At 39.6% G+C, this 288358-nt stretch overlaps 2 protein-coding genes across 6 annotated transcripts; both read right to left on the reverse strand.

The window, feature by feature from the left end:
- RRM2B (ribonucleotide reductase regulatory TP53 inducible subunit M2B) lies at positions 49322–82909 on the reverse strand. The gene is made up of 9 exons (XM_018058322.1): positions 82645–82909; positions 73566–73721; positions 68486–68602; positions 67610–67743; positions 66952–67046; positions 63319–63452; positions 59776–59880; positions 57904–58017; positions 49322–53014 (listed from the first exon to the last, which is right to left on the reverse strand). The coding sequence occupies exons 1-9, from the start codon at positions 82690–82692 to the stop codon at positions 52862–52864; spliced, it is 1056 nt and encodes a 351-aa protein (XP_017913811.1). The 5' UTR covers positions 82693–82909; the 3' UTR covers positions 49322–52861.
- Positions 90102–230700, reverse strand: UBR5 (ubiquitin protein ligase E3 component n-recognin 5). 5 transcript variants are annotated; one of them, XM_018058327.1, is made up of 59 exons: positions 230059–230700; positions 185292–185336; positions 184618–184699; positions 184066–184142; positions 183246–183365; positions 171710–171899; positions 171005–171164; positions 170251–170400; positions 168316–168509; positions 155842–155958; positions 155647–155757; positions 154899–155053; positions 153209–153326; positions 148625–148809; positions 146287–146396; positions 145036–145148; positions 143590–143733; positions 143384–143495; positions 143064–143218; positions 142613–142810; positions 138184–138394; positions 137067–137193; positions 132999–133150; positions 132476–132571; positions 131979–132102; positions 126549–126646; positions 125762–125910; positions 125353–125444; positions 124365–124511; positions 124153–124271; positions 123939–124065; positions 123727–123856; positions 122675–122835; positions 122317–122556; positions 120507–120630; positions 119778–119889; positions 118630–118761; positions 117997–118254; positions 117201–117469; positions 116816–117027; positions 115811–116041; positions 115259–115332; positions 113913–114085; positions 113709–113822; positions 112599–112819; positions 111024–111144; positions 110805–110903; positions 108288–108531; positions 106817–106928; positions 106065–106209; positions 104701–104831; positions 102809–102869; positions 100758–100933; positions 100476–100560; positions 98967–99122; positions 98521–98634; positions 96981–97125; positions 95313–95398; positions 90102–92054 (listed from the first exon to the last, which is right to left on the reverse strand). In XM_018058327.1, exons 1-59 carry the CDS (start codon positions 230118–230120, stop codon positions 91842–91844), a joined length of 8379 nt encoding a protein of 2792 aa, XP_017913816.1. In that variant the 5' UTR covers positions 230121–230700; the 3' UTR covers positions 90102–91841. The 5 variants fall into 5 exon arrangements, with proteins under 5 accessions (XP_017913816.1, XP_017913815.1, XP_017913817.1 ...); XM_018058326.1 differs by having other exon boundaries at positions 110799–110903; XM_018058328.1 differs by having other exon boundaries at positions 110799–110903; positions 132476–132520; positions 168316–168527.

The following is a 288358-nucleotide window of genomic DNA, read 5'->3' on the forward strand; positions in this document are numbered from 1 at the left end:
TGTTGGCTAGTCCTTTACAATAAGTCACAAAGAGATGAAGCTGGTCATTCAATAGCTTCATTTGCTGGCGTTGTGGGACCTTTCTAGAAGGAGTGCAAAAAGGAGCTGCATCTCAGAAAATTCTATAGAGGGAGGAAAGGAAGTGGGATTTATCTGTCCATCTCACTTCCATTTCCCACTTCCTCTTAGTTAACTTTTATCCTTCTGTGCCCACAGGTTGTGTCATCCAGCCCCCTAGTGGTCACTGGGAAAACCAGATTCCTGTAGAACAGCACTCTTTCCAGATGCAGACGGAGGAATGACTTAGTGTAAATGAGCTCTATATGAGGAGTGTGTGGTCCACGAAATCTGGGGCTTCAATCAGGGGCCCTGCAAAGATTCTCACTACTTACCATTGAGATGTGTCCCTAATCAAGACTGTACCAGGGGCAGTTCAATTTGGAAAGCATGCCATCAATAAATACTAAAAAGGAGCACTGATTAGAAATTTGGTATTCAGTGAGGCTCTGTGACGGCTTCCCTAGTGGCTCAGACAGTGAAGACTCTGCCCACAGTGCAGGAGACCCAGGTTCTATCCCTGGGTCAGGATGATCCCCTGGAGAAAGGACTGGCTACCCACTCCAGTATTCTTGCCTGGAGAATTCCATGGACAGAGGAGGCTTGAGGGCTCCAGTTCATGGGGTTGCAAAGAGCTGGACATGACTGAGCAACTAACACACTTTCACTAGGCTCTGTGGAGGATACAAAGAAGCTTATAACTCAATCCTTGCCCTTAAAATATCCAAACATACATACAGATTCAAGTTCTGGCTACTAAAGCCATTGGAATTTCCAGGGCAGGGTACCTGAAAAGGGGGAGCTGCACAGAGGAGGGGCCCAGAAGGATAAATAAATGTTCATCATACCTCCTTGGCCAAGGATTGACAAATTAGTTGTCTATTTCTACATAACCCAAAAACTTAGCAGCTTAAGACAACACATATCTATCATCTTGCAATTTCTATGGCTCAGGAAACCATTCATGGAGCCTCTCCTTCAGAACTTTCACAAATTAACTTACCTGTTTGTTGGTAGGATTCAGTCCCTTGAGAGCTGTTGGACTGGGGACCTCATTCTTGTTGGCTTTCAGTTCAGTTCAGTTGCTTAGTCGTGTCCAACTCTTTGTGATCCCATGGACTGCAGCATGCCAGGCCTCCTTGTCCATCACCAGCTCCCAGAGCTTGATCAAATTCATGTCCAATGAGTCGGTGATGCCATCCAACCATCTCATCCTCTGTTGTCCCATTCTTCTCGTACCTTCAATCTTTCCCAGCATCAGGGTCTTTTCAAATGTCAGCTCTTCACATCAGGTGACAAAAGTATTGGAGTTTCTACTTCAACATCAGTCCTTCCAATGAATATTCAGGACTGATTTCTTTTAGATGGACGGGTTGGATCTCCTTGCAGTCCAAGGGACTCTCAAGAGTCTTCTCCAACACCACAGTTCAAAAGCATCAGTGCTTCGGAGCTCAGCTTTCTTTATAGTCCAACTCTCACATTCATACATGACCACTGGAAAAACAATAGCTTTGACTAAATGGACCTTTGTTGGCAAAGTAATGTCTCTGCTTTTCAATATGCTATCTGGGTTTGTCATAGCTTTTCTTCCAAGGAGTAAGAGTCTTTTAATTGCATGACTACAGTCACCATCTGCAGTGATTTTGGAGCCCCCAAAAATAAAGTCTGTTACTGTTTCCACTGTTTCCCCATCTATTTCCCATGAAGTGATGGGACTGGATGCCATGATCTTAGTTTTCAGAATGTTGAGCTTTAAGCCAACTTTTTCACTCTCCTCTTTCACTTTCATCAAGAGGCTCGTTAGTTCTTCTTCACTTGCTTCCATAAGTGTGGTATCATCTGCATATCTGAGGTTATTGATACTTCTCCTGACAATCTCGATTCCAGTTTTTGCTTCATCCAGCCCAGTATTTTGCATGATGTACTTTGCATATAAGTTAAATAAGCAGGGTGACAATATACGCCTCGATGTACTCCTTTCCCAAGTTGGAAGCAGTCTGTTGTTCCATGTCCAGTTCTAACTGTTGCTTCTTGACCTGCATATAGATTTCCCAGGAGGCAAGTAAGGTGGTCTGGTATTCCCATCTCTTTCCGAATTTTCCACAGTTTGTTGTGATCCACACAGTCAAAGGCTTTGGCATAGTCAATAAAGCAGAAGTAGATGTTTTTCTGAAACTCTCTTGCTTTTTCTATGATCCAGCAGATGTTGGCAATTTGATCTCTGGTTCTTCTGCCTTTTCTAAATTCAGCTTGAATATCTGGAAATTCTTGGTTCACGTACTGTTGAAGCCTGGCTTAGAGAATTTTGAGCATTACTTTGCTAGCATGTGAGATGAGTGCAATTGTGTGGTAGTTTAAACATTCCTTGGCATTGCCTTTCTTTGGGATTGGAATGAAAACTGACCTTTGCCAGTCCCGTGACCACTGCTGTGTTTTCCAAATTTGCTGGCAACTTGAGTGCAGCACTTTCACAGCACCATCTTTTAGGATTTGTTCATAGTGATGCTTCCTAAGGCCCACTTGACTTCTCATTCCAGGGTATCTGACTCTAGGTGGGTGATCATACCATTGTGGTTATCTTGGTCATGAAGATCTTTTTTGTACAGTTCTTCTGCGTATTCTTGCTATCTCTTCTTAATATCTTTTGTTTCTGTTAGGTCCATACCATTTCTGTCCTTTATTGTGCCCATCTTTGCATGAAATATTCCCTTGGTATCTCTTAATTTTCTTGAAGAGATCTCTAGTCTTTCCCATTGTATTGTTTTCCTCTATTTCTTTGCACTGATCACTGAGGAAGCCTTTCTTATCTCTCCTTGCTGTTCGTTGGAACTCTGCATTCAAACGGGTATGTCTTTCCTTTTTTCCCTTGCCTTTAGCTTCTCTCCTTTTCTCAGCCATTTGTAAGGCCTCCTCAGACAACCACTTTGCCTTTTTGCATTCCTTTTTCTTGGGGATGGTCTTGATCACTGTCTCCTGTACAAAGTCTCAAACCTCCCAGAGGTTACCCTCAGTTTCTGTCCACATGGGCCTCTTCATATGGCAGCTTGCTCATCAAAGCCAGCAAATCCACTAGCATCTAGAAGTCATGACAAGCTACAATCTAATCACAGAAGTGAAATGCCTTCACTTTTGCTGTATTCTATTGGTTAGAAGCAAGCAACTAGTTCTAGCCCACACTCAAGGGGAGAGGATTATATAAGGGTATGAATACTAGAAGGTGGGAGACCACTGAGGGCCATCTTAGAAGTCAGCCTACCGTATTTGGACTGCACATATGTGAGACAAAAGTATAAGGCCTTGCAGAGACTGAATATTAAATGGCTGAAAACTGGGAAAGCTAGAATGGAGAGGCTTCAGTGGGAGCTAGAAATCCCCAAGTATTAGGAAATTAAACAATGCACTTAATATCCCAAGAGAAAAAAAAATCACAAGTAAAATTAGAAAATATTTTAAACAGAATGCTAATGAAAATACAACATATATTAGGTCCAAAAATTTGTTGGACCTAAAGATTGTCATACAGAGTGAAGTAAGTCAGAAAGAGAAAGCCAAATATTGTATTTAACGTATATATGTGGAATCTAGAAAAATGATGTGTGTGTGTGTGCGTGTGCGTGTGTGTGCACTCAGTCACTTCAGTCTTTGTGACCCCATGGCCTGTAGCCTTCGAAGCTCCTCTGTCCATGAGATTTTCCTGACATGAATACTGGAGTGGGTTGCCATGCCCTCCTTCAGAGGATCTTCCCAACTCAGGGATTGAACCTGTGTCTCCTGCCTTGGCAGGCAGATTCTTTACCACTGAGTCACCATGGAAGCCTGAAATGGTATAGATGATTTTATTTGCAAAATAGACATAGAGACACGGAGGTAGAGAACAAAGATATGGACATCAGGCGGGGAAAGGGAGGCTGGGGTGGGATGAATTGAGAGACTGGGATGATCGACATGTACATGGCAGATAACTAGCAAGGACCTACTGTATAGCTCAGGGCACTCTACCCAGTGCTCTACAGTCACCTAAATGGAAGGAAATGCAAAAAAGAGCAGCTATGTGTGTATGTATAACTGGTTCACTTTGCTGTATACACTAGAAATTAACACAGCCTTGTAAGACTACTATACTTCAATAAAAATGAATTTTAAAAAATAAATAAACTAAAACTCTGTTGGCTGAAACTAAAGCCTTAATTGAAAGAAATGTTATAACCTAAATGTTTATGTGAGAGAATAAGAAAGCTTTAAAATCAGTGATGCAACTTGACATCTAAAGAAAACAGAAAAAGATAAGCAAATTAAGCCTAAAATAAGTGGGAAGACAAATATGATAAAGCTATGACAGAAATCAATGAAATAGAAAGATAATAGAGAAAATTAATAAAATCGAAAATCGATTTTTTGAAGAGATCACAGCTGATGAATCTCTAGCAAACCTAATCAAAAGAAAAATAGAGAAAACACAAATTACCAATATCAGAACTGGAAGAGTGACTAGAACTACAAAAATCCACAATATTGAAAATATAATAAGGGAATAATATAAATTTTATCCCAATAAATTCAATAAGAAATGAAATGGAGAAATTTTTTGAAAAACCTGAACTTACCAAGTGATGGAATTGGTACATGTAAGAAGCTTTCTTGCCCCCTGTTTGCCACAAGATCTTAAACAGCAGAGGGAAAGTTATAAGAAATGCTAAAGGAAATGCTTCAGAATAAAAGGAAATGACACCATGTGGTAACTCAGATCTACAGGAAAGAATGAAGAACACCAAAAATGGTAGTATATGGATGAATAGTAAAACTATGTATTTTTCTTTCTCCTAATTTGTATAAAAGTCATATTTGACTATTTAAAGCAAAAATTATAAAAGTATTGTTAGGTTTAAAATATATATAGATATCACATCATTCCATTTAAAATAAATGTCCAGAATAGGAAAATCTATAGAGATAAGAAGTAGGTGAGTGATTGCCAGAGGCTGAAGAAGAGGGGAAAGGAGAGAGGCTCCTAAGGGGTTTCTTTTCGGAGTGATGGAATGTTCTGGAATCAAATAGTGGTGATGGTTATACAACTTTTTGAATATATTTTTTAAAACACTTAATTACATAGATTAAAGGGATAAATTTTGTGGTATGTAAACTGTATCTCAAAAAATGTATACAGATATAAAATATTTATGGTACAAAGAGCAAAAAGAAAGGGAGTAATGCAATTATATTATTGCAACATTTCTACATCATGAAGTAATTCAATAAAAAGTCTAAGAAGATCGTGATAATTAAAGATGCACAGTGTAATTACCTAGAGCAACCAAAAATAAATAAATCAATAAACAAAAAGAGCACAGGAGAAAAGAAAAACTAACAACTGGGCCCTATAGTTATCCTGGCTCTTTGCCTAGAGGCATAGGGAAGATCTCCTGGAGAAGAAAATGGCAACCTACTCCAGTATTCTTCCCTGGGAAACTGTGGACAGAGGAAGCTGGCAGACGACAGTCTACGGGGTCTCAAAAGAATGGGACAGAGCTTGGCAACGAAACGGCAGCAATTTCACAGTCACTGGTACAGCCAGGGGAGTCAAACAGAACCTGTGGCCTCAATGAAACAGATACGGAGTTGGAGTTTGGGGAGAGCAAGGCAGCTAGGAGCTGTGGGCCTGGGATCTGCCCTGGAGGGGGCGATGCAAGAAGACTCAGTGATTTGCTCATGGTCTGCTCGAGTCTTTGATGCATGCTGGGTTTGGCAGGCATAGAGTAGAATTTCACAGAGAGGCAAAGGATGGCCAGAGAGCTGCAAACATGAAGTTCCCCCAATATAGCCAATATTTTGTAATAACTACGAATGGAATATCATCTTTCAAAATTGTATGGTTAATTAATTTAATTTCCCAGAGTTCACATCTAGTTGACAGACAAGAGATTTGACCAGCCACGGTGTAAGGTCCTCAGTGATCACCCAGAGAATCCTTAAATATGATCTCAATTACTGTGTCTAGCTTGGTGGGTAAAACCTAAACATCTAGCAAAAGAATTAATCCCAGTGTAAACTGTTTCCACCTTAGAAAACTAGATCTTTCTTCTCTTCTAATATATAGAAACTCTCACACATTGCTGGTAGGAGTGAGTCCAGCCACTTCAGAAGACAGGCTGGTGGTTTCTTACAAGATCAAATATATTCTTACCATACAGTCTGGCAATCATAACCTTTGGTATTTACCCAAAGGAATGAAAACTTAGGTCTACACAAAAACCAACACATAGATATTTATAGCAGCTTTATTCATAATGCCAAAACTTGGAAGCAACCAAGATGTCCCTCAGTAAGTAAATGGATAAATTAACTGTGGTATATCCAGGACAATAGAATATTAATCAGTACTAAAAAGAAATGCACTAGCAAGCCACAAGAAGACATGGAAGTACCTTAATCATAGTACTAAGCAAGAGAAGCCAGTCTGAAAAGGTTACATACATACTAGTGACAGGACATTCTGGAAAAGGCAAACTACAGAAACAGTAACAAGATCAGTGGCTGCCAGGAGCTGGCAAGGATGGCAGAGAGCAGAGATGACCCCACCCTGATGGCAGAAAGAAAAGAACTAAAGAGCCTCTTGATGAAAGTGAAAGAGGAGAGTGAAAAAGTTGGCTTAAGCTCAACATTCTGAAAACTAAGATCATGGCATCCGGTCCCATCACTTCATGGCAAATAGATGGGGAAACAGTGGAAAGAGTGACAGACTTTATTTTGGGGGCTCCAAAATCACTGCAGATGGTGACTACAGCCAAGCAATGTAAAGACGCTTGCTCCTTGGAAGAAAAGCTATGACCAACCTAGACAGCATATTAAAAAGCAGACGTTGCTTTGCCAACAAAGGTCCGTCTAGTCAAGGCTATGGTTTTTCCAGTGGTCACGTATGGATGTGAGAGTTGAACTATAAAGAAAGCTGAACACAGAATTGGTGCTTTTGAACTGTGGTGCTGGAGAAGACTCTTGAGAGTCCCTTGGACTGCAAGGAGATCCAACCAGTCCATTCTAAAGATCAGTCCCGGGTGTTCTTTGGAAGGAATGATGCTCAAGCTGAAACTCCAGTACTTTGGCCACCTCATGCGAAGAGTTGACTCATTGGAAAAGACTCTGATGCTGGGAGGGATTGGGGGCAGGAGGAGAAGGGGACGACAGAGGATGAGATGGCTGGGTGGTGAGTTTGAGTGAACTCCAGGAGTTGGTGATGGACAGGGAAGCCTGGCATGCTGCAGTCCATGGGGTCACAAAGAGTCGTACATGACTGAGTGATTGAACTGAACTGAACTGTGCAGTGTCTTTGCAGGATGTACAGGATTTGATAAGTCAGAAAGGAAAGCGATCAACCCAACAAACAAAATAAACTATATGGAGAAAAAAGTAGAAATGGGAACTAGTAGCATGTCATTTCTGAAGCAAGGCAAATAAGTCATTCAGTCCCCCTGAGTGTGACTCTGGGCAGACACAATGGGATAACGATCCCACAGGTGGGATGACTGATCAGGACCGGAATGTAAAGGATAGGTGGATTGGACTTACTCTGGGAGGCAGAACAAAACCGTGAGAAAGATTCTGGCAGGGAAATGACAAGATGAAAGGCAAAAATATTTTTGGAGGATAAATCCAGCTGAAGTATGGGTTTAACCTCCAGGACATGAGTGCACAGCTGCCCAGGGTTTAGCAGGTTAAGAACAGCAGAAAACAACTAGAGTTATTATTATTTCCCACTTAAGGGAAACATGAAGGTAGCAGAACTTGGCAGGGAGGCCTGAGGCAGAGGCCCTGAGCTAGAGGAGGAGGAGCTAAGAACGGGGGCAGGAGGGGAAGTCCAAGGCGAAGACCCCAGAGGAAAGGAGGGCGGCTTTCTCATCCCATACCACTGGATTGGAAACCTGGCCACGCTTCCAATTCACCTGAGAACTCTAAAAGTACAGATCCTGGGACTTCTTAGTGGTCCAGCGGGTGACACTCTGGACCCAATACAGGGGGCCCACATTCGATCCCTGGTCAGGGAACTAGATCCCACAGGGTTCAACTAAGAGTTCACATGCCACAGCTAAGAAAAAAAAAAAAATCCCATGGCCACAACTAAGACCCAGTACAGTCAGATAAATAAATAAATAAAAATACAGAATTTCTCTCCCTATCTTAAATCTTCTCAGTTGGAAGTGGAGAGTAGGAGAGGCAGTAAGAATATAGATATTTATGCTATCTCCACCACTAGCCATCATCTCCCACCAATAATATGAAAGGCCTGGGCTGGTCTCCACATCTGCATCCCTGCTCACCTTCCCGCCTTGTCTACGGTCTTCCACTGGATAATCCGAGTGATCCTTTAAGAACCAAAGTCAGATCTTATCACTCATCTGCTCAAAGCTTTCCATGCCTTCCTATCTCACTCAATGTAAAATCCTAAATGCTTTCAGTGGCCTCCAATCCACAGCCAGCCTCCCACTCCCTCTTCGCATTTCCTAAGTCTCCTCTATCCTAACTTGCTCCTCTTTAGTTGCTGGCCTCACTGCTGTTTCTTAAAGAAGAAGAAGGGGGAAAGAAAGTGTTCTCCTGCCTCAGGACCTTTGCACATGCTATCCTTTCAGCATGTTCATGCATGCTCAGCTACTTCAGTCATGTCTGACTCTTTGCGACCCTATGGACTGTAGCCCACCAGGCTCTTCTGTCCATGGGATTTCCCAGGCAAGAATACTGGAGTCAGTTGCCGTTTCCTCCTCCAGGGGATCTTTCTGACCCAGAGGTTGAACCTGAGTCTCCGGCATCTCCTGCATTATAGGCAAATTCTTTACCACTGAGCCACCAGGGAAGCCCCATTCTTTCTGCATAATGGTTAGTTCAGATATCTCCCCTCCCAGATATCCACATGCCTTCTTCTCTCCCTTCCTCAAGTCTTCTGTTCATATGTCACCTTATCAGAGAAGTCTCCTGGAATCATTTGTCCAAAACAACATCCCATTCTGTCCATGACCCTCCCTCTGCTTTATTTCTCTTCATAGCACTTGTGATCATCTGACATATTATTTATTTATGTATTTGTTTATCACTTGCCTCCCCACACTCAATGTAATCTCCACATGAGCCAAACTTTGTTTTGTTAACTGCTGCATTCCCATGTCTGGGGTACATGTTAGAGACATAATAAATAGTTTTGAATGGATAAAATTGTTTACACGCTCCCCCAAGTGAGTCTTATGCAGCCAGCCTGACGTGCAAGTACTGGTGTAGCTAATGTAAGGTAAATTCTCCAATATTAAAATGAGGATTTGATGCAGCGTTTTTCTCAGCACTGCTTTCATTGACATCTAGGGGACAGACATTACCCAAGTCTTGTCTTTTAAAACTATGCCTCCCCTTCCTATGGAGTCAGGCAGCAGCTTTGGGTGCATCACAGAGCAGAACTTCTGCTCATTCTGTTCCCTGTCTTGTTCTCCATGGCAACCACATCTTCTGTTCTCATCTGGTTGGGATCAAGACAGCATCCCTGCAGACTTGGTGAAGGGAGATAGGCCAGCTTATCACAGGAGTCAAAGAGAGCTTGAAGAATTCAGAGCTTGCTGGGTGCTACTTACTTTGATTGTGAAATTTGTCTCTTTTGATTTTTAATTATCTAATTTGATAGCCTTAGAACTTAAATGACATATCAGGAGTAACGCAACAAGAATAAAATCATACTGAATATCAGTTAAAGGAACAACCAGATTAATAATATTTTCTATGTAACTGGGGCTTCCCAGGGGACACTAGTAGTAAAGAATCTGCCTGCCAATGCAGGAGATATAAGAGACGTGGGTTCGATCCCTGGGTTGGGAAGATCCCCTGGAGCAGCAAATGGCAACCCACTCCGGTTTTCTTGCCTGAAGAATCCCATGGACAGAGGAGCCTGGCGGGCTATGGTCCATGGGTCACAAAGAGTCAGACATGACCGAGCATCTGAGCATGCAGAACATGTAACCAGAGCCTTCTTGTTTACAAAAGGTTTCCACATATCTCATTCCACCTTGAATCTTGCAACAGTCCTGTGATGGAGAAAGTACCCGCATCAAGGCCCCCATTTTGTAGATAAGGAAACTGGGGGTCATAAAAGTTGCTTGCCCTCCTCATTAAAAATAAGCCAAAGACCCTGGGAATTCCCTGGTAGTCCAGTGGTTAGGACTCTGTGCTTTCACTGCTGAGGACCTGGGTTCTGTCTTTGGTCAGGGAACTAAGAAACCACCAGCCATGCAGCAAACATAAACGAATAAAAAGTAAGCCAGAGACCTTAACAAACACTTCATCAAAGATATCAAAGATATATAGGCAAATAGCTGGTGTCAGTGGTAAAGAACCCGCCTGCCAATGCAGGAGATGCAAGAGACTTGGGTTGGACCCCTGCTCAGGAAGATCCCATGGAGAAGGAAATGGCAACTCACTCCAATATTCTTGCCTGGAAAATTCCATGGGCAGAGGAGCCTGGTGGGCTATAGTCACTACCCTACAGGAATGAGTCCTAACCTGTTCTTTGAGGTTCGTCCTTGCAGCTTCGCGTCTCTCAGCTGCATCCCCACCGTGGTGTCACCAGACTTCTCTATGCCTTCTTACATCGTGCTCCTTCTGCATGAGGTGCTCTTAACTGTCTCCATCTGGCAGACGTGAACTCACGTGGACCAGGAGGTATAGTATAGGTTGTGCTGTAGAAACAAGCGATAAACTCTGGGTGACACAAAACTGCACTGACATCTCGGTGACATCACACTACATGCTGATGATGGGTCAGCTGGGGGCTCTGCTCTGATTTCTCCAACACCCAGGCTTACAGAGCAGCCCCCATTTGGAGCGTTGTCAGTCACTGCAAAAAATAAAAATAAAAAGCGATGAATTGTGCATTGATTTTTAAAGCTTCCATTCAGAACTAACACATATCAATTCCAATCACTTTCATTGACCAAAGCAAGTTCAGGCATAGAGTCAGCACATATTGAATTTGATTAGGTTTGGGATGCACCAGGAGAGTGCGATGGAGGAAGACAGCCAAGGGAGGAGTGTCTGAGATGATGGACTTTGGTGTCTCACCTGGATAAGGAAAAAAGCTCGTGATGAGATGTTTGACAGTGGTGGGGGTCAACGGACTGGGGACCTCCATAAGACTGAAGATGAATGGTCTTGGGAGGAACTTCATGTTTGTAAGGAAGGATACATGTAAACACACTTGGCAGGCAGGCACAATTCAAACCACGACTACTATTTTCTTAGTATTTACATATATGTATATACATATATATATTTAATTTTCCCCAATTAGAGGGTAAGCTGCACAAGACCAAGGACTTTGTCTTACTCGTCATCATCTCCATGATGTCTAGAACAGAGCCCAGCACAGAGTAGCTGCTCAGTAAAAAGCTGATAATGAAAAAGTGAATAAATGAATGAGCAGTAGGTGTCTTCTACATCCATAGCACTCCTGAGAAAAGCTGATAAATGACCTTACCGCCCTGGCATGATAGATAGACTCCAGAGATGATATTATTAGTTCTCCCCTCCTTGTGCCTTTCTCCCCTTGACTAGTAGAGTTTATTTTTCCTTCTTTCAACTCTAAGAACAGCCTAGGACTGCTCTGACAAGCAGAACACAGTAGAACTACATTCTGGGACCACTCAGCCCAGGCCTTAAGACTAGAAGCTTCTATCCCTTACTCTTAGAATTCAGTTGTCATATTGTATAAATAAGCCACGTGGAAAAACTATATGAAGGAGAAGCAGGTCCTCTAACAACTACAACTGACAGCCAGCACCAGCTACCAGCCATATGAATGAACCTTCTTAGACATACCAGCCCAGTCTAGCCCAGTAACACCCCAGGGAAGAAAGCAACCTCACAGCTAAGACCAATAAACCATCACCTTCACACACAAAAAGTATAATGGTGGTTGTCTTGAACCACTAAGTTTGGGGTGATGTGTTGATTTGTTACACAGTGATGGATAACTGAAACAGCAATTGGCACCCAGTAATGCCGACAAAGGTCCAGATAGTCAAAGCTATGGTTTTTCCAGTAGTCATGGATGGATGTGAGAATTGGATCATAAAGAAGGCTGAGCACTGAAGAATTGATGCTTTTGAACTGTGGTGTTGGAGAAGACTCTTGAGAGTCCTCTGGACTGCAAGAAGATCAAACCAGTCAATCCTGAAGGAAATCAATCCTGAATATTCATTGCGGGGACTGATGCTGAGGCTGAAGCTCCAATACTTTGGCCACCTGATGCAAAGAACTGACTCATTTGAAAAGACCCTGATGCTGGGAAAGATTGAAGGCAGGGGAAAAAGGGGACAACAGAGGACAAGAAGGGTTGGATGGCATCACCGACTCAATGGACATGAGTTTGAGCAAGCTCCAGAAGTTGGTGAAGGATGGGGAAACCTGGCATGCTGCAGTCCATAGGGTTGCAAAGAGTTGGACACGCCTGAGCAATGGAACATCAACAATGCAATAATGCTATAAGAAAAATCTAGAACATGTAGTATTGGTTTCAGTGGATAGAGGCCTGAAGACTTTTTTTAAAGGACTATTAGTGAAGGCTGACGGAGCAGTGAGATCATTACTGATTGCTAGAGCAGGGGGGATGCCATGTATATACCAAAATAAATTTTACTGAAACTGTTGCCTGTGGTAACATCACAAATAGAAAGGACACCTCATGAACTTGTGGAGCTGGCTCAGGAGATCTCCAGGCAAAATATAGGAAATATCAATTGGCCTCTTTTAGCTTCCTGTGCTAGGATAAAATACAAGAAGAAAGGGATGAGTGAAATAAAGAATAATTTGAGCAGAACTTAGAGGAAATACAGATGGTCCCGGGAAATCTCGGCAGCAAAATGAAATCAAAGTAAGCGACAGCCTTAAGGTAAAGATCAGATCTAGGATGCTGCCCATAAAATACAGCTTCAGTGCAAAATTCAGATCAAAGGTGCAGCTCCAAGATCTTTTGCAAAGACCTTAGAAAAGATTTAAATTGTGACCAAGAGACCCTTAGGCCAGACAAAAATACTTCTAAAAATCTTAAGGGCATGACTTGTAGACCCCCAACAACAGAGCTTCTAAAAACGTTAAGGTTGTTTTCCCTCAGCACCTCAAAGCAACTTTGATGCCACTATATATCAAGTAAACAGGCAAAAATAAATAATAACATTAACAATCCAAAGTGGATGTGGCTTCAGGGAAGCGTAGTGTTGATAATGGGTTGTAAAACAGTTTCAATCTTTTTAAAAAGCAGCCTGGCAACAGGTAACAAAATGTTCGTGTCATTTTTCCAAAAAATTTATCTTTAGAAATATTGACCTAAGGAAATGACCCCCAAGAGATAATTTTAAAAGCCATTGGTCTAAACAATCTTTCACAGTCACATTATTTATAATAGAAAGAAACTGGAAACAGCCCAAATGGCCAAAAATAGAGATATGGATGAGCAAACTGTGGCATATTTACACGATGGATGGCTCTATAATCATTAAAAAGACAAGTTTATGGATTGTGTTGATTCAAGGTTATGTGGGCTTGAAATATTATTAATAACAAGCAAAGTACAAAATGGTAAATGCAAAGAGATTTTAACTCCATAAAAATAAGTACTGTCTATTTTTAATAAAATATGGAAATGTACATGTAACAATTTAAGGTTTAGTTTGTTTTAAACTTAAAGTGCTTGATACCCTAGCTTGAAAGGGGAAAGAGATACTTTTGGTAATTACTAGGAAAAAAATTAAGGGAAGTTCAGTTCAGTTCAGTTCAGTTCACTCAGTCGTGTCCAATTCTTTGCAACCCCAGGAACCGCAGCATGCCAGGCCTCCCTGTCCATACCAACTCCCGGAGTCTACCCAAACCCATGTCCGTTGCGTCGGTGATGCCATCCAACCATCTCATCCTCTGTCGTCCTCTTCTCCTCCTGCCCTCAATCTTTCCCAGCATCAGGGTCTTTTCGTATGAGTCAGCTCTTCGCATCAGGTGGCCAAAATATTGGAGTTTCAGCTTCAGCATCAGTTCTTCCAATGAACACCCAGGACTGATCTCCTTTAGGATGGACTGGTTGGATCTCCTTGCAGTCCAAGGGACTCTCAAGAGTCTTCTCCAACACCACAGTTCAAAAGCATCAATTCTTCTGCACTCAGTTTTCTTCACAGTCCAACTCTCACATCCATACATGACCACTGGAAAAACCATAGCCTTGACTAGACAGACCTTTATTGACAAAGTAATGTCTCTGCTTTTTAATATGCTCTCTAGGTTGGTCATAACTTTCCTTCCAAGGAGTAAGCGTCCTTTAATTTCATGGTTGCAATCACCATCTGCAGCAATCTTGGACCCCAGAAAAACAAAGTCAGCCACTGTTTCCACTGTTTCCCCATCTATTTCCCATGAAGTGATGAGACCAGATGCCATGATCTTCGTTTTCTGAATGTTGAGCTTTAAGCCAGCTTTTTCACTCTCCTCTTTCACTTTCATCAAGAGGCTCTGTAGTTCTTCTTCACTTTCTGCCGTAAGGGTGGTGTCGTCTGCATATCTGAGGTTATTGATATTTCTTCTGGCAATCTTGATTCCAGCTTGTGTTTCCTCCAGCCCAGCGTTTCTCATGATGTACTCTGCATATACGTTAAATAAACAGGGTGACAATATACAGCCTTGATGTACTCCTTTTCCTATTTGGAACCAGTCTATTGTTCCATGTCCAGTTCTAACTGTTGCTTCCTGACCTGCATACAGGTTTCTCAAGAGTTAAGATGTGTGTATTTATGTATATGAGATGTATTTACTATTTAAGAAACATTGAGAGGGACCTACATTATATCAGTCCTTAGACATAGTAACAGAACTAGTGAAGAGTGAGATATGATCCCTGGCTCATGAGCATTCAATAAACAAATTTTTAAAAAGTAGATTATAGTATAGACGAGTTTTGTTTGTTTGTTTAATTCTGTGGAAAATACCAAAGGGATTTTTGGTGGGGGGGGGGGGGGCGTGCTGCAGAGCAACCAGAATCTTAGTTCTCCCACCAGGGACTGAACCCACGTCCTCAGCAGTGAAAGCCTGGAGTCCTAATGATTAGACTGCCAAAAGGATTTTTTAATTGCATTTTTAGAAACTCTAAGTTTTATAAATTTCGTTAGGTTCTGTGAGTATTTTGTACGTGGAGTTAGGCTTTAGGTAATTTTGTGAAATTACAGATTTTTAAACTTTTTTATTTGAAAAACAGTTGCTTTTTACATATTGTCTTTCTTTTATGATGTTCTTTAAAACATTTGAACATTATGGTGAAAAAAGTAAAGGAGAAAGTAAAAAACATCTCACCTAAAATCAATCCCAACCCTGAGAAGTAATTATTGTTGACATTTTGTAAACATCATTTTAATCAGGTTCATTGAGTTAGGGTTCAACCGGAGAAGCAGAACCAGTGGGAGATATATTTTCACAGATTTATTGAGAGGAAATTGTCTACACAATTGTGGGGGCTGATGAAACGAGTCTGAAATAGATAAGATAGGCCATCAGGAAGGGCAGAATGCAAGTCTGGGGCACAGACCAAAACAATCGCACACAGGCAGAATTTGTGCTTCTTCAGGAAACCTCAGCTCTACTCTCAAAGGCCTTTCAGCCAAACCAGGCCCACCCAGATTATCTAGGAAAACATCCTTAAACTTAAAGCCAACTGATCATACATTTTTATCATGTCTGAAACATATCTTCACGGCAACACCTAGATTAGGGTCTTACTGAATAACTGAAAAGTTTAGCTTAGTCAAGTTGACCCTTGTCAACCTGGCACCTGTACACACCTCCTTAAACCATACTTAACCTCCAGATAAACACAATAACAAGTCATCCTTCTGCTTAACATGCTGCATCTGTCATGTGTGCAACCAAAATCAAACTAATCCTTTCCTACTCTTCTCCGATGGTAGTCCATAACTTGAATACTGGGATATAAATTTAACTTTTACTAATATAGCTTATGTTTGATGATAAGGGGATAGAGAGGGAAGAAAAAATATATTTGCTTAACATATATACAAACATATTCATAGAAACTAAGGAAGAAATACTTAAAATAAGTAGTCTTCATTCTTGCAACTGGTCACCCAATCATAGTATTTATAACTATGTTCTTCAGCTTCCCATTCCACATTCTCTTTGCCCTCAGCAAGCACCTCAACTGGATGTGGTTCTTTACCTGGTGGGGTGACCCAGGCTTTCTTTCCTAAAGGGTTGGGCATTAGCAATCTAGCCTGAATGGGTTGTTTTAGTTTCCCATTTACCTTGATTACAGAAGTGGTAGTACAAAGAGATACCCTTAATTGATCTTTTGATTCCAGGAATAACCTTTCTCAACTCTCTCATGTAATGGATGCTCAATTTCTCCATGGTAATCAGAATCAATTATCCTTCTTTGCCTACTGATCTGGAGACATGGGAACCCCAAAACGACCAGGTGACAATCTCAACTTTCAGTTCAAGGAAATCATTGTGTCTCTTGGTAGAACTATACCTCCCTTTGGAATTTACATCTCTAGACCAGCAAAGCCTAAAGACACAGGGATGAGAAGAAAAAATCTGCTAGTGGATTACCAGCCACTCACATTTCTACCCTTTGATAGACTCATGAATCCTGGCTATAGGAGACATAGTCTCATATATTGGACATCGCTTTAGAGCATAATCAGAAACCTAGAGGTCTTTTCCTAGCCCTACAAGGTATTGTCACCTACTGGTACTTCAATTGAGTCTTCAAAAGTCCATTCAACTATTTTATCAAGACAGCTGCTTCAGGAGGATAGATACTGGCAGCAAAATGGTGGCATTTAATCTCCAAAGGCAAGGTGGACATGGTCACCATGATGGACAAGTCAAAGCAGTAATCAGGATAGTCTGACTCACCGAGACCCATGAGTTTGATTAGTTGATCATGGGGTCACAGGGAGCAGATGAGTAGTTGCCAGAGGCTTGCAGGGGAAAGGGGTTGTGGAGTGAGTGACAATGGGTGCAGGGTTTCTTTTGAGGGATGACAGAAATATTTCTGAAATTGGATAATGAAGGTTATTCAAAACTACCTACAAAATCCCTAAACTGCACTTTTAAAGGGTGAATTTTATGAAATGGAATGAATGATATGTGATCAAGTAAATAAATAATTTATAATATTCTTATTTATTTTACTTTTTAAAAAAGATGTATCAAATATAGGTTCGTTTTAGAAAGGAAGTACAAATAACACAAAAAAGAAAATATAATCACTTGAAGATTAAAATAAAAGGACAGAAGAACGAAGCATAATTTCAACTTTGAAGGGACTTGTATTTTGTTACTCTATATCTTAATACACAAGCTAAATGCAATATGATGCAAAAAGCACTATTAAAACTATGACCAGTATAGTTCAGGGATTAAGTGTATCTGGATATTCTTTTCCCAAATGTGCACAGATGGCATAAATTGCCTGCTAGCTTCCCCACCTCCTGCAACCATCCATTATAATTAATGGAAAAGAAGCTAACAGTTGGTCCTATCAGTGCAGATCCACCCTCTGGCAATGGCCCATGCCTTGAGTTGGCTCTTGGAGTGGCTGCTAAACCAGTAGGTGATCTAGCAGAGAAGACTGAGCCGAGAAATATCAATGAAACTAACTTTAGTCAAAGGACTTTGCTAAAGCACTTTTGCCTTGAGTCATTTTTGTTACTTCATCTATGGTGTTCAGTCATCCCCACTGCTAGAGTTTGCTGCTGCTACCCAAGCTCTGGGGGAAGCTCTAAGGACAAACTCTGCAGCTTGACAGGACCTCCGCCACCTTCCGAGGTATTCACAGCCATCATGGCCCACCTGGCAGCTGTCCTGATGGAAGGCGCTTTAGCGAGGGCTGCGGAGTATCTACCATCGTCCAGGATATCTAACGACACTGTCCACAGATGGAGTCAAGTCAAGCGTCCTACTAGGTCACCTTAGAGACTATTGTGGAGCCTTTTTCTAAAATGCCAAGGAGATGTTCTGGAGCTTCAGAGACTTTCTCTCCAGAGAAGCTGAGAAGAGATTCTCTGGGATCACTTTTCTCTCTTCTCTCAATGTCCTCCCCTCTCTTTCTTCAAAGGCACAAAGTTCTCCCAGCAGCTACCACCATGTACAATATGTGGGAGGCAGCCTGCAAGCAGTTCTCTATCAAGAACCTTGGGGCTGACTTATACACACTGTTGATACTGTGTGTAAAATAGAGAGCTAATAGATAGCTACTATACAGCACAGGGTCTCTGCTCAGTTATCTGTGGTGACCTAAATGGGAAGGAAATCCAAAAATGAGAGGAGATATATATGCAATGGATTCACCTTGCTGTACAGTAGAAACTAACAACTATACTCCAATAAATATTACATTGAAAAAAAAGAACTTGACGACTTAACTGTGCATTTTCAACAGAGGATGCTGTGCTCATGATTTTGTTTTCCGGTTCACCCTGCTTTCACTTTTGTGGTATGAGAACGTATCCCTTCCTCTGTTCCTTGAAACAGTTTTTTGGTTCTGATGGGTCAGCTAAGCACAAGGAGAATTAATTGGCTTTTCATCATGCAAAACTGCGTTACAAAAATTTTAATCAAGTATTATTTGTAGCGAGAAAGAAAAGAAGAGAGAAGTGGTATGGCATCTCTGGGAGGAGGCGGGAAGAGGCCAAACCTCCAGGCTTCAAAGCCCTATTTCCTAGTATTCACTTCCCACTCATTGCTTTAAATATCTATTCTTTTGTGTTTCTGCATCCTTGTAATCACTCCTTGTCAGTAGCTGTATTGTGAATTCACACCTTTAATTCCTAGTTCTGTGGCTAGATGAGTTCATAGAACCTAAAAGATAAACCTGAATAAGGTTCTAAGAGTAAAGATGGGGATAAAAAGCAAGTGAGAGACAACGGGGTGGCTGTCCCCGAGGGAAGGAACTGACTTAGTGCCACGCCAGGTCTAGGAGAGGGTGGGATGTTCAATGTGCGTGTGTTAGTCGCTCAGTCATGTCCAACTCTTTGTGGCCACATGGACTGTAGCCCACCAGGCTCCTCTGTCCATGGACTTCTCCAGGAAAGACCACTGAAGTGGGTTGCCATTTCCTCCTCCAGGGGATCTTCCCGATTCAGGGATCAAACTCGGGTCTCCCGCATTGCAGGCAGATTCTTTACTGTCTGAGCCACCAGGGAAGTCCAATATCCCTAATAAAGTTAGCAAGTTAGGGTTCTTGTTGGGATGTCAATTACACGCTGGCTGATCCCATAGAGCTGTCAAGACATTATGTTCAGGGTAGAGATACAAGCGGCCAAATCAGACCTACTCTTAGTCGAAAGGGTCCAGCCATTGGACTACTTTGCATCAGAATCCCTAGGGCAGGCTTTTAAATGTTATACACACACACAGATACTCCAAGTGATTCTAGAATAGATCCCAGTACAGAAAGAAAGCAAGAGTGGTTCGCAAATCTCCCTGAGTTATCCTGCTGTATGACCTCATCCACAGCCCAGCCATTTCTGGCTTAACCTACAAAGCCACAAGAAACTCTCCTTTCCTTCTCAACCACAAACACTGCTTCAGTCAACGTACCATTTACCACACTAAGCACACTAAGACGGCAGGCTCACTTGAGCGCGTGGTTCAGGCACAACCTGATCTAAGACTCAAACGATGCTCTCCATTTCGGTCTCCACCTCTTTGACCTGGGTGGTCACAGGTGGCCGCAGCACGTTCCAGCAACCACATCCTTCTTTTTTCACATCCAGTGAGAAGAGAGTAAGCCTTTTCCCCGGGATTCTTAGTGACTGTGTCATAGTACGTTGTTGGCTCATTTCTGAACTGATCACTGTAACCAAGAGCGTGTGATCTGCTAACTAGCCAATCAGCCCACCTCTCCACCTGGGCTTTGAAGTCAGTGCCATCCAAACTACACAGCTGGGAAGAGGAGAGGTAATTTCCTGTGAGAAATCCAGGATGATTTTGTCAGAAGGAGAGATGGATGCTAGGCATCAAGTCACTGGTGGCTACTGCATCCCACTCCACCCTCCATCACTCTAAGTGTGCAGTGAACCAAGGCAAGCATCTCAGGGATCACACAAAGCATGGTCAGACTGGCCTCATCTGGTCCTGTATGATGTACCATTCTTCTGACACACTGATGTAAGGCTGACAGAAGACAAACGTAAAGGAGACGTGCCCCTTGACCTCAAGCAGCTTACACTGTAGTCAACAAATATGTTTTTACTTTATAAACAAGAAGAGAAAAAAAAAAAAACTCGTCCATCTAACTGGATAGTTCCTTTCCTGGAGTTTAATTCTTAATGTCACAGCAAAGTTCTGAAAGTAAAAAAATATTTTAAGGGGCTATTTTCTTCAACCAGGCATTTAACCTCATTCATTTCAAATTGTCCCTCTGAGATTGCCCCCTGTTAAAATTATGTGAACGACCTCCACAGAGCCACCTGATGCCCTCACTTTCATTTGAGGACATCTAGTGATGGGATTCCATGGACAGAGGGGACTGGTGGGCTACCGCCCACAGGGCATACAGGGGGACACTGCTGAAGTGACTGAGTGTGAACAGAGAGACAAGAGCAAGAAGCAATGAACTCGAGGCAGAAGACCTGGGTTCTACCCGCTTCTTAGCCATCACTAGTGAAGGGACGCTGGGTGAGTGGCTTTGTTCCCTGACTAGGAAACAGTTTTTAAAACTTCATAACAATATGGAAATCAAGGGATTGTTCCTCTTAAGTAATGAACCTATTCCAGTTTACTCTTAAAAGAGCTGCAAGAAGAAAGGGCCTGCTACTTTCAGAAATATAAAGAAACTTGTCAATATATAACTGTTGAGCACCCCTTAGGTACAGACCCAGTGCTGGGCTCTAAGATTAGAAAGATACAAAAGGTCTAGCTGCTGTGCTGGATGAACGCCCAGGTTGATCAGGGAGACAGACGGGTAATAAACAATTACAATGCCATGTGCTTCATGCGAGATTGAAATCTACACAGGATACTACTTGAATTGAAAGGTAGGACGCGACTCTTGATGGTTGAGAACGAGTTATTATGTGAACAAGGTGCAGGAAAAGGGATAGGGTCAGGTAAGCCTTTCTTGTTTCCCTTTCTTTTTAAAAAAGATATTTATTTATTTATTTGGCTGCACCGGGTCTTAGTTGTGGCATGCACACTCTTAGTTGCTGCATCTGGGATCTAGTTTCCTGACCAGGGACCAAACCCGTACCCCCTGCGTTGGGAGCACAGAGTCTTAGCCACTGGACCGCCAGGGAAGTCCCCATGTAAGCCTTTCAAACAGAAGGAAAAGCAAGTAAGTGCAGGGGCTCACTGATGAAGGTGCGATGTATATGCTCATATTGTTTGCCTCTCCAGAGGCACTCTCTACCCCTTGCTCTGTGCCTGAGACCGGCCTCTGCAGAGTGCACCTTCACAGCTCCCTTGCCTGCTGGCTTCTAACGAGTTCAGCCAAACAGGATACACCAGGTGCAGGATGGAGGGGAGTGGGAGACAGTTCCCATCTTTAGCCCCCAGCTCCCTCCCTGCCCAACAGCAGTGAGGCCACAGCTCTAGCCCTGAGATGACCCAGCTCATCTAGGTCCTGGAAACAGCTCTCTCACACTGGCCCTCTAGCCCTAGAAGTGTAATGACCTTCCATTCTTGTTTCCCCTCGCCCTGTCTGCACCTTTGTAAATAGTCTAGTAAACTCCTCAATTACTGCTCTTGTGTGTCTCATCTATTTCCTGCCAGCACCCTGACTCGTAAGTGTGTGGATTTGGTGAAAACTGTAGGGCTAGAACACAGCCCTACATCTGCACGTGTGAGTGTAATGAGGACCCAGCATTGGTAGGAGCTGGGTCTTTGAGGATCTTGGATTCTCTGGGCGGAGGGAGTGAAGGTTTTATCTTGATGGTAATGGGAAGCCGTTTTCTGAATCATTAAATTACTTTTAGAAAAGTCATTTGTCATCATCATGGGTAATACATGCACTACGCACAATTCAAAAGCAGCTACTTACCTGCTATCAGGCCTCAAGTGGGTCAGAGTATCTTATCTTAGTAGAGCTGGAGCATGGAGCAGCAAGTGAGCACACAGCCAGAGCTGCCCATCATGAAACAGGCTCTGTCAAAGGTGAGCAATGCATCCTAAGGGGGAAAGATCAGATAAACCAGAGCCCGAGGCTACAAGGAAATGGCAGAAGCAGAAGGCCCTGAGTCCCTCTACTTCCGTTCATGTTTATGGCTACATGGAGGAAGAGGGGAGCCATGTTACCAGGTGAAAGGGGAGGGAAATGGGCTGGTCTTGGTTGTTGGATGGGTTGGCTGGTGCTATGGACTGAATTGTTCCCTCCCCCAAATTTATATATTCAAGCCCCAGTGTGATGGTATTTAGAGATGAGGCCTTGGAGGAGTAACTAGATTTGGTGAGTTATTTATCGTTTAATGTATTTGGCTGCCTTGGCTCCTAGTTGTGATGTGACGACTCTAGCAGTGACGCATGGGCTCAGCAGTTGCGGCGTATGGGCTTGGTTGTTCCATAGCACCTCTACCAGGGATTGAACTTGTATCCCCTGCACTGCAAGGCAGATTCTTAACTACTGGACCACCAAGGAATCCCCAAGAAGTTACTAGATTTAGATGGTATCATGAAGGGCTTCCCAGGTAGCTCTAGTGGTAAAGAACCCTCCTGCCAATGCAGGAGATGTAAGAGACAAAGGTTCAATCCCTGGGTTGGGTAGATCCCCTGGAGGAGGACATGGCAACCCACTCCAGTAATTCTTGCCTAGAGAATCCCATAGACAGAGGAGCCTAGTGAGCTACAGTCCACGGGGTCACAAAGAGTTGGACATGACAAAAGCGACTTAGTGTGTGTACATGTGTGAAGTTAGGGCCCCTGTGATGGAACTGGTGCTGTTAAGAGAAGAGACACCAGAGATCTTACTTCCTCTCTTTCTCTCCACCCTGTGACAAAGCAGGAAAGCATCTGTCTGCAAGCCAGAGAACCTTCACCTGAACCCGACCCGACTTTCAGCCTCCAAAACTGTGACAACGAACTTTCTGTTGTTTGAACGGCCCAGTTTCTGGTCATTCATTATGGCAAAACTGAGTGGACTAACACAGCTTGACATGTTGATGTGAGTCTGCTGCTAACTTACGACACCACTTAGTAATGGCTCTGAAAGACAGGGAAGCCCTCTCATGGCGCAGCATTCCTAACAATGTGCCCGGTTGCCTACTGTATGTGGATAGAGAAGAGATCTGGGGTAAGAACATGTACAAATTCATCGGGAGTGGCCACGGCTTGACTGGCTGGTCAGGAAACTTGAAAGAGAGCAATTAGAATAGCAGGGTCAGAAGAGCTCAGAAAGAGACATATGAGCTTGCGGGAATGGAAAAGTGTATCAGTGTAGCGTATGCTGATACATGACAGAGACCATCCACAGTGGAAAAGGAACTAAACAACCAGACAGAATGACGGGCCAAGGGTCATCAGCCAGCCTCCAGCATCACCCATCCCAGTGCTGACGCAATGGACTCATGAATGACAGTCCTGCTGGTCAGGAGAGGTTATGCCCAGAAGCATGGACTTCTGTTTACCAGAGCTGAATGTCCAACCAGCCAGCCACACAGCTAAAGCCCTTGAATTGAAACTATCTCTCACAGAGAGCAACTATTCCCCCCCTTGGAGAGAGGCAGCAAGTTGTATTGATGGACTATTTCAGACATAAGTTTGTCTTTGCTTCCTGCAGAGCCGTGGCCCAGAATCACCAGCCAAGGACTTGCCGAGGGATTTGATCCACCAGAGCGTTAAAATGCCACATAATATTGCCTCAGAATGACGGGCAGAACCTTCCGAAAAGAAGGTAGAACAATGGGAACATGACCGTGGATGGCACCCATTGGTCTTACCACTCTACACGCCACCAGAAGCCATCAGCCTGAGCGGCAGAAGGGTCTCTTAAAGACACAGCTGAGGCGCCAATTTAGAGATAATAAACCGAAAAGGGTTGGGTGCCATTCCCAATCAATGACCGCTGTATGAAGCCATGTCTCAGTTGGTAGGATTCATGGATTCAGGAGACCAAAGGATGAAATGGGGAGTAGCTCCACTTATCCCCACTCCCTGGAACACAAGACCAACCAGAATCCCATGAAAGCTGCTTTGAAGTGGGGCAAACTTACTGTAAGAAGCAAGTCGATAGGAACAGTGCAAGCACTAGCTGCCGTGGGTTCAACAGTGCCCCACCCAGATCTCCTCTTGGGGGCCGTTTCCCCAAGCACCTCTGCCCTTATTCCCCCATCTGCTAATACCAGCCACCAGCAACTCCCAGCTGTGGCCATCACTGAACACTGTCCCCAGCCACAGGGACAAGGCTTGCTGTGCCTTGCTCAAGGCTATGCCGCTGCCCAGAGGGCAGCCCTCAGCCATGACTAGTTGATGCAGGTATGAAGGCCAGAGCCTTTGCCTCCATGTGAGACAGTTACGAAGGGCCTTCCCACCTCCAGGAATCCACAAAGAAAGAGCTGAAGCCTCAGCCATAACTACATTGCTGGTTAGCTTCTAACTCTAATCAGTCCTGCCTTCCTCATGTGCTTACAAGTATGTGTCTCACAACAACCCCCCCAAATGCAAATCCTTTTGCATTCAACTCCTTGTCTCAGAATCTGTTTCCAAGGGAACCCAATATAAGATCTGAAACTTCCACTCAGCTTAACAAAGCAAACACAGTGGAAAAGAAAACAGGGAATTGCTTTAATTTTAGGTTAGTACTAGGTACAATTAGACTTTCATTTCAAAGTTAGGCAACTTCGTTGCTTTTTAAAGGGAAATGTTATGCATAGTAACTATGTGAGTTGGTCCTATGTCCATAGAATTTTCCAGGCAAGAGTACTGGAGCGGGTTGCCATTCCCTTCTCCAGGGGATCTTCCCGACCCAGGGGTCGAAACTGGCTCTCCCATAGTGACTAAAATTTTCACAGCCACCTGTACCTGCTCTTCCTTGACATGCTAGGCTCCATTAATGTTGTTCAAGCCATCTAATCAATGACATTTCATTATGGCAGTCTACACTAAGAAATACAGGCATCCCAGAGACTAGCCTGAAGGGTTATCAGAAATATCCCAGCATGGAAAGAACGCTTGGTTCTAGCCAGCAAGAGAGAAAAGAATGTTGAGAATTTGTATTCCATATGGGTTTTATTATATTAAATTCAAAGTCTACTGTTAATCATCACTAGAAATCTATTTTGTGGCTGCCTCTTCCCTAGAGAGTTTTGCAGCGGCAAATGACAGCAGGTATGTATCAGTGATGACAGGGGATATTACACCAGGGCAGCAAACAGCTCTAAACACCTCGGTGGCTTACAACAACAAGCCACCTTGTTTCTCCCTTATTCTACTTGTCGAGTGAGGGTCAGCCATTGTTTTGACCCAATTAATAGAACTTTGGGACTCAGTCTAATGGGGAGGTCTCACTGTGGAAGTGAACCACACGTGCTGTCTCTCACAGCCTCTGCTCAAAAGAGGCCCATGTTAGATAGGCCAAAGCAAATCTCACGGCCACTTCTGAGTTCAACAGGCCAGGGACATATAATCTTCCCATTGACAAAGATATCACACAGAGGAGCACCAGAATTATAGATAAACAGTAATACAGTCTACTTCAATAAGGTGGCTTCTTTTGCTCCTTAAAGACTGGTCCATATATTCAGAAATACAAAGTAGGGCTGTAACCATAGTGATCTATATTTCTGAGATTTAAAGATGAACAATACAGACATTTAATCTAAAGACACCACTTTTTTTTTGGATGTGTAGTAGATAGCCTATGATTTTTCTCCTAAAAGAGCATTCTTTTATTGTCTTAACATGTGATAAATATATTTTTATTTCTAATGATCAGAAAATTTGAATCTCAAAGTTTGAACTGTAAGGGGACAAGTTAGTTAGATATACATATTTTTCCTGTAACATCTCCCTAATTCTTAAAAACATAAAGGGAGAGAGAGAAAAAGAGAAAAGGAGGGAGGAAAAGAGGAGAAAGAAGGAGAGGCCTAGCTAGAAAGTCAGCTCCATGTCTAACACCAGAAAGTCCTCCTTTGGCTTGGGAGTTCTTCAACGAACCACCATGGACAGTTCCCATGGTGGGCTTCGGAGGCAGAGAAAGCAGCCATTCTTTAATTGTTGAGAGGTGCGCAGTCCTGGGATAAACTTTCCAAGTGAGTAATTTATCAGCTTTCCAAGTAAGAGGACCATTTGAGTCCTGGAAAGTCACCTCTAGTATCTAAGAATCCGAATATACTTGGGATAGAAGCAGGGTATCTCCAAGTCACAAGGATTTTGACAGAGTTGCAAACAATGCTCTATCTTCAGGTATCAGAGAAATGCCTGCAAAGTGATCCTGACAAGGCAGAGGATATAAAAAGGTCTTTGTCTGTGATCCTACCTTGGCTATGTCCCTAGAATCAAGATGTGAGATTCAGTCCTGTTGAGTAGCTCAAAAACTAATACAAGATTGTGAAGTTACTTGACTTGGTCTGGCAAAGTCTTTGAAGTCAAGCATACCTAAATCTGAATCCTTTGTGGGACACTTATTATCCATGTGACCTTGAATAACCTAATTTCTCTGAGTCTTGGATTCCTCATCTGTAACAGGAGGATAATAACAACTCTTATTCACAGAGCTGTGGTGGAGATGAAAGGAGATAGTACTCCTGGCACATGATAAACTCTTAATAAGGTATAGCTATCATTATCGAGCATCATCAACTTCATCTTCATCATCAATGCAAAGAGCCAATCCATTGAAAGAGTTAGAGAGGTATGGAGATAGCTCAGTCACGAGACACTCCGCACACTGGGGAGGCGATGTTTGTTTTCACAGATATGTTCATATTGTAATTACAAATGCTAGACTTCTGATTTCAAAACCATTGTGATACTACGTGTCCATGAACAGATAAAGAAGATGCGGTACACACAGACACACACACACACACCATGGAATGCTGTTCAGCCATGAAAAAGAATGAAACAATACCATTTGCAGAAACATGGATGGCCCTAGAGGTGGTCATACTGAGTGAAGTAAGTCAGAGAAAGACAAGTGTTATATGATACCACTTACATATAGAATCTAAAAAAAAAATGATACAAATGAACTTATTTACAAAACAGAAACAGATCAACAGACACAGAAAACAAATTTAAGATTACCAAAGGGGAAAAGGGAAGGGGAGGGATAAATTAGGAGTTTGGGATTAGCAGATACACACCACAGATGTAAACCAGCAAACAGCAAGCTCCTGCTGGATAGCACAGGAAATTATATTCAGCACCTTATAATAAACTACAATGGAAAAAGAATGTGAAAAAGAACATACCTGAATCACTATGCCGTACACCAGAAACTAACACGATATTAGAAATTGACTAAACTCAACTTTCAAAATTCGTGATAAATCTTTCCAGCAACCATTAATTAGCCATTAATTAACTGGCTAATGACTGAATACTCTGTTTAAAAGGGTTTAGGAAAATCTGTGTATTACAATCCTAATTGTTTCTCCCATTAAATTTAGCATCACTTGCTGCACAACAAAAATGAGTGTCTTCATAATCCAACTATTTCCATTCTCATTAAGAAGTGTCTGAAATTTGTAGTTTCATGAACTGAAATGATTTCTTTGTCCTTCTTCAGAAACAGAAAGCATCTGCTCACTAATAATCATACAATGAAAAAAATTACCACAGAAATCAGTCATTTAGTATTTCCTCCTTGGATACACTTGCAAAACTTTTAACTTTAACTTTGTAGGGTTCCCTCAAGGGAAAAGACAGATTGAAATTCATCAAAAAAAAAAAGTTACCTTCTTAATTTAATTGCTCTTGTTTTATTTGCATATGCCAACAGTACTGGGTGAAGCACAACATGTGGGATGATGTTTTTCAGAAAGTCACAGGGAAGAATAGTTAATTGCAGAGCTCCAGAGTTCATTCACCCAAGCACACAGAAAATATACACTAATAAGTGACTAATGGGACTTCCTTGGTGGTCCACTGGTTAAGAATCCACCTTGCAATGACGGGGATGGGGGTTCGATCCCTGGTTGGGGAACTAAGATCCCACGTGCCACACAGCCTGGCCAAAACAAGAAAAATGGTTACCTATATTAAAAATAAACAAATAAATTGGCTTTAAAAAAATAAGCGACTAAGATTCGTAGATGTATGAGTATTTCCCTTCTTGAGATAGGAATGAGTTCTTCTTAGGTGCTTTGATAGTCAGGGGTGTATAATCAGGATACAGTCCACAAATGGATAGGTCATTTAGGCTTCAAAATGCCATTCTATGTCAGTTCTCTGTGTGGCCATTTCACCAAGAGTTTAATATAATTTAAAACTTATTTCTTACTTGAAAAGACAAAAATTGGAGACACATCCCTCATTAGCTCCCTTCTCTTACCATAATACCCCAAGAGAGTATTACCTAAACATGGACTGCTCATTAAAGAGAAAATACAGCTAGAAAAAAAAAATCTGAAGGCATATTCAAAGAAGAACAAATTTTAGAAATTGTGATTTTACTTACTTATATATTTATCACTTTAAAAATATACAGGCAATACTGGCAAGAATGTTGAGAAATAGTTTCCCTTATCCACTGTTGGTAAAACTGTAAACTTATTTAAAATAAAGAAAATCACTTTTTGAAAGGTCAGAGCTATGTCTCCACAACCAAGAATCTAGAAATGTAATTAAAGGCAGGTTCAGACCATGGGCTCAAGAGTGAAGCTGCTGTATAGCGCAGGGAGCCCAGCTCAGTTCTGTGCTCTGTGATGACCTAGAGGGCTGGGATATGAGGGGAGAAGGCTCCAGGGGGAGGAGATATATATATATATATACATACATAGAGCTGACTCACGGGCATCCTTGATAGTTCAGCTGGGAAAGAAGTCACCTGCAATGCAGGAGGTCCCTGGTTTGACTCCCCAGTCAGGAAGATCCCCTGGAGGAGGGCATGGCAACCCACTTCTTATTCTTGCATGGAGACTCCTCATCGACAGAGGCATGGAGCCTGGTGGGCCACACAGTCCTGGGGTCACAAAGAGTCAGACACAACTGAGCAACTAAGCACAGCACAGCATAGCTGATCCACACTGTTGTACAGCAGAAAAATATGACATTGTAAAGCAATTGTACTCCAATTGTAAAAAAAAAAAAAAGAAGAAGAAGAAGAAGAAGTCATAAGATCTGGCTTTTTTTTCAGTTCCTACTCATCACCTACTGTGTGGCTCTGGGCATATTTCTCAACTTCTCTGAACCTCAGAATCCTCATGTATAAACACCGGAATAATATCATAAACTTCCTAAGGCTGTTGTGAAAATCAATTGAGATAATATCTGCAAAGTATTTATTACAGAGAATATTAGTTTTCTACTGCTGCATGACAAATTACCACAAACTGTGTAGCTTACAACAATACATATCTCTTATCTCAGTTTCTGTGAGTTGAGAGTCTAAGCAAGGTTTGCCCGGGTCCTCTGCAAGATTTTAATCAAGGTGTCAGTCAGACAGTTTTCTTCCAGAGGCTCAACTGGAGAAGAGTCTCGTGGCTTTTGAATGAAAGACTTCCGTAGCTCTATGCCGCATGGACCTCCAAATACAGCCACTTACTCTTTCAAACCCAGCCAGGGAGAAAGTCTCTAGAATGAGTCAGCTAGCAAGATGACACACACGACATAATAACATCCCATCACCATTATCATATCCTATTGGTTAGAAGTAAGTCACAGGCCCTGCTTATACTCAAGGTGAGGAAATTACGCAAAGCCATAAATAAGTACCAGATTTAATACCAGGACAAACACCAGGACTGCAGATTATGGGTGTTATCCTAGGGTCTAACCACCACAGAGAGCCCAGTAAAAAATGTCAGTTACACGTGAAGAAGTTCAGCACAGAATTGTTTGTGACTTTGAAAAATGGGAAACAGCTAACATTTAAGAAAAGCAAGCTCATTGTGGCTGGAGCGTACTGTGAACTGCCCGAGGACAGTGGAACTACCCAGCCAGAAGGGGCACATTAAAATTCTCCTAGCTCCCCCACTAATACTTCCGGACGGCAAAACACATACCATTTTCTGAGAGTTGGCCTGGGTGTAACGGTAGCACACTCATCCAGTAGTAACAGGAGAAGCGATAATAGTGATGTAAGTATAGCCTTCTTCACACACAGGCTATATCTGTCTCCTTTCCTTTTCACTGACATCAAACCTCTTTCTCCATCACTTCATTTCTTGAGGATGATGTCAGAGGCCAAAGTTCTGCTCTGCAATTCAGTGCTGTTATTATCCTCAGTTCCATCAAGATCGGAGCAAAATACCCATCCAATACCCTGGCTTCATAGATCCTTCGATTCTCACCACTTCAGCCATCTTATGGCTGGGCTCTCCACTCTGACAGCATCTTGTAAATCTTATGTTCCATCTCTTCCTCCCCAAGCATACTGGTTTATCCTTCCGGTTCCTCAACGTCTCACTCCCATTTCACCAACCTTCTCGTCACTAAGGCTTCCACAGACTGGGTCTCTTCTTTACCTCCTACTGCGTTAGATTCTTTCTGTCTCTGTAACTTTCCCAGTCCAACCAGGTCCAGTGGCCCATTCCATCAGACACGCTCTCAACTTTGACTTTCTTGTCTTATTTTATTTTTACTTTCATATTGCTATTATTAAAATATATGCATATATCCACTGGTTATTCTCCTTTCTTCCTCCTGCACTTCCAACCCCCAATCTTCTCCACTCTTAAAATATCCATGTGCCTGGATGGACCTGGAGGGTGTTGTGCTCAGTAAAACAAGCCAGACAAAGAAAGAAAATTACTGTGATATCACTTATATGTGGAATCTAAAAAATTAAACAAATGGATGTACCATAATCAGACTCACCCACAGAGAGAACAAACTAGTGATTACCCATGGAGAGAGACAAGGGACGAGGAGCAAAGAGAGGGATGGAAGATTAAGAGGTACAAGCTACCATGTATAAAATAGATAAGCTACAGGGATATATTGTACAGCACAATATATACACATATGGTTACTATTTTGTAATAACTGTAAATGAAATATAATCTATAAAAATATTGAATCCCTGAGGTGTTACACCTGAAAGTAAGTAATACTGTAAATCAACTGCATTTTAATGATATATAGATAGATATCCATGTGCCAAGACGCAAGAGGAGAGAGGCAGATGAAAGGGAGAAAAAGAAAAAATACTAACTGAGCTCTCGGTAATGCCTGGCAGAGTTCTCAGTCTTTACATGTATCACCTTATTTAATCCTCACAGCAGCCTTGCTCTTATTTCATTTAACACATGAGGCACAGAGGTTGAATAATAATCCCAGTATCACCCACCTAAGTGTCTGAGCTGCGATCTCAAGCCAGACGATTGGCCCAAAGTCCTTCTCTTTCCCACTATGCTATATTACTTACAAAGAAGGGAGGAAAAAAGAACCACTGTATCCGTAACCACTCATATCTCAGTAACAGTGGAAGCCTAAACCCTTAAGAAGCAATAGATGCCCCAACTTTCTTAAAAGAGACTGACAAAGGTTTCAGATGGAGGGCTCGCGACACTGACTTTCCATGCGATACAGGCCTGTCCAACCCAGGCTCAGCTCCACATCGAAATGGCCACGCTAGCCCTAAGGTCATGTGTCTTCATTCAACAGCATCCTGGTACTTATCTATAGAATCCCCCTTACAGAGTAATTTAAGTCACCTAGGAGGGCGAGGTTATTCATAGAATATTTTAAAATAAGATGGCATTTCTTTAGCCATAAACATCATTTCTATCACTCATAGCAGAATTTGGCTCTAAAACAGTGGTTCTGAACAGAGAAGAAAGTTTATAAAGGGAAACAGCAAGATATAATAAATTAAGCATCTGTTCGGTGGCAAGAGGGACAGTCTTCTTAACAATGCTCCATCTCAAAGGTATTTTTTTCCTGCCAGAGATGATGGGATCAGTGTGCTGAGCATGTAGAAGTAAAGAATAAACAGAGCTTTGCCTTGTGTTTTGATTTTATTTTAACCGTTACAGAAGGGAAGACAGAGGACTGGTATTTCACATACCAGAAATTAGAACATGGTTTTTAGAGTGTTAGAACAGGGAACTTAGCTTTTGGCAAGAACAGAATTTAAAACTCTCGGGAAGGTTTATTTTAAATTCAATTATATCTGATTTGACTACCAAGCATAGTTAGCCATTATTATCTCCTACACCAGTCGAGTTTTGTGACTTCTCATAATTATCTGAAACATACTTCACAGTTCCTGAGGGGCATAAACATATGGAAAGTTTACAGATCAGATGACTAAAAATCTGACATCAAGAGAGTCTTTACACTAGGGCAAAGAACTTTACCACCTAGAGTAGTAAAACCAAGTTCATTCAAGGCCTTGCCTCCATCTGTTCAATGAGTAAATATTTAGCTCTTGAAGGTAAAAAATATACCAGCTCCTTTGGTTCTTCTTATTAGCGAACAGAAAAGAAAGCAACTTTCAAGTGGTGCTAGAATAAATAATTTGAGTTTCTCCTTCAGAGTTTTCCTATTAAAACTGATCTCTTTCTTAAAGGAAGGCTCACATTCCTGTTTCCTATTGAATACTTTTCTTTCTCAAAGAGAGGACTAGCATTACTCTGTTTCTAGAGAAGATAAACATACCAACAGACAAATGGGGAAAGGCAATTAGAATAACCTGCAGGTATGTGAGGAGCTTCCCGGATGGGGCTAGTGGTAAAGAGCCCACCTGCCAATGCAGAAGACGTAAGAGGCACAAATTTGATCCCTCGGTCGGGAAGATCTCCTAGGGGAGGGTACAGCAACCCACTCCAGTATTCTTGCCTGGAAAATCCCATGGACAGAGGAGCCCATAGGGTGGCACAGAGTCAAACACAACCGAAGCAACTTAACATGCACGTAGGTATGGGACCTAAAGGGCAGGAACAAGAATACAGATTCCTGGTCTTTAGGTCTGAGTGTCACCTGAGATTCTGCATGACTAACAAGCTCTCGGGTGACATCTACGCTGGTGGTCCGAGGAGCACACTCAGAGCAGAAAAGGTGTAGGTGGTGTGAAGCCGGAGCTGGCTGAGAGGCTAAGCTGAACGAAGTGGGACAGCAGAGCCCAGTGTAGTCAAAGTGGTAAGCAGGACCAGAAAGGGCTGGGAAACCAGTACAGACATTGACCTCACGGCCATGTGACCAAGGCAGGCTCTACCGGAGCAGAAGACCCCACAGTCCCAAGACACTGGCCCCTTGAATTCCAAGTGACTGGAGTCCCAAGCCCCACCCTCTGCAGCCTCCACTGGGCCTCCATATCCATTCCAGCTTGTCGAAGTGGAAAACAAAAAATATCATTTTCTTGGCATTCCGTGATTGGTAAAAGGTTGGGAAACAATTCTTTAAAGGTCTGAAGGCTGAAGATGTGGCTTTTATGAAGATGTGCCTGATAACAAGTCTTCAGAGGCCATGCAGAGGGTATGTGAGCAAAATCAAGCCCAGCAGGAGAAAGGCCAGGGAAAGTCAAGACTAGAGGAGCTGCATAGGAATGCGTGGCAGCACCGTGGCCTTAGGAGGAAAACATCAATGTGAAATTCTAGCAGTGAACACAGGCCAGGACCAGAATGACAGGGTTTGGAAAAGGTGGGCTAGAATCAAATTTGAGATTAGCCCCTCATGGTTAGAAGAATTTGCCAAAACCTCTAGAAGGAATTGAAATTTAAGCAAAAAAATCTATAACATATATTATACTTATTATTGACATGTGTAGAATACTTTTTTTTTAAAGCAAACTGTATATCATTAATCCATAGCTGTGTTTTGTTCTCAGCTAATTCCTTTTATTGTTTCCAAAGACTGCATGTGAGCTCAGTCGTGTCCGACTCTTTGTGACCCCATGGACTTGTAGCCTGCCAGGTTCCTCCATCCAGACAATTTTCCAGGCAAGAATACTGGAGTGGGCTGCCATCTCCTACCCCAAGGGATCTTCTCTTCAGAGGGCTCAAACCCAGGTCTCTCGCGTCTCCTGCATTGGCAGGTGGATTCTTTACCACCGCGCCACCTGGGAAGCCCTTCCAAAGACTGGAGCATTAAACCATGTCTCCAGGACTTCCCTGGTGGTCCCATGGTTAAGAGTCTACCAGCCAATGCAGGGGACACGGGCTTGAGTCCTGGTCCAGGAAGATGCCATATGCCGCAGGGCAGCTAAGCCCAGACACCACAATTACTGAAGCCCACAGGCCCTAGAGCCTATGCTCCACCACAGGAGAAGCCACTGCAATGAGAAGCCACAACTAGAGAGTGGCCCCCACACACAGCGACACAAGGAAGCCCACTCCCAGCACTGAAGACCGAGAGCAACCAAAAACAAATAAATAAACATTTTAAAATGTCTTCAGACATCATAAACCAGTCCTAGGTAGTGAACTCTGGACAGATCCAGCCAAGCACCTGGTCTTAATCTTGATGTCTTGGGTAAGGACTCTAACTAGGGTAGCCATGTAACCGGTATTTATCAGGGATCTCAGCATCTGGTTGCCAGCAGCAAAGGATCTAAGGACCAGCACTTACATTCTCCTTCCGCTTTTCCCTAAAGTCCTCTACCAAATTGAATCTATCCAGCCACCAGTTCCCACAATGAAGACGGCAGCATTGAGCCACGGTATTTGCTAGGCTTAGTGTGACGATTCTACTCCCTAGAGAACCTCATCATCGCTCTCCCATCAGTTGGGCTCTTTGCAGGGGTTCAAGTTTATCTTTCTTCATTGCCATCCCCAAATCCTCCTTGATTGCTTGTAACGATTCAACTTAAAGTCCCACTACATGAATTAAACCTGTTTGCTATATTTTTCCAATATAGACAACTGTTCAAATGTGTAAGGTCAAATCATTCAGTTCAACCCACTTAATATTTCAATCTCTGCTTTCTGTCTCCTTTATATGTTGTTGCTGCTGTTTTAGTCACTAAGTCTCATCCGACCTTTTGCATATGTTAAACAGGCACAAACTGAATTGCAATCAAAACTTTTTGTCACCTCATGACCTTTTACAAATTAATTTCATGAGCATACTCTTTCCCTGCCCTTGGATGAAAATTTTCCTATTCCTTGGATTATACCCTCTCCCAGCGTCCATAAATTGCAAATCCAAATCAACCCAGTGATGTTCAGTCTAAGATATTAATTAAAACTTCTAACTTGATTTAGCATAAAATATACCAAATACACTTCTTCCCCTCCCACACCCCCCAGGTCAAACGGGTTTTCTTACAATTTTGTCTCAGGATCAACACTTAACAAGTGTGCAAATGGAGTGCTGAACAATGCCGAGGGGGAGGGCCACCATCCATATTCATGGTCTTTGATGGGTTAGTCGCTAAGTCGAATCCAACTCTTACAAACACAGGTTCCTCTGTCCATGGGATGCTCCAGGCAAGAATACTGGAGTGGGGTGCCATTTCCTTCTTTCCCCTAATTTTCACAAAGAAGCTGTTGGGCAGGGCACTTACAGCTCAGTCTCTCCCTCTCCCCCATCCAGGGAGGAAGTGTGGTAAAGAACTGGAAATTGCTTCCAGAAATTGGCTCCTCCCTCAGTTAGATTGGCAGCTGTTTAAGCTCGCTCTTTCTTTGCGGAGGTCTTCTGAAGACCTGGGGAAGAGTCCCTCCTAGGGGACAATGATTGTAATCCCACAGGCTAAGGGATGCGGCCTTCCTCTATTTGGCAGCTTTCATTTACGTCCCCATTCCACCACCGCCACCTACCCCTACCTTTGATGGCTTCTGCTTTCCTGGGGGTCCATCCCACACATACCCTCACTGTTGGTGTGCCTTTTCTTCTAGCAAAAACCATCTTGGGTAAAACTCAGGCAGATCCAAGACAGTTCTTTCTTCCTGGCCCATGGGAATTCCTGCAAGTTCACTCCAACATAACCACCTCAATTCTGCGTCACTGCACTTGCATTCTCTCGCTTATAAACATAGATCCCTCCCCTGTGTTTCTCAAGTGCAAAGAGAACAGGTCAAGCTTGCCAGGGAGTCCCCTGGAAGTGCCCTTGCTAGCCTTGAAATGGAAGTTCCTTCCCCTCTCCCTGCAGAGGAGTGGGGCTCACAACAGAATAGCATTTCTCTCCGAAGAAATCCATCCAAGGTGCCTCCTCATTCCACCCCAATCCCTATCTTTCATATGATCAAGCCGCCCAAGCATCAAACAGCTCTGCACAATTCCCTATCCAGATGCTGCCTATGGGGGATTGAGCTTGCATTCAGTTGGGCATCCGAAGGCCACTGTATTGTGACCTTTTGAAATTAAGCCCCCATTACATCCATTTTAGAGTCATTCCACTTCTTCCTTCCCTTCCTAACAAAATCATTGAGATAACTTTCAGAGAAAGCCATGATTCTCCTCTTAGATACAATAGGAAAGACAGCAGCAGAATTCGCTGGATAATGAAGCTTGTCCAGATCCCTACAGAGCCCGCTGGGCAGCCAAACTGAAGGATAGCTTAAGATTCTCTCGGACACCAGCTCCATGAAAGGCAGGCTGTCCTCTGGTCCAGTATATGATGATGTGATTCTATCAGATTGATTATTGTCCCAGGGCTAAAGAACCAAGTGTTTTTTGTTTGTTTGTAGATTTTTTAATGAAAGTATGATAACATACTTAGAGGAGACTTGGAAAACACAGAACAAAGTTACATATAATTCTACTATATATTACAATTATTTCAAGAAGATAAATATTTTAAGTAGATTTTTAGTTGTAGTTTTAATACCAAACTCTCAAAAATTAATAGAATGAATATACAGAAAAGTAGAAAGATACAGTAGACCTGAAAACACTGTGAACCAATTCAACGTAATTAAAATTTATACAATTTTCACACAGCAGTAGGATATAAATTATCCAAGTTTCCATATACTATAAACTAGGAGACACTGGAACATATCCAGGGACATAAAACAAGACACAAAAATTTCATGGTCTAAAGGTATTGAAATCAGAGAGTCTGTCCTCTTAACACTGTGGAATTATGTTAGAAATCAGTATTGTTCCTGGGAAAAAAAGAAATCAATAGCAAAAGATACTTGAAAATAACCCATGTATTTTCAAGTGCAATGTGATATTCACCAAGAGAGATCATTGACTTAGCTGAAAGGCTTTGATCTAACTCAATGAAGTTGGAAGACTGATTGCAGACAGTGATTGCAGAGGAGAAAGCATTTAAATGAGAAATTAATATCAAAATGAAAAATTAATACTATAGATACTTTAAAAACCCCATGTATTTGTAAATTCAGTGTCCACTTTTAAATGATGGGTGTGTCTAAGAAGCCATAAAGAGGAAAATTAGAAAATATTTGTAACAGAATAAAGATGAAAAGAGAATTTACCAGAGAAGAACCAAGTGTTAAAACACCAAGTTGAAAACAAAACAAACACCCTATGAGTGAAAGACACATACTCCAAAGCATTTAGCTATGAGATGAAAGCAAATTCTTATAATTACATTTTTATTTAACATTTTTTAAAGTCCCACTCAGACTCCCCTTTTTAACCACAGAAATATCTCCAAAAAGTATCTCTTCTCTGGTAGTGCAAACTTAAGCATCAAAGGGCTCCAAAGAGGACATCTGTGCTCAGAACCCTATGATCAACCTTCCTAGGTGGATCTGAATTTGCAGAGCAGACTTACCAGCTGTTCTCAGTTGTGAGGGGGCCTGTGTAGGAAGGAAAGAGAACTCTGTGGCTATACTAGTGGACAGTGGACAGGGAAAAACTAAGGTCAGAGTCTTTGTGTTCTGCGTGTCCCTAGATACCAGCTGTCCTGGTTTAGTCCCGACTGAAATCTGGAGTCTGGATCCTTGACAATTTCACGCACTCTTTAGGTGTTTATTTGCACCGGTTGGTAGACCTAAGGGGCGTGCGTGTGGTGTGTGGTGTGTGGTGTGTGTGTGTGTGTGTGTGCGTGGTGTGTGTGTGTGTGTGTGTGTGTGTGTGTGTGTGTACTTCAGTGGGGCTTTGCTTGTGCCCACAGACTGACTTGGCCTTGATTTCCCGACAGCCAAGAAAAAGCATTTACAAAATGGGGGCATTTGCAACAGTTGAGCCTGGTTGCAACATGACTCACACTACATGGATTATTCTGGGATAAAACCTGACTAGAAATAAATCAGTACTAGAAATAAATCAAATATTCAAACCTTGGGGGTGCATAACAAATTACTTCCAGAGTCTCTCTAAGCATGTGAATTCTGGGTCCACCCTCAGAAAGTCTAAATGAGCAGGTCTGAGCTGAGGCGCAAGAATCTTCTAGCCAGTCACCCAGGCACTTCCCAAGCCAGTGAATAAAGCCCCATGTTTTGACAAACATTGGCTTACAGCTGTACACCACGAGGCTTGCACACATAGCCAAAAGTTGGGGACATTTTCACTTCCATACTGCAAGTAAACGACATACCTCGATTGCCGGTAAGGCTCACCAGCCAGGCCCGCTCCTCACACAAGTTACCTCTGGTAGCAGGAATAACCTTTGAAGAAAATGATGCTGCTGTGAGTCTCAAGGGTAACAAAAGTTCCACCTGGCTGCCAGGTGTAGAGCTGTCCTTTTTAAACAGCAACTTCTCATCAGAGGGCCTTGGCAACTCCCCACACAGTTGCATTTTGATTAGAACGAGATCACGGGTGAAAGATCCTGGAACAAATGAAGTAAGCAGATAAGCAGGTGCCATTGCTTTGCTCTGAGGGTTGGATGAAGAAGATGTAACTTTGGATTTTCCTGGCAGTCCAGCGGTTAAGACTCTACACTTCCACTGCAGAAGGTGTGGGTTCAATCCCTGGTCAGAGAATTAAGATAAACCACACACTGCAAGGTGTGTACAAATAATAAGATTTTTAAATTTTAATTTAAAAAAGAAAATGTAAGTTGCCCCATGGCAGGGAAGACAGAAAGGGGAGACACAAGGGAATTTCTGGTGATGGGAATGTCTGTGTAATCATTTCCATGAGCTTGTAAGAGAACTAAATGTTCAAGGTGCTAGGCCTCCAGGATTTCAGAGGTGCAGAACCAAAATTCAGGGTGATAGGCAGGAGGAGGCTATCTAGAAAACAGTGTTACCAAACTGAGGGGCTGGTGTCTGCCTCAGCTTAGGAGGAGCCAGAGTGCAGGAAGGGCCAGGAAGAGGCCCAGAAGCCCTAGATGGCGGGGCAGGGGCCAGGCAACAGCCCAATGGGCAACCCTTGCCAAGATGCCAAGCTAAGTTAAGCTAATGTGCAGGGCGTGCTATGTGAAGCATGTCTGGCTACATCACAGCTAACTTACTTCCTGCCATTATTTAGCTAATATTCCAACATTCTCTGACAGGCATAAATCATTGATTTACCTCTATTCCATAGTCTGGTAATTCTCAAACTTGGATGTGCATCAGAGCACCTGGAGAGCTTGGTAAATCTCAGATCCATGAGCCCCGGCCCAGGTTTTCTGACTCAGTAAGCCAGGCCGGGCTAGAGAATTTGTGCCTCACAAGTTTCCAAGTGATGCTGATGCTGCTCATCCAGCTACCATACTTTAAGAACCACTGATGGGGGGACTTTCCTGGTGGTCCAGTGGTTAAGACTCTGTGCTCCCGAGGTTGGGGCTGCAGGTTTGACCCCTGGTTAGAGAACTAAGATCCCATGTGCTGCAGGGTCTGAGGCAAAAAAGAAAAGGTAAATTTATTTTGTAAAGCAACTATACTTCAATAAAAATTAATAATTATAAAAGAACCACTGATTCAGTCCATCCTTCCCTCAAACAGATGAAAAGAGCAGGACGGTAGGAGAAAGAAAGAGGAGAAAAGGGCCTGAGAAGAGGCAATATGTGACAATGTGGGCAGGGCAGTTTACTCTGTGGATACTGTGATTTCAGTGGCCATGGAAAAGTTAATTTAAAAAAAGTTTATACCAGCTGATTGATGCAATAAATTTCATATGCAGAATTTATTGCACTGATTTGACAGTAAATACTTCTGTGAGAAAATACTCAGACATCATCAGTCTTTTGCACTTTATTGTGAACAAGTTTAAACATTCATATCTATATGTAAAATTGTCAACTGTGAAAGAGACAGTTTTACCTCTTTATCTCCAATTTGGATACATTTTATTTCATTTTCTTGCCTAATTACTCTGGCTGGAACTTCCAGAATTATGATGAATAGCAGCGGTAAAAGCGGACACCCTTATATTGTTCCTGAGTTTGGGAAGATTTCTACTGAGTATGAGGTTAGTGGTAGGAAAATTCATAGCTGAGAAAGTTCAGAGGGTGGAAGGAATGGTGGGAGGGCATGAAGGGTGGGGATTGCCCGAAATTTGTTCATTTTACCCTTTGTGGGCTTGAGGCTGAGAGCTTTAAAAGTCAAGTTATCAAGCAAGATTTAAAGTTAAAACTAATTGCCTAGGTCTAGTTCCAGTTATTACTGCTCTAACTTGCAACAGCTGTGAAACCTTGAGCAAGGTTCTTAACTCTTCTGAACCTTAGTTTCCTTTTCCAGAAAGTAAACCCGTGGGTGGCATGAGGTTATCTTGAGAGTAACACAGCTTTAAAGAAGGCCTAGCCTAACCACACAGGAGTCAGCCACCACTTTAAACTATTTAACAGTTAAAACCCACCACCACCTGCTAAGGCCCAAACTGAGACCTGACTCCTCTCCCACCTCAGCCCTCTTCCCTTTCTACACCCAGATCAGATCCAGGTTCCTTATTTTACTTCAGTGAACTGTTCACCTCATAGTCTTATAAACCTCAAATCAAAAGGCACCCCCAGGATTTCCCTGGTGGTCCAGAGGTTAAGGCTCCATGTTTCCAATACAGTGGGCACTGGTTTAATCCCTGGTCGAGGAAACTAAGAGCCCACATGCTGTGTGATGCAACCAAAAGATTTTTTTAAGGCATCCCCACTTTACAGATAGGAAAACTGAGCTGTGGAGGAGTTTAAACCACTCATCCAAGGTTACATGGCTAATCAATGGTGGATCCAAGATCGTTCTCATCTGTCTGACTGAAGTGTTTCATCTTTCCACTTTTCTTTGTGATTCCCAACCCAGTAATTTTCACTGCACCACATGCTGGGAACCTTGATCTCTGCCAAGTGCACCCGCGATATCTCCACCCGAGCCTCTGCCTGGCCTTCCACTCTCTCCTTGGGTATCCAGCCCCAAACCAGGAAGGGGGCATTCCTTACCAGCCTGCCCCTTCCCACTCAACACAGCACATACTCCCACAGCCTCCTGCTAGGCCGTTTGGGAAAGGTCTAAGCCCTGTAATTTATTCCTGTCACAGGAAACTTGAATATTAGTTAAATCACAACAGGAAACCAGCCATTCAGGGGTAATACAGTCAAACATTTCACTCAGTCCAAACATACCTGCGGAAGGGAAAATGATTCCGGCTGTCTTTGAAAGAATCCTTGAATTCTTTGTATTCCAGGCACAAGCACCTTATGTACTATTTCCAGAACAAAGGTTCTGGTTTGCACATTAAGTGTTTCTAACAGGTCTCAGTTAGAGGCAGTGGCACAGAGATCCCATCCACCGTGACCTCCTCCTCAGGAAGGAAAGGCGCTGGGCTTCAGCCCCCAGAATGAGAAGCATGCAGGGTAGCCCAGCAGCAGGACCCAAGAGTGCCTTGCACACCCCTTCTGGCCTTGCTGCCATGGGGAAATGCGGAGTTGGCAGGGTGGCTGGGTGAAGCCACAAGGAAGATAGCTGACTGCTCAGAGCTGCCTTCTGTCCTCTGCCAAAAGGTGGAAAAGCTGGGTGGAACCAGAACTGGAATGAACATTAGTGAAGGATGCCAGAATTGCTGAGAAAGGGACCTGGGTGTCTTCACCTTTTTAAATGTTTTGTAAAGAATGTAATCGCAGTGGGAGTATTGAGACCACACTATGGGTAAGAAATGCAGGATGAGAGAAGAGGAATAATGATCTCATTCTGAAGTGTTTAAAAAAGCAAAGCTTTTTCAGTTAAGATACAGTTGTTATAAGTAATAGAAGCCATGGGCTTTTCTGGTGGCTCAGATGGTAAAGAATCCGCCTGCAATGCAGGACACCTGGATTCGATCCCTGGGTTGGGAAGATCCCCTGGTGGAGGGCATGGCAACCCACTCCAGTATTCCTGCCTGGAGAATCCCCATGGACAGAGGAACATGGCAGGCTACACTCCATGGGGTCGTAAAGAGTCAGACACGACCAAGTGAATAAGTGCATGATAGAAGCCGTGATTAAGAATAGCCCAGGTCATCTTGATACTCATAGAACAGAACATAGGAGGTAGGACATGGCCTAGACACGTAACAGCACCTTCAAAACTCAGGCGTCTTTTGCCTTTTACCTCTTCCATCACCAAAATCTCACCCTTGCTGTTTTTCCACGTGCTTGTTGCCTTGTGGTCACAAGATGGCTGCCGCTGATCCAAGGATGCGCTTCTTTGAAGGTAGGGCACAAAGAAGTATTTTTGGCAGAGCTTTTCTTTTCATAAGACTCACTCTCAGTGGAGAGGAAAACGTTCTCTATAAAACCCCAGAAGGTTTCCTTCATGTTTTATTAGCCAAACTCGGCCAGTTAGCCATGCCTAGCTACAAGGGAATCTGGGAAAGGAAGTACATGGCTTTTCAATTTCTGTCATTGAAAATAGGCAAGGGTTGGGGATGGCTTTGGAGTAGACAGCTAAGACTATCTGCCATAAGAATAAGTAGAAGTGTGGTTAAATAAAAATTCCCCTTGTAAGGCCAAAGAAAAGGTTTTAGAATATGTCTACAGTTTTAGTTTTTAACAAAAGGAAGTTTTGTATATCTCTATTATTTAAGGAAAAAAAAGACAGACCTATGTATATGTGTATATTTCACTTCTATACAGTTTTTTAAAAGCAGGACAGCTTCAGAGTCCTGCATTTCTTTGACCCAATTTGTCCCAGGGGAAAATCATAAATATGTAAAAAGTTGTATAAGGATGTACCTATGTATTAGAGTGTGGTATGTGTGTGTATCTACAAGAGCAAGAAGGAGGAACAACCTGGTACATCCACTTTTTACTGCTCTGCCAGGCACCAAAGTTGGCTACAAGTTGGCCTGGAAGGGGCCCTGGACCTCTCCTTTTTGTGTTCTCCTCGGTGTGGTTTGCATCTTAACATGGACAAGATGAAGCCACTCTTTCTAGCTCTACCTTAATCCTTGTCCTTCCTGGGAGGGTTTGATTCATGCCCTCCCTGATACATTCAGAATCTCTGCCTTGTCTCAGCACTTGAGTCAAACCCAGCAGACCTGTCTCCTCCTTGCCCCAGGGTTGATTCCCTCCCAGGAGAACCCATACAAGGAAACTTCAGTTGAGCCACCACACAGGTTCTTTCAAAATACCAGTCATTCCCCCCATTGACAGGGCCTAGGCTCAAACTGAGATCCCTACTACAAATGAAAGCCAGTCTGACTCCCAGCTGGTGCAATGAGCGGCTTCACAGGCCAAGGGACAGCAAATCTGGACCCTGAACCTCTCAATCCAGTTGAGGGAACAGCAGGGGAATAATCTCGTGGGACTGAAGTCTCTTCTTAGAGCCATGATATATCACTTGACTCTGCTGCTTGTAAAATGAAATGGGAATTATTCATTATGAAGGCTTGTGATTTGTTCATTAGCCTTAAAAAGGAATGTTAGTAAAAACAGCAGTTCAGTTCAGTTCAGTCGCTCAGTCATGTCCAACTCTTTGCGACCCCACGGATCGCAGCACGCCAGGCCTCCCTGTCCATCACCAACTCCCAGAGTTCACTCAGACTCACGTCCATCGAGTCAGTGATGCCATCCAGCCATCTCATCCTCTGTCGTCCCCTTCTCCTCCTGCCCCCAGTCCCTCCCAGCATCAGAGTATTTTCCAATGAGTCAACTCTTTGCATGAGGTGGCCAAAGTACTGGAGCTTCAGCTTTAGCATCATTTCTTCCAAAGAACACCCAGGGCTGATCTCCTTTAGAATGGACTGGTTGGATCTCCTTGCAGTCCAAGGGACTCTCAAGAGTCTCCTCCAACACCACAGCTCAAAAGCATCAGTAAGGGTTCCTAAACCCATATAGGTGATTAAAGTGAACTAAGTTTCACTTGCTCCTGATGTTGTAGGCAGAGTAAAGCTATCTTATTTGCTAAGGAAACACACAAATATATTTCCTAGCCAACTAAAATGCTAGATACTAAGATCATTTAGAAATTTATACTAAAAAAGAACAGTCTGTACAATGGAAATGAAACCTAGCCAGTGATGAAATTATTAAAGGTGACATAGCCTTGCAGGAACTATTGACTTTAAGGTCTCTCTAAGCTAATGAGAATGTTCCAAGCATAGGGCCAGAATTTTAGTGCTAGACAGAAGCTTTGAGATAATAGCATCGCTTGTCGAGTGATTACTACGTGCTGGGTGCTGTCTTGGGTGTTCTGCATACTTAGGCAGCAACACAAGAAGTCCACACCATTTTTCTTCCCACTTTTACAGATAGCGACTTGCCAAAGTCCAGCCAGTAAATGGTCAAGCATCAGGATTTGAGTCGAGTAGTTTAACTCTAAAGCCTGTGCTCTCTCACACCTCACAATAGCACAGTGTCCCACATTTTGAGGTGCTTTCTGCAGGCTGCAAACGAGTGAACTGGGTCAAGACAGATTTAGGCCAGAGAGAGGATTGCACAATGGTGTCCGTCAGTGTCTATGTCCTCAGGGAGAGCTGCAGTCTCCAGGAGCTCTCCAAGACCAGCAGATACTCCACCAAATTCCACCAGGAGTGGAATTTCCAAATGCAGATTCTTGAGCTCTTGCACACGAGAGAAGCAAGCACTGGCAGGCCCAGCACCCTGTGTGTTAATAAGCTTGTAGCTGTGCGGCAGGTGTAGAGGGTTGTCAGTGGGGCCCTGCTCTTTACGGGGAGTAATAACACAATACTGGACACAGATTCACTCCCCAGTAATAAACCTAGAGCCTCAAAACTAAAATTTGTTAAGGAAAAACAATTAGGCTTCATAGGATAAAGCATCATTCAATGGCCCCTAACTCTCAGGAAATCTGCTTCCCATAACCTGAATTGTGAAAATACCCCCATCCTGCCCCAAATGTAGGTATCACCCTCCTCAGACCAAAGTGGAGGAGAGTTTTGGGTATCCAGGGCCAAAGGAACACACGTGACCTTTTCAGGCACAACAGACAAGAGCTAGTATATTGCCTCCATCCCCAGATCCTCTCAGAAGGGGCTAGAGGGTCAGTACCCCCTTTCTGCCATTCCCAACCCTCCCCTCTCCACCACCCTCTTCTCCCAAACTGACGGAGAGGCAAACAGTCACAGGTGACTCTGTGACTAGTTCTGGGGCTCCTGATATCTCACAAGAGGTGTGTAGTTTGTCAGTTGTGTTATAACTGCATGGCATCCGTTTATAGAATGAGGTTTCTCGTCTTTCAGTGGCTACCAAAATTTGCACAGCCCCCTCGACATTCGTCTCTATATAGTCAGCCAGCACTGAAATCCCTTGTGCGCTCCTGCTGGGAGTTTGCCCTTCTAAAGGGCCAGGGCTGAGCGTGAGTTTCTTGTATGTTTCTGGGCGCCATGCTCCGGCCAAGCAGCCGAAGCTAAACTGGAAACAGAAGCGTCCTTTAAAATCTAACTCCTCAGCTCCTGGGTAAAGCAGCAGCACCTGAGCTGAGAAACCAGTGGCTCAAGGGCTCCACCATGAGGAAGTCAGGAGATGCGACCCCAGGCAAAAACGTTTCCTGAATCTTCCAGAGGGGGACCACCCACAGGAAGCCAAGGGCTTCCAGCAGTAATTTGGGTGCATTCAGTGAAAAAATGGGATTTAAAGCCACGACAGCTGGGTTGGAGTCCTGCCTCTAACTTTTACTAGTTGTGTGGCCTTGGGCAAGTAACTTAACTTGTCTGAGCCTCAGGTCACTTAAAAACTACCGGTTTGGCTGAAAATTTCCTTCAGGTTTTTCGAAAACCCCAAAGAACTTTTAGGCTAAACCAACATTACTATGATACAGTAATTCCGCATAAAATCAGGGAACCAATGAAATGATTGCAATAATATGATTGCAAAAATCACTTCAGTCGTGTCCGACTCTGTGCGACCCCATAGACTGCAGCCTACCAGGCTCCCCAGTCCCTGGGATTCTCCAGGCAAGAACACTGGAGTGGGTTGCCATTTCCTTCTCCAATGCATGAGAGTGAAAAGTGAAAGTGAAGTCGCTCAGTTGTGTCCGACCCTCAGTGACCCCATGGACTGCAGCCTTCCAGGCTCCTCCATCCATGGGATTTTCCAGGCAAGAGTACTGGAGTAGGGTGCCATTGCCTCTTCCTATAAATGCTAAGGTATGTATAAAGAATATTTTATTAAGAATTAAGTGTTCAAAATACAGTGAAGCACACATTTTTCCTCTTAGAACCTGGACACCGTTGTTACTGGTGAGGCACTGTCGAGAGCATACTCACACACACTGGAGATGCTTTTTTCCTGATGTGTGAACATACCAACCTGGAGAAATGAACAGAGAGCAGCTATGGTTGTGAGAGGTGGCATATGGGACAGAAAGCCCAGATGCACAAGTCACCTAAAAAGGTCATGTAAAGCAAGGACAGTTGTTTTTTCCTTTTTTTTTTGTTTTTTATTACCGACTGATCATACAGGCCACAGACACCACATTCTTTTGAAACAACCGTGCTCTTCTGAGACTCACAACTCAGCTCAGCTCCTTGCTCCTCGTCACCTTGTCCTCCAGACAGTACTTTCCTTTCACTGAAGACTGGAACACCTGGCTCTTGGGGACCACCCAAGGTGCAAATTCCAGACTGTCAGCTCCTGGATTGAAACACACATAAACACCCAGGTTCTTTCCTGTCACTTGGTTTTGTTTCCAGAACCATTTTCTGCTTTAACTATGGTCCTTTTGGTTGCAAATCAAGAAGCCTGGGCTTCCTAGGTGGCACTAGTGAGGAAGAATCTGCCTGTGATGCAGGAGACGGGTTCGATTCCTGGGTCCGGAAGATCCCGTGGAGGACGAAATGGTAACATACTCCAGTGTTCTTGCCTGGAGAATCCCATGGACTGTGGAGCCTGGGGGGCTACAGTCCAAAGGGTCACAAAGAGTAGCACAAAATGACTGAGAGACTAAGCACATGCAAGAAACTTACCTTGAACTATCTCAGGCAAAATACAGGCATTTATTACCTGCACAATGAAAAGTTGCGAAGAATTGGGATAGGGTTGGACTTTGGCATTAGAGGTAGGACCTTTTCTCTAGCTTTGTTATTAGAATAAAAGTGAACTTTTCCCTTTTAGTTTCAGTTGGAAAACACCTTAGGTAAGGACCTGGCCCCACGTGGATCACATTCATAATGCTGTGCCCAGACAGATGCAGTGTGCTTTGTGCAGACGAAGGAGCTTTGGCAGCGCTGTGAGAATCACGTGGTGGGAACAGAAGCAAGACCTCCGAGGATTAAGTGGCTGTTATTCCCGGAAGGGAGAGCAGAAGAGATATTCTCCTCAATCCCTCTCAGCTTGTAATCAAGCAGAAATCATGCATAGAAATTTGTATCCTGGACTCTACTGCCAACTTCTTAGGTTCTAGATTGTCAATTTTTTCTGCCGAGAATCTCTCTTAAGTGCCCATAGCCCCAAAAGAAAAAATACATGAGAGCGGTACCTCTTTGGGGAGCAAGGGTAGGAGCAGAGTGTGGAAACTGTGAAAAAGCAGCTGTGGAGAATGGAGAACAAGTTTACCGGGAAATTGTACTGATTGTCAGACAGTGCTGACGTAGGTGCTAAAACTGTATGTTTGGGTCCCACCAAAATTCATATTGAAACCTAGTCCCCAAACAACAAAAAAAATTTTTTAAATGAAACCTAATTGCCAGTATGGTGGTATTCGGGGGTGAGGTCTTTGGGAACTGAGTGGATCATAAAGGCAGAGCCCTTATGAATGAGATTGCTGTTTAGTTGCTAAGTCATGTCTGACTCTTTTGTGACCCCATGGACTGTAACACACCAGGCTCCTCTGTTCATGAGATTTCCCAGGCAAGAATACTGGAGTGGGTTGCCATTTCCTTCTCCAGGGGACCTTCCCGACCCAGGGATTGAACTCACGTCTCCTGCATTAGCAGGCAGATTCTTTAATGAACCGCACGAGGGAAGCCCATGAATGAGATTAGCGCCCTTGTAAAAGAGCCTTCAGAGAATCCCCCCTTCATGTGAGGGCACAGCCGGTAGGCAGCTTTCTATAAACCAAGAAACAAGGTTCACCAGACATTGCATTTGTTAGCATCTTGATCAGAGAAGGCAATGGCACCCCACTCCAGTACTCTTGCCTGGAAAATCCCATGGATGGAGGAGCCTGGTAGGCTGCAGTCCATGGGGTCACTGAGAGTTAGACACAACTCAGTGACTTCATTTTCACTTTTCACTTTCATGCATTGGAGAAGGAAATGGCAACCCACTCCAGTATTCTTGCCTGGAGAATCCCAGGGACGGCGGAGCCTGGTGGGCTGCCGTCTATGGGGTCGCACAGAGTCAGACATGACTGATGCAATTTAGCAGCAGCAGCAGCAGCATCTTGATCTCTGACTTCCTAACCTTGAGAACTGTGAAAAATAAATGTCTTGCTTAAGCCACCCACTCCACAGCAGTTTTTGTATAGTGGCCCAGATGGACTAAGACAGTAGGTAATCATGAATGTAAAGGGGATCCAATTTGTCTTATATCTCTTTTTCTCTAGCAGTATTTGGCTGCGGGGGTACAAACAGGGAAAAACTCGATTGTTGTTTCATAACAGAATGGAGAATTGCTTCGAATTGTCTACGTAGGGTAGAAAACACAGATAAAGAACAGAGTTCAGGGTATTGATAAGAATGTTACTACTAGTAATATGATATATTGTAGAACTCAGCTGGATACAGAGACAGGAAGAAAGGCTCATGGATTAAGAGAAAGTAGATGAGAGACAGCTGAAGGGGGTGCCACTTGGGTCAAAGAGTGGTAGGAGGAATGAAGTAATACCAACATGTGTTTATCTGCATACACAAATAGAAAATATATACAGTCCTTCACTAGGATAGCCCCTGCATTTATAAAGAAACATTCTTACTCAAAAGGCCATACATCAAATGACAGAGACATGATGCAGTTTATTTCAACATACTAAGGCAAAAAAAACGAACAGAACAACTCATTTCTTTGGAAAAAATCAAATTGTATATATGCAGGGTTGGCTTGTTTCACCATAATGTAAAATACATTAAAAATGTTTGCATATACCACATTCAATAAAGCTTTCTATGTACATAGTAGATATTTGCTTTGCTAAATGACCAGACATTTGGAAAAATCAAAACACAGTTGTAAAACAGAGTCAAATATATAAGTTAAGATTCTTGTAAACTTAGAAAAAGGCTGAACTGTTATATTTTTACCTGTGTAAAAAAAAATTCTTCAGTCTTTCATTTTCACCTGTATTTTCTTTAATAGAATTAAGCCCCAAATTTGAAGGCTTAAATTCTTTCATCCTAATGCCTTGGGACTATTAGATTTTCCTTTGAACCTGTAGCTGTCTAAAAAAGGAGCAGACCATTTAAAGGAAGGGAAAAATAAAGATATCCAGATTTCCAATCTGTGCCACTAATGTAGATTATGAAGAGTTCCTGAGTTGCCTACCCATTTACTCATCTTAGTTCAAAAACATAACAGCTGGTTACAGGATTAAACTGGCATTCCTGCAGCCCATCAGCTTTCTTAATCACAGAAAATTATTGACATGTGGCCCTTAGCTTAATCTGAATAACTGTAATTTAGGAATTCTATGACATGATGTTAACATATTTAAATGTAAAATGCAAAATTCTGAATATTAAAGAATTTATTTTTTAGCTATACAAGATGGTATGTTTTCCATGAACAAATGAAAATCAAAATGGCAAAAGAAGCTGAAACATCTGAATGTTTCAAAATGAGTGAAAGGAAACATTTCATATATAAAAACATGACTGAGGTAAGCTCAAATTATAAGAATAGTTGTTTATTTTATTTTCATATGTAACTGAAACAGCAAAACAGCCCTGTCTGAAAGCACTGGAGCAAACAGTCTTCCTGAGTCCTTTCAAGTCATGATTCTACATGCTACAGTGAAACATTTTTAATAAATGCAATTTGTCATTGAATGACTAGTTTTTACATTCTTAAATAATAAACTTAATTTTAACTACTATAGCAATGATTTAAATACATGTGCTGTTAAAACAAAAAAGTTATAAACATGTTCTGAATTATTTTCTTTGCTTGTGAGATAATATTAAAAAGAGATTCTACAAGTTCTTGACTCCCTAAGAACTAAGAACCAAAATACTGAACATAATAAATAAATATGAAACCTGGAAGCTCGGAAAAGGGGATAGAGTACTGAATATAATAAACCAGTGTATTAAAAAATCCAGTATTTCAGTATTAAAACTTCATCTCACTACAGTTAGGTAGATTGCTACGATAAACAAGCTTCATATTAAGGCACCTGTCATTACCTATGAGAAAGAGGTGGATTCAAAACAAAGGGAATATGCAATATAAAACTTTTTTCATTTATTCTTATGTCACTACCGATATATTATCAACTTGAAATGTAAGTTTTTGTATTAGCAGTAGATGAATATCTTTGAACATATTACCTGAATTTAGTTATGTTTATGATACTATAATTAATGTATGTGATATCTTAATTGAACTATATGATACTTTAATGGGAAAATAGGCAAAATCAAGTCAAGATGGATAGCAAGGACTAAATATTAGAAACATGGTATCTTCTAAGAAAAAAGCAATATATTGTAGTGACAGTGACTACAAGCAGATCTTGGCCAAGCCATTGAACCTGACTGAGCCTCACCCCCTCTATCTATAAAATTTCAATCTTGCCTGCTCTATCAAACTCATAAGGCTGTTTTGAGATCAGATGAGGTGATATAAAAACACTCAGCAAACTCTGAATCCTTGAATAAGTATATGGTATTATGATAGGCCAAAATAGCTCATTTCTGATATTCTCTCTAACAGATAAAGTCATGGCCTGTTCCTTTTGCATCCACTTGAAAACTCCCCGTCGTAATGCATTAGGTAGTTGTGGACTGAATGGAGCAAAAAGTTATGCAAAGAGAAAATCTCTAATCCTTATTAACCAGAATTGTACACAACAGTTTGCTGTGGGTGGGGAAACCCACTGCTTGCTTAGGCTCAGGCTACCTCTTGACACTTCCCTCCCATACAGGGAGCAGACTTCTCAGAGACCTTGTGGGCTGGCCTTGCCTCAGTCTCCCTCACCATCTGCTATCCTGTGACATGCATAGTTCCAGAAAAGAATTGAATCTCAATAACAGCATAAGAGAGTTTTAGGAGTATAAGAAATATAGCTGCGGTCAATTACAGGGACACTTCTCAGCTTGGCACAAAGTGGAAATGGCTCAATAATCCCCACCAGGCCCTCCCTTGCTTGGACCACAAGCCCTTCTTCCATGTAGAAAATAGTTCTGGGGTAGCTTTTTCCAAACTATGTTCTGAGGAACATTAGGTGAGATGTTAGGTGAGATGTTAACAGGTGAAAAACAGATCTTTGTTAAGTATGTCTGGAATATGCAGTGTGGTATACGTTGATGTACTGCAGAATTTCTCAGTGTTTGATGTACCAACTTCACATTCCAAAGAGGAATGGAGCATACAACATTTCCCAAACTCATTTGACCACAGAATCTTTTTTGTTCTCCCCACAAAAGACCTAGACAGGCTAACAGCTCTTATAATACTCTTTGGGAAATACCATTCTAGCTAATTCACCCTGGTTTTAAACATTTCAGGGCTACATCTGGCTAAAATGATCCTTTTAATTTCTAACGGAGCAGAATCATTTTGCTTACAGGGTCAACTATCATGAAAACTTCAAGGATTCCACTCTTGAATATTCTGCCCAAAGCAGCTAAGAACCAAATGTCCTTAACTATAACGCTGAGAAAGTCAAAGAAGTTATTCTCATGTTAATGACAAGTACAATCTTTTTGAGGAAATATTTACATTCTTCTAAAACATTAAAAACACAAAGATCTAATTCTAGATCTTAGGACCTAGAATCACAGTTACTTTGAGGAGACGGAGAATTTTATCACATCACTGCAATTAACACTATTAATAATAATAATAACAGGAGAGGGAGAAGGGGGAGAAAGAGAGAAGGAGGCTGCAACAGCAGTATTGGCTGAGAACCCATGTCGTGTCTCAATCCTCATACACACTATGAATTTAGGACCTGCTATCACATTCACTTTAGGGTTTACATTCATCTGAGGTTCAGACAGATTAACTGACTTTCCAAGGGTCACACAAAGTAGGACAGAATCTCAAATTCTATCTGACCCCTCACCCCATGGTCTTAACACAGAATGCCATCTTATATTTTAGGGATGAAATAAAATCATTTGGAGGTCATACTCTGATAAACAGTAAAATTAAAGGATATTTCTATAAATCCAACTTGATTGATATTTGGTTTCAGATTTCCTTTTGAGCAAATTCCTAAGCCCTAAAGGAGATATTTTGGGTTTGTGTTTCATTTTTAAGAAGAGAAAAATAGGCTGCTATTTACCAATGATTAGTTTCGATATGGGGAGGGTTTTAAAAATCTGCATCTAAGGTGAAGACATTATCTGTAGTTTCTGCCATAACTGCAAAACGCTGATACTCTGAAACTCGTTTCTCAAAGAAATTTGTTTTCCCCTCTAAGGAAATGTTTTCCATAAAATCAAAGGGATTTTCTGCTTGAAAAACCTGAAAAGAAAAGAAATATTGTTAGACATTCTGAAGAAGCAAATTGCATCACATAAGAAGAGCAACAGATAACTTGGGTCTCCCAACACCATGTATCATCACCTGGAGATCACATATTCCCTAGGGTCCTGGAGGCAGCCCAAGACGGATACATTTTAGGATGACTAAGATCGCCTACTAGCCTCTTAAAGGAACGATACTAGCAACTCTGGTGTTCTCAGAAATTGAAAGAAAAAAAAAGATTATTTCACGAAATAGAAGATTTAATACCAAACTAAAATGTTTTCACAGCTTGAGAACTCTAAAACACCAAAGATATTATAGGCATTTTCCACAGGTATTATTACTATGTGAAGAGCCAACTCATTAGAAAAGACCCTGAAGCTGGAAAAGATTGAGGGTGAGAGGAGAAGGGGGCGACAGAGAATGAGGTGGTTGAATGGCATGACTGAATCAATGGACATGAGTTTAAGCAAACTTCAAGAGATAATGAGGGACAAGGAAACCTGGCATGTGGCAGTCCATGGGGTCCAAAGAGCTGGACACGACTTAGCAACCGAACCACCACTAGGCTGTCACATCTACGTGATACTACAGAATATTACGTTATTAACAATGTTCTGTGGACCTAAATGTTTCTCAGTTGGCAGGAGACGTGTAATCTTCAGATTGCTGTTAAGGAACCACGATCAGGGAAGACAGACTAAATGCTGTCTATTGTAACCCCAAACAGAAAATGGAACACAAATTGACAAGAAGCTTTTTCACTGCTTCTGAATTCAAGAAGCAGGCTTGGAGATACAGCTTGATGGAACTGAGACATATTGATGATTCGCGAGGAACAATAAAAGAGAATTCTTTAAATTTGGAATATTCAGGCAGTAATTATGAATACCAGAGAAAAGAACATATTCAAATAACCCAATTAGAATGGACAAAGGATCTGAATGGATAAATACTTCTCTAAAGAATACCTACCGAAGGTCAATAAGTATATGAAAAGATGCTCAAAATCATTATCCGTTAGGGAGATGCAAATCAAGGCCACAATAAGATACCATTTCATACCACTTCACACTAGGATGGCTGCTGACACTTCCCTGAAGGCTCATATGGTAAAGAAATCTGCCTGCAATGCAGGAGACCTGGGTTCAATCCCTGGAGAATCCCCTGGGAAAATCCCCTGGAGAAGGAAATGGCAACCCACTTCAGTATTCTTGCCTGGGAAATCTCATGGACAGAGGAGACTGGCAGGCTATGATCCATGGGTCGCAAAGAGCTGGACATGACTTAGCGACTAAACACACAGGATGGCTGTAGGTGTGTAGTAAAAAAGACAACTTATTGTGGTTATCACTTCATGATGTATGGAAGTCACATCATTATGCTGTGTACCTTGAACTTAAACAACACTATATGTCAATTATATCTCAACAAAATTGGAAGGAAAAAAAAGACAGTAAGTGTTAGTGAGGATGTGGAGGAATTGGAACCCTCGTATACTGCTGGTGTTAATATAAAATGATGCAGTCTGGTAGTTCCTCTAACGATTAAAGATAGAGTCACTATATGACTCAACAGTTTGTTTTCTAGTTATGTATCCAAGATAAATGAAAACATATTTTCCCACCAAAACTTACACAAGAATGTTAATAGCAGCATTATTCATAATAGCCAAAAAATGCCACCCAAATGCCACCATCAACCGATAAGTGGATAAACAAAATTAGGTATAATTATACAATGCAATATTATTTGGCCATAACAAGGAAAAAAAAGTACTGATACATGCTAACGTGAATGGAACTTTAAAACATTATATTGACTTTGTATATACCATGTACCAGTATACAGTATGCACTATATATTGTATGATTCCATTTATATGAAGTGGGAATTACAAAATAGGCAGATCTGAAGAGACAAAAACTAGATTAGTAATGCCTAGGCTATGGTGGGGGCTTCCCTGGTGGCTCAAGGGTAAAGAGTCTGCCTGCAAGGCAGGAGTCTGGGGTTCGATCCCCGGGTTGGGAAGGTCCCCTGAAGGAGGGCATAGCAACCCACTCTAGCACTCTTGCCTAAAGAATCCCGTGGACAGAGTAGCCACACAGGCTGCAGTCCATAGGGTCACACAGAGTCACACACAGCTGAAGCAACTAAGCAGCAACAGCAGGGCTATGGGGGGATGGAAGAAACAAAGGTAAGTGACTGATTGCTAACTGGGAATAGAATCTTTTTGTGGAGGGATAAAAATGTTCTCAAATAGATTGTTGTGATAGTTGTACAACTCTGCAAATATACCAAAAACCATTGAATTGTACATTATTAATAGGCCTATTGCATGTTCTGTCATTTATATCTTAATAAAGCTATGTGTATTTTTTTCCCAAAAAAAGCAGACATGCTGGGTGTGGTTGATGTAGTGGAACTCTGAAACTGTGTCAGAAACTGTTAAAAGGCAGTAAAAATGTGAGCTTTCACTCATGGCAGGATACAGTGGAAAGTGCACTGGACAGTAGTCATAGGGTCACTAGATTTTAAAACTGAGCATCTTCCAAATCACTCACCGCATGAGCAAAACAGCTAAGGCCAGCCTCAATCAAGTAGCTTGGTTTTGACACACACAAGTACTTGAATATTTACTGACTAACCCAAAACTAAGTTGAAAACAGCATTAATGTGGCTTCTGTTTGGAATTCTGTATAAGTGACAACCATTTGCTAATTTAAATAACCTCTTATTTTACCAAAGTGTGTTGGTCCCTCAGCCGTGTGCAGCTCTTTGCGACCCCATGGACTGTAACCCGCCAGGCTCCTCTGTCCATGGAATTCTCAGGCCAGAATACTGGAGTGGGTTGCCCTTCCCTTCGCCAGGGGATCTTCCCAACCCAGGGACTGAACCCAGGACTCCCACATTACAGGCATATTCTTTACTGTCTGAGCCACCAGGGAAGCCCCAAAATTATCATTATAAAAATAATTTCTTTTCTAGCTCCTTGAGTTCAAAGTTTTTTAGCTCATGCATTTAAAATTGTCTCGCTTTCTTAATATATGCCTTGAAGGATACAAATTTTCCTCTGGGGATCCGTTTGGTTGCATCTACAAATTGTGAGATACAGTAATCTTATTGTCATTTAGTTTATGTTTGCATTTTTAATCTCATTTTAAAGGACACAGTTTTGACTTCTAAGTAGATGGAACTTTCTGGTAATCCTTTATTATTCATTTCTAATTTTATTGCATTGAAATCTAAGAGTCAGTATAATTTCTGCTTTTTGGAATTTACTGAGATAGTTTGAAGGCCTGTGGAGACTGAGGTTTTGTACTGTGTCCAGATTTTCTTAGGAGGCATGTTTTGTATACCTACAATTAGCAAACTTTCCAAGGAAAACTAGACCCACAGGTCTGTAATTTTCCAATAAGTAGAAGGAGGATGTGTGGGTGTAAACATATGGTGGTGGGTTAAAAGATAGTGAGTTCATTTTAAGGCTTTAAGGAAGCAAATTAGTTTTATTATGATAAACATGTAACTTAGAAAGAAAAACAATTTCTTTTAACACACAATTTATAAATTTCAGAGGTCATATCTTTATCTCATTAATGATCAGCAAAAGAGAGGATCTTGCACCTAAAGCAATAGTGATATTTTACAATTTATAATTACCAAAAACCTTTGTCCCATCTGATTCTCATCACAATATCTTTGTAGTTACCAGAAAATAAGTGCATTATCAAGAGAGTTAATGATTACCCACAAGCATCATGGATTTTATAAGGCTTCTCAATAACTTAAACTTCTATTCCCATGAGAAATCGGAACCTAACATTTCTAATTAACAGTATAATATTGATACACAGGAAACTGTGATGAGTGTCACATTTATGATGCATACCACGTGGCCACCGGGTGCTCACTTCCTGCATGTGTGACACTATTCTAAGTGCCCTAGGTGTGCCGGCTCATCAGCAGGTGTTTGTGGTGCATGTGCGCTCAGTCGTGCCCGACTCTCTGTGACCCCGTGGACGGCAGCCCACCTGGCTCCTCTGTCCATGGGATTCTCCAGGCAAGGACACTGGAGCGAGTTGCCATTTCCTTCTCCAATAATCTGTGGTAAGGATCACTGCTATTATCTTCATTTTACAGATAAGGAAACTGAGACAGTGGTTAAGCGATTTGCCTAAGGTCACATTGCTAGCAAGTGGTGGAATCGGGCTTCAAACCCAGGTAGTGTGGCTGCAGCCTCCATCTCATGTGAAAGACACCCATGAAAATTCAGGTACATTATCTCTGATAAACAAAATGACAGAAATAACTTAAAGACAACTGACTTCAAAGGGTCAAATTATGACAGCTAATGTCCTCCTAATAATGATTTCCTACTTAAAAGCATTAAGCCTCAAATTACAACAGAGACACATGGGGATTTACCTCAGGGTAAACATATATTGGCATGTTAAATCCAACTACTTAAAGATGGTCCTAGTAAACAGATACCTACAATTATTATAAAATAATTTATTGAGCTTATTAGTTCTATGATTTATCAGCCTCCTACTTCTGTTAATGAATTTCATTTTAAGTTTCATTTAAGGATTTTGCAAAATCAACTGGTTCGGGTAAAACAAGCCTTTCATGGACAATTTACAAAATAGACTAGTTTGGGGAAGAATGGATACATGTATATGTACGGCTGAGTCCCTTTGCTGTTCACCTGAAACTATCACAATATTGTTAACTGGCTATACTCCAATACATATTAAAAAGTTTAACGTTAAAAAAAAATAAGACTAGTGTGTTACAAACGCTTTCAGTGAAATATAGTATGTATTTTGGAGTCCTTACCTGATTATAACATTTTAGCCAATAGTAATATGTTTGAAACACCTTACCTTTGAGAATCCAAGTTCTGTAAGCAGTCTGTCAGCTACAAACTCAATATACTGTTTCATCAGAACGCAATTCATTCCAATGAGGCCAACTGGCAAGGCTTCTGTTAAAAACTCCTGAGACATAAATAAAAACAGAATAAAGTACAAAGAAAGAACAATAAATAATAAATATTTTCCAAAGAAAAAGAGGGTTTTAGCTTTCTTAATCTTCTAAATCACTGATCTTGTTTGAGGAAAGTACACTAGCATTAATTCTTGCAACATGGCCAACAATGCCCATTTGCTTAAAAGGTTTGGGGTGCTGCTATTCACACTATTTCACATTCTCAAGTAGCCAAAGTAAACTGAAACTAACTACTACATTACTGGTATTTTTAAAGTAGTACTTGTAGGACCCAAATTTATATGCTTTCTCAATAGAAAGAAAGGAGATATTTTGTTGTGAAATATCTAGAAAAAGATTCACCTAAGATGATTGCTGTGGTGAACATGACTTAAAAGGGAGCTGGGAAAGAAAAAACAATTAACAGAGAAAATGAGAAAGTATTAGAAATGGATCTGAGCATTGGGAGACAAACTGAACTCCATTGTATTGAATGACAGCGAAGTGAAAGTCACTCAGTTGTGTCCAACTCTTTGCAACCCCACAGACTATAGCCTGCCAGGCTCTTCTGTCCATGGAATCCTCCAGCCAAGAACACTGCAGTGGATTGCCATTCCCCTCTCCCAGGGATCTTCCCAATCCAGGAACTGAATCCAGGTCTCCTGCATTGTAGGCAGATTCTTAATGACAGTGGTGAAGTGTTAATAGAGGAAAAATAAACATATTAACCATTTGGATTTAGTTCTAAAAGTGATACAAGATACCAAAATCTGGGATTTCCCTGGTGGTCCAGTGGTTAAGAATCTGCCTTGCAATTCAGGGGTTGCAAGTCTGATCCCTGGTCGGGGAAGTAAGAGCCCATATGCCTTAGAGCTACTGAGCTCTCGTGCACATGCTGCACCTAAGACCCAATGCAGCCAAACCAATAAATAAAAAACAGATAAATTCTAAAAAAATACCAAAATCCATTTTATGACTTTTCTCTCTTCAAATATGAAAACTTTTTTTAAGTGTAAAAACTTACTTATTTTTCAACTAGCTCTTTCAAATGATAAAAATACATTCTAAGTGAAGCATCTGTGTCTTTCTATTTAGAGATCTTTACATGCCCATAAATCACATTTTACTATTCACTAATTCATTTATTTCTTCATTCTATGAACATAGGATGCATGCTTAGAGCTAGATATCTTGCTAGTTTTTTAAGAATACAACCAACAAGGACCTACTGTATAGGAAAGGAAACTCTGTTCAGTGTTACGTGCAGCCTGGATGAGAGGGGAGTAATAGGGGACAATGGATACATGTACATGTATAGCTGAGTCACTTTGCTGTATACCTGAAGCTACCACAACATTGTTAAGCAGCTATGCTCCAATTTAAAATAAAAATTTAAAAAAAAAAAAAAAAAGGAATTCAAAACAAGAAACCATCACTGCCCTCTAGTAGCTAAAAATCTAAAAATCTAAAGCTAAGATAATTAGAATATTTGGGTATGGCATGAAATTTGATATATAACTGAAATTTTAAAATAGTCCTGAAACAAATTTTAGTATACATAAAATCTTAATATATAATAAAGACTGGCTTATAAGCCAAATTTTAACTTGACATAATAATTGTAATACATCATCTATTGGTACTGCCAGGTTGACCATAGAATATTTCTGATATATGTTTTGACCTACAAAATGGCAATTTCATGAGTCAATCTAAAGCAGTCAAACATCAAAGAGAGATGTGCTACTTATATAAGCATCCCTGCTTACCTGCTCAATTTCAACGGCATTAACAATGATCTCTCTAACCCTTTCTTCTGAAGGCTTATTTACCAAGTATTGAAACATCAGGCAAGCAAAGTCACAGTGAAGCCCCTAAAACAGAAGAAAAATACCACTGTCAAAGAACGTTTTATCAGTTATTTTCACACAGTGATATATCAGGCTTTATATAAGCTAGGAATGCAACACTGAACTTCTGGAAGATGGAAGAAGGATTAACAGGGCCAGGATCTTCTTTTCCCCAAATCTCATTAAAATGCCAATCATAATAACCTATAATGAAAAATTTTCAAGGCCAGCGAATCTCAGTTAATTAACATGAAAGAAGAATTAACGAACAATAACAAAACCAACAAATCTGCAACCAAAAGCATTTTGGAAAGGAAACCAAAGTAAGAAAAACCAAAAATAAAATTAATTTATTTTTAACTTTTTAAAAATTAAGACAGATTGAAAAACTCAGATTTCAAAAACACAACAGTTATATTAAACAAGAATGGTTCAAGATAAAAATAAATTCAGTGCGAGGAAAATGGAAACTGAAGAATTAAGGATACCATCTGAAGCTGTGTAAAGCAGAAATGACATTGCAGAAAACTCAAGACAGAAGTAAACAAATTTGTGAAATACCTTGAGAATAGAATTGTTGTGCAAATACATGAAATGTTATAGAATCTTAAATAATTGGAAAACAGTGCAAGGAGACTCAGCCTACAATAACTGGAATTTCAAAACACAGAACAGACGGTATAAAGCTGAAAACAACTGAAAAATTTTTCAAAAAGTCAAAACGAAAAAGAGAAGGTGGTCAGAGACATAGAAGGATGATGGAGTTCTAAACAAAATTAACAATTAGATACTGACAACCAGGCAGAGTCAATTAACATTTCTAAACTACACAGAAAAAGAAATAATTTTGTAAGCCAACAAGGGAGGAGAGGAAGGAAGGAATATGCACTTTAGAGGATTAAACATCACAGCTGTTTACCCTTTTCTAAAAGACTCAACAAAAAACCAAAGACAATTGAAAGATGAGGCTCAAATCAAAGGCTGTATTCCAAGGATTATTTTCCTAGTTAAATTGTCATTCCCAGAAGAAATCATTAAAAAAAAAAACAAACAAGAAAAAGCCTCTTTAAATAACTAATTTTAGAAAATTTACTAGTAAAACATACTCCTCCCACTCGACTCAAGAGGATATTTCAAATGACCAAAGGCAGAATTTCAGATATACTGCTGATAGGTGATAATGTAAATATCGATTAGAACCAATAGCTAGCTACCAATTACAGAGATGAGTATGAAAAAGGAAGGCACTTGTAACTGTTAAATCAATAAGAGAATAAAATTAATTTTGAGGTTTAAAGCGACTCCAATCAAAATCCCAGTGGGACTGTTTTTAAGTTAAAACATTAATCTGCAAGACTAAATGAGCAGAATCTTTCAGGAATACTTTAAAAGTTTTGAGATTTAGCCTACTAATTATTAAAACGTAAAAGACTATAATAATGAAAATAGTTTGTTACAGCATGAAATTTGTCACACAGGTTAAAGGAAAAGCCTTGAAACAGGTTTTAGTATACTTGAATCCTTAATATATAATAAAGAAGATATCAGAAGTCAATGGAGAAGGAAGGATTACTTAAGGAGAATTGGAAGAACTTCCCAATTGTGGTAGAAAAGACATATTCATATATTGTTAGGTGGTGCTACAAATTGTTATTGTATTTCTGGAAAGAAATCTACAAGTAAGTATGATGGCCTTTAAAATGTTATTGTTCAGTCACCTAGTCGTATCTGACTCTTTGCAATCCCACGGACTGCAGCAGGCCAGGCCTTCCTGTCCCTCACCATCTCCTGGAGTTTGCCCAAGTTCACGTCCATTGCATTGGTGATACCATCCAGCCATCTCAGCCTCTGTCGCCCTCTTCTCCTTCTAACTTCAATCTTTCCCAGCATCAGGGTCTTTTCCATTGAGTTAGCTCTTTGCATCAGTTGGCCCAAGTATTGGAGCTTCAGCTTCAGCATCAGTCCTTCCAAAGAGTACTCAAGATTAATTTCTTTTAGGATGAACTGGTTTGATCTTGCTGTTCAAGGAACTCTCAAGAGTCTTCTCCAGCACCGCAGTTTGAAAGCATAAATTCTTCAGCACTCAGCCGAGGGATTGGGGGCAGGAGGAGAAGGGGACGACAGAGGATGAGATGGCTGGATGGTATCACTGACTTGATGCACATGAATTTGGGTGAACTCCAGGAGTTGGTGATGGACAGGGAGGCCTGGTGTGCTGCAATTCATGGGGTCGCAAAGAGTTGGGTACGACTGAGTGACTGAACTGAACTGAAACGTAGAAATGCAGAAAATAGTCTAGAAGGAAATATCAATACAATATGAAAGGCGTTTTGAGACTGAATGATTTTATTTTTTAATTCTCTGTAATAATCATACATGACATTAATTAAAATAACTAGAAATTTAAAGACATGAAACAACAAAATGTAATTACACAAAGCATTTTGTGGCACTTGAAAAGTACTTTCATATATACTATTTCATTGTATTTTAACAAAACCCTGTTAAGATGTATAGTTGAAGAAACTGAGGCTCAGAGAAATTAAATAACTTGAAAAGGTCAATATGGAAATAAGCTAAGAAGCCAGGATAAGTCAATCAATGTGAGCAGAATGGCTGTAACCATCTAAACCCTGAGAAAAGAAGATCAATGATAAGGTTTCTGCACTTGAGCTTAGAGAGACAAGTACAGTATACGTTATGGAACCTAAAATAGGGACAAGTTCAGGTTTCAAAGGTATATGCAAAAGAAAGAGTGGTCAGTTTTCCTTAATTGGGTCAGGAAAGTTTTAAGTGGCAACTTGTGAGAAGGTAATCAAGAGCTGGAAAAAAGGAGGTGTAGTAAAGGTGGAAAGAGTGTTGCAGACAGAGAGACAAGATTTAGTTACTGACTGAATGTGGCTAAAAAAATTAAGAAGCAATCTAAAATGACTCCCAGATTTCAAATTTGGATGATTGGATAGAAGATAGCTTTGCTCAATGACATAGAGAAAACAGGAAGAACATAATTTGGGAGAAAATGATGAGTTTGATTTCCTGAAATACTAGGCTTGAGATATCTGTGGAGCCTTCCAGGGGAAAATATCTAAACATGCACGTGAATATATGGGTTTGGAGCTCAGGAAAGAATAACTGGGCTAAAGATAAAGTTGTAGTTTTTATAAGCACCTAAGTGGCAGATGATTCCATGGGAATAAATAAGATCAACCAGGAGGCCATGTAGGGGAAGGAAAGAGGCTAAGGTGGGAACTCAGGAGTACTTTGATGCATAAAGATGCACAGAGGTTGAGAAGAAACACTAAGAGAGCTAGGAGGAAAACACAGACTTAAAACCCAAGGAAGAAATGACTTCTTATTTCAGTTACCAGGATATCTGTGTCACCATAAGCATTTTCAAGGGAAAGAAAACTGAATGAACACCAGCTAGGAATACAAATAGAACTAGAAGACTTTACTCCTTACTTCATCTCTGCTGATGAGCTCATTGGAAAAAGTGAGTCCAGGCATGAGTCCTCTTTTCTTTAGCCAGAATATAGCAGCAAAAGATCCTGAGAAGAAAATTCCTTCTACAGCAGCAAAGGCCACCACCCTTTCCCCTAGGGGAGAAAAAAATAGCTTCACTTTCTGAAATATTAATATATACTGCAGACATGTTCAAGCTTACCTATGGATAATATATGTTTTTACATATATATTTTTTTAACAACCATATCATAACTGTTTTGCCAAAAATAAAATCAACAAGACAGCCAAGTCTTCGATGGAAGAAATTTGCTACTTCAACCTACTAGAGCAGAAAAGCACCTCTACTTCAGGTGCTTTGTTCAACACTGGACTCCTGCAGGTCTTGAAATCTGGAGAGCCTTCCACACTCAAAAAAAAAAAAAAAGTGATTTATCTGTGCGACACATGCCTATGGGTATGGGTGCAGGTAGATGTTTTTGAATGCAGTATGTATATACATGTATGTTTGCATACTATGCTTGGTTGACCCCTTTGAAAACAAAAATAGCTCTTTAGACTAGTGAGCTGCTTGTTTTAGCATGGAGCTTTATCATTTATTTACATAGATTACTATATTTTCATCTTACTGTTAATAAGAATGGATAGTTAAAATGGAGACATTTTTCAACATAAATGTGATATCACGTGAACATTTATTTGTAAGGGAACAAGACTATAATTTTATACATCTGTGACTAAGAGGAACATTGTCATTTTAACTATGCTATGCATTCACATGAATGCTGCTGCTGCTGCTAAGCCACTTCAATCGTGTCCAATTCTGTGAGACCCCATAGATGGCAGCCCACCAGGCTTCCCTGTCCCTGGGATTCTCCAAGCAAGAATACTGGAGTGGGTGGCCATTTCCTTCTTCAATGCATGAAAGTGAAAAGTGAAAGCGAAGCCGCTCAGTGGTATTCGATTCCCAGCTATCCCATGGTCTGCAGCCTACCAGGCTCCTCCATCCATGGGATTTTCCAGGCAAGAGTACTGGAGTGGGTTAACACTGCCTTCTCCACACATGAATGCTACGGAACGAAAATCATAACAGAAATAATTACAGAAGGCTATTCTTTTTGGAGAGGATTATAGGATGATAAGGGGTGAAGTGAAGTGAAGTGAAGTCACTCAGTCGTGTCCGACTCTTTGCTGAGCGACTTCACTTCACTTCACCCCTTATCATCCTATAATCCTCTCCAAAAAGAATAGCCTTCTTTTTTTTTTACAAATTTTCAAGAATAGATGTGAACCACAAAGAGACTTTCAAAATGCTTCTTATAAAAGCTATAATGAATTGCAAAGGCATCATGATTTGTCTTAGAGATAGGGAAGTATATATTTTTAACATGCAGCTAACTCTATGATGCAATGTATTAAGATTGTGGAACTTATACTTTTTTGATGTTTGAATGTAATTTCATTACATATATTAAAGTTTAATCTGTATATTTAATGTTTTAAAGTTCTTTAAAGATATTTTTAAAGTAAGCAGTAAATGACACTTTTAAAAACTAAGCAGATTGCCATAGGATGACTGCTGCCCTCCTGTATTTTCTCTCTTTCTAGGTTACTTCTCTGGTAGTGTCATGAAAACATGCTTCCTACGAGGCACACCATAATTTTCCATCATGTCCTAGACACACTAATCTCTTCACTGCATATTGAACACTTATGTTTCCCTTTGTTTTTCTCTAAAGCCAGTTTCTCACCATGTGCCTCTCAATCAATTTTGAAATAATTCAGTTCAGTTCAGTTGCTCAGTCGTGTCTGACTCTTTGCAACCCCATGGATTGCAGCACGCCAGGCCTCCCTGTCCACCACCAACTCCCAGAGCTTACTCAAACTCATGTCCATCGAGTCGGTGATGCCACTCAGCCATCTCATCCTCTGTTGTCCACTTCTCCTCCTACCCTCAATCCCTCCCAGCATCAGAGTCTTTTCCAATGAGTCAGCTCTTCACATGAGATAATTAGCTGGGTATAAAATGCAGATCACTCTCTGGTGAGAACCAGGAATCTGCAGAATTTTTCCAAAATTCTCCAGATGATTTTTATGCACATTGAAAACCACTGCTTTTCTCATTATCAAAATGAACTCAAGGCAATGCCACATATGTGTTTCTTCCCTGATATACTACTTACTTGTCCACATCTTACACTGAATCGCTGGTTCTCAATGTGTTAGCCAGGAATCCCTGGAGATCCACAGACCAGAAGGTCTGTGAGGTGAAAACAATTTTCATAGTGATACTAAGGCATTATTTATCATTATTACCATCATTCTCTCATTAATATAGAGTGATGTTTTTCCAGAGGCTACATGACATATCACAACAATCTGAAAAACCTGGTAAAATACTCCTCCCTTTTGTAACTACATGTCTGAAGAAGGCTAGATTTTCTTCATATACTTCAACCAAAACAACAGTCTGCAACAAATTGAATGCAGAAGCAGATATAATCCAGCCATCCTCCTATAAAGCAGACATTAAAAAGATTTGTAAAAATAAACTAGGTTATTCTCACTGATTTTTTTTAAAAATACAGTGTTTCTTTGCATAAATATACATTATTTATTTTAAAATATAATGGATTGTTATTGTTAATTTAATATCCATTAATTAGTAAATATTTTGAAAGTTTCTTGGTTTTAATTTCTAATATGTAAATGTCTGCAGGCTACTATGCTCCTCCGTCCGTGGGATTTTCCAGGCAAGAGTACTGGAGTGGGGTGCCATTGCCTTCTCTGCCATAGATACAACCATATAAATAAAATCACTTTGGAGCCCTCAATAATTTTTAAGAGTGCAAAGGAGTACAAACTGAAAATTTTGAGATCTCCTTCTGCACATAATGAATAAAACCAGAAAGTAAAGACAATCAATTGTGAAATAGATAAGAATAAGAAAGGTACTTAGGGCTACTTATATCAAATATCTGAATATTTTAATTAAATGTAATAAATGTTTATTGAGCAACTATTGTATATGAGACATGTTAATTCTTTCCTTAAAAAAATGTTATTGGATCTCAATTCATCCCACAAGGTGTCTGCATTTAACTTATTTGAAAAATAAGCCTGTTATTGCAAACTGTTCTTGCCTTAATTGAGTACACTAATCTATATATTTGTTTCTGAAAAATATTAGGACTCTGACTTTATTTTAGGGAAAAAAATAAACATTACTCAAAGCATATAGTCTTGCTCTAATATTCTTGTCCGAGTCTATGTGACTGATTCTTTGATTCTTTTTTTAAATCAATTTATTTTAATTGGAGAATAATTACTTTACAATATTGTGATGGTTTTTGCCATACATCCACATGAATTGGCCACAGGTATACATGTGTCCCTCCCACCTCCCTCCCCACCCTATCCCTCTGGGTTGTCCCCGATATTCATCTTTACCTGAAATTATGCACTGACCTTTTAATCTTTCAACTTTTAATTTAATAAACAGAATATATAACAGATTTAGATTATTTTTTCACCAGCTTCCAATTAATTCTTAGGAATAGTGATATTACACCATGTAAAATAGTATTGTATAACCTAAGCAAATTTGATCAAATATAAATTAAAGTTACATACCAAAAGTAGATTTTCTATCTGCGATCCATCGCAAGGCCCAATCTGCTTTTTTCTTAACATATGGCATTGTTTCAATTGCATTAAATAAAAATTCTCTGTAAAAACAGAAGAATTAATGGCAAAGTTATTCACTTGGGTTTTTTGTTTGTTTTCATTTTTGGCTGCACCACGAGACTTGTAGGATCTTAGTTCCCCAACCAGGGATCAAAACCTGAGCCCTGAAATGGCAATGAAAGTTCCAAGTCTTAACCACTGGACCACCAGGAAATTCCCAATTCACTTGTTTTTAATCATAATATATTTGATTCTGCGCAATTTATGGTATGCATAGAATCTGGAGTTTCTCTGTATTTTGGCAAGTCCATAAACTATAGAAGTCAAAATAAAACTCAAACTAGTGGTCTGATACAAAACTGACTAAATTAGAATATTTAATTTCTAAATAAAATGTGCTGATGAACAGTTTTTTAAGTTATAATTTCCAAAGATTTATTGGTCCTAGGCAAGTTTTTTTTAACCCAACACATTACTGAGTAATAGAAAATAGTGTATTCCTAAACTTCCATATTTGAATAATCTTCCCCTATATTTAGTTTCCTAACATCAACATAACCAAGTGATAGATAGAGCTTTGTAAATAAAATCTCAGCAATAATACCTTTTCTTGGGATCTCTGATGTAAGTGTCTATTAGCAAACTGTACATCTCTGAGTGAACATTCTCGATGAGAATTTGAAAGCCATAGAAACAGCGAGCCTCTGGAACCTGTACTTCCTGACTAAAGCGCTCCACCTAAAAAAACAAGGGAAATAAATATATCTGATCCTACGGGCTCTCATTAAACACTGTAAATCAGAACCTGAACATTAGAATTATCACATAAGAATCACCTGTGATGCCACAAACAGGTCAGAAAGACCTTATGAATTATTCTAAGTGGTACTGTTTAATCCATTAACCCACCACAATTAGTTGCATACTGTATTCTTAAGCAATTAAATAAATTGACCTGTAAGTTGGAAATACTACCTATAAAGCCAAATAAATTTTAGAACATCTACCAAAAACAATTATTTTGCTTTGTAGAATTGACCTTAAGTAGATCTACTGAAGCCCCTACCAGTTGATAACGAAAGTTTGCATCTTCCCATTCTTTTTAGTAAGAAAGCATGCCTTATAACCAATCATAATACAGTGGGAGCCAGACCCAGTGTTCTATTAAAGAGCTCTGGAAAGGTTATTAAGGTGCAGATTCTTTATTGGGATTACTATCTAAGACTAAACACAAACTCATGCTTATGCCTTGTAAGCAGTCGTTATTGGTACAATATGCTTGGTTTCATGATATTTGTGGGGGGTGGGGTCAAATACAAATGAACACTTGCCTTTGACACTTCATCAGAAAAAATTTTTCAAGAGTTAAGCTTCATTTGGTTAATTTCTTAGACATTTTTCAGGTTCAGTCTGATTATCTTACTGCCATCACTGTCATTTAACTGCTGAATGAGAACAAAAATAGAAACCAAAATCTCACCAAATTTTCATTCACAATTCCATCACTGGCTGCAAAAAAGGCTAAGATGTGAGAGATAAAATACTTCTCTTCCGATTTGAGCTTGTTCCAGTGAGGAAGATCCTTTGATAAATCAACCTGAAATAAAAAGATTTTCAAAAAATTTAACTTAAATTCTTCTCAAATATAGAAAACTGACTTCTGTCCCAACGGTAAGTGGGACATCTTTGCAGCAAAATGTGAAAAATGAAAAGTTATCACTCTTGCTATCGACTATTTGTGCCCGCTCAAAATCCATATTGAAACTTAATCCTCAATGTTATGATATCTGGAGGTGGAGCCTTTCGGAAGTGATTTGTTGTTGCTGTGTAGTCACTAAGTCATGTCCAATTCTTTGTGACCCCATGGACTGTAGCGCACCGAGCTCCTCTGTTCATGGTATTTTCCAGGCAAGAATATTGGAGTGGGTTGCCATTTTGTTCTCCAGGGGATCTTCCTGACCCAGGGATCGAACCCACATCTCCTGCATTGGCAAACAGATTCTTTACTGCTAAACCACCAGGAAACCCTGGGAAGTGATTAGATCACCCTCATGAATGGGATTAGTTCCCTGATATAAGAGACCTCAGAGAACTCCTTTGCCCCTTCTGCCATGTGTGGACATAGTAAGAAGACATGAACCAGGCAGCAAGCCCTCATCAGATATCAAAACTGTAGGCACCTTGATCTTAGAATCTCCAGCCTCCAGAACTGTAAGAAATAAATTTCTGCTGTTTGCAAGCCATCTACTTTACGATATTATTATATCACATCAGCTCAAACTAACACAATTACAAAGGAACACAACAAAATCAAAACATTATGAAGAATTCTATCTTTTAGCTAATTGAGAAGCTGGCCAGGATGTCCTTTCAAAACATTAACCTAACCTATTCTAACCACGTAAAAGAAATGGCAACTATGTGATGGGATACAGGTGTTAACTAACACTATGGTGGTAATCATTTTGCAATACATAAGTGTATTAAAGCAATATGTTGTATACTTTATAACTACACAATGTTATATGTCAATTATAGCAATAAAGTTGGGAGAAAAACTGCAATCTAGAAGAAATGAAGGAAGGGGCAAAATGGAAAGAGAGGCTAGAAACTGGTAAAGAAGGAACTGAGGTGAATATACTAATGATTTTCAACAACCAGGGCTTTAACATTTTATACAATATTTACCAACGTGTTAGACAGATAACTAGACACCTGTTAAGCAGTTGTACTTGCTACTTTACTGCTAGTTAATCTACTTTTATACCCAGAAGTAATGTCAGACAGGTAATAATCTGGGTTTTAAAACAATTTATAGGTACAGCTTTCTCTGGGAATAGAAATATTTTGGAAAATGTTTATTGGAACTAGTCCTTGGAATTAACAGTAAAGTACTCTAGAGTTTGGTAGAATCTACAATTTTAAAATTGTCTCTAAATGTACCTTGTAGATTTTGTCTCTGGAAGATCTCTTACAAATGTTTCATAGTAATCTCACAAACATTTGAAATGTGTTTTGTCAACAGAGGTCCATCTAAACAAGGCTATGGTTTTTCCGGTGGTCATGTATGGATGTGAGAGTTGAACTATAAAGAAAGCTGAGCGCAGAAGAATTGATGCTTTTGAACTGTGGTGTTGGAGAAGACTCTTGAGAGCCCCTTGGACTGCAAGGAGATCCAACCAGTCCATCCTGAAGGAGATCAGTCCTGGGTGTTCATTGGAAGGACTGATGCTGAAGCTGAAACTCCAATACTTTGGCTACCTGATGCCAAGAGCTCACTCATTGGAAAAGACTCTGATGCTGGGAGGGATTGGGGGCAGGAGGAGAAGGGGACGACAGAGGATGAGATGGTTAGATGGCATCAAAGATTCAATGGACATGAGTTTGGGTGGACTCCAGGAGTTGGTGATGGACAGGGAGGCCTGGCGTGCTGTGGTTCATGGGGTAGCAAAGAGTCAGACACGACTGAGCGACTGAACTGAACTGAATTGTCTTTTGCTCTTTATTTATTTATTCTAAAAAGCCCTAATCTCTTTGACTATTCCAAAAAAGACCAAAGTTTCATCTCTTCAATCATTTGTGTTCTTTTCCAAAATCCTTTTCCCATTACTTTATGTTTTAAATGTTTACTGAACACCAGCTACATGACAGGCACTGTGCTGAATGTTGGGGATACAATGGAGCAGAGAGGAAATATTTGCATGCATCTTTTAAAATATGCAAGCTAAAAGTCAGGTCCTATTCTATAATGTTAAGAGTTCACTCAGGTTAAACTGACATCTTCCTGGCTTTTGTGTATTATACTCCTGACACTATATTTTAATATTACAATATGCTCACTCTTAAATATTAAACTTATCTACATTATTTTCCATTCCTAAAAGGTAAATTTTTTTGCCCAGCTTTATTCACTTGAATAAATTCTCAATTTCACAATCGGAAGATTGATTGTAAACTATTGGTAACAGAACTGCCTGCTGCTGCTGCTAAGTCGCTTCAGTCGTGTCTGACTCTGTGCGACCCCGTAGACGGCAGCCCATCAGGCTCCCCCGTCCCTGGGATTCTCCAGGCAAGAACACTGGAGAGGGTTGCCATTTCCTTCTCCAATGCATGAAACTGAAAAGTGAAAGTGAAGTCGCTCAGTTGTGTCTGACTCTTAGTGACCCCATGGACTGCAGCCTACCAGGCTCCTCCATCCATGGGATTTTCCAGGCAAGAGTACTGGAATGGGGTGCCATTGCCTTCTCCGACAGAACTGCCTAAATAGCTTTAAAAAAAAAAACAAAACACCGGACCTTTGTCTTCTGAATCAAGTCTTGAGCGATCAGTCATATTTAAGAAAAAAGGTAAATCACTGGTAAAACAATGAAATCTAAAGATAATTAAACTGTAACTTACATAATTTGTTTAAATGAATAATACATGGAACTAAAAATGTGTTTGACTTCCCAATTAATTACGTATTTGAATCTTCCTATCAGCTGTCTGTAAAAAATGTACACGCATGCGTGTGTGCTAGGTCGCTCAGTCCTGTCTGCCTCTTTGCGACCCCGTGGACTGTAGCCCACCAGACTCCTCTGTCCGTGGGATTTTCCAGGCAAGAAGACTGGAGTGGGCTGTCATTTTCTCCTCCAAGGGATCTTCCCAACCCAGGAATCAAATCCACATTTTCTGCATTGACAGTTGGATTCTCTACCACTGAGCCACCTGGGAAGCATAAAATATGTACCAACCTGTATATTTTAATTTTTCAAAAGTAGTATTTTTAAGTCATAGTCAACACATAGTACACTTCTTAAAAGATCCAAGAAATTTCTTGATGAAATGTAATTCCACAAGTATCACAAGTACCTTCTTAACATGATGAATGAAAAAGCCACCTGTGTAACCTGTTTGTTCTCTTAATGACATTTAACAAAAAGCTTTCTAAAAATCACAGTTAGGGACCGTCAGGTGTGCCTACCACTATGGCTCGATATGAAAATACTGGGTTTTTGGTTTGTTTGGGGGTTTTTTTGCTCTACATGCTAACTACAATATAACAAAGATGTTAATAATGTTAACAAATATAAAGTAACAAAAATGGGTGGGTGGATAAAATTAGTGTAACAGAAGCTTCAAAAATTGGTGCCTTCTGATATCTAGTACAAATCTCCTCCATTCTGTATAAACTAGTAGCTTGCATTTACTTGGTTCTCCTACATGCCCACTAACATTCTACACAGCTAATGAATCCACACAACCACCCAATGAACTAGGTACTATCAGCCCAGTTTACTGACGAGGATACAGAGCGGCTTCCTAGAGCAACTTCCCCAGTGGACAGCTAGTACGTGGTAGACCCAGGATTTGAACCTCAGCTGGCTCCAGCACCTGCACTCTTAACAGTGTGTATAAAGAATCAATTTTTCAACCACAAAAAAAGGTAAATAAACAGATCTATAGATACCAATAGATGGATAGATCCAAATATATCTACACAAATAGTTACATCTATATGCAGTATACAGGCAAATATGCACACCCAGAGAACAGAGTGATATACAGGTATCATCCATTACATTCAAATATGAAAACAATGATTATTTACAGACTATGGAGCAACTGCTTGCATGACCAACTGTCCTTACCAAACCAGCGAGCATTTTCTAATTTTCTGTATTCAATTCATTTCCTAGGGGAAATTGCCACAGTAAGAGAAAACATTCCACAGCTGTCCTGTCTGCTTGGGCAGTTGTGCCAGGTTTGATGTGGCTGAGGGCAGAGCCAGACAGGGAGGAGCATGGTGAATTCCGGCCAGCAGTTCAGAAGTTGAGTACATTGCCTGGGCAAATTCCTTGTGTGGCAGCTCTTTCAGCACCATCAGCTATAGCTGCAAATTTATTGATTTATTTGCTTATTCCATGGACTGGAAGTAAAAACTAGTCTTATTTGGTCACAGCAAACCAAAAGTCTGTTCAAAAATGCAAAATAGGGACTTGCCTGGTGGTGGAGTGCATGAGAAGCTGCCTGGCAGTGCAGGGGACAAGGGTCCGATCCCAGGTCTGGGAAGAGCCCACATGCTGCGGGGCAGCTAAGCCAGGGCAGCACAGCTACTAAGCCCACGTGCTATAACTCCTGACGCCCAGGCACCTAGAGCTTGCGCTCCGCAACAAGAGAAGCCGCCACAGCGAGCAGCAGGCGCACCGCGGCAAAGAGTAGCCCCCGCTCACCTCAACTAGAGAAAGCTCGCATGCAGCCACAAAGATTCAGCTCAACCAAGAATTAAAAATGCCAAAAAAAAAAAAAAAAAGGACAACGTTCAAAAACATATTAGAGGTAAAAATCTGGCAGACTGAGATGACATTTTTGCAGAAGAAAACATGTTTACAGGTAGAAGTCTAAACACAAAACACTGGAGAACGCTGTATTCGGTCTCAGGAATTTCAAACATTATCATATACAACTGATCTCATCCAGGGTACTTTCCAGTGTACGTTCAAAAATGTTAATATCCTGTAATAGAAAATGTGAACACTACCCTAGAGAACATGTCTGCTGATGACGGCGATGCTACTTACCTCTTCTGCTGTCCAGAAGGACGCCTGCGCCTGCTTATACATTTTCCAAATGTCAGGGTACTGGATTGGGAAGATGACAAACCGACGAGAGCTCTTTCTTAGGAGCGGCTCTTCATCTGACTCTGCTCCATTTTCATTGGGATCTGAAGATAACGTCTTTGAAAAATAAAGTACAAACACCCGTTTTATGTAGAGATTCCCCTTTATTCACATCTAACACACGTCGGGGAGAGTTAGGGAGACAGCACAGTTTGGGAGCCAGTCTCCCCAGCTCGAATCCTTACTGTGACCTGGTAGCTGGTCAATGGTGTTTGCTTAAGTGCGTGGCTCTAGGAAGTTCCTTAACTTCTCTGAGTCTCAGTTTCCTCATCAGTAACATAACACTTACCTTAGAGATTAATTTTGATGATAAAAAGGCTTTAAACAGAGCCTGGTGCATAATAATCACTCAAAATATTATTGCCGTTATTGTTACTCTGAGGATAAGTATAAAAAACTAGACCCGTAAATGTCACAGGGGGCAAATTTCTAAAGCTGCGGACAAAATGTCCCTTCAGTGCCTCTCACCGAGACAGAATGCTGGCATGAATGCTGCTGCTGCCGCTGCTGAGTCACTTCAGTCGTGTCCAACCCTGTGCAAGCCCAGAGATGGCAGCCCACCAGGCTCCACCGTCCCTGGATTCTCCAGGCGAGAACACTGGAGTGGGTTGCCATTTCCTTCTCCAATGCATGAAACTGAAAAGTGAAAGTGAAGTCGCTCAGTCGTGTTCAACTGTTTGCCACCCCATGGACTGCAGCCTCCCAGGCTCCTCCGTCCATGGGATTTTCCAGGCAAAAGTACTCTGGAGGAGGTTGCCATTGCCTTCTCTGGCTGGCATGAACAGGCTACTATTATAAGCTGCTTTTTAATTTTAAAGTTTTCTTGTCTAATCTTAACTGAAATATTATCATACTCATCTGAAAACTCTTTACCAACAACTTAGTCTTTGTCTGAACCTTCCCATGTACCAACTGGTTTTTGCTGTTTACATGTTAACATTTCTGTATGGCATATGGTCTCACTGGGACTGTCTCAAAGCTTTGTGGGATAAAGAAACACATACCTAAATGCATGCTGCTTGGAAAGAGGATGGCGCTCTAAAAGGGGAAAAATGCCATATACATACATACATACATATATGTATATATATTAATCGCAAGAATGGAGACCAGTTTTTTACCTATTGTGGTATTTCGAGAGTACTGTGTCAAGTAAACATTAGTTTCCCCAGTGGCTCAGCAGTAAAAAATCCACCTGCAATGCAGGAGCTGCAGGAGGCAGGTTCAGCCCCTGGGTCAGGAAGATCCCCTGGAAGAGGGCATGGCCATGCACTCCAGTATTCTTGCCTGGAGAATCCCATGGACAGAGGACCCTATGGGCTACAGTCCATAGCGTCGCAAACAGTCGGACACAACTGAAGCAACTTAGCACCCGTGCACAAGTAAGTGAATAGACTGTTACTCTCTGTTTATCCTGTGCTCTGATTATTGGATACCTTTAGATTTTAAAAAATTTAACATAAGACCACAATATATCAGTGAAATAATTTAAAACCATTCAAATCAAGCCTCCTCTGAGAACCCTCACAAACCCCTCCCCTCAGCATACCAAAGGCCTTGATTATACGCCTAAGATAGCATATAGCTCATTACAATTTAATTATCTGTCTACAGTTTCCTCTAGACTCTACTTCTTAACAGTAAAAAACAGATTTATACTTGTGGAATCCTTAGAGCTTAGCATATAGTTTGGCATTTACTCAATATTCATTCCACAAATATTTAGGTAAATTTCTAAAATGGAAGTGGTCAAGTTTTTTATTTGTGCCACCATTGAGGACTTTGCTCAAAACCGTAACTTGTACTCAACTTCTGGAATCAAGATTACCAGAAGTATCAATAACCTCAGATATGCTGATGACACCCCCCTTACGGCAGAAAGTGAAGAAGAACTAAAGAGCCACTTGATGAAAGTGAAAGAGGAGAGTGAAAATGTTGGCTTAAAGCTCAACCTTCATAAAACTAAGATCATGGCATCTGGTCCCATCACTTCATGACAAATAGATGGGGAAACAGTGGCTGACTTTACTTTTTAGGGCTCCAAAGTCCCTGCAGATGGTGATTGCAGCCATGAAATTAAAAGATGCTTACTCCTTGGAAGGAAAGTTATGACCAACCTAGACAACATGTTAAAAAGCAGAGAAATTACTTTGCCAACAAAGGTCTGTCTTTTCAAGACCATGGTTTTTCCATATGGATGTGAGAGTTGAACTATAAAGAAAGCTGAGCACCGAAAAATTGATGCTTTTGAACTGTGGTGTTGGAGAAGACTTTTGAGAGTCCCTTGGACTGCAAGGAGATCCAACCAGTCCATCCTAAAGGAGATCAGTCCTGAGTGTTCATTGGAAGGACTGATGTTGAGGCTAAAACTCCAATACTTTGGCCACCTGATGTGAAGAGCTGACTCATTTGAAAAGACCCTGATGCTGGGAAAGATTGAGGGCAGGAGGAGAAGGGGATGACAGAGGATAAGATGGTTGGATGGCATCACTGACTCAATGGACATGAGCTTGGGTAAACTCTGGGAGTTGGTGATGAACAGGGAGGCCTGGAGCGGTACAGTCCATGGGGTTGCAAAGAGTCAGACACGACTGAGCGACTGAACTGAACTGAGGACTTTGCAATCTCAAAAAAGCTGTAAGATTCTGAGACACTGCAGTTCCAGGCTCCATAACAGGAGGACACATAAGAGCATGTCCTCTAGGTCTGGCACTGAGGCTGCTTTTGAACTGACACCACACAGATGCTTTATATACATTTATTCTGCTTCATCTGTACAACAAGTTAGTCAAATAGTTATAGTATTCTGATTTTACAGATGAGAAAACTAAATCTTGAAGTAGGTAAATAACATATCCAGGATTCCACAACTGGTAACTGGCAGACATAAGATTAGAACTGAGACAGGTCGGAATTCAAAGCCTTGCCTTAAACTACATCTCTGTATGTGTGGATGGCAGCTAGATTAGGGCCAGTGTGACGTGAAAGTGTTAGTCCTTCAGTTGTGTCCGACTCTTTGCAACCCCATGTTCTGTATGTATCCCGGTAGGCTCCTCTGTCCATGGAATTCTCCAGGCAAGAATACTGGAGTGGGTAGTCATTCCCTTCTCCAGGGGGTCTTCCTGACCCAGGAATCGAGCTCAGGTCTCCTGCACTGCAGGCAGATTCTTAACCATTTAAAAACCTGAATTCAAAACAGTGAGATAAACTAAAGTTAAAAAGAGAGCATGCATGCTCACTCAGTGGTGTCCATCTCTTTGTGACCCCATGGACTGCTGCCCACCAGCCTCCTCCATCCATGGGATTTTCCAGGCAAGAATATTGGAGTGGGTTGCCATTTTCTTCCTCCAGGGGATCTTCCCCACCCAGGGACTGAACCTGTGTCTCCTGCATTTTCTGCACTGGCAGGTGGATTCTTTACCACTGAGCCACCCAGGAAGCCCCTAAAAAGAGTATACACTACAATTAACCCTTGTGCAACACAGGTTTGAAACACATAGGTCCACTTATCTGTGGATTTTTTTCCAATAACAATACTATTCCATCTGCAGTTGATTGAATCAGTGGATGCAGAACAGTGGATACAGAATGCCAACTGAAAAGTTATATCAGGATTTTCAACTGCCAAAAGTCAGTGCCCCAACCCCCCTGTTATTCAAGGACCAATTGTACTGTCTCCTGCTAAACAAATGGTACTGATGTAACTAAAGCAGTCAATCTTAAAGGAAATCAACCCTGAATATTCATTGGAAGGACTGATGCTGAAGTGCCAATACTTTGGCCACCTGATGCGAAGAGCCGACTTATTGGAGAAGACTCTGATGCTGGCAAAGATAGAGGGAAGGAAGAGAAGGGGGTGACAGAGGACAAGATGGTTGGATGGCATCATCGACTCAATGGACATGGGTTTGAGCAAACTCCTGGAGATGGTGAAGGACACGGAAGCCTGGTGTGCTGCAGTCCATGGGGTCGCAAAGAGTTGGACACAACTGAGCAACTGAACAATAACAACAGCTGATGTAACTAGTGAACTGACAGGAGGACATCATCAAATATGACTTTAGGAAAAAGTAAAAATAAAAATGAGTTCATTAGAAATAGAGTTGAAAGAACCAAAGTGATTTGAAGCTGGTGAAAACCAGCCAAACTGATAAGGCTTAAAGCAGTGGTTTTTAACTGGTACAAATAGCGTAAAACTCAAAATAGAGTAAAACGTTCTCAGAATGCATTCGCCTTCCCCTTCACCAGATTAAAGTCACCATGTATAATGAGATCATGAAGTATGTTGTTGAGGAGGATGTGTTTCCCAGGTGAATGATAAGACAGTAAAGATGAGATTAAAAATCAGCATTTTGGACACTGCTACCTCTACATCAGATCATGAAATAAACCAAATGACCGTATTTCACTCCACAGTGTACATTATAGTACAAAACTGTGTTCACTTACAGTAAGCACTTAATATTATTATTCATGCTTTCAGGCAAGTCATTTAATCTGATCATCATCACCTGTAAATTAAAGACTAACGTTTGTCCTACTTGTTTAAAAGGAATGTTATAAGGATCAGAGGAGCTAATATAAATAAAAGTACTTTGCATATTCTCAAGTGTTACAAACTTTTTAAATTGTTATTGTGTTACTATTAACTGTTGGGATGTTTCTGGCCTTAGAAAGGTGGTCTTCTATAATTCATGAAGTAATTAGAAAATTGCTGGAAAGGGTTAAAAATTGAGCTATTCAAATCCCAATTTAAAAGGTTGAGATCTGCAGTCAACGAATATTTCAAACTTATCTTGGCCCACATTGTTCTTCCTTGAGTTCTTGTAGACTGCACTTGCTTTCATCACCACTACGCAGCATTTTGAGATGGTTTTGCATTTCTCTTTTTGTTATGTGTTTTGTCCCAGGGGTACAGGTCTATACGCAGAGCGAGACTTCTTTACTTTCACTGTGTTTGCTGTGTGCACCATACTGACAATTGGGAATGACATCATAAGCAGCAACCCTTTGGCACTAAGCACCCTTGCTCTGAATGGAGTTTGAAAATGCTGATAATTGATCAACATCTGGATCTGCAAAAACTGCTGATGACAACTATCTTTAAATGATGTTCAAATGAAAGGCACATTTGAATACATATATTCGTCCTGTTCCATCATGGTAATATGTGGATTGTTAAGAAGCTGAATTAGGAGGCTATTGGGAAAGATCCTGCCTTGTGAAGAGAGGGGCTTTAATGAACACAGACCTTAGAACTGGGCTAGAGATGATAATACTGCTTATTTTCCTGATGATAAAAATCCACACACATTTTAAAATACTGTCAAGAGGATCATATATCCCCAAATTCTAGGCTCTCCAGGGCACTCTCTGTGGATGTGGGCTAAGAACTCATATTTTAGGAGTAAAGAACAATATGAGAAAAGTCATGATGGCATGGGCCATTTTTAAGAACTGGAAAACTTTCTAAATGTGGGGGACAATGGAAGAAAATAAAACCAGAAGAAGGCAGAAAACACTTCACAATTTTTCCAAGTGTGCTCTGAAGAACCGTGTGGTCTCTCTAATGTCAGAAAGTGCTCAGCACCTGGAGAATAACTGAATAAATCAGACAAAAACTCTTGCTTCTCACATTACATGCTTAACAAGAATTTCATCTGAATAAACACCCCCACCAACCCAAGTCATTAACAACAGTAAGAAGTTAACAAACACGAAAGCTTTTAAAAATCAATTTGATCAATAAAGAAGATAAGGGGCTCAGTTTCAAGACATCAAGAAGGAAGCTGAAAATATAACACTATGGTAGGTAGAGCACGCTCTCCACTCCTCTCTCAGGGCGTGAAGATCCTATTAGTAGTTGCCAAGAGGATGGATGTGATTATTCAGGGAGAAGATACAAAACAGCAGCACAGCTGAGAGCACAGACCAGGGAATGCAGGTATTTCTCCTGACAGAGACGGAGCAGGTGGAGGAAGAGGCAGCTGGGATTAAAAGCGACAGAAACGGCCATAAAGCAAAGGCAGAGGCGACCTGACTCGGCTAAAGCAAAGGATCAGGATGAGATGAAGAGGAATTCCCTAAAGTATACACTTTATGGGTATCAATGGGACTAAGGCATTAGGAATTTTCTGGGTCAAAGATTTCCAAACATCTGGGGGAGCTAGGAGGCTCAGACTTCAACTCTTCCCACTTGCCCCCAGCCCCAGGTGCTGGCATTCATCGTGGTGCACAGTTTAAAATCATTCCTATGGAGAGTCATGGAAAGTTTCTGAGTAGGAATTAATATGAACACGGGTACCATGAGAAAGAGAAATTGAATATCCATGTGTAGGCTGAATTAGAAAAGAGAAAATCCTAGGTTTTGGTAGCAACAATAGTGTCTATTTCAGAGGTGGAAATGACAGCCTGAATTAAGACATAGTGGTTAACATGAAAAAGCTGCTTTGCCAGGGCGAAGAGCTGGGCAGTTAGGTGCAGGAATTAAGACCCTTTGGGGAGTATTTATTTGAGGGAAGTGGCATGGAGGCATAGGTTTATTGATGGATTAATTTGGCAGTGGTAAACAGGATTGGACAGCTGGTAAGACTGAAAGTAGACAACTAATTTGTTGTAACTGCTGTTTGCAAATGCTCAAGTGAGGAAAATGTGAAACAGTTTCTCATAAGCATTCCTTGGTAACTTTCCACTGTCTTTTTCAGAATGGTGCTTCCTGATTCTGGACACCTGGTCCCAAGAAGTGCCAGGACATGCGAGGGCAGCCATCTGGGTTAAGACTCCCCAGCTAGCATTCACCCTGCACTGATCTAGACTGGCATTCCACACAGCCCCTTCCTCCCATCCACCTCCAATTACACTACTTTCATTTGCTGGCCTTCACCTCTCTCTTTCTCCTCGGGTGGAGTAGAATGTTTGGATGCTGTCAGAGTTATACACTATTCGTAGGTGTTTTCATTTTCATTTTCCTATTCCCACCAAATCTGACAAAACAGGTGTACTACTGGTCCAGGAGTGAGAACTTGGTTTTAAACTTGAGTTGTATGGTCCTGGGCATATCATTTTGAAAACAGGGACTATCAGTTAGATTAATGATAGTTAATTTGGGGAAACTATCAAAATTTTGGACCCCCTTTCTCTAGAAATTCACAGCTGCACATATAAAACCTACAAACTTCAGGAGATTCATAAACCCCCTTCAAGCTCATCTATAAACTCTTTAAGACAGTGTTCTTAAAATATGTGTCCCACGACCCAGTGGTTAAGACTCTGCTTCCACTGCAGGGGACACATGTTTGACCCCTGGTAGGAGTAGTTTCACATGCTGCTTGGCATACCCAAAACAAAACTGTGTACCAGGATCATCTGAAGTGCTTGTTAAAAATGCAGTCCCAAACCCATCCCAAGAGACTTTGATTCACTATATCTGGGGGGTAGACCCAGATATTTACATTTCTCACAACATTTTCCAGGTGATTCTGATGCAGGTGGCCCAAGCTGCACCAATATATCTATAGAAATAAAGTACTTGAGGCATCCTTGCATCTCAAGTTAAAAACTGTGAAACAGGTGCTCACTGAACTTCACTCTAGATCTAAAGTTCTGCCTCTGTCTTTGTGGGTCTGTACCAAGATAGGGGTAACAAATAAAAATTAACTTCCAGGTCTTAAGTCTGAACTGTTGGAGCTACCACCACAAACAAAAATATCTGAATTGTCCCATTAGAGTAGGACAATGTTTGTTTCAAAAGAGGAAGAGAAAGTTTGAGGGCTATTTACAATTTGCTAGTTACTAAATGTTTACAGAGTCAAAATAAAGTAAAATCCCAAATCTGGAATCTACAACTTTCTGAAGAAATGTAAGAATCTCTGTGAATCTGAGAGCTGAATCTCTGTGAGCTGAAACTCTATTAAAAATAATCAAAGATACCACACACAACAATAGAAGTGTTTACAAAATAACAGGCTAAGCAAATTATAGCACAACAATTTTAACTACCCTACAGCTCTATAGACTAATGAATCCCAGTGTGTCGATTGTTGTAATGTACCTCTACTGATATAGAAGGGCTTCCCTAGAGGCTCTGACGGTAAAGAATCTGCCCGCAATGTAGGAGACCCAGGTTCCATCCCTGGGTCAGGAAGATCCCCTGGAGAAGGGAATGGCTACCCACTCCAGTGTTCTTGTCAGGAGAATCCCATGGACAGAGGAGCCTGGTGGGCTACAGACAGTCCATAGGGTCGCAAAGAGGCAGACACGACTGAGCGACTAACACTTCCACTAATATAGAAGCCAAGAAGACGAACACGGTTGAGGGTAGGTTTTACTAAGCACCCACAACTTCCGTGGCACTTTGCATAAAGCACTTAATTCTTTGTGAAGGAAGTATCATTTCCACTGTAGAAATGAAGAAAGTGGTACCCCCCAAAGATTCACAGCTCGTTTAGCGGGGTCTGAGTAAAACTGGTCTCCTAACCTGATCGTTGCCATTATTAGGAGGATTTCCCGAAGCCTTTCTACTGATCAGCTAACCCCATCCACTTGTGTTAGTTTCTACACGCTTCCTTCCAAGTCCTATTAACCATCCCAGAGATGGAATGCATTTCTCCAGTAGAGCCACTAGTCCTCGGCTCTGGCCTCAACCTCCCCTGCCAGGGCTCCAGAACAGGGGAGGATGGAAGAGGGCGCGCCTTGCCCGGATGTGAAGTGTCAGAGCACTGCCCTCGGGTCGCCCCGGAACAGAGCAGTGGAGCAGAAACCCGGCTCCCTCCTCACCCCTCCGAGGGGATGGCCTTCAGAGCGCTCGAAAAGACGAAACCAGGCTGCAGCGAGCGCTGGAGGCCAGGCCTACCCTGGGTCTCAGGAGGCAACGAGTAAAATCTACTACAGAGATCCTGCACCTTGCAGGTCCCCGCCGCAGCCCGCAACCAGAGGCCCGGCGTGACCGCGGGGCGGGAGAGGAAGCGACAGCGCTGTTTACCTCCTCTGGCTGGGGCCTGGCCGCTTCCGGCCTTTCCGGGTCTCCCATCGCGCAGACTCCGCCAGAGCTACCGGAGCAGAGGGAACCGAGCGCCTCGGGCCACTCCAACTGGGACAGAACCAGGTGGCCGGCGGGTGCTCTGAGTAGGCCCCGCCCCCTGGCGCAGGGACCGCTCCTACTCCGGCCGGTCCCGCCCCGCTCCTCGGCGCACGCCGATCCCCGCTTTCTCGCCTGCCCATCGAGGACCTGGCCCGACTCGGGCCTGGCCCCGCCTCCCCACTCACACTGGGACGCGCCCACTCCGACTGCCCCGCCCCACTCCTCCGCGCCGGCCCCACCTCCCGCCGCAGCAGGAGTAACAGAGTCTCGTCAAACTTCGCCCAGCGCCAGTGCGCGGGCACCGCCTTCCGCCTTCTCAGTGAAGGTCTCTCCTTGAGCCTGCCAAACCCCGCCCACTGCACCTCGGGCCCCGCCTCCTCCACTAGGTCCCGCCTCCCCAGCCGGCCCCGCCTCCCCTCCCGGTCCGCTGCCTTTGGCCCCTCCCGCGTCGCCGTCTTCTAGCCTCTCAGTGGCAGGAGGTCCCGGGACCTCTTGCGATCGAAGCTGTCCAGCTAGTCCTCGCAGTGCGTCAGGAACACGGTATATGTCGAGCTAACTCGGCCTAAATTAAAAGACGCTTGCTCCTTGGAAGAAAAGTTATGACCAACCTAGACAGCCTATTAAAAAGCAGAGACATTACTCTGCCCGTCTAGTCAAAGCTATGGTTTTTCCAGTAGTCATATATGGATGTGAGAGTTGGACTATAAAGAAAGCTGAGAGCTGAAGAATTGATGCTTTTGAACTGTGGTGTTGGAGGAGACTAGAGAGTTCCTTGGACTGCAAGGAGATCAAACCAGTTCATCCTAAAGGAAATCAGTCCTGAATATTCATTGAAAGGACTTATGCTGATGCTGAAACTCCAATACTTTCCCCACCTGATTTGAAGGACTGACTCACTGGAAAAGACCCTGATGCTGGGAAAGATTGAAGGCAGGAGAAGATGGGGACCACAGAGGATGAGAGGGTTGGATGGCATCACCGACTCGATGGACATGAGATTGAGCAAGCTCCGGGAGTTGATGAAGGACAGGGAAGCCTGGCGTGCTGCAGTCCATGGGGTCGCAAAAGGTCGGACACGATTGACCGACTGAACTGAACTGAATTCGGCCTGTCCTGAGAGGCTGCGGGATGGCGGTCGGACCGCACACTGGAGAAGCTAAAGAGGAGAGAGCGAGCTCTTCGAGTGTGGAGCGGTGGCAGAGGGAAGCCACGCTCTGGGTGGGAAAAGGGGACGTCCCCGTGACACCGCGAGAGAGGAGAGAAGGCTGCCCAGCTTTTCTCTGAAGCTCCCGAGAAGCAGAGGTCGGGGGAAGTATGCGGCACGAGGCGGGGGGCGTGCGGAGGAGGGAGAGAATAACGGAGGCCCTGGTGGACCTGGATCACCAAACTAAGCCTGTAGTGACACTTGCCAGGCGCCGCGCGCGCTGTGAGCCGGGCCGCAGGGTCCCGGGACGCCGCTGCGCCCTGCACAGCGACGCCCCCTCCCTCGGCCGGCCCACCAGGAGCTCGGGCTTCGGGTGAAAGACTGAGGTTACCCAGCCCGAAGTAGAAGGCGCCCGGGATCCCCGCAAAACGCTCTTTTCCAGGCGCAGAGTCCAGGAGCCGACAGAGGGACAGATGCTGGGGTGCCCATGGGCCTGTTTCTCAGGGGAACTGTCTACAGGTAACTGCCCACAGAAAGAAAAAATAGTGGGGTCCAAAAGCCAGCACTGAGGCGAAAGAGATTTGCTTAAGTCGTTTGAAGCTGAAATGTTGAGGTAACCCTTGTCAGGTCTTGACAACAGGCACCTGCTTCGTGATTAGCTGAGGGAAATGTGATTCAGGCAGGGTAGATAACTGAGCTTTGAAAATGATGAAGGTTTATTCTCAATCCTGCCCTAGAGTGGGGGATGAGCAATATCCATTCTTACTTAGACAACTACTAGGGGCCGCATGCTGAGCAAAAAAATTCCCACAGGTTAACTTTACGTAATAGTTAAATAAGTTCTGTGAGGAAACTGAGTCTTAAAGAAGCTAGAAATTTTATCACAGGCATGTGGAAAATAAACTAAGAGCAAAGATTCTACTATTTAAGTCATCAGACAATATCTCCTGTTTATCAAGCATTTTATGTGTATTGAACATGCAAAAGTAAATGAGTCTAGTGAAAAAGAATGTGGATTCTAGAGCCCGGTCATCTGGGCATGAATTCTAGCTCCCTTATTTATTAGCTGTGCTGCCTTGGACAAGTTACTTAGCCTCTCAGACTCACAGTATCCTCAGTTCCTTCTGCATAAGACTGTTGCATGGATTTACTAATATATTACATGTAAAGAACCTACTGGGGCAGAAAATTACAATGGTAGCTTTCAAGTACACTACTCATCAGACTATCCTAGAGGTCATAGAACAGAAAGGCTCAACTGAGTCGCTTGAATCACATGGTTTGTTAAATTAATTGAAAACATACATTAAGGGGAACGAGATGGAGCAGCTAACCTATGTAAGATGGGATTCAGAAAGGGAAGGAAGTGGAAGGAACATTCAAGTTAATCATTCATACTCATATATCTTGTCTTTGTTGCATCCGCCTTCCCAGCTGGTGGAATAATTACAAAGGCCAGAGTTGAGGATGGGCATGAGGGTCTCCACAGTAGAGCCAACATACCCTTGCTCTTTTGGAGGGATGCAGAAGCTAGTAGGCCTGGTGGTATTTTCAGTTGTCAGTTTTCTGGATCCAGCCAGCCTGGGGTCTAGTGCTGTTGATCAGCACGTGGTTAACTTCCTCCACCTGGTTGGGATTTTAATGTCTGCAGAATAACTACAGGGTTTGGGGCTTCCCAGGTGCACTAGTGGTAAAGAGCCTGCCTGCCAGTGCAGAAGAAATAAGAAACATGTTTTCGATCCCTGGGTTAGGGAAGATCCTCTGGAGCAGGGCATGGCAACCCACTCTTACCTGGAGGATCTCATGGAAAAAGCAGCCTGGCAGGTTACAGTCCATGGGGTCGCAAAGAGTCAGACACTAATGAAGCAACTTAACACATGGCTCAGGATATTAACTACAGCCTTTGAGAACAATTGAAGGTGCTCAACTTTGTTTAATAGCCAAATTATTATTTTGTCTTATTTGCCTGCTTTCCTTTGTTTCTGCATTTTCTTGCTTCTCTTATTAAATCTGCTCTTTGAAATGCAGGGAAGGCCTAGGAGACTAAAGTTTTTCTACCAACAAGAGTCAAGGGTCACAGGAGTTCTGTCCTTTAGAAGGCCCTGCAGGGTCCTGCTTGGTTTCAGAATTGCTGGATCATATGGTAGATCTGTTTTTAAGTTTTTGAGGAATCTCCATACTGTTTTCCATAGTAGTTTTATCAATTTACAATCTCACCAACAAACAGCACACAAGGGTTCTCTTTTCTCCACATCCTTGCCAACATTTGTTATCTCCTGTCTTTTTTGGTGGGCTTCCCTGGTGGCTCAGACAGTAAAGAAGCTGATTGCAATTCAGGAGACCCAGGTTTGGTCCCTGGGTTGGAAAGATCCCCTGGAGAAGGGAATGGCTACCCACACCAGTATTCTTGCCTGGAGAATCCCATGGACAGAGGAGCCTGACAGGTTACAGTACATGGAGTTGCAAATATTTGAACATGACTGAGCTTTTTGATGCTACTTTAACAGGTGTGAGTTGGTATCTCTGTGGCTTTGCCTTGCATTTCCCGAAGGATTAGTGATGTTGAGCATCTTTTCATGTACCTTTGGCCACTTCTATATCTTCTTTGGAAAATTGTTTATTCAGGTCCTTTGCCCAACTAAAAATTGGTCTGTTGGCTTTTTTGCTGCTATTTGAGTTTACTTACTTTGGGTGATAACCCTTTATTAGATATATGGCTTGCAGACATTTTCACATTCTATGGGTTTTCATTTTGTTGATCACTTCTTTGGCTATGCAGAAACTTTTTAGTTTGATGTAGTCCCACTTTTTTTTATTTGCTTGCGCTTTAGGTGTCATATCTGAAAAATCATTGCCAAGATCCATATCAAGGAGCTTTTTTCCTAGATTTTTTTCTAGGAGTTTGATGGTTTCAGATCTCACATTGAAGTATTTATTAACCCATTTTGAGTTAATTTTTGTGAGTGGTATAATATTCTAGTTTCATTCTTTTACATGTGAATATCCAATCTTCCCAGCACCATTTATTGAAGAGACTTTTTCTCCCTTCAGTATTCTTTCCTCCCTTGTCAGATATTAGTTGACTGTATATACATGGGTTTATTTCTGGAGTTTTAATTATGTTCCATTGGAATGACTGACTTTTAACAAAGAGAATACATGGCTTTTAAGTCTAGTACATAAAGAACAATATGAACAGCTTTTGCCTGTTTTTTTCTACCTTTTGGAAAGTTTGCCTTAGAACTTAGGTACCATTCTACAGGAATCCAAAAACTAGCCTACAAAGAAAGATGACATAGAGAAGCCATAGGAAGGAACTGAGGCACCCAATCAATAGGTACTATCAACTTCTTGATGTGTGAATGAACAAACCATTAGAGGATTCCAGCTAGCAGCCATCAAGTCTTCCGTCCACTTGAAACCCTGGACATCAGAGAGAAGCCATAACAATTCTGTCCTGCACAGATTCCTAATACAGAGTCCATGAGCATAGTGAATGATTGTTTTATACCACTAACCTTGAGGATAATTGGTTGTGCAAACATAGTAATTGGAATAGCCTCCATTCTACTTACAGAGATTTGTGTGGTATGACTAAAGAAGGCAGCTTAGCCTCTGGTACAGAAAGTGTGTAATTTCATGCTACTATTGGCTTACAGTGTACCAGTAAGATGCACAGACCCTCATTTCTCCAACATGAATGATGTCTTAAATTCTTTTAAAATTTTAGTATATATTATGATGTTTATAATAAAATGATGTACAAACATAAGACAAGTTACAGACTATTTCATTACTCTATGACTATGGTACTGTGATTTATAACAAGCAGTATATATTTGGTCTTTTATCCTTTTCTGGCACGGAGCTCCCCAAATCCTCAGAATTTCCTAAATAATAATAAAAATAAAAATAAAAAATAATAAAATGACTTTTTGGACCACTCATTAGGATAGGTTCTGGTTGCCAGGGGCACCGAGCAACTTTCCCTTGAACTCCCTGTGGATTGGCTGTTGGCTGTTGGTTTAGTTGCTAAGTCATGTCCAGCTCTTGCAGACCCCGTGGATTGTAGCCCACCAGGCTCCTCTGTCCATGGGATTCTCCAAGTAAGAATATTGGAGTGGACTGCCATTTCCTCCTCCCTCCAGGGGATCTTCCCAATCCAGAAATCAAACCCAGGTCTCCTGCATTGCAGGCAGATTCTTTACTGAGCTATAAGGAAGGCCCTATGGGTTGGAGGTTGAATAAATCACCAGTGGTCAGTGATTTCATCAATTATGCCTGTGTAACGAGGCCTCCATAAAAACCCGGGAAGACTGGATTCAGACAGCTTCAGGGTTGGTGAACACACAAAGTTGCAGACAGGGCATGGAAGTTCCACACCCTTGCTCAGGCTTTGCCCAGTGTTTATCTTCCACCCAGCTGTTCCTGAGTTATATCCTTTTATGCTGTCTAGTAAGTACAATGTTTTTTGAGTTCTGTGAGCCACTTCAGCAGATTCATCAAACCCAAGGAGGTGGTCATAGGAACCCCTGATTTATAGCTATTCAGAAGTACAGGTGACAACTCCAGCTTGCAATTGGTTTCTGTAGTGGAGGCTGGGTTTTTGCCTTGAAATGTGATGCTATCTCTAGGTAGACAGTGTCAGAACTGAGTTGAATTATAGGATCCCCTGGAGAAGGGAAAGGCTACCCACTCGAGAATTCTGGCCTGGAGAATTCCACAGACTATGGTCAGCCCATGGGGTCGCAGAGTCGGACATGCCTGAGCAACTTTCACTTTTCACATGGTGTCAGCACACTGCTTGGTAGTTTGAGGGAACCCCTCTCCATATATACACACCTACATATTGGAACTGGGTGCTCAGGACCTTTAATGACCATGACCAACTCACTTAATTATAATCATACATTCCAAAAACTAGTGTACCTGATGTTTGGGAATGCAGTCTCCACAAGGGCTGGAGACATCTGACTTCAGCACTTACCAGTTCTGTAACCTTGAGCAAATTATTTTAATCTGTGCCAAATTTCCTGTGAGGATGGTAACAGTGCCATAGAATAAAATGACATAAAAACGCATTTGATAAGCTGCCTAGCACACGGTAAATACTCAATAAAAGAGAGCGTCCATGTTTGCAAACAATCCAGTGATTTTTAATTTTATGAGGTAATTTAAGATTCTTTGCTTATACTGAATTCATGGTATTTTCATATGACTAAGTCACATTTTAAAAACATTTCTGTATTAATCAAATGATGTTTAGGGGAAGAATTAAATCTCTATGTTCATGCCTATCTTTAGGTTAATGTAAATAGTGTGAATCTTTTTACCCAGGCACAAGAGGAAGAACCTAATCCAGGAGTAGATGATTTAAAAGTACTTTTCCATGAGGAGGAATAAGAAGGAAAGGTTTGGCTCTGGGGAATTTACCAACAGGGGGCTTTATACTGATGAACAGAAGGAGTGCTCTGGACAGTGTTTCAGAGTCATCTGGGATGCTGTTAAGAATAACAATTTCTTAAGTTGAAATGTGATTGAGAGGATGAGCAAAGCTTAGGAATTTGCATTAACAAGCACGAGACAATCTGCCTCAAGGGAAGATCTGTTTTAGACCTAAACATTGATTGATTACCTCTAAATAGACAAAAATATTATCTTTAGGAGATAAATTTATCTTTAGGGGCAAGTACTAAGTAGTGAAATTGCACTACTTAAAAAGCCTCTCAAGTTTTCCCCAGGAAGCCATTTATAGGGAACAATCCTGATATTCAGATAATTCGGGGTTGGGGGGGGGGGTTGCAGGGAGCAGCAAAATTTTGAAAACCTTCAGTAAAGTTCATTCTTGGTCTTCGCTTCCTAAATTTGTTTTCAAGTCCATTAGATTTAAACACTAAACAAGACCAAAAGAGAACTTTATTTTATATGACTTTATTTTACATTTAGAACCATTTTATGCTTTACTTTAAAAAAAAAAAAAACCAACCTCACTCTGCTTTTAATATTCCTAAAAGCATTTTAACCAAAATCTTGATTTAGGAAGACTTAAGACATTGTGCATTACGTTAAATACTTTCATTCTTCAATGACTATTAAAAATAAGTTCACAATTAGGTTTTCAATGTCCTAATCATATCTAGTTTGTTCTCATTTAATATTTTATCAATTCCATCATGTGCATACAGAAGTTTTTCAGACACACTGATGAAAATCAGTTCTTAATCTAATTACTATTTCATTTATTCAGAAATAGCATTTAGACATAAAAACCAATGTCTCATTTTGTAAAATAACCTTTGGTTAATTTACACATCTAATACATCATATTAAGTTTTAAGTAGTACAATGAGTTTCATCACTGTTGCTTTAGTTTTTAATATTTATTGTGTCAGCAGGGCTGAAAATAATGTGGTTCAGTCTTCTGAAGGAAGTTTGTTTATATATATATATACATATATATATATACACATGTATAATAAAGCACAGTGCCTTTGAATGTGAAAAACATCCCAAAGGCCAAGAGTCCTGCAAAGGAACGACAAAGAAGGAAAGACTCCAGAGACTCTCTCCTCATTTTCAATATGTAAAGTGACTGGTTTAAGTCACTTTATTGAAGACACGGTGAAGAAAAGTGTTCCTTATTATGCCACTGAATAAAGCTACTAAAACCACAAAAATTTAGAGATAATGATCCTAAGCTACACAGTTAATGGATCATCAAAAAAGAACTTCTGTTATTAAATATAACTGGATTGACTTCTGATGCCTACTAAGGCTCATTTTACTTCCCCCATTTGTATAAAAGAAAACGTGGCCTGGCCAGTGCCATTCAGGATTCTCTGCTAACTGTAAAATGTGGACCAATTTCCTTCTGTTTCTTACAGTCCGTGTGTACATTCAGTTTTTAAAAACAAAATTTTTATGCACATAACCGTGTCGGATACTGTATTGCCCTTAGTTTAAAAAATGTACAACTACATAAATAAAAACTATTGTTTCTTCAGTATTACTTGACATTTCTTCTGTAATTTATTTAAAAAAGTAAATGTAACAAGATACTTAAAAAAGGCTAGATACAAAAGTAGTTAAGCTGCTCACGAACATTTAAAATTCTCCAAAATGTATCTTCAGTAATCATGATCTTATAAAACATTTTACAGTTATCAGAAAGTGCCCAGGCTGAGTTTACATAACTGAAATGCCTTAGTACAAATGTCTAGTTAGAACTGAAGTGCAGTATCCCTGACTGACTGCTCACTGAAATAGGGATACAAAGAAAAAAGTTGACTGTGATAAAGTACTGTGCATTGGCCCCCATCATATGTACAAAAAAGTGCCCTCAAATGAACAAATTACATGCAAAATATTAGTGATATCATTTAGTATCCTAGAGCTCAATGCAGTCAAACCGCAACAAAAGTGGTTTTTATAGGTAAAGTGATTTCATTTCTTAAGATCTGAATGTTCAGAACTTTTTTACAAGTTCCATATACGATACACAACCGCAGCCAACCACAAATTAAACACCATAAAAAAGTTAAAATGAAACACAGAACATACTTAATTTTTTATTTTGAAATTCCCTATTCCCTCTATACAAGAACCTTTGCTGAAACACTTTCCACAAAGGCAGCAGTGAGTTTTCAGAACGTTCTACATTTTTCCCCTCAGCAAAAAGGTAAATCACAGTGTAAATTATGTTGTTCTGCTGTCATCTTTGGCTGGGGTTAGACCCAGAAGTTGCTGACTAGCAGACCATTATAGTCAAATGTTGCTAGTGCTCCTCAGGCCTTTAAGCTACAAACTCAGCAAGGAATGTTTGCATTCATCTCTTTAAGGTAAAGGTACCACAGGGTATGCGACAGCATCAACTTCCATAAACTCTTATAGACAAATGGGAAAAATCTACAAAATTAGCGAGTAATATTACACAGCAATACACACGTTTTATACTCTACACAAATCCAAAATTCTTGGTCTTAATGGCGAGTAGCAATTTCTGTTTGAGAATTTGTTTAGAGGAATAGAGTGGGACGTAAAGTCGAGAAATGCAAGTATTTGCAGTAGGAAGGTGTTGGTCATCTGGTGGTCTTATTGTGATGGAGGGCATAGGCTGAAATCCTTCTTCACTGGCTGGTAATGAAGGGCTTGATGTCCAAAAGTAAACCTAAACAGGAGTATAATAATTACAAGTTTGGCTTTTAAGAGTTTAACATTCAACCCTTAATTCTGGCAATTATACATACAGCCCCATTCTTTTGTTAAAACCTACAAAGGGGTATTATTTAGAAGTGTCTTTTAAATTTCTTATATTGAAAAGGAAAGTTCCAGGGTTGGAAAAGAAAGAAGTGTCAGGTATGTAGAAAAGTGACTATGTTTCAATGCCTCAGCTTCTCATTTGCAACATGAGGCTACTTGATCAAATGCTGTCTAAGGGCCCTTCCTGTTGCTAAATTTCGCAGGGCATCTCTTAGTGGGAATAAGGTACAAGGTCTCTGAAAAAGGTTCAAAATTCACAGAGGCTATCAAAAAGTTATTCTGCATTTTATCTACTAGCAAAACCACCCAATACTTTTCAGTGGTGCACTGTATCATACACAATAATTTTGTAACAGTAATTAAGTGTCAGGCAGCATCTGCTGTACATCAAAATCCATGCAATAAGCCATGCTAACACTGAGTTTTAAAACACATCTAATTTGTGTAATAGAGCACAAATTACTTTTTCTTTAAATATAACCAAAGATATACTTTCCTGAAATATTTTTCTTAATACATACCTTTCCTCATTGATACTAGACAGTGACTATCTCTTAAGGTAAAGCTTTTAAAATCTTGCATTTATAGTACACAACTAAACAGACAAATAAAAGGGCTTCCCAGGTGGCGCTTAGTGGTAAAGAACCGGTCTGCCAATGCAGGAGAGCTAAGAGTTGTGGGTTCAATCCCTAGGTCGGGAAGATCCCCTGGAGGAGGACACGGAAACCTACTTCAGTATTCTTGCCTGGACAATCCCACGTACAGAGGAACCTGGTGGGCTACAGTCCACAATGTCACAAAGAGTCAGACACGACTGAAGTGACTTAACACATACAAACAGACAAGTATATTCATTATCTCAGAGTGACTAGGAACCCTAAACTAGTTCCTGAAGCATAGTTATGTGAGAAATCTCATCTAGAATTCTATAGGAGGAGGCAGGGAAAAACAAAACTTTGCAAGTGTCAGGGTCTCCAAAATCTTCAAAGAATTTATAAAAGGGCTGGAAGGTACTGTAGACATAAACCTGGCCCAACCTACTCATTTTACAGGTAGAAAACAAACAATGTAAAGTGTTTCTCCAAGGATAAATGTGGTTACCCAGAGCCAGATTACTACACTGCTGGACCTCCACGAAGTTGGAAAAAGATAAATATGTAACAGAGGACTTCTCAAAACTTTTACCAGTGAACTATGACTTTCCAAGAGGGAAATATACTATGTATGTAGTTTTATGGCATAACCCTAGGACTAATAATTCAAGGGAGAAGAGTTTAGGAAAACCCTCTTATTTTCTTATGTCCCTGAGACACATATGGAAAAGCCTACAAGTATGTGAAGGATAACCTCCCAAAAGAGGAAGGAGGAGGTAGAAGACACCGTGATATACTGCTGCTAAGCTGCTAAGTTGCTTCAGTCGTGTCCAACTCTGGGCAACCCCACAGACGGCAGCCCACCAGGCTCCCGTGTCCCTGGGATTCTCCAGGCAACAACACTGGAGTGGGTTGCCATTTCCTTCTCCAGTGCATGAAAGTGAAAAGTGAAAGTGAAGTCGCTTATTTGTGTCCAACTCTTCGTGACCCCATGGACTACTGCAACCCACCAGGCTCCTCTGTCCATGGGATTTTTCAGGCAACAGCACTGGAGTAGGGTGCCATCGCCTTCTCCGATATACTGCTAAGCCCAAAGAATACGGGAGTTTAAGGAGTGAAGCTCACGATTAAAGCTGCTGCTGGACATATTGAGGCCCCCACAGAGGGAGGTAGTCTCTCTCTCTTTGTAAAAGACTGAATAGTTGGCAAATTTCTCTTCTAGGAGATGGCAGAAATGCAGTGAGATTTTAACTTGACTGACTAGACAGGACACACTGGTTTTGCTCTGAATCCAGACTGACTACAGGAACCCTAATAAGCAACTCAGGTACTCCTAAACCAACAGGTGGCAGATACAGTATCTGCATTGGTAGGGACTTCAGGATTGGTCTACAAGTTTGTGAAAGTCAAAATACATGGAATTATAAGGAATGAACCTAGGGATCAGCCTAGGAAACTACCAGATGGCTACGTCAAGAACAAAAACCACCTGACAGCTAGGACTGCTGGACAACCCATCTTGCTACAGTAGGGAAACACTGGGAGGCGCCTGGGGCCACGTGAAGATGAAGGAATGCTAAACGCGTGGCCCCCTCCCCACAAAAAACAAGTTACGAACTACCTTTAAAGGTAAATCAGAAACTGCAAGCTTTGTGCTTTCCTGCGCAACTATTTCCCCCTCTCAAATAAAACTGGGGGATATATCTAGAAATTGTATCATTTTTTATACATTCCATAGAGGTTTGGTTTAGAATACTGGGAACTAAGGCTGGTTCAACAGGGGAAATGTCACAGGGAACTATGAGGAATATGAATAGAGATTTTCTGGATAAGGAATGTCCCTCAAATTTCTACAAGAAAGTCTAGAGGAGACTACCTTTTAAGGCTACTGGGCAGGCTGATTTAGATATACTCACAGTTGGACATAAACTCCACAGACTTGACAGACTTCAATATGATCAAAGTTTATACTGTCTTAACTTATGATTTATTAATTTATGTCTTAATTTATTAACTTTAAGTTAATAAGTAATAAGATTAAAATCATAGACCATTCCCTTCTCCAGGGGATCTTCCCAACCCAGGGATCGAACTTGGGTCTCTGGCATTGCAGGCAGATTCTTTACCATCTGAGTGACCAGGGAAGTCCTAATACTTTAAAGATTAAAATCACAGACCTAGTACCCGTAATTAAGTTACTCTATTCATAGTATACAGAGCAATTATGATTCTATTAAAAAATTTTGCAAACACTTGCAACTAGTCAAAAAGATTAAGGATGGATTAAAGAGGCCACTAACATACATTACCACTCACTACAGGGGGAAAAACAGGTCTCAACAGTAAGCTGGTATTATATCTTCGGGACTAAGGATAGCATTTTAATAGCTAAGATGTACTTCACTCTGTTTATAGTTTTACTCATACTTCAGATGTCCTATTATAGAGAAACAAAATTGACTTTTATTTCCTTAGCCAAAATTAAAATCATTACCAATTTAAAACAAAAGGCTGTCTTTCATACAGTATTTAAGGTTTTTAGTTTTTTCTATAAATTTTATGAAAACACTTACAAGATCTTGTCGTTCTGTCATGCTCATCTTCTCTACAATTGACCAGAACCACCGCTTGAACTGCAAGAGCTTCTCAGCATTTTCTCCTACAAATAAATATAAATTCAATAAATATTCTGCATCAGTTGTATTTTTAGAATACTATTTATAAAATTAAAATGTGAATGGGGGAGTCTAATCCTAATACAGGAAATTAAGACCATTTGTACAATGTGAAACTTCTATAGTTCATTAGCCTATCCCAATGACCAAGACAAGAAAACAAACCACTAGCCTCAAAAATCACATGACTTTAATTCCATCACTAAGTCATGATTCTTCTCATGATGTTAAACCAGTGCTTCTCAAAGTTTAATAAGTTTACAAGTCACTTGGGAGATCTTTTTAAAATGCAGATTCTCATTGATTAGGTATGGGGAAGAAAGCGGAAAGAAACCAAAGATTCTGCATTTCTAAAAAGCTTCCAGATGATGCTGATATTGTTGATTTGAGGATCATACTTGGAGTGTCTTTAGATATTTTTTCCCCTTCTAGGTTTGTGGTTTATATCAATAAATAAACCAAATTCTTATGTCACAAATATTGAAAACTATTTTATTACTTAACACAAAAACTATTATGCAGCGATCTGCATGTTACCAAGCATGAAGGGAAAACAAGAAAATTTACCCAAATTTAACTTACTATAATTTGGCTGAAGCTGTTTCCAAAATATGAATAATAAAAGGGAAAAAAACTGGTACCCTCATGTATGGCATTAATCTTGGACTAGAGATATGGTCTTCTCATGAATTTCTTGGAAGTTCCAGTATTTTATTGTATGTGTTAGTCACTCAGTCTTGTCTGACTCTTTGGGACCCCAGAGACTGTAGCCCACCAGGTGCCTCTGTCCATGGAATTTTCCAGGCGAGAATAATGGAGAGGGTTGTCATTCCCTTCTCCAAGGGATCTTCCCAACCCAGAGATCAAACCCTGGTTTCCTGCACTGCAGGTGAATTCTTTACCATCTGAGGCACTAGGGAAACCCATTTTATTGTCTAGTCACAGCTAAAAAGTCTACTCCTAGAATATGGGACTTTGAAAAGAAAAAGGTGCAACAAATTAAGCACTGAAGACAAATGTTATTCTAGGATTATCACTACCTCTTGTTACTCTTTCTAGATTTTTCATGTGGTTGTGTGTTATATATCTTTCTAAGTGTGCTCTGAGTTCAGTTCTGAAGTTCCAAAAAGTGAAGTTCTGTATTTTTGAGCTTCTTATTAACAAATTCAAAAGAGAAGCAGAAAGGAAAAAAAGGCTACATCATGCAATCAAATTCTTCAGAGGGCTTACCAACAGAATTGTCATATGGATTATTTTTTTCTAAATAAATAAAAACCCTTTCAACACAGTTGTTCACCACAAAGAATTTTTACTATTTCATACTAAACCATTCTTTAAAATATAGAAAAATAAAGCAATAAAAGAATTAATAACCTAATAATAAGCTATCATAGTTCAAACTAAATATTTTAAGATATTTTATATCTTAAAATATATAAAAACCTGAGTAATAAACAGCATTTCTAAGTCCCTATAAATAGGTTAAGAATTAGAAACCCAGAAAACGGACTGATCAAATTATCTGTATAGTTTATTTCTTGTGTAAACATTTAATAAATTTCATACCTGATTCATCATTGAAAGAGGTGAAACTGATCAGCATTTGCACGTTAACCTCACCACAGCCATTTACCAAAAGCCTAAAGTCTTCTGCTGTTAAATCTTCTAATGAATTTTTTGGAAGCACATCCAGCAGACCTTTCCTCATTGCCTAGAGGATTTCAAAAATTACTTATTTATTACTATCAGTACTTTATTTTCTACATAGCAGTTATTATCATTAAAGCCCAATGTCTAATTTTAACAGCCTAAGAATATTAAATATTACTGAAAAGTGAAGTTCTGTATTTTGAGTTTATTAACAAATTCAAAACACAGGCAGAAGGGAAAAAGGGCTACAGGTTCAACAGTAAAGGAGTATTATTTTATCTCAGGAGTTAAACAGTATTTAAAATTATGTTAGTAACAGACTGGTCATTAAGAAAGAATCTGTTAATCATGTTATCCTGTCAATATCCTAGGAAAAGTATGATGATGACAAAAACCAATATCCCTGACACAAACTTACTGAGAAATGCCAAGAACTGTTCTAAGTACCTTATATATGTTAATTAATTAACATTAACCTCATCCTCATTTTGCAGAGGAGGGAACAAAGGCACAAAGTACTTGAGTTGTTTGCTAATGTCATACAGCTAGAGCAGGCTGCAGTCATGATTTGAACCCTGACTATTAATTCCAGAGCCCACACAATTATTCCCAGCACAGGGATCAAAACCACTTCATAAACATTTTTCACCAGGAGGGGAAATAGTTAACATAGTGGGCCTGATGTTGTTCTTTAGAAGAATCTGATGGGAGATGGTCCTTGACAGGCATCTGGAAACTAGGCTTTTGGAATGCTCCCTACATTATTCTTAACTGATGTGGCAATAAGCTCTGCTGTAACAGCTTGCCTAGACTATCTGTGCAAAGGTGATTTATGATGAACATGTGTTTTTCCTCTGGGAGTCTGACAGGACTCTGATATTTCCTCTGCTAGTAGGACTGGTGTCCAATAAAAAAGCTGGGCCCCGACTCTGAAGTAGGCCCTAAACACAAACACTGCATACACACTGCTGTAATTCACTGCTAGAGGAAGAACATACTGTTCTTTTGTGACAACTCATACCCCCAGAAAGAGAACTTTGAAGCTTGTACCTGGATTCCTCCAGACTCTGTCTGATGTAAATCTCCCCTTGTGAGAGTCCTTTTGCTATAAACCATACCACGAACTGCCTCTGAGTCTAAGGAGTCCACCTAGTGTGTCACCAGAGGCATGGATGGTTGCAGGACTCTAGAACGATGAGTCCCATAAAGAATCCTTTCCAAATTTTTACTCACCAGATCTACTTTCTGATGATTACATGGTTTTTCCAAGTAAGTTTTACCCAAAAGAAAGGAGTTGGTCTGGACTCAGGTACAATTTATACTGTACATAAACTCATTTTGGTTTTAAAAATTTTGACCCTTCATAAGCAAGCTGAATACATTGTAAGCTAGTTTAAAACACAGAAGATACCAATAGCCTCATCAGATCAAGTAACATTTTTTGGAAAAAACTTACATGTAATGGCTGTTCTGCAACTACCAACATTCTATGTTCAGCATATTTCCGCACATACTCATAAACATTCTGAGGAGTGACTGGTATATTTACACCATTAGGAATAAGTTCAACCTGTGGAAATTTAGCAGTGCCATTTAAAACCAATTTTGACAAAGCAGGAGTAAGTTAACAGTTCATAAAACAATTTCCTAAAATTTTAAAATCTAAAGACAATTCTGTATTTGACAACTAAGAAATGCAGACATTCTAGGCCTAAGTAACTATAAACTCTTCAACCTCTCAATCTGTCTCACTAACTCTCCATCCATTCATATCTTTCTCTCCATCTCCTACTGTGTCTTTGTGTGTGTGTGTCTCTCTCTTGCTCTTTCTTGGTCCCTATCTATCTAAATTGATTTTCTATGTACCAAGCACAATAGATTAACCAAATTCATTTGTTTTACCTGTCCTCCACCTTCTTCTTTACACAGGTCAATTGCAAATGCCAAATCCATTGCTGAGAAAACAGCATCAGCATCTGAACTCTGAGAAGCAAGAATAAGTTGCCGCAAACTCTCATACATCACAGGGTCAAAAAAAGCAAAATCGTGCCAATTGACCTAAGAGAGTAATCATATGAAAATGAATTATGAAAGAAACATCTTAATTGAATTTGTTAGTTAAATTGAAATCTACGATAAAATTTTATCTAATTTGAAGATACATGATACACTGATATAGAATGATCTCCCACTAATATAACTGATCTAAAGAGGTAAAGTTTTAATAAGTCTTTGGCTCCGATAATACATTTAATTTTCAAAGTATGAAAATTTCAAAGTATGAAAAGTATATATTTTTTTAAAATTTAAAGCCAGGAGTGTAATAGCTTTAAGTTCTCAATTTTTTGCAGGAACCAGCACTAATTATTAAAAAGTGATTATGCTGAGCAGCTGATCCTAAATACACATCCTGTAATTTCAGATGATAAATCTAATGCTCAAAGGAATTCAGTAACTTGCTGAAGGTCATATCATTGGGTTTTAACTTGAGTCTGATTGATTTCATGACCTTTTCCATAAACCTTGTTAAAGGCTCAACAATTTCTATGCTGCTAGCTTTTAAGTCCAGTTCTTTCTCTGCACAAGAGCATTTTACCTGGAACACATTAAGATGTCAACAGAGTCAGCATTTTTTTAAAAAAAGGAAAAAATACATATCATAGTATGAAATGCTGTAATAGAAAACAATATTCACCAGTGGGTTTGAGCAGAGAAAATTATTGACAGACTACAATGTTAACAATGATAACTCATATTAGATGGGTGGTGTGCATCTGTAGCAAAGACCATATAATATTTTGTTGTTTATAGTGTATAATTAGTATTATGCATTAATTTAAAGAATGTGTTTTTCTCCTCCTACCTTCCCCATCATAAAGGAATGTACAAGCTGTCAAACTATCAAAACACAAAAGAAAATAAGCTAACTCTGTCACCAAGAGATAATTATCAAGCACTGCTGAGCTACATGTTCTTACCTTCTTTTCTCCCTTCTACCAACACACATCTTACATACAGTTTTGAAGCTAGCAGTGCTCTTTTCAATACAGTGTTGCTTCTATTGCCATTACTCGCTAGAACAAATAATAATAAAACTTACTGAGCACTTACTATGTGCCAGGCACTATACTGTTGTCTTTACCATTGTATAAATGAGAAATAAATGTCCAAGGATCTGTCTGCAACGGGATCCAGGTCCGTCAGTCCCTCTAAACTCACCTCTGTGTCACTCATTCTCCTATGCTGTCTCCTCCATGTATTGAGATTTTTTCCCCATGTCATTAAATGCTTGAAAATGACTTTATAATGACTAGAATGCCTTAAAATTTAATATTAAGTTAATGCCATAACTATATATTTTATTTAAAAAATTTTGCAACTGTAAAAGTTAGATTCATTAAAATCACTTACTTTCCTACCAAGCAACACTTTAATCACATGTCTATTCAATGTGATAGGACACAGTTCATTCTGTAATAGACACAGTCCAAGAATCCTAAAAATAAAAACAAGCAAATAGTAATTAAATTTAAAAATTCTAGACTACATAACCCCATATACATAATATACACATTTAAATAAATTTTTATAGTAGAACATATATACACACATTTTACAGACTAAAATATTTTAGAAAAATTTCATAAACTGAAATTTAAAAAAGATTCAAATATAAGATTAGAGTGACTTTACCTGCCAATATTTCTGAAACAATTCAATCTTGCTTCTGTGTTTTTGCCAGGCCTTGGAGTATAAAATCCTCTTTTTCCAGGTTGGTAAAACAAAGGAGCGTTGTCATCACCATCATCTGTATCATCTAAATCCATATCTACTACACTTCGACTAGAACCATGACGCTTTCGGTTTTCCTAATAACAGAGTATCAGAGATCAAGTCCCAAGATTTTATTTATATTTTAGTGTATGTGTATACAAGAGAATGATTATTATTTAATAACGCATACAAACTGGTTCTCTTAAATCACTTAAATGTAAAGTTCGATAGGTAAAGCAAGTTTCATATTTAAATATAAATCAACTTTAATTCATTCTTTCAGAATTATGATATACAAAAGCTTGTGCCTGTTAACTTCTCGGTCCATTTAAGTAAAATCACTCAATGAAACTCTGGTAGCTTCTTTTACGTTGATTCCTTAAATTTATTTTCCCTTGATAGAATTCTGGGTTGACAATTTTGAAGGCACTGTAAGGATGCTGCTGCAACTGTCTTTTGGCCCTCTGATGAGAAATCCGCTGCCTTGCACATTCCTGTCTCTGTGTAAGGCACGATTAGTTTCCTATTAGTTTCATAGCAGCTTGATTATACCTAGTCATAGTTTTCTCTCAGTTTATCCTGTTTAGGGTTTACTGACCTCCTTGAATCTGCAAATAAATATGTTGTATGCCAAATCTGGGAAGGTTTCAGCTACTATTTCTTCAAATATTTTCCTGTAGCAATCTCATTCTCCTCTTCTGGGCACTCCAATGACATTAATGTTTAACATGGTCCAACAGGTCTCCGGAAAACTGTTGTTTGAGATCTTTTCTCTTTCTATTCTTCAAAATGGATAGTTTCTATCTTCAAATTGACTGATACTTTCCTATATCATCTTCATTCTGCTATTAACCTATTTAGTGAGCTTTTTAATTTTTATAAGTACTTTTTATAATTTTCCCTTGGTTCTCTTTTTCTATTCCTCTGTTGTGAATCTTTACCTTTCCATTCATTTGCTTATCTTATAGAACATGAGATAAAGTTTTTGATAATTCCAACAAGTGGGGTCATCTCAAGGTTAGCATCACTTGGTTCTTTTCCCAGAATTGGTGAGTCTCTGCTGGTTCTCTGTACGTTGAATAATTTTGGAGTGTATCCTGGACATTTTTTTACTAAGTTACAGAACTCTGGGTCTTGTTGAAATGATATGGAGAATGCTAAATTTTTTGGCCTTGGTAGCTAATAACCTGGTTAGGTTCAGACTGGAAGTATCTTCTGTGTGCAGTGGTCCTAGTGTCTGCCTCTTTGTGACCCCATGGACTGTGGCACTCCAGACCCCTCTGTCCTCCACTATCTCATGAAGTTTGCTCAGATTCATGCCCACTCAGTCAGTAATGCCATCCAACCATCTCATCCTGTCACCCTTCTTCTCCTCCTGCCCTCAATCCTTCCCAGCATCGGGGTCTTTTCTAATGAGTTGGCATCAGGTGGCCAAAGTATTGGAGCTTCAATAACAGTCCTTCCAATGAGTAGTCAGTGGTTCCATCACTAAAAGCCTTTTAATTCTACTATGGGTCTGTTCTGCATATGCACCATGTGGGACAGTCTGGTAGTATAGTTTACTTAAAGCATGTGCTGTCTTCCAGTTAAGATGGAGCAATGGGGATCAGCTTTACTCTCCTGCCTGAAATAATGCCCCAAAGGTTGTTTTTCAAGTTTTTACTTCCCTCCAATCTGTGTGCTGTTTACTTTTCAGAATTCTCAAGCAGTTCCTTTCTTAATTTTTTCCAGAGTTTTAAGTTGTTTTCAGTTAAAGAGATATGATTGTCACTGGCACTGATATTTCAATTTGTAAGCATGCACAAATTGAAACACAGCATGCCCTTAACAGACAAGAAAGACTACCAGAGTGGGTAGCCATTCCCTTCTCAGCAGATCTTCCTGATGCAGGGATGAACCTGGGTGTCCTGCACTGCAGGTGGATTCTTTACCACCTGAGCCACCAGGGAAGCCCACAAAACATCTCTTACCTGTACTTTTTCTGAAGAGTCTAATAATCCAAGATCCAGGATACTATCTGCTCCATTTTCCCTAAAAACAAACAATACTTTTCATATTCCAGATAACTGAAATTTCTAGAATTTAGTGTAGAGAAAACCATATGCATTTAAATTTTTAAGACTTCATCAATATATTTACGTTTTGAAGTGAGTAAGTATCTAGGAAACTTTACTAGTCTAAATGCAGTTCTAGGAGCAGGAATGTCAATAATATACACAAAGATACTACATGTACGATCCAAGACAATGAACTAAAGGCTACCCGATTTAAGACAAAATAAATGCAGTCTTCATAGGGGGGCTGAAATTTGAGCTCAGGGAAAACATTGTAAAAGAACAGGAAAAAGTTCAGAAGGCAACCGCAATAGGAATCAAATGTTCCAGTGTATTTAATTGTTCTAGAATACTAAGAAATTCACTGTTCAATCCATAAAGGCAGGTGAAAGTAGTCATATATTCTTGTATTCAACAGGAAATCCTACTAAAATAGCAACCCTTACGTATATTTACAAAATGTCTTCTCCCTCCCCCCCCCAAAAAATGCACAGTATTTGCAAATGGGCTAAGCTATATTAGTGTTGCTGTATCCAGAAATGAAGAAGAGGAATGAAAATGTAGTACATAAAAGTCAAGAAATGAAAAATAGTTAACAGCAAAGAAAAGAAACGTCTAGCAACAGTCTTTGGCTTGGACCATTCAAAGGCTCTGAGAATGGTAAATAGCTAGAATAAATTCAGTGGCTGTTTACTTCAGGATTTAGCCAACTCACTTATCCATTTCTAGGAACATATCTAATCTTGAAGTTCCTCATTCAATATCATGACGAGGGAAAAACAAATAAACAAACAAACACGTCTTCATTTAAAATAACACTTCAAAGCCTCAAACTGGATATTAGAGTAGCCCCAGGATGGAAGGGCACAGATTAAATGTGGCATCAGATTAAATGCATCTTCTTATCACTTTAACCTGTCACTTGGGGAAAAGAAGGGTAAGTAATTTAACTGTTAGATATTTTTAAGTTTTATATTAAAACAAATAATTGCACAATAAAAGCAAACACTTGCATGATTTCCAAGATAAATCAGGATGCCTAAAATAAATTTCTTATTTACTACAAAGACTCAGGGATTACACCCAATTCCTTGAGGTATCTGGCCTTTGCATTAGAGGTATTCAGGTGGAGAACGAGATGTACTTCTTATAAGTTAATTTCTTTCTTTTTTTTTTGTTTAATTTTTATTTTTACTTTATTTTACTTTACAATACTGTATTGGTTTTGCCATACATTGACATGAATCCACCACGGGTGTACATGAGTTCCCAAACATGAACCCCACTCCCACCCCATATCATCTCTCTGGATCATCCCCGTGCACCAGCCCCAAGCATCCTGTATCCTGCATCAAACACAGACTGGCAATTCGTTTCTTACATGCTAGTATACATGTTTCAATGCCATTCTGCCAAATCATCCCACCCTCTCCCTCTCCCTCAGAGTCCAAAAGTCCGCTCTACACATCTGTGTCTCTTTTGCCGTCTCGCATACAGGGTCATCGTTACCATCTTTCTAAATTCCATATATATGTGTTAGTATACTGTATTGGTGTTTTTCTTATGTTAATTTCTAAATAAGGTTCATAAAATTTATCTTCAAACCTAAAGTGACTGCTAAAATTCAGCCCTTCTAGTACCATGTGAAACCTGACTGTCTCCCTCAGATTTTTAAGCCATCTCCTAAAATTAAAACCATTCAAGTCTTGCACTATTTAATATAGATTGTAAGATATGATAACACCTGTATCCTAAAAATAAAGTAGCTAATGTTTAAACTAAAACGTCTTCCCAAATGTGCATATTACCGTCCATGTGCAATAATGAGTTCCATGGCTTCATCTACTCTTGCTCTCAGAGAATCTTCACTTGCTAGAAGCAGCAGCAGCTGAGCTGGGGATAACTCCAACAGCATGCCAGTGATTTTACTTGCAAATGCCTGTAAATGACAAACAAATGTTACTTACCTCTACTCTCTGAAACCTCTTGTCTAAATTAGCAATGTTTTATCAAGGGGGGGAAAAAAGAAAATATAAGAAACTCAGATAACAAACAGAAAAATTTCTGAAATATTTTCTAATTGGAATCTATGAAGAAGAGAAAGGGAGGAGACACTAATTTTCTTAACCTGATAAGGGACATCTATGAAAAAGGCCACAGCCAACATGATACTTGATGATGAGAATTGCAATGTTTCCTCCCATTTGACATTGTACTGCAAGTTTCAGTACAAGAAGGCAAGTAGAGAAAATAGAAGTAATCCAGATTGGAGAGGAGAAGTAAAACTCCTTGTTTACAGACAACAGATTCTCCATGTAGAAAACAATGACAGACTCTACAAAGAAGTCACTAGAACTAGCAACACATGAGTTTATTTTATGAGATTAGAAGCTTAATTATAGAAAACTTTGGTAGGGAACAAGTAGTCTATGCATTAGCAGTCTTATTAAAGCTAGTTTAATATTTATTTGTTGACAAGCCTTTTTAAAAGACTTCTGATATTCATGAGTAAACATAAAAATATTCAAGGTCCATTTTTTCCCCTTCTTCATCAGAGGCCTGGAAACATTTTTTTTTTCATTTAGTGTAGGAAAAAAGAGAGGGAAGAAGTGAAGGAAGGAGAAGCAGAAAGAAAAAAGATGCCCATATTTAAGGCTAAGGATTTACTGAAATATAATTCATTTATTGTTTTATTATTCTTTTGCTCTAGTATGTACATGTAGTTATGTACAAAGACAAAAAAGAAAACTAGGTTATGTTTCATATTATATGAAAGAAACCCCTGACAGAACATTCAAAATAAAACCTTCCTGTCATATTTATGAAGTGAAGTACACTATTTGCAACATGTTCCAGCTACAAGCTGATAACAAAGTTAGCTTTAAAAAGCAACAATAATTTGTACAAATAAATACAATGCACAGACAATTTCTTAGCACAAAAGGAAATTATTAGGTAGAATGTTAACCTGGCATATACAGTAAAATAAACATCAAGCTATATACAATTACTCTCCAGTAAGTGTTGCTTCTTTCCCTCCTAAGCTTCCTTTTTAGGCAGTCCTCAAATCACATGGCTTTCCAGTAGCTGACAACTTCTTAAGGTATCAGCCTTAATTCAAAACCTAAAATGGCACAGCCAGTTAAGAGGTAGCTAAGCACGCCATACGTACTGGTTGCATTGCTTGTACACGGGGGTAAAGTCTCTCTCCAAGCGCCTGACGATGTGCCGGCAGAGGGTCGGGGTCATCGCTAGGATTTCCTTCAGAGGCTGGTCTGAAGGGCCTAGTGTCGATGGAAAGCTGTCTTCTAAAATCCCTGAAAGATGAACAAAGCTATGATGACTTCATTCCCCTTGTCTGCAAAATGGAAAATATCACTGCAACAAAGTGGGAAATCAGAGCATATAGTTAGTTAGCTCCAGTTATGGTACCAGGGTGGAAGAATGCCTAAAAAGAATGATGCTTGGAAAATAAAATTTATCTAGATTTGGTCACTTGAAAATCTGTAAGTCTGCAATGCACGTATTAATTTGATTCTAAGGGAACCGGACCTTAAAATACCAGAAATCAAGAGCCCACCCATATTTCCTGGAAATTTTAAGACAAAAGTAAAATGCCACTCATTCTAACATGTGAAAAACTGAACGTTTTAAATAACACAATTGCCACAAGTTAAGATTTTTAAAACAAATTTAGGAACTTGGGTAATAAATAAAAAGCCAATGTAATTTCAATTGGCCCTGAGTTTTTAAACCAGAACATAGTAGTTAACAGTTGGTTAGACTATTTTAGTTACAATGCATCACTTATCCAATTATTAACTTTCATTTTCTAAAAGTTCATAATTGAGACTCTTATTTTCAGGCCTACCTCCAATTCATCCAAAATGATGGTACTCAATAAAAGATACAAAATCATCTCACCTATCCCGGTCTCTCCGAGAACCCGCTCGCAAGCCACTACTCCTCCTCATTTCCCTTTCTCTCTCTCTTTCCCGATCCCTCTCTCCTCTGTTCCTTAATCTCTGCATTAAACCTGGAAAAAAGTGAAATACACTTTGTTTAGATGAATGTAAATACAACTACTTTAAATGTTAAAGTCAATGTGAGGAAATGAGACAACACAGTAAGAACATGACAGCTGAAGATCATTTTCCTTAGCATCTGTGTTAGTGCCTTTCTGTTATTCTCCCAATGGTTTTGAGTGTTGGGAGTGATTCTGTAGAATGAATTTATCTCCTTGTCATGTCAGAGCTATGAAATAAAATGTAGCAACCAGGACTGTGTTAGTTCCAACGTAAACAATGCTGGTATTTCTTACATATTTGAGTATCTTCTCTATTCTTAGTTTTTAGCATTAAAAACATTTAAAGACACTCAGCTATTACTCTTTAAAACCTTAAGCGTAAACCAGGGTATGGTTTCCTAACGACTGTGCAGAAAAATTATTTCTGAAATGTCATGACTTCCTAGGTTTCCTCATTCACATTTTACAATTTTTTAAAAAACTATAAGACTATAGAAAGTCAAATGGTTAAACTAATAATGAAAGGCTGGGGTACGCCCCCCATCTTTTCATCCTTAATTCTTTCCAGAGCTCATTCAGCTTCTATGGTGCAGTTTACAGAACCACAGTAAGATACAGCTATAGCCTAGGTATTAATAAAACACAGGACTCTGTTAGTTAACTCCTTCTCCCTCAATTAGTGTATCCATTCACCTACGAGACTGACAATTTCCTTACATGAATCCCGAGGTTCAACCTTTTGTAGTTTTCACATTTTAAAATACACTATCATAATCTTGAAAATCAGGTGAGAATTCTAACCCCAAAGTGGTGATCATTGAGGAGGTAGAACTTGCACCAGGATGTTAACATAGAAAATCTTTATTACCAAAAAACAAAGTCTTGCTAAATTAAACAGTGAAGTTAGTAACTTCACTGTTTAAAGGTAAAACAGCCAATTTACCTTTGGTTGCAGAATCCACCTTCCTGGAGACTGGTAGAATCCGTGCAAATCATACTTTAAAAAGCACTGTTCTAGATAACAGCATTTTCTTCTCAGTATCTGTACTAATTGGGAAATCCTGCAGTTTGCTCTTTGAATTTTTATATTACCTTAAACATCCCATTTCCCAAACATTAAAATTGAGATGAAAGACTCAATCGTACAATCATAACCATTTATGAAAATGAATGGGGCAGTAAAAGAGCCAACCGGTAAACTGCCGATTAGAGTAGTTTAAACAAGGTTAAGTAATTGATCTAAAACAAAATAGTATAAAAGTGTAAATATAAACTTCTCCAACTAAACACACATATAACCATGATCATTGTTCCAATCAAACAAGGAAAGAATTTTTATGAGCTTGTTACTACCTCTAGAGTACTTACTTGTATGAGTGCCTTTGTTGGCATTTTGAATACAGTCTAAATTTGGCAGTTTTTCATTTGACAAAAAAGCTTGTGCAATGGCTGTATAAAAGCTTCGTGCTACACCACTGCCCTCTCCTGGTTCATCCTTAAATGTGACTTTTACTCTGTGTACAGCCATAGGTGTAGTAGCACATCTTCGACCAAAGTGATTGTTAAGTTGCCTCATGGTCTGCTGAATAAGAAGATCTCTATCCCGGTCAACCTATTGAAACGCCAACAAAAAGCAGTAAATTCAGTGCTGGAAAACACCTTGACATTTTTCTGTGTAAAATCTGAAAATCTAATTTTTGCTTTTCCTTGACAGTTGAAATAGCTACACAGTATCTGGGTTCTCAAAAGCTTATATATTCCAAATAAGACTCTAAATCACCCAAGAACATCCTACATTAAATCAAGATAATGGAATTTAACTCAATTAGAACATCTTCTTAAAAGATCTACCAGAATACAGCAATTCATCCTGTTTGGGTATACAGCAAGATAAATTGCAAAAAGATCAAAGTGTGAAATTTTTTTAATAGCAAATCCTTAAAAAAAAAAGATAGGATATTCCTTTGCTATAGAATACCATAGCAAAGTAAAAGAAAAATGACAAACTGGGAAAAATATTTGCACCTTCTATTACCAACAAAGATTCATGAATAGTGTATATGTATCACTTCGTGCTTCTAAAAAAAACTGAGGAAAAAACAACAGGAAAAATGGGCAAAATATGTCAACATACATAATAGTTCCCAGAAAAAGCAGCAGCCATGGTACATGAAATCTATGTAACAATGTTTAACTTTGATCAAAATAAGAGAAATACAAATTAAAATTATACTGCCAATCAGATTGGCAAAAATCTAAAAATCTGACAACAAACTGCTGGCAAGACTTTGGACAATCAGGCACTCTTGTATTGATGCAGAAAATGCAAAAATATACAGACATTATATAGGAGTATTTGCCAATATTTGACAAAATTATATATATACATGTCCTCTAACCCATATCTAGGATTCTATCTCAAAGACATGCGAGCCAAACAGAGTAACACACATAAACCAATTCAGCACACCACTATTTGTAACAGCAAAAGACCAAATGTCTATCAACAGGACACTGGTTGAAAAAAAAACTGATAGTCATAAAATGTGGTACTAAGACTACTAGGTAGTTAGAAAACAGAGAGTAAAATAGAACATTTCTCTCTTTATAGCCACGGTTTTCTCTCTAGGATATAGTGTTAATTGGAAAAATCAAGATGGAGTAAAATGCATTTTACTTGGGGTGTAATGCTCGGGGTAGGGAGTGAGGGACAGAGATGAACACATATGCACGATTATATTTTTTAAAGGTGGGAGGGAAATAAGCTGGGTGGGGGGATCAAAAAGCAAAAAATCCCAAAAGCGGGCAGGGGGAACCCAAAGTAAAGAGATAGGAATGTAAACTAGATTTCTCTGAATATAAACTTCTACAGACTTCACTTTGCAACTGTAGATATTTTACATTATGAAACAAAACAAATTTTTTTAAAAAAAAAAAAAAGGGAGAGCAATCCCTAAAAAATGAAGGCAAAATGAACCAAAAGACCTTAACTGTGTGGAGATAAGATGGTAGGTACCAAAACCGCACAAAAGAAATGATCTCAAGTGACTTTAAAACAATGTAATTTGACTACAAATCTCCAATTGGAAATGCTCTAAGAACAAAAACTGCAAGTAAATCTTAACTCTATTTTCAATAATCATTTTGTTAGTAGTAGTGTTGACATTATGATTCTAAGACTGCTATATGCATGCGGTGGGATAAAAGCAAATGAGTAATTTTAGTGGTGTTGCTGGAAAGCTGGAGATTATTCAGTTCAGAAGAAAGGAAGACTAAAGGGTGAAAACAAAACTTGTATTTCTAAATCTTGAATACGAAACAGCAGTATCAGTGTGAACACATGGTATAATTTTCTTATTTTTTTTAAAGAAGCAATTCCTAGTTCTATCCACTAAAAGGCCTGGAAACAATGACCAATGCTATAGGCAGGGAACAATTTAAAGTCCAGATTATAATCTCAAAATACAATTTCCTGTTAAAAGGAATGGCTGATTTAAAGTCTGTGACAGAAAATAACAGAAAATGAGACACATCAAATAGTAGGGAAGTTACCAAAGATTGGATGGACTCTCACTACAGTGAGTCTCACTTTCTCAGCTAAAGAAAACAGTTTGAGCATCACTGAAATGAAGCGCATCGACAGTTTAAATCTGTGTATTCACGATACTTAAACAAACCCACTGTTCCTCATTACATGATAATGGGAAACCAACTGCCAGAGATATCCACTACTCTAAATTCGATGACTACCATTCATTTTCTTTAAATTTTTAATTACATAGTATGCATCTAGTATTTTTGTTTTCAAACTTTATATAAATGCTACATGTATAGTATTGAATAGTATACTATATGTATATTATAAGAAACTCTAAATACCTTTACCTCTAGTGATAAATCTCTTGACTGCTGATTTCTCAGTTTTTCCATTTCTCTACGGAATTTTGATTCTTTTACCTCAAAACCACCCAATTCAGTTAGGATCTTTTAAAAGAAAGGAAAAAAAAACACAAAATGAAAAAAACCCATAAATATATGACAGAACTATTCTCTGAATATGTACTTATCAGGCAGAATAGAATGTAAAGTGTTCAAAATACATACTGATCCAGGTTCTGCTCCAACATCTTCCATGAACACCCGGCCAAACAGTTCTAAAGAAAGGCGCCAACGTCCTAGCAGCATATCATGGGAAATTACCATTCCCATGAAGCTACACTGTGGCCTGTGAGAAATTTAAGGGGAGAGGAAGAGCAATTTAGCCAACTCTTAAAAATTTCCTGGTTTTTGGTCAATAACAGTAACTTACTTGGTCTTTTAAAATTCTGAGATCTTAATTTATAACCACATACTCTCTAATGGAGAGTATGACTATAATTTTCCTATTACTACTTGTTCCTTACAGAACTTCTCATTTTTACTCTATTATTCCTTCTGTCCTTTATGTAAGGATACATCCCCAGGCTGCCTCCTATCTTCATCTTTAATTTACCTCCTCTCCTTCAAGTCCGGTGTCCATCTCCACTGGGTGATTCCCAGACCCCTCTTTAGTTCAAACTTTCACAATGGACCAGAATTTCATTGCGTGAAATATATCCAACTTCGATCACACTTAACTCATGCTCAGAATTAGTAAAACTGAGCATGACCTCTTCACTACAATGACACTGCCTCCTAATTTCCTTCAAAAGTACTACCTATTTTTCTGTTGCACAGACTTCAACAAATTTTATTCTTCCCTCGGTTCTTCCGGAGTGATCAAGCCCTTCATGAGTTTCTTTTCTTACCCCATGGTTTCCTTTTCATCCCCAAAGACAATATTCTGCTTCCGTCCCTTTTTCACCACTAGCCAGAATGAATAATAGCTTCTCTCTCTACCTCTAATTCTTCTCTCCTTCAGTCTATCTGCTTCTACACTTTCTAACCATCTCAGTTCAAATCATACTGTCTCTAGGAAGCTGGGGCCATCTCAGTCCACAATTCTTGTTTTTTTGTGGTTGTAGATTGCTAGACTGTGTATATATGATGTACATAGTTTCCTAAACTAGCTTAACTCCTAAGTAAAAAAAAAAAAAAAAAAAACACCTGACATTACATAACCAAAAAACCAAAGAGCATAAAACAGTTACTAAACAGATCATTAGCTGATGAGCCATACCGAGTCACACTATATACTAGGGCAAATTTTTACTGGGAAAGCAAAGAACCTACCCTCTTGTTGCAAGAGAATTACTAAATGTGAACTTGGCAAAGGAGTGAAACCAAGCAAATGTGTAGGTCACAAACCTAGAAACTCCTGTTTTTAACATGCCATCCTCTCCCCCCAACCACCACATCTGAGCTCCCGCTAACAAGTGTGTAACTGGCAACTTGATGTGGATATATACTTTAACTCAGCACTGAACATTAAAAACAGAGTCAGAATTTCTTCAATAAACAGAGAAAATCAGAACGCCAATCAGTGACAAAACAGTCACAACCCCTCCCCCCAAATCGAGAAAACTCTTTAATATTTTAAATATCTGATTATAAACTAGGAAAACAAAAATAATATTTCATCCTATTATTTATATACAAATGAAACACATAGATGATAAATTTCCTAAAGAAAAATTCTTATAAAAATTATAGTAGCCATAAATGAATAGCACAGAAAAACGACCTTCACTTAACAAATACCTGAAAGATGTAAGAGGTGGCCCTTCACTTTCGGTCAGTCCTATTTCTGCCAGTAAACTGCTTTTCAACTGTGCCGCGAGGTCATGAGCAGATGGGCCTGGCTTTGAACTCTCAGCTTCCTCTGGCACCACAGTCTGTTCTTCTCCTTCCTTTTTTTGACGATTTTGCATGTTCATTACATTTTTCAAATTGGCAGCATAAGACATTTTAGTTGGAAGAACCTATGAATTGTTACATTTAAATGTTAGATATTAAGAACAAATTGACTATAATTTCCTTTTCAACAGAAATCACATGGAAGTTCAATAATACCTTTCTGGTACTTCTAGTTAGGAAGATGCAACCTATTTCTTGTCTGAATCCCACAGCTGAGCACCAATTTCATGCATTTACTACAGCAGCCTTAGAGAACTTTAAAAGGCATCTTTATAATATTTAAGGTTACTTATGTACATTAAATCCTCCCTTGTCACTTAGATAATGAAGTAAAGTCCATTCAATTCCATTCTTCTATATGCCTGCTCTTAAAGACATTATCACTTTTTCATTGGAGAAACAAGACAGTGTAAGTTCAGGCTCAAAAACTAGATCTGTCGCTCCACTTGTTGTCTAACAATAGGCATCCCCACATGAAATTCTTGCAACCTTTCTTTGCCTTACCCATAAAATCAGGATAATAATGTTTTCTACCCAACATGGTTATAAAGACTAATTGAGACAGTGCCCGGGAGATAGAATTTTTCAACAAATATTAGGTATCATTATTAATATTACTTTATTTATTCCCATTCTAGATTCAAAAAGAAAAGTTACAAGTCAATATATATGCTCATATGTGCAAAAAATTTAAATATTCAGTAGCGTTACAACAAAAGACCCTGAAATAGGTGAAGCACATAATGAAACTACCATTTTACAGGTGCATTAGCCTGACATACAGCAAGCCTCAAAGTAGACTAATAATACTGTTGAATTCGTAAGGAAAGAATTTCTGATACATCTATTTGGGTAAATACAATATTCTGAATTAATGCATTTCCAAAAAACTGAATGCCTAGATAAGTGTTCAGCTTACAAGTATCATACTGCAATGATTTGTTACTCTCTTACCTCAAGGCAGTTTCTATCCACTGTAACCTCCATTAAGCATTTCCCACTGCTGGCAGATGAAGAATAAAGACCCTGACTTGGGCGGCCAAAAAGATCCTCCTTTCTAGCATTTGGCTGGAATTTTAACAAAAATACTACAGTTACACTGAACACTTAAATAAGTTCAACCGAAAAGAAACCTTAAGGCTAGTTCCTTTAAATCACCTGCAACAGATGTGGCTGATCAGCCAAAGGGATGGCTTCAGCCAGAGGCACTTCAAATGGATTTGGGGGTATACACCCAAGGAACGTCATGGAGTCTGAGCGTCGGAAAAATGGATGGCTTTGGCCAGTTTCTGCGGGAAGAGAGTCATCATCCTTATCATTCAAAGTAGCACCTAAACACGAAGAGATAAAATGTGTTCTTTTTAGAAAATTACCTATTGGGGACGGGTAAAAGAATCTTCATCTGCTCAATCCAAAAATCCTATTACCTCTTGATAAAATTTTAATGTCACTCAAAAACAACAGTCTAAAATTGTGCTGATATTTTAAAGTGGTAATTCAAAATACTGGTTTTAGATTATTACAGTGATAAAATTTATGTGTATTTCAATATAATAAAAACTTGCAAAAAATATTAGCAGTAACAAATACTGTTCCATTTTGCACTGGATGGACATCTGCCACATCTACCTCTTAGCTCCCTGGAGATTCAGACCTGAATATAGCCAATTTCCTGAGCATATTCAGGATCCGGCACACTGATGACTCCAAAAGAAGGAGAAAATAAGGAGCTAAAATTTAAGCATTTGCTTATTTCTAAGTTCTGCTTCCTCTATAAGCAGATAAAAAGAGAAATGTCTGGGCAACTCAAGTAACCCAACAGGAAATCAGCCCACCAACACCAACTCCCATTAAAGGAATAAAACTTTTGTCAGTGCTTACAGTATGCCGTGAAAATAACAGTGAGCTATGGCTGGGTTCTCAAAAAGCAGAAATTAAAGGAAAGCTGTCTTTCCCAGGGCTGAATAAAGTAATAAAGTACAAGGTGATATTAAATAACAGGTAAGTGGGCTGCACTAGAAAAGTATTTTAATTCTACTTGAAATAATGTCAGAAAACTATGAGTGCAGAAGGTCCCCAAATTTCTCGAATTTGGAATATTTTCTCTCTTTTAATTGCATTAACTGTTAAGTTCCAATGAAATTTATGAGTTCCATTTTCTTGAGACACGGTATTTTGCAGCAATATTAACAAAAGTTCTGTTAAAATTCTATTTAAATGTATGTATTACCAACACAAGTAAAAGTAAACATAAAAGATGCAAAGGAGAGATACAAAATCAAAACAAAAAATATCAATTATTAAAAAGTTCATTAATTCTTATTTATGAAGTAATTAATGCAAGAATATATAAGGGAAAAATGGACAGAAAATGCAAGAAACGGGACATAGAGAAGAAAAGAGGAATCCCCACCCAGACAGAAAATAATGGAGTTAAAAAGCTTGGAGGGGAACACTGAGGCAGCCATCTCTTGAAGTGGGGAGCAGGTGTTCTGTGCACTAACTTTGATTGGTGTCGTCGTCGTTCTCATGTTCTGAATCTTCGTTATCAATGCCAAGTTCCAAGAGCTCTCGTGTCCTTAAAAAGACAAGTGAGTCATTTTACATGAAGTACTTCATGCTGTATGAACAGGAGCAAAGGTGATACACAAATACTGAAGAGGTCAGTTTAGTACCTAACCAATTTTGATTAGTGCGATAAAAGTTTCAGATTCTAGGGATGGCAGACTGATCAGCCAAATGTACTACAATTACAAAATAGGCTCAAAAGAAGCAAAAGGCTAATCGCATCTAGAAATAGTGAGTCCTTAAACAAACTCAGAAACATGATAAACAAATCAGGACAAACTATCTCAACAAAAAGCCTAAATGGATCCTTAGGTTTCATAATTTAAGTGAGGAGTAGCTATACAGAAAGGCTAGATGGACTCAAGCCAACCTACCTACATGAAATATTCCTGTACTATTTCTCCCTACTCCAAAAATCAGACAGTGTACTAATAAAGATCACACTGATCAAGTATTTCTTATATCAATTTCACAGCAGGTTTGAATACCTTTTGCGTTCCAGTTGAGGTGTATCCAATGTTGTCTGCTGATTCATCGCTTTAATCCAATATATAAGTGCTTGAAAAACATATGCCACATGCTTCAGTGAACAGACATCCAAAACTGGAAGAACGTCGGAATGCTCATCATTATGAGACCTCATTAAAGACAGAGCGTAATTGAGGAAGTCGCCTCGAGCAGACATCATTCCCTGACGGGCACTAAGCAATGTGGCGCGTCTACAAGGATTAAAAAAAAATAGAAAATGTTTACAAAAAGAACAAAATTGTGAAATTTACCACTGTTATAAACATGCAAAATCAGGAACTGAGACTATCCATAAATAAAAGCTAATTACGCCTGGGCTCTACTTCAGAATTAGAATCACTGAGTATTATTTACAGTTTTGTACATTTATAAAGGAAAGAAATTCCCATGTCCTCTGGATTGCCAGAAGGTACTCCTTCCCTAGAGACAATGGATCTCAAACTTGTGTCCACCAAAATCACTTGGAAGGGTTGTGAAAACAGCTTGCTGGACCCAGCCCTATAATGTCAGAAGAATGGGGTGGGACCAAAAATTTGTATTTTTAACAAGCTCTTAGGTGATCCTGATACTGCTCTTCTGGGAACCACACTCTGAGAACCACTGCCTAAAATGACACCAAAAGCAAAAGAAAATGAAGAGCACTAGATTTTACCCAAATTAAAAAACATGTGTCCTTCAGAGAACACCTCAAGAAAGTGAAAAGACAACCCACAGAACAGGATAGTTTCTGCACATCCTGTATCTGATAAGGAACTTGTATCCAGAATATATAAAGAACTCATAAAACTGAATAACATCTTGGATTATAACTTGTTTTGTTTCAACTACACAACAATTTAAAAGAAGTAACACAAGGCATGTATTGCCTCCTTTACAACAGAGTGGGGTCTTATATAATGGCAATCAAAAAGCTCTCAATTTCTAGGCTAGAAGGTTTCTGTCTAAACAGACAAAGAATTTCATACCGTCTGCCTTCAAGGGTTCGTAAACTAGCCTCTTCTCGTGCGGTCATCCTTTCTCTTCGAGCTGAGTTCTGAGAAGCATGGAGAGGGTGATTGGGATGTCCTGGATCACCAGCAGATGCTAATGCAGAACCATAACGTAATTGAGCTTCAGTAGAATCCATAATACTGACCATCCAGTTCCAAGTGGGAATAAGCTTTTCTTCTACATAGTTCTACAAAGACCAAACTAAAACAGTTAAAACTACCCAGATAAAGTTAAATTTGATAGAGTAAATATGATATAGACATTTAAGTACTTGTAACATTCACTCCCATCATACTGGAATTCTCATAACATATGGCCAAAAAATATATTTGAATGAGTAATTTTTCAGTGGTTTCATACCTGTAAATTTACTGCATCTTGGTAAGTCAGCTTCACAGCTGCTGGAATCTGAGAGTAAACTAGGTGATTATACTTAGGAATAAGGCCCATCAAGTCCGAGATTTGTCTGATGACAATGCTATACGCCCTGGCTAAACTGCTTGCAGATGTTAAGTAGCTGCTGGCATTGCTAGCTTCCAAAGCAGCTGCTGCAGCGGCAGCACTCGTGCTGATGGTGCCGCTCCGGCGTAGGTTGGAAGGATCGATATAAATCAAACCCGCTGAACTTGCTATCAGGAAAGAAAAGACAACCACAATAAATTAATGTCACTTGCTAACAGTGTTTCTCTAACACTGTACATATTTGAAGTAAAAGGTTAATTACATTAGTAAATATGGTAAATGAGCATTTCCTTTAAGCCACACTAATTTGGGGAAGGGAAGAATTATTAATACTGTAATGTTCTCAACTAGGGCAATTCTGCCACTGCCTCCCTATGCAGACACAGGCAGGGATGCAGACATTTCTGGTTGTCACAACTGGGGAGACAGTGCTCCTGGCATCTAATGAGTATAGGTCAAGGATGCTTCTAAACACCCTTCAGGGCATGATCAGAAATTAATTATTCAGCCCAAGGTAGCAATGGTGCAGAGACTGAGAAACCCTGCTATAAGCAGTAAGTAAATAATTCTGTATTTGAACTCAGCAAAACAAAGAAAAACTATTATGAAATTATTTAATTTGTTCTTTAGAGGAAAATGTGTAATTTTTAAACCTGTTTAAGCACTCTCAGGAACACCAAGTTTACAGACTTGCCTGCTGGAGTGGATGTGCTAGAAGGCGCTGTGCTAGCTGCCCGCTGGTGCTGGGTGTTGCGGACAGCCCACTGCATGGACCGAGGAGCTTGGGCAGCACCATTGGCATGTGAGCTATTTGTGGTTCTCTCCAACGGCTCATCCAGCATAAATGTCTCTTGTTCTATGTCGTCACTCTGACTACTGCTGCTATCAGAATCACTTGAGTCATTTGATTGCGAGTCATCTTCAGAAAAGAAGGCAGGAACACTGCTCGCACCTAAATTTTTAATTTTTAAACCAAAACCACTGTGAGTTTGTTTGTATTTAAAATTACAGTGTACTCCTCATTTAGGAAAATATATTAAACAGAATGCCAGACTATGTCCAATATTTCACAAAACCCATCATTGAAATATTCTGGAACTCTTCAGTGAACCTTAAAATTAATTCGTTATTTAAAAATCAGAAAAATGAAACAGAAAAAAGAAAAAAGTCACTGAAATAATAATCTTCTTCACTAATATCTCTAGAGAAACAAAGTTTTAAAAAAAGGGTTAGCCACCCTTGGGAATATCATACTGAGCAGTTTAACCAATTCTTCACACACAACCTTAGTATAAGCAAGAAAACTGCTAGAAAGAAGGTAACATACCTGCTTCTGAGCCAGCAGTTGCTGCAGTGACAACACTTCTACGCCCACTAGCATTATCTTGGTTGCTATGGTTACTTTCACTGTCACTTTCTGTTTCAGCTGCTGCTAACAAGTCCAGCTCCATGTCGCTCCCTAGCAAATGTATTTAAATAACAAGAAAATAAGGTACAAACACACTATCGATCAAGACAGGCTGATAAGACAGAATACTGTAAGGGTGGGAAGGGAAGGGAGCGGGGCAGAGAGGACTGGTAATGCTGGAGTATGCATAACTGCCCACTTAGCAGAAGAATGACCAGGTAAATCATGGTACTCAGTGAACACAGACACAAAATTTGGCCTGCATAGCCTTAGGTAAAAAATATTACGCAGGAGGACTTCAACAAGTGGACAGAGCTCGGGGTTAGGGCCACTGCTTCATTTTCATCAATTTTACATATTGGGATTCCAAGAGGGGAAGAAGGCTAATAAATGTGTATCCTTTGTATCTCACTGTATATACACAAATGTCATAACATACTAAGTTATGAATTTTCAACATGTATAGTTTACGGCATGTCAATTAAACCTCAATAAAGGTGATCCCCGGAAGTCTATCCTATGGCTATTAGGAAGAATGATGACTATGGAGCAAAAAGGCCTACATGAAAAATCAAAGTAAAAAATTTACACATAATATGAAAGACACGCATGAGGATGGGGCAGTACAGGGGAGGACTGAAAGTAAAAACTGTTAGCATCTGGGTGGGATTATGGGTTGTCTTCCCTTACCTCAATTTTCAAATGTTATGTTGGTTATGATTAGTTTGATTTTCAAAAGACTTTTAAGAAAATAGAAAGTGTAAACCAAATGGTAAATGGAGAGATGATAAATTATTTTATACATGTAAACATATAAAAGTCTATACATTGGGTTGGCCAAAAAGCTTGCTTGGGTTTTCTGAAGATGTGGAAAAGCCCAAGTGAACTTTTTGGCTAATCCAGTATTTATATTTCTGAATGTAAAATTCTGTCAGATACTACAGAATCCCCTGGCAGAAGTATGCTGAACATTTCACTATACATTAAGTACTATTTCCTCTGTATTAGTACCTCTTTAAAGGCACCCGGTTTTCTCACACAGGTAATTTCGCCAATAACCTGCTTACCGTCTTCATCATGCTCATCGTGCTGTCCCTCTGCCTCAGCATTTTCTTCGCCATGTTCTTCCTGTTCATCATGGTGATCCTCTTCTCCAGCCACACCCTCCACCACCTCAACCTAAATCCAGATCTTATTTGTAGACAATCAAAGTACATAATAAACCCACATCTCTACCAGTATTCCCCCACAGCATTTAGTAACTAAAATACAAAGATCACTAACTACAGGGAACTGTAATACTAAGTAGTTTTGAAATTTTTCATTTGCTAGCAAAAATTTGGTATCAAAAATTATGCCAACATATCCCAAAGTTTATGATTACTATCCATACACAAAAGCTTAAAATGAGAAATATAAAAACTGTGTGGGGAATATATGTTTTTTAAACTTTGGCAATTATAAAATTTATATAATAAATATGCAGCAGCCTCTCTACCTTCGAATACACTGCACAAAACTACTAAAACATTTTTAACATTGAGAATATCTTCTCTGTGAACCCTTAAGTAGAGTTACGTTTATTTCTAATTTCTCATTAGCCAATGAAACAAGGACTATTAACATATTTTAATATGTGTAACTACAAATGAGAACATATAACAGAAGTCTAAAAGGTAGAAGCATATACATGTAACAGTGGTAAGCTACCGTTAATAAAACTTCTAGTGACTACTTTCCCCTTCCCTCCCAAATAAAAGCCTCTCATGTACCACAGTTAAAACAATTGAAACCACCTCTTCCACATCTGCTGAAACAATATCATCCTGTTCTTCATCCCGGCCGCGGACAGGCTGTGACTGGCTGATGCGCCTCTGCTGTGGGTTCCGGATGATGTAGGACGACTGAGACTGACTGGAGCTGTAAAGAAGCAGCTTGTGAGCACGCTGCGGCCACCACCCTGACAGACAGCACAGACCCCTCGGAGTTATTCAACGTGGTTCACAACCTGCTCTTTCCAATCTGACAGAATGTTTCTTGGAAAGCAACAATAATTAATCTATGGTATATCAGAAAATGTGTAGCCCCAAAGAAATCATCTTACCTAAGATTTAACTTATAAATCTCAGAATGGTTTTTACTTTTTAGTAGTAAGGCATTTCCAGTCTGTGTTAATGCACATACTTTTTCCCGTTCTCCCCACTGAAATATTTCTACAGAGACAATGTTTCCTTTTCCATTGCTAAACCTTTCAACTTCCAAAGGCTCTGGTAGCAGCATTCACCCACTAAGGAGAATCCCTTATTTACAAGTAACCTACTCTTTAAGAGACTTGACTAACATGACCTACTTTGCATCAGCTTATTAACCACTGACTTGCTGATGAGTGTGGGGAAAAAAATAAGTTCAGAAGTACAATTATAAAATAAATCATAACAAAAGATGGGGTGGCAAAATACTGGGTTGGCCAAAAAGTTCAAATTTTCTGGCCAACCCAGTAATTTTGGTTTCTTAAAAATGTGACTCGGAAACAGCCAAGAATGGACAGATGTCTCCATTATAAAAGATGTCTAAGATGTCTCTTGTATATCTTAGAAACTCTGTAACTCAAAAGTGCGGCCTTGAGAGCAGCAGTACTGGCACGGTCCTATCTGCGAGTCCACAAGAAATACAGACTCTCAGGCCCCACCCAGACCTCCAGAATCAGCCTCTGCATTTTAGTAAGACACCCAAGAGTTCTGCAGGCATCTTAAAATTTGAGAAGCACTGTGATAAAAGACATCAGAATATTTCAGTTGCTAAACACTCTGACTCAGCCAACTTAGAGCCTAGTTAAGTAAACTATTAAACAAACGGAAAAATGAGATTTAAGATCAATGCTGTAACTAGAATTGAATTGTTTTAGTCTTATCCCATATAAGAAGGATCCCCGAACCTCAGAATCAAATGTGGGATGGTCTGAGGTGGAGTTATGTAATAATAACAGAAATAAAGTACACAATAAATGTAAAGTGCTTAAATTATCCTTACTCCAGTCCACGGAAAAACTGTCTACCACAAAATCGGTCCCTGGTGCCACAAAGGCTGGGGACCACTACTATATGAGTGCGCATAATATTTTAAAATTCCATCATTCTGTTGTTACTTAGATTATATAATAACCTGCCCCCTTGCCCAAAGCTTTGAACACAGAGAAAGGTAAGAAGTCTTTTCATTCTTCAGCTTGGCCTTCTAGCACGCTATATTTAAAGGTAAGGAAAAAAACAAAAGTAATGAAGCACAGAAGCCTAAGTAAACTTTCTCACCTGATTACTTTTTTGGTATAATAAAAAGTGCCATTCTGAACAAACCAACCAACCAAATCGCACCCCCCCCATTATATGTCTATTACTTTAGATGTACAGACATATAGTTTTTAAAGTGCTTTTCACATGTTCCAAACAAGATAAAATCCTTACCATTTGTTAAACAAATGATCCTGTACATAACCAGAGTGCCTATGCCTCAGGTTTAGTTTAGTTTTAGATTTTAGTAACATCTGTAACTTGCAGAGAAATAATTATTTGCAGAGAAATAATCAGAATGTGTTACCAGATAGAAATTTACCTGCTAGACTGATCAGATGATGGCCGTGGTGGCAGTGGTTCCACTGAAAATAATTCCTCACTGCCTTGCATGGCATCTATGCTGGTGCTTGCCAGAGTAAAAGGGGCAGTTGGACGAGCAATACCCATTCTGACAGGAACGATCAGTGACTCTGCCACATTGCACAGTTCTTCTACTGCATAAGGCAGCAGTGCTTGGAACACACGCTTACATTTTCCTATTGGCTGTGGAATAAAGTTGCTAGAGCAAAAAGGGAAATACAGAAATCTCCTGAATCTTTTCATATACATAATTTTATCATTATCACAAAAAATGTGCGTAAAAAATATAAAAGCCGAAATCAAAAAGAATGCCTTACTTTTTCTTTTTAGATGAAGCCATTTCCACACTGAGAATGACAAAAACTCTTGCAACTGATCGCAAAAACCTCATTGTCACAGCAATCGCCTCTTCTCTACGTCCTGGTGTGTACTTGTTCTGGAGTTCTTTTACTAGTGTACCTAGCAGAGTATCTAAAAGCTTTAAAACCAGTAATCATTCTGTTAATGTTGAGACATCTTGTAAGATGTAGGCATTCATAAATAAAAATTTCTAACATGTTTTCAATATTAATATTTCATGATAAAAATATATTGAATCAATACAATGCCAGTGATTAACTTTGTGCCACATGCCCACTACTATGCTTGACTTATAGTGGGTCTCAAATGTCTGATTTCTTGTTTCTTGCCTTAAACTCCTATGTATAACAACTAATATTTAGAAGACCAATACCTAATATGTTCAATCAAAGAAAGAATATACTTCACTCAATATATAGGATACTTAAAATAACATCAAAGTAGACTCAGATGTTTATTTTAATGAATTCATAATCCCATCCATTTCATATTGTTTTATGACACAATATTTCTCTTTCTCATACCATAGATAATTTCTTTAGGACAGTTTCTAAGGGCAACGTTAGTTTTATGGCTCCTGACATTGCCAAGTTGTTTTCCAAAGGAGTACCAAAAGAAGGGTCACCTCATCAGTGTACAAGTATGTTCTTTTTGCCATAATCTCTCCAGCAGTGGGTTTAACAGTTTACACTCTTTTCTAAATTCACAGCAAAAGGAGATATTTTTAAAAAATCTGCACTGAGTTATTACTAATTTAGAACCCTGCTTCACACATTTTTATACTGTATTTTTAATACACTCTAGGATTTGTATTTAGAATGAAAAAAAGGAGCTCTCACTGATTAATTTAAAATGAGAAATTTAAATCACCTCCAAAATTCCATCCCCCTTAATGTAGTATTTAATGAGTGCTTACGGGTACATGGGAGCTTGAATTAGTAAAATTATGGGAAACTATGTAACACATATCTTTTTCATGTGCTTGTAAATAACCATTCAAAGGACTTACCAAAATGTCTGCTGTACACTTGACTATAAGGCAGTGAGTGAAACAGTCCAACCGAATTGTGCCACTTTGTTGATTGAGGTACACTTGCTCCTCTGGCAAAAGATGGCCTATCCTGCTGCTGGCACTGAGACTTGAGGGGAAAGAAAGAATGCACTGTAACTGCCTACACTAACACAGGAAATGAGTCTAAAAAACTTTCAATGGATACATACGGGTCTTTATTCTCCTGTGACCCAAACATAATCATAGATTTCAAAGCATTCCAGTCCTGCAGAACACGCTCCAAAGCAAGCTGGGCAAATCTTGGGGGCTCTAAATCATGGTCAGGCATATCTGAATCTACAAAGAAAAGAAATTGTGGGTAATTCGTGTGCAGAAATACACATACTGATTTTCCTAGGTGTCATAAGTGTCAAATCAACTCACCTTCAGGACTGGCTGTTTTCCGGTTACGATCCTCCCTGATTCGAGGAGGTCTGTACTGGCAGTGCTCCACCGTCTGCCTCGCAACTGTCTGCACTAAAAAAAGTAAGAGGTGCTCTCCTCTGCAAGACAGAACATTGTTATGAGGAAGAGGGCTACTTACCTATGCTGTGCTTTCACAACTTAATTTATGTCCTAAAAATCCCACGACTTGCCTGCTATTTGGCAGAGTGACCAAATTAGTAGCAGTGAGCAGGCGATAAAGTAGATCAAGACGAGCAGATTTCTGTCCAGCAATTAGAGTTTTACATTTACATTTCTCCCAACAATCACAATAGGCTGTCGGTGATGTACGTTTGAGTCTAGAAAGAATTCATATACAAGTACAAACACAGAAATTTTTAAAAAACACAAAGGTCTATATTGATATTACAGAGGCCTAACTCATTAAAACTCAAGAGAAACCTTGTTAACTTTCAAATAATGCAGCAAGGATCACTTCAGTGGTATACAGTCTGTAAAGCAGTATGTGAGAAGAGGCATCTTAACTGTTTTGTCCACCACCACGTAGCATCTAGCACAGTGACGGCACTTGTTAGTAAGCAATCAATAAATAAGCAGATTATCACTTTGAGATATTTAAATAAGATAAACATATTAGCCAGAATTCTTTTAATAAAAATTATAAGTATCGGTATAGTATCTGTAAAAAAATTTCCACTTGTCCCACATAATTATTTATTTTAAAGCACAATAGATGGTTTTTACAAACCAATTCTCTATTAACTATTACATCTATAGCACAGCCATAGGCGATGTCCCTACTGAGACCTAGAGGCACTGCAAACGTTAGTGCTGGGGTATTTTATGCTTCTTAGGTCTATGAATGTGAAAACTAACAAACTAGCCATAGCAACTCTATTGCTAGATGAAGGTTATTACATTTAGTTTAAGAAATAAACAAGGCACAGGCCAAACCATGACTCTCTTAATGCCTTAATGCCAGCTAACCAACTGCGCTACAGGGGACCTGTGACTTTGGCTGGAGAATACAGACAAAAATATTCTGTATATATATGTTTCCTAAAAGACTGATCCTAGTTACAATGTATGATCACATATTTCTTGCATATCAGGCTATTTTTAATATGGCAGTATGAATCTAAGTAGTTTACAGCATTAAGAAACTAAAATCGCACTCACTTGCAATCATGACCTTTATGACAAACCCTTGCACATTCCGTACAACAACAGAGCGACTCCAACAAGCCACAAGTACGACACTCAAAAATATCCTAAAATTAAAAGGATATACTTTTTAAAAGAATGATATGTATACCTCAAAAGGATTATTTCTGGTATTTTCTAAATTCAATCACAACAACAGTAGAGCAAAATTAATATGCTCTGGAAACAGTCACAAATGGATATACCAATGGGAATCAAAAATTACCAGAAGAGTGAAAATAATTTATATCATCCAAAAAAAGTAGCATAATTAAACAATAGACTTCCATTTCCAAAGCTAAGAGCTGTAACTCCAGTGATGGTCAAAGAGAAGAAAAGAAAATCTGAAGATAACACAAATATAGGTAAATGCAAAATAACTTACCTGGTTAATGTGCTCTGCTCCAGTCCATGTAAAACTGCAGGTATCATTACAACATAAGACATATAAAGGAGAGTCATCAGGGTTGGTACCTGATGGGCAAACCATGCCCATGAATACATCTTCCTCTTTTTCACTTGAGGATACTTCAGCTAAGATTAAAAATACAGTAGTTCATACATCAAGAAAGAACTTAAGCACTACTTTCCTCAAATGGAAAAGTTCTAACATTTACACAGTATAAATCAGAAACTACTACATATTAATAAAATAAAATGACATACAAAGGTAACATTGCAAAGAAATCCAGTCAATTCTGGTGCAAAGTAAAGCAAAGTATAATTACATCATAACCACACAAGAGAACAATACAAATACATCAAACATCAGCCATCTAAGTGTTCAACTCTACATTATACAGTTAAGATTCAAGTTCTAGCTCTATTTAACAAATTACAGATAATCACATAAATTATTCATAGCCACTATTTTTCAAAAGATAACTACTCAATCTTTTAAAAGCTGGATGGCAAGAACTGATATTCCTTAACACTTTCTATTAGGCGGTAAATCCCAGTCAGAAAGAACAATAAGACATCTGGTCTGTTCTTTCCATAAAATTTTATCACCAATACCAATTAACAGGCTGACAGAATATATGCTTGAAAAAAGTACATGAATTTTATACATATACACAAAAGAATTATCTTGATAGCTTCTAATCAATTACAGAAGAGAATCTAGTCAAATTAAAAAATAAGCAACTCATTTAGAACTTGAAATAAATTACCTTTTGCAATTTTCTGGGCTGTTTCTAAGATGGTAATTGCAGCAGGATAAGCTCGGCCACTTACAGCAGACATAAATGGGGTCATACCTCTTGCATCCCTAAAATAAGAAAAATTGTACATAAAAATAGTATCAATTATTTTCCTTTCTGATATTATAAAAGAAAGATATGTTCAGGATGAAACAAAAAACTAGTTATGTTTTAGTAAATAATATCAATGCTCAAAGAAAATCATTGGTGGTATTTTCTGGTCTCATATTCTATCTTAAGAAAGTCACTTCTGTGGAAGCTTTGTGTCTCTAAACCATGCTTTCCTTTCTTGGCTTTAGTAACTTTAAAGACTACGGCAAGGGTTCTGGAATAAACTAATACTTTCTAGATGTGGGCATAGTAACAGGCTCTATCTCATACAATTTTGAGGAAGAGTAAAAGAATTATTACTTCAATTCAACAGACTGCTTAGCAAAAAACATGTATTCAGTAAGTGTTAGCTATTATTATTACTAAGAATTTCCACTTTAAAATGTACTTTAAACATTCTTCACTGAATTTCTATTCCCTTCTAGACCCCTGCATTTCCCAAAAGTCAGTTTCCCAGCCATCTGTACCTCCCTCTCTTCCACTATAGCAACTACCACTTCTCTCACAATAATTCAGCTCCAACATCTACACCTGCGTATTTGATAAGCCTATTTAAGATTTCCCAGGGATACTTTCCACTCCAGTACTCTTGCCTGGTAAATCCCATGGACAGAGGAGCCTAGCAGGCTGCAGTCCATGGGGTCACTAAGAGTCAGACACGAATGAAGCGACTTAGCAGCAGCAGCAGCAGCGATACTTTACATTCAACATATCTAAAACTCAAATAATTTTTCTCTTCAAAACCGCTTTCTACCTATCTATGTCACCCAATAGTATCACTGTCCCAAGTAACTTCAGACAAAAAAAATGTGGATTCTTCACGAAGTCTTTCACCTAAACCATGTTTTAATGCATCTTTCTTTTCCACTTTCAACAACTCTGTAATTCAGTTTATTGCAACACACATATTAAAGGCTATAACAGACATATAAAACATACTTGACTCGCCTTTTTACTCATGCCTATTTTAATCTTTTATACCACCATCTCATTACTATTCTTATAATCCCACTTTGATAATATTACAGTCTAACAAAGGCAGTTATTCAGAGCACTGAACCCAAAGAACAGAGACCAAAGTGGTGATTTTGACCTATTTTTTTTTCCAGATCCACTCACAATTGTTCTCTTCTAATCCTTCACTCTGAACTAGATGAATTATGATTTCTTAAAATACTGATACTTCTCCATGTTGTTGTTCCTTCTCCCTATTTTTCATGGTCCTACTCAAACTTAATCTTCATAAGGCTGCTTTCTGTATAATGAACACATTTCTCCCTCCTGTTACTCCAAAGTATACTTATGTGTCCCTTTAGCCAGAGTCAACCAAGGAAAAAGTTCAGATAAGTAAAATCAGAATTCAAAGAGAAGTTACACCAAACAAGTAACAAAGCATCGTAAGAGACTTACTACCAACAACTACACACCAATAAAATAGACAACTTAGAAGAAATGGATAAACTGAGAGACATACAATCTCCCAAGACTGAATCAGAAAGAAATAGAAAATATGAACAGAATGATTATCAAGAATGAAACTGAATCACAGGATTCCCTGTTCTAGTGGCTAAAACTCTAGATAAGATACCAGCAGGCCAAATCCAGCAATACACTGAAAGGATTATACACTATGATGAAGAGTGAGTGAGTGAGTGTGAGTGAGTGTGAGTGTGAGTGTGTGTGCGTGTGTGTGTTGGGGGGGGTGGCACGTGTGGATTTATCCTAGGATGCAAGTACTGTTCAATATCCACAAATCAATCAATATACTATACATAACAAATCATAAAATAAAATGGTATGATCATCTCAGTAGAAATAGAGAAGGACTGCGACAAAATTTAACATATGATAAAACTCTCTAGAACTGACAGGCCCACAGCTAATATCATAATAAAAGGTGAAAAGCTGAAAGCAAGTCCTCTCAGATCAAACAAGGATACCCACTCTCACCACTTTTATTCAACAAGTATTTTAAGTCCTAGCCACAGCAATTACACAAGAAAAAGAACAAAAAAGTATCCAAATTGGAAAGAAGTAAAATTACCACCATTTGTAGATGATATATACTACATACAGAAAATTCTAAAGATGCCACCAAAAAGCAATTAGAACAAATAAATGAATTAAGTTGCAGGAAACTAAAGTAATATGCAGAAATCTGTTGCATTTTATACACTAACCACAAACTATCAGAAAAAGAAATTAAGGAAACAGTCCCACTTATAATCAAAAATAATAAACTACCTAGGAATACATCTAACCAAGAAGGTAGAAGATCTATACTTGGAAAACAGTAGGACACTAATGAAAGAAATTTAAGATGACACAAATGGAAAAATTAACCTTGCTCATGGACTAGAAGAATTAATATTACTGAAATAACCATACTATTCAAAGCAATCTACAGATTTAATGCAATCTCTTATCAAAACAGACATGACATTTTTCACAAAATAATAAAACAAAACCATGAAAGATCCCAAACAGTCAAAGCAATCTTGAGGAGAAAAAAAATAAGAAAGCTAGATTTATCATGTCCCCTGATTTCAAACAGTACTAACAAAGCTACAGTAATCAAATGGTGTGGTACTGGCCCCAAAACAGACACATTCTGTCAGTGGAACAGAATAGAGGACCCAGAAATGAACCCACACTTACATGGTCAATTAATCCACAACAAAGAGGTAAGAATATACAAAGAACAAAAGACAGTCTTTTCCATAGATAGTACAGCTAACAGCAAAAGAATCAAACTGGGCTACTTTCTCACAACATATAATGAACTCAAAAAGGATTAAAAACTTAAATGTATGACCTGAATCATAAAACTCCTAGAAAAAAAAAAATGCTCTTTTTGGTCTTAAGTTTTTTTTTGGCTCTGTCTCTTCAGGAAAGGAAACAAAAGCACAATCAAACAAATAAGACTACATCACACTAAAAAGCTTCTGAATACCAAAGGAAACCATCAATAAAAGGAAAAGGCTGCCTACTGAATGGGAGAAGATGTCTGCACATGGCGTATCCATTAAGGGGTTAATATCCAAACTATACAATTTAACATCAAAAAAAAACCCAATCTGGTTAAAAACTAGGCAGGAGACTGAACAGACATTATTCCGAAGGAGATACACAACAGACGGCCAAGAGACCCATGAAACAATGTTCAATATCACTGGACATCAGGGAAATGCAAATCAAAACCAAACTATAGTAAGACATTACCGCATACCTGTCAGAATTGCTATTACCAAAAAGACAACAAATAAGAAGTGCTGGCGAGGATGTGGAAAAAAGGGAAGCCTTGTGCAGAACAGACTCACAAATACAGAGAACAAACTGGTGGCTGCCACAGGGGAGTGGGTTAGAGGAATGAGTGAAATAGGTGAGGGAGACTGAGGTACAAGCTTTCAGTTACAAAATAAATAAGTCATGAGGACCTAATGTACAGCATGTTGCTGCTGCTAAGTCACTTCAGTCGTGTCCGACTCTGTGCGACCCCATAGATGGCAGCCCACCAGGCTCCCCCATCCCTGGGGTTCTCCAGGCAAGAACACTGGAGTGGGTTGCCATTTCCTTCTCCAATGCATGAAACTGAAAAGTGAAAGTGAAGTCGCTCAGTCGTGTCCGACTCTTAGTGACCCCATGGACTGCAGCCTACCAGGCTCCTCCATCCATGGGATTTTCCAGGCAAGAGTACTGGAGTGGGGTGCCATTGCCTTCTCCAAATGTACAGCATAGGGAACTATAATCAATTATACTGTAATAACTTTCTGTAGTGGGAGATGGTAACTAAACTTATGATCATTTTGTAATGTGAAAAAAATATCAAATCAGCATGTCGTATACTTGAAACAAATATAATTTTAAGTCAATTCTACTGCACTAAGAAAAAAAAACAAAACTGAGTTATCTCCATGGTAAACAATACACCACACAGGAAACTGTGTTAGCAACTCTAGAAAATTCTCCTATATTTGCAGTATAAAAAAAGCAAAAAAGGGCCAGTTTGATAATCTCTATACTTCTCACCTAAATGTAAGCAAAAGAACACCACCTCTCTTAATATCAGCTTATTAACACATTAGTTTATTAATCTGGTGTTTTCCAGATATATATTTTCTTAGATAAAGAGGAAAAAGTAAATCGTTGTGAGGGTACTAAAATAAAGGACTAGCGAAAAAGAAATTAATTGTAGAAATACAAGATGGATTAATAACAAAGAGAAAGGGAGTAAGAACACAGAATAACTTTTCAGACAACACCACAAGAAAATGATAAAAAGATAATATACTTAAAAATACCATAAATGCAACAAAAATGAGAACTGAAATAAAAGCAGAAAGATATATGTGTCTATATATATATATTTTTTATCTGTGCCTCAAACTACAAATTAGTAAGATGCTTCTGTAGTAATAACTATATTTACAATCCAAAGACTTATCTTACTAATGCGGCAGCCTTCATTAAAGTAATCAAAATTTCATAAATGTGGTCGTTTTCATCCTAAGAGTAGTAAGGCTTAAACAGGAAAACTCCCTTGCCCTCAAAAATACAAAAAACTCCAAACATCTTCTTGAACTTAAGTAGGGAAAGTGGCATAAGGGTCATAACTGGGAATTTCAGTTCTGTAGTAAAGACACAGACGAGGTCTGGAATTCCAGCTATGCCACTCACTAGGTTTTGGGATCCTGAGCAAGTTAATTACCTCTAAGCCCATTGCTGCAAACTATCTAGTCCAGACAGTTATATCTAGAATAAAAGAATTAATGCAAGTAGAATTTGGCACAGATTAAGAACTATTATATAATCATTATGAGTCTGTAAAGGAAGATAAACAAGCATACTAAAAGTAGAGATGTAACCTATTAATGGTTAATGAGCATTTACAACAGAATATTTACCAAGAAAGTCATAATTCTAGTATAAAGCTTGGGAAAGAATCTGTATCATTTTTAAAGTTCTCCAGGTGACAGTGATATAACTAACTTATGGATTCAACATTTACAGGTAACTATACCATGATCTTTTTAACAAATAAATATACACCCTGATCAAGCTAACGTATAAAGATACACCCCGTATTCACTTAGTTTATCTGTATTATATTCAGAAGATTTTTTTCACTAAAGAGAGGTTAGTAACAGAGAATACAATGCTAGATGGTGATAAATTATCTTAAATTCAATTAAGATAATTGTTCTTCCATACACTGCAAAAAGACTGACCTAACAACAGAAAAAGGAGTTAAGCCAAATCTTAATCTCAAAAGTATATTAAACTTCTTACTTGGCAGAGAGCAGTTCTCGAAGATAGGGCTGCAGAACAACACTATCACACAACAATTTTAATATAAAATGAGCATTGGCCTTTCGATCCTTGGATTCTACTACAGCTGGCTCTGTGGAAGGACCTGTAATTAAGCACATCCATTTGGTAACAAAAAGAGTATACAAAACAAGAGTTAAAGACTATTCTAGAATAATATACCAAGGATCTTTAAAATATACCACCAGAAAAATATTCTGGTATTAGTAACAAGTTAATAACTTCATGACAGAAAATTTAAACACACTAACACATTTTACAAATCTCAACTGATGAAATGCATGCACACACACACCATAACTTCACTGACATATGGAAGGTAAGTCAGAGGATTAGATATATTTCAAGCCAAGAAAAGTCTCCTTGAGATAAGGTGTAGATCTCTAGAAATATATATATACAAAGTGTGTATTTTATCTTCCAAATACGCAGGTAGATAGAATAACAGAGATTCTCACCTGGAATGGTGGAGGTGCTTGGTCCTTGACCGGTGCCAGTCGCTGCTGTGGTAAGAGATCCCACAGCAGGGGCCAGGATAAAATCAATGTCACCATCTTTCAGTAAACAGAACAGCAGGATGTACATCATTATAGGAAACATATCCCTACCATGTTCATTTAACTGGCCTTAAGGCTTTTCTCTGCAAGCCAAAGGTCAAATCGGACAGAGGTTTCAGTGGAAACTTTTTTCCCAAACAGTAAGAGGATGAATCCACTAGACAAATTATTGACTTGATATAATACTAATTGGCTTATCAGTATAGAAATATATACTTCAGTAGGAGAGGGCTATCTAACGAGACTTTCTAGAATTTTAATTTTTAACTTACAAACACCTTAAACCAAATCTTCGTAGACTAGTTATAATACTCTTTATACCAATTTTTAACTATTTCAGATTTCTCAATACCCCACTGAAATGTTTCTTTTCTTTCATGACATTATCTTTTTGTTTAACACTAAACAAAATAATAGGTCTTACCAGGATCCATTGCAGGAGGGTCAGGAACCCAACTAGGGGGAGCTATGGGGGGTGAAACTGGATCTTGGTGGTCACTGGATGAAGCTCCAGCTTCATGTCTACCCAAACCAGCTGCTCTCAACGAACGTCTCATCATTTCCCGTAATCTCAAACTAGAAGAACATGGACAAAATCAGAGCTCACTACTATGTCTAAATGTAACAGTAAGGTGCACAGAACTTCTCATCTGAGATCAAAGTTTGTTCTACAAGCAAATACTCCAGGCAGGAAAGTGACACAAATGCCAATTCTGGAATCACGAAATAAGTCAGCAAGGAATAGAAATTCAACTGGGGGATCCCAGAACGGAGTTCAGCACTTAAAACCACTGTATTAAGCTCCCACACAAACTTAAGCACAGGGAACAAAAGTTGCAGTGAAGTAAAATTAGAAATAATCTTTTATACAGTTAGGATAAACGAACACCCGAACATTAAAACAAAAAAAATTCTGTCCCCTGTTTATTACCAGTAAGAATTAAGTTTAATATATACATTAACAAAACATATGTATTAGCACAAAACCAATATTGTTAGCCCACTAAATCCCTTTTCTGTGCAAAAGCAAGTGAACTAATATCCACACAGTAAGTAGTTTTTCAAACAAGACCAATTTAGATTTAACTTTTTTTACAAAAAAAATTTTTTAACAATACATCTTCATCCCAAGGAAATTAAATAATGAAATTGGAGCTTATAAAATTATGTTATTAGAATACTGTTTGGGCATGGATATATTTTTCTTCCTGCTATACAGAAAAAAAATATGGCACAGTTGTGCACATCACTAAAAAATAATCACAAACACAAGACTTCATTAGGGGAACTAGTGTATTACCTGTACAAAAATCTGTACCTCTGAATAAAAGCTTACAAAGGCTACAAAATTAATACATTAAGAACTAGCAGCAATTGAGAGAGCGCATAAGGCAAATCCCTTCACTCGGCCACAATTTTAGAGCTTTTAAATGAATAAAAAGAATTCAGTTTTAAGGGCCAGGCCACACATCAGGGACTTCTTTCTCCCAGGCAGATTTAATCCCAAAGACATGACATTTCTGATGTGAAAAACCTAGCATCTTACCACGTACACATTATATGTCTGCAAATAAGTAATTCAGAGTAATTTGTATTAATGCTTGAATTTAATCCAAGGGTAAATGTATTTCTCCAGACCAATACACTTTCAGTTTCATAAAGAAAAAAAATTTTTAAAGCATTTACCTAAATTTCTTTTAGAAGCTACCTTCAGGAACATACCTACTTTATAAGGCTTGTGTATGATAATATATCTTTCGTTAGAGTAACTTTTTTGGAAGATTCTGCAAAGTAAATTTTAATGTCTAAAAAATATGTTAGTCATTATAGTATGCACTATTAAAAAATACCTACAGTTAATTGTTTTATGGTAACATGTCTTCTCTCTCCCAATTTAGAAGCTTTTATAATATGGAGGGGAGCAGAGCACAGTGATTTATTTCAGTCAAGGTCACTTCCTGTCCAAGACATGACCCGCAGAGCACGGCAGTGCTACCCAAACAGCACTGCCCGGGTGGCTGTTCACACTGTGATGCTCCAACACAATCGTAATTAAGCTCAACACAGACATTTAGTGTCCTGATGTGTCTTACTCAAAACACAGAGAGAGAGAAAGAGTCAGCAATAATTGGGAAGCAGTGAAAATCACCTGAAAATAAATGCATGTTTTGGGCTTATCAAGAAGAAGGCTTACACCAAGGTCACAAACGCAATGCCTACTGGGCCTGGAAAGTAAAATAAATTGAGCAAAGGACAGTTAGGTGTAAGAAGTAGGGGGTCATGGCAAACTAGAAGTGTGCATGCTCATCTAAAGGCATTCAAATGTTAAAGAAAAAAAAAATTTTAACATTGCACAGGCCAAACAAAACATATGGGCTATTCTCCAATCTCTAGCTTAGAGCAGATTAAGTATGAAGATAAATTGAGACCATAGTCTCATCTTGAACTTGCAAACTCCCAACTTTGTTGTTGTGATGTAGTCAATTCAATATTAAATGAGGGGTCACTCCTTGTCATTTAAAAAAATTGTCCTTAACCTCTTTTCTTCATTGGGTCTTGGGAACATTTTTAAATACAATGCCCAGCTCCTCTTACCGATTCTTTCAAAACAAAAAAAAACAAAAAACAAAAAACAAAAAAAGAAAATTATTCTTCAAGATGTTGTACACAATTCATGAAGATTCACCTGTATCCTCAGTGGCTGAGGACAATACTGAGGAGATACCACCTTGGCTGCTAAGATTCAGAGTTTTGACATTTCTTCGTATAGGCTTGCCTGGAGTCATCGTATTTTCTGACAATATGGAAGAATTCAAGGATGATGTAATTTCCTCTTTGTAAGCACGTTATATCCATGCTACAGAAGCCTTAGAATCCAGTCATGTTCAAACATACCACTGTGACAAAAAAGCGAAGGTCATGTGTCTTCCAGATTAATAATCTCTAGAGTACATACACCTGTAATCAGATGCATCAATCAAGCCTTCCACTAAATCTGCCCTTTGAACTCAGGCACTATTCAGTCACATAACAAAACTTCTCAGTCAAATCATCATCTGAAGGCATTTAACAGTACTCCATTCAATATTGAAACTGCATCGGTTTTGAGCTTACAGCTCATGAATCCCAGCCTGCATACTCATCAAGGGGCATCGCCTAGAAAATCCATTGTAGGCTAGAGGAGGGTTTCACTTCAATGAAGCAGAGTCTGTGGACTTCCTACTGCCCGGCGTGGATAATAAGACTCCTGTGCTTTCATCTGTTCAACCGGCAGCCCTGAGTTTGAACTGGTTAAGAGCACTGCAGTGAAATCTTCGGCAAATGCCTCAAAGGAGCTTACTCTGCAAATTATTTCTGTGAGCAACACATCACCCACTCTTGAAGCTCCTTTTAGTCTTTGCCTTCAAAATAATCCTTACATGAAAAAAAGATGGCAGCACTGGTATTGGACCAACCATATCAGAGTCCAACTTGATTTCAACCTGTATTTTCCCTGAGGAAATGAAATACCTGAAATAATTCAGACACTAATTTCTTCATGAAGAATTTAAGTCGCTTTCCATTTTAGACCAAACACTTTGTCTGCCTAGTGAAGTCCTGAATAAATAAACTGGTGATAATTTCCATTTTGCATAGTCTATATAATGTTTCTGTATGGTTTTAAATTATAATTTGGTCATCCATAAATAGTTTTTGATAAATCTCACCTCAGAATGTTTTTGAACCTGGGAAGCTCTCAGGTTGGAACCAATTTTAGAAGAATCATTTTTTAAAGGGAGAGTTGAATATAGAACAGCAAATAGGCCAAGAGAGTCTTCATTTTTAAGTTGACTTTACAACATGAGCACAGTAAGCAGTGCTTCCACATTAATGATTTGTGAAGCATCCAAGAATTCTGGCTCTCATGTCTAATATAAATGTGCTTTTTCTCTTCAGGAAAAATAAGAAACACCTATATCCTGAATTCTTTATAGTCTTCATCTATTCAAACATCTAGTAATGTTTAATGTGTTGTAAGTTTTGTCCATCCCAGAACTCTGAAGGCCTGAAAATCTTAAATACCGAACATTCATAATATATACCAGCTTTTCTTTTCTTCCCAGATCATTAGTACATCTGAGAGACTGAGCTAAGTAAACAATCTGAAAATAAAAGATTGAGGTTCTTTCAATTATTATTTGTTCTCCAACTAAAGAAAATAACTTCCTAGGAAAAAAGAATGATGAAAAATTTAAAACACATTCAAAGAATCAAGTTTAAACTACTTGTCTAAATTACCTCAAATTTTTTAAAGATCCTAGGTCCTACTATTCTATACTTAAATATGAGATACTGTCAAATATTTTTCCCAGACTGATATTGGTAGGAACAACAACAAAAAAAAAACAAAAGGACCCACCAATTCATGCATATGAGAGATAACAGATATGTTTCTTTCTGTACTTGGATTACATTTCCATCAACTGAACTTCCCTGGTAAAAATCACATTACCTTCGGCTACTTGATGATCCAGCCCGATTACCTGGGCCATTACTTGAAACAACTGATATTGCATTTGCAATGGCCTCAACAGCAGAAAGTCTTTCTGCAAATGTGTTTCTTTCAGAGCGCTCTGCTTCTGAAACGTAAGAGAGAAAATCACAATCAATTTTAAACTTCAAAAAATAACTAAGAGATTAAGTATGTACAAGCCATCAAATGCTACCTGCTGTTTTAGTGTTCTAATTCACATACTAGGGATAACAGCTTAATTTTGCCTCCTTGGAGGAATAAACACTTAAGCTAGGTTGAACTATGACTTTTAACATGAATTATTTCCTTACTCTGCCTTATTTCTCAACCCCAAAGATAAAAAGTATTATTCACAAGTAGGCTGAAATGTAGCTCTCACTACCAAGGAAGAAAAGACTGACATATCAGTATCTCAGTCTTAGTTTCTACACTACTTATAATCCTTTAGTCAGTTAATGATAATGAATAAGAAGTCAGAAACTCGCAAACCACTATTCAAAAATGTAGCTACCAGAATGTCATCAGTAGAATTCAAAATAAGGAAAACCATTATGAATTACACAATTGCATGTCAGGTTTTCAGTTTCCCCCCTTTAATCGGCAAATTAAAAACCTTATGGCAAAAAGAAAGGCTTATTTTCTTTTCCAAAAACATCTAAAAACTCACTATTTCATTTTCTCCTCTACATTCTAAAAACTGGGATAAAAGTTGCCTCCATATAATTTGACTTAACTTGCTAAATAAGTCCCATGGTAATAAAAGTTACCTGCAATTATAAAACCAGTAAGCTCTTAAGGATTCTATATATATAGTTTTGTACTAAACAAAGAGAAGAGAATTTAAGACAAAAGAAACACACTAATGAAAAATTTACTTACTCATGTTATATACTCATCCTATCAAGAGAACAGGCATTTTTACCTTTTGAGAATGTTACCTTCTGAAACTCCAAGATTTTACAAAGCCAAGTGAAAACACATATACAAAGCCATACACAAATTCTTTACAGTGGTTTTCTTTTCTTTCAGTAATTTCTGTATTTTCAAAATTGCCCAAAATTCCTTTTAAAGATCATGTTATAGTTCTTAATCTCACCCTCTTCTTCTTTAGTTTCCTTATTGCTGGTTGGAAAGCAAACAGATACACAAGCATGCAAAATATTTCGATTTCCATCACATCTGTGGCTGATGAATGTCTGTAGCATCTGTAGGTTCTGCTCTAAAACCACCGCTTGCTCAAGATTCATAAGATATTGTCGACAGGCCTCATAGTCACAGCGCAGGATGTGCTGCATCAAGGTTTGTTTCTGTGCTCAGATAAATTAGGAAAAAGACTTCAATGTATTTGCATACCACAATACACGTGTCAAAAATTTCACATGGCCAACACAATAATAAAATCAGAAAGTAGTTTAAGGTGACCTGGCACAAGGAGCTGAACTTAAAGATACCCTTAAGCAGAGACAACAACTGACAGGAATGGAAGAGTGACCTGCAAAGGATCAATACACATTTTCAGCTTCTGCAACTCACTCAACTCAGTAACTGCAGCAGGCAATCAGTCAGATATACAATGTGCAAATGATGAATGGGAGGGGCTGGACTGGACCTACAGATCGCAGTTTGTATATGTGCTGTTGCTTCAGTCATGTCCGACTCTGTGCGACTCTATGGACTGTAGCGCGCCAGGCTCCTCTGTCCATGGTTTCCTCCAGGCAAGAATTACTGGAGTGGGTTGCCGTTTTCTCTTCCAGGGCATCTTCCCAACCCAGGGACTGAACTTGTATCTCTTAAGTCTCCTGCATTGGCAGGTGAGTTCTTTACCACTAGCGCCACCTGGGAAGTCCCACAGATCGTAGTTTACAGAACCCTTATTTACGTCATATACAACTAGCAAACTAGAACCCTACTGTCAGCCAATTAAGCTCAGGGTATACATTTCACTCCAAGCTTATTCTCACCCTCCTGTGCTCTCTAAGGCTACATCACACTATGAAAACGAAAACCTTTACCTCCCCAGAAATCACAACATGTGCACTTCCCCAAAGGTGACAGCTAAATACACACTTCATTGTCAAAGACAAGGTAGCAAGGATAAATTATTTATGGATCATACCATTTTCTACCTGAGAAACAGCATGCTAGGGACTGAGTATTTGCTCCCTCCCAATTCATGCTGAAGCCTAATAATCCCCAAGGTGATGGTATCTGGAGGCAGTGCCTTTGGACAGTGATTAGGTCATGAGAGTGGAGCCTTCATGAAGGTGATCAGTGACCTTAAAGGGGCCTGAAGAGACCAGAGCCCCCCACTCGCACTGTGTGAGGACACATGGCCATCCATGAACCAGGAAAGAACACACATCAGACCCCAAATCCGCCTCGCCTTGATTCTGAACTTCCCACCTTCCCGAACTATGAAAAGCAAATTTCAGTTAAGTCACTCTGACCTTAGCAGCCAAAACAAAGACACAGCATTAATATATCAAAGAGTTGAAATGTATCTTTTCAGAATGTATATTGTAGTTATAGGATACTTACTGGACTGAATGTGAAGCATCAGTTAAGGAAAACAAGAAAATTTGTTTAACTAAAATTAGGAACTGGAGGAAAGCAGGTGGGAAAAGAATATATGGAAATACAAAAAGAAGAGAGATGCTTCTGAACTTGCCACCTCTTTACAAATTACAAGAAAAACTGTTTTCAGTATGTGACGCATGTGAGACAGGCCATTTGGACTGCGGAACTAACTATGGCTCTAAAGTGACCCCACAAATTACAAACTCCAGTTCAAGAGCATGAGGTGGGCCACATAGGACTAAATTTGTCAAAATCTAGTGGTAGATGTGCATTAATCAATACATTGAGAGAATATGTCAAAATCTCTCCAAAGAATAAAAAGCACAGTATATTTTGAAATAACTAAAATTAAGATATTTTGCCGCACATGGCTATGATATCGAATGTTTTCAAACAAATCAGTCGTCTGGTTGGAAGCAGCTACTCTACAGGAGCTCTCATCTCCAACCTGCTAGACTATACAGGGGCCATTATGCTGACAGTATCAATGCCAGACTTACACTGTCTGAGCGAGACAGTTTATTCTGCATCACTATATGCTGTCAGTTATTCTTATAACAAAAGGCAGCATGTGTGCATGCTCAGTCGTGTCTGACTCTTTTACAAACCCATGGGCTATAACCTGCCAGGCTCCTCTGTCCATGGGATTTTCCAGGCAAGAATACTGGGGTGGATGCCATTTCCTCCTCAACTCAGGGATAAAACCATGTCTCCTGTGTTTCCTGCACTGGCACATGGGTTCTTTACCTGAGTTACCTGGGAAGTCCAACAAGGCACAGAGTTTGGCAAAAATTTCTTGCATGTCTACTGTGCATCAAGTCCTGGTAAATGAGGTACAAAGATAAATGATGACACACTTCATCCCTACCCCTAGGATGATGGCATGTTTTATCTTTACCATTGAGACGCTGACAAAGTGCAGGGTTCATGGAATTATTAGGCCTACAGAAGCACTTGAAATAGTATAAAATGAATGGAGGAAGCTGGCTGAAAAAAAAAGGTAACATAAACCACGTAATAAATGGTGACTAACACTGAACGCAGAGCAACAAATTTTAAACATTCTCTGCAATGAACTGGAGAGACCATGCATAGCCCCCTAAAAGAAGCAGATTAATATTCTGTGATGGCCCAATGTTACGAGGTCTTCTAATTTCTTAAGAGCAACTGAAAATCTGGATTTTAAATATAAATCCTGTGACTTGGAATGCTGGCAACAAATCAAGAATTTTTAAATGATGTGAAGGCTCACTGGCCTACAGCATCACATGATACACTTGAACAACACATCCTGCTTGACATATGCTCTTGGCTTAGCTTCCAAGACAACACTCATTCTAGTTTTCCTCCAACTCCTTCTCAGTGCCTTTATACAGGTTCCTCTTTATCTCTTGGCATTTAAATGCTGAGACTATTCCAATGGCTAAGTCCTTAGGTTTTTCCTTCTCCAAGACTTTAGTAATCTCATGCCGTTTAATTCGTCTTCCAACTTTCACACCCAACTCTCTCTTCACTAACTCCTCTTAGATAATCTAATACAAAACTTGGAGACTTCCATGGTGGTCTAGTGGATAAGAATCTGCACATTCCATCCTGACTGGGAAACTAAGATCCCACAGGCTGTGGGGCAACTAAGCCCGAGCTTCACAGCTCGAGACAGCTTGTGCGCCACAGCAGAGACCCAGTGCTGCCAAAAACAAAAGAAACTTAAACAAACTGGATGTTACCCTCCTGAACCTGCTTCATTCATCCTTAGTGTCCTCATCTCGATAAATGGCAACATCATTCTTCAAAACCGTTCTCCCTCTTACTTCCTCTATATGACACCCTGTATTTAGCCATAAGTAAATCCTGTTGGATCTACTTTAAAACATTTCTAGTATATATAGAGTCTAGTCACTCATCATTCTACTTCCTGGGCCAAGCCAACAGCACCTTCCACCTAACTGGCCTCCTTACTTCCAACCTATCCCCCATGTATTCTCAGCATGTCAGCAGTGGTATTCTGAAAATGTTAGGCAAATCAGGTCAATCTCTGCTCAAATTGCTCCAATAACTTAGAGCAGTGTTGCTTCCACATCTAACAAATAAAAACATCTCAACCACAGTGTGTTCAAAACTAAACTCATCTCACCTTATCCCATTTGTTTTTCCTATTTCTCATCTCCCCATCAACCACACCTAAATCGAAGCTTTAATAATCCCTTTCTTCCCTTTACTGCTGCCATCCTGTCATCGAGCTTTAAAGCTTCTACTTCCTTAAGATCTCTTAAGTCCATCCCCTCCTCATTTCCAAGACTTCAAGCTTACTTTGTTTCTAACATGAATAATTACATTAGCTTTTTCAGCTGGTCTCTAAACTTCTGCTGCGTCTCCATCCACTGCTCATTTTCTTTAAATACAAAAACAAAAAAATACAGCAGCTTAAAACCCTCTCCTCCTAGCTTTCAGGGGAATGTTCAGGTCCCGTAGATTAATACACAAGGCACCTCAATCCCTTTCCCTGCCTTATCAGTTGCCACTCATAGATCCATATGAACCCTATCTTCTAGTTTTAAAGAATCAAAAGAATGTATAAGTTCTCCCAATATATTACTGAGATTCACAAAGGCTGCTCTTCATGCCTGGAATAACACCTCCTACCTTTATCCTGTGTCTAGGAAACACCTATCTGACTATTTCAAACTATGTCCGGGCAACACTTCCTCAGAGAAGCCTCTCCAGTCACAGTCTAATTTAACCCCTCCCTTTTGTGCTTCTACACCTTTGTCCATGCTTTACCCAACACGTGTATCACACTGTGACCAACGGCATACTCCTCTCTCTTATCCTAATACACTCTTAGCTCCTATAGGGAAGGGGCAATGAATAATCTATTGAAAACTGTTTCCCTAGACTCCAGCAGTCTTCTCAATTGAAAGGCCAATTAGTTTAAAAAACCAGATTACCTCTACAGCCATGATGATAATAGCAGCTTTCTTTTTGATTGTTGAATTGGCAGGAAGATTTATTAAAGAATGTACACCCATTCCAAGACTACTAATAGGTGGAAGATCAAGCCAATCGGGATCCCTTATTCCTCCCATGCAATCTTTGGCCATTGGGTAGATAGTACCATTTCCATCTCGGAGAATAATAGGAGACTCCTATAACAGAGGGGAAAATAATAAAGTTTGGCTCCCAATCAAATACATGTCTGACTTTTACAAGAGGTGTATTTATTTTCAAATTACATTTTACATATGCTTGTAACAGTGACCAAACAGAAACTTAATATTAAAAATGTGCTGAATATTCTAAATTCTTCTAGTTCTTCTAATTCTTCTAATTCAATAACAAGCAAACTAGAACCAAATTCAGTTTCAATACATTTTCAAAAACAAAAATAAGCCTCTATACCTGTCCAGCAGTGAAAATAGCTACATTCCTCTCATTCTGACCAAGGAAAGCAATGCTGCTTGTAGGGAAATTATTCTCCTGTTCGGCTTTTCCTGTGGCAAGATCAAAGATACAGTACCGTACCCAATTTCCAGTCTTCAAAACAGCATGCACACCTTCAGAAATACACAGATGTTAAAAAAATTGTTATACATCTTTAGTAAATGGCAAGTACCCACCAAATTATATACCCCCAGTCATATTTCAAATACAGACACATTTCATTTCATACTGTTACACTTTATAGAGTACGCCAGTTGGAAAAGTTACAAAATCTTTACCTTTGGAATCCACATTCACTGCTAGTATTTCCGTCTTCTCAGGTATACAAAGCTTCTTAGGAGTTCTTTGGAAGCAGTCAGGAACTTTTGGTGTTCCACCAGTTTTAACAACCTGTGTGACACAAAAATGAATTTTGCTCTCAAATCTGTAATATGCTCAAGGTCCCCACGTTCAACTGGTGAGTGGGTGACTCCTCCACACTTACCTGCAGTTCATCAATTCTAAGTAACCTACAATCCTGCAGGAGAGAAGAAGGGTCAGCATCTGAACCCGAGCTGCTCTGACAGGTGGTATTGCTGGATGTTCCTGGAAACTTTACAGCAACATAGGCTCCGTCCACTTTTAGCACCTAGAATGCAGGCAGATATGATAAATATTAACACTAGCTCATATGAAATCAATATACAAGTTACATTGAGCAAATTTAACACTGAAGGCATTAAATCCCTTATGAGTATATTTCTTCAATGATCATCAAGTTATAAAATTAATCTGAACACACTCACCAAATTTATTGTTGATGTCTATATCCAAGACATATTTTCCGTAGGAAAACTGACCCACACAGCCAGTGATTAGTGTGTGGATGTTTAGCAATCAAGCACAATCCACAAATTCCTCCTACCCTCCCTCATTATTAGTTTAGAACTCCACTGTACGAAAGAACTTCTATGATGATGGTCTGACACTCTATATCCGTGCTGTCCAACATGACAGCCGTTAGCCAGAAGTGGCTACTGAGCACAGGGAGCTGATGTGACCAGAGACTGACGTTTTAAATGTTACTAATTTCAGTAAGTTTAATTTGCTACATATACCTGGCCAGTACCTACCATAATGGACAACATAAGAGCAATGCACAAAAAGCTGAGCACAGCACTTGAAATCCGAATACCTGAGTCCCACTTTTGTTACTTACTTCTTTTAAGCCAGTGGGCTCTTCTTAGGAAAAAAAAGGTGCCCATAAACTAGAGTTCTATTAAAAAAATCAAATGGAATAGTATATGAGAAAGGCCTTTGTAAATGGCAGGACATAAGTTATCGGTCCTTTAAGTATAAAGGAAAGACCATCACATTAAAGAAAGTAAAAAGCCATCAGGAAAAGATTTACATTGCAGATACTCTATAGCTATCATCCCATTTTGTATTAAGAATGTGTGAAGACAGAGGTGAAGTTAATAACATTCCAGCTGATGAACTCTACCCACTTGGCTTCTCAGAGAGCAAGACCCTCTCTAGGAAGAACAGAAGAGAAAGTGGAAGCTTAAAGATAGCAGTAAGACTGATAAATGTTATGAAAGATCAACTCCATGAAAACGCTGTATTATCAGTCCCAAAGAACAGACTGTACCAAAAAATGTTATCTATATTCAATTTTTCTGTAAATCTAAAATTATTTCAAAATAACATTTTTTTAAAAGCAGCCTATCACCATTAATGCTCAAGGACCAGCAGCATCATCATCAGTTCCTCTGTCAGGGACAAAGGAGACAGGTGCATCAGGTGGGAGGATGGGGCCACAGAGATCAGAGGTGACAGACAAGGCAGCCTGGAGGAAAGGGCTGATGAGCACTCACCAACCATAAATTCCTTGATAATCGATACCACTAGAGTTCACTTAGTAATTAATTCTTAGACATTCTGAACAAACCTTGCCCACAGGAACATTCTTAACATCTTCCACAAAAACGACTTCCCGAAGAGACCACTGCTCTTCGTTCACCTTTTCCTCTTCTTTGGGGGCGGGGGTGGACCGTCGTCGTTCTTAGACAACAACAAAATGGTAAGTACCAAAAAGAAAATGTGAAAGAGACTTTATAGATTTTATCTAAATATATGAAAAAAGATCATTTGTAAAGGGATACATATTTGAGATATCTGAATGTATTTCACAAACTATTGCCTTCTGAATTGAGGCTTTGTAACTAACTTTCACTTAGATGAACTCATGGTTAAAAAAAAAAAATCCATTAATGCTTAATGATATTAACACATAGTTGCTGCTGCTGCTGCTGCTAAGTCGCTTTAGTTGTGTCCGACTCTGTGCAATCCCACAGACGGCAGCCCACCAGGCTCCTCCATCCCTGAGATTCTCCAGGCAAGAGTACTGGAGTGGAGTGCCATTGCCTTCTCCGAACACATAGTAAACAACTGCAAAAAATTTAAAAACTTAAAACTTGTTTTGGACCCTCAAAATTAGGGCTATGGGACCAAGGTTTAAAAAAGGAAGATATGTTGGGCTTCCTTAAAATTAACACAAGACTATTAAAATGACTATTAACTTTCAATTTCAAGTATGAAGCAACCACAACTAAAAAGATACATTTTGGAAAGCTTTAAAAAAAAAAAAAAAAACTTCTATATATCCAAGGTGCTGTAGCAAACCTCAGTTTGCAAATTCTACAAATTCTGAGCAAAAGTTGCGACCAGGCCATAACCAATTTACAATAACAGTCTCAACAAAGATAGGCAGGTATTCTAGAGAGTGGCCGTTATTTCCTTCTATTACTGCAGTGCATTTTATATACTGTGGAAAATTATAACTCTCAAAAATAAGAATAGTCAACACTATAACGATTGCTAATACATTTAAATAAGACCACTGGACTTCCCTAGTCATCCAGTGGTTAGGACTCTGAGCTTCCACTGCAGAGGGCACAGGTTTGATTTCTGGTCAGTGAACTAAGATCCTGCAAGCCCCATAAACCTTGTAGTTCAGTAAATAAACAAGTAAATATGCATATTTTAAAAAATCAAACTAGCAGAAGCACAATTTAAACTAAAAGATTTATACTAAAAATAGTCTGAGCTGTCTCCAATCAGAAACACAAACTGAACACAGCTACACAGCTGTGTGCCTGGCACCCAATTTTGACCAATGTATACTACACATAAAACTTACTGTATGGCATTGATGCACTGCTGGCAATGGAAGACGCATCACTGCATGTAGATGCTGGAGATGGTGGGGGACCCATTTCTGTTTTCACTGGTTCCTGCTTACTTTCAGGCCTGCAGTTAGAAACAACATTCTCTTTACAATTAGGAAAATAAAACATTAGGAACTTATCAAATGGCTTATATAGTAAGACTCAAGTTTATTCTCAAAAGAGAATGAAATAGTAAAAACTTGTACAAACTGTATTATTCTCTAATATGCAAGGTACTAAAAAAATACACAGTACACAGCTCAAATTTTAAATAATGTTTTAAAGCAGGAAAGAAATGCACTATGTGAAGCTATCAACAGTTTGGAACAATGATTCAGATAAGCCTTATCTAGGAATAACAACAGAAGCTACACTCAATTTGTCTACATAGCTTTATCATAAGCCTCTTGAGCAAACAAGTTTCACACTTTACTGAACCCTGACTTGCATACAGCAGTTTAACTGAAAAGATGATAAAGGCAAATAAATAAAAGGTCCTCCAGATCATTAATTTCCTAGATTTCAAAAGAAAAACTCTACTTGCAGTGGTTTGTTAAACACCAGACAGTTCAAGAATAACCACCTGCAGTAACTGAAATGGAAAACTATAGTATTAATAAACTATCCCTCTTCCTTCAGTTATTTCATTAATGCTATACTTGAGAAGATAACTACAGATGATAAAAAATAAAACATTTTCATTCATTAAATGGCAGAAGTCAATTTTTACACAGAAAAGCCATGTATTACTCAGAAATTTGTCATATACAAGTCATTCTGGTATATATTATAATCAGGGCCATCATATTAATCCTCTCATCTGCTATTATTCCTGTCAGGAATTTCACCTGAGTTAAAAAGAAAACAGTCCAGGGAAAAACAGCATTATGTCCACAAGCATCTTAGCAATGTGTGCCATGCACGTATACATGAATACTCATGGCTGCTCTGCAAACCTCGTGATGGTGGGAGCCAGCCAGTACTGACTCGTCACTAGCACGCTTCAAGTCACCACATTTCCATGACTAGAAGAGTCTATTGACATGAAAATGATTATCGTCTTAACATTTAATTTCACCTTAGCTCTTTTACTAAGTATATTAATATAGGTGGCAAATTTCAAGGAAGATTTTGAAAATCTTAATAAATCACAAAATATAAATAAAACAACTTATTTTAATCTCATTTTATGCATATCAAAAAGATTTCAAATACCCTTTACGAAGTTTCATAAATGCTACTTTTAAGATTTTTTAAAAAAATCAATATAAGCAGAGGGAAAGTTTATAAATCTATTTTAAAAACAAGACAGAGTCTAAAGCACAAAACAAAGCAAAATATCTTAATTAGGCATGAATTACAAAAGAATATCTTTATTTTTTATTTTTTTATTTTAAATAGAATGATTTCCTTTTATTTGATAAAAAGAATATTTTAAAAATTAGCAGTAATCCTTGTACAATCATTATATTCATTTGAACTAAAAAGTTATAGAAATATAAAACCCTGTATGTGTAGTATAGTCCCAATCATTTCTTTTCAACTGCTTGTACACATTTAGAACAAGAGTACATCAAAATATTTAAAATGTTATTTCTGCAATGTGATATTATATTATTTTCTGTATTTCTATAATGTTCATGTATTTTTATAAAATTAAGAAAAAAGCTATTTTGAAACTTTATTAAAGCTCAAGTACCAAACAGCCAAATTATAATACACAGTATTTTTAAAGATGAGTAGATGCTTCTAAAAGTACAGGTGTTAAGATCTGTACATGGCTCCCAAATAGTAAGCTAGCTCCAGAATGTAGGTTTTATATAATTCAGTGATATTTCTGTTCGCATTATCCCCCACCCTAAAATTCACAAAAATCCTTTATAAAATTTCCCTCTCCAGTACATTAACCTATAAAACCCTTCCAGTGATCAAGATGCAGGCAAGATATTAGGTAGAAATTAAGATGATTACACAAGAGGAGAGTAGGAAAAAGTCTGCCTAATATACCACTGCTATATACCACCTTCAAAGGATACACTCTAATGATCAAACAAAGACATTAAGAGCGAACTCTACATTGGCCCTTCTGGCCATTAAACATTAAGAATAACTGTAATATACAAATATTAACGAAACTGCAAATAATAAATTTTACCAGTTCCTGTCAAAACTCATGTGGATCTTAACAAGACCCCACATGTTAACACTTTTATAAGTCACCGTACACCTCTCTTAAGTCTCCCTTGATTATCCTCCTTCATATACAGAGCAAACAAGAAAAATCAAGATTAGTTAAGACACAGTACTTACTTAGCTTCAGTAGTTTTGCTAGCTTTGTCCATGCTTTTCAAGCTCTCAGGAGATCTAAGTTGAAATCTACAACTATCATTCATATTCCAAACCGACTCCATTAAGACACCAACTTTAGGAATCCCAGCACTAATTGAAAATGCAACTGCTCCAGCATGATAGAGAGGATTATTTCTTAAGCATACCTAGTGAACAAAAGAAAAATCACCATCAGAATGACATAATTTTTAAACAAACTAGAAGAGTTATGTGTTCCCAAAATTAAAGAGCAGGAATAATTTTAGCACACTTGCTAAAAACAAACTAAAATACCCTGATACTGAGAAAGAGTGAAGGCAGGAGGAAAGGATGAAAAGGCTGGATGGCATCACCGACTCGATGGACGTGAGTTTGAGCAAGCTCCGGGAGGGGTCATGGTCAGGGAAGCCTGGCGTGCTGCAGTCCATGGGGTCACAAAGAATCAGACACGACTGAGTGACTGAATTGAACTGATATTTCATGTAGCAAATATCCTGACCATTCTGCTACAAGGACATAGAAAAGAAACAGCACAGAAGAAACTACAAAGGTTATTAAAAGTAAAATGTAAAAAAAAAATTTTTTTTTGTTTCTTATAATTTGAAATTATTTTCTCCCTTAATTCATGATGCTATATATAGGCTCCATCATAAACTTCATCTCTACAGGTATTTGTTTCCCTCAGAAGACTGTTTTCTATAAGAGAGAATTTTAACTAGATAATGTAAGTTTTCTCTTACATTAAAAAAACAGAATATGTAGACATTAATGTTAGAAGTTAACTGAGTTCAAAAGTGAAAAACCTATAAATTCTTATTCTTAGAGCACCCCCAGGTCATACTCTAAAACCAATAACTTGTAACATGGCCCTGCCAAATGCACCAACAAAAGCTACTACTGTGATATGAACATTATTTCTGGAAATCTCTTTTGATTTCTAAAGTAGCCCAAAACTTACTGACATTCTGTTCAGTCATTCAATAACTAATGATTACCTTACATACTTGACAGTGGCATATATAAAGATTTTGGGGGTGGGAGTTATAATTAAATATAAGTCATACAGAAGAAGGTAGCACACAGGAGTATAGGAACTGGAAATACTGACAAAGAGTAAAAACTCTGTTGTTAAATACAATTCTGTGGCACAGAATGAACAGTTAAGAGACAACTTCTTGAAAGGGTATGCTTAGCTTGACTTAAAAGAGAGGTTTCATCCATAAATTTTCAAAAAATGTCGGTGAAAGCTTAAATCCTGAAAAAGGATCAATAAGGCTATAATTATAAAAGAAATATGGCAAACTATATTAGAGAATAAGTTATTAGTATCTTAGAATAAAAATAAATGCACCTTAAAGACAAGGAGGTATATATCCAGTACATAACAGACATGCAAGGAACATGTGCTAAATATATTACTCTCAACAGTTAAAATCTGTGAATGCAGATGCTGCTGCAAACTCTTAGAAGTGAAGCCGCTCAGTTGTGTCCGACTCTTTGCGACCCTTTGCACAGTAGCCTATCAGGCTCCTCCATCCATGGGATTTTCCAGGCAAGAGTACTGGAGTGGATTGCCATTTCCTTCTCCAGGGGATCTTCCCAACCCAGGGACTGAACCCAGATCTCCCGCATTGCAGGCTGATGCTTTACCGTCTGAGCAACCAGAGAAGTTGATCAACAATTCTTTCTGATGCAAACATATGAATGCTTTCCCCATTCTGTGGCCAATGGCTGCCTTAATCCTCCTGCTTCCTAAACTTTAAAACAGAACCTTAGTTCTGCACTAAAGTATTGGAATATGCTCTTTTCCAGCAATTCAGTGCCAAGCTATTTTGCTTAAAGCTTTCCTCCGTGCACATTTAAAGGATTTTTTCTTTCCTCCCTGTCTGCAGTAATGTCATCCTACATGCTAATAAGGCATCTGCTAGGATATCTGGCTAATACATGAGTTGAATAAATGAGGAATTTTGGAAACGTAAGAGATCAGTATGTGAACTGAATAAGTAAAGGGTAGCTACTATAAGTGAGAGATCTGTCTGAAGCAACTGACATTAATAATTAAGACTAAACAAACAAATAAACAAAATAATGGGTCATCACTAAAAACTTCCTAGCTGGAAGGTTACAAAGGAGGCGGAACAAGACAACCACGAATAGGACAAAAAAAGGAAATGAAGCCCCAAACAAAAATAACAAATACATTATTAAACTGAGTTTTAGACAAAACTAACAGCTAAACTAGTAATTACTTTGTAAGAAATAGGTAATGTAAATGATACCATCTTATAGTGAAAAAGCTGAATTGAAAAAAAATGTTAGATGAGGGAATTAGTGCCACGTCATGCAACAAAAAAGATTTAAAGTCCTTAAACAATCATTGCAGCACTTGCTATAATAATATAAACATCAACTTTTATCCTGAAGATAAATTCCTATAAAAATCTAATGAATCAGAGTATAACAGTAGTTCTTAAACTTTTTCGGTCTCAAGACTATTTTACCCCATTAAATATTACCAAGGACCCCAAAATGTTTTGTTTATATGGGTTATAGTTGGTATTTAACATGTTAGTAATTAAAACTGATAAACTTTAAGTATATACTTAAAATTAATAAACCCCATGTTAACATGCATAATTTATACAAAAAAAAAACTACATTTTTAAAAATACTAGCCAAGAAAAGTGGTACTGTTTACATTTTTGTCGATCTCAATGTCTAATTTAATGTAAGACAGCTGGAGTCCCAGGTATGCTTTTTGCATTCAATTTGCCATGATATGTTACTTTAGCTAAAGTATATAAAGACAACTCAGCCTTAACAAAGATAGGTAACTGGAAAAAGGAGGACTCTACAGATCCCCTGAAAGGGCTGAGAAGGCAGCAGGAGTCCTTGGATCACACTTTGAGAACCACTGGGATACTAGAAACATCACCTTCCATCAGATATATATGAGCCTAAAACTGAGGTAGAAATTGTTAGGCAGTGTAGGACTCTATGAGACCTTGTTTTCAATAAACATCTCCCTGCATTAGCCTAAAGCTGTACCCAATTCCTGGAATGTATCCTTGGTCTGGGTTCCCAGGTAGTATTAGTGGTAAAGAACCTGGCTGCAATGCAGGAGACATAACAGAGGCGCGACGGATCCCGGGGTCGGGAAGATTCCCTAGAAGAGGGAACGGCAACCCATTCCAGTATTCTTGCCTGGAGAATCCCATGTACAGAGGAGTCTGGTGGGCTACCATAGCATTGCAAAGAATCAGACACAACTTAAGAGATTTAGCAATTAGCACTATGTTCTTGGACTGATAAATTATCAACACTCAGATCCAGGGAACAGCAGTAATTTACTTCTGTTTCATATGCTGAGGGAAAAACAACTGGTGATCATTAATCTTAAACCCATACATTTGGTCCATTATAAAATGGCCAGTGGGCACGAAGAAGGGTGGTGACTTAACCCGAGGATCAAGAGAAGCCTGGACCTTTAAATTGACTGATTAAAAATAACGGATTTTAAGGACAGGAACCAACCAAAAATGTACAGATTGATACTGGTAAAGATATAGTTCGGTTTAGTTCAGTCACTCAGTCGTGTCCAACTCTGCGACCCATGAATCGCAGCACACCAGGCCTCCCTGTCCATCACTAATTCCCGGAGTTCACTCAGACTCACATCCATTGAGTCAGTGATGCCATCCAGCCATCTCATCCTCGGTCGTCCCCTTCTCCTCTTGCCCTCAATCCCTCCCAGCATCAGAGTCTTTTCCAATGAGTCAACTCTTCGGATGAGGTGGCCAAAGTACTGGAGTTTCAGCTTCAGCATCATTCCCTCCAAAGAAATCCCACGGCTGATCTCCTTCAGAATGGACTGGTTGGATCTCCTTGCAGTCCAAGGGGCTGTCAGAGTCAAAAGCTGAGGCAATCCCCACATTTTGGGGGGACTCTTTACCCCCTTCCTCTCAGTGTCTATGCCGAGAGCTTTGTACTGTCCTCCTCTCTAATAAATCCTATTCACTTTCTACTGTGAGCATTTGTGTGTTCATGGATTTCATTCTTTGGCTTCGCCAACAAGAACTCTGATTTCTGCTTCAAAACCATCTCAGAATCAAAACATCAGAAACTAGCAGAAGCACAGGGATTTGATGAAGCCTCCTGTCTCATGCTGACAGTATGACCAGAGAGCAAAATCTTTCAAACTGCTTGGTTGTTAAGAACCATCTGGCATTTGTTAAACACAATGAAGCCTGGGTCCTACCACCATCCAACTGAAGGAATGTTTCCGGTAAGCAGTTCCTGGCTATACAGTTAAGTACAGAATGATTCCTAAAATCAGGCAAATCTAGGATCCTTGCCCCACAGGAAAACCAACTGACAGCAGGGCAAGATCTATGCGTGACTCAGTTATTGAACAGAAAGTGATGTGGCCCATACATACTACTGGGACTTGGTCCTTCAAGTGACGTTCGTTTATAAACTGTCTATAGGGGAATTAACTACAGGGAAAGAAATTGATTTTGAAGAGCAACAATGTCCCTTAAGATAGACTTAATTCTAATCACTTACCTGGGTACCAACAGTGATGTTCGGCATTGAAGAAATACCAGCACTAGATTTGGGTTTCTTGTTTTTTGCTCTAGCTTTCTCTAACATTTTTTTCCTTTGACTAAAAGGCACTACACCCCTGAAAGTGAAAAGCAAAAATTGGATAAATAAGCAGCAAAGAAGCCATTAAACAAATCTAAAATTTCACACATTGTATTTAACTATTATTGGTATTGAAAAGTGAAGTCACTCAGTCGTGTCCAACTCTTTGCGACCCCATGGACTGTAGCCTACCACGCTCCTCCGTCCATGGGATTTCCCAGGCAACAGTACTGGAGTGGGGTGCCATTTCCTTCTCCAGGGGATCTTCTCGACCCAGGGATCGAACCCAGGTCTCCCGCGTTGTAGGCAGACGCTTTACCGTCTGAGCCACTATTCCTTCTCTAATATTTTTGCCTCAGTATAATGTTAATGTGTGCAATTTATTAATAATAACTTGATCGCAGGTCTAACAGTATATAACTGGACCAACTTTTATTATTAACCCTTATTTAATCATTAAGGATTAAAATTTACAGGAAATTCATCATTTGACATTTTCTTCTGTTTAATTAAATTTAACTAATTTAATTCTGTTTTAATTAGTAGATCTCCCTATGTTATTTTTACCACTGCAAAGTTGCTGATTTCTTAAAACACAACAGAAAACATATTTAAAGTCCCTTTTGGAAATTAAAGGAATAAAGTGAGGCACAGAATACTCAGGCAATGAAATACTTTAATAAATTTCTATTTCATGTTACTGTTAAATGAATGTTAACAGTAGTTATATTCAGGTTGTAGGATTATAAGTGATTTTTATTTCTACTTATACTTTTTAAAAACTTCACAATTATAGTCACTAAGTATATTTTTGTAACCTTTTTTTAATCTTAAGGTTTATTTTTAATGTTACTTTGCTCCAAGGTGAAAATTTCCCTCTGTATAAGCATCTTTTTTAATTGAAGCATAGTTGATTTACAATGTTGCATCAGTTTCTGGTGTACAGCAAAGCGATTCAGCTATATATATACATAGAATAGGAAAAAGAATATATGTATAATATGTATATAATATGTATATAATCCTTTCATATTCTATTTTTTATTTACCATTATGGTTTATTGGGATTTTCTAGGCAAGAGTACTGGAGTGGGTTGCCATTTCCTTCTCCAGGGAACTTCCCGACCCAGGGATCGAACCCAGGTCTCCCACATTGTAGACAGACGCTTTACCGTCTGAGCCACCAGGGAAGTCCATGGTTTATTATAGGTTACTGAATATAGTTCCCTGTGCTATTCAGTAAGAGCTTGTTGTTTACCTATTTATAGTAGTTGCATCTGCTAATCCCAGACTCCTAATTTATCTTTCCCTTGCCCCCTTACCCCTTTGATAACCACAAGTTTGTTTTCTATGTCTGTGAGTCTAAAGCATTATCTTTCAACCGACCTTCTCTATTGCTTTGACTACTTAAAGCACCTATCTATGTACATAAACATCACCAACTCAATGGACATGAGTTTGAACAAACTCTGGGAGATAGTGAAGGACAGGGAAGCCTGGGGCATTTCAGTCCATAGGGCTGCAAAGAGTCAGATATGACTGAACAACAACAACCATAATGCACATAAAAGCCTCCACTGGTAAGAAATACCCCCTCTGTGATACTCACCACCAGTATAAATTGTTCTCCAGCTGTGCACAGGTGTAAAGGGCACAGCAATGTAAAGAAACAATCCGTTCACCTTGAAGTTCTGAGTAAGTCTGGGCCGTGTGCTCTAATTTAGAAGCCACAGAACTTAAAGTTTCATCCACCCAGGTAGCAACCTGAAGAATAAAATATCACAAGCTTAAGTAAAAACACGTAATCTTTTCAAAGGGACTGTGGTCAAAACAAGGGCAAGGAATATCTACACTGTGGACCAGAATTCTACAGGATAGAAAAACAAGTAATTAGGAAAAGGTTCTTAATGAGACTAGAAACTAAATTACTTCCTTCACACAAATCAATCAAAATAGTAGATACTGAAATAGATGGTTCTAAGGCATTAATTGAAAATAAACATCTGCTCCAACAATTTTAAAAAGAATTTAGTGACTCTGAAGTCAAACTGATAATCTGAAGATAGTATAATAGCTATACTTCCTCTATCTATTATAGCTCTTCAGTATCTCCTCATTTGTCAGCACTTAGCTTGAATATTTTTATTCCCTTAAAGTAGAAAGATCTCTCTGAAACTGAATTATAAAATAGAGATAAAACAGAAAAGATTATACACTGGATTACAGTACTAAGGCCTAAGACACTTGGTATTTGTAGGTTTAAGTTAGATAGAAAGATAGAAATGAAAAGATGGAAGAGGGGCAGGGAGAGGAAGAAAATCAAGAATTTAAGAAATGTTTACCACAGGATGTCTTACCTTGTTGTTTTCTGTAGCTACAGTTGCTCTTATGCTATTTGCAGACAGGAGAACTATCTTTTCATTGGTTAGCCCCAAGAATGTTGCTCGTGGGTGATGTAAGGAAGGATTCTTTGAAAGCATAAGAAAAATGATTATCATTTTGTATATTGATTTGGAGAGCTACTTAAAGCAAGATTTAATATAATGAAATACCTGTGCATTTCTGTAAGGCTCAGATTCATTCCACTTCCACTGATAAAGTTCTCCTTTACTGCTGACAGCCAGAAGCTCAGAATATAGAGCCCCAATACAGATGAATTTTGTTCCATCCTATAATGAAGATAACATAGTAGTATAAATATAACAACTGCCAAACCTGATGATTTGGATATAAAACATTAATTGCTACATCTAATCTGGATTGATTACGTGAACACAGGAACCACTTTGGCAAGGACCCTGCCCCCTCCCCGCCTTTTCCAGACACACTGGTCTTCTCCCCGCTCTTGCCAGGACCTCCTTACTGGTCTCTCAGCCTGTTTTTCAGGTGACTCACTCTCTCTCCTCAGTCAAGTTTGCTCAAGTGAGATCTTCCCTGACCACACTATCTTCAAAATCAGCACTCTAATATTCCAACTCCTTACTCTGCTTTCCTTTTGGTTCATAGCATTTCACAACTTGATAGATTATATTTACTCATTTATTGTCTATTTCAGGCTTCCCTGGTGGCTCAGTGGTAAAGAATCCACCTGGAATGCAGGAGACGTGGGTTTGATCCCTGGGTCAAAAAGATCCTCTGGAGAAGGAAATGGCAACCCATCCCAGTATTCTCGCCTGGAAAATCCCATGAACAGAGGAGCCTGGCAGGTTACAATCCATGGGGTTGGCAAAGAGTTGGACACGACTGAGCATGCACAGTCTATTTCACTCAGATATAAGCTTTGTCTTGTTCACCACTGTATCCCCCATTCTTAGAACAGTGAACATAGTAGACACTTGATAAACATGTTGAATAAATGAAGAAAAAACAGACTAAGGCACTGAAGCTAGGAAAGTCGAGTATCAAAACAGAAGACTCTGTCCCTGGAGGCCATTCCAAGCTGCTGAAACAAGTGTCCACATTGCTTTCAAAGATAAAAGCTCACTTAGTTTTAAAGAATGTACAAGTAATAAGTTGGAATGCAACTAAATTTTCAAAAGTTTAAACAATAAGTGTAAATAAATATCAATGATAAAGTGATAAATTTTTTAACATTAAGGCCAGAGAGATCAGTCATAAAACTACCCTGAAATCTCACAGCAAAACTTGCCAATAACAGATTTTATGTTGTATTTTTGCTACTGCAAAACTTCTCTGTTCAATTTGAAATTCTGGCTCAGGAGCACATGGAACTAATAGCATCTTTAAAGTTTCTATCAAATTCCAATCTCAGATGCGTTATGGGACTCAGCTACAGCCTACCAAGACTGATAACAGGCCACACTTCAGAGCCATACAGAAAGAGTGCTAATCTGTGACCTTTCATCTCACCCTGCCAGTCAGCTCTACTTCCAAGTTGCATCTGCCACACCTACGGAGGGGTGCAGAAGAGGCCAAATTTGAAGTTTTCCAACTTAGCAACGATGCTCTTTCCTTCACCGTAGGTATCTCAAAACCCCTGTCTACTTTCTCTAGGATGACAGCATCAAATTTTAACACTTCTAACCTCATAATTCCTTCTCAACCCCTTGGTTAAAAAGATGATGGAATTGGACCAAATGACTCCCTATCTCCCAATATACTTAATGAAAAAATACCATTCTCCCCTCCCCACAATCCCAGAGAAAGAAGTGTCCCTCTCTACTGCTTAAGGATAACACAGACACAAGTGGATGCAACTCACTCTTAATACCCCAACAACCATCCAAACTAGTCTTCCCCTCAGTCTTACTCACAGTAAAGTGAACTATTACTCGGCATACGTTTCCCCTCACTGGCTTTCAGTGACAGTGACACCTGGTCTTGCAACAGCCACATCAATGCGCCATGTGTCAGGGAGTTAGAATAGGAAAAAGGAGTCCAAAATGGCAATAGCTAAAAGACAGACAAAGAAAGGGAAAAGCCCAAGAAAAAGGAACAAAGGAAAAATCCGTGGACCTGAGTGAGAACCTCAGGTGAAACAAACACGCCTCCTTCCTGGCTAGCCCTAATTTGCATAGGGCAAACGGGGCAGGGTGCGGGGAGTGGGGAAAGAGACAAAACTATAAAGAGAGGAAGCTAAGAAGAGCTGACTCCTTAGAAAAGACCCTGATTCTGATCTAGGAAAGACTGAAGGCAAGAGGAGAAGGGGACTACAGGGGTAAGATGGTTGGATGGCATCACTGACTCAATGGATGTATGAGATAGAACTGAGAAAATCACACACTCTTCCAACACAGGCACTTACTCAATCAGTCCATCTTCTCTTTAAACTCTGAACCATGTGAGCCTATGCATCACAAGTTCTAGAACCTCCCCTCTCTCTTGTTCACGGGTCACTATTGTCACTACTCTCTCTGGTCTTCCTTTTATCTTCGTGATTGTTTTCTCCATTTCCTTCGTACCATCTTGTACTTCCTGACCCAGATTCTGTCCTTGTCCTTTTATTCAAATTATGCTCCACCCTAAGGTTTATATGTGACTGGGCATCATGCTGTTCAACGTGTCATTCTCCTATCTCCAGACTAACCTGCAGACTAAACTACCTGGATATCGTAAAAGCAACATAACACCTCCAAAATGAATTCACCACCTCCTCCAAAGCTGCAGGCCCCTTACAGTCCCTATCTCCATGAAGGACATCCACCCACCCACCCTGTAATAGGAAAGCCATGAAGGAACCTGAGCCCTCTCTTCAACTTCTCTCTTCTCAACCATATGGTGATTAGCAAACCAATGCTAGCCTTGTCTCAACGTCCCCTCAGATTCTTCCCTTCCTCTGAACTCACTGTCACTGCTTTGGTTGTTCAGTTCAGGGGATCAGTTGTGTCCAACTCTTTGTGACCCCATGGACTGCAGCACGCCGGGCCTCCCTGTCCATCACCAACTCCCAGAGTTTACTCAAACTCATGTCCATTGAGTCGGTGATGCCATCCAACCATCTCATCCTCTGCTTTGGTGAGATCCTTGCAATTCCCCTCTCTATAAACAACAATTCTATCAGTCTCTTAACTGTTAAGAATAGGCATAGAATTGTTCCTATTCCTATCTTTCTCCTATGCCAATAGTGCTTGTCTCCTTAGAAACACACCAAACAAAACCCCACCAATCTCATCATGTCATTTCTCTAAGAACTTTGTCGGCAGAACAATATCCTAACTTTTCATCTAGGGCCCTCTGGTGTTGTTCCATCTTACTCTTCTCCTATTCCCACCACACAGCAGTAATTCCAAATTTCTCACTGTTCCACAAGCACACCCTGTCCTTTCCTGACTCTAGGCCCATATTGATATGCTTGGAATGCTTTTGCATCTTGGTTAACACTCACTTAGCCTTAAAAATGCTGCTTAAAAGTCATCTCCTCTGTGAAGATTTTGCCAAATCTCTCAAATCTAAATCTAATACCAGGGGATATTAGTCATTCCCCACTCTAAACCCCTAAATACCAGATTCCCAGCTTCAACCTAGGATTGGTGGTACTGTGAACACATTTCATTGTATGTCAATGTTTGTCTTCCATACTGAGTTCCCTACGGGCTGCTGCTGCTGCTAAGTCGCTTTAGTCGTGTGGGCTGGTCTGGAACAAATCTACCTCTATAACTGTGGCTCAGATCATGAACTCCTTATTGCCAAATTCAGACTTAAATTGAAGAAAGTAGGAAAACCACTAGACCATTCAGGTATGACCTAAATCAAATCCCTTATGATTATACAGTGGAAGTGAGAAATAGATTCAAGGGACTGGATCTGATAGATAGAGTGCCTGATGAACTATGGAATGAGGTTCGTGACATTGTACAGGAGACAGAGATCAAGACCATGCCCATGGAAAAGAAATGCAAAAAAGCAAAATGGCTGTCTGGGGAGGCCTTACAAATAGCTGTGAAAAGAAGAGAGGTGAAAAGCAAAGGAGAAAAGGAAAGATATAAGCGTCTGAATGCAGAGTTCCAGAGAATAGCAAGAAGAGATAAGAAAGCCTTCTTCAGCGATCAATGCAAAGAAATAGAGGAAAACAACAGCATGGGAAAGACTAGAGATCTCTTCAAGAAAATTAGAGATACCAAGGGAACATTTCATGCAAGGATGGGCTCGATAAAGGACAGAAATGGTATGGACCTAACAGAAGCAGAAGATATTAAGAAGAGGTGGCAAGAATACACGGAAGAACTGTACAAAACAGATCTTCACAACCCAGACAGTCATAATGATGTGATCACTAATCTAGAGGCAGACATCCTGGAATGTGAAGTCAAGTGGGCCTTAGAAAGCATCACTACAAACAAAGCTAGTGGAGGTGATGGAATTCCAGTTGAGCTGTTTCAAATCCTGAAAGATGATGCTGTGAAAGTGTTGCACTCAATATGCCAGCAAAGTTGGAAAACTCAGCAGTGGCCACAGGACTGGAAAAGGTCAGTTTTCCTTCCAATCCCAAAGAAAGGCAATGCCAAAGAATGCTCAAACTACCATACAATTGCACTGATCTCACATGCTAGTAAAGTAATGCTCAAAATTCTCCAAGCCAGGCTTCAGCAATACGTGAACCATGAACTCCCTGATGTTCAAGCTGGTTTTAGAAAAGGCAGAGGAACCAGAGATCAAATTGCCAACATCCGCTGGATCGTGGAAAAAGCAAGAGAGTTCCAGAAAAACATCTTTTTCTGCTTTATTGACTATGCCAAAGCCTTTGATTGCGTGGATCACAATAAACTGTGGAAAATTCTCAAAGAGATGGGAATACCAGACCTCCTAACCTACCTCTTGAGAAATCTGTATGCAGGTCAGGAAGCAACAGTTAGAACTGGACATGGAACAACAGACTGGTTCCAAATAGGAAAAGGAGTACGTCACGGCTGTATATTGTCACCCTGCTTATTTAACCTCTATGCAGAGTACATCATGAGAAACACTGGACTGGAAGAAACACAAGCTGGAATCAAGATTGCCGGGAGAAATATCAATAACCTCAGATATGCAGAGGACACCACCCTTATGGCAGAAAGTGAAGAGGAACTAAAAAGCCTCTTGATGAAAGTGAAAGAGGAGAGCGAAAAAGTTGGCTTAAAGCTCAACATTCAGAAAACGAAGATCATGGCATCCGGTCCCATCACTTTATGGGAAATAGATGGGGAAACAGTGTCAGACTTTATTTTTGGGGGCTCCAACATCATTGCAGATGGTGATTGCAACCATGAAATTAAAAAACGCTTACTCCTTGGAAGAAAAGTTATGACCAACCTAGATAGTATATTCAAAAGCAGAGACAATCACTTTGTCGACTAAGGTCCGGCTAGTCAAGGCTATGGTTTTTCCAGTGGCCATGTATGGATGTGAGAGTTGGACTGTGAAGAAGGCTGAGTGCCGAAGAATTGATGCTTTTGAACTGTGGTGTGGGAGAAGGCTCTTGAGAGTCCCTTGGACTGCAAGGAGATCCAACCAGCGCATTCTGAAGGAAATCAACCCTGGGATTTCTTTGGAAGGAATGATGCTAAAGCTGAAACTCCAGTACTTTGGCCACCTCATGCGAAGAGTTGACTCATTGGAAAAGACTCTGACGCTGGGAGGGATTGCGGGCAGGAGGAGAAGGGGACGACCGAGGATGAGATGGCTGGATGGCATCACGGACTCAATGGACATGAGTCTGAATGAACTCCGGGAATTAGTGATGAACAGGGAGGCCTGGCATGCTGCGATTCATGGGGTCGCAGAGTCAGACACGACTGAGTGACTGAACTGAACTGACTGATGTTCCCACAGGCTAGCTTGGCACCTGACACACAGTAGGAGCACACTGATAACTGAACAAACGCATCTCAACTCAAACTTTCTGAGTAAAAGCCCTGCCAGAGCAGTACAACCCTGAACAAGTCATGGTATAGCAAGAGTACGGTATGTGAGGCTCTCTCAGAACTGACTGGCCTGCATCCCTCAATGATGGGCCAGGGCTCCTCAGCTCATGAGTCCTGAGGTAAGTGAATCCCAAAGACCCTAAAAATCCATGATGGACAAATGTGGATGGAGAGCACAAACCACCAACCAAAGGAAGATGGAAAAATCACCTATTGTTTCTCGCCTAATTGAGATGAGTTTGTAGAGAAATACACAGCAAACAGTACACACAGTGGCACAGTATTTTAGCTCACACACTTCAGAATGTCATAGAAAACAATGCTTTTATTGTTTTAATGAAATACTAATGGCTGCTGCTGTGTAAGCTAGTGCCTGTTTCAACCTGGAAAAGGTGGATATGCATATTTCCTTAAAGATCAGTAGTTTCTAGCTTTTTTATTTGTAAACAAAATCAAATCATTTAGAAGCTGAATCTAATCAACAAATTTGCAATTCTCTAAACAATAAACAAGTCATCACCCAAATGAGCATTCTCTCCCAAAGTGGATGAAAAATGCTAAAAATATAACAAAAATTACCTAGTGGCCAAAGTTTAAATCATTAAGCATACCAACTCAAACTCGTACTAATTTTGACTTCTGTTTTTTAAAAATTGGTCTTATTACTCCTAATTTTCTCCCCACAAAACTTGTATTTTTTTTTTTTTTTACACTTTCCTGTTATCAACAAACACTAGTTTTCCAACTTAAGTACTAGCTCTAACAGCAGACTGTACTGTGCACTATGGCTGAAATGGACAGTACACAACTACAGGCTACGTGGCTCAATTTGATAACTGTCCTTATCCACACTTCATTTCCCCTCACCTATCTCTGTTTCCATTTTCTCCTTAGGACTGGTTTCTTTCCTATTTTATGATCACTTCTCCCTTTGCTCTTACTTCATTATTAAATTACATTTGTGATACACTTACCTAACTTTTGGAGAATTTTGAGCATTACTTTACTAGCGTGTGAGATGAGTGCAATTATGCGGTAGTTTGAGCATTCTTTGGCATTGCCTTTCTTTGGGATTGGAAGGAAAACTGACCTTTTCCAGTCCTGTGGCCACTGCTGAGTTTTCCAACTTTGCTGGCATATTGAGTGCAACACTTTCACAGCATCATCTTTCACGATTTGAAACAGCTCAACTGGAATTCCATCACCTCCACTAGCTTTGTTTGTAGTGATGCTTTCTAAGGCCCACTTGACTTCACATTCCAGGATGTCTGCCTCTAGATTAGTGATCACATCATTATGACTGTCTGGGTTGTGAAGATCTGTTTTGTACAGTTCTTCCGTGTATTCTTGTCACCTCTTCTTAGTATCCTCTGCTTCTGTTAGGTCCATACCATTTCTGTCCTTTATCAAGCCCATCCTTGCATGAAATGTTCCCTTGGTATCTCTAATTTTCTTGAAGAGATCTCTAGTCTTTCCCATGCTGTTGTTTTCCTCTATTTCTTTGCATTGATCGCTGAGGAAGGCTTTCTTATCTCTTCTTGCTATTCTTTGGAACTCTGCATTCAGATGCTTATATCCTTTCCTTTTCTCCTTTGCTTTTCTTTGCCTTTTTCTTTTCTTTTTCTTTTTCGCTTCTCTTTTCACAGCTATTTGTAAAGCCTCCTCAGACAGCCATTTTGCTTTTTTGCATTTCTCTTCCATGGGGATGGTCTTGATCCCTGTCTCCTGTACAATGTCACGAACCTCCATCTGTAGTTCATCAGGCACTCTATGTATCAGATCTAGTCCCTTAAATCTATTTCTCACTTCTACTGTATAATCATAAGGGATCTGATTTAGGTCATACCTGAATGGTCTAGTGGTTTTCCTCACTTTCTTCAATTTAACTCTGAATTTGGCAATAAGGAGTTCATGATCTGAGCCACAGTCAGCTCCCAGTCTTGTTTTTGCTGACTGTATAGAGCTTTTCCATCTTTGGCTGCAAAGAATATAATCAGTCTGATTTCAGTGTTGACCATCTGGTGATGTCCATGTGTAGAGTCTTCTCTTGTGTTGTTGGAAGAGAGTGTTTGCTATAACCAGTGCGTTCTCTTGGCAAAACTCTATTAGCCTTTGCCCTGCTTCATTTTGTACTCCAAGGCCAAATCTGCCTGTTACTCCAGGTGTTTCTTGACTTCCTTCTTCCTGCAAGGAGATCCACCAGTCCATCCTAAAGGAGATCAGTCCTGGGTGTTCATTGGAAGGACTGATGCTGAGGCTGAAAGTCCAATACTCTGGCCACCTCATGTGAAAAGTCAACTCAATGGAAAAGACCCTGATACTGGGAGGGATTGGGGGCAGGAGGAGAAGGGGACAATAGAGGATGAGATGGCTGGATGGCATCACCGACTCTATGCACAGGAGTTCGGGTGAACTCCAGGAGTTGGTGATGGACGGGGAGGCCTGGAGTGCTGAAATTTATGGGGTTGTAAAGAGTCGGACACAACTGAGCAACTGAACTGAACTACCTAACTTTTAACAAACATTTCCTGGTAGCTTCTACATGACAATTTAAATCCACCACCCAGCTTTCACTTTTAGAACCTTGAAAGCAAAGCAGCATGATCAAAAAGTTTGATCAACTGTTCCCAACAGTGAAGCTGCTCCAAATAACCTAAGGAGCCAAATATCATGGGACTGTTTCCTCTCAACACCATTCAAGGAAAATTTAGAATAATGTACAACTCTACAATTTAAAAGGCTGGTGGGAAATAAATTTTATTATTTCCCGTAGACTCTATGAAAACACACCCAGAACAGTAAGGGATATGACTGTAAGTTAACAATACTGACTACTAAATCAGTTATTTCCTCATCACCCACCATACAATCTTCATCAAGTTCTTCTCTTGATGAAAGAAAAAAGAAAGTGAAGTATCTTAGTCATATCCGACTCTTTGCGAACCCATGGACTATAGCCTATGAGGCTCCTCCATCCATGGGATTTTCCAGGCAAGAATACTGGAGTGGGCTGCCTTTCCTTCTCCAGGGAATCTTCCCAACCCAGGGATCGAATCCAGGTCTCCCGCACTGCAGGCAGACACTTTACCACCTGAGCTATCAAGGAAGCACTTCTTCTCTGGGAGCTTACTTAAAATAAAGGATGTGTGCATCTCTTAAACTGAAGGTTTGTTTTGTTACAGAGCACAATGTGGAAGTTCTTATGTTCAACTTCAGCAGACTGACTTAGCGTGAATTACCCTGCAATTTTTCTCCACCCTTTCACCTTCAGCATTTTATCACTTAGCTCTTATCTTTGCAGTCTTATGTCTTTGCTACTATTGGAGATGCATTTTTTTATTCCCGTATAAGTCACTTTAAGATTCTTACTGTAAGTAGGTTGGTGTGTGTATACACACACATACATATATATGTATATACATACATATATATATATATATATATATATGTATAGTTACAACTTAAATGTAGGCATTCAGCAACATAGAACTAAATTTCTAATCAGAGAAAAGTAAATTTCAAAAATGACCAAGACATGAAAACGGATCCATGGTAATGGAGGTAACTCTTAGTAATCACTGTGGCCTCCTGTGATTCCCCAAAGCCTCTTGTACCTAATTCTCTTACAGTATTTATGCCAGAGTATTTAACATTGTTCTGCCTTCCTACGATATTGTCACCCTAACACCTGAACAAAAAGCCGAAAATACAATATGTACTTAATCAAGGCTACTCAGTTACTCACTGGATGACTCTCACTTCTGCCTTCACAGATCTTTTAACATCTCTGTAATTAACAATTATGCTTATTAAAAAAAAAAGATGCTGAAAAGTTAATAAGGGGGAAAAAATTCATTGATTTATTTTTTTCTTTCTATCTTTTAATCCCTTCACCCATTTTCCCTACTTCCCATCTCTGGCAACTATCAATCTGTTCTCTGTTATATAGGATTCCTTTTTTTTTAAGATTCCACATTTAAGTGCCATCACATGGTATTTGTCTTTCTCTAACTTCATTTAGCATAATGCCCTCAAAGTCTATCCATATTGTCAAAAATGACAAGATTTCATTCTTTTTTTTATGGCTGAATAATATTCTTGTGTGTGTGTGTATGTGTATCAACCCACTGATGGACATTTAGGTGGCTTCCATATCTTGACTATTGTAAACAATGTTGCGATGAACATGAGGGTACATGTATTTCCAGTTAAGTGTTTTCACTTTCTTCAGATAATACCCAAAAGTGAAACTGCTAGATCATACAGTGGTTCTATTTTTAATTTCTTGAGGAATCTGTTTTCCATAGTGGCTATACCAATTTCCTACTCCACATTTCACCACTGAAGCATCTTTATTAGCCTAGAAAATGGTGAAACTGTGAAGAAGTAGCTGTTCCTCTAAATAGGTGATGGGAAAGTCAAGATTATTCCAATTAATTTAACAAAGGAATTTCTCAGGTACCCTAGCAAAAGAAGGAAAAATACCATGGACACTAACCAAACTTACAATTTATAAATACTGAATTAGGTCATTTCTGAAATTAAGCTAGGACAACTCATTTTCCCTCCTACCACAAAAAAAAAGCAAAAAAGAGAGACAATTTGCAAATAGTGTGTGCCGACATCCTGTATCTCCCTGCACTCTCCATCTCCTATCTAGCACCCCCTGAGAACCTTTTCTACTCCTCAGGGATCACCATCTCCAACTATAGAGGACAAATATGGACCCCCATAGTGCCTATTTCTTCATGTGGAATTTATCCAATGTCCCTGTATGATAATTTTGCACATTGTTCCGAAAGCAAGGTTTTTTTCCCCTTAACAACTCTGCATTCTCTTTCTGACTATAGCATTCAGCCTTACAAATCATCTTAACGGTTTGCTAAAAACCAGGATAATACTTATCAGTTTAGTTAGGCTTATGCTATTTTCTTTCTCTGAACTGAAATTTTTGATGTCTAAATTTCAGTCACAAGGTAATAAAAAGTAGTTCTTATTCAGTAAAAACATTTTAAATTAGGTTTTTCTTTATTGGAAAAAAAAAAAAGGTATAGGTAGGGCATACTCTGTTGCACATACTGCTATTTCTCCTTCATTCAACGTCTGAACAAATCATGGAAATATATACCAAGTAAGGCCTATATGGTGTCAAAATTTTATGATGAACTTAGTAACTGCCTCTAAAGAGTTGTACTTAAAACTATGCCTATCAGTAAAGACCAACTAAGACTGGCTAACTCTTAACAAACTGTACACTGGCCAGGAAAAAATCCTGCTAAACTCCAACTGCTCAAAACACTTTCAAATACATGCTGAAGAAGACTGGACTAATATAGATGTGATGGCATTATTACAACAAGATTCAGGAGTCCTCCATTACTTCCTGTCAATATGAAGTAGATGCAGCCCTAACTCGATCAAGGCTCTCGAGAAACAGGAAACAAAGAACAATGTACAAAAAAAAAAAAAAAAAAGAAAAAGCCCAGTGGTTTAAGTCACCTTCTACCAAATGAGGTAAAAGCAGAAACTGGAACATTTCTGGTTTTATGGAAATAAGTAAGAGAATGCAATTCAGAGAAACTTTGTCAGCTGCCAAAGAAAACAGAATAACCTTTTGCTCACAAAGAGACTGATTAAAATTCATGTTCCTTCTTGCATTCAAGCTTTCCACATGAGCTGAATACAGAGGAAAATTAACCACATCAAGATTCACAATAACTATAAAAAATAAACAAATTCAGAAAGTTAAATAATATTTTCCCTTTAATATTCCAAATTCAACTTCAAAGAAAGAAAAGAAATGCACATCAGAACGTCCTTATCTGCTACAGATAACCAAGTTCTTATCTTCTTTTACTTCTACTTAAAAGAATCTCTCATCCAACTGGCTCTGGAAATAAACAGGCACTCCAAGAAACACATGGACAGCATATGGCCTCCTATAGGAACCTGCGAAAATGAACCACCTGTCTCTTAAGACAATGAAACCTACACACCATCAACAGGATGTGTCCTTGCAGCTGTGATGGATTTTTAAAGATTCACACCACTTAAGTCCTGGCTGCTATCTAGAAGCCCGCCATGTACCACTCCTCAGGATGCAGAGCATCACTCCCCCAGTTTCTTCCTGTCCAGCCTGCTTTGTCTCCCACAGTTTTTAGAGCAAAGAGCCTGTCAGAATTCGCTGACATCAATCGGGAAAGCTAACTAATCAAAGAAACACAGATTTCTAATCTTGCCCTCACATGCATGTCTATCAATGAAACCTTCTCTGCAGACACTGGGTCCATTCGACAGCACAAAACAAATCTCTATCAAGAAATTTACCATCAGTTACTGGTGAGAGCATCACTAGAAAAGAAATCCTGAAACAGAATGCTTATGTCTTATCTGAAACTGCCATCCTGATGCCTCTGATTTACTTCATTAAGTAGAAAAAAAATAGCACCACTGAACACATCTCATTAAAATGATTCCTGCAGTGTCAAATCAAGATTATTTATATTTTAAAAGAAACAAAAACATCACTTTATGTCTGCATTTTAAATGACAGTACAGAAACCTGAAATAAAACAGAAACCTTTTGGGGGGGGGGGGGAGTGCAGTAATGTGTATGCCAGGAATCCATTTAAAATGCAAGAGATGGGGATTTTTTTCAAATACCTTATCAGGCCACCACTGCAAATCTTCTCCAAGAGACACGGGACTCTGAACAGGCGTATTCTTCTTATCCAAGTTTGGCTCTCCTTCCTTGCTGGTAGAGCCCCTTTCATTATCAAATGAGGCTCCATCAAGCCACCTTCGCTCACGTAAACGTAAAACGGATTCACGTTCACGCAACAGCTCAGAGTCTCTCTCTAAGGGAAGAAGGAGAACTGGTATGCAATTGGGTCACACCAGTGGGATAAAAGTAAGCCACTCTCTAGTAAAGACCCTTCAGGATGCAACTAACAGCAGTTTATCCACCCACAAGAATTTAATGTAACTATTTGTCTAATAAGCCTGACATGCAACATTCAAAACATTTAACTCTTTCAAGTGAATGTATGAAAATGGTAAACTAGTTCTTTAAGCATTTTTCTGAATTCCAAATAGATGCTTTTAGAGCAGAATTGCTTCAAACTAGATTCTGGACATTTTACATGGAGTTCTAAACTTCTAGTTTTCATTAAAAATGCTTATTGTAACTTCTGAAATTTATCTATTAGAAACTATTCATAAATTAAAATTTTGACATGTTAGATAGATACATAAACCAAAAAATAGCATTTGTTAGAGATTCTACACATAGAGGGGGGAAAAACTTTAAAGGGATAAAATAAAAATCCATTAACTGTAAAATTTTTGATAATCTTTGTTTAGAGTAATTTTACAGACTAGATTTTTGTGATAAGTCTTATTTTAAAAATTCTGAGAAATTCAGAATTTTTTTTCTATTTTAAGAATCTTTATAGAAAAACTATTTTATAAAAATGCTACCACTGAAACTGGCTTACAAACTTTTTAAAACAAGTTTTCAGGTTGCTCACACGTTACTGTTTTAACTAGGCAATTAAACTTTCTAAGACTTGGATATTGAGGATTAAAAACAATATTAAGTTGAACCATATAAAACTGCCATCCATGCAGGTCAAACATGGTCAAGTACCACCAATTTCATATGGTTCAGACTGAAAGAGATGCCCACATAGAATGCCCTAAGGAAGAGCAAAAGGAAAAAATTTAGAAGGAGCTATTTGTTAGATACTGAATATTTGAAATGTAATTCTTGATGCATTTAAGGCAGTAAAATATTCACTTATTTTTAAAGAATTTGTAAGCTATTACATAACAGTTTCAGTATACTAAAAGATTATTGTAAGACTGTTGTTTTAAAACTGCTTCCAAATAGCAGGCATTTGCAGTACAGTCTTAATATAAAATGGCATCTTTTCCAGTTTACTAATGCTAAGTAAATAATACAGCTGATTCCTTCCTGTTATTTGAATCAAGGAGTTTTACTTTCTGAAAAGTAAATATACTGCCTTTAAAAAGTTAAAATGCCAATTAAATGTATGTCAACATATACAGAGAAAGGCTTCTGTTTGTACGATTTCATAATCTTTCTAAATTCTACTATGAACTAAAGCTCTTCATGATTTTAATGTCTGAAAATACTATTTTAATAAGCTAAGTATTTATATATATTTATTATGGATCAATCTCATTCCAGTAAGTTTTTTTTGGATTTAAAATGAAGAAAATAATCACCTTATTTTAATCAAATAAACTAGAAAGACTTATTTTCTGAATGCTGCATGTCACTGTTAAGTAGAATTCTGCTTTTAGTTCAGAATCCATATTCCTAAATTTAAAAATATAGTTAGATAAAACATAATCCTTTGTGTGTGTTCTATAATGCATTAATAGATAAAATCATCTCTAAAGTTCTACTGTGGCTCTTCAAAAATCAAAAATAATTATTTTAATGCCAAAGCATCCAAGAACACTAATAAATAATGATTTCATCTAGTGTAATATTAAAAGTTCAAATACAAAGAATTCTACCACTAGCTCTACAGTCAGCCAATAATCACCAAGAAATAAATGCACAATTACCTCGAGATGAGCCTAGCCTGGAAAGTGATGACCGACGAAAAGAAGGGTAACCAAAATAGCTAATGTCTTCAGAAAACATGGCGTCTGCATCGATAATGACACTTGGGTGGGCAGAATGAATGTCAGCATCAAGAAGAGACATAAGATCCTCTATAAAGTGAAACAAATATAAATGAAACAGGTACAGAGAAAAAATCTGTAGACCACTGAAAAATCCCTTAAAGTTAAAACATTAAAATCAGGGGCTGACTACTGACATAACCTGAGAAGAGAAGCAGTAACTACCTAAGAAATAAAGTTAACATCATTAACAGAGTTTAAGGAACATCAATTGCATGATTATTGCTTGGGCTACATCCTAAATAATCACAAGAAAAAAGGATCATTATTTAAGATTCTTGTGACATCACAGAGATGATACAGTCAAAATCTAAATGCAGTTCAGTTATTACATATTCAGTAATAACAGCATCAGAACAACATTCCAGAGGCATCTGTCAGTCAGCAATAAAGCTATGCACATACATCCATGCCTTTATTAGGATGAAACACAAGTCCATTGAGCAGAAACAGGTCCCTATTTTCCCTTAAAAAAGATTTTACAATCAAACCCTTTAGGGAGAAATACCTACCACCTTGAAAAGAACAGTCAGAAAACCCACTGCACTTTCATTTCATTTCATTCCCCAGTCAAAAAAAAAAAAAAAACCACCTCTCCCTAGAGATGAGAGAACCATGATGATGATCCACCAACCTCCAGGCAAATAAGATTCACTAGCTGTATCATCACCATCATCTCCATCTTCATCATCCCGGCTAAGTAAATTATTTACAGCAAGGTTTACATCAAGATTTGTGCGCTGAAGTTCTCGAATAATGACACTTCTGGATTTGCCTTGTAAAACAACCTGGGCCTGAAATAAAAAATAAGGAAGAGTGGTACGTTAATTTTCTTTTTCGTAACTTTTCTAAAAATCAAAATGAGTTTTCTAGGATCAAAACAGAAAAGCAGTATTTCACAACTCATGATATAAATCATGGCTACAGCCCACTATATTTGGGCTTCCCTTGTGACTCAGCTGGGCTTCCCTGGTGGCTCAGAGGGTAAAGCGTCTGCCTGCAATGTCGGGAGACCGAGGTTCGATTCCTGGGTTGGGAAGATCCCCTGGAGAAGGAAATGGCAACCCACTCCAGTACCCTTGCCTGGAAAATCCCAGGGACAGAGAAGCCTGGTAGGCTACAGTCCACGGGGTTGCAAAGAGTTGGACATGACTGAGCGACTTCACTTTGTTTCTTTTCTTGTGGCTCAGCTGGTAAAGAATGCACCTGCAATGCACCTGGGTTGGGAAGATGCCCTGGAAAAGGGACAGGCTACCATAAATCATGGCTACAGCCCACTGTATTTAGTTATACCTCACCCTGTCCTGCTTTTATGTTAAGTGTTCCACAGGATCCATACCTGTGAAATCAGCTCCTCTGGAATCACAGATGCTGGGATAACTGGCTGGGGCTGGCTGCCCAGAAGCCCAGATCCCCGATCCCGTCCCGTTCGAATTACTCGAGTCTGTCGGCGAGAATCTCGCGCTCCAGCTGATGACCTACCAGAGGATCCTCCTCCACTTCCACCCACTCCAGAACTCCAGCGACTTCTAAATTATCGGAGAATTTATAGAATAAGCATTTTAAATAATCATTCAGAAAGATTCCTCCAGGTCTCATTTTCACTCTCTTAGGACATGATAAAAGCTATTTTTCTAATTGACATGGTATGTTACAGTAGTATTCTGACAGAACAAGATAATAGAACTGAGCTTTAAAAGAACAGTTCTAATTTTTTTTAATGCTTAAATATAACCTCACTTTTAAAAGATAAATACCACGTGCATTTTTTTAAAGAACCACATACCTAGCATTTCTAGACACGACTCTAAAATGAGTTATAATACATTTCCTCTTTGCATGAATGACCTATCAGACATAACTACCAACAGTCTGTAATGCAAAAAGTAAAATTCAAAGCTTAAATTTTAAAGACACAAATAAATGGAAAGACACCTGTGTCCATGGCTTGGAAGATTTAATATTGTTAAGATATCCAGACTGCTTAAAGTAATCTACAGATTCATCACAATCCCTAGCAAAATCCCAGTGGATTTTATGCCTCAAAGGACATAATCAACAGTGAGGAAGGAACGTACAGAATGGAAGAAAATAGTTGTAAATCATGTATCTAATAAGAGGTTAATATCCAGAATATATAAAGAGTTCTTACACTCAACAACAACAAAAATCAAATAACCTGACTTAAAAAATGGGCCAAGAATGGCCAAATAAGCATAAGTTCAGCATCACTAACCATGAGAGAAATGCAAATCAAAACTATAACATATCACCTCACACCCATTAGAATGGCTACCATGAGAAATAGAAAACTACAAGTGTTAGCAAGGATGTACAGACACTGGAACCCTCATGCACTGTTGGTAAGACTATAAAATGGTGCAATGCTATGAAAACAGTACAAAGTTTCTTAAAAAATTAAAAACAGAACCATCGTGTATGACTCAGCAGTTGCATTTCTAGGTATAAATCCAAAAGAATTGAAAACGGAGTCCCAAAGAGATATCTATATACCCCTGTTCAAAGCAGCACTATTCATAAGAGCCAACAGGTACAAGCAACCTACTATCCAATGAAAAATGAATGGTTAAACAAAATGTGGTATATACACATACACTGTAATATTATTCACCATTAAAATGGAAGGAAATCCTGATACATGCTACAACATAAACTCTGAAGATATTAGGCCAAGTGAAATTAAGCCAATCACAAAAACACAAATGATATCCAAAGTAGTCAAATTCACAGAAACAGAAAGTAGAATGGTGGCTGCCAGATGCTAGGGAGAGGGGTAGAGGGAGCTGTTTAATGGAGATAAAAGTTTCATTTTTACAAGATGAAAAAGTTATGGAGCATTCCTTCACAACAATATAACTATATTCAATACTAACTGAGATGTGCAGTTGTAATTGTAAAGATGATAAATTTCATGTAACGTGTTTCTAAACATGATTTTAAAAATATAAAGTCATGTGTTATCCAAAAAAAGCTATGTTCTAGAAAACAGACATGTTTTCAACTTATATGCTTTGTGACAATTATGCAACAGAACATAATAAAGGATCAATGAAAGATACAAATAGATATTAAAATAAAATATTAAATCAGCATTTCTACTTCATGGTTTCCTGTAAGCTGTCAAAATTAAGTCAGGTGGAACTACTCTTGTAGAAGTTTTTAACAGTCAAAAGCTAAATTTATTATCTCAACTTGAAAACAGGAGGAACCACACTAGAGTCTTAAAAAGATTTAACTAGTGTAACTGTTATGTCCCCAGTTTGCCTGAGATACCACCAGAGTCAGCGTAATGTCTGAGCCTATTATCATTTTCACTCCCAAATTTCCCAGTTTGGACAGTAAGTTATATGGCCAATTTGCAATCTCTGTTACACAAAACCTCAACTGAGGTTAGTTGAAAGACAAAGGTCAATATATCTCTGGCTTGCCCATTCATTAACCTGACTGTTACTATGGAGGATACCACATTTTCCTACTCACACCCACAGTGCAGGATTTCTTCTGCTGGAATCCAAACAACCTACTAGACTTCCTACCTCAACCGATGCTAAACATTCCTCTATCCAGCTTGCTGTCCAGAGAAAGAGCAAGGCGTTTGACTAAATATACTATGATTATAGTGAGCTCTGCCTCTCTTTCTCGCTATATATATATATATATATATATATATATATATATATATATGCTAAGTCACTTCAGTCGTGTCCAACTCTGTGCGACCCCATAGACAGCAGCCTACCAGGCTCCCCCAACCCTGGGATTCTCCAGGCAAGAACACTGGAGTGGGCTGCCATATCCTCCTCCAATGCATGAAAGTGAAAAGTAAAAGGGAAGTTGCTCAGTCGTGTCCGACCCTTAGCATGGACTGCAGCCTACCAGGCTCCTCCATCCATGGGATTTTCCAGGCAAGAGTACTGGAGTGGGGTGCCATTGCCTTCTCCGATATATATATATATATATATATATATATATATATATATATATATATATATATATAGTGAGATATAAATATTTTTAATATTAAACTCAAAAATAATGTAAAAACCAGTTTCTACTACCCACACCTCACTCATCAAATTAATCCTACAATTTGACCCCGTTATAATATTCAAGATACACAAAGTGACTCCAATCAACTGGGAAAATCACGCATAATATGGAATTAATCCAGTTTGCAATCTTAATACCCATGGGATAACAATCTTAATACCCGATAAGTCCTGTCCATATACTTGGCTAGTTTAAAAAAATGTACAGCATCAAAAACAAGAAAAGTCTGAGAAACTGTCATAAACAAGAAAAGCCTATAGAGAAATGACAACTATCCACTGTGGTATCCTGGATGGGATCCTGGAACAGAAAGGACATTAAGAAAAAAATGAGGGAATGTGAACAACCTACAGCCTTCAGCTGATGATAATTTATCAACATACATTAATTATAAAAAGTGTACCAGGCTTATGTTACATGTTAATAGTGAAAACTGGGTATGGAGCATACAAGAATTCTCAGTACTACCTCTGTAATTTTTCTGTAATCTAAAACTGTTAAAAAATATGAAGCTTATTTAAAAGAATATATACATATACACCTGCATATAAACATATGCTTACATACTAGATAGGTATGTGTGTGCCTGTGCATATGTACACATTTATTTCCACGGAAATATTAACTAGTTTCAACACTTAAGTCAGAAGATTTCCCATAAAAAAACAAGTTTGCAGCTTTTCTTAGGATTAAAGGGCGGGGGATGGGAGACAAATGGAAGTTTGCATTTGGTAACAATGGCTCTGTAGACTTCTATGGTAACATTAACTGTTTAGCTGCCTCCTTTAAAAATGGGGTATTACTCAGCCATTAAAAAGAATTCATTTGAATCAGTTCTGATGAGATGGGTGAAACTGGAGCCAATTATACAGAGTGAAGTAAGCCAGAAAGAAAAACACCAATACAGTATACTAACACATATATATGGAATTTAGGAAGATGGCAATGACGACCCTGTATGCAAGACAGGAAAAAAGACACAGATGTGTATACCAGACTTTTGGACTCAGAGGGAGAGGGAGAGGGTGGGATGATTTGGGAGAATGGGAATTCTAACATGTATACTGTCATGTAAGAATTGAATCGCCAGTCCATGTCTGACGTAGGGTGCAGCTTGCTTGGGGCTGGTGCATGGGGATGACCCAGAGAGATGTTGTGGGGAGGGAGGTGGGAGGGGGGTTCATGTTTGGGAACGCATGTAAGAATTAAAGATTTTAAAATTTAAAAAAAAATAAAAAATAAAAATAAAAAAAAAATGGGTGATAACAAACAATGGATAAAGAGACTTTAGAAACTAATATTTCCATTTTAAACATTCTTTAAACACACACTCTCTTTCTCCAAACAAAGTTGGTGTTCTTCCCCTTCAAAGTTGGTGTTCTTGACCAACTGAAATGCACTTAACAAAAATATCCTGGAGATTTTTAAAATATCTCTCAGGATAAATCTGAGTAATTATGAAAGAGAAAAAACAGCAGCTAGAAAGCCTTAGCACACTGCCAATTAGCAAAACCCCCAAGGGAAAAACATTAAAAGTCCTAGAAACATTGACTGTTATGTATTCCTAAGAATGATCAGTTATAATACATAATCAATTCTCAATTACCCACACTGACAGCAAAGAAAAACAGTATTAATTATCCCAAAATCTTTCAAATGCAGTTCTCAAACAGAGACCACCTGATTCACAACACCTCTATGAACCCAAAGGGAACAAGCCAGGACTCTGAAGGAAGGGGCTGGAGACCAAGGTCTGTGGGGACAGTCTTTCATATATGACTGCACCTGTATATCCTAAATTCTCTAATAAATAGCAAGCTTCTTTAAAGTTTACTATTTCAACACAGGAATGTGGGGGGAGGGGGGAACTATACAACTCAGAGAAAGAAAATGTATTATGAAGGGTAACATTTTTGACTTTAAAATTTCTTAATTTACAGAATACTGGTTACAATTTTTCCATCAACAAACTGAGAAAAATGTTCATATAGGCCAAGAGAAACAATCAGCCTTTAAGTGCTTACATTTTGTGGACATCTGCAAAACCAAATAAAGGTAAACATATGGCTTAGTCAGTGGGAACACTGTGACGTTTTACAGAATTGCAATCATGAACCCAATGCTAAAACACAGAGTCTGTTGGGGTAGAGCAGGTTTATAAAAACATGATTCAAAAAAGGAATATAATCAAGCATAAGTAAGAGGAACACAAAAACTAATGATTCTCCCTGCTTTCTAAAGTCTTAAAATTAGCCTTAACCTTCTTTTAGAGCAGGTCTACTAAGGTTTTTATCCAAGCTCAAATGTACTCCTTTATTATCATCTTTGTTGTGTATTTCATTACCAAAGACATAAAATTCCACTACTCTCTTTCAGTCATCTTGTCATGCAGTCTATTATAATTGGTTATATCCAATTATTTAAATCTAGGATAATTTAAGCAACAGAAACAGCAATGGATTACAAACCGTAAAATAAAACAAATATCCATGAGACCATAATAACATAAATAACTCAACAGTAACAGAATAAAATAGAATAAAAAAGAAATGGGAGAGGAGGAAAAGTTCTTCCTTACAGTCAAATTTCAATTAATGAGTGTAAAAGAAATAATAAAAACATATTTTAAAAAGCACTACTTGGCCAACACCACAGTAATGAAAGAAGAAATTATCAATGGATTCTACAGTTAATGAGCAAAAGTATGATGGAAAATGGACTATTTACATAGTCAGGAAGTATCCAGCTGAGCCACCAGGGAAGCCCATCTCCCCACAAAATACATTATTTTGTGTATTAATATAAATACATTAATACAAAGGGGGAAATCTTAATAGCAACTTTATACTTGAGAAGCCTGGCAAAGGTCACTTTTTAGCTAAGTGGTCAGGGATAACCACCATGGTAATGAGACAAGTCAATATCATGTGCCTCCACATATGATGCAATGAGAAGGTCACATCATCACTTCTGTGGTATTCTTGCCAAAAATGCATCATCTGTAATCCCAATCAAAATCCCACCACGTTTTTTGTATCAACAAACTGATTCTAAAATGTATAGCGAAAGGCAAAAGATCTAAACAGCCAGCACAATACTGAAGAACAAAGTTCTTTTGACTGATTGGACCCTAATAAAGGAGCAGTAATCAAGACAGTGTGCTACTGGAGAAAAAAACAAATAAATCAATTATACAGAATAAAGAGCCCAGAGACAGACCCCTATAAATAATACATAAATACTGATATTGACAAAGGAGCAAAGGCAATACAAAGAAGCAAAGACAGCTGATTCAATCATTGCTAGAACAACTGGACATCCACATGGAAAAAAGACACAGACCTTCACAAAAATTAAAACGGATCATAGACCTAAATGTAAAATGCAAAACTATAAAACTCAGAGAAGATAGCACAAAAGAAATCTAGACAATCTTGGATTTGGCAATCACTGTTTAGATATGACACCAAAGGCACAATGAAATAAGTAACTGATAAGCTAGCCTTCATTAAAGTCAAAAACTTTGGCTCTGTAAATGATGCTTGTCAAGATAATGAAAGACAAGTTACAGACTGGGACAAAATAACTGCAAAAGACATTAGCTGATTAAAGAATGGTTATCCAAAATATATCAACAATCTGATGGAAAAATGAGCCAAAGACCTTAAAAGAAAACTCACCAGAGAAGAGCTACATTGGGCAAATAAGCATACAAAAAGGTGCTTCATATATCATCGAGCAAATGCGAATTTAAAAAAAACAAGCCACCACTACACGCCTATTAAATGACCAAAATCCAGAACGCCAAATTCAGCAACTGTGCTCCTTGGCATTTAATCCAAAGGAGCAGAAAACCTACATCCACACAAAAACCACCACACAGCTTTACTCATAACTGCCAAAATTTGGAAGCAACCAAGATGTCCTTTAGTAGCTGAATATGTAAATGAACTGTGATACATCCATACAATGAAATACTATTCAGCACTAAAAAGAAATGAGCTATTAAGCCATGAAAAGATATGGAGGAACCTTAAATGCATACTAAGTGAAAGAAGCCAATCTGGAAAGGCTAAACATTGAATGATTCCAACTATACAACATTCTAGAAAAGACAAAACTATGGAGATGGTAAAAAAAAATCGGTGGATTTTTAGGACAGTGAAACTACTCTGTATGATGCTGCAATCAAAGATGCATGTCATTATAAACTTATCCAAACCCAGAGAAGGTACCACACCCAGACTGAACTCTCATGGGAACTATGGACTGTGGGTGATGATGTGCCGGTGCAGGTTCCTCAGCTGTAACAAATGGACCACTCTGGTGGGGAGTACTGATAACAAGGGACGTTCGTTACACATGTGGTCATGGGGAATATGAAAATCCCCATAGTCAGTACCTTCTCATTTTTGCTGTGAACTCGAAAACTGCTCTTAAAATATAAAGACTTAAAAAAAATGCATCACCTGGGTTTAATCATGAGGAAATAAGAGACAAAAATCAGACACTCTACAAAATAACCAGTTTTCAAACTTATCTGGAAAGATTGAGAAACTGTCCCAGATTGGAGGAAACTACAGAAGCATGACAACAAATCCAACAGAGGATCCTGGACTGAATCCCAGAGCAGAGCAATGTGCTCGTGGGACAGGTGATGAAATCTGAATAAACTCTACAGATTAAGCACTGATCACTGTTGATTTCCTGATGTTGATAACTGTACTATGATTATATAAAACGTTAATATTTGGGGAAGCTGGGTGAAAGTTTGCAATTTTTAAAAGTCAAATAATTTTCAAATGAAAAGCTAAATTTAGAAATAAAGAGTACAGCATTAGGAACAAATGCCACTATGGTAAATGAATAAACTAAAGCAGGGATCAGCAAACTGTGAAGTACAGAAAAGTAAATCATTTATTTAGGTTTTGTAGGCTCACCAGTCTTTGTCATGGCAACTCATCTCTGCTATTTTAGCACAAAAGCAACCACAGAGAAAGCATCAAGTATAGCTGTCTCAATGAAAATAGGAGGCAGTCAGGACAGATTTAGCCTGTAGGCTACAATGTGACAACCCCTCAACTAAAAAAAGAACTAAATTTTAATCTTTAAACAGGTAAAGTCTGACATAGTATGATACATAATAGCATGTTTTCTTAAATAAAATCAAACACTTTGCAAGTTTATCAGATAAAATGGGATCTCAACTTTTAAATGTAACTTTAGCAAGAGAGTCAAATGTTTAAAACCATCTTCCTCTCCTTAATTATATTTTGAAACAATTTAAATTGCTTCTATTTCTCTGATTATCTTTTGAACACATATGCTAACACCACTGCTTTGACATTATCTAACCACTAAATGGGTAATTTCAGAAGATCTAGCTATTCAGAAATCAAGGTATAAAATGAATAAAACCATCTGGCTTGGAATTTGTATATGATTCTTTTAGTTCAATGACATAACAGCTTTAGAGAATATGGAATTAAGAGGTATCTGATGTAAAAGAAAAAATTTTACAAATAATTTAAAAGTAAAAATACGGTACAAACTTTCAGTTATAAATGTCACAGATAAAATGTACAGCAAGCTACTGTATATTTGAAAGCTGATAAGAGAGTAGATCTCTAAAGTCCTCATCAAAAGAAAAAAATCTGTAACCAGATTTGGTGATGGGTATTAAATAACTGACTGTTTCATTTCACACTACAGTTGACCCTTGAACAGCAGAGACTTTAACTGTGTGGCTTCCCTTATGTAATTTTTTTTTCAATAAATATATTGGATTTTTTTTGGCGGGGGGGACTAACAGGAATTTTAAAAACTCACAGATGAATCACGAAGCCTGGAAAAACTCCAAAAAAGTTAAGAGAAAGTTATGTCATGAATGCATAAAATATTTGTAGATAGTAGCCTAAGCTTACATAGGCATAAGGTGAGTGATATTTAATATAAAACTAATAATGTTAGTTTTCTTACTGTTGCTTGCTCAATGACAGTTTTCTTACTGTGTTACAACTCTGCTTTCGTAGAATTACATTACCACACAGTATGTCTCTTTCTCTTAATTAGACAAACAGCGTTTCAGTCTATCATCACAAGTAAGTAGTTTCTTTTTAATGAACGTTTCTAATGTCATATGATAAATATGACTGTAATACTACATGCCATAAAGTTTTTATAACCATTCATTCATTAGTGTTTAAATGAGGCTCCCATGAAGTAGTCATATTGCTGCTTCTTCACTATCAATGCATCAATCACTGTATCTGTAAATACAATAAATATGAATCTCCCTTTCACATTATCTTTCCATTTTTGATGTCTAGTGTTAGTAATACATATACCATCTAGAGTTTTATATCATATAGGAATGACAGACAATTCATTTTGCAAATAGATGGTACAAACTTACAGTATTGATAAGAACAGTACTGTAAATGTATTTTCTTTTTTACTTTACAATGTAGTATTGGTTTTGCCATAGGCTTCAGCAATACGTGAACTGTGAACTTCCAGATGTTCAAGTTGGTTTTAGAAAAGGCAGAGGAACCAGAGATCAAATTGCCAACATCCGCTGGACCATGGAAAAAGCAAGAGAGTTCCAGAAAAACATCTATTTCTGCTTTATTGACTACGCCAAAGCCTTTGACTGTGTGGATCACAATAAACTGTGGAAAATTCTGAAAGAGATGGGAATACCAGATCACCTGACCTGCTTCTTGAGAAACCTGTATGCAGGTCAAGAAGCAACAGTTAGAACTGGACATGGAACAACAGACTGGTTCCAAATAGGAAAAGGAGTATGTAAAGGCTCTATATTGTCACCCTGCTTATTAAACATATATGCAGAATACATCATGAGAAACGCTGGGCTGGAAGAAGCACAAGCTGGAATCAAGACTGCCAGGAGAAATATCAATAACCTCAGATATGCAGATGACACCACCCTTATGGCAGAAAGTGAAGAGGAACTAAAAAGCCTCTTGATGAAAGTGAAAGAGGATAGTGAAAAAGGTGGCTTAAAGCTCAACATTCAGAAAACTAAGATCATGGCATCTGGTCCCATCACTTCACGGCAAATAGATGGGCAAACAGTGGAAACAGCGTCAGACTTTATTTTGGGGGGCTCCAAAATTACTGCAGATGGTGACTGCAGCCATAAAATTAAAAGACGCTTACTCCTTGGAAGGAAAGTTATGACCAACCTAGATAGCATATTGAAAAGCAGAGATATTACTTTGCCAACTAAGGTCCATCTAGTCAAGGCTATGGTTTTTCCTGTGGTCATGTATGGATGTGAGAGTTGGACTGTGAAGAAAGCTGAGCGCCAGAGAATTGATGCTTTTGAACTGTGATGTTGGAGAAGGCTCTTGAGAGTCCCTTGGACTGCAAGGAGATCCAACCAGTCCATTCTGAAGGAGATCAGCCGTGGGATTTCTTTGGAAGGAATGATGCTAAAGCTGAAACTCTAGTACTTTGGCCACCTCATGAGAAGAGTTGACTCACTGGAAAAAGATTCTGATGCTGGGAGGGATTGGGGGCAGGAGGAGAAGGGGACGACAGAGGATGAGATGGCTGGGTGGCATCACCTACTCGATGGACTTGAGTCTGAGTGAACTCCGGGAGTTGGTGATGGACAGGGAGGCCTGGCGTGCTGCAATTCATGGGGTTGCAAAGGGTCGGACACGACTGAGCGACTGAACTGAACTGAACATGAGTCCACAACGGGTGTACACGTGTTCCCCATCCTGAACCCCCCTCCCACCTCCTTCCCCATACCATCCCTCTGGGCCATCCCAGTGCACCAGCCCTGAGCATCCTGTAACATGCATCAAACCTGGACTGGCGATTTGTTTCACATATGATATTATACATGTTTCAATGCCATTCTCCCAAATCATCCCACCCTCGCCCTCTCCCACAGAGTCCATAAGACTGTTCTATACATCTCTGTCTCTTTTGCTGTCTCGCATACAGGGTTATCGTTACCATCTTTCTAAATTCCATATATATATGTTAGCACACTGTACTTTGGTGTTTTTCTTTCTGGCTTACTTCACTCTGTATAATGTATTTTCTTTTCAATGTTTTATTTTTTCTATCTTACTTTATTATAAGAATATGGAATATAATACATATAACATACAAAATACATATTAATGAACTGTTTATGTTAACCCTAAGACTGCCAGTCAACAAGAGGCTATTAGTAGTTAAGTTTTGAAGGAGTCAGAGGTTACAAGTGGATTTTTGACTGTACAGGATCAACAATGTGCCCTAAATCCCACATTGTTCAAGGGCCATAAACATTTATATACATGTATACACAAATATTGAATTGTTATGTTGTGCACTTGCAACTGTTATATGTCAAGTAAAGCACAATAATTTCTTTAAAGTGAAAAAGATTTCATTAAAGGCAGTAAAATTTAGTTACATAATAGTTTGAAGCCTCACTAAATTTATTCAGAAAGAACCACCAGATTTGGATACTAGAAAGAAATGTTACAATTTTTTTTACCCAAGAATTAATCAAAAATAAGACCAAAGATAATATAACTGAAATTAAAAAAAAAACATAGATAACATAAATGCATATAGCCACTATGCATTTATAAAAGATCAAAAACCTAGGTTAACAGTAATTAGCCTATGTGGGCTCTTTTAAGTCATGGTGGCTCATTCTGAGCAACAGGAGACCTTGCCCAGAGGTCCCTGGCTTCGTCACTAGGTAACACTGAGACGACCACTTGCAGTGACAGCACTCAGACCAGTGGATGCATCATCAGGCCACAGCTTACCCCAGGGTGTTGCCAGCCAGCCTGCCCAGAGTCTCAGAACCTGAGAGAAACCACGGGGAGTCGCTTGTCCTACCAGGTCTCGATGTCCTCCCTGCCCCAGAGCTGCTATTCAACTTTGACCTGGGAAAAAAACAAGAGGTAGAAAAATCACGGAAAAGTCCCCAACTGCCTAGGAATTCCAGGCTTCACTACATAAAATATCAGCTTAACAATTCTGATGACTCTCACTGAGATGGACACTTCAGAACAAAGAGCAAATCTAACAACTTGTAACCTGGTAACAATCCCACTCCTGTCTGACTTTTTCATGGTTTAGCTGCAAACAAATTGTTTCTTAGATTTTTAAAAGTAATCATACTTTCCTCAGAAGCAGTCAATTGAAAGTCATCATGCATTATCTAGCAATCTTTTTTACATGTCATCCTTTATAAAGACTAAAACTTTGAAGACTTCATTAATTTCAAATTGAGTTACCTGATTTGGGAATATTAAGGGGGGAAAAACATGATCTGAAAAGGCAGTTCACTCAAAGAGCAAATCTGACTTGGAACCTACCAAATACATATCATACTTCTGGTAACCTATTCTGTTAAGTGATCATTGATTCCTCTGCTACTTTTAATGTGAATATTTTAGTTAAAAATCACTGCTTACATAAAAATTAAAATCAAACTACAAAGAAACCACTGCATTCTATTTTAAGCATCTGGTTTTCTACAATGCTTTTTAACTTGAAGGTTCCCAAAATCAAAACACAGATGGAATATTATACCTTTAAGAATTAAATTATTTATTAAATAGAAAGGACATAATGTCTTACCCATCATTATTGTCAGGTTTACCCAATTCCAATCGGTCTGGCTGTACTGAAAAACCAATCCTGCAAACTCTACCATCCTAGAAGCAAAGAAAATAGAACTTTCCCAAGTAAAAATGTGCATTAAAACTTGAGTTTATTCAACGAACAGATTATGTATCTATCACTGTCAATTCAAAAAGCAAAATATAAGCTCCCTTCCAGAAGGCACTCATCCTGAAGCCAGAAGTATGTTTTATATGCGTTTCCATGAAACCAGTAAAGATAATGTAAAATATCTTAATCTAACAGAATTCAGAGTAAGAAAATAACTGGATATCAGGAACTTTTCCATTCTCTTACTAACTAGTTTCAAGCTCTAGTAAATCATTTACACTTTCTCTGGGCCAGAGAATTTATACAATAAGGAAATGGAACTGGGTGAGCTCTGAAATAACTATCATAAGAAACTGCTCTTTTCCTCGTTCCTTCCAAAAGGAAGACATGGGACGATGCACAGTTGTATTTTGACACTCATCTTCACTTCTCTAACTAACTTAAGAGTAAACAATTTACCTCAAGAAGGAAGGCAGCGTGATTCGGTCCCACCACACACTGTTTAATAGTAGCCTGCTCCAGTACATTCAAAGGGGGGTGGCTGGGGAATAAAAAAAAACATGCAAGCAAAGTTATTATTTCTCTTTCCTCCAAAGTCATAGTATTTACTAGAAACTATTACATGGTATACACATACACTCATCATATATGTGAGTGTATGTGTGAGTGTATGTGTATACCATGTAATAAAATCATACGTATGTGTGAGCGTGTGTGTGTATATATATAAAATGAAAATTATAATACCATATCATTATGATGAAAAGCCACAAGGAATTTAAATAAGAAAATTATTTTTTAAATGGCAAATACACCCTTGAGGGTTTTTGCAATTTCAATTAACCAAAGAATTGCTGGCAAAACTCATTTTTTAAAAAAACTAATATTTATATATTTTAAAGCAATAATTGAAATACATTATCTATAGTCATTATACCTCTTTGTTATGGCAGAGTTTTTAAAAATCAGTATGAACACAAACTATAATTCAAATGAACTCACTCATAAAAAGCTGACAGCTAGATTAAAATATACTTAATAGCTGCTACCTAAACATGAGTATGTTTTCCTAATTTTTGTTTTTTAAAAAAGCTATTCTTTTCAGGAAACACAAAATATTTAAAAACTCTTACCTGTTTAAATTGTATTTGTTCAGTTTCTCTGAAACTTCTCGTAACCTTTAAAAACAAAACAAAGCATGAATAAACAACACATACAGAGCCTTTGTAAACAAAAGAGTTCCCGTGTGTGTGCGTTCAGTCATGCCCGACTCTTTTGTGACCCCATGGACTATAGCCCGCCAGGATCCTCTGTCCATGGGATTTCCCAGGCAATACTGGAGTGGGTTGCCATTTCCTTCTTCAGGGGATCTTCCTGACCCAAGAACCGAACTCACGTCTCTGGGTCTCCTGCATTGGCAACTGGATTCTTTACCATCGCACCACCACAAAAAATTTACTAAGGCAAAAATGATTTGTATATAATCTTTAAGTTCTGTCTCTAAAAAGCCGTAAGCCAACCCTGCAGTTGCCTTCCCTCACCACCTCATTTGTAACTTCAGTCATCATCTTATTTTACAGAAGAGGAACAGGCTTCCAGATTTTAACAAACCAGCAGTAGAACTGGCAACTGAATCAATGCCCAGTGGAAAGCCAATTCTTCAAACACCGTACTACATATGCTGAAAGAGATTCTCGAAGGTACAGGTATACCACGAAGTGAAACTATTTGGAAAGTATGTAACTGTTAAAGAATTTAATATAACAAAGCAGAAACAATCCAGAAGCCAAACTGACTTAAAGTGAGAATAGTCTCAAAAGTTCTGGAAGAAGGGCCTTGTGACACACGATAGTACAAATTAAAACCTTGGTGCCCAGGTTCGTGTTCTTGTGGAGTTGCAAAAAAAAAAAAAAAAACCTTAGTGACCATATCTGTAAAACAAGGACAACACTTGACATTTTTAAGAGTTATTGAATATGCTTAGAAAAATCTTAAAGGGCTATCTAACAGAGATATTAACTCATGTTATTTATTACCATTTTGCTGTTTCTCTCAAAGAAACAGTCTTGAGTTAATATAAAGAACTGTAATATTCATTTAAATTAGGTACTTCTGTCAACCTAAGGAAGTCATTTTATAATAGAAAGATGTAATCATATGTAGAGATTTTAAGAGTTCAGTTCTATTAAGTTACCTAAACAAATGCCTGATCTTTGAAAACAGTATTTGTTTTATTATTATTAATAATAACTGAAAAATAATTTTCAGAAATTATTCTTTTAAAAATAAACTGAGAATTTTAGAAAACAGGGGAAAAAACAGAACAGTAAATCAATAGGAAATTTCATAAAGTTTGCTTTGTAAAGAGTGACAAAAATACATAAAATCAAATTTCAGTCATTTGTACTAACAACTGATGAAAGTGGTATAGATACTCAAAATTAAACATACTTAAAGCTAGTTTAGGATTTAAAAGCTACCACAAATCATACAATGTGTGGGCAAATAAGCTAATTATCTGATAAGAGATTCTACTAGGTACCAACTGTCCTTCAACTTTATCTAGTAAAGTTCTATCCTCTGTTCTTTACGAGGAGCATCTTTGAAACACTACAATGTGTATAAGCAAATGGTGCTGTGCTAAGCCACTTCAGTCGTGTCCGACTCTTTGCAACCCTATGGACTGGAGCCCCCAGGCTCCTCTGTCCATGGGATTCTCCAGGCAAGAATACTGGAGTGGGGTGCCATGCCCTCCTCTAAGTATAACCAAATGTCCAACACTAAATCATATTCCTAAGCAAAAATAGGACTTCCCAGGCAGTGCCTGGGAGCTCGCCAGCCAATGCAGAAGACATGAGATGAGGGTTCAATTCCTGGGTTGGGAAGATTCCCTGGAGAAGGAAATGGCAACCACTCCAATATTCTTGCCTGGAGAACTCCATGGACAGAGGAAGCTGGTGGGCTATAGCCCATGGGGTACCAAAGAGTTGGACACGACTGAGTGACTAACACTTTCAAGCAAAAGTAACTTTTGAATGATGTCATACTTAATTTTCACTCCCAAATAGCATCTGATCATCTCTGATTTGGCTCTCAATAAAATAATTTTCATTTTCCTAGTCCTTCATTAACAAAAAATGTTTTCTTCAGTCCTTTGAAGTCAAGCTTTTTTACCATATCTCAGTCTGCTCATTTACAATGCACATATCTGTGCTCCAAGACAAGAGAAAACGGAAGAGTAATGCACTGTGGAACTCATGAGCTCTGGAAGAAGGCTGACTAGAAAATGGGGAGAAGAAAATAAACTGGGAGGCTCTGTTCTGGGCAATAACCACAGGCTCGAGGAGACCCGGCAGGGAGGCAGGAGCTCTCTCTCCTCAGCCCACATTCACTCTGAGCCATGTATAAAACTCTTCAGCAGATAACAGAGCAGAGAGACTGTGAGATAAGGCCAAGGAAGGCTTCACTTCCCAAAAGCCACAGTAGTGACACTGTAAAAAGATACTTGTTCACCAGCATACAACTAAACCCCTCATTTCCATTCCTTTTTCCTTAGCCCAACACTGTTAGCCAAACTCTCCAGAGTTTTCACAAAGCATAGGGGAGTGAGTGTTCTCAAAACTGGACAACTGAGATTAAGAATTAAATGATGCTTTCACGGCTCCAAATACCACCACAGGTAGTATCTATAAAACTAAAGTAGGGTTTGAGGATGTCAAAATGCTAGAAATAAAGAGAAATAAAATAACAATTCAAGAACTCAAAAGCAAATTTCACATTAGGAAGGGGATAGAAGAAATGGTTACAGACATAAAACTTTCTATTATCAAAAATCATAGTGGACTCCTAACTGTATCTGAAATGTACACCCATTTGTACTGGAAATGATACCCACTGCTTGACAAGAAATCCAAGCTTTACTCCCAGCTCATCTACCACTAGTAGCCCATTAAGTTTTTGGTCTCATCTATGTGAAGGAAGACTAATCAGTCCTCTCTAGTTCTTTTTAATCTTGAAACTGTTAAGAAGGTATGAAAAGCAAATACATCAGTGGAAGATATTTATGTTAATGTTTATATTGAAACAGTATTTACTGTCATATTCAATTTCATCTTACCCATTTGAAACTTTCATACACAAACTAACTTTACATAGAAACTTAAGAATGTGTCTCTAAATATCAAATTTGTTTAATTTCTTAGATTCAATCCCCCAAATTTATAGAAAATATATACAATTTTTCAAAATTTCAAGATAGTTATTTTAACTAAATTGGCCCCATAAACCTTTTTCTACATGGATCCCAGATAACAGTAACAAAGAAACCTTCAAAGCAAAAAAAAAAAAAAACAAAGTACTAACTACAAAATACAGAGTACTTTGTTCCCCTTAATATTACAGAATCCTGGGCAGACATGCAAAACTCAGAATCACTGCAGGCCACTGATCACATTCATTTAAATTTACTAAGTTACTGAATGTTTGTCCAAAATTATCAGGCACTCATCTACATCAAAGGATCCTCGTCCAAAAGCTTACAATGCTTAAAGTTATTAACTGTTCAGTTCAGTTCAGTCGTATCTGACTCTGCAACCCCATGAACTGCAGCACACCAGGCCTCCCTGTCCATCACCAATTCCTGGAGTTTACCCAAATCATGTCCACTGAGTCAGTGATGCCATCCAATCATCTCATCCTCTGTCCTCCCCTTCTCCTCCTGCCCTCAATCTTTCCCGGCATCAGGGTCTTTTCAAATGAGTCAGCTCTTCACATGAGGTGGCCAAAGTACTGGAGTTTCAGCTTCAACATCAGTCCTTCCAATGAACACCCAGTATTGATCTCCTTTAGGATGGACTCCTTGCAGTCAAAAGGACTCTCAGGAGTCCTCCAACACCACAGTTCAAAAGCATCAATTCTTTGGCGCTCAGCTTTCTTCACAGTCCAACTCTCACATCCATACACGACGACTGGAAAAACCATAGCTTTGACTAGATGGACCTTTGTTGGCAAAGTAATGCCTCTGCTTTTTAATATGCTATCTAGGTTGGTCATAACTTTCCTTCCAAGGAGCAAGAGTCTTTCAATTTCATGGCTGCAATCACCATCTGCAGTGATTTTGGAGCTCAAAAAAATAAAGTCTGCCACTGTTTCCCCATCTATTTGCCACGAAATGATGGGACCAGATGCCATGATCTTCGTTTTCTGAATGTTGAGCTTTAAGCCAACTTTTTCACTATCCTCTTTCACTTTCATCAAGAGGCTCTTTAGTTCTTCACTTTCTGCCATAAGGGTGGTGTCCTCTGCATATCTGAGGTTATTGATATTTCTCCCGGCAATCTTGATTCCAGCTTGTGTTTCTTCCAGTCCAGCGTTTCTCATGATGTACTCTGCATATAAGTTAAACAAGCAGGGTGACAATATAGAGCCTTTACATACTCCTTTTCCTATTTGGAACCAGTCTGTTGTTCCATGTCCAGTTCTAACTGTTGCTTCTTGACCTGCATACAGGTTTCTCAAGAGGCAGGTCAGGTGATCTGGTATTCCCATCTCTTTCAGAATTTTCCACAGTTTATTGTGATCCACACAGTCAAAGGCTTTGGCATAGTCAATAAAGCAGAAATAGACGTTTTTCTGGAACTCTCTATCTTTTTCCATGGTCCAGCGGATGTTGGCAATTTGATCTCTGGTTCCTCTGCCTTTTCTAAAACCAGCTTGAACATCTGGAAGTTCACAGTTCACGTATTGCTGAAGCCTGGCTTGGAGAATTTTGAGCATTACTTTACTAGCGTGTGAAATGAATGCAATTGTGCAGTAGTTTGTGCATTCTTTGGCATTGCCTTTCTTTGGGATTGGAATGAAAACTGACCTTTTCCAGTCCTGTGGCCACTGCTGAGTTTTCCAAATTTGCTGGCATATTGAGTGCAGCACTTTCACAGCATCATCTTTCAGGATTTGAAATAGCTCAACTGGAATTCCATCACCTCCACTAGCTTTGTTCATAGTGACGCTTTCTAAGGCCCACTTGACTTCACATTCCAGGATGTCTGGCTCTAGGTGAATAATCACACCATCATGATTATCTGGGTCAGAAGATCTTATTTTGTACAGTTCTGTATATTCTTGCCACCTCTTCTTAATATCTTCTGCTTCTGTTAGGTCCATACCATTTCTGTCCTTTATTGAGACCATCTTTGCCTGAAATGTTCCCTTGGTAACTCTAATTTTCTTGAAGAGATCTCTTGTCTTTCCCATTCAATTGTTTCCTCTATTTCTTTGCATTTCTGTATTTCTTCCCATTGTAATATTAACACAAGTTTCCTGTTTTTAAAAGAAAAGATAAGCCACCCTGGTGGTGGTAGTGTAGTTGCTCAGTCGAGTATGACTCTTGCAACCCCATGGACTGTATGTAGCCCACCAGGTTCCCCTGTCCATGGGATTTCCCAGTCAAGAATACTAGAGCAGGTTGCCATTTCCTTCTCCAAGGATTCTTCTGAATCCAGGGATCAAAACCACATCTCCTGCACTGCAGGCAATCTCCTGCATTGCAGGCAGATTCTTTACCACTAAGCCACCAGGGAAGGCCACCTTAGAGCTCACCAGGCAGATTCTTTACTGCTCAGCCACCAGGGAAGGCCACCTTAGAGCTTACCAACTTCCATTTCAGAATAAATCTTTACATGTGATTGTGATGGGAAACAAGTTTAAGAACACAGCATAACATTACAAAATAACCTCATAACTCAGCATTTAATCTCATTTGGAGACAGGCAGGAAAGTCTTTGTGAGGTGGCTGTAACACACAATGGATAGGTTAGCAGTATGTTTCTGACAATCCTTAGTACTCCAACACCAAAGATTTATTCTGTATTCCAAATCAATAATCTATTCTATTCCTTGAGATTTATAGACAGATTTACAGAACCACAGGCTGGAAAATTTTCAAGCACCAAGGTAAGGTAACAGCAAACCAGTATTAAAAGAGAAATAAGTATAACAGTACCTGCTAGAAAGTTAACATATTTCATAGCTGACCTTGAAATTCCCTACAATTTCAGTCTCATCTCCCCTAAATTTAACATTATAATTTCTACAACCCACAGCTGACAGTAGCACTTAATGTAGGGTCTTCAGTTTTATAATTCTCTGCCCTAATCCTGAATCCCCTGACACCTGTTCAATAAACACATCCCCCAAATGAATGAAACCTGCTAGATTCCTAGTCACATTTCTAAATGTAAAAAATTTAGGTGTGTCTGGACCCCTAAACGGCTCCAATTTTCCAGCATGTATTTCCCTCAGTCCACCTTCTACAAGATGATGTTCTCCTTTACCTGGACCTGTAAGACCAGGGATACCTATCCATGATTCACGTTTATCAGTACTCACTTTAGTGGTGGAAAGTGGCCTAGTTCTTCTGCCACCCATACATTTCCTCTGGTCTCGCTCTTATTTCTTCAGGCCCAGCTCAAACACTACCTCCTCTCCGTGAAGTTTTCTGGTGGCTCTAATTTTCCTCCCAGATAAACCTACAGCTTCTTCCTCATACAGGACCCTTTAATGGTCTATTTGACATTCTACAGTCATTTGTGTTTCCATCTAAACGGGCTTCAGACTTTAAGCAAAGAAGAGATAAAACTTACCAAGTATATTTCCCCACTCTTCCATTTCTTTCCAACAGTGAAAATGTACAATAATACTTGTTACAATACATTTCAGGAGCAGAAAAGATTCCTGATCTTAAACTAAACAAAACTACTCCTCAGGTCTTCTACCTCAAATTGAAGTTTAGAACAAGCAAGAAAAGTGTGAATGAATATACAGATTTTTTTTAGGAAGGTTGCCCATATTAACTCATTAACAGACCAGTTAACACAGTGAAAACATCTGATAATTCACCAGTTACCCAATAATCATATTAGCAAACTACCTTTAAAGTGACCTCACTCCACTCTCTAGATATCCATTCATGGAAATAAAACTTTTACCTATCCATATAATTTTATTTTGGAATATAGGGTTTAATAATCCATATGAAGAAACAATAGTAAATCAGTGAAAGGCTACTTACAACACTAAATCATAAGATTCCTACACAAAATGTCTTAAAGAATACCTGTCATCCACATCAGAGAAGGCAGGTACTGCCAAAACTTAAATGCACCCAGATAAGCTTTTTGTAGAAAAAGAAATACTGTAGGAATATTTCTGGCATTTCTCCAAAAGCAAACTCTCTAAAGCTTAAAATTCAAGAGGCAATCAAAGCGCACCTTTTTTTTCTTTTGCAGCAATGGCTGTATTACCAGATTGATGGCAGAGAGAGGAGTCAAACCCTCCTCCTACCACAGAACATGGTCTTTGCACTGTATCATCACACACTTTCCTGAGTATTGGGAGTCCCTCCACAACACAGTTCTTTTATACAACTACTACACCACACGATATACACTGCCACCTGTGAAATGCTTCCTTGCATGCCAACTGTTCACATTATCAATAATAACAATAAATTCAAGCTATTACATGGTGGTGCTGCCTGACAGCAGGACTGTAACTGGGAAAAAAGAATATACTTTCGGCAAAGGTGCAGGGAGCATTTTGAGACGGTCATTTACTTGTGCCAGCATTTAGTAAGTACATTCCCACCCCCAACCGAAGGCCTGGAGTTAGCTTCTTCAATCCTGTACAGTGGGTATCCCAATCCCAAGTCCCTTTTCACACAGTCCTGGAGCAGGCCACCTGCTCAAGCGGAGCCCCTTCAGGGAGTTTTGGGTGTCAAGACTGAAGTGATAACCAAGTCTCCTCCTCCTGCTGCACTGTGGATTTGTTTATGGGTGAAGGAGATGAAGTCTTTCAGCCTACCTGCCCACTGTGTTGTGACTTAAAATATTCGGAGCTACCTTGACCTGTGGGCCTCAGAACAGCTTAGCGGAATTAGGGTTGCTTTGGCCCAAACAAGCAGGAAGATCCCCTGGAGAAGGAAATGGCAACCCACTTCAGTATTCTTGCCTGGAGAATCCCATGGATTGAGGAGCCTGCTAGGCTACAGTCCATGGGGTTGCAGAGTTGGACACGACTAAGCGACTTCACTTCACTTGGCCCAAACAAGAAGCACCAGCACTTAGGGGTGATTCCCTTCATCTCTGTGATTATGAAAGACTCTCTTGCTGTATGTCTGAAATGTGACTTCAAGACATTCAATTTTCAGATACAGTTTTTAAAAATTCATTCTGTACTGCTTCTATCTGAATTTAACCCTGATCATGCATTCCTAGCTTCAGAATTTCTCAGGAATTGGGGGTGGGGGGGAGGGGTGGATAATGAGAGAAGCAGTACAGGTATTGACAATACATACATAGAAGAAAAATATCACTACACCAAAACTCAACAAGTGATGGTTTCTAAAAGGTTGGTTACAATGGAGGGTCTGAAACACTATTTATGAACTCTTAATACTGTTAAAACTAAAATCCAGGGGCTTCCTGGTGGCTCAATGGTAAAGAACCCACTTGCCAATGCGGGGGACACGGGTTCCATCCCTGATCTGGGAATATCCCACATGCTGCAGAGCAATTAAGCCCACGAGCCACAACTACTGAAGCCAGCACCCTAGAGCCCATGCTCCACAACAAGAGAAGCTAATATAACAAGAAGCCCACGCACTGCAACTAGAGAAAAGCCCGGGCAGCAAGAAAGACCCAGCAGAGCCAAAATTCAGTTAATCAACTAATTTTTAAAAATCCACTGGTCTATTGTACACTCAGAATAAATGTATCCATGCATGATTCTCTAGATATAAAATAACATGGTAATGCAGTATAAAGCATATGAAAAATGTAACCCTGCCTCCATGATAGCATTAAACTTCTCATGAGGACTAAAGACTTATTTCAACAGGGGAAGGCAAGGCAGTAGAGGCAAGGATCAGAAAGAACTTCTAAGATTTACATGCAAAAGCTATAGTCAATCAGTAAAAGGGGTGGGGAGGGGGAAGGCTTTAAGTCTAAGTCACAAACTGCCAGCCTACAGGTGTAAACATGAGGTTGAATCACATGGCCATTTAAATTTTTAAAAGACTCTTAAAGAACTTGGCCAACATGCAAAACTGGAAAATTTCAGACAGGTACTCAGATTTCTAGCTTCTCTTGAAAAATGAGATCTAACAACCAAGCTCCTATTGACTAGTGGTGACAAGAGGTGCCCTTACCTGCCTAGCACCTGGAGGCGTTTGCATGTGAGACCACTGACACAGATTATTCCTCCCACCCTCTAAAAGAGAGTACTCTGTTCAGTTTTATAATGCAAATCTCAGCTTGTACTTTGAATCCATAATATATCTTTGCTTAGACATAAGTCTTAGCCACATTTTCTTTAGATTTGAGTTGACTTTTCTCTTTTTTGCCAACCAAAGAAAATGGTGCCAGACAGCAAACACCTAACTTTTTTTTTTTTTTTTTAAATTTGGCTGCACCAGGTCTTCGTTGTGGCACATGGGATCTAGTTCCCTGACCAGGGATTGAACCCAGGCTCCCTGCACCGGGAGCAGTCTTAGCCGCTAGACCACCAGGGAAGTCCCCTGACTTTTAAAAGACTACAAATCACCCAAATGATGGCTTTTATAGAGGGGGAAAAAACCCTTCTGTCAGCTTCCCGAGTAACCAGTTATAGGTAGGATTTCTATACACTTTGTGCTTATGGAGAAAACGAATGCCTGTTTATATAATGTGTTCATTTTACCTTAAATAAACACAAGATATTCAGCCTCAAGATACATTCAAGACCAAAAAAACAGTTTCCAGATAAATACAAAAAGTGACACAAATTTTAAGTGGGAAATTTAATTCTTACTCCTAAAATGGTTCTCAGTTGAAACAGCTCAAACATTTCTATACAACTAAGATGAGAAAAACCCCACGTTATAGAAATACTCTGCAACTACAACAAAGAAAAAGACATTATACTTACAAATAATTTCTTCCCTTAACATAGGAAAAATTTCTAGTTAGAAATTCCTATATAATGCCATAAATAACATTTTTCATAACAAAACGAAAAGGAGACCAAAATCCCAAAGTTTTTACTGTGCCATTCAAAAGATAAACACATCTCTGAGAAACTAGCACAAGAAAGTGAGTCATTTTCCTTTAAAGCAAAACCATCCACTTTATTTTCAGCTCCATTCAAAACAGGAAAAGGGAAATACACATGCCAAATGGACAAGAAATTTGGTAGGAAAAGATAAAGATTTGGCCTTTACACATTAATTCTTCTTTATAATTTCCTGTGTCTTTGTCTCACCTAATTTCAATTTGTTAACAGTAAGACTATATATACATACAAGAGTCAAACTTGTGTTAACTTGCATGCTAACAGAGTAAGAAGACTTCTTTAGTGCTTCTGTTCCAAAAATGTAGCATCCAGCCAAATTTTTAAGAGAAAAGTCTTGGTTTTTCTTCACCCTTAGGCCATATCCACATTCTGAATAACTGCAACATCATTCATTCAATAAAGTATCTGCCAAATGCATATAATGTATTTGAACTGTTACAAACCCCATTTTAACTCCACATACAAATCAAACGTCTCATGAGAAACTAATGCACTCCATAATATAAATACTGCTGTTCAGCAAGGTATTCAGTTTTTTAAATAGAGCTATATACCTATGATTAAATCTGATTTTTTCACAAAACAAGACTATCAGGAGGTTAGGTTCCTGACCAAGGATCCTGATGCCATTAGACTGAGGAAAGCTTCTTCAAAAAACAGATAATGGGATGGCTTCTTGTTTGCCCTTTTAGTGAAATAGTAGTTATACTGCCTCTGAAACGGTCACTGGACATTCTTGAGCTGCCATTCCATCTGCTCCAGGAGCCATCCTGCAGTCCTGAGGGGCAGCATGGTGGTAGGGAAAGAAGGGGCTGTCAAACAAATCAACCTGGGTTCAATTCCATCTCTTCCATTAACTGGTTCTGCAACCTTGGGCAAGTTTACTTTAACCTCCCAGAGCATGGAAGGTTTCTTGCTCTGTTAAATGAAGATCAACCACTTGTTTGGTAGTGCTGCTGTAAGGATTAAAGGTAATTTTGTAATGTACTCTGGAAAGAGCCAAGCACTTAAATGCTCAATAAATGGCAGCCATTATCATTATCACTGAAATATATTTTTCACCCTTTGATAGCTTGCTCTATAGATTGCTGTTTCAAATCAGCCAACTTCTAGCTTGAACCGGTTGCCAAATTAAACAAGGCCCAATTTGAATCTGGAGATCTGGCAGGAACCCGAAGAACCAGGGAATGACAACTAAGTCTGGGAATTCCTGGAATCAGAAATCTGTAGGCACACTAACTCTTTGTATCCTGTGCCTGGGCTTTTATTTCACAACAGTAAGAGATTCTTTCTCTTCTCTCCCCTACTACTTCCAGTCTCATCTCCTAACACTTCCAGAGCACTGCATACTCCAGATATCACTATGCTCTCCCAAGTTCTTAACTAGATTATATTTACAAACTACTCTATTTTTCTCTTTCCTTTTGGCACTCTGTGTAGCTTATGAGAGTTCCCCGACCAGAGAGAGAACCCAGGCCACAACAGCAGAAGCACAGAATCCCAACCACTAAACCACCAGGGAGCTCCTTATTTTATTTGTACTCACCCATTCCTTCAGTCTAGAATAAACTATACTCTACTGCCCTCTACATATCTATAGATACTAATCCCTCAAGGGTTGGCTGAAAGAACCTGTGGGAAACCTTAACTCATCTTTCACTCCAGGCTATACTAGGTATTCTTCTGACCCCCTGTGGCATACTTCCTCCACTGTACTTATACTGTATAACTACTTGTTTGGTGAAATATCTCTTTCCCAGCCTATGTGTTATGTGCAGAATACATCATGAAAAATGCTGGACTGGATGAAGCACAAGTTGGAATCAAGATTGCCGGGAGAAATATCAATAACCTCAGATATGCAGATGACACCACCCTTATGGCAGAAAGCGAAGAAGAACTAAAGAGCCTCTTGATGAAAGTGAAAGAGGTGAAAAAGTTGGCTTAAAACTCAATATTCCGAAAACTAAGATCATGGCATCTGGTCCCATCATTTCACGGCAAATAGATGGGGAAACAATAGAAACAGTGACAGACTTTATTTTTGGGGGCTCCAGAATCACTGCAGATGGTGACTGCAGCCATGAAATTAAAAGACACTTGCTCCTTGGAAGAAAAGTTATGACCAACTTAGACAGCATATTAAAAAGTAGAGACATTAGTATGCAGACAAAGATCTGTCTAGTCAAAGCTATGGTTTTTCCCCTAGTCATGCATGGATAGGAGAGTTGGACTACAAAGAAAGCTGAGCGCCAAAGAATTGATGCTTTTGAACTTTGGTGTTGGAAAAGACTTTTGAGAGTCCCTTGAACTGCAAGGAAATCCAACCAGTCCATCCTAAAGGAAATCAGTCCTGAATACTCATTGGAAGGACTGATGTTGAAGCTGAAACTCCAATACTTTGGCCACCTGATGTGAAGAGCTGACTTTCTTGAAAAGACCCTGATGCTGGGAAAAGACTGAAGGCGGGAGGAGAAGGGGATGACAGAGGATGAGATGGTTGGATGGCATCATGGACTCAATGGACATGAGTTTGAGTAAGCTCCAGGAGTTGGTGATGGACAGGGAAGCCTGGCATGCTGCAGTCCATGGGGTCACAGAGTCGGACACAACTGAGCGACTGAACTGAACTGAACAGCCTGTTGCGTTAGTCACTCAGTCGTGTCCAACTCTTTTCGACCCCATGGACTGTAGCTCACCAGGCTCCTCTGTCCGTGGAATTCTCCAGGCAAGAACACTGGAGTGGACTGCCATTTCCTTCTCCAAGCCTGAAACTCTACAAAGGCAAGAATCATGTTTTCACTGATTTCTAAACCCCCAGCACCCAACACACAGTAAAACCCTTCTGTGCGCTGATGGATGGGTGGCTGAACAAATGAGTAGACGTTCATATCCCTGTGCTAAGTCCTACGCTGACTCAAAATGGTGAATTCATAGCTTTTAAAATTCTTTTCATAGTCGTTCTTAAAAGATTTTAGCTTTTCTGCTATGAGAACAATAGTATGAGACTAGGTTTTTTAAAACACACTGAGGAATACTGTCCTATAAAATAAACCTATGGGGGCTCTGCCCTAATTCACATGGTCTTACAATACTCTGAAGAATTTGTCTCAACTCTTTCTTTGAGAATCATCCCCAGAAAGAGTTTACCAGACAGGAAAACCACTTGGTACTGTAAGCCAGGGATCTTCTCCTAATCCCTCCACTTAGCGAACAGTCTTCTTTCTCCCTCTATCTTTCTCCCTCCATCTTTCCCTCCTCCACAGTGTAATTCTGGTTGGTATAAAGGAATGTACTGAAGGGGCCAAAAGGAAGCTGGAAACAAAGGGAAGAGAGGTCAGCCATCAGGAAGTAAAAGTACAGATAAAAGTCTGTGTGCAACTCACATGAATATAAGTGCCTGAAATTGATAACCTGAGTCTAACTGGTTAAGCGCCTTAAAACCAAACTAGAGAAAGTCTAATTCCTAGCTATTTTTTGGCAAGTAATGCAGTAAAATATTTTAACATTTTAATGCTATGCCAAAATAAAAATTGGATATAAATACTCATATAATTTTTTTATTTGTTTGGGGTTTTTTGGGGGGAAGAGGGGTTGTTTAGCCAAATATCTGCATTGTAGCCATGAAAAGGCAAAATCAGTGCCAACCCAAGTCCTACCTAGATATCAAAAAAGCCCTGCCTTTATTTTTTTTTTTTAGTCTCTGCTCCACCATTAAAAGAGGAGCATGACCTTGAACAGGTCATTTAAAAATCTGCTCTCATGTTTCCTCCTCTGCCAGAAATGGTGCCTACCATAGCTGCTTCCGAGTCATTTTAAGAACTGGAAAATATGTCACATGCAAAAGTAATGTGTACCATCTAAAATAATAGTGTCTAAACCTGGCTAATCATCCAATCTCTAAGGAACATTTTAAAAGACATAGTACCAGACCCCACCCAAACTTACTAAGTCAGAAATCTCCAAATACAAGACTCAGTAATTTATGTTCTAGCTAAATAAATTATGACACATTCATAAAATATCTCTGGAAGGAATAACATTAGTCATCTATGAGGAAAGGAAGTAGGCAGCTAGGAAACAGAGCAGGAAGGGAAGTTCTTCACTGAGTGCCAATATACACTTGGTTAAATTTAAATCACATACACATTCTATCAACTCAAAATTGAAAAAAAAAAATGGTCTAAGAAACCCAAAGTGATGCTGATAAAATAAGTTTGGAAATCACTACTCTAAGAAACCACAAATACATGTAAGCATTGCTTAAAATAGTCCCAAGAGTAACAGTCCATGTAGGACCCTACTATTTCAAGTTTTGGAAATGCTGCTTAGCAAAGTCCCTCCTTAGAAATTCACAATCCACATACCTCTATTAGAGTAAGTCCTAAAATAAAGAAACCTGATTATGCTTAATCCTGTGTTTTCCAAACTGAAGTGAGCACTGTTTGGGAAACACTAAACCTGGAACACAAACAGGCCATTCTTTCTAGCAAGGTTTTAGGGAACCAGAGGACACTGATTTAATATCTAAACTCCCAGAAACAGAGACCATGTGGTACTCATCTCTACCCCCACGAAAGCTACGGCTCAGTAGTGACAAACTGCCTTTCCTTTTTTCTTTATCTAAACAAAAGTGATTTTCCAATTTCCTTACTTTTTAAGCAACTTCAAGGATTAAAAAGAGAAACAGCATAAACAATCTTACTCTACATAAAATTACATCAACATATATCACAGCAGACAGTTTTTTAAATCCAAGTAACATGGCAACAGCATTTCTATTTCTCTAAGTAGAAAAAATTAAAGATATTTAGCTATGATTCAAACAAATCTACTTTTAGGAGACAGCAATAGATTTCATTATTTTCCTTCTGCAGCGTAAGTAGACCATGCTGGGCATCTTTATTCCCATGAAGCCAGACTAACCAAGTGGGCTTTACACAACAACCTTGCTTATTACCGGAAGCATTATCATCAGTGTACCCAGAGGGGGTCTGAAAGTTGTATCGAATGCTTCTTTGAAATCTGCACCTACTAGGGTTCTTAACACTGGGTCTCAAGCTCAGAAAACCTGAAGGAAGGTTTTCTGAACTAGAAATTCAAAGATACAAACTGAAATTATTTAAAAAAAAAAAAAAAAGGTCAGAACTACAAGCCACCACAGTCAAATTTAAGAGCTCTACCAGATTTCTTTTATCACTATGGAGCACTGCTGCTGCTGCTGCTAAGCTGTTTCAGCCGTGTCTGACTCTGTGCGACCCCATAGATGGCAGCCCACCAGGCTCCCCCGTCCCTGGGACTCTCCAGGCAAGAACACTGGAGTGGGTTGCCATTTCCTTCTCCAATGCATGAAAGTGAAAAGTGAAAGTGAAGTCACTCAGTGGTGTCCAACTCTTAAGCAACCCCATGGACTGCAGCCTACCAGGCTCCTCTGTCCATGGGATTTTCCAGGCAAGAGTATTGGAGTGGGTTGCCTTTGCCTTCTCCATGGAGCACTAATGAACACAAATCTCTCCTCTCTGGCAACACAGCAAAGGGCTGCCTCCCCACCCCTGTTTGGCCTTCAGAGATCTACCAATAAAAGTTTCCAATTCTTCATCTAACAATAAATACTCAACCCAATATTAGCAGACACAATAGGCAGTCTCTGATTTACAGACTGACATCACAGATAGAGAGGGCTCTCATCCCATCTCAACCTCCAACCACTTAAAAAACAAAAGCCAAACACGCACACACACACACACACACAAATGTGGTGCTTTTAGACAGTGTGTGGATAACTAAAGGCAGAGAGCTAATCCTGAGAATGACCATGAAGGACATCAGTCTATCGAACTGTCAATCCTTAATTATCACTCCTGGACTGCTAGTTTCTTTCCCATGGTTTAAAAAAAAAAAAAAACTCAAAAATCACTTCCTAGTCACAGATACAATATTCTCAATATTGCAGCATCCAGAACTAACAAGTTAACTGGTTTAATTCTCTCTTTGTAACTAACTTCAACGTCTTGAAAAAGGAAGATGGTGGAGCAGAGAGCGAGGCAGAGACAAACACTAGCCTCATCTCCAGCCTGGCACTCCTGTAACAGGCACCATCTCAGAGACTGTCCTAGCAAACACTAGGCAGAAGAGGAGTGCTTCCCAAACTCAGTCACCGTTATCATAGTGGCAACACAGCTACATATAGCGCAGCTCTCCTGGTTCCCACAAAAGTAACTGGCATCTGTAGTGTTGACAGAGCAGACGAGTTAACAAATATAACAAAATGGAACCAGCCTAACAATGAGATTACTATCAATAAATATCACCAATTCACAGTAGGACTCGAAAGCTGCTTCATCCCAGACTAACTACGTTCTCAACGCCTCCTTTCTTCTCTTAGCACTGAACACTCCATCAAATCTGGCGTGGGGAACCAATGAAAAGGTCTTCCATAGGCTTGGGTGGGACTGTTCCCTCTACTTTCCTTTCCACATAAAGCCGAAAAGAGTAAAGCGAGTAAAACTAAACCAGAAGGAAGAAATGTGTAAGATATGCATCAATTAACAAACACTGACTGAATATTTTGTGCAGCTATGCGTATCAGTGGGCTAGAAGAATCGCTGCAATAGAGTTGGTGTACTTTGCTCTCTCTGAAAAACCTCTCCCACTCTTAATATACAGCCATGAAAGACATCTGTAAAAAAGAGAAACTCAAAAGACATAGCTGAGATCAAATAAAAGACAAATACCTCCACAGATGGGAAATGATGCTCAAAGTGCTCCCCAGTGAGAGACTGGGTTCATCCTGGAAGCTGGAGTTAGACTCATGGTTTTGTTATAAACGTTGTGACGGAAAAGCTTAATAGCAGCCACTAGAAGAGAAATAACTATCTATGGTTTCCAGTCAAAAGCAGAGGAAAAAAAAGAAAGAAATGCAGGAAACTAGCAATCTCACAAAGGAAAAAAGGCAGCGAAATAAAAGGTTCAGAAAATATAAAATTCAGACAGCAGAAAATAAACCTGCTTATTCAAATGGTTCATCACACATATTAAAAGTCAAATATTTTCAGATTGCAGGAAGAGGAAGTATGACAGAAGGGATGAGAGACATTATATAACATTAAAAGGAAGAATCCACCAAGAACAAGTAACATGCAAGAATCTGAATGCTCCTAATACTACATCTCAAAAATTATCTCTAGTAAAAACTGACCATTTGAGGAAATGTTAACACCAATGAGAAATACACTTCTATCAGAAACTGATAGTTCAAGCAGAAAAAAATATCAGTAAAGACAGAAATTTTACTGGAACTTTACTGAAAAGGAACATTAACAAGGTTAGTCTAACAAATAAATATACAGAAATCTGTCCCCAAACTGGGCTGCCACAGGTTTTAAGGCATAAAGAATATTCTAACTTCTAGACTTAACAGACAAATAAAATCTCCTTCAAATTAAAGGAATAAATGTAAGGTTGCCAACTTTTCATCTTGCCAAGATTAAAGGGAAAAGCAACAAACTAGTGGTACCAATATTTTATTGAAAGATAAATTTAAAATTTAAAAAGAAAGACAAATCGAAATTTTTAAAATGTTCTAATACACAGAGTGTGAAAAATTTCTTAGAAACTGGCACCAACACAAGTGTACTTAATTTGATACTGTTTTATTTGATGTCATAATAACAAGTATACAGATTTTTTTCATTTAATATAAAATTCTTGATGTAATAGTCTCTGTTTTCCATGAGAAAACAAAAGACTACAAGAGGTTGATTTACCCATAATTACTCAAATAAGAGGTGAAAGAGAGGAGGGGAGAAAAACCTCTTGAAGCCTCTGTTCTTGGCATGGACACTTGCCATGGGTCCAATTCAATCAACAAATACCTCCTGACAGCCCAGAGGTAAGTATTACAGGAAATAAGCTGCACTACATGATACACTGGGAAGAAAGGGGAGACAAACAGCACCACCTGAGGGGGTCTCTACACACTTGGGAAGATCACCTTAATTATGAACCACAGCTATGGAAAACTGCGCCATCTACCCCTTAGGAAGCCTGCGAAAGAAAGAGAAGTTGAGAACCACTAGTTCAATCCACACATCTCAAGTAGTGTACTATAATCTACTTGTAAAAACAAAAGGCATACATAGGGAAACAAATAAAACACTAAACTGGGAACCAAGATAAGTGCTACAACCAAAACTTACTAAGAGAAGGCGGCATTCATTTCGGGTTAGAAGAATCAGTGAATGCCAGGGCTTCTGGGGAGTCAGGATTTTGAAATGGGCCTTGAAGGGTGTTGAGATTCCTCATCTCAGAAAAGGGGACACATGTCAATGAAAACATAAGTATTTGTCTACTAAACTAAAAAGAAATGGTTCTTATACAAATAAAAAGGCTATGGTTACCAAAAAGTAAAAAAGATCCTAAGAAACTGAAATTATTTTTCTTACAAATTATCTGAACAGTCGATAGTGCCAGAGTGTCTGCAAAAAACAACAAATTGTATACCACTTCCTGTAATCAATTATTATTCTTTTAGGAACTGAATCTCCCTTCCAAGTAAGGGTGAATAAATATAAAAATGGACTTCCCTGGTAGCTCAGTGGTAAAGAATCTGCCTGCAATGCAAGAGACCCAGGTTCTATCCCTGGGTTGGGAAGATCCCCTCGCTGTAGGAGGGCAAAGGACCTCTCTCCCATGGACAGAGATCGGCAGGTTACAGTCCATGGGGGTCACAAAGAGTTGGACACAACTGAAGCAACTGAGCACGCATGCATGCGCTGCAAGAAAACTGATAAGAAAACAGAAAAAAAAGGAAGTCCAACATACTTCACAGATGCAGATCTCATTAACTGGACAGCAGATACAAGATCTGACAATCTTTCCACTTTGCTACCTCTTGTGGACAAATCAGACTCAATGAAGGCTTCAGAGAAGAACCTGAGCACCCAGAAGAGAAGCTTAATAAATGGGGAAGCACAGTGAAAGGACACCTTTCTCCCTATTCTTCACTAGATGGAGAAGAAAATGAGGGAGAAAACATTTCAACAAAGGTAGTAAAAGAAAACACAAGCCCTGACTACAGTAAGTTTTAAAGAACTTTCCCCATGCCTGAAGGACAACAGAGGCTTCCAAAGATTAAATTTTTAGACAGGCTTTAGTCCATTTTGGAAAGTTGTCAAACCTGCACATTCTGGGACATTCATTTTCAGGAGGGAACTGCAGGATCACTGCTAAGCCAACAGCAAGCTTCAAACCTCCCCTGAGAGCGATAAACCATAATGGAAAAGAACATGAAGAAAGAACATACATACATAAAAGTATAACTGAATCACTTTGCTGCACACCAGAAACTAACGCAACATTGTAAATCATACTTCAGTAAAATATTAAATTAAGTTAAATCGAATTTTAAAATAAGAGAAGAGAAGAAACAGGACAAGAGCTTGCTTCCTCTTCCATGGAAGAATACAACAAGTTATCTACAAGTCAAGAAACAGGCTGTGACCAGAACCTGACCACTATGGCACCCTGGCCTGGGAATTTCAGCCTCCAGAATTGTGAAAAATATTATTAGGTTGGTGCAAAAGTAATGGTTTTTGCAGTGTGAAATTTGTCATCTGATATTGAAATACATTCTTAATAAATGTGGCTATATTATATATCATTTTAATGCACACTTCTTGCTTTATGTTTTTTGCTAATGACTATTGCTTATATTTCTTTCAGACTACAGAAATATTAGACAAAAAGCAAATTTGAGAGATTTCCTTATTCGAGTTCAAAATGGACTGTAAAGCAGCAGAGACAACTTCCAACGTCGAAAATGCATTTGGCCCAGGAACTGCTAACAAGCATACAGTGCTGTGGTGGTTCAAGAACTTTTGCAAAGAAGACAAGAGCCTTGAAGATGAGGAGGGCAGTTGTCGGCCATCAGAGTGTGACAACAACCAACCGAGAGCATCATCGAAGCTGGTCCTCTAACAACAACATGAAAAGTTGCCAAAGAATTCACCATTGATCATTCTATGGTCATTTGGCATTTGAAGCAAAGTGGAAAGGTAAAAAAGCTCGAAAAGTGGGTGCCTCATGAACTGACGACAAATCAAAAAAAATGGTCATATTGAAGTGACATCTTCTCTTAGCCTATGCAACAATGAATCCTATTTCTTAATAGGATTGTGATGTGTGATGAAAAGTGGATTTTATATGCCAACCGGCGACAACCAGCTTAGTGGTTGGACCAAAAGGAAGCCCCAAAGCACTTCCCAAAGCCAAACTTGCACCAAAAAAAAAAAATAGTCATAGACACTGTTTGGTGGTCTGCTGCCCATCTGATCCACTACAGCTTTCTGAATCCCCGCAAAACCACTACACCTGAGATGTATGCTCAGTAAATCAATGAGATGCACACCAAAAACTGCAATGCCTGCAGCCAGCACCGACCAACAGAAAGGGCCCAATTCCTCTCCATGACAACACCAGACCACCCAGCGCACAACAAAGTAAAACGAACTGGGCTACAAAGGTTTGTCTCATCTGCCACATTCACCTGACCTCTCGCCAACCAACTACCACTTCAAGCATCTCGACAACTTCTTGCAGGGAAAATGATCCCACAACCAGCAGGACACAGAAAATGCTTTCCAAGAGTTCACCCAATCCTGAGGCATGGATTTTTACACTATAGACATAAACTTATTTCTCACTGGCAAAAACGTGTTGATTGTAATGGTTCCTATTTTGATTACTCAAGATGTGTTTGTGCCTAGCTATAATGATTTAAAATTTATGGTCTGAAACCCTAATTACGTTTGCACCAACCTAATAAATGTACCACTTAATAATATTTTGTTACAACAGCCCAGGCAGGTTAAGACAACTGGTATGGAGAACCAAGAGTATTCAGAATTAAGTAATTTTCTTGTACAGGACTTCTAGTTAAACATGTGTGTACCTCCATCACCTCCTACAACCTCCTAAAATGACAACAAATGAATGTCTGAAGGCTACAGCACTTAAAAGCAAGAGATGCCAACAAAATCTGGAACGCAGACAGAGAAGTGGCAAATGACTTAACCAACAAGAGAAGGCTGAAAGCTAAAGTCTGCAGAAGTAGGAGCCAAAAAGGAACAGGTTAACTCTGAGAAATTGGGAGGCACCAGGTACCTCTGAAGCCTGGGGGTGATCCCAAGCAGGAAGTTTGCATAAGGAGCAGTTAAGATCCCCAGTCTATAGACAGGAGACTGCCCCTCCCAGACCCTGACAGAACTGTTCTGTACTTAGAGAAATTCAACCAGAATAACAGCCTAGGGATATCAGGCCAGGCAGGTTTGGGCACACTGGAAGCCATAAAAGCGGTCTGCTAAAATAAGGAGTCGACCAGTCCCCAGACCACAATGCTCGCAGCCATGCTCTTACCTTTCAGGATTCCTTTCCCTAGAAAATAGCCCAAAGGGAGAAAAAAGAATCTTCAGCACAACATTAAACAAAAAGTCAAAGCGATAGACAACAAAAGAGAAACGATAAATAAATCAGAGTGGCAACAGAGGGGTCAAACATCCAACTCCAAGGAGTTTCAAAAGAAAGAAAAGAAAATGAGAAAATGGATGAGAGAAAAATGTGTGACAAAATTTCCTAGAACTAAATGACAGGAACTTCCAGAATAAAGGCACCTTCCAAGTGTCTGGGGCCCAAAATACAATGAATGAGAAAAGGACCTACTACGAAGCGGCCCATCAGTATAAAATTTCTCAGCACCATAAACTGAGAAAGATTTTCTAGGTGGGGGCGGGGGGGTGCGCAGGGAGGATGGAGGTAGGTCATGTAAAAGGATTAGGAGTCAAAATAGTACTGAACTCCTCAAAATGAACCCCGGAGGACTGGAGGCTATGTGACAATGAAGCACCGCCTTCAAAATTCTGAAGAAAAATTATTCCCAGCCAGAAATTTTATACCTAGCATATAATAGTGAGGTCAAAAAGTAAATGTGCTTTCAACTAAATACAGTAACAAAATGGCACACCAAAGACAGAAAAGGGATAAGCTTTTAAAAACTAACTTTTAAAACAAACTATCAAAGCTAGATCCCAAAATCTTAAAATTCCACGAAAACAGTTAACTAAATTAGAAACAAAAGCAATTTACCCTCTCCTGCCTTTTGGGATACAGAAAGTATGCCGACTCACTTCTCCAACCAACCTCACAGCAGTGGATAGAAAAATAAAGGTACTATTTGTGTTTTAAAAGTATACATGCAACTTGAAACATCTTTAAATATTCTCAGGATTACTGAATGTCCAGAGACAGAGACTGGGATGAGGGAGAAGGGCAGGTAACAGAGAAAAGACCAACAGCAAGTAAAGAAATGGTGTGTGTGCTGGGGGGGGTGTGTATGTGTGAAATGCTGTGTGTGCTGGGTGTGTGTGTGTGAAATGGTGTGAGTGTGTGTGTGTGAAATGGTGTGTGTATGCTGGGGTGGGTGGATGGGTGGGTGGGTGTGTGTGTGTGTGTGTGTGTGTGAACAGACCCCCTAGGGACAAAATTTTCTTTTTAAAAATCTAAGGGACGCTCTATTGAGCTTGTGCAGGAGTTTCTTGCATGCTCTCCCCGAAGCCAGCAAGTTTAAAGGGCCTTGACCCTAATTTTTCAAACTCTATTAATGGTGTCTCAAGTTATTGGCTTGCCCACAGTATATAAAGTAGTCAAGCTGGCCGGAAAAACCTAACCACAACAATCAGAACTTAAAAGCCTGACCTTTAAACTAAATCAAAATTTTTGATCTGAAATACCAGAAAAGACTTGAGTCCCTCAACACATCCAGTAAATAATATAAACCATAAATTCACTTCCATGATGGTAAAGTTTACTTACACACTGAACGTTAACAGGGTACCATAGCATACAATCTGCTTAGTACAGAGCCTGGTGCAAAATATTAGAGGCTCCTGCTCTTTTTGCTGGCATTACCACTTCTGACTGAATGTGAAAGAAAAGGAGCTGCTAGGTAACTGGTGGAAAAGGAATTTGGGGACCAGAGCCACTGGCAGGCAGTACCACTGTGAAGAGGGCTTCCCCAGTGGCTCAGCGGTAAAGAATCTGCCTGCAATGCAGGAGACGCAGGTTCAATCCTTGGTCAGGAAGGTCCCCTGGAGTAGAAAAGGGCAACCCACTCCAGTATTCTTGCTGGGAAATCCCATGAACAGAGGAGCCTGGCGGGCCAAAGTCCACAGGGTCACAAAAAGTCTAACTGAGCGACTGAGCATGCATGCACCACTTCGAAGACAGCAAAGAATGACTCCAAATATCGACCGCTGTACCCCATTAAAAAACACTGAAAGACATCTGAAACAGATCTTGTAACTAATACAAAAGACAAACTAGACATAAACTGAAGTTCATGGATGAAACTGTACTTCTTAGCTCACCTGTACTTCAAAAATCATGTGAATCCACAGCATCTATTAAAATCCTGGTTATCTCAACCTTTCTAAATTACATTTAGAATTACCTCTATCCTAGCCAGTTATACATCAAGCAGCTACAGAAAGTGTAATTAAGATACTACGGCCCAGCGGACACTTTGTTTGACTTTCTCCAGAACTTCCTATCAGTTCTGCTCAATTTAGCAATTAGTCATTTACTGCTTTGTCTCTAATACTGCTATCCTACTTTTTACATTTCTATTTTATTTTTTTTAATGACACAGTAATAATCACCTTAATGATAAAAACCTGTGACTTAGCTTTTGCACATCTGGGTATTTAGTACATTACAGATATCACACAGATTGACCTAAGGTACTAGCATATTACACAAAAGCAGAGACTAAGGGTTCACAACCCTTCTCAGCCAAACAACACACCAAGGATGGAAACGATTTACTGTCACTATGGTAATGATTCTAATGTGTCCCCAGTCCACCATCTCACACCCTAGTGTGTCCAGATGGAGAAAGGAACAAAAGCTGACTCAACAGGAACCAGCATACTGGCTTCAGAAATGAACAACAGTCCTAGTTTCCACACTTAACACAGACACGATCTGTCACTTGATGGCCCTCGTTCCTCCATGAAACCCCAGGCAGAGGGAAGAAAAGACACAGGAGGAAGAGCCTACATCCTCTGCAAATGGATCAAGATCTCAAAGCCATGAAAAAGCTGCATTCATGCAGGCACAAGATAACATTAATGTACTGCCTTCAAATCCTGGAGCACAGTCCTTTACTATGACACTTTGATTTTATCTACAAATGTTAAAACTTCAGTTCACATAACCCACGAGCCTCTGCAGCAGACGCTGTTAATGGGCCTTAATAAGGAAGGGCCTGTGCTCAAAGACCTACCACCCCACAGCTGTGCGGCCTGAGAGCCACGCTCAAACGCCTTCAGCACAAACCGCCTCTGCAACAGCGCTGCCAGGCTGCCAACATCTCAGAGCTGCTAAACGAGATGATGTTTCCAAAATGCAGTGCTTCATACATGGCTAAGGAGTAACAACGCTAAAAATGTTTAAAATGAACAAAGTGCATAATTTTCCGAGATCAGCCTCTAAATATTACATAATTCTAACCCAGAAAGTTACAATCCTCAATTCCCATAGAAGGGCCTCCACAAAACAAGGATTTCTCATTATAACTTCAGATTTTACGAGTGCTCACTTTAGTTATAAAGAAAACTTCTGTGTGTACTATAAAATTCACTGTTCATTGGGTTTTTAGTAGCCCTAAATGTAAAAAAGATTCAGTAAAAATGTATCTTAGAACATGATTAAGAAAAAGTTTCTCTCTGATGTAACATGATAAAAGTTAATTTTTTAGCCACTGCTTTAATCGTGGCTTGCAGGAAGTCCAAAACATGATTCAACTCAAACTGACACTTCACTGACATTTCCTACTACCTTTCTCATCTAAAACTGCCACCCACTCTCCTCCATGCTTTTAAGTCCTGGGAAGGCCCTTAGAAACTGTCCAACCCCACATCTTCATTTTATAATAACAACAATAAAGCCTCTTCTGGCTCGAAACAGAAAAAAACAACAAAAGGTACTGCAGGCACAAAAATAAGATGCAGGGTCTTTCTTTTTCACATTCACACAAAAGTTGCTGCAATTTCCTCACATATTCCATTTAATAAAAACTGCAAAACACCAAGAAAAATGGTACATGACCAATATCACTTTAAAACTGACCACAAATAATACACCTAATAACAAGATTTATTTCTAACAAATTTTACATACAAATAGATGTCACCTTCATATTAACCTTACTGGTAGCCTACACATTTATGCCAACAATAACCCTACCCAAAAGACTTAGAACTCTCCTCTGAAACTGTGTAAAGCTTCTTTTAAATGCAACTAGGCAGTAGTTAGTACAAGGCCTGGTACGTAGTAGGTATGCAAATAAATGATTATTAAAATAAATAGATTCTACAGCAATACCTAGTCATTTCAAGACAGATGTGCCTCTGGATATAGAAAAACATTCAGTCCTAAAGCTGACTAATCACAGGGATGGTAAAGCTGAGTAGTTTCTGTCCTAAGAAATTTCTGTTTCACAGGAAATACCCGCTGCATTTGAGCAGTCACAGTGAACAACTTATCACTGGCCCACATTTCAATCTTAAAGTCTCAGGACACAGCAAATGTTTCACATTTCCTAAACAATGCACCTAGTCAACCACCTGACTCTAAGTGGAATACCAGTATTCTGGCCTATAGTCCATGGGGTCACAAACAGTTGGACACAACTGGGCAACTTTCACTTTCACTTTCAGTGAGGTCAAAGAAATACATTTACCTTGGTTCCCCTTATGATTCTGACCTGGATATTTCTGGAGAGAGGTCTATGATATTAAGCTGTTTAACTGTCTAGTTTAATACTTCAGTATGGAAATATTATGTGCACTAGCAGCTACTACTGCCATAAAATGCATTTTGTCCAGCACTATAAATATCAAATCTTCATTGTTTCTGTTGTCAAATACATGGTATCAACCTTTCCTAAAACTTCCAATGTACCCAAATCTCCTCCTGAACAATTACACTTTACTATTAGTTTATCATTGTTTTTAATGGTTGTGGTAGTCTTTTAAAAAAAAAACCCATAAATTCTTTGGTACTCATGCCATCAAGAGGTGAAGTCTAATCCTTCTCCTTTAAATATGGGCCTTATGATTTGTTTCTTGAACAAATATCTGGGCTGAAGAAATACTGCATGACTGCTAAAGCTATGTCAGGAAAGGGCATTCTAGCCTGGCTCTCTATCTCTTGGGACAAGTGTCTGTTAAACTTTGCACTACCTGGGAGACCTCACAAAGGTAGAGATGCCTGAGAAGCATCAGTATTCCACATCCCAGCCATCTGAGTCTTTCAAATGACTCCAGCTACCATCTGATAGCAGCTGCATAAATCTAGTCAAGAACCACCTAGCTGAGTACTGTCAATCGCCAGAAATAATAATAAATGAGCACTGTTTCACACCATTAAGTCTGGAGTGATTATACAATAAAAAACCAGAATGATGATCAAAAGAAATCTCAGCATTTTCTTTGGTCCTAGTTCCACTAGTATATGAATAAAGCCTCGTTTTTTACTCATCTCTGATAATCTTCCTACCAGTTTTCTTTAACTGTGCCAAGTTTAAAAACCAAAACTTTATATACATACACCTGTCAACGGTCTTAAATGTTTTGTATCACCTATCTTATTTATAAATCTATTTAACCTTCAGTTCAGTTCAATTCAGTTCAGTCGCTCAGTCGTGTCCAACTCTTTGCGACCCCATGAATCGCAGCATGCCAGGCCTCCCTGTACATCACCAACTCCCGGAGTTCACTCAGACTCATGTCCATCGAGTCCGTGATGCCATCCAGCCATCTCATCTTCTGTCGTCCCCTTCTCTTCCTGCCCCTAATCCCTCCCAGCATCAGAGTCTTTTCCAATGAGTCGACTCTTCACATGAGGTGGCCAAAGTACTAGAGTTTCAGCTTTAGCATCATTCCTTCCAAAGAAATCCCAGGGCTGATCTTAGACTCACCTTAATAGTAAATCTTTTCTCAAAAGCCAATCTTTACATAACATCAATAAAAATTCTATACTTCTATATACTCTAGTAACTAATACAACGTTGACGAGCCAACTCTCCTTGTAATCACCCAGTAACATATACTGATAGAATGTTCTCATGTCCTCATTCCTACAGTTCAGAGACCACATAAGGAAACAGAAGTGGGCAAGGCCAAAACCTTCACCATCTACTGATCTCTTATTAAAGTGGTCTCCAAAAACCCCTGCAAGTTTTACAACTGCACAACGCCCACACCTTTTGAAGTCAAGCTGGTGCTAATCATAGGATGTTACCTGACAAACAAAATGTAATCCAATGCCAGACGTGCAGAGTGAAACTGCAAATCTTGCAAAAATGCATGACTGCACCAGATCTACAGAAAGCAACACTGAGAAATTCATTAAAATACACACTGCTGATAAAGGAAAATTACAGACACAGACAAATTAAAAGTTCATAAAAACTGGCTATAAACAGAATAATTTTAGTATTTCAATAATTAAGTGAGGCCCTTGGAAAAAAAAAAAATCACCATTTTTTTTTAATGACTCCTGACAAAATTCAAATGAAGCCAATACAATGCATGGGCCTTGACTGAATTCTGGTTTGAAAAAACTAAGCTAAGTATACAGACATTTTAAAGACAAGTGGAGAAAAGCTAAGGTATAAAGGAATCTTTGTTAATTTTCTAAAGTGAGAATGATGGTTGTACAGAAGAAGATCCATATTGTTGGTAATGCAAGTCCACCATGTATTTAAAATTTAAAAAAGCACCATGATGACTGCAACTCCTAAACAGCTCAACAAAGTCATTTATATATACATGTGTATTCTGCAAATCTGGAAAAAATAATTACCAAAACAACAATTACTGAATGGATAAGGTAAAAACTCCCTGTTACCTTCTTTCAATTTTTCTGCACATCTGAAAATGTTTACAATAGAATGTTGGGTGGGAAAAAGAATATCAGCCTCACCAAAATTACATACACATATACAGTCAAGACTTCCTCACTGAAGGAAGGTCTCCTACATGAAAAGAAATATGGGGGGAAGGTGGAGGAAGGGGGTGTCAAGTGAAGTTATACTGTGGTATCTTTCAATGTTACTAAAACAGTACATTCAAAAAATCCATACACTAAATTCATTCCTTATTCTAGAGATTGGAATACAGTTCTACACTAATTTTTATTAAAATAAAGTACTTTATTTTGCTTACTTTTGAAGTTCAGATTAATTTAACAAAAATATGTACTAACATATGTCAAGCACTAGGAATGCAGAGACCACAATCAGCCTGTCTTCAAAGAGATGATCACTCAGCTCCCCGGATGGCACTCACAGGCTCAAACTGAAGGAAGGACAATTTAAAGAGTGGTTCTGCAGGATAACGAGAATATTAAAGAAACCATTTAGGGATACCCCAAAGAATAATTTGGTGGGCTTTCCCATCATTCCTAACTGATTACATTTTTAACAGAAATACATTTCAAATAGATGTGACACATGGAAATTAAACACCACACATTTCAAAAGAAATGTTTCATAACTGAAAGAGTGTGTCACTAAAATGTAAGCTCCTCAAGGGCAAGACTTTTGGCCTCTTTAGTTCACTGATATAGCCCAAGTATCTGGCCCAAAACAAGCCCTCAGTACATATTTGTTGACTAATAACGAATGAATGAATGAAATGAAGTTGAATTTCTCTTCATGTTCATTTATAGTTAAATTATGGTGAAAATTCTGGTCAATTTACTAGGAGGAAAAAAGTGCTTAAATTTTTTATCACAATGTTTTTGCCTATCTTCTCCCTGGGTGATATGTGAATATAAAATGGAAATGGTAAGCTTTAGCCCCAAATCCAAAAGTCTTTCAACACATACAACTTCTTTGAGGCATGGCTGTGAATAAATATTCTGTAAACTCAAGTCAGAAATTATGTCCATATATCTGATGTCATATATATGACATATATTATATATGACATAACATATATGTCATATATTAATGGCTCTGTTCAATATCAAAGTTCAAAACAAGTTTTAAAAATAATTATTTGTAGAATCATTGCTCAGTTTTACACAAAGAAATTGTACTTCATGTAAGAAGTTTCTAAAGAAAAAACAAACTTCAGTGAAATTTCCTGCTTTACATGAATAGCTAACTAAAACACTTTCCTAGGGATTTATTCTTTTTCTATTATTAAAATAATATATACTCACACAGAAATATATACAACACTAAAACATACTGAAAAGACATCAAAGCAATCGCTCCTAACCCGTAAACAAGCACGCTGTCTTTTTCTTTCACCACTTATGAAACTTTTATTTTTTAACCTGGTTAAGACCATGAACTGTTTAACACAGAAAAATGCAGTCTTTTATTTATCTCAGTGATATTATTGGTCCGTTTACAGGATTTTCCCAACAGCATTAAGGCATTTGAACTAAACCACCTATCCAAGCTTGTTTGTTCCCATTAACATTAATAAATACCAACAACTTGGCTGGAGAGAGGTTTAAGGGTGCTATTTGTAGCCACAAAATCAAGCAGCTGGCCAAAACTAGGATGGAATTCACACCCTTAACTGCACTGAACTGGTTTAGTTGCACTGAACTCGTTTAGTTGCACTGAACTGGTTTAGTTGCTGTATGTCTAACCCACTACATATATATAAGAAAACTATTCAACTGATGTGCATCCCTATGTAGTTACTCTGATCATTCTCTCACCTTAGGGGCTTCACACATGCTGTTCCTTCCACCTAGGAAGCTCTTCTAGTCCTCCAGGCCGTATCCTACATCACGTATATCCCCACCAGCTCCTCAGCCTACCCCATCTTCAGAATCCTGTCCTCCTGTTAAACATTTCTCCTTCATAAGCTTTCCTTCTTTGCAAGACTGGGCCATGTGCCTTTGGTGAGGAATCCTTTACTTCGTCTTTCCCTGTATCATCATACTGCACTATAATGGCCTGTTTTTACCATAGACTAAGCTCTACCACCATATACCCAAGGTTAGAACTAGCATGTAGCAGAAGCCCCACAAAATCTGCTGAATTAAACAATAAGATACTATTTAATGACACACATGTGCAAACATACACACAGTGTATACATACTAATATTTAATTGCATATGTGCATATATATACACACGCACACTAAAAAGTGTGCATGTGTGTATATATATACTAACAGGTATGTGTGTATCAGAAAAATAAGTTACTTCCCATGCCCATTCCAAGAAGAAAATAAAAAGCAATAAACTACTGTATTACTGTACCATTTAGTCTGCCACTTCACTAATCATCTGGGCATGCTAGCACTCAATTCCCTCAGCTGTAAAATATGAAAATCCTAAAATCCTCCTTGATGTAAAATGTTGAACATCTCAAAAATGACTTTCTACTCAGCAAAGTCAAGTAGACTTGTAATCTACTCAAGTCAAAAGGGAGGATCAATTATTATAGCCTACCATACAGCATAATAGGTACCTTAGAAAACAGAAGATAAATTCCCACTGAGCACTTAAAAAGTAGCAGGACTGCTCAGTCTCCCCAAAGAGAAAAGCCTCAGCCCACCCCAAACCAAAGGTGAGCACACACTCCCAAGCCCAGGAGGTATAAGCCGTCAATGAGTTTTTGCTTTATCACACGTTATTTCAAATAATCTTTTGCTACCCAGAACCTTCCCCCATTAAATTTATATGGAAAGTATAATGAAAAGATAACATAATTTTATACTAATTAAATTTACTCATGTCAAATCAAATACACAAGCCCCATCAGTTAAAAAATTGAGGGGAGTAAAAAACAGAACAGAAGAGTTGGGCTGATTTTCAAGAGATCCACTCCAGTTAAACAAACAAGGTGTTCAGAGTTTAGAATGTCCACTGCTTCTAAATAGAGGCTTCCCAGGTGGTTCAGTGGGTAAGAATCCGCCTGCAATGCAATGCAGGAGACATGGGTTTGATCCCTGAGTTGGGAAGCTCCCCTGGAGGAAGGAACGGCAACTCATCCCAGCATTCTTGCCTGGAGAATCTCACGGACAGAGGAGCCTGGCAGGCCACAGTCCACAGGGTCACAAAGAGTCAGACATGACTCAAACAACTGAGCACTGCTTCTAGATACCCATTAGAATGAGTTGAAAGAACAGAACAGAAGGTCTGAGGCAGGAAATAAAAATGAAATCTTAGAAGAGCAAAGCTGACCAATACATATTAAATACAATTTATAAAACAGTATCTAAAGACCAACAACCACACAGACTCAAAGAGATGAACTTTCAGACGTCACATTCATCCATCCCCTCATCTTACAAATGAGTAAACTAAAACTCACTGCAAGGAAATGACTTGCCCGAGATTACATGACTGATAATAGAAGAACCAAATGTCTCCTGACTCCAAATTTAGTGTCTTCTCAGTTTTCAGAGCTCCTTCCCCAAAAGGGCATGCCTATCAAACACAAAGTCTTTCAGAGACACATAACACTGTAAGAACTGTAATACTTGATAATGAATGTCATTATCACAAAACAAACCTTTTGAAAACAGATAAAAATTAGAAAACTTAAAAGATTAAGCACATACATCCAAATTCAGAAATGCATTTTTGATTATTTCATCTCACCTTCAGGTCTTAAATCCCGTGTGAAATGTAAAGGCCGTAAAACTGATCACGAGTATCTAGAACCATACATCATCTTAAAATATTCACTGGCAGTGTACTACATGAGATTGTCATCTTAAATGACAGTAACAATGAAAGCATCAGGGAACACCAGGTTGCATTCCGAAGTTTCTCTGTGCTCCGACACTGCTCTCCTGGCAGCATTCAAGGCAGCCACAGTACTCTTGCCTGGGAAATGTCATGGACAGAGGAGCCTGGAGGGCTACAGTCCATGGAGTTGCGAAGAGTCAGATACAACTGAGCGACTAAGCGACAGCATCAAGCCCAGCCTGTGTAGGCACAAACAGAAAGGAGCACAGACTCCCCACATAAGCTCTTCAAGCGTCCCCTAGACCCTCCCTGCCACTTTCCAATATCTCTTCCACAACTAATTCAAAACACTAGAAACTTGTTTTCACACCCCAAAGGGCCATTAATCTCTTATGTTTTTAATCCCTAGACAGATCTTTTGCAAACAAAAAGCAAAGGAACAACAACAACTGAAAAAAAAAATAAACCCCACTGTCTCTATGTAAACTGTTCTCAAAACAATTCGACAGTTCTGGACTACTATTTAAACTCTCATTATCAGTATCAAATACAGACATCTATGATGAACCTCTGGTTGCTACCGGCATCTTCAATGACTATAAATGAAAACTCTTTAGGCTCAAGAGAATGGAGGTTGAACCAGTACCCACACCCCGAAACCTTGTCTTCAAAGCCTTTTGCAAGCACCAGGTTTAATATCAGATCCTTCTTCTCTGTCACTTACAGTCTCCCTTAGCACTTAATTCTTTATTTACATGCCTGTTTCCCCATTAAACTGAAAGCTCCAAGCGGGCAGAGGCCATCATCTTTGCATCACAATGTATATAATTTAAATAGTCATTGAGTTGAGCAAAAGAGTAAAATCTTCCCACTTTGCCTCTTTATTTTTTCCATTTATCAACAAAATTTAAGTAAAAGAAACCATGGACAACCTTAGACCCACAGTCCTTTCTTCCTCTGAGCCATTCTACAATACAAAAATCCTTTTCCCTATCACAATCCTAAGAGCACAGAAACTGGAGCAGAAAAGTCCTAAATAATCTGGTCCAATTCTCTCATTTTACAAATGAGAGTTACAGCATTTATTCATGGTCACACAGCCAATTAGTATCAGACACACACGCAAACCAACAAATCCCCAACTGCTTCCTCCAATTTATATCCCATTATCATAGTATCAAAAACAGACTGATTGCCTACTGTGTGTGTGTGTGTTAGCCACTCAATTGTGTCCGACTCTTTGCAACCCCAGGGACTGCAGCCCTCCAGGCTCCTCTGTCCATGGGATTCTTTAGGCAAGAATACTGGAGTAGCCATTCCCTTCTCAAGGCAATCTGTCCCAACCCAGGGACAGAACCAAAGATCGCTGTGCAGGAGACTGCAGAGCAGGCAGACTCTACCGTCTGAGCCACCAGAGAAGCCCTGACTGCCTACTGAATATATCCCATCAATTCAAAATCATCTAAGAATACCAAGTTTTGTGTCTTTTGTGTCTTCTAATCTATATTTTCTTAACAGACAAAGACTTCTCAAAAATGCATATGCAGAAAATACATCTTTGCATTTCTAGTACTTTGACAAGGATGTGAAAAATACTTGGTACAATCAAGATGTTACCATTGGGAGAAGCTGGGTTATGAGTACATGGGTCCTTTTCTGCATTATTTTTTCAACTACTTGTGGTCTCTAATTATTTCAAAGTAAAAAGTTAAAAATAAATCAACAAACATGGCCCACCTACCTGTTGCCACTCCAGGACCCACTAACCTATCACCTCACTCTTCTACAAACTTTCCCAAAAGAGCTAGAAAAAGTTCCAACTGCTTCTCAACCCAAATTCCAGGAAGGGTTGGTGCAGCTACCCCAAGCCTAGCACAACATTTGAGAAGCACACAAACATTTACTGAACAAGGGAAACTCACCTAACATTGTTCTCGACTCTGTGCTGGCAACACACAGCAAATATTGACACAGGCCAAACTCTTCTGCCAGTCTGTCACAGTTTGCTACTCGCCCATGGGTCAGTGTCACTCCCCTAAGACTGTAAACCTATGAGCACTGGCATTCTTTTTTAAAAAGCTATCCTCTCAGTGTCTCACAGTTCTGGGGAAGACCTGATTTTTATGTAACTTGTTTCAAGTTTTTTAAATTTCATTTGTAAAAACAGAAAAACAAACAAAAATTACTCTAGCCTCAGACAGACGGTTAGAGAACCTATGGTCTGATGGAGAAAGGATGGCTGGGGGCAGTGAGGAACTGGCAAGTTTGGCCCTATTTGCTGTCGTCGTCGTCGTTCAGCCGTCAAGTCGTGTCCGACTCTGCGACCCCATCGACTGCAGCATGCTAGGCATCCTTCTCCTTCACTACCTCCTAAAGCATGCTCAAATTCATGTCTATTGAGCCGATGATGCTATCGAATCATCTCATCTTCTGCCAGCCTCTTCTCCTTTTGCCTTCAATCTTTCCCAGCATCACGGTCTTTTCCAATGAGTATTCTCTTCACATCAGGTGGCCAAAGTATTAAGAGTTTTAGCTTCAGCATCAGTCCTTCCAATGAATATTCAGGGTTGATTTCCTCTGGACTGACTGGTTTTGCTGTCATTGATGAATTTTAAAACAAAGAAATGTGGATAAGAGCCTTTTATACCAGGATCTTCATATTTTTTTGTTCCTGATGATGGCAGTCCATTTGGATACTATGAGAAAAACTGCTTTAAATCAAAAAACCTCTTAATCAGAAAAGGCTACCAGAATAAATGTTTTTACTACATCCGGTTAGGTTATATTACTTACAAAACTTTAACACTATTGCCAGAAAAACTTTCTATTAAAAAAAAGATTTTAAATATATCATCCTCAAAGATAAATGCTATCACCCCTCAAGAATGCCCTTGAATTTACAAAAAAAAAAAAAGAGAAGATTGAATCTTCATGTCAACTGAAAGCTTTTTACATTTCCAAAGAGACTTCTGAGGAATCAAGAGACCCTGGAGAAGAAAAGCAAAAGACCAACTGGCCTAGAATCCCTACCATTCCACAGAGTTTTATGAAACCAAAATCATTCCGGATGGTATGGGGAGGCTGCTAATGACACACTGACTCCTGTCTCTGGAATCAGGTGTTGTATTTCTTTTTCAGTATCTCTCTGCTCTCCGAAGTGGCAGAAAGATGAGCAACTGCCAACAAAATCAGCCCCCATGCCATCTCTGACCTGCAGACGACGGGCCGCCAACCTCCCCTATAGAAGAGAGCCATTCCTGGTTCTGTGTCCCTTCGGCAGTGACAGAAACCTAACAGAAAATCAGTAGAAACACGTGGAAGCAATTTGGATTCATCCCTGCTGGCAACTGCAGGAAGCAAAGAAAAAGTAGTTCCTATACTCTCCTAAAGAACCACCACAGCAACTGTCCACAGCATCCAAGGACTCCCTCACTATCCACAGCATCCAAGGACTCCCTCCCCCTCAATATTCTTGATCTATAATGATCACAACACCTGATAAGCAGAAAAATGCAGTTACTTAAGGAAAACACCCAAGGACTTCTCAAAGATGAAGTTTAAAAATGAAAAAGTTTAAAGTCAAGTTTAAAAACTACTAAAAATAAAAGCATACGAAGAGACTGAATGTTTAAACTAAATTTGCACGCACACACAAAAAATCACCTGTCTGGTGCTTCCCTTAAAGTTTCCATATGCAGATGATGACACAGAGCAACAACTGGACTAGGTCAAATTCCCTTTGGACAGGAAGCAAAGTCACTCCCACAAGAGAAGAATGTAGACAATGAACTACACAAGTTCATATACTCCTCCCCTCAAAGCTTTTCATATAAAACCCTATTTTCATCACTGAGACATCAAAATAACCCTACCGTATTATATCTGCTCTTTTGACATTCTTCATCAAGTTAACTTCCTTATCTCAAATTTGGCTTTTTCTAAAAGCTTACAAAAACCCATCATCCTCCACTTTTCACATCACAGCAGCAGGCTGTTTCTCCACAGGAAAACACTCAGGTGAACCTCCACCAGGCCTCTGAGCAAGTCTTAGAGCAGGTCATAAAGAGCTACACCACCTTGTCATATGAATTCTGGAATGGCATATTCATGCTGGGGCAGAGCCAGTTTCTTGAAATGGTAGTTTCTCAACACTTTTCCTTTTGTACTAAAAAAGAATGGGGCCTGAACTGATGAAAAAGGAAATAAAATTCTATCTATTCATTCAATTCACAGTTCTCCCTAGACTGGACACTGTCATAATCTTTATAACTGGTGATCTAGAATACCACTATTACTAATGAAATTCCAGACTACATAATCTCTTTTATATATGTGTATATATATATACATATATATATATTAACATGAAAATTTGCTATCAAGAAAAATGTACGTTTGAGTAGCTTTTTCCTATGAAAAATAATGTAACATTGTGGAGTCAAGAAAAATTTCAAATACATAAAATTATATGCAGCATGATCACAACTATATTTTAAAAGAAAAATCCATGTATAGGAAAAAAGAGACCAGAAAGTCACCAAATACTACCAGTGATGGCACCCTTGCTAGACTTTATAAACTGTGTTTTCTGAATCTTGTGTAAGAATGCTTTTTATTTTTTATATAAATTTATTTATTTTAATTGGAGGCTAATTATTTTACAATATTGTAGTGAGAATGCTTTTTAATAGTAAGGAATTTTTTTAAACTATTAACAGTCAAAAACTTGAAAACAGCTCCAATTTCCATCAGCTAGAAAACAGATGACAACATAGCGATTATCCAAACAATGAAATACTACTACCACAATTAACGTGGCATCTGGTCCCACCATTTCATGGCAAATAGATGAGGAATAAATGGAAACAGTGAGACTTTATTTTCTTGGGCTCCAAAATCACTGTGGACAGTGACTGCAGCTATGAAACTAAAAGACACTTGCTCCTTGGAAGGAAAGCTATGACAAACCTAGATAGCGTATTGAAAAGCAGAGACATCACTTTGCCAACAAAGGTCTGTACAGTCAAAGCTGTGGTTTTTCCAGTAGTCATGTCATGAATGTGAGAGTTGGACCATAAAGAAGGCTGAGCACCAAAGAAATGATGCTTTCAAACTGTGGTCCTGGAGAAGACTCTTGAGTCCCTTGGACTGCAAGAACATCAAACCAGTCAATGCTAAAGGAAATCAGTCCTGAATATTCACTGGAAGGACTGATACTGAAGCTCCATTACTTTGGCTACCTGATACGAAGAGTCAACTCATTGGAAAAGACCTTGATACTAGGAAAGACTAAAGGCAGGAGGAGAAGGGGATGACAGAGGATGAGATGGTTGGATGGCATTACTGACTCAAATGGATATGTGTTTGAGCCATCTCCAGGAGATAATGAAGACAGGGAAGCCTGGTGTGATGCAGTCCATGGGGTCCCAGTCAGACACGACTTGGTGACTAAACAACAACAACCATAATTAACAAAAGAAAAAAAACTGTTACATGTGCTAAGGCAAAGTCCCCAGACACATGATCCCTTTTCCACGAAATTCTGAAAAAGGCCAAATTACAGTGAGAGAAAGAATAGCTGTTTTCAGGAGCGTGGTGGGAAGAAGGGGCTCAGAAAGCAAAAGAGCACCAGGGAACTTTTGGGATCATGAAAATATTCTGTATCTTGATTGTAATAATGGTTACACAACTATACACATTTGTCAAAACTCAAACTGTACACTAAAAATGGGTGAATTTTACTGTATGTAAGTTAAACTTCAATAAAGCTGAGTTACAAACTAAATAAGAATAGAGAAAGTTGAAACATTTTATTAAGGTGAATGATACCACTGGAAACTGAACAAATAACATTACTTTGCTGTTTAAGCTTATATTTTTATTTACATGTGAAGTAACATTAATTTGTAACACTTTATTCAATATCCTGACAAAAATGAGGATATCAGAAACCACAGTTACCTAAGAATTTATCATATTTCTCATTTTGAAGGGGTTTATTACCACTACAGTGATCTTATCAAGAAAATAATATAAAATATGATCTCATTAGAGAATAATTTCTAATAGCTAAATTCAATTTACCAGTAATCTTACCTCTATGAAAGTGTTAGTCGCTGAGTTGTGTCCAACTCTTTGTGACCTCATGGACTGTAGCACACTAGGCTCCTTTGCCCATGGCGTTCTCCAGGCAAGAATACTGGAGTGGGTTGCTATGCCCTTCTCCAGGGGAATCTTCCTGACCCAGGGATAGAATCTGGGTCTCCCACATCATCGGCAGATTCTTTACCATCTGAGCCACCAGGGAAGTCTTACCTCTATATTAAGTTAGAAGAATGCAGTAAACTTTTCACATGACTTTTGCCTCAATGTGCCCCACTTTCAAGAACTCTGTCTTTCCATCATTATTACAAGCAACTTGCTGATCAAATGTTATCACACTAGAGGTTAAAGATGTGACAACATCTGTCAGGAATATTTCCAATGTAATGTTGCCTATCCATCTAAGGCTATTATCGAACAAATTTCTCTTAAGAATGTCAAATTTTATAACATGTTAAAATTTAATTGGTTTTATTATGTAAAATCACAAAAAGGTCAATCATCAAAAATAAGCTTTCATGTAACAACAGGAAAAATCTAAACAGACTGAACTCTGAGATTAAGATAATTTTTTTAAAGCTTTCAACTTTGAGATATATAATGAATGTATATCAAATATATAATCTGAGGGAAAGGAATAAGAGGGAAGACACTTTAAATCAGGTTGTTGAAATTGGGTGCTCACTATACTATCCTCTTTACTTTTGTTTATGTTTTAAAGTTCATAATAAAAAGCTTAAAAATAATTTTCAGAATAAAACTTAAAAATCATTATAAAAACAAATCAACATTTCAAATTTACAGTGAGCCAGGAGACAGGCTGTTGTCATTTGCTCAGAATGCCAAGGTGTCAAAATGACAGAAACAGACTATAATTAGAGTTTGTTTTCTTAACTAGAAATACAGTTGGCCCTGTGTCTCTAAGGGGTACTGGTTCCAAGAGTCCCGGCGGGTACCAAAACCCTTGACTGCTTAAGTCCCTTTATAAAATAACTAGTACAAATAGTTAGCACTTGGTATCTGTGGATATGAAACCTATGGATACCAAGGGCCTAGTGTATGTATGATGAAAATGGGGCACAAGGACATAAATACATTCTCCTATCACATAAGATTATTCCCCTCAATACACTCTGCAAGATCTACTTACGTGTAATTTGACACAGTCCTCAGTGACTAAACTTTCCTTTAAAGACTATTTCCTAAATATTGTTAATTGTTAAGGAAAAATCCTCACCTTTTCTAAAGTTCATCCCATGATTCCTAGTTGTACTCCTGTGTACTATGTAGTTGCCTTCCCAAGTATCTGTTTACTCCTAGACCTACAATTTACTCACTGATTTTTTGATTTATAAAACTAATCTTCCCTTGTTTTCATTTTCAATTTTTTGTTTGGCTATTCCATACCCTGTCTTTAATCTTACTTTCCTTAAACAACTTAATCATTTTTGAGGCTTGCCTGGACTTTCTCAGTAAAGTCACTCTAGTATTATTGTTTCTAGGTAACTATCTCAATAATCAAATGGTCAGATTTCCCACTGGTTTGGTGACGTGATGCTCTATTCCACCCTAATACTGTGTTTTTTTGGTGTAGCACAATGAAACTTTAGGCAGCTTTCAACTATTATAACCTCTACCCACCACAATCTTTGTTCAGCTCCACATAATCCCAGGCCTCTTTTCTGGATCCTACTGAAGGGATGAGGATATGGCTGAGTCTTTAAAACCCAACAGTTCCTAATAAACTAAGATGCACTTACTAAATGCCAGGTATTGTGCAAAAAGCTCTTTCTGTGTCAACCCTGCCCAACAGAATTTGCAGTGATCATGGCACTGTTCTGAATCTGCACTGTCCAATACCATGCTACTAGCTACATGTGGGTACAGAGCACTTGAAATGTGATTACTGTTACTATGGAACTGACTTGTTAATTTTATTTCTTTTCAACTAATTTCAATTTAAGTAAGTCATGTCTTGAGACTAACTTATATTGCTTGAATTTTTCATAAATTTCCCTTTAGTTTTACATCTGTATATATTCAAGATGATCTATGATAGAGTTTCTGAACCTCACCACAACTGACATCATGGATAGGTTCATACTTTACTGTGGGGCTGTCCTGTGCATTGCAGGGTGGTGAGCACCACCTCTGATGTCTACCCAACCAGAAGCCAGTAACAATGCCCCAACTGGGACAACCAAAAAATGTCTCCAAACACGGCAAACATCCCCCCGGGGGGGGGGGCGGGGGGAAGTACACCCAATTGAGAACCACTGGTCTAAGACTAACAGTCTGGATTCTGCACTCAATGCTAAGGATATTCTAGTGCAATTCCTCTAGTGCCTGTTTTCCTATTCGGAAACCAGACAAAATGTAAAAGCTGTAAAAAGTAACTATCTCTTTATAATATTTTCCACAGAACCTATAATATTGTGCTTTCCCACCTGCTATCTCAACTATTCTTCACCAACAAGGGTACTACTATACCTGACTTAGAAACTGAGTCTGGAGGGGTGGGGAGGAGCGGCAGGGAATGAGACTGTAAGTGCTTAAACGACTCGCCTACCACAACATAGTTAATAACTAGCAGGGCTGAGACAAACCAGATTTAGGAATTCTTAATTTTAAACTCCTATCTACACTACCTTACTCTGTAGCCTTATAGCTTCTAAAGGGGGAGCTCCTTGGAGAAAAACCTTTTCAATGTAACAGTCTCAACCCAGATTGTTTCTGGTCACACAGCACATTATAATGCCTAAGAGCAAAGCTCACAGGAAAATTCCACATCCAGACCAACAACGTGCACTGCGTTGCAATGTAGCCAACCTGCATCCCAAAGAGTAATTCAAGACAGGGACTAGTCTCAGGAACACATATCACCTTAAAAGGCCTCTCCTGACCTAGTACTAGGAGAGCATTAAGAGGTTCCGCGCTCTGACAAAAGGCCTAAATCAATTTGAAGTGCAGGAGGGAGGCACTGGGGAGGAGAAATCAAAACTCTAAGACAGGTGGCTGCACAAAGGCTGGGACACCTCAGAAAGCAGAGATTTCCTAGAATACAGGCCATGTGGGACAGTGAAGAGACCTGGACTTCAAAAATTAGAAGACCCATCATGTGGCTCTCATCTGTCAGTACCCTGGATAAAGTCAGTAAACTCAGGCCTGGTTTTCCAGCGCATATGTGAAAAGAATGGTCTACTGACTTTTCGGCACTTCCCAGGATTTGTTGAGTTGCACTTCCAGCTCGCCTCTCAATCTCAAAATGCAGTACCATGTTCTTGGTATGGTTTTTACTGCTGATTATTTCTTGAGATGTTTTAAGCAGGAACATAGCACTAACTCAAGGAATTTGCTAGAAAGAAAATCAAAATGTCACACAAGTATCTGAGCACTGAGCGGTTTCAATTCCATACAAAGAATATTTGCTGAGGGGCCAGCTCTCTGCACCAGGGACCTTGTAATCACTCTGGAAATCCACAACCAATATCCTAGGCTCTAGGAATGCCTAGCCATCCCCATCTGTATTCAACTACTGCATTATTTGGTCTCCCAGGGCCAATAATTAAAGATGTTAACCCAATATACCAAGACTGTCACACAAATGCATGAGTGCGTGCTTAATCACGTCCAACTCTTTTGCAACCCCATGGACTGTAGCCCATCAGGCTCCTCTGTCCATGGGATTTCCCAGGCAAGAATACTGGAGTGGGTTGCCATTTCCCTCTCCAGAGGATCTTCCCAATCCAGGGATCGAATTCATGTCTCCTTCACTGGCAGGATTCTTTACTGCTGGGAAGCCCATCACAAAAATAACAAGCATAAAAACACAGAGGAAACGCACTCCAGTATTCCTGCCTGGGAAATCCATAGATAAGAGAGACTGGTGAGCTACAGTCCATGGAGTGGCAAAGAGTCAGACTTGACTTTAGAGACTAAACAACAATTTTCAGCTTTAGCTTTTTTGCCTCCACATCACCCTGTTAGTATCATTCTGCCTTCTGTTTACCATTTGTTTTGTTTTGCCTGCTTCTTTTATTCCTCCTGCTAAAAAAGAAAAAACACAGAGGGGAAAAAAATCAGATTTTTTTTTAATACTGAGTACATTTTAAATGCTGACATCACATTTCTACACTAAACAAAATATACGACTTTTAATAGGATGCAGCCATTTTAAATAGAAAACTTTATTTGTACAGCACAATATTGGTGTTTTGAGGCGTTTTATTTGACTAAGCAATTTATTTTCAATACCATGCTGCCAGTCCAATCTTACTGCTTTTCGGGTAAATACTAACGTCTATGTGTATATATATATATACATATATTTTTTTTTTTTTCACCAAAACTATCAATTATCATTTTGTTAGATTTTTATCTAAAGGCAAAAGTTTTCTGGGCTCATTCTAGTTAAGTTAAAAGGTTCCAGAGAAAGAGTCTCCTGTGGGGAAAGATTTCCCTTAAACAATGCAGCAAAGGATTGATCTAGTATTTTGCGACAAGGTATGCATACAGGATCTTCTTCTGAAGGGGAGACACAGAACAGCTCCACAAGTCAACTACTTCAAAACTGGAAAGCATGACTATTTCAAATGCTGCTTTCATAAAACAGACCAGACATTCTACTGCTACGAGATACAACTACAGGTTCCTAAAATTTTATCTACAGCTGTTTTTTTTAATATCTACTACATTCTTGATGCACATATTTTACAGTCTCATTTTCGAAACCACCTGTCTTTATTTCTCATGAAAACTGAAAATGATCCAAATAGTCTCAATATTGTATACTGAGAGTACAGGAGTCAAAGCTGATTATTTGTTTACACCAAGAATGAAAAAAGAAAAGGTAGCTTTAAAAAGGATACATGTAAATTTCTAGACTAGCTGAAAAAAGAATGCTCAAAAATTATTTAAAGTGCCTAACAAAACCGCAAAATAGGTTTTGGCATGCATGATCAATTGAGTAAATTAGTTAGGATTCCTGGTATATAAAGTTAGGACTAGTATAAAAAATACACCGTGTATGTCTCTTCTGGTGCAATGTAACAAGTTCCCCCACAAGCACGCCCAACTGGATTCTATGAATGACAGACAGTACAGCTATCCTCACTACTAGCCTGGTTCTAAAATTTACCCAAAAAAAAAAAAAACCTTATGTAAAAGTCTTAACAAAAGATTTGTAATGAAATAAAATCGGAGTAAGACTGCATTATAAAATAAATGACTTAAAACTTATTTTCGTACTTAAAAGAACTATGTGACCACTCCAAATGATTAGTATTTTGAGAAAGTATTCCAAAAGTTCTACAAACATGTGAAATACAATATGGCTACAACAGCAAAGATTAGACAAATCCGAACCCAATGCCAGAAACCAAGCCTCCAGCTTCCCGGATTGAAAGGCTGTCCGCCCCACCTGAGGCAGTTAGATACCCCGAAACAGAGGCCGGTATCTCAGCAGCAAGTTAGGCCTCTTCCTCCCTCAGGGAAGTGCATGACAAACAGGGCTTCATGCAATTTATGTCACCCGGTCACTTAACAAAAATCATATCTAACTTCTAAACGTGGGCCCTGACGGCCTTCTATATTTATGAGGAAGAGAGAGCAGAGAAAGTGTTGGGATAGAAACTTCAAATGCCCCACTTTCTGACCCTGTAAAACATTTAGCCCATCATTCGATCTGAGTCCTAGATTCTCAGCCTTGCCTAATGGAGGTTTCCCTCAACCTTTTCGGAATCTCTGTTTTGCAACAGTGAAGGAACTTTTCCTGCTTTATCTCAGTTCCCTGAGAGCATGCGGCCTTGCAATTCAATATCCTAAACTGGCAGGGAACGGTGGAGGAGGGAAGGGGAGGAATCCGGAGTCAAAACAGCCTCCTTATGAAAGACCAAAAAAAAAAAAAAAATCATAATGCCTCCTCCGCCCATAGCAAAACCCATCCCAGAAATTTACAGCGTGTTAAGAAAAGCAGCACTGCGAACTGCAAACGTAAGAGTTTTCCTTTGACTCTACGCACGGTTTTCAGCTGTCAAATTACAACTCAGGAAAACACTATCATTAGAATAAAAAAAGGAAACAAAAAAGCTCGCACCACAGGGACTGGGAAACAGGAGCTGCCAGCACCGTTTCCAGAGAAAACAGAGCAAAGGGAACCCAATCCACTTCCCTCCCCGCCCCCCACCCTCGCCTAAATTCATCCCCTCCCCGGACCGGCAAACCTCACTGCAGGGGCTCAAATTTAATAATAATAACAATAATCATGGCGCTTCCTCCCTCCCGCCACCCCACCCGCGATCTGCAGGGAATCAGCTTCTCCCACCCAGGTCCCCCGACCCCACCCCGCCCCGCCTCCCCTTCCCCCGGGAGCTCCAGGCCCCCGCCGGTCCGACCACCCCACCGGACACAGCTCCCGGGAGCCCGGGCGAACCCAGCCTACCCCGGGGCCCCTCGCCCGGCTTCTCCGCTTCCCTCTTTTTTTTTTTTTTCAACCTCCACCATCCCCCATCCGCATTGTCTGTCTCAATTCAACTTTGACTAATATGGATTCCTCGGGCCTGGCCCGGGCGGTGATGAAGCTCCCCGCACCGGGAGCTGGATACCCACCCGCCGCCCCCACCGAGTTGAACGCGGCTCCTCCGTGGAGGCGGGGGGACCGGGGGGCGTTAGAGGGTGCAGTGCGCTTCACCGTCCACAGCTCGCTTCCCCCCACACCCCCCCGACCCCGCGGCCCCGGCCCTTGGGACCAGAAGTTTGCCCCGGAAGGGGCCTAGCCGGGGGGCAGTGAGGACCCCCGCCCTCCCCACCGGCCGCCGGTCCGGCGCGGCCCCGTGGGGGAGGGGAGGGCGGGGAGGCGCCCCTCCCCCCGCCGCCCGCCGGCCGGCCCGCCCGCCGGCCCTATTACCTGTCATTGAGCTGGTCCTCGGTGCCCGGCAGCGGGTGAACCACGAAATGGATGGACGTCATGGTGCTTCCTTCTCGTCGTCCTCTCGAGGACGGCCCCCTCCCGCTCGGCTCCCCCCACCCCCGAACCCCTTCCCCTCGTCAAAACCCACAGCCACAGCCGCCGCCGCCTCCCGGTCCCCAAATGAGAGAAGCAAATGCGCAGGGGCCGCCGCCGCCGCCGCCGCCTCCCTGCCGGGCGTGTGTCCGAGGCGCGGCGGTCCGGCGGGGCGGGCAGGAGGGCGGATCAACACGCCACCCCGCTCCCTCAGCGACAGGGCGCAGGAGTGCGAGGCCGGCGGCCGGGACCCGGGGCGCGCCGCCGCTGCCGCCGCCACCGGCAGCCGGACGTCGGGAGAGAGGGGCCCGACTGAGGAGGGGAGGGGGACGGGCTGCGGGCTGTGGGGCCGGTGTGTGGTCCCGGCGGCGGACGGGGTCCGGACTAGGGAGGTGGGGAGGGAAATGAGCCCGCTCGGCGCGTCACTGGCGAGAAGAAGCCGCCGCCGCCGCCACCAGCACCGCCGCCGCCATCTTCACTTCTGCCCCAGTTTCTCCGTCTCGCAGGCTCCGCTCCCGAGCGGAGGGGGAGGGGCGAACGGGAGGAGGAGGAGGAGGGAGGAGACCGGCGGGCGTGGGGCACGGCCGCGAGGGGGCGGGGCTCCGGGAAACGGGCGGCGAGGCCCTGCCGATTGGGCGGCTCAGCCACGGCGCTGTAAGGCGCGCGCCGATTGGGCCGTTCGGCTCCCGAGCCCGGCCCCCCCCCCGGGGGGGTGGGCTCGCTCCCGAGTGAGTGTTCCGGAGAGCACGTGTTCGGGACAGATGAGGCGGAGGGGCGAGCCGGCTGGGGCGGGGAGTCCGGGAGAGAGGCTAAGTGTGTGTCCCCGGCGCGGTGGTGGTGGGAGGGAACAGGGGCTCCTCCAGTCTCGCGCTCTGATTTCTCTTGGGGCAGCCCTAATTATTTTGCGGACCCTTAGGGGTTTTCTGTTGTTGTTTCTCGTCCTTCACATCCGCAGTTATATTTAAAGTGGAAGTGTAGAAATCTGTTAAGGGGCAAGAAACGGACAGCGTTTTATTGGAGAAGTAAGGTAGTTATGTAAGGGCCTTTCCAGAAGGTCCAGTCGTAGGATTATAGAGCTGACTTTGCAGCAACTTCTTTTTATCACCCTGATTTCCCCAATCCCACCCCCCACCCCCACGCAACCGCCACCATCATGTATCCACACAAAGACAAAATGTGGAAATTTCCACCGATTTCCTGATTTAAATGACTCATGAATTTTTAATTCTTTTAAATGAAAGATGAAATATCAATTTCATCGAAGATGTTTCGTTCTTCAGCTTATGATCAGTGGGATCATAAGGGCTAATTCTTGAATAGATCTGCCTTTTTCTAGGGAACCAGTTAATAGATTTTTTTCTCAAAGGCTTCTCTGGCCCCTTCAAAAAATCAAGTACTTCTTTCAAGAAAAAAAAAGTGAAAACACGAAGCCTCTTTCTCCAGTATGTTCGGTTAAATTAAGGGTCCTGTGAAACGTTCTTAATTTTAAATATCACTTTTCTTCTGTTCCTGCATTACACATACGCACTTGCTTAGAAGTTCTTTTGAACAAAATATATGACTATTTATAAATCAGGATAGAGTAGGTACCCCTTGAGACAGATAATGGAACACTTTTGTAGGTCACCAGCTCCAAAATGGCCCAGATTAGACTAAAAAGTGATTTCAAAGCCTCTATTTATTAGAAATTCGTGGGAGCCACAGGGAAGCAGAGGAAACCAATGGACACTGTTAGTTTTGGAGCCAGACGGACTTGAATTTGTGCCGTTTCTAATAATTATTAATTGTGTGGACTTAATTATATCATTTAACCTATCATAGCATCTTTTTTTCCTCATTTGTGAAATATTCCATAGTAATAGATCTATGTAGGGTTTTGGTGAGGCCTAAATAAGATAATGTATGTCAAGTACCTAGAGCACTTCATAACATTTAGTAATGTCAGCAAGCAGAAGTTTTTTTGTCAAGTTGCTCACTGTGTGCCACTTGACAAATATACCACTTGACTACATACCACTTTATACACTTATGTCTTTCATTACTCAAATCACATTATGGAGTAAATAATATTATCCCCATTATATAGATGAAGATACTGAGGTCCAAATACCTTATAAGTGCTGAAACTGATTCCATTGCTCTTTCCACTATACCACAACTGTCATCTACTTAATAATTTAGAAGGAACAGATTATTCAGTCAATGGGAAAATGTGATATGATAAATGCAATAAGAGTGCTATGAAAGTTAAAGGAAGAAGTGGTTCCAGCCAAGAGAATTAAGAAAAGTCGTTTCATTTAAGCTTTCAATAATGTTCTGGGAAAACAGAACATCCAGTTTAAACTTGGTCATTTTAGTTGTGCCCCTGGACAAACTCCAAAGTCCATGCTATACTTTGCTTCATTTCTCTTTCTTCCATATCTGCCCTCCTTCATCTTTTCATTGTGCTTCCATCCTGCTTTCAACTTGATTTACCAACTGAGATTTTCTATCCTGGTTGAAGGCTGGTCTCATCACTCTTCGGCAGCCCATTCAAAGTACCCACTTGGTCTCTGACTGACAACTATCTTGGCATTGTCCAGGCTGCTGTGTTAGAACATTCATCTCCCTAACACTATGGTGGGTCACACTTTGAACCCGGAAGAGCAAGAATAAAGACACAGAGTTGTGCATCACATGGATGGGGAAGGAGGGAATATAGATAAGGAAGGGAAGTAAGCAAGGTTCAAGCAGAAGCTTCTTTGAAAAGCCAAAGTACAATACAAGTTGAGAAAAGAAGGCTGGAGTGAGCTTCTTTTCTAACAATTTGAACTAATTTATTTGAGGACAACTAAAAAGTTAACCAACAATATTTCTTTAAACCTGCTTAAAGGAACAGGAGAGTTAACAAAATAATGATGAATTACCACACTAGGATCCAAGGGATGAATAAGACCCAAAGAAGTGAGTCCTGTGTTTAGAGCCACTTTTCCCCCTGGGATGAATGCCAGTTCCAGAAAGACCTAATAAGAAGCCAAGAAGTTGAGCAGTTCTGACAAATTCTCAGAGCTAAGACAACAGGAACTGATGTCCAAGGTTCCCTAATGCAATAGTGAGTGAGTACTAATGAACTCCTCTCACTTTGTATGGAGCTCAAAGGACTGCAGCTCTGAAATTAGCCATGTCTTAGAGTTGGTTTCCCCCAAGACATACATTGAGTCAAGGATGTGGCCACAAGTATTTAGGAAGTGACTGCAGGAAGCACTATATGGAAACGGAGAAATGAGACAGCGAATGGAGAAAACTCAATAAAAGTGGGTTGATGAACGTTTTGCCACTGTAGACAACTAGAATTCAATCCCACTGTGGACAACTGGAACTCAGTCCCACTGGGGGTCATCAGAGAGACTATTAGGACATATCTTGGAATTAGCTCACTGAGCGGAGAGGAAGCTAGAGGTATTTATCCATTAATTCTACCTCTCAGTAGTTGAGGATTGTTCCTGGGATGTGAATCCCCTTACACTTCAAGCTTTTCCCACTTGTGGGCAAAGCACACTCCTAAGGCCAAAATATAGCATCAAGAATGAAACAAACAGACAAAAAAGGAATGAAAGAAATATAAAGATACTGGGGGTGGGGCAGGGAAGAGGGGGGCAAAGTGAGAAAAAAAGAAAAAGAAATGTGAGAAATTTTAAGCAGTTGACCCATACTAAAAGGTATGAGTCAGGTAAAAGGAAACTGATTTCCTGGTATAAGCGCAGACAGGCATAAAATGATGAAAAATAAAAAGGGAAAATATGTAGGTATATGAATGTTGACTGAATAAACAACAGGGCATAAAATTCCAAAACACCAACTATACCAAATGCTGGCAAGGATGTAGAACAATTAGGACTTTCATTGATTCCTGGTGGGAATGCAAAATGGTACAGCTATCTTAGAAGATAGTTTATGGTTTCTTACAAAACTAACATACTCTTAACATGTGATCCAGGAATCATGCTCCTCAATATTTACCCAAAGGAGTTGAAAGTTTATGTCCACACAAAAACCTGCACATAGATGCTCACACCAGCTTTATTCACAATTGTTAAAACTTAGAAGCAACAACAAAGTCCTTCAGTAGGTGAATGTGTAAATAAACTGTGGTTACATGCATACAATGGAATATTATTTAGTACAAAAAGGAAATGAGCTATAAAGCATAAAAAGACATGAAGGAACCTTAAATGCATGTTACTAAGTGAATCTCCCTGCAACGCAGGAGACCCGGGTTTGATCCCTGGGTCAGGAAGATCCTCTGGAGAAGGGAATGGCAACATACTCCAGTATTCTTGCCTGGAGAATCCCATGGTCAGAGGAGCCTGGGAGGCTACAGTCTGTCAGGTCACAGAGTAAGACACGACTGAGCGACTAACGCTGCTACTACTAAGTGACAGGAGTCAATCTGAGGTTACATACTGATGACCCCAACTATATGACGTTCTGGAAAAGGCAAAGCTGTGGCGATGGCTAAAAGATTCATGACTGCCAGAGGTTAGTGGAGATGGGAAGAACAGGCAAAGCAGAGGATACTTAAAGCAGTAAAATACTTTGTATGATCTATAACAGTGAATACATATCAGTATAAACTTGTGCAAGCCAATAAAATGTTCAAAACCTAGAGTGAATCCTAATGTAAACCATGAACTCTGGATGATAATGATTTATCGATGTAGGTTTACCAGTTTTAACAATTGGGTCACTCTGGTAGAAGATGTTGATAGTGGGCAAAACTACCTATGGCAGGGGGGCAGGGAGTAAATGAGAAATCTTCGTACCTTCCTTTCAGTTTTGCCGTGAACCTAAAACTGCTCTTAAAAACAAAGTCTGTTTAAAAAATCTTAAACAAGAAATTCACTGGCAGCGGTTAGGAATGTGCACTTTCGCTGCCAAGGGCCTGGGTTCAATCTCCGGTCGGAAAACTAAGATTCTACAAACTGCGTGATATGGAAAACAAACAGGTATTAGCAAAACAAATTCAACAGGATATACAACAAGGAGTAGATCACAAACAAGTTGGATGATTTGACATATGGAAATCAAAAAATGTAATTCACCATACTGACATAATGCAAGAGAAAAATCATTAATTGAGTAAGAAAAAGAATGTTACAAAATTCTGTAAGCATTCATGAAGAAAATTTCTTAGCAAACTATGAATAGAAGGGGACTTCTTTAATTTGATAAAGAGTATTTTTAAAAATCCTATAGGAAGTATCTTTTGTAATGGGGAAATGTTGAAAGCTTTTACCCTAAGACTGAAAACAAGGATGCCTATTCTAAGCACTCCTTTTCAGCACTGCACAAGAGTTCTAGCTAGTGCAATAAAACAAGAAAATGAATTTTAAAGGTAAGGGATGAATTTGCTGAGGCAGCTGCCGAAGTTGTCAGAGGGACAGCTCATGCTAATCAATGGTTGAAATCAGCTCCAGAGCTCCTGGAGGCCAGGGTGAACAGGCAAGTACTGCTCATCTAAGAAATCAGTGGTCATGCACTGAGAGGACATTAACATTTCTCACAGACTTCTACAGAATTAAATGGAGGTGCCAGGCCTTGACCCTTTCCACAGGCCCATAGACACCAACCCATCCAATGGTCCTTTCCACTTCTGGGTCCCCAAGCACATCTTCAGACGTACTGTGCAAGGCTTGCTGTCCCACAAGATCAAGCGTGACCAGGAAACTCTTAAAGCACCTCAAGGAGTTTGATAAGACAAAGCAGATGATTATTTCTGTTCAAGTTTGTGTGTCTGAAGCCATTTCTAGGTTTGCCCACCTGGGCTACCTGACTTGTGAATTTGGCTGGAAGTACCACGTAGTGACAAACACCCTGGAAAAGAAGAAGTATGAGGCCAAGATTCACTATAGCAAGAAGTAGCTCAAATGGGCCAAGAAGTACATGGGGAACAAAACCAACAAAGAGAGGTCCTCAAGACTAATAGACTTCTGAGTCCAGTAAAAAACTGTTTATCTCTCAAAATATATATATAGGCTTTTGAAAGGAAAATATAAAAACATCATTATTTTCACAGGACTTATTTTAATATATACAAATTAGAATGAACAAGTTTAGCAAAATAAGTAGAAGTAAAGTTAATGTCCAACAAAAAAACAATTGTCTTTAATATATTCGAGAAGGAAATGGCAATCCACTCAAGCACTCTTGCCTGGAAAATCCCATGGACGGAGGAGCCTGATAGGCTACAGTCCAAGGGGTCGCAAAGAGTCGGACACAACTGAGCGACTTCACTTTTAATATATAAAAAAGTTAGAAAATGAATTAGAATTAGAAATTATAGCAATTAAAGTAATATAAAAACTGTAAAGCTTCTAATATCTAAGAACAAATTCAATGAAAGATGTATAAAACCTCTACCCAGAGAACTTTAAAACATTTCTGAGAGAAATCAAAGATGATCTAAATAAATGAAGGAATATACCATGTTTATGGACTAGTACAACTAATACTGTGAGGTTGTAAAGTCTCCCTAAACTGATCTATAGATTTAGTGCCATCTTAATCAAAACTCTTCCACTCCAGTAGAAATTCACAAGTTGTTTCTCAAACTTATATGGAAATGTAAGAGGAGACAAGAAGATCAATGAAATAGAATAAACAGCTCAGGCATCGACCAAAAGTTTATGAACACATGACTTTGATAACATAGGCACCTAAGAGCAATTTGGAAAGGAAGATGTTTGCAATAAGTTGTGCTGGGATGACTAGATATCATTATTTTTGAAAATTAAACTTAACCCCTACCCACAGGCAAACTAATGATGTACATGTAAAAGGCAAATAATAAAATTTCTAAGAAGACAATATAAAACGATATCTATATAATCTTAGGACAGGAGTAAACTTCCTATACTGGGCATAAAAGCTCTAATCATAAAGAAAAAGGATCACTATGTTAGACTATATTATAAACAAGAATTGCTGTTCATCAAAATGACAACATAACGTTAAAACACTGAAAATGACTTTCCTGGTGATCCAATGTTAATACACCATGCTTTCAATGTCAGAGGCACAGATTTCAACCTTGGTTGGGGAACTAAGATCCCACATGTTGTGCTATGTGGCCCCCCCCCAAAAAAATTGAAAAAAAATATGATTACCAAAGGGTATGGGGAGTGGAGATAAATTAGGAATTTGGGCTTAACATATACACACTATTATATATAAAATAGGTAAATAACAAGGTCTTACTATATTGCGCGGGGAACTATATTCATAATAACCTATAATGGATAAGAATCTGAAAAATAATATATATATATGTATAACTGAATCACTTTATTATGAACTTGAAACTAACACAACATTGTAAATTAACAATACTTCAATTTTGTAAATGGTTAAAAAAAAAATAACAAAAAACTGAAAAAAATAAGCTACAGAATAGAAGATACGTATTACTGAAAAAGAACTCACATTCAAAACATATTTTCAAATTCCTAGAAATTACACATTAAAGAAAAAACTAATTTTTTCTTTTTTGCATTGTTTAAGTAAGTTAATGGTACAATATTATATGTTACAAGTGTACAATACAGTGATTCACAATTTTTAAAGGTTATACTCCATTTATAGATATTATAAAATGTTGGCTGTATTTCCCATCTTGCACAATATATTCTTGTAGCTTATTTTGTACTTAGTGGCCTGTCAGTCTTAATGTCCCCTACCCCTATATTGTCCCTCCTTTGTCCCCTCTCCCAACCGGCAACTGCTAGTTTGTTCTATCTGTGAGTCTGTTTCTTTTTATTATTATATTCACCAGTTTGTTGTATTTTTTAGATTCCACATATCAGCAATATATGTAGTATTTGTCTTTTTCTGTCTGATTTATTTCCTAACACTGTCCAAGTTCATCCATGTTGCTTCAAAGAGCAAAATTTCATTTTTTTAATGGTTGAATACATTTTTAAATGCCTAGAAATATTACATATTACATATCCTTCAATATTATGTGTTGAAGAAAAAGAAAACCAAAATTAAAAAAATGTTAATGGGCAAAGGACTAGAATAGGCACCCCATAAGAGATACACAAATGACCGATAAGTATAGCAACCTCATTCATCCTCAGGGAAAAATAAATTAAAACCACAATGAGATATTACTATGCACCCTCCAGGATGGCTATAATCAAACAGACTGACAATAAAATGTTGGTGTGTGTGGAACAAGAACTTATTTACAGCTAGTGAGAGCTTAAACCAATACAATCACTTTGGAAACAGTTTTGCTATTTATTACTAAAGTGAAACATACAATTCCACTCTGAAGTGTACAGCAAATAGATGGGCATACAGAGTGTACCAAGAGACAGGAAAAAGAATGACCACAGCAGCACTATTTATAAAGGCTCTAAATTGTAAATTGTCCACATGACCAACAAAAATAGAGTATCATGGTATGTCTATGCAAAGTGATGCTATACAACAATAAATATTAATGAGCTACAGTGACTTGCAAAACCTAAATGAATCTCAAAAAGTAATATTGAGTATAAAAGAAGTCAAAGATGGCACAAATCCATTGATAGGAGCTTTAAAAACCAGCAAAGTGAAACTATACTTTGAGGGATGCATGTTTAGGTAGTAAAACTAAGGAAAGCAAACGAAGATGGTAGCAGATACGTCATGAAGAGGGAGGTGTATAAATCAGGAAGTTGAGCCAGGAGACCGGCTGAATGCTGACAGTTCTCTTTTCTGCTGTGGGGTTAGTTACAGTGTGTCTGTCTTATGATAATCTATTTAGCTTAGCTACACATTTTTATTGTGTGTTTTTCTACACAGTATGTCACTGGAGAAGGAAATGGCAACCCACTCCAGTACCCTTGCCTGGAAAATCCCGTGAACAGAGGAGCCTGGTAGGCTAGACTTTTTTTAAGTGGCTCAACTTCACGTCATGTAAAAATATTAACTAAAAATGGATTATAGACCTAAATGTAAAGGCTAAAGCTTTAAGATTCTTAGCAGAAAACATAGGAGAAAATTTTTGTAACTTCAGATAGGCCAATCATTTCTTAAAGACAAAAGCATATACAACTAAGATGAAAATAGATAAATCAGACTTCATCAAAATTTAATATTTTTGTGCTTTAAAGAACACCACTAAGAGAGTAGAAAGGCAACCCATGGAATTGTTACCGAATTAGTCGAGTGGACCCTTGTCAGGGTTCAAGCCCAGAGCTAAGACCCCTTGTCTTGGTCAAGGAGGTTCTTTTCCTACTTGGGTTTACCCAGTCAATAACAAAATCAATGCTGAGACTGAAACAGCACAAACTTTATACAATGGCCAAAGAATGGAGAAGAGGGAACTTAGCTTGCAAGTCAACTTCTCAACCCAGCTCAGTGGAGATACCACGTAACAATACAGGAGGAGCACAGGTAAATGTGAGGGAAACGGAATGAGCAGGAGGAATATTCATGACTCATCCAGAACAGGAGTGCGGTTTGGACCCAGAACTAATGCAACTCTCCTTTCCCTGTATGGGCTATTCCGATTGCTGTCATGGCAACCGTCAATGGTCCTGGTACAGGTGGGTGTGTCATTTAGCATGCTAAGGTATTACAATGGATGCATAATCATGCTGCAAGTCTACCGGAAGTCAGATCTTCTGTCACCTTGGCCCTAGTTGGTTCTAATCAGCTCTTGCTTTTCTCTTTGCAGTTTCCTCCTGAAACTTAGATAAGAACAGTTGGTTTCCACTTGAGGGAGGGGCAAGAGTAGGATTCTGGGGCCATAGCACTGATAACAGAATGGGAGATAATATGCAAACCATATATCTGATATGGGGCTGCCGCTAAGTCACTTCAGTCGTGTCCGACTCTGTGCGACCCCATAGACGGCAGCCCACCAGGCTCCCCTGTCCCTGGGATTCTCCAGGCAAGAACACTGGAGTGGGTTGCCATTTTCTTCCCCAATGCGTGAAAGTCAAAGTGAAGTCGCTCAGTCGTGTCCGACTCCTAGTGACCCCATGGACTGCAGCCCACCAGGCTCCTCCATCCGTGGGATTTTCCCGGTGAGAGTACTGGAGTGCGTTGCCACTGGGGCTAGTGTCCTGGATATATAACCAACTCTATTTTTTTTTTTTTTTAAATTTTGGCTGTGCTGGGTCTTCGTTGCTGCACGTGGGCTTTCTCAAACTCTGGTGAGCAGGGTTATTCTTTGTTGCAGTTGCCGGGCTTCTCACTGCAGTGGCTTCTCTTGTTGCCGAGCGCTGGCTCTAGAATGCATGGACTCAGGAGTTGTGGCTCACGGGCTTAGTTGCTCCGTGGCACATGGCATCTTCCAGGACCAGGGATCACTCCTGTGTCCCCTGAACTGTCAGGCAGATTCATGACATCTGGACCACCAGAGAAGTCCCAACAAAATCTTACAACTCAATAAGAAGACAAACATCCAACTCAAACATGAGCAAAGGAGAAAGAGGAGGCTGGGAATGAGCTAAAGCTTATGAATGTAGAATAAGAAATAGTAAACCTCCAGTTTGTGAAGCTGTAATGTGCTAACAAGTAGCAAAGTGAGAGTGCAGTATAGAAAATACAGGAAAATAAATATTGTGAAGGTGAAAAATTAAAGCTCCTATTACATGAAAAGACTATTAGAGAGCATTGGGTTGTTGTAAATAAAGTGAGGCTTTCAGCCCCAGATAAACTATATGCCATAGTGTCTATATGAAGTTTTAAAAATCCTAGAGGGGGAAAATGGCCAAAGGATTTGAATGACATTCTTACAAACGCACTTGAAAAGATGCTCAACATCATTAGGGAGATGCAAATAAAACCCACAATTAGATACTACTTCTCATCCACTGGCATATCTAAAGTTAAAAAAAGATGGATAATAGCAAATGCTGGAGAGGATGTGAAGAAACTGAAACCCTCATACATTGTTGATGGGACTGTGAGATGAAGGGGACACTTCAGAAAAATGTTTTGACAGTTTCCAAAATGTCATACAGTGTCATAAGACCACACTTTGGTGTGTACCCAAGAGAATGGAAAACATATCTACATAAAAACTGGTACACAGGGACTTCTCCAGTGGTCCAGCAGTTAAGATTCCACACTTCTACTGCAAGTGGCCCAGGTTTGATCCTTGGGGAGGGAACTAAGATGCCATGGGGCTCAGCCAAGACAAAAACACAACAAAGAAAAAAACTGGTACATGAATGTTCATAGAGGCATTATTCACAACAGAGAAAAAAGTGGAGACAACCCAAATGTCTATAAACTGATACATAAAACAGACTATTACTTAACATAGAAAAGAATAAAGTACCCATACACACCGCAGCATAAATGAACCTTACGTGAAAGAAGCCAGACACAAAAGACCAAATATTTTATGCTTCCATTTATATGATGTATCCATAAGAGACAAATCATAGAGACAGGAAATGGGTTATCAATTGCCAGAGGGTGAAAGGATGAGGTAATGAGACATGGTTGCTAACAGGCCTGGGTTGTTTCGAGGCGATGAAGAAATGTTCCGGAATTACATAGTGGTGATAGCTCTACAATTCTGTGAATATACTAAATACCATTGAGTCATATACTTTAAAAGGATTAATTTTATGGTATGAGTTGTATCTTAATAAATTTGTTATTCAAAAAAAAGGGAAGAAAAGTGGCTGTATGACTTCATACTTCCACTGGCAGTGTATTCAGTTCAGATTGGTTTATACAGTTTTTGGTTAGACAAGCTAGCTTCTACCTTCGCAGTGTATTTTTAATTTTTATTTATTTTGGCTGTGCTAACCAGACCTTGCAAGAAAGACAATGTTAGTCGCTCAGTCGTGTCTGACTCTTTGAGAGCCCATGGACTGTAGCCCACCAGGCTTCTCTGTCCATGGCATTTTCCAGGCAAGAGTACTGGAGTGGGCTGCCATTTCCTTCTCCAGGAGATCTTTCTGACCCAGAGATCAAACCCTGCATTGCAGGCAGATTCTTTACCATCTGAGCCACCTTCAGTTCAGTTCAGTTCAGTTCAGTCGCTCAGTCGTGTCCGACTCTCTGCGACCCCATGAATCGCAGCACGCCAGGCCTCCCTGTCCATCACCAACTCCCAGAGTTCACTCAGACTCACGTCCATCGAGTCAGTGATGCCATCCAGCCATCTCATCCTCTGTCGTCCCCTTCTCCTCCTACACCCAATCCCTCCCAGCATCAGAGTATTTTCCAATGAGTCAACTCTTTGCATGAGGTGGCCAAAGTACTGGAGTTTCAGCTTTAGCATAATTCCTTCCAAAGAAATCCCAGGGCTGGTCTCCTTCAGGATGGACTGGTTGGATCTCCTTGCAGTCCAAGGGACTCTCAAGAGTCTTCTCCAGCATCACAGTTCAGACACATCAATTCTTCAGCACTCAGCCTTCTTCACAGTCCAACTCTCACATCCATACATGACTACTGGAAAAACCATAGCCTTGACTAGACGGAGTGGTCATTAACCCGATGCCCTCATTTTATAGAAAAATCTGAGGCTCAGAGAGGTTAATTTGCCCAGTGACACTTGCAAACAGTGATACGAGTTTAGGAGTCCAGGGGGGCCCAGAAAATTTCCAATAATGCAACAGGCCTTGGCAGTTTAAGACACCCCTCAGAAATGGGAGAGCTTCCCACATGCATTCAACAACTGTTCATTGCTGACAGCCACACGCCAGGCCTTGTGCCACGCCCTGGGAGCCTAGCAGCGAGCAAGACAGATGACGTCCTCTCCCCGTGGCTTCATGGACACTGGCAGTTCTCAAGTGCAAGTTGACAGCTGTTTCAGTGACTGCCTGAGAGTCATCACAGGAGGCGAAGACACCTACAGATTTCTGGAAACTGTCAAAATCAAAATGCCACAGGCTGTGATTTCATGGGCCTGGAGTGGGCCTTTGGGATCTGCATTTTAACACTCTCCCAAGGCAACTCTGGTGAGCAGTCAGGTTTTGGGACCACTGACCTAGTGTACCTCATGACTTGGCTCTTACAGTTGAGGAAGCGAGACCTGGAGAGACTCACTCAATTCCACAAGGAGAGAAAATGTGTTTAACACCCATCCCTGGGCAAAGCACTTATTCATTCTTAGGCAAATATTGAGCCTCCACTATGTACCACGCAATCTACTGGGAGGGAGGGATACAGCAGAGATAAGACAGTACAGCTCCCGCTGGACTGGGTTTACAGTTGTCCTGGTGGGGGTGGGAAGCGGGAAGAAAGCCAAGAAAGAAAGAAACCAGATCATTTAAACTCTAATAATGAGAAGTGAGGTCAAGTGAGTGCCAAGTCAGCAGAAGAGAATTCGTTAGGTTGAACCATGGAAAACTGTCTGTATCTGACCATTTTTGATCTACAGAAACAACAGTTTCATGTGGTTCTGGTTTATAAACAGAAGTTAGAGAGAGGTGGAGCCCTTTTTCCCCAAAGGGGGAAAAAAAAAAGGAGGAAAAGCGGTCTCACAAGATGGATATGACTTGATCATGAGAATGACAGATGAAAGCCTAGAGGAAGGCTTTTATTTAGAGCAGAGTCTCTGAGGAGAAATTGTGGCAGAGAAGCTGGAGAGAAGGGACATTCATTTCATAGCAGGGCAGGGGGGTAGGGGGCAGTGTATAGAAATGGCACAGCCATCAAAGAAGGGTAATGTATGATCACTATTCTTAACATTTATTCACTCTTTGATTATAGACACAATCAATAAAAATCTTGAATAATAAAAAAATATCAAATACTGCCACAGACTCATGCTCTACCCACTGCTGCAAACATGCTGCCCAGAGCAGCCCATCCTCAGTCCCTGACCGAATGCCACTTCCTCTGTGATGCTATCCATCACCTCCTCAGTCAGAGGAGACTGCTCCCTTCCCCAGAACCTTCACCATTCACTCTTTATACTTCTCTCTCCATCTACCGTCATCTCCGCCTACCACAGGAATTTCCAGGCTTAACTTCTTTCCACTGAATGGGCTCCTTAGGGAAAGGACTGTCACATTTCAGTTCACTTCAGTTGCTCAGGCGTGTGCGACCCCATGGACTGCAGCACGCCAGGCCTCCCTGTCCATTACCAACTCCCGGAGCTTACTCAAACTCATGTCCATCAAGTCAGTGATGCCATCCAACCATCTCATCCTTTATTGTCCCCGTCTCCTCCCGCCTTCAATCTTTCCCAGCATCAGGGTCTTTTCCAACAAGTCGGTTCTTCGCATCAGGTAGCCAAAGTATTGGAGTTTCAGCTTCAGCATCAGTCCTTCCAATGAATATTCAAGACCGATTTCCTTTAGGATGGACTGGTTCCTGGGTTCTTCTGCTAGTGTGTGACTGTCACTGAAGTGAAGTGAAGTGAAGTCGCTCAGCTGTGTCTGACTCTTTGCGACCCCACGGACTGTAGCCTATCAGGCTCCTCCGTCCATGGGTTTTTCCAGGCAAGAGTGCTGGAGTGGGTTGCCATTTCCTTCTCCAGGGGATCTTCTCGACCCAGGAATCAAACCCAGGTCTCCTGCATTGCGGGCAGACGCTTTACCATCTGAGCCACCAGGGAAGCTAGGACCAGTCAATGGAGAAGAAATGAATGACTGGATTTGCTTGTTTTGAAGGTGATGTAAGGCTACAGTAAACTGTCCCAAGTAACTGATTGAGGGATTCAAATGTAGTTCAGGTCTGGGGTGAGCTACTTATCAAAGCAAGGTCCCTGTCCTAAGGGCACCTTTAAGCTCTGTCTCACAAAGATCAACCTTTCTCTGCTAGAGGTTGACCCACATGGGCACAACACGATTAAACCCCATGACAGCGTCTGCCTCCTAGACTGGGTCTGGGAGGGGCCATCAGCTTGAAGACATAACCATGTCACAGTCCCTCTGGTGTTGGTTTTGGCCTGCCCCCTCGCCCCAGGTACAGAGATCTCCCATCCTGCTGACCCCAATAGATCCTCATCCTGGCCACCTGCAAGTCCTGTTTTCTGTGAAAATGGCACACAGCTGCTGGCCACATTTTCCAGTCGGCCTGTGTGTACTTGGAGGTCATTAGCTTCCCTCCCATGGATCTTTTCTCTAGAGGAAATAACCCCTTCCGTTTCCTCATTAGACCCCTTTTCCCAGCTACTGAAGGGGCCAGAGGGGCTCTATATTGGACCTGGCCTGGCCAAGTCTATGTGATTCAGAAGCTGGTAAAACCAGTTTGCCAATTACCTAGGACTTTTGCTTGTTTTTCTTTTCTGCTTCTGCTTTTTAAGTGTGAGGAGATTTTACCACCCAGTAGCATCTCCCTCAGTGTCTGGGAAGAATACTAATACTCACATTTGTTTAGTGCTTTCCAGTCTACAAAATGACATTACATACACAAACTTATTTTAGCCTCCTAACAGTCCGGCAGAATAAATTTCATTATTCTCTATTTCCAGCTAAGCAATGATAAATGACTTGTCTGCCTCACACAGCCAGAAAATACGACAATTGGGTCTTGAACCCAGCTTCTGATTCTCTGTCTGCTGTTGTTACTTTTAAACCCTTCAGGGAATGCAAATTTCTGCTATCCATTAGAAGTCACGGAAAGAGCTGGATGGGAGAGTGGTTTCCTGATGGTACATTAGGAGTTATGCACAGATTTAATTCCATTGGCTCTGCTGGCTGGAATTTTCCATTTTGGCAGCAAGGCAGTGGCATCCACCCTTGAGTGGTCCAGTAGTTTCAACAACCGTATGGCCTTGGCCCCAAATGGATACTTTTTATGAGACGTGTGTAGTGTCAAATTTATTATCATACCTAGGAGTAATAGTATGTATCCTGTTGACATTCTGTCCACTGGATCACAGAGCTAACTATTCAAACAAATGAAATGCAACATTTAAGTTAAGTTGTGTACTCTTACTTGGAAAATCCCATGGATAGAGGAGCCTGGTGGGCTGCAGTCCATGGGGTCACTAAGAGTCGGACACGACTGAAGCGACTTAGCAGCAGCAGTGCTTTACAACTTTCAAAGCATTTTGCAACAACTCTCTGAGCTGTATATGGAAGGAAAGAACAATATTAATATCCACTTTAAAGATGAGAAGAATGAGGCAGCACTATTTACAATAGCCAGGACATGGAAGCAAGCTAAACGTCCAAGGACAGATGAATGAATAAAGAAAATACGGTACATCTACACAGTGGGATACTACTCAGTCACTAAAGCAATGAAATAGGGTTATCTGTAGAGATGTAGATGGACCTAAAGTCTGTCATACAGAGTGAAGTAAGTCAGAAAGAGAAGAACAAATATTGCATATTAACACATACATGTGGAATCTAGAAAAGCGGTACAGATAAACCTATTTCCCAGGCAGAAATAGAGATGCAGATATAGAGAAAGGGCCTGTGGACACAGCAGGGGAAGGGGAGGGTGAGATGAACTAGAGATTGGGATTGACGTAGATACATTGCTGCTGCTGCTGCTGCTGCTGCTGCTAAGTCGCTTCAGTCGTGTCTGACTCTGTGTGACCCCATAGATGCAGCCCACTAGGCTCCCCTGTCCCTGGGATTCTCCAGGCAAGAACACTGGAGTGGGTTGCCATTTCCTTCTCCAATGCATGAAAGTGAAAAGTGAAAGGGAAGTCACTCAGTGGTGTCCGACTCTTACGACCCCATGGACTGCAGCCCACCAGGCTCCTCTGTCCATGGGATTTGCCAGGTAAGAGTACTGGAGTTAGTTGTCATTGCCTTCTCCCACCATGTGTAAAATAGATAGCTAGTGGGAAGCTGCTATGTAACACAGGGAGCTCAGCTTCGTGCTCTGTGATGACCTAGGGAAGGAGGTCCAAGAGAGAGGGGATATAGTATATATATATAGCTGATTCACTTCATTGTACAGCAGAAACTAACACAACATTGTAAAGCAATTATATTACATTAAAAAAAAATAAGAATGAAGCTCAGAAAGCAAATTTGAACAAATTTTCAAGGTCCAACAACTGGGGACCCTGAAAGGGGAAGCAGGTTCTGACTCCAAATCTTATGCTCTTTTCAGAAAGACTGGTTATCCACAGAATCTATATATGATGATAATAATTAACGTGTGTGTAGGACTTTAAGGTTTTATCAGGCATTTTCACAAACAGTAGTTCATTTTCAAAAACCCCTGTAAATTGATACTGTTATTAATTACCCCAATATTGCTTTTAAATTCTCATATTATCATTATACCCTTTCACCTCAGGGGAGTAAATGCGAACCTGAAGAACATTCATTTATGCTTTCAGCAGATGTTTTTGAGCACCTATGTATAAGACCCTGCACTGGTTCCTGGGGCCAGGGCCTGTGATTTCTGCACTCCTGATCCTACCAGTATATTGTTACCAGAATTGGAACATCATAGCTGTGATGAGCTGTGAAATGACAGTGGGGGCAGGCAGATCAACCAGAAATGGGGTGAAGGGAAGTAATCTCCCACAGGGCACAAGAGACAGCCTCTCCAATTGCCCCAGATGCTTCAATTAGTGGCTGTTTCCACAGACTAGAAATTAGATTTTACATGAGCAGCCTACAAAAGGGACAGCAGCCTAGCCTTAGTCTATACGCCATGGCCACACACAAAGATACCAATCACTATGAGTAATGTCATTGTCAAATGCTGAGAATAACATTACAGGCCATGGTTACTGAATCAACAAGTGATGGAAAGTTGGCTCTGGAGCCCTGCACTGACCAATCCGAGCGATCATGGCCCTGTGCAAAGCACATTATTTTAATGATTAAGAGAGGAAGAGGACAAGGGCACACACTCTCTTTTCCTTCTTCTTCTTCCTCTTCTTTTTGCTGTCTTTCCTCGATAGCTACCAGATAAGGAAAGGCCAGTGATAAAAGGGAGACACAAGAGATTAAACTGGAGAGGGTGTCCTAGACACGGGTGGCCTGGGATACACTTGATTCTGTGGTCAGAGCCTATGGTTTCCACGTTCCTGATTCTTCCGGACACTGGGGAAATGACCAGGTTGGTGGAGTTCTAGATTTGCCCTGACGTTTTAGCCCTTATGAGGGTAATTCACCACTGTCTCTACTGTTCAGTGCCACTCTGATGGCACCAAGGCTTGATTTTTGTCATCTTTCCATGAGAAGTGGAGCTGGGAGGGGCAAGTGGGGAATAGGGAAAGCATTTACACCTCCTGAAGACAGGCTCCCCAACTGGGGCCTTTTCAACAGTCAATAAAGTACTCTTTTGACATGAAAAGGCATTAGCAGAATGCAGTGTGAAACAAGGCTGTGAAACAGGAGAAGAGAGAAGAAGTCAAAGAGCGTTGACTCCATGTGTTTATGCGTCGGGGCTCCATGTGTTTACCCTGCCCCCACGCTAACCCTCATGCTCTCCAACCAGTGGGGCAGTCCCACCTGAGCTGGGCAGTCTCCCTTCCTCTCTGCAGCCACTCTCCACCCTTCTCCACAGTCCCCTTGCCCTCAGAGGCTCACCTCCTTTGACTGCATCCATGGGGCTCCCTTGCCCTCTGTCTCTAGTGGTGTTAGGCCAATGGGTGGCACTAGCAAGAGACCAAAGGAGAGAGAGCTTAGGCATGTATGCCTACAGTCCCTCCCAGGGTTTGCATTCCTGGCAGAAGGCCCTCTCCTCTAGCTCCAGCTTTCCCCAGATCCTAGCCACTGTTCCCTTCCCTTGACTCTTCAAGGCTGCAAGTGACACAGCGTTTAGCTCTTGCTTACCCTCAGGGCCTTCACCAAGTCTTGTTGGTTTTTCTAAACAGTCCCATCATTAAATGTAATTGCTCTTCTGAGCGTGACATCCAATTGCAGGCAGGCCCCTAACCATTATATGTCCCAAAGCCTGCTCCTCCTAAGGTTTCAGCCCGTCCATCCACTGCCAGCCCCTTGGCTGAAATCCTACCTCATCTCCCTCTTTCTTTCCTCTGTTCCTCACCCTACGAATTCAAAGCTCCCAATATTTTTCCTTGTTTTTAGTGTTCAGCTGGGTCATTCCAATTTATCTATATGAAAGTGAAACACCCTAAGGCAATGTTTCTTGACCTTAACAACAATAATAACAACAAAATTCCCTCAAACAGGATTGTCAGGCTCTCTTTTATAATGAATCTCAGCCAAGGTAAATGTAAGCAAATCAAAGCAGTATGTCAAAGGGCAGCTTTGTGAACTAAACCTCTCATTTTAATATGCCTTTCCACCTTCTGGGAATCTCTAAAATATGGATGAGATAGAACCCTAATAGGGGGCATATGAATTTTTCAAAAGACTTTTAAAAAATTCTAAATGAACCTGTGAGAATTAGAATAAAAGAAGTACTGGGATACTTTCTCTGGAATCTATTCCCTGAGGTGGCTTCTGGTTCTCTCTGATTAACTGTAGCTGGTATAACGTATTTAATCCAGGAGATCGGCAGCGGATTTACTGTGTAAGAAAGATGCCAAACCAAGCTTGGAACTCCTGTCCATAGTCTAGACTTGGGAGTCTTTGGTCTGAAAGAGCCTATGGAGAAAGAGAAAAAGAAGGAAGAATAGAGAAACTGTGTGACCTTCCATTTCCAGAACCACTGAGGAGGTCTGTTGTTGTTCAGTTGATAAGTCATGTCTGACTCTTTGAGACCCCATGAACTGAAGCACATCAGGCTTCCCTGTCCTTCACTATCTCCCAGAGTTTGCTCAAATTCACGTCCATTCAGTCAGTGATGCCATCCAACCATCTCATCCTCTCTCGGCTCCTTCTCCTCCTGTCCTCAATCTTTCCCAGCATCAGGGTCTTTTCCATTGAGTTGGCTCTTCATATCAGGTGGTCAAAGTTGAAGGCGTTAGAAACATCAAAAACAACTCCTTTGTTGGATAAAATGCAACAAACACCTTCTTGAATATGTAGCTGAACTCCTGAGAAAGCTAGAAAAATCTCCAAAGGCCCAAAGGAAAGATAGATCTGAAACTACAAGGTGAGTGCTGAGACTGCTGCTGCAGTAGCTGGGATGGGGGCATCTGTCCGTACAGAGGACACTGGGGCCCTTGGGATTTGATGGCCACAAGGGGACAGTAGAGTCAGCAGAGAGTTGGAACTGGGAGCCCTGCCTATAGCTACAGCCTTGAAGGGTGATGTCCTTGGGGAAGGGAAGAACTAGAAAATATCCACCCAGCAGTGGGGGGAGATGAGGAAGTGTATAGGTTTCAGTCCAAGGCTCTGGGTGGGGATAAAAAAAGGCAGAGCTGATCAATTCTCAAGGAGGCTTATCTCACCAGGGAGTCTGGGGCTCTAGTGTGTGTTTTCTACTTCTGTGATTTGCAGCTCTTTAAACAAAGCTAGTGAAGGTGACAGAACTCCAGCTGAGCTATTTAAATTCCTAAAAAATGCTGCTGCTAAAGTGCTGCATTCAATATGTCATTCAAAACTTCCCTAACATGGGAAAGGGAGAAGGAAATGGCAATTCACTCCAGTATTCTTGCCTAGAGAATTCTATGGACAGAGGAGCCTGATGGGCTGCTGTCTATGGGGTTGCACAGAGTCAGACATGACTGAAGTAACTTAGCAGCAGCAGCAACATGGAAAATGAAAGCTACCCAAATCCAAGAAGCCCAGAGAGTCTCATAGAGGATAAACCCAAGGAGAAACACACCAAGACACATATTAATCAAACTAATGAAAATTAAACACAAAGAACAAATATTAAAAGTAGCAAGGGAAAAACAACAAATAACATACAAGGGGATCCCCATAAGGCTGACAGCTGATCTTTCAACAGAAATTTTGCAGTCCAGAAGGGTGTGGTAGGATATACTTATAGTGATGAAAGAAAAAAAAAGTTACAACCAAGATTATTCTATCCAACAAGGATCACATTCAGATTCAAAGGAGAAATCAAAAACTTTATAGACAAGCAAAAGTTAAGAGAACTCAGCACTACCAAACCAGCCTTACAACAAATGCTAAAGGAAATTTTTTAGACAGGAGACACAAGGGAAAGAAAAGGCCTACACAAACAAACCCCAAACAATAAAGTAAATGGTAATAGCACTGTACATATCAATAATTACCTTAAATGTAAATGGACTAGATGTTCCAACCAACAGATTGGCTGAATGGATACAAAAACAAGACCTCTATATACGCTGTCTGCAAGAGACTCTCCTCAAACCTAGAGACACAGATAGACTGAAACCAAAAGGCTGGAAAAAGATAGTCCATGCAAACAGAAATCAAAAGAAAGTGGGAGTAGCAGTACTCATATTAGATAAAATAGACTTTAAAATGAACACCATTAAAAGAGACAAGGAAGGACACTAGATAATGATCAAGAGATCAATCAAAGAAGAAGATATAACAATTATATATGCACCCAACATAGGAGCACCTCAATATGTAAAGCAAATGCTAACAACTATTAAAGGGAAAATCGATGGCAATGTGATAATAGTTGAGGACTTTAATACCCCATTCACACCAGTGAACCAGTCATTCAGACAGAAAATTGCCAAGGGAACACAAGCTTTAAACAATACATTGGACCAGCTGAACCTAATGGGTATCTATTTCATCCAAGAATGGTAGATTTCACCTTTTTCTCAAGTGCACGTGGGACTTTCTCCCAGATAGATCAGATCTTGGGCTACAAACCAAGCCTTGATAAATTAAAAAAAAACTGAAATAATTTCAAACATCTTTTCAGACCACAGCACTATAAGATTAGATATCAACTACAGGGGAGAAAAAAAAAACCTACAAAGAGCACAAACACATGAAGGCTAAACAATACACTTCTAAATAACCAACAGATCACTGACAAAATAAAAAAGGAAATCAAAATATACCTAGAAACAAATGAAATGAAAATACTATAACTCAAAACCTATGGGATACACTAAAAGCAGTACTAAGAGGAAAGATTACAGCAATATAAGCCTACCTCAAGAAACAAGAAAAACATCAAATAAACAACCTAACCTTACATCTAAAGCAATTAAAAAGAGAAGAACAAAACCCCCAAAAGTTAGTATAAGGAAAGAAATAATAAAAATCAGAACAGAAATAAATGAAAAAGAAATGAAGGGGACAATAGCAAAGATCAATAAAACTAAAAGCTGGTTCTTTGAGAAGATAAACAAAATTGACAAACCATTAGCCAGACTCATCAAGAATTAAAGGGAAAAGACCCAAATCAATAAAATTAGAAACGAAAAAGGAGAAGTTACAACAGACAACACAGAAATACAAAGGATCATAAGAACCTGCTTGAGCAACTATATGCCAGTAAAATGAACAACCCTGGAAGAAATGGACAAATTCTTAGAAAAGTTTAACCTTCCAAAACTGAACCAGGAAGAAACAGAAAATATGAACAGACCAATTGCAAGCACAGAAATCGAAACTGTAATCAAAAATCTTACAACAAACAAAACTCAGGTCCAGCTGGCTTCACAGGCGAATTCTACCAAAAGTTTAGTGAAGAGCTAACACCTATCCTGCTCAAACTCTTCCAGAAAATTGCAGAGGAAGAAAAACTCCCAAACTCATCCTATGAGGCCACCATCACCCTGATATCAAAACTAGACAATGATGTCACAAAAAAGGAAAATTACAGGCCAATATCACTGTAAACATAGATGCTAAAATCCCCAACAAAATTCTAGCAAACAGAATCCAACAACACATCAAAGGGATCATATATCATGATCAAGTGGGCTTCATCCCAGGGATGCGAGGATTCTTCAACATACACATACCAATGAGTGTCATCAGTTCAGTCACTCAGTTGTGTCTGACTCTTTGTGACCCCATGGACTGCAGTATGCTAGGCTTCCCTGTCCATCACCAACTCCTGGAGCTTGCTCAAACTCATGTTCATTGAGTTGGTGATGCCATCCAACCCTCTCATCCTCTGTCATCCCCTTCTCCCACCTTAAATCTTTCCCAGCATCCGGGTCTTTTCCAATGAGTCAGTTCTTCACATCAGGTAGCCAAAGTATTGGAATTTCAGCTTCAGCCTCAGTCCTTCCAATGAATACTCAGGACTGATTTCCTTTAGGACTGGTTTGATCTCCTTGCAGTCCAAGGGACCCTCAAGAATTTTCTCCAACACCACAGTTCAAAAGCATAAATTCTTTGGCACTCAGCTTTCTTTACAGTCCAACTCTCACATCCATACATGACTACTGGAAAAACCATAGCTTTGACTAGATGGACCTTTGTTGGCAAAGTAATATCTCTGCTTTTTAATATGCTGTCTAGGTTTGGCCACCTCATGAGAAGAGTTGACTCATTGGAAAAGACTCTGATGCTGGGAGGGATTGGGGGCGACCAAGGAGGAGAAGGGGATGACCGAGGATGAGATGGCTGGATGGCATCACCGACTCGATGGACATGAGTTTGAGTGAACTTTGGGAGTTGGTGATGGACAAGGAGGCCTGGCGCGCTGTGATTCATGGGGTTGCAGAGAGTCAGATACGACTGAGCGACTGAACTGAACTGAACTGAGGTTGGTCATAGCTTTTCTTCCAAGAAGCAAGTGTCTTTTAATTTCATGGCTGCAGTCACCATCTGCAGTGATTTGCATCAGTGTCATATACCATATCAACAAACTGAAAGATAAAAACCATATGACCATCTAAATAGACGCAGAGAAAGCTTTAGACAAAATTCAACACCCATTTATGATAAAAGCTCTCCAGAAAGTAGGCATAGAAGGAAGATACCTCAACATAATAAAGGCCATACACAACAAACCCACAGCAAACATTATTCTCAATGATGAAAAACTGAAAGCATTTCCTCTAAGATCAGGAACAACACACGGGTGCCCACTCTGTATTATTTAACATAGTTTTGGAAGTCCTAGCATAGCAATCAGAGAAGAAAAAGAAATAAAAGAAATCCAGATTGGAAAAGAAGTAAAACTCTCACTGTTTGCAGATGACATGATACTATACATAGAAAACCCTAAATATGCCGCCAGAAAATGACTAGAGCTAATCAACGAATATAGCAAAATCCCAGGATATAATATTAATACACAGAAATCCCTTGTATTCTTATACACTAACAATAAAAAATCAGAAAGAAAAGTTAAGGAAACAATCCCATTCACCAGTGCAACAAAAAGAATGAAATACCTAGGAATAAGCCTACTTAAAGAGACAAAAGATCTGTATACAGAAAACTGTAAGACACTGATGAAAGAAACTACAGACAGCATAGACCGGTGGAGAGATACACCATGTTCCTGGACTGGAAGAAGCAACACCGTGAAAATGACTATCCTACCCAAAGCAATCTGCAGGTTCAAGGATGGCCCTACCAAGCTACCTATGACAAAAGTTTCACAATTTGTATGGAAACACAAAAGACCTCAAATAGCCAAAGCAATTTTGAGAAAGAAGAATCAACCTTCCGGACTTCAGACTATACTACAAAGCTACAGTCATCAAGACAGTATGGTACTGGCACAAAGACAGAAATATAGACTAGTGGAACAAGACAGAAAGCCCAGAGACAAACCCACGCACCTATGGGCACCTTATCTTTGACAAAGGAGGCAAGAATATAAAATGGAGAAATGAGAGTCTCTTCAATAAGTGGTGCTGGGAAAACTGGACAGCTATGTGTGAAAGAATGAAAGTAGAACACTTCCTAACACCATACACAAAGATAAACTCAAAATGGATTAAAGACCTAAATGTAAGACCAGAAACTATAAAACTCTTAGAGGAAAACATAGGCAGAACACTCTTTGACCTAAATCACAGCAAGATCCTCTATGACCCACCTCCCAGAGTAATAGAAATAAAAACAAACATAAACAAATGGGACCTAATTAAACTTAAAAGCTTTTGCACAGTGAAGAAAATTATAAATGAGGTAAAAAAAACAACCCTCAGAATGGGAGAAAATAATAGCAAATGAAACAACTGACAAAGGATTAATCTTCAAAATATATAAGCAGCTCATTCAGCTCAATACCAGAAAAACAAACAACCCAATCAAAAAGTGGGCAGAAGACCTAAATATGTCTTTCTCCAAAGACATACAGATCACTAGTAAACACACGAAAAGATATTCAACATCACTCATTATTAGAGAAATGCAAATCAAAACTACAGTGAGATATCAATTCACAGGGATCAACAAAAATCTGCAAACAATAATTGCTGCAGAGGGTGTGGAGAAAAGGGAACCCTCTTGTACTATTGTTTGGAATCAAATTGATACAGCCACGATGGAGAACAGTATGGAGAGTCCTTTAAACACTAGGGATAAAACTACCATATGACCTAGGAATCCCACTACTGGGCATATACCCTGAGAAAAACGTAATTGGAAAGGACACATGTACCCCAGTGTTCATCGCAGCACTATTTACAATAGCTAGAGTATGGAAGCAACCTAGATGGCCATCAACAAATGGATGGATAAAGAATTTGTGGTACATATACACAATAGGATATTACCCAGCCATAAAAAGGAATGCATTTGGCTCAGTTCTAATAAGGTGGATGAACCTAGAGCCTATTATACAGAATGAAGTAAGTCAGAAAGAGAAAGACCAATATCATATATTAATGCATGTATATAGAATCTATACAGATAGTGCTGATGAACCCATCTGCAGGGCAGCAATAGAGACACAGACAGAGAGAACAGACTTGTGCACACAGAGGCTGGGGGAGGAAGAGAGGATGGGATGAACTGAGCGAGTAGCACTGAAATATATCCATTAGCCTATGTAAAATTAGACAGCCAGTGGAAATGTACTGTATGATGTAAGGAGCTCAAATCCAGTGCTCTGTGACAACCTAGAGGGGTGGAATGGGATGGGAGGTGGGAAGGAGGTTTAAAAGGGAGGGGACATACACATATCTTTGGCCAATTCATGTTAATATATGCCAGAAACCATCACAATATTGTAAAGCAATTCTCCTCCAATTAAAAACAAGTAAATTAAAAATTTTTTTAAAGTAATGGTGAACAAAAAAAGTAGTAAACAGGGGAAAATCTAAACAATCAAATTTTATATGATTGTATAGATCATATAAGAACAATAGGGGCTTCCCTGGTGGTCCAGAAGTTAAGAATCCACCTTGCAATGGAGGGGACCCGGGTTCCATCCCTGGTCAGGGGGCTGAGATCCCACATGCCGGGGATCAACTAAGCCAGCACAGCATAACTACTGAGCCTGCGAGCCACGACCAGAGTCCACGCACAGGAATGAAGATCCTGCATGCCACAACTAAGACCCAAGGCAGCCAAAGAAATAATAAATAAGTATTAAGAAAAAAATAAGAATGATAATAGCAACTACTTAGGGAGTATAAAAAAGTGAGACTAAAACATCCAGCAATATGTAAGCTGGGGACAGGACGGTTAGAGTCAAGACAGTGAGAAAGATGTGGCAATGTTTATGAACTCAGACTTTGCCAAATTACATACGCTTAACTAAAAACTGAAGAATAACCAGGATAATAACAGAAACTGAATGAATGATTCTTACATCAGAAGAGAAGAAAATGCACAGTGGTCTCAAAGAGGATACAGGGAATATCACTAGGGCGGATCTTAAAGGAATTTCCCACCCACACTGGCCAGAGCTCATGGAGAAATCCAGGCCCAAGATGAGAGGAAACTTGTTCTCAGATGACAAAGGCATCCAGAGTGGGTCTGCAAAGAGACCAAGGTCAGTGGAATTCAGGAAACCTGAGAAGCTCAGGGGTTAAGGGTGGGATAAATGAACATTTAGTGGCCAGAGTGTCCAGGAAAACTGTTTCTCTAAGCTGTTTACACACTTAATGCTTGGATTGTCTGTGCTGTATGTGCTTGGATAGTATGTATGTCTACCGATTACACTTTAAAAATAAGCATTCATTTCTGATTTTAGAATAATATATGTTTAAAATTCAGAAAGTGCAAAGAACTCAACTTCTTAATGCAATGTTGTTATGGTTACTGTGTGTGTGCTAACTCGCTTCAGTAGTATCCAACTCTTTGCAACCCTCTGGGCTGTAGCCCGCCAGGCTCCTCTGTCCATGGAATTCTCCAGGCAAGAATACTGGAGTGGGTTGCCATGCCCTCCTCCAGGGGATCTTCCTGACCCAGGGATCAATCTTGCGTCTCTATGCCTTGTATTGGTAGGCGGGTTCTCTACCACTAGCACCACCTGGGAAGTCCACGATTAGAGCATCCCTACTATATATTTCAAGTGCTGTATTTAACAACTCAGCTAGAGGTCCTTGAAAACTTTCCCTTTTGTAACTTTGTATTCAAAGGCGCTGTGAGAGGATGTTCCTGCAGTGAGTCACAGTATCTCTGCAGGTCCATTCCCCTCTCCTCTACTGTGAGTGGAAATGCAGGAAAAACAGGATCATAACTCAGAGAAAGAGGCTGGAGCCATCTCCTAAAACCCAAGTATTTGAAACAGGAAATCAAATTCACAAATGCTGAGATTTCACTCCATGTTCAAATTGCTCAAGGAAGGCTAAGTAAAAACATGACTTTATTGACACAATCTTCTGCAGGTTTGTGTTTGGTTAAATGACCAGTTTCACGCTTGATCCCCGCCCCCTTATTATTAAACAACAGATATATGCTAGGTCATTTGTGGTCCATCTACCCCTCGAGTTGTTCGTTTTTGCTATATGACATTTTGCTACCCGGGGGCTTGATTATAGATGACATTATTTGCTGAGTTACATATCAAGAGATGTCACATAAAATCCAAACATCTAAAATCATTTAAAAATTTTTGAAGATCCTGTCACCCGCTTTCCCAGATGTCAATAGCTGTCTCCTGCAGATGAAACACACACTCCCAGGTGGTCCCTCTCCAGAGTTCCGCTTGTTCTCACACCAGGTCACCCTCATCTACTGTGTCCTCTGCCTGGCCCCTGTAGGCATTTGACGTTGACATGACTCTAATCTTTTGTTTCCTGTCCTGGCTGACTGCCTAAAATAAGTCCTCAACAACCCAATACTTATGGTGAAACAGTCTTGTTTACATGCACACAAGTTACAAAATGTCAAAATCTAAAATCCCCCACTATGAGCAACATTTCATTTTCACCTTGGTAAAAGATTACACTATCAAATATTTTTATCCTCAATATTAATAATCAATTCAGGAATAAGTTGCCAATTTGCAATAATTCTAACGTCTTTCTAGATATTCTTGCCTCTGTTTCCTATTAGTGAAAAAAAAAATCCCTCCTAATCACATCCTGCTTCGAACGACATAACATCACAAGACAGCGCCTGAAATACTTGTTTCAATATCTTTAATCTTCAGAAAATTCAGTAACTCTCCAAAACATAATGTAATAAGTGAGTTAACTTTTAGATCCTTTGGTTATTGTTTGCTTTGAACTGTGAAGATGAACTCTTTCTGGACTTTTGGTTCTGATGCATTTCAGAAAGTTAGTTACACAGTTTTAAATTTCTTATCAACACTGCAACTCTGTAATTTTCTTCATGTAAGAAAATTTTCTTACAGTAGGTTTCATGAAAAAAAGATATATAACTAGTATCTAATTTTATACTGCTGGCCTATTTGCTTTGTTTTAGTTGGGGTTTGGCAGACTTTGTAGAACAAAATGAAACCTCACCTTAAAACTTTTAACACTGAAGTAGTCAAAATACACTAGATTTTTACTCTGCCAAAAACCTCTGTGCTAATGTTCTAATGCAATTGAGCTGTGCTAAAGAGTATATGCAGCTTTTCCTCAAAGGGATTCAGAAGTCATTTAAAATTAATTTCTCATCAATGATTAGAAAAGAATCTCTTAAGAAGAATTCTTCAAAAGCACATGAAAAATTTTCATGACCCTCTGCAGGGTATAAAACTATTTAAAAAGTCATTGAATGTAATTTGAAATTACTTTTGAGCAGACTGTGTATCTACAATCTAGAAAACTGTATTTCCAAGTTAGTGAAAACAAATGTCAAAGGCCTCTTTTCTCTTTCAAATTGTGTGTGTACTTAGTCACGCAGTCTTATCTGACTCTATGAGACCCTTGGGACTGTAGCCCACCAGGCTCCTCTGTACATGAGATTTTTCAGGCAAGAATATTGGAGTGGGTTGCCATGCCCTCCTCCAGAGGATCTTTCTGACCCAAAGATCAAAACTGTGCCTCCTGTATCTCTTGCACTGCAGGCGGATTCTTTTTTTTCTTTTACTTTATTTTACTTTACAGTACTGCATTGGTTTTGCCATACATCAACATGAATCTGCAGGCAGATTCTTTACCTGCTGAGCCATTGCGGAAGCCTATTTCATATTTCAAAGGCTTTTTAAAATATAAATTTATTTATTTTAATTGGAGGCTAATTACTTTACAATATTATATTGGCTTTGCCACACATCAACATGAATCTGCCACGGGTGTACACATGTTCCCCATCCTGATCCCCACCCCCAGGCTTTTTTCTAATTGCCTCTCAAAATTCTTATTTTGCTCTTGTTTCTTAATTTTTATTTCTACCTTCTTCAATTTCCCCTTATCTTTCCTTTTCTCAACTTTCTCTCTACAAAAATGTGTAAGTCCTCTCAGACACTCCAGTTCCTTCTCTGTATGACAGTACAGTATAGTGACAAAATAGCTTATTAGTTATTTACTAAAATGTTGGGGGAAATGTTCTGCTATATTACAAAATACAACTTTACTTTAAGAAACTACTTGTAATTAATATACCTTTTAGTCATTCACAAAATTGTTTATACTTTTGTATGTAAAATGCCCATTAAAAATGAAAATTAAAAAGGAGATATAAAAGGCAACTGGTAGTGGGCATGAAATTAGCATCAACAATCACTACCACTGACTCAAATGGACATGAGTTTGAGCAAACTCTGGGAGATAGTGAAGGACAGAGGAGCCTGGTGTGCTGCAGTCCATGGGGTTGCAGAGTCAGACACAGCTTAGCAAATGAACAACAATAACACAGTCATAACAGGCACTTTACTCCTTTTTTAGCGCTCACTTTGGTTTGTCGCTGGACTTCCCATTCCCTCTTATTTACACCCGTTCATGTCACTGTCTCTCTCCTGGTTTTCTTATTTAGGTTACCTGCCTCACCCCAAAAGCATTTCAGTTTGCAGTCCCAGAGACAGTAAAAACCTGAAATGCTGAAGCCAGGAACGTGTCATCTCAGTAATTCAAGGACTGCGCAGTGGGGAAATTACTTCACGTCCTATCCAGTTTGGCAACTGAAAATTCATGGCATCCAGTGAAACCATCTCACACTTACAGCACAGGGACCTGCAGACGGAGCCACAGGAAAGGAAAGCACCCCCTCTGCTCCTTCCCCCTCCCCCCAGGATAACAGGTATCATTCTGCAGAGAGTTCATACTGAAAGACATCATTACACACACCTAGTATAGCCAGTGGAGAAGGCAATGGCAACCCACTCCAGTACTCTTGCCTGGAAAATCCCATGGATGGAGGAGCCTGGTAGGCTGCAATTCATTGGGTTGCTAGGAGTCGGACACGACTGAGCGACTTCACTTTCACTTTTTACGTTCGTGCATTGGAGAAGGAAATGGCAACCCACTCCAGTATTCTTACCTGGAGAATCCCAGGGACGGGGAGCCTAGTGGGCTGCTGTCTATGGGATCGCACAGAGTCAGGCATGACTGAAGCGACTTAGCAGCAGAAGCAGCAGCAGTATAGCCAGGAACAACAGAAGCCTAGAACTTTAGGAAAGCAGTTGATGATTCATTGGCTTACAGGAGAAGTTCTCTTATCAGAGGCAGTCAGAATTTGTCTGTCAATTTAAAATCTTGCTTAGAGCATGGAATCTTTAAAAAATGACATATAGACACCTTATCCATTTTGCTTTAACTTAACACATATACATGAGTTCAGTTCAGTTCAGTCATTCAGTCATGTCCAACTCTTTGCAGCCCCATGGACTGCAGCACACTGGGCTTCCCTGTCCATCATCAACTCCTGGGGCTTGCTTAAACTCATGTCCATCGAGTTGGTGATACCATCCAACCCTCTCATCTTCTGTTGTCCCCTTCTCCCACCTTAAATCTTTCCCAGTATCAGGGTCTTTTCCAATGAGTCAGTTCCTTACATCAGGTGGCCAAAGTATTGGAATTTCAGCTTCAGCCTCAGTCCTTCCAATGAATATTCAGGACTGATTTCCTTTAGGATTGACTGGTTGTATCTCCTTGCAGTCCAAGGGACCTTCAAGAGTCTTCTCCAACACCACAGTTCAGAACCATCAATTCTTCAGTGCTCAGCTTTCATTATGGTCCAACTCTCACATCCATACATGACTACTGGAAAAACCATACCTTTGACTAGGTGGACCCTTGTCAGCAAAGTAATGTCTCTGCTTTTTTAATATGCTGTCTAGGTTTGTCATAGCTTTTCTTCCAAGGAGTAAGCATTTTTTAATTTCATGGCTGCAGTCATCATCTGCAGTGATTTTGGAGCCCAAGAAATAACGTCTCTCACTGTTTCCATTGTTTCCCCATCTATTTGCCACAAAGTGATGGGACTGGATGCCATGATCTTAGTTTTTGAATGTTGAATTTTAAGCCAGTTTTTTTTTTTTTTTCACTCTCCTCTTTCACTTTCGTCAAGAGGCTCTTTAGTTCCTCTTCACTTTCTGCCATAAAGGTAGTGTCATCTGGGTATCTGAGGTTATTGATATTTCTCCTTGCAAACTTGATTCTAGCTTGTGCTTCATCCACTCCAGTATTTCTCATGATGTACTCTGCATATAAGTTAAGTAAGCAAGGTGACAATATACAGCCTTGACATATTCCTTTCCCAATTTGGAACCAGTCTGTTGTTCCATGTCCAGTTCTAACTGTTGCTTCTTGACCTGCCTACAGAGTCCTTAGGAGGTAGGTAAGGTGGCCTAGTATTCCCATCTCTTCAAGGATTTTTCAAATTGGTTATGATCCACACAGTCAAAAACTTTAGTATAGTCAATAAGGCAGAAGTAAATGTTTTTCTGGAACTCTCTTGCTTTTTCAAGGATCCAGCAGATGTTGGCGATTTGATCTCTGGTTCCTCTGCCTTTTTGAAATCCAGTTTGAACATTTGGAAGTTCTTGGATCATGCACTGTTGAAGCCTAGCTTGGAGAATTTTGAGCATTACTTTGCTAGCACGTGAGATGAGAAGATTCTTTGGCATTGCCTTTCTTTGGGATTGGAATGAAAACTGACCTTTTCCAGTCCTGTGACCACTGCTGAGTTTTCCAAATTTGCGGGCACATTGAGGGCAGCACTTTAACAGCATCATCTTTTAGTAGAAGTAAATTTATATGGCTAATTTGAAACTGCATATATTTAACATCAGTCTTTACATGTAGAGTAAGTCCTTTTCTTTTAGTATAGATCACTAGATTTCTGAGTTGTCTATCCTACATAAGCCATGCTGCTGCTGCTGCTGCTGCTGCTAAGTCGCTGCAGTTGTGTCTGACTCTGTGCGACCCCATAGACGGCAGCCCACTAGGCTCCTCTGTCCCTGGGATTCTCTAGGCAAGAACTCTGGAGTAGGTTGCCATTTCCTTCTCCAATGCATGAAAGTGAAGAGTGAAAGTGAAGTCACTCAGTCATGTCTGACTCTTAGCAACCCCATGGACTGCAACCTACCAGGCTCCTCCATCCATGGGATTTTCCAGGCAAGAGTACTGGAGTGGGTTGCCATTGCCTTCTCTAACATAAGCCATACACATCACTTATTGCCCTCAAATTCTAATTTGGGTGCTATTAAAGTGGAACAAAGCATAAAGGGCATTTGTGAAGCAGATGTAATGTATTATTCTGCAGGACTTTACAATCTTCTGTCCAGTCTTCTATGCTGCAGTCCATAGGGTCCCAAAGAGCTGGACACGACTGAGCAACTGAACTGAACTGTCAAGTCTTCTACAATTGTCACGGTCATATCACATTCAAAAATAACTTTTTTCAGCATCTCATCTCACCAACTTACCTTTTCAAGGTCATTCATTTAGTTATCAATAGTGTATTAGTTCCTATTGCTGCTGAAACAAATTATGCCCACCGGGGTTGCTTTACACAAGGCCCACTTACTGTCTCATACGTCTTTGGTCAGAGCTCACTAAGCTCTGCTCAGAGCCCCACAAGGCTGAAATCGAAGTGTTGGCAGATCTTCATTCCCTACTGGAGGCTCTTACAGGTGAATCACTTCCAGAATTATTTGTGTTATTGGCAGAATTTACTTCTGTGAGGTTGTAGGACTGAAGTCCTGTTTCCTGGTGGTCTGTTGACTGGGGTCATTTTCATCTTCTAGAGACTGCCCGCATCCCTGGCTCTCAACGTCTCTTCTCAGTCTTAAAGCCAGCAATAGTGAGGGCTTCTTCTCACACTTCCAGTCTTTCTGCTCTCCTCTTTTACCTCATCTCTTCTGCTTTTAAGGGTTCATGAGATTACTTTTGGAGAAGGCACTGGCAACCCACTCCAGTACTCTTGCCTGGAAACTCCCATGGACGGAGGAGCCTGGTGGGCTGCAGTCCATGGGGTTGTTGGGAGTCAAACATGACTGGGTGACTTCCCTTTCACTTTCCACTTTCATGCATTGGAGAAGGAAATGGCAACCCACTCCAGTGTCCTTGCCTGGAGAGTCCCAGGGACGGGGAGCCTGGTGGGCTGCCGTCTATGGGGTCGCGCAGAGTCGGACACAACTGAAGCGATTTAGCAGCTTAGCAGTAGAGATTACCTTGGGCCATCTGGAAAATCCAAGATAACCTGCTTATTTAAAAAATATATATTTATTTATTTCGCTGTGTCAGGTCTCAATTGTGGCATATGGGCTCTTCCGTCTTTGTTGCAGCATGCGAACTTGTAGTTGTGGGATCTAGTTCCCTGAGCAGGGGTTTAACCTGGGCTGCCCACATTGGGAGCATGAAGTCTTAGCCTCTGAACTATCAGGGAAGTCCCTACCTCCCTATTCTATGGTTAGCTGATTAATAATCTTAATTCCATCCATGAAGCCCCTATAAAACAGTATCTAGATTAGTGTTTGACTATCAGGGGATGAGAATCTTGGGGAAAAAATCTTTAGAATTCTACCTACACCAAACAATATCAATAGCTCTTCTGTTTCATACTTCTTTCTTGCCAAATTATGAAAATTTTTTATTAAATCAAATATTCAAACTAACAAGCACAGGTGGCAAAAGGCAATTTGGGGACAGGAAACAAGCAAATAACTCAATTTGTAGCAACAGAGGTATGTGATTATATTAGAAAGTAGCCTATCAGCCATGAGGAGACAATATACTATAAACATTTCTCAGGAGTTTTTCCTGAGAGAAGGTGAGTATTGGTCAGTTAAACATAAGTTGGTTAAAAGAGTTCTATTGTAACAAACGAAAGGTGAAAAGCCATATGATCATTTTGATAAATACTGATTGGAAGCTCTGAGTGGCTGAGGATTGTTCTGATGGTATTTTCTGAAGGGTAATTGAATGGGGTCCCAGCCTCTTTTTGGCAACCCTCCCCAATTAAAGTGTCTGAAATTTCTTCTTTGTGGCTGATCACTTTCTCTGGAGGGTAATCTTCCAGAACCCTCCAGGGTGGAACTGTGATATGAAAAAGCCCAGCGTTCAGTGCTATGAGAGCCAAGCTTGGGCATGAGGTCAATGGTTCAGAACGTAGACTCTTACACTTCTTTTTGCCATCGTCTGCAGCCTGAGCTTTATCCTGTGTCCAGGATGACCTCATGCCAGTTTCTTGAGCTCTGCTGGTTGTGTGTCTTGCCTGAAATGACCTCTCTCCTCTCTGCTAGGTCTCACACTCCAACATATGCTTTACAGCTTTGAAATTTGTGTTTCCTCTTCTGTTTCTGCAACATCTGGAACACATGTACCCTTACTTGGCACTTAGCATACTTTTCAAACTGTCTACACATGATTTGGACATCTTACTTATTGGGAATGCAACTCACTACTTCCTTCCATGTTAAAAAATACTGTACTGAATTTAGGGAATGTAAATACAATCTTTTTTCCTACATAAACATCAGCCCCCCCAAAGTTGTATTCTTATATATTTATGTACTGTAACATTTGGATATTAAAAATCAGGAAGCATTCTATTGATAAAACATGGACTAGAGAGGCAGTCTGTAGGATATACTTGCTTCATGAGAAGAAAATTTTTTCCACTCAAAGGAAAGCAGGAGAGAAGAAAAAAAAATAATAGCAGAAATGCCAGGAAAGAAACAAATCCTAATGTAATATTAATTAAGGTAGATGTAAATGGTAAAGTTACTGTGTTAGAGTTTTCCAGAGAAACAGAATAAATAGGTCAGACAGACAGCTGTGTGTGTTAGTCGCTTAGTCATGTCTGATGCTTTGTGACCCTATGGACTGTAGCCTACCAGGTCTCTCTGTCCATGGAATTCTCCAAGCAAAAATAATGGAGTGGGTTGCCATTTCCTTCTCCAGGGGATCTTCCAGACCCAGGGATTGAACCTGGGTCTCCTGCATTGCAGGCAGATTCTTTATCATCTGAGCCACCAGGGAAGTCAGACAGATAGATAGATGCTATATAGATAGATTGATTGTAAGGGCTTGGTTCATGTGATTTTGGAGGCTGACAAGTCCCTAGATTTACAGCCAGTGATCCAAGAACCCGGGAGAACCAATGGTGTAGCTCTAGAATAGATTCAGTGGTTATGAGACCCAAGAAGAGACATTATTTCAGTTCCAGTCCAAAGGCAGGGGAAAAAAAAATTCTAGCTCAAGATAGTCAGACAGAAGGAAATTCCCTCTCACTTTCTGGAGGGTTGATTGAATGAGACCCACCCACAGAGGGCAATCTGCTTTACTCAGTCTACTGAGTCGAATATTAACCTTGTCTGAAAAAAACCCTCACAGACACATCCAGAATAATGTTTGATCAGCATCTGGGCACTCTGCAGCCTAATCAAAGTTGACACGTGAATTAGCCATCATAGTTACTAATTCAAAAACAGAGAGGATTAAAAGAAAGACATCATATATAAAATACACATTTTACACAGAAAAGCATCTTTCAACTTGAATCCAAACGGGCATGATCTCTTCGTTAGTGTTTTGCTCGTACAATTTTGAAAACATCCCATGGTTATCAAACAAAGGTCAGGAACACCAGAGGTCAGTGCAGTGAATTTACTCTGATAAATCATTCCCCCCCCCCCCCAGCTATAAGCCCTTTCTAAATATCTAGAAGCTGATTCAAACATGTCACACAGTGGGAAGGAAAAGAACAAGAGAAATAAATGATCATATCTTGAGAAACAAAACAAAACAAAGGCACAGAAAAGTTAGAAATAGAAGGATAGAAAAAGATATACAAGGCAAAAATACAAATTTATAGGAAACTTGAGGCAGCAATTTTAATATCTGACAAAATAAAAATTCAAATAAAAATGGAATTAAAATTAGTAAGGAATGACATATCAATAAATACAAAATGATACAACCATTCACATATAAGCACTTCACAAAATAGTCTCAAATATATATTAAACTAACAAATAGATACTAACTATAGTTAGAGATTTTAACTGATAGATCAAGCAGATGAAAAAATAATAGAGATGTAAGCATTTCTGAAAATATAATTAATAAGCCTGAGCTGACCAAAAAGAGTAAAAATGAGAATAAGATCTTCAACACAACATCATTTGTACAGATTAAAAATGAGTTCACAAAGAATAATAAAACATATTTTACTGGGAGACGTACATTGTTATTTTATGGTAATATACTGCAATAAAATGACTGCCTAATGGAAGGAGAGGAAGAGAAGCGAGGAATGGAAATAAATTCATTTAAGAAAAAAAGAGAGAAGGCTTTCATGAACCAATACTTACAGTAATATTAGCTCAGGTCTTTAAAAAGAAATGACAACACTCCTATACCCATAACTCTTCTTACCCTTCCCAAAGGAAACAGCCTTATGCATGAAGTCTAAAACAGTTTTAAAAATGAATTGAACTTTTTGTTCCAAGGTAGTGAACATGAAGAAGGCCATGAAGTGATGAGAATGTCCAGAAATTTCTGTAGATAAAAACCAGGAAATAGAGCAGTAACTGATGAAGCAGGATGCAGGAAACTGTTTCTTGACATACCCAACATGTGGCCTGCAACGAGGAGGCAACTGATAGGTTTGGAGAAACTGAGAGATTTCAAGTGCAGCTAGTGGTAAAGAATCTGCCTGTTAATGCAAGAAACTCGAGAGACACAGGTTTGATCCCTGGGTTGGGAAGACCCCCTAAAGTAAGAAATGGCACCCCACTCCAGTATTCTTGCCCGGGAAATTCCAAGGACAGAGGAGCCTGGGGGGCTACCATCTATGGGGCTGCAAAGAGTTGGACGTGACTGAGCATAGCACAAGAGGGCAAAAATGAAGCGTGTCAGAAAACAGGAGTCTGCATGTAGAATCATCACCCTGCCTGCCCCTGGTAATAGAATATCGGTGTTTAACCTCAAGGTTAGAAAGGGAGCTACTTCTCTAAGGAAATTGACTAACCTGCCTGGAGACAAGAAGATAACAATGCAGGATCCCCGCATTTCGAACTGGCTGATCTCCAACTGCTCACCTGAAGACAAAGACTGTTGTTCAACAAGTTCATTCACACAGCCAAGCTCCCAAGTAACAGGCTTTCCTGTTGCCTCACTTTAAAATAAAAATGAGCAACCAAAGACCACTAGAGACTGGAGAAGAGACTGTAACAAGAAAACAGCAGGACCAAATTAAACAGAGAAATCAATCCGACAAGAGACAAATAATTCAGAGAACGGTGGACAAATTAAAAGAATACCCCTTTGCATATTCAGAACTACCTGAAAAATCAAAATTATACCTCTAAAACAAGAAAAGGATGCTGCAAATGTGGTAGAATTAGAGAACAAGAAAGAAATCTTGGCAATTTAAAATGATCATTAAATTTTAAAAATTCTGAAGAACAGTGTGGAGATTCCTTAAAAAACTGGAAATAGAACTGCCTTGCTGCTGCTGCTAAGTCACCCCAGTTGTGTCCGACTCTGTGCAACCCCATAGACGGCAGCCCACCAGGCTCCCCCGTCCCTGGGATTCTCCAGGCAAGAACACTGGAGTGGGTTGCCATTTCCTTCTCCAATGCAGGAAAGTGAAAAGTGAAAGTGAAGTCGCTCAGTCCTGTCCGACTCTTAGCGATCCCGTGGACTGCAGCCCACCAGGCTCCCTTGTCCATGGGATTTTCCAGGCAAGAGTACTGGAGTGGGGTGCTATTGCCTTCTGCTTATGACCCAACAATCCCACTGCTGGGCATACACACTGAGGAAACCAGAATTGAAAGAGACACGTGTACCCCAATGTTCATCACAGCACTGTTTATAATAGCCAGGACATGGAAGCAACCTAGATGTCCATCAGCAGATGAATGGATAAGAAAGCTGTGGTACATATACACAATGGAGTATTACTCAGCCATTAAAAAGAATACATTTGAATCAGTTCTAATGAGGTGGATGAAACTGGAGCCTATTATACAGAGTGAAGTAAGCCAGAAAGAAAAACACCAATACAGTATACTAATGCATATATATGGAATTTAGAAAGATGGTAATGCTAACCCTGTATGCGAGACAGCAAAAGAGACACAGATGTATAGAACAGTCTTTTGGACTCTGTGGGAGAGGGAGAGGGTGGGATGATTTGGGAGAATGGCATTGAAACATGTATACTATCATATATGAAATGAATCACCAGTCCAGGTTCGATGCAGGATACAGGATGCTCGGGGCTGGTGCACTGGGATGACCCAGAGGGATGGTACAGGGAGGCAGGTGGGAGGGAGGTTCAGGATGGGGAACATGTGTACACCCGTGGCGGATTCATGTTGATGTATGGCAAAACCAATACAATATTGTAAAGTAAAATAATAATAATAAATAATAAAAGAAAAAAATAAAAATTCAATAGAAGGAAGATGAAGTTGAAGAAATCACTCAAGAAGTATAAAAACTAAACAGAGAGACAGAGAACCTGAGAGTAACAAAGCCTCATATTCCATTAATGTGTTAATTAGAGTATAGGAAAAAAAGAACAGAATCAAAACAGTGGAGATGATGAGAAAAAATTGATTTTTGCTTAATTCTCATACCAGTAGACAACAGCAATTTGCAACTAATGACTATAATTTCAACCTGAATGTTAGTTAATATTTTTCTTTATATTAATGAGTAAGCTGAAAGTGAAACAATGAAGAGGTGTGTCTGAACTCGACTCATTTGTCAGTGATGTGAACAACTTTGCTGAATTAGATAATAGTTCTTAAATATTGGAAGAATATTCCACATTTTTCTGTTCCATTTACAATGTAATGGCTACAGACTTGATGTACTTTTAAGTTCAATCTGAATTATTAATACTTTCTCCATTACTTTCCTAAGTCTAGAAAAATCAATAAAGCTCAAGTCCTGACTATTTTTAAAAGATTTGTTTATTTATTTTTGGCTGCACAGGGTCTTCATTGTTGCGTGCAGCCTTTCTCAAGTTGTGGGGAGCGGGGACTACTCTTCACTGCAGGCTCAGTTGCTCCACGGCATGCGGAATCTTCCCAGACCAGGTATTGAACCCATGTCCCCTGCATTGGTAGGCAGATTCTTAACCACTAGGTCACCAGGGAAGCCCTCAAGTACTGATACTATGTTCGCCTATTTCTGTGGTGCAGATGAAGTCAGCTGTCACGGCCCATTTCAAACGACAGACATGATGTCACTGACTGAATGCCGTTCGCAGTAACATAGATGGAACTAACTAGAGATGATCATACTAAGTGAAGTAGGTCGGAAATAGACAAATACTAAATAATATCACTTATATGTGAATTTTAAAATATAGCACAAATGAACCTATCTACAAAACAAAAACAGACTCAGAAACACAGAGAAGAGATTCGTGGTTTACCAAAGAGGCGGAGGTAGGGAGGGGAGTGGAAGGGATAGCCTGGGAGTTTGGGGTTAGTAGATGCAAACTACCACATATAGAATGGATAAATAAGGTCCTACTGTATAGCACAGGGATCTATATTCAATATCCTGGGATAAACCATATGGAAAATAATATAAAAAAGAATGCGTGTATGTGTATAACTGTCACTTTGCTGTACAGCAGAAAGTAACACAATAAATCAACTATACTCCAATTAAAATTAAAATAAATAAAATTAGCAAGAACTGTGAAAATAAAGTTTGTTTCATTCATCTTTGTTTTCCAACATGAATCCTCAGTCCATATTTGAGATATCTGCTTTTCATTTTGGTTACATCAGCTCTTAGTTAGATTTAGAGCACAACCTTTGTGTAAGAAGTGGGTGCCCAAGCCCCAAAGGGTGCGACTGTATGAAGCAAGGAATACTACCAGTCAGGGAGCTCTTCCTCGGAACCTGGGACTATAAGCCCTAGTGGGTATTGCTGTGTTCCCAGTCCTAACTACGAGGTGTCATTAGCAGACAACAGTGGCCATCTAAGCTGATCACATGACCACTCCTCCTCAGTTTTTCTATGAGGGTAACACACTGGCTTTGAGATCTGGATTTGCACGTGAAATTATTCATGCTGTCTGAAGCTCATCTCTGAAAATTCTTAACTACAATTGTCTGTGAAACCATTCTCTGGGCCTCTGTGATTTCCCCACTCATTTGTGGATTGATGGCAAATGAGGACACTTGATATTTTGCTACAAAACTTTGCTTTCTTTCTAGCTCCTTTTATAATCCTGTCATTTCCTCTCTAAAATCATTGTCAAATGCACTTGAAAACATATTTTAAAATCTCACTGTCTCCTCAAAAGAGAACACCAAGGCCTCCCCTTCTTAACCATGGAATGATACAATACCTAAGCTTTTATTAAAAAAATGTCATACACTAAAAACCAGGCTTATGTCTAAGTGGGTATTGTTCAGTTTCTGAAAGAACTGCATAAATACAATGTAGGGCAAGAAAGGGGCAGTGGTGGAGATTGGGGTGCAGTGAGGATGGGCCCACCCAACATTGCCTGGAGAATCCCATGGACAGAGGAGCCTGGAGGGCTACAGTCCACAGGGTCGCAAAAAGTCAGACACGACTGAAGCAACAGCACGCATGCACACATACATTTTTTCATGTCGACAAAAAAGAAAAAAAAGAAAGAAAGAAAAACCAAGGATGTCTTAGGGGCTGAATGTCTACCCAAAATTAACATGTTGGAACTTTACCTCCCAGTGTGATACTATTAGAAGGTGGGGCCTTGGGGAGGTAATTAAGATTAGATGGGGTCATGAGGGTGAAGACCTCATGAATGGTCTTATACCAGTCATGAGAAAGCCTGCTTCCCCACTCAGCTCCCTGCCAAGTGAGGATACAATAAAAAATTAGCCATTAATGAACCAAGAAGTATGTTCTCACCAGACGCTGAATCAAATGGTGCCTTGATCCTGGATTTCCAGGCTTCAAAATTATGAGAAATAAATGTCTCTGTTTATAATCATCCATTTTTATCATTTGATAATTTTGTTATAACAGCCTGAATGGATTCAGGGTGCTATTGAGCATCTCACCTCAAACAATGGTGAGTCCTGGCATCTTTTTTGCTGTTGATGTTTCGCCTATGTCCTCATGTGGACTTATTTGTTCCTGCCAACACTGCACAGTCTGCAAGGCTTAGTACGCACATTTTGTTGTTATTCTTCTTTAGCAGCATGATTATTCCGCCTGTGGTCAATTGCATATCCCTGTGTGTGTTTTGTTTGTTTTGGAGCTGTGGTTATTTTAAAACATTAACTGAACAAAAGTTTTTGGCAACCATTTACAAAATGTGCTAATATTCCATAGTAAATTGAAGAATAACACCGACAGCAACATGCAACAGAGGGCTTTATGGTCACCAGTAATTATTCAGTTTACCTACTGGCCAGAGAATGAGTCAGCTTCCGCAAACTATCCTATATAGTTTGAAGTCCATGACTTTACATGATTAGCAACATCAACACAAATTTATCTAAGGATTACAAAACATCCCAGGTAAACTGCAAAGCTTTAAGAAAACTGGTCAATGGTTGGACTATGCTATTACAAAGAACACAACATTCTGTTATAGTTACTGGTCTGTGCTGTGCTTGGTCGCTTCAGTCGTGTCAGCCTCTCTGCAACCCCACGGACGGTAGCCCATGTCCATGGCAATATTCTCCAGGCAAGAATACTGGAGGAGGTTGCCATGTTCTCCTGCAGGGGATCTTCCTGACCCAGGGACTGAAACCAGGTCTCCCGCATTGCAGCTGGATTCTTTACTGTCTGAGACACCAGGGAAGACCAGTAATTGATATAGCTCACTTAAAAAAATCAGTCATGAAGAATTTCAGATGGAAAGTAGCTTTGAAAAATTTCATAAAGCATGAAAAAGTTTAAAAAACATTTGAAAACACTGCAACTCAAGACTGAATGCTGATTTTTATGGTAAAACCATTGATAATAGATTATCTCCACTCATTTAAGACAAGTTAAAAAGAGTATAACATATCTGACATGCTCAAATAAAAATCATTTTATTTTTCTTAGAAAATAGCATTTACTTTTAGGATCTTATTTTATCTATACATAAAAGCAATTTTTTAGCACTCAGGAGTTGATTTCTATTAATGTACAAATTCACAATCACTGGGATAATAATGACAGGACAGTTGCAAGATGTGATAAGAAGATCATTTTTCTCAGCTTATTCCAATTCTATTTTACAAGACTGATGATACAAAGAAAAGACAATTATTGATTTATGCAAGACGATCACAGAAAACATCAAAGTCTACATTTAAAGAGTCTCATTCATGATAAAGACATAGCCAAAACTAGCCCTCCATGGTTTTCAAGTTATTTGCAGTAAATCAGAGTCTATGTGAATAAAACGCAAAACTATGCCTCTGATGCTGTATATGGAAGGTTAACAGAATGGAAAGTTAACAAAGGATTGCGGTGCAGTGTAAGTGAGAAAAGCCACCATTTCCCCATGTGCCTATACCATGCTCATCCTCCAGAGTAGTCATGAGTCTGGAGAGAAAGAAAATCAGTTTTCTGAACACTGTCAATTCTTTGTTTTCTACTACTCATGTGTCCGTGAAAATAATGGCAATATAAAAATGTCTATAAATGCAGTGGAAAGTGTAACACACTGGAAGATATGTGATCCTTTTTAAACCTGTAAAACTGGACATCATTGTTCATTATCAGTAGGCAGAAACTTCCGAGGATTTCTGGAAGGACTCAAAAACCTTTTGCAATTGGCTCTTTAATTACGCAGATGATTAGTGAATGGAGCATTTGGCAGGTGTAAATTTCCAAATTTGACTTTCTGCTTGATTAAATTATCTTTTCACATGCTCAGTGAGTATGTGGTTGGGTAACATACCATTGTCACTGTTGCCAATTTTAGAATTCCTAAAATAGTTTACCACTGATGAGAATAAAATACACTTTATCATTCTGAATAAAAAATCTGCCTTTGCTCTTTTTTTTTTTAATTTTTTATTTTTTTTAAATTTTAAAATCTTTAATTCTTACATGCGTTCCCAAATGCTCTTGTTTTCAATATGTCTAGCTTAACCTGGAACTGTTGAAGGAAAGTACAGTAAGACCGAATTTCTGTGCTTGTGGCGTTTACTTTCATTGCTGAGCACAATCAGACATCAAGCCTTGGTGCTTTGGATGAAACATGACTCGGCCAACGTAAACCTAAGGCTGGAGGAGTTGAAGGAGCTCTGACACTCTACATCCTAAAATATATCTCGGACTTAAATTCATGAGAAGAATCCTTTTTTGGAAATGTCAGCATCTTACCAAATGGATTCACCTCAAATCAGAAGGCTTTTTTTGAAGTATCCTGCAAGATCACTCATGAAAATCCATTGTTCATGCCAGAATCCAAGAATCCGCATGGGATTGAAGATACCTCGGTAAAGCCACATGCCCTGAAACTGGTCCATCTGGGGGCTTGAAGCTGAGGGGGAATGTGTCAGTGGATGACCACACTCCAAAATGTGTCATATTCCTTTCTTGTATTTTGAAGGAGATCTTTGAATAATTGAAAGTGGTAACATTTCTCTTTAGCGTGGAAAAGAATGGAACTATAAACATTTCTCTGGGTTTTGTTCATTATTATTGACCAGGACTATCAGAGGGAAAAAGAAAATACATGTTTTCTGAGTCCATTTTTTAAAAGATAGATACCACGAATTCCTTTAAAACTGTGCAAAGGCTTTGTCAAAGAAACTGATGAAAAGGACTCCCAGCTCAGTTTCTAAGCGGTGTCCTGGGAAGTATAGCTGCCCATCTGGTAACACTGCCTTTTAGAAGGAAGTAGCTCTGCATGTTGGCTGGGAGTTTGGCATCAGTGCCAAAGACCCTGAGAACAGCCTTGCCTAAGCTCTGAATATCTTTATCTTCTTCCAAGCCAGGGCCTTGAATCACCATCTTTTCAAGAGATTTTGTCAAATAACAACAGCAGAATATTATCAACAGATCATGAAGTGCTTACTGAACTTGAAGCAGAAGTTGTGTGTGCACTCAAGAGAAAAAGCAAAGGAAAGTCAATTATCCAAACAACTCTACCAGGAGGGGTTTGTTCACAGTGTGGTTTATTACGCAGATAGTTTTGGTAAATATAGTAAATGAGGTAAGTCTTTCAATTCAAGGTCCTGGAGTCACCAACTTCATTCTGCTGAAAAACAAAACAAACACAACAAGCTTTTCTGGCCAAGCCTATACACTTGGAAGAATAACTTGGGAGGGATGAAGCTTCAGACTTTCCATCACTGAAGCAAATGCTTCTACCGGCTGGCCGTGCAAGTGACAAAGAAGACACTTTTACAAAAGCTTCAGTCAGAAAGTGGTAGTGACCTGAAAGCCCTCACTATACTTTTGAGTGTTACTTCTGCTCAAATAATCTTCAAGTGGAAAGTAAATCTACAATCCCTTCCTTATTGACAGATGGCAGTAGTGAGGTTGACTTTGCCAAAGATGACTTCCGCGACTCCAGAACAAAGGAAATAAAGTCACAAGAATTCAACTTGAGGAATGGTTGAGACTCTGGTGTTTGAGATCCCAGCCCATCCTTAACTGACCATGATTCCATTGGCTACCACAGACTTGAGTGAGTCAGGGTGTAAGCCTTCATGTCCATCGAAGAAAAACTTCAAGTCAACCGTATGAGAATGTTTGTCTCATCTCTTCAAAATCCATACAGCATCTTACTAAACCAAAGGAGCCTCCCTGGAGGCAGTGGTGGGAATGTGGCTATGGAAGGCAGAATTCTAGGATGACCCCCAAGTATCCCAGCCCTGGTGTGTACCCAATTTCTATAGTCTCCCCGCCTTGAGTGGAGGCAGAGCCTGTGACTGACAGGATATCCCTCCTGTGATTAGGTTTCAAGTCAGTTGTTTTTTATTAATTTATTTTTCTTTATCTTTGGGTGTGCTGGGTCTCCGTTGCTGCACACAGGCTTCCTCTAGTTGCGGCAAGTGGGGGCTCCTCTTGGCTGCAGTGCATGGCTTTCTCACTGCGGGGGCTTCTCCCATTGAGGGGCACAGGCTCTCGGTGCACAGGCTTCAGTAGTCGCAGGACTTGGGCTCAGTAGCTGTGGTGCATGGGCTTAGCTGCTCCATGACGTGTGGAATCTTCCCAGACCAGGGATTGAACCCATGTCCCCTGTATTGGCAGGTGGATTCTTATCCGCTATACCACCAGGGAAGTCTGTTTTTGTTTTTTAATAGTTTATTTTATCTTGGAGAAGAGCCAATTAACAATGTTGTGATAGTTTCAGATGGACAGCAAAGGGACGCAGCCGTACCTATACACGTATCCCTTCTCCCTCAAACTCTCCTCCCACTCAGGCTGCCATATAACATTGAGCAGAATTCCCTGTGTAATACTGAGTTAATCCAAAGGGGGACGATCCAGCTGGTCGGACCTAATCAGGTGGGTCTTTAAAAGCAACTGAGCCTCTCCAAAAATCAGAGACACATGCTCCTGCTAATCTGGAAGCAAGCAAACATCCATGCCAAGAACTGCCTATAAAAGCCCCGTGCAACGGACTGCAAACAGCATTCAGGAGCTGAGAGTGGTCTCCAGCCGACAGTTATTGAAAAGACAAGGACCTCAATTCTATAGTGCTCAGTTGCATCTGACTCTTTGTGACCCCATTGACTGTAGCCCACCAGGTTCCTCTGTCCATGTGATTTCCCAGGCAACAGTACTGAAGTGGGTTGCCACTTCCTTCTCCAGCAATCCTATATTGGAATTCTGCTAACAATTTGAATGGGCCTTGAAGGGTACCCTAAAGGCAGCATTCTCAGCTTTACCATGCCCAGAGTTCTGGCCGACAGAAATCTTGAAATAATAAATGCGGGCTGTCTTTTTGGGAAAACAAAGAACAAAATAAACAAAAAATAAACCCAAAGGAGCAGCATCATTCTCATTAAAATTACTTTCAAACAGAACTAACTTATTTTTTATTCTATGTGTGTACAACTTTTATTTACTGTAACTTTTTTTTCAAGAAGAGGGCATTAAAGTGAAAGTGAAAGTCACTCAAGAGGGCATTAAGTTTACTCGAAAATTCAGATTAGAAAAGCTTAACTTTTGGGGGTAATTCTCGAAGAAAAGTATTTTCAAGGCAGCAGGTTATTTATATGCAATTATTATGTCTGTGTTTACATGCATTTTTCTGGAAATGAAGTCCATTGCTCTCATTAAATTCTCAAGAGTGGCCCATGATTCAAAAAATGTTTCAAACCACAGACATAACTAGAAGTCACATCCCAGCTTTCAAAATCTAAGTAAGAATCAAGATAGATTTCTTCGAATTCTTTGAGTGGGAACACATATGCACCATATATACCTACTGTCCCCAACTCTAAACCTTACTCCATTTCCTCTCCTAGCAACTGGATTTCAATGTTTGGGTTTTGTTTTTATCAGTGGTTGGGGAATGTAAGGCAATTTTTAAAAATGATCTTATCTAGTCTTTCATCTTTCCCGTTTACAGGGGCAAGTAGTATTAAGGATAATTTTTAAATGAAAGCAAAAGACACTTAGGATATCCAGCTCTGTTCATTTATGATATATTTTTAATGAGAGAGATGGACAGAGATAAAGACTTTCAAAAAAGTATTTGTAAGATATTCTCGTACAGATAATGACCAAATACTTCTCACTTAGATATTACTGAGATAAGTTCAACTTTAAAAAAAGTACTTCTGTGATTCATCTACTGTTCATTGAAAACATTTTATTACGTAAAACAGTGCTTTATGTATGGGGGCACCACGACCACAGATTATCAAGGGTACGTGTGCCTTGAGTTATGATTTTAACAGTACGAGAGACTGTTTCGTGTTGATCTATCAACAGCTATCAGTCTGTGGCCTGTACAGACAGGATTTATCTGGACTGGAACAAGAAAACCAATGGGCCCACAGGAAGATTTCTTCCATGATCATAGCCTCGATTGTGTAGTCCTCCCCAATCGAGAGAACAAGTTTCAAACTATTTGTGACAATGAAAAGATTTTCGTTTTCTTAGTTCTCCTGAATCTTCCTTAGTTTCCTTCATTGTCTGTCCCCAGCACCTCATCCAAGACATAATTTTCAACAACACTGCATTTCACAGATGTATCACTTCCAATAATGTAGATTTTTAAAAAAGGATTATTTGTTTTAGAGCCATTTATGGTTTGTAACAAACTTAAGTGGACAGTAAAGGGATTTCTCATATACCCTCTTCTATACACATGCGTGGCCTCCTCCACTATCAACATCACTCACCAATATGTACATTTGTTAATAAGGGTGAAGTTACACGGCCAAATGATCATCACCCAAAGTCCACAGTTTACATGAGGGTGCTCTCTTGGTGTTGTACAGCCTATGTGTTTGAAGAAAGGCATAATGACATGTATCCACTGTTATAATGCCATATGGGACATTCTCATTGCTCTAAAAATCCTCTGTGCATCACCTAACATGCCTCCCTCCTCTCTAACCCCTGTCTCCATCGTTTTGCCTTTCCTAGAATGTCATACCGTTGGAATCATACAGTATGTAGCCTTTCCATATCAGCTTCTTTCAGTTAGTAATATATGTTTAAGGTTCCTCCATGTCTTTTCATGGCTCGATACCTGCTATCTTTTCATTACTCAATAATATTCCATCGTTTGGATGTATCACTGTTTATCCATTTACCTTCTGAAGGACATCTTGGTTGCTCCCGAAGTTTGGCAATTGTTAATAAAGCTGCCATAAACATCATGTGCAGGTTTTTATGTATATATAAGTTTTCAACTGTTTTGGGTAAATACCAAGGAGTATGATTGCTGGGTTGTATGGTAAGAGCATGTTTAATATTGTAAGAAACCATCAAACCACCAAATGGTCTTCCAAAGTGGCTGCACCATTTTGCATGCCCACCAGCAGTGTATGAGTGTTCTTCTGGGTCACATCCTCAACACCGTTTGGTGTTGTCAGTTTTCCAGATACTGGCCATTTTAATAGGTATGCAGTGGCATCTCGCTGTTGTTTTAATTTGCATTTCCTGGTGACATGATGTGGAGCATCTTTTCATAAGCTTTTTTGCCATCTTTGTATCTTCTTTGGTGATTTATTTGATAAGGTAATTTTTAAATGGGTTGTTTTTTTTTGGTTTTGAGTTTTAAGAGTTCTTTTCATATTTTGGATAACAAGCCTTTATCAGATATAACCTTTGCAAATATTTTTTCCAGGTCTGTGGATGGTCTTCTTATTCTCTTGATAATGTCTTCAACGGAGTAGAAATTTTAATTTTAATGAAGTCTAGCTTATCAATTATTTTCTTTCATGGATGGTGCCTTTGGTTTTATATCTAAAAAGTCATCACTTTATCCAAGGTCATCTAGATTTCCCCTATGTTACCTTCTAAAAATTTTACAGTTTCGCATTTTATGTTTAAGTCTAAGAACCATTTTCAGTTAAGTTTTGTGAAGGGTGTAAGGTCTGTGTCTAGATTAATTATTTTGCATGTGGATATCCAGTTTTCCAGCACTGTGTGTTGAAGAGACTATCTTTGCTTTTTTTTGGTCAAAGATCAATATATTTATGGGGGTTTATTTTTGTGTCTCTACTCTTCTATTGATTTATCTATTCTTTCACCAATAGTATGCTGTCTTTTTCTCCAGTCTTGAGATATAATTGATATGCAGTACTATATAAGTTTAAGTTATACAGCATAATGATTTGACTTACAAACATCATGAAAACTTATCACAGTGAACATCCATCATCTCATATACACACAAAATAAAAGAAACTGAAAAAATAATTTTTTCCCTGTGATGTGAACTCTTAACAACTTTCATATATAACATATGGAAGTGTTAATTATACTTATCATGTTGTACATTATTGTACTTATTATTGTACATCTGTAGAACTTATTTAAAACTGGAAGTTTGTATCTTTTGACTCAGTTCAGTTCAGTCACTCAGTCGTGTCTAATTCTTTGCTACCCCATGGACTGCAGCCCACTGGGCCTCCCTGTCCATCACCAACTCCCAGAGTTTACTCAAACTCATGTCCATTGAGTCGGTGATGCCATCCAACCATCTCAGCCTCTGTCATTCCCTTCTCCTCCTGCCTTCAATCTTTCCCAGCATCGGGGTCTTTTCAGATCTTTTGACTGCCTTCATCCAAATTCCCCTCCCCACCCTCTGCCAACAGTACCCTGTCTTGATCACTGTAGCTTTACACTGAGTCTTAAAGTCTGTAGTATTAGTCCTTCAGCTTCATTCTTCTTCAGTATTCTGTTGGCTATTTTAGGTCTTTTGCCTTTCCATTTGAATTTTAGAATCAGTTTGTTGATATCCACAAAGTAACTTGCTGGAACTACACTGATTTTACAGAGAACGTTGGGAAGAACTAACATCTTGACCATATGGAGTCTTCCTATCCATAAACATGGGATGTCTCTCCACTTATTTAGTTCTCTTTTAATTGATTCATCAGAGTTTTGCAGTTTTCCTCATATAGATCCTGCACATAGCTTTTTACATTTATATCTAAGTATTTATTTGAGGGGGAGGGTACTAATGCAAGCAGTACTGTATTTTTAATTTCAAATTCCACTTGTTTGTTGTTGGCATATAGGAAAGCAATTAACTTTTGTATATTTAATCTTGTGTCCCGAAACCTTGCTATAATATTTAGACTAGTTTCAGGTGTTCTTGTTAATCCTTTCAGATTTTCTACATAGATAATCATAAATTATTGTCTGCAGTTTTTTGAACTGTGAACAGTTTTTCAAACTGCAAATAGAAAGACAGCTTTATGTCTCCCTTCCCAATCTGTATACTTTTTCTTTTCTTACCTTTATGCATAGCAAAGACTTTCAGTATAATGTTTAAAAAGAGTGAAAGGGACATCTATTGATATGATCATGTGATTTGTCTTTTTTTTATTTATTGATGTGATGGATTACATTAGTTGATTTTTAAATGTTGAACCAGACTAGTATGCCTGGGATACTATGAGCTACTTGGTCATAGCATAGAATTTTTTTATACTTGTGTTATATTTGCTAATATGTTGTTGAGGATTTTTGTGTCTATGTTCATGAGAGATATTGGTCTGTAGCTGTCTTTTCTTGTGATGTCTTAGCCTGGCTTTGGTATCAGGGTAATGCTGGCTTCATAGCATGAGTTAGAAGTAATCCTTCTGCTTCTTTCTATCTTCTAAAAACCATTGTAGAGAATTGGTATAATTTCTTCCTTAAATGTTTGATAGAATTCACCAGTGAACTTATTTGGGTCTGGTGTTTTCTGTTTTGAAAGATTATTAATTGTTGATTCAATTTTTTTAATAGATATAGGTCTATTTAGATCCTATATTTCTTCTTCTATGAGTTCTGGCAGATAGTGTCTTCCAAGAACTTAGTCAGTTTCATCTAGATTATCAAATTTGTAGGCATAGCTGTTTATAGTATTCTTTTATCATCCTTTTAATTTACAGGGGATCTATAGTGATGTCTTTTTTTCATTTCTGATATTAGTGATTTGTGTCCTCTTTTTTTTTCTTAGCTCACCTGGCTAAAGGTATATTGATTTTATCAATATTTTCAAACAATCAGATTTTGTTTTCATTGACTTTCTCTACTGATTTCTTGTTTTCAATTTCATTGATTTCTGCTCTAATTCTTATCATTTCTTTTCCTCTCCTTATTTTGGATTTGACTGCTCTTTTTCTAGTTTCCTAAGGTAGAAGAATATTGATTTTCGATTTTCTTCTCTAATACATATATTTAATTCAATCAGTTTCCCTCTAGGCACTGCTTTCTCTGCAACCCACAAATTTTGATAAATTGTGTTTTCATTTTCATTTAGTTAAAAAATTTTTTTAAAATATTTATTTATTTGGCTGTGCCAGATCTTAGTTATGGCATGTGGGATCTTCAGGCCTGGTCCCTAAAATCTTTGGTGCAATTATCATCAGATACAAATAATGCTGTTGATGGCTCCCAGACCCTAAAAGGTGGCAGAATCACAAGACACAAAAAGCGTTAAAATCTGCCTCGTCAGCAGAACACACATTTTCCTCAAGCTCACATGGAACATTCACCAGGATAGACACATTCTGAGTGATAAAACACATCTGAAATCTACAAGAACAGAAATCATACAACATTTGCTCTCAGACCACAGAGGAATTAAGCTGGAAATCAACAACAGAAAGATTATAAGAAAATCCCCAAATATGCAAGGAGTAAAAAAACATGCTTCTAAATACCACCTGGTCAAAGAAGAAATCTCAATTCTGGTGGTCCAGTGGCTAAGAACTCCATGCTCCCAGTGGAGGGGGCCCAGGTTCAAACCCTGGTCAGGTAACTAGAACCCCCATGCTGCAACTGAGAGCTTGCATGCCACAACCAGGATCGAAGATCCTGCCTAAAAAAGTTGGGTTTTCCAAGTCTGTAAGACACTAAAATGATGGATTTTCTCTATTCCTTTTCACTTTTTGTTACAAACTGGCCATTATTTCCCTTTGCTCATCTCTTTCTTGCGATAGTCTGTTAAATGCAGCCAGTAACAGTCAATAGACACTACTAATAAGCCAACAGACACTACTAATCAGCCAATAGACACTACTAATGTTCATTTTCCAATTTCTTCCCACAGAGCCGCAAGTTCAACAGGCACACAGTCTGCCTCCAAGATACAACAGATGTCATATTACCAAAATTTTTGCCATTGTCAGACATGGCTTTCTAGACATCAGCATGCCATGTCTGTTTCTTGCTGCCTGCTATGTGATGCCATAGTTTTGAGGTTTTTTAAAAAAGAATATTTCCAAGTCTGTATTACCTGGGATGAGAAATGCTGGTAACTATAACAAACAACCCCTCAAACTCAGTGAGTTGACCCAATAAAATATTTCTAGCTGACACCACCATCCAGTGTGGGTTAGTAGAGGTGCTCTCCACACCAGGCAGTTATTCAGGGAGTGGGCTCCTTCTGTCTGAGACTCCAACAGCCGTCTTCTAGGGCCTCACACTCCATCCCTGAGTCCTCTGCCTTTGGGGACATATAAGAGAGAGGGTTTGAAATAGTTTACAAGATATTTTAAAGACCGTATCTGAACACAGCACATAGCACTCTGATGTACATTTCATCAGCTAGAATTCATTCCCATGTCCTGGTGCAAGGGGAACCGTGTAAGCATTCTTTTCTTTTCTTTTTTTTTTTTTAAGTATGCATTCGGCTGTGCCAGGTCTTAGTTGCAGCATGTGCGATCTTTAGGTGTGGTATGTGATATCTAGTTCCCTGATCAGGGATGGAACTTGGGCTCCCTGCATTGGGACCATGGGGTCTTAGCCACTGTACGTCCAGGGAAGTCCCCTGCATTTGGACATTTGTTGAGGAAAGACATGGCGCTGTAACCAGGGCTTGCTAAGGAGAGCGGCTCTTTGTCCTTGCATTACGTATTTGTGGAAACCAGATTTACTGGAATTCCTTTCTATCTTCTGTAGATTCTTGTCTCTTCTCTTGCTGGTAGGTTGACGCTGATCCCTTCCTGTTGCTATGCGTGTACCAATCCGCACAGTCCTCGTCTTGCTTCTGCGCAGCGTATCTTATTTTACGGCGCTTCACTTCACTGTACAGATAATGCATTTCTTACAAATTGAAAGTCTGTGGCAACTCTGCTTTGTCAGATGATGGTTAGAATTTTTTATCAATGAAGTCTTTTTAACTCAGGGACCTATTTTTTTTTCAGATATACTGCTATGTACACTGAAAAGACTGTATGTTATAAACATAACTTTTATATCCACTGGGAAACCAGAAATTTTGTGTGACTTGTCTTATTGTGATATTCACTTTATTGCCAGGATATGAAACCAAATTCACAACATCTCCAATGTATGCCTGTAGTTCCAATATGCTCAGAAATGAGAAGCCAGGTAACACGCTTGTTAGAATTGTGTGTAGCGCAAGACTACATGTGCTGTAGATAATCTTTACTTCCTTAGGGAATAAAAATACACGACTTCTTATAACTATTTTATTTTGTCAAAGATGTGTGCTTCTTAGCTGTGTTCCTAAGAGGTTACAGATTGCTGGTCTCTGGAGAAGTGAGAAGTTGTAAACAGGTAAAATTTTTATTTTAAAATAGGGCTATATCGGCAGATGATTTTTGATTTTTGGAAACTACAGATGCAGTTACTTAGTTCTGAGTCCTTGGGGGCCACATCAAGTGGGTACACTAATAAAACTTTTAACCCTGGCTTTGCTGGTGGGTTTTCACACTATGGAAACTTCCCTGGTGGCTCAGACGGTAAAGCATCTGTCTACAATGGGGGAGACCTAGGTTCGATCCCCGGGTCGGGAAGATCCCCTGGAGAAGGAAATGGCAAGCCACTCCAGCACTATTGCCTGGAAAATCCCATGGACAGAGGAGCCTGGTAGGCTACAGTCCATGGGGTTGCAAAGAGTTGGACACGACTGAGCGACTTCACTTCACTTTCACACTATATGCTTACAACTGAGTTGGACTTTAGAATGAATCTCCGCACATTCTCGGATTTCTCTCCATACTTTGGGCAGAAATTAAGAGAAGAGTGGCTTGGTAACTAGAATCTCTGCTAGCTTCAGAGACACTGGAGCCTCCTACCGTTTTGATCTCTGGCAAATTGATGTGATTTATTTTTAATATTTATACTTCCCCTGCCAAGGGCATGCTATTTGCTTGGACTTGTGATCTCTTTGCCGTAATATTTATTCTGTATTAAAACACAGACTCCATGGATGAATTAATCATTCTTGGACCTGAACATTAAGCATGCTAGTGAGTCAGATCACATTTTTTGTGAGATGCTGGAAAAGCAGAGGGTTGCTTCCTTATGGATCCTACTCTTACAGACAGATATAGTCATCAAATGAAAAAATCTCTAAATACTTAAAAATGACAGCATGTAGAGCTCAGTCAGGAGTTGGGGTGGTCACCTATAATTAGTATTACAGATCTTTATTCATTGTTAGTTCCAGTAACAGAAATTGCTCTCTCCCCCTTATTATTCATTCTCCCTTTCTTTCTCAGTGATAGAACAAATGGACACTTGGCCAGTTAGAACAACCACTATCTTATCCAGCCTTCCTTGCAACTAACAGTAGCCACGTAACTTCACTTAGGTCAGGCTGGAGGGAAGGAACGGTCACAAACAATTTCAAGGAAGTCTCAATATAGGTATTCCCTCATGGCTCAGCTGGTAAAGAATCTGTCTGCAATGCAGGAGACCCGGGTTCGATCCCTGGGTTGGGACGATTCCCTGGAGAAGGGAATGGCTACCCACTCCAGTATTCTGGCCTGGAGAATCCCATGGACACAGTCCATGGGTTGCAAAGAGTCGGACACAACTGAGCAATTTTCACTCTAATATGGGTGAAGGATATGCCCTACTTCAGGCTTCCCTGGGGGCTCAGTGGTAAAAGAACCTGCCTGCAATGCAGGAGACCTGGGTTCGATCCCTGGGCCGGGAAGAATTCCTGGAGAAGGGCATGACAACCCACTTCAGTATTCTTGCCTAGAGAATCCCATGGATAGAGAAGCCTGGCAGACTGCAGTCCACAGAGTCTCGCACAGAGTCGGACACGACTGAAACGACTAAGCAGCTGCAGCAAATCCTATTTCTCTCTGAACCATAACACGAAATCCACATGTTGAGAATGGAAAAGCAAGAGGATTAAAGGAACGCAGATGCCTGCTCAGCGTAGAGCCGCCATGCCAGTGCTGGACAGCCCTTCCAGACTTTTATACAGAGGGGCAATACATCACTATCTTGTTTAAGTCACTGTCACTCTGATTTTTCAGTCACTTGCAGCTGATCTAATCCTGATAAAGTCCTCATCTTTAGAATGAATGCTTTGGATGAGGCTGAGAGAGAGCCTCTTTTCCTCTTTTCCTAATGCATATGAGCTTGGGATGGGGAGGCCAGACCCAAGGACTTTCAGTGCAACTGCTGACCAATTACTGGCTGAGATCTACTTAAAACTCAGCCTCTGAAGGTGAAATTTCTTCTCTTACCAATTACCAAAGAATCACCGATAAGATAAAAATCAGTTCTACCTGCAGAGTGTCTGGTAAAGATGGCAGACACTCTCCAAACACCTACAACTGACAACTCCAAACATCTACAACACCTAGCCTGAGGGTACAGACATGATTAAAATATCACCAGATTTGAAGCTTATTATAAATTTCTCCTCACCTAAAAAGAGTAAGAATTATAAATCCCAGGGGGAGGATGTGAATCTGGCTGTCAGAGACAAGGATGAAGGTAGATTCTGAGGACAGTTAGCAAGGATATAAACTCAGTGACTGAGGTTGTGAAGGCAAAGCTCCCACTTGAGATGCTGGTGACTCCCACAGATTTCCAAAACAAGTCAACTGCTCAGATCCTTCTCTGACTGCAACCTGGTCATTGTGCCTCATTTTAAATAGTCGGTCAAAAATTTCAAGCTGAATAAATGCTTAAAGGAGATTCCCAGCTTCCAGAGTTACCTGGAGGGACACCAAAAGCAGTAGACTCAGATGATTATCAACCTAGTCACCTTTGTGAGTGCCATGGAAATGATGTTCTCTGCTTTGACCCAGCACGTGGGTTTTGTTCATTTTTCAAAATGGCAAATGAGTGACTTCAGCTTCCAGGAAGGTAAAATAAATGTACTTTTTCCTATTCTTCCCACTCGTGCTCCAACTGTTTGCGACCCCATGGACTGTAGCCGGCCAGGCTCCTCAGTCCATTCAGTTCAGTTCAGTTCAGTCACTCAGTTGGGTCTGATTCTTTGTGACACCATGGACTTCAGCACACCAGGCCTCCCGGTCCATCACCAACTCCCGGAGTCCACCCAAACCCATGTCCATTGAGTCGGTGATGTCATCCAACTATCTCATTCTCAGTTGTCCCCTTCTCCTCCTGCCTTTGATCTTTCCCACCATCAGGGTCTTTCTGAATGAGTCAGCTCTTTGCATCAGGTGGCCAAAGTATTGGAGTTTCAGCTTCAACATCAGTCCTTCCAATGAACACTCAGGACTGATTTCCTTTAGGATGGACTGGTTGGATCTCCTTGTAGTCCAGGGGACTCTCAAGTGTCTTCTCCAACACCACAGTTCAAAAGCATCAATTCTTCGGTGCTCAGCTTTCTTTATAGTCCAACTCCCACATCCATACATGACTACTGGAAAAACCATAGCCTTGACTACACAGACCTTTGTTGACAAAGTAATGTCTCTGCTTTTTAATATGCTGTCTAGGTTGGTCATAACTTTTCTTCCAAGGAGTAAGCCCCAGACCATGGAATTTAAGAATACTAGAATGGGTTCCCCCTCCAGGGGATCTTCCCAATCCAGGGATCAAATCTGCATGTCCTGAGTCTCATGCATTGGCAGGCAGATTCTGTACCACTGTGCCAGCTGGGAAGCCCCTGTTCTTCCCACTAAGGACAATGAAAAACCCTGAACATTATATGCGAAACACGTATAAGAAGACAGAGAAATGGAGAGTAGAAGGCAGACCAGTTGAGGACACTGAGACTCAAAGAACACCATAGTGGTGAGTTTCCTGAGTTCCTCTTAGCCTCGAATATCTCAGACATGAAGCTAAAGAAGCTAGCAACGTAGAAATGCCAACAATCTGAAGAAAAACAACAACAACAACAACAAACCCAACAAAAGCCTGTTATTCTAGCCAAAGAACCAGAAGAGGCAGCCTGGTAGGGAGAGAAAGATTTCAGTTGAAAACTACTCAACTGCGGCCAAACCTCATAGAATTGTGTCCTCATCACCACCAATGACAGCAGAGGTTACATGGGGAGCCTAGATGTCCACCCTCACAAGCTGGTAATGTAAACTGTGAATGAACTGCCAGGGTGGTGTGAGAGAGGGCAGAATAGGGGGCGGACCCCCTTCGTGGAATCAATGGAGATCACATGGGGAGCCGGGACTGACATCCCTACTGACCGTAATACCCTACCCACCCTTTCCTTCCCAATGGAGTGATGTCAGGGGAGGCCTGGGGGAGAGTCAGAAATGTCATACTGCCCAGCTGTAACAAGGCCACTCCCCACCCTGTGGTGTCAGGGGAGGCCACACGGGGGGCAGTACTGAGGTACCTCTCTCTCTCCCAGAAAGAGAGGTTCCAGTGCATGCCTGGTAGAAAGCTGAACTCCTTCCCCACCCCAACAGAACTGAGGAGCACCTTCCCTCATCAGGTGTCAACAAAGCTGGATGGGAAATATGGATTTCTACCCCCACTTGGAAGTAATGAGGCAGTACCCTCACACCTCTGACAGAACAAAGTCAGAAAAAGTCAGCTAAAGCAGAAGGTTTAATAAGACCCAAAGTCTCAAAATATCCACACATACCAGGTTTAAACAAACAAACAAAAATTACTCATCACACCAAAACACAGGAAGATCCAAACTGAATGGAAAAAGATAATCAAGATGACAGAGATGTCCGAATGGTGTGACAAAGGTGTTAAAGAAGCCACGATAAAATGCTTCAGTAAGCAATGAAGAATGTCTTGAAACAAACAAACAAAAAACCAACTCAGCCAAGACAGAGAAAATCTTATCAAAAGATTGAAGACATAAAGAAGGAGAACCCAATAAAAACTTTACAATTGAAAAATGCAGTAACAGAAAAGAAAAAACTCAGTGGATGAGGAATA

The sequence above is a fragment of the Capra hircus genome, chromosome 14 (assembly GCF_001704415.2).
Source record: "Capra hircus breed San Clemente chromosome 14, ASM170441v1, whole genome shotgun sequence".
Taxonomy (NCBI): Eukaryota; Metazoa; Chordata; class Mammalia; order Artiodactyla; family Bovidae; genus Capra; species Capra hircus.

Excerpts from the sequence above, each read along its gene's own strand:
- RRM2B (XM_018058322.1), bottom strand. The coding sequence starts at position 82,692 with ATGGGAGACCCGGAAAGGCCGGAAGCGGCCAGGCCCCAGCCAGAGGAG. Across the intron at positions 67,047-67,609 it reads ATCAGAGATCCCAAGAAAAG|AGAATTTTTATTTAATGCAA; the intron begins GTATTATTGCTG and ends CTGTTTTTACAG. Across the intron at positions 58,018-59,775 it reads ATGCCGTTGAAATTGAGCAG|GAGTTTTTAACAGAAGCCTT; the intron begins GTAAGCAGGGAT and ends TTTATGTCTCAG.
- UBR5 (XM_018058323.1), bottom strand. The coding sequence starts at position 230,120 with ATGACGTCCATCCATTTCGTGGTTCACCCGCTGCCGGGCACCGAGGAC. Across the intron at positions 183,366-184,065 it reads AAACCTGACAATAATGATGG|GTCAAAGTTGAATAGCAGCT; the intron begins GTAAGACATTAT and ends TTTTTTTCCCAG. Across the intron at positions 106,210-106,816 it reads TCTCGGAGAGACCGGGATAG|GGATTTTAGAAGACAGCTTT; the intron begins GTGAGATGATTT and ends TTCATCTTTCAG.